At 41.9% G+C, this 250,431-nt stretch overlaps 6 protein-coding genes across 27 annotated transcripts in view; 2 read left to right on the top strand and 4 right to left on the bottom strand.

Moving 5' to 3' along the window:
• Positions 1-14,357: 14,357 nt before the first annotated feature.
• On the bottom strand, positions 14,358-51,041 carry ALOX5 (arachidonate 5-lipoxygenase). Of its 2 annotated transcripts, none has more exons than XM_057401094.1 (14): positions 50,919-51,041; positions 35,489-35,687; positions 34,147-34,228; positions 32,510-32,632; positions 31,015-31,121; positions 26,013-26,185; positions 25,482-25,628; positions 25,176-25,379; positions 24,863-24,949; positions 22,946-23,124; positions 20,210-20,331; positions 17,864-17,964; positions 16,591-16,761; positions 14,358-15,382 (listed from the first exon to the last, which is right to left on the bottom strand). In XM_057401094.1, the coding sequence occupies exons 2-14, from the start codon at positions 35,568-35,570 to the stop codon at positions 15,203-15,205; spliced, it is 1,758 nt and encodes a 585-aa protein (XP_057257077.1). In that variant the 5' UTR covers positions 35,571-35,687; positions 50,919-51,041; the 3' UTR covers positions 14,358-15,202. The 2 variants fall into 2 exon arrangements, with proteins under 2 accessions (XP_057257077.1, XP_057257076.1); XM_057401093.1 differs by lacking the exon at positions 50,919-51,041 and adding an exon at positions 43,821-44,037.
• A 5,114-nt stretch (positions 51,042-56,155) lies between these two features.
• On the bottom strand, positions 56,156-152,954 carry MARCHF8 (membrane associated ring-CH-type finger 8). Of its 9 annotated transcripts, none has more exons than XM_057401084.1 (9): positions 152,751-152,954; positions 130,177-130,355; positions 108,491-108,622; positions 76,159-76,209; positions 65,658-65,737; positions 64,509-65,354; positions 62,396-62,576; positions 59,520-59,667; positions 56,156-57,063 (listed from the first exon to the last, which is right to left on the bottom strand). In XM_057401084.1, the coding sequence occupies exons 2-9, from the start codon at positions 130,270-130,272 to the stop codon at positions 56,759-56,761; spliced, it is 1,839 nt and encodes a 612-aa protein (XP_057257067.1). In that variant the 5' UTR covers positions 130,273-130,355; positions 152,751-152,954; the 3' UTR covers positions 56,156-56,758. The 9 variants fall into 9 exon arrangements, with proteins under 9 accessions (XP_057257067.1, XP_057257069.1, XP_057257068.1 ...); XM_057401086.1 differs by lacking the exon at positions 152,751-152,954 and adding an exon at positions 147,382-147,552; XM_057401085.1 differs by lacking the exon at positions 152,751-152,954 and adding an exon at positions 133,174-133,397.
• Positions 152,955-165,379: 12,425 nt separating this feature from the next.
• ZFAND4 (zinc finger AN1-type containing 4) lies at positions 165,380-188,193 on the bottom strand. Of its 8 annotated transcripts, none has more exons than XM_057401078.1 (10): positions 188,095-188,193; positions 187,019-187,321; positions 178,585-178,660; positions 178,427-178,494; positions 177,683-177,869; positions 174,371-174,518; positions 172,252-173,433; positions 171,564-171,618; positions 168,783-168,900; positions 165,380-166,285 (listed from the first exon to the last, which is right to left on the bottom strand). In XM_057401078.1, the coding sequence occupies exons 2-10, from the start codon at positions 187,200-187,202 to the stop codon at positions 166,150-166,152; spliced, it is 2,154 nt and encodes a 717-aa protein (XP_057257061.1). In that variant the 5' UTR covers positions 187,203-187,321; positions 188,095-188,193; the 3' UTR covers positions 165,380-166,149. The 8 variants fall into 8 exon arrangements, 7 of the variants coding, with proteins under 7 accessions (XP_057257061.1, XP_057257063.1, XP_057257064.1 ...); XM_057401080.1 differs by having other exon boundaries at positions 168,783-168,897; positions 187,931-188,186; XM_057401081.1 differs by having other exon boundaries at positions 172,435-173,433; positions 187,931-188,186.
• A 2,514-nt stretch (positions 188,194-190,707) lies between these two features.
• Positions 190,708-227,089, bottom strand: LOC130594849 (WASH complex subunit 2-like). Of its 4 annotated transcripts, none has more exons than XM_057401071.1 (31): positions 227,004-227,089; positions 226,796-226,909; positions 226,276-226,440; positions 224,577-224,642; positions 223,737-223,910; positions 222,955-223,048; positions 222,483-222,541; positions 221,628-221,675; positions 220,239-220,343; positions 219,623-219,710; positions 219,219-219,287; positions 218,744-218,853; positions 216,681-216,750; positions 215,846-215,902; positions 213,885-214,049; positions 213,079-213,212; positions 211,516-211,608; positions 210,846-210,950; positions 208,362-208,478; positions 208,089-208,252; positions 207,640-207,751; positions 206,549-206,734; positions 205,314-205,496; positions 203,240-203,368; positions 202,945-203,040; positions 201,604-201,723; positions 199,897-199,959; positions 199,017-199,220; positions 195,077-195,688; positions 194,310-194,484; positions 190,708-191,186 (listed from the first exon to the last, which is right to left on the bottom strand). In XM_057401071.1, exons 1-31 carry the CDS (start codon positions 227,046-227,048, stop codon positions 191,050-191,052), a joined length of 4,059 nt encoding a protein of 1,352 aa, XP_057257054.1. In that variant the 5' UTR covers positions 227,049-227,089; the 3' UTR covers positions 190,708-191,049. The 4 variants fall into 4 exon arrangements, with proteins under 4 accessions (XP_057257054.1, XP_057257057.1, XP_057257056.1 ...); XM_057401074.1 differs by having other exon boundaries at positions 206,639-206,734; XM_057401073.1 differs by lacking the exon at positions 199,897-199,959.
• Positions 227,090-243,373: 16,284 nt separating this feature from the next.
• LOC130594848 (beta-microseminoprotein-like) lies at positions 243,374-248,488 on the top strand. 3 transcript variants are annotated; one of them, XM_057401069.1, is made up of 4 exons: positions 243,374-243,523; positions 246,544-246,643; positions 247,158-247,260; positions 248,112-248,488. In XM_057401069.1, exons 1-4 carry the CDS (start codon positions 243,521-243,523, stop codon positions 248,239-248,241), a joined length of 336 nt encoding a protein of 111 aa, XP_057257052.1. In that variant the 5' UTR covers positions 243,374-243,520; the 3' UTR covers positions 248,242-248,488. The 3 variants fall into 3 exon arrangements, with proteins under 3 accessions (XP_057257052.1, XP_057257053.1, XP_057257051.1); XM_057401070.1 differs by having other exon boundaries at positions 243,408-243,523; positions 246,547-246,643; XM_057401068.1 differs by lacking the exon at positions 243,374-243,523 and having other exon boundaries at positions 246,505-246,643.
• Positions 248,489-248,497: 9 nt separating this feature from the next.
• The window catches only part of LOC130594856 (beta-microseminoprotein-like), an 8,975-nt gene continuing 7,041 nt past the window's right edge, over positions 248,498-250,431 (top strand). Inside the window, exons 1-2 of the mRNA XM_057401098.1 lie at positions 248,498-248,511; positions 249,398-249,524. Coding sequence (XP_057257081.1) covers positions 248,498-248,511; positions 249,398-249,524 — 141 coding nt within the window. The remainder of the gene's footprint in view (positions 248,512-249,397; positions 249,525-250,431) is intronic.

Here is a 250,431-nt window from a genome sequence, read left to right as displayed (position 1 = left end):
ATACTACACAGCTAGTACAAGAGATAAGATGCAAACCACATCATTAGTTTTCAGATCACAGAAATGACATTTGTCCAGCTAGCTGAAAAGCTTGGTTAAATATTAATGTATGAACTTACAGGACTCAAAACATAACACAGTTGAAAAAAGATGAAATCACTGAAGTTCTTTAGTCATTTGCAAGATGTGGTTAATTGCTTGTTTAGTCTCCAAAAGATCAAGGAAGTTAACCTGACAGGAGCTTTACTTTTATAATGCATTATATTATTATAAGTACTTCTAATAGTTACTTATGCTAATGATGAAACCTGCTTTAGATGACCCTGCTTGAGCAGGGGATATGGACTAGATCATTTCTCCTGCCAACCACAGGCTGCTTGGCCTGTCCTTCCCTCCTGGATGTCCCTCTTATACCAAAGGAGGCCATCCCTCACATCAAAGTCTGGCATGGCATGTGTCCCCACCACTCAACACCTGCTGGGTTGCAGCCAACAGCAGAGCTAAAGGCTCTTCTTGGTGGTAAACGTGGAGGCCAACCCATTCTTGCCAGTGACTGTGGTAGGAGGCATTTGGCCAACCTCAATCCTTGCACCTTGTTGTCAATGCAGAGTTTCTCCTGCCTCATCCAGTAACAAGTTGCTACTATGGCAAAGCACACAGAGATTTACATTAGCAGTAGAACTACTACAGGGTGCAGCAGCGCTTTGAAGATTCTGATGGCAGTGGGGGACCACCCAAAGAAAATTTCCCAGCAGTGGGGTTCTCCCACCCTCTTAATTTGTTCCATTACCGTCCTTATAATATTAGGATCATATTAGAATCTTTCTACCTTCTGCCTTAGCATTTTCTAGCAGCTGCTGAAAATTTGCATGCTCTACCATCTCTTTTACAAGTGACAAATCCATATGATACAAGGTGTAGTTTCTTATCAGCTACTGGCTTGTAAATACATATGGTTTATACACAAAACCACAGCCTCCAATAATAGCTTCCTTGCAAGCACACCTATTCAAGTCATTACTTTTCAGTTGCCCCCAAGTGATGTTTTGCAAATCATTCCTCTTTCTCTGTCTCATTTCGCTCGGGGTCTTCAAGGTCAGCTTCTGCAGCTGAGGCATCGGGTTCTTCAACTAGGCTGTCCAGCTCATGGTATGGCTTGACAAGCTTTGCTGGCGGTGATGATGGAGCTGTAGGTAGGAGGACACAAACATACCCCCTCCCCCAGGTTATCTGTTCCACAGGCCCTTCCCATTTCTTGGAGCCCAAAGGATCACAGTACCACATTCACCTTTAAGCCACAAAGATTTACACCTGTCCTGGGTTCAGCAGTAGCAGTTGTTTTTCTCCTTCTTAGTAGCTGGTGCCTTGCTGTGTTTCTGACTTTCAGCCTGGGAGCAACGCTGATAACACTGATGTTTTTAGTTGTTGCTCAGTAATGTTTCCCCTGACCAAGGACTTTCTGAGTCTCATGCTCTGCCACGGAGGATTGGAAGTCAGGAGGAAGCAGAGACAGAACACCTGACCCAAACTAACCAAAGAGGTATTCCATACCACAGCACGTCATGCCCAGACACTGGGGAGTCTTACCTGGAAGACCTACCTCACTGCTCAGGTCGGGCTGGGTATCCATCAGTGGGTGGTGAGTGGTTGTATTCTCTTCCCTTGTTATTTCCCTTATCATTATTATTATTGGTGGTAGCAGTAGTGATTTGTGTTATACCTTAGTTACTGGACTGTTCTTATCTCAGCTCATGGGAGTTTCATTCTTTTGATTCTCCTCCCCATCCCCCCAGGAGCAGGAGGAGGAAGGGGGTAGTGAGTGAGCGAGCAGCTGCTTAATTCTGAGATACCGGCTGGGCTTAAACCCCCACAAAGAAAGGTTTCCAGACTAGGACAATGTTATGAGTCGTTCAGCCAACTGGACCACGACAGAGACAGGCATCCAGTTTCTGAGGGAATCAGCCATTGCAGAGATGACCTATTGAAAATTGCATGCTGAGAAAGCATTTGTAGAATCAGATGAAGTTGAATATACACGATCCATGTGGTGGAAATTTACACAGAGTGCACCAGCATCATATGCCCACTGTTTGGCAGCAATAACCTGGAATGATGTAGCACCACCAACAGTTGATGAATTGATTCATCAGCTCTGAGAGTTTGAAGACAATCTCAACCCTTCCATCATTTCAGCCATGGAAAAACTGTCCTCATGGCATATGATGTTGCTAAATTCTCTAGGGTCTTTTTCCTGCCACCCTGATGCTGCTTGGGTGGCAGCTAATAAATCTTGTTGTTGCACTACCCCCATTGCTTTTTCAGTTAGCACTTCTTGTTTCAACCAAGTTGTTCCTCCAAGTCTTGGAAATGTCCCCATGTTACTTTAAATACAGTAAGCAGGGCTCCTCCCATGCTCCCAGTGTGTTGCAGGTACTCTTTGGGCTTTGTGTGCCCCACAACACGTAGATCCACAAACTGCCCCCAACACTTCAATAGATCAAGAGGGTGTTTTTCACCCGATGGCTCTGGCCCCACCTGAGTACATGTTTCCCACCTATCCCACAAAGTACTCCACGGCTCAGGCGTCCATCCTGGCTGTTCCACTGTCAGAGTGCCAGGAGCCAAACGGGAGGGTGGCTTCCTCTTGAGCATAGTTACACAGCCCTATCACTGTTTGGAAATGTGGTGCTTCAGGGCAGCCTTGGTTGTCACGATCATGAGAAGGTTGAGTTTGAGATCCTCAGGACAGCGAGAAGGGCACGCAGCACGCTCACTGCCCTGGACTTCAAATGGGCAGACTTTGGCCTCTTTGGGAACCTGCTTAATAAGGTTCCATGGGATATAGCCCTAGAGGGCAGGGGAGCCCAAGACCGTTGGTTGGTATTTAAAGATCATCTGCTACAAGCTCACGAGTGTTGCATCCTGACTAGAAGGAAGTGCGGCAGGAGGAGCAGGTGAGACAAGGGGGTCTCAAAATCTCAAAGTGAAATATATAAACCTTTAGAATAAATTTTAAGTGATGTTAAGTTTGATGGCTTTGTAACAGTAGCAATGGAAGATTACTGAGGTGCATGTTTCACAGAGAAAAAAAACAGAGTACATCTAGAGAACATACTGAAAGTTCTTGTGCAAGATAAACCATTGTAGCTGACATAGGTTTAGGCCCTTATGACCTTAGTACAAAATGAGTGTAAGAAAAACAGGATAGAAAAACAGGATATGAGGACAAGGAGTATCTGGGAATGGCAGGTGTCCAGGATGGGCTGCAGTTAAACTAACTGCTAAGTAGAAGGACAGGATGATTGCTATGTCTGTGGTGTTAAGGAATCAGTTAAGCTGGTATAAACATCTACTGCGCATGCTACAAAGTCTGCCAGAAGTGATGAAGATCGTTGGAAGAAGTAAACGACCCTCAGAGACCACCACCACATTTTTGTACGCATGCGGGAAACTTTCTGGAAAATGATGTAATCTATACGTAGCCTCATGAATATGTATGTATACCCAGTGGCTATATAAGAAGGGGTTATGTACCAATAGTGAGATACATGTTAGGAGGAGCTATCCCCCTTGTCTCCTGGTGCCGCAATAAAGAATAACTGCTTGTCAACTTGAAAACATTGTTGGCAAATTTGTTCCTGGAGTTTTCTCTGAATCACAGGAGACCTCCATGGATGGATAAGGAGCTGCTGAAGAAACTTAGAGGGAAAAAAGAGGCTTACAAAAGGTGGAAGCAAGGATAGGTGGCCTGAGAAGAATACAGGGATGTTGCCTGGGAAGTTAGGGACCAGGTTAGGAAAGCTAAGGCCCAGTTAGAATTAAATTTAGCAAGTGATGTGGAAGATAACAGGAGGGGATTCTGTAGGTATGTAGTGAATAAAAGACAGACTTGGTAAAACGTAGTCCTGTCTGGAAGCTACCAGGAGAACTGGCTACCCTGGATTTGGAGAAGGCTGAGGTTCTGAATGACTTCTTTGCCTTGGTCTTCACTGGCAAAGGCTCTGACCACACCACCCAAGTCTTCGAAGGCAGATGCAGAGGCTGTGAGAATGAAGACCTGAGGCACACGGTAGAAGAGGATCAGGTTTGAGACCATCTTAGGAACCTGAATGTGCACAAGTCCATGGGACCTGATGAAATCCATCCGTGGGTCCTGAAGGAGCTGGCAAATGAAGTTGCTAAGCCACTGTCCATCATATTTGAAAAATCATGGCAGTCAGGTGAAGTTCTGGACAACTGGAAAAAGGAAAATATAACCCCCATTTTCAAGAAGGGGAATTTGAATGACCCAGGGTACTACAGACGAGTCAGTCTCACCTCTGAGCCTGGCAAAATCTTGGATCAGGGCTGAGGAGGAGTTTCTAGAATGTCTTTTCTACTCATCACAGTGGAAATCAGCCATGAAATGTTCTGCCAGCAAATGGTCACCTGAGGCACCATTCATGACCTGCATCCTACAAGGAATAAGAACTTGCATGAACTTACAATCAGTATTGGATAGTAGATGAACAGCAAATGCGTTCCCTGCAGGACACAATCAGCAATAGCTTAGAGATAGCATAGAAGATGAACTGTCAAAGAACCAAAGCCAGAGTTCACTTGATTAAAGCAAAGTATGTGTGTACTTCCAGTTGAAGTGAGTTTTTTCCAAGGTAATCATAGTATTTGATTTTCATTTAATGTTTAAAAATGATTGGTTTAGATCCCACTGGGACCATTATCTTCTGTGTCAGCTGTCCAGATTCACATCTTGATTCTCTTGCCCTATTCCCACAGCCAAAGCATGCAACAAGCTCTTCCAGTCCTTTCCCACTACAGGTTTCATGTGTGGGACCACTGAGTGAACAGGGCCCATGTAAAGCCTCTTCTGCTGCAGCTCTCATCCCTGCCTCCCTTGGCCATGAAGGTGGCTCATCTCCTGCTCACAGCCACCATCTTCTCCTGCACATATCACCTCATCTGGAAATTATGGTGCCTAATGCAGTCTCTCTCATAAAAATGAAAAATGTTCCCTGTCCCTTGGCTTAAACTCATTTGCAATAGTGGAAGTGGAGAAAATAAACTGTGAGTTATTTTCTCCACTTAAGAGGTGTGAAATATATGACATTTCAATAAAAAATTGTAAAAAAAGTTATAAAAAAAAAAGTTGTAAAATATTAAAATCTGTGTATGTACTTCTGCCTTCTTACTATGTAACTTTCAAATAGAGATAGTAACTTAAGTAAATTGTCCGGTAGTGCTAAAGCAGTTACAAAATGAACACAAGAGCAGTTTGGATTTGGGGAGCTGAGCCAAAATATATGGTTCATCCTGCAGGGTTCATGTCAGGAAAGAGCAGAAAAATAATGGCAAAGCCAGAGACAAATTAACCTCTTCCAGAAAATCACCGGGGAGCTCAGAGGTTAGGGTAGAGTCATAGAACCAGAGAATAGATAGGGTTGGAAAGGACCCTAAGATCACCAAGTTCCAACCCTCATGTCATGGCCAGGGACACCTTACACTAAACCGTATCACCCAAGGCTTTGTCCAACCTGGCCTTGAACACTGCCAGGGATGGAGCATTCACAACCTCCCTGGGCAACCCCTTCCAGTGCCTCACCACCCTAACAGGAAAGAATTTTCTCCTTATATCCAATCTAAACTTCCCCTGTTTAAGTTTTAACTCGTTACCCCTTGTCCTGTCACTACAGTCCCTAATGAAGAGTCCCTCCCCAGCATCCCTATAGCCCCCCTTCAGATACCAGAAGGCTGCTATGAGGTCTCCACGCAGCCTTCTCTTCTCCAGGCTGAATAGCCCCAACTTCCTCAGCCTGTCTTCATACGGGAGGTGCTCCAGTCCCCTGATCATCCTCATGGCCCTCCTCTGGACCTGTTTCAACAGTTCCATGTCCTTTTTTTATGCTGGGGACACCAGAACTGCACACAATACACCATGTGAGGTCTCATGAGAGCAGAGCAGAGGGCCAGGATCACATGTTTCACTTCCGCTTCAAGAAATAACGGTTACATTACTTACCACGCGATGCGAGGTCCTGGCAAGTGCCATCAGGATGTCTGCTCCTTCTCTTTCTTATGTCTTCAATATGGATCTTACAGACAGAGTAACACATCCTCCCTGCTTTCTCCCATTGACAGTTCCTTTTCTTTCCTTCCTTGTACAAAGCCGGATCTCTCTTATGTCAGTGTCTGTCTAGGAAAGCAATGGCAAATGCTGGTGTCTGCTAACAAATCCACCAGAGGCTTAGAGCTTGGGATGTATTGCTATCCGGCCTCAAGTAAAAGTGAACCTGCCATGCAAAACCAAAAGTGCTGAGTGTATCAAGGCAAGAGGTGTGTCTAATGTCACCAAATAGATGGCACAGCCCAATTCTGTCATTCTTGCTCAATATCAGTAATAGCTGTTCTCTAACAGTGCTGCTGGAGAGCTCAATGTGCCAGGAGGTGGCCAGCAGGAACAATGAGAAAGTCCCAGGCAAACAGGACTTGAACATGAACTTGTGCACAGAGGGAGCTTCTTTGTGCCCTTCCACCTAAGCATGTATTTAAACCAAGAGGTGACATAATGCAAAGGCAGAAGTACCAAGTACAAGCCAGCAGACCATATCAAGTGGCAGACTTTGCATGTTTGGGGTCTGCTTTCATGCAGACAAAGATAAATGAGGACTCATTAAAACAAGCAAAAAGAAAATTGAAACCTTAGTGACATGGTGTTGGTGCCAGCACTCAGAACTGTGATTGACTATGAACACCAGCTCTGTTGGATAAGAGGGCCCAGTAGGGGAAATGAAGGCTCATCTTGCTGGTGCTGGCATTGTCCAAGTCTGAAAATGGATAGATTTTAATATAATATTGCTGCCCTCTAGTGCTTTGGAAAAGAATCTAACCACAATTACTTCTTGTAAATGGATGCTGGGTAAGGGAAGCATGCCTTTTCCAGGAATGGACAGAAAGCAGCAAAATCGTTAGCAAGACCTATAAAGGCAAAGGCTAAAAACAGATCTGAGTGTATAAATAATAAAGTCTATAATTCAGGATCATATAAATTCATAAAGCCGTTAATTATTTCAAATCAGCTACATCACTTTAGAGCACCCTTAGAATCTTGCCCACTTGTGTTTCCAGTATCAGGAGACTAGCAACAAATAGATCTTCTACCTTCCCTTTACTGTATCCTGAGGCAAAGGCTGGTAGTTGCTGAAAATAAGGTGGCAATGGCCAATCATCCACAACACTCAAAACTGCTCTTGACACTGAAACTAACAGATGGTACAGGGACACTCAACATACTAGATTAGATTGTCTTCTGACCCCAACGATAACTTCAGGTCAGCAGTCAGAACATCTCTTATGGTCTCTCAAATACACTTCACATACCTCTGCATTGCATTGCTGCACCTCTCCTGTGGCTAAGGAAAGCTCATTAAAATAAACTACATGCAAAAACGTCTCCATTCGCATCTGCTTAAAAAGAGAAACCAAACCAAACCCACATGAACAAACACTTCAAACATTCTGTTGCTTCTGATCTTACAAGTGATAGCACAGGCCTGTGAGAAGCAGCTGAAAATAATCACTTCAGATCCCTTTCCCCCCTGACCTTCCAAAGCAAGTTATTGCATAACTGTTAAATTAAAAACAATTACTGTGTTAAAAATCACTTCACAAAAATGAAAACTGTACATAGAATCATAGAATCATTAGGGTTGGAAAGGACCTTAAGAGCATCTAGTTCCAAACCCCGGCCATGGTCAGGAACACCTCCCACTAAACCATGTCCCCCATGGGCAGGGACACCTTATGCTAAATCATATCACCCAAGGCCTCATCCAACCTGGCGTTGAACACTGCCAGGGATGGAGCATTCACAACCTCCCTGGGCAACCCCTTCCAGTGCCTCACCACCCTAACAGGAAAGAATTTCCTCCTTATATCCAATCTAAACTTCCCCTGTTTAAGTTTTAACCCGTTACCCCTTGTCCTATCACTACAGTCTCTGATGAAGAGTCCCTCCCCAGCATCCCTATAGCCCCCCTTCAGATACTGGAAGGCTGCTATGAGGTCTCAACAGCCTTCTCTTCTCCAGGCTGAACAGCCCCAACTTCCTCAGCCTATCTTCATACGGAAGGTGCTCCAGTCCCCTGATCATCCTCGTGGCCCTCCTCTGGACCTGTTCCAACAGTTCCATGTCCTTTTTATGTTGAGGACAACGGAACTGCACACAATATCAACAGTCTTGGGCCCCTCTGCCCTCTAGGGCTATATCCCATGGAACCTTACTAAGCAGGTTCCTGAAGAGGCCAAAGTCTGATCTTTTGAAGTCCAGGGCAGTGAGCTTACTGCACGCTCCTCTCACTGTCCTGAGGATCTCAAATTCGAGCATCTCATGATCACTGAATCCAAGGCTGCCCTGGAGCATCACATTTCCAACGAGCCCTTCCCTGTTGGTGAGCATGAGGTCAAGCATGGCACCTCTCCTTGTCGGCTCCTCTATTACATGCAGAAGGATGTTGTCTTCTACACAATCGAGGAACCTCCTGGATTGCTTGTGCCGGGCCGTACCGTCCTTCCAACAGATGTCAGGGTGGTTGAAGTCACCCATGAGAGCAAGGGTCTGCGAGCGTGAGGCTTTACCTATCTGTCTATAGAGTGCTTCATCCACAGATTCCTCTTGATCAGGCGGTCCTTAACAGATCCCCGCAGTAATGTCTCCCATAGCTATATTCCCTTTAACCCTGACCCACAAACTCTCTGTGGACTGCTCACCTGTCCCCAGACAGTTCCATACTCTCCAGCCTATCCCTAACATAAAGGGCAACTCCCCCTCCCCGCCTGCCAAGCCTGTCTTTTCTAAAGAGCCTGTAACCTTCCATTCCAACACTCCAGTCATAGGAGCCATCCCACCATGTTTCTATGATGCCTATTATATCATATCCCCGTAGACGTACACACATCTCTAATTCCTCTTGTTTGTTCCCCATGCTACGGGCATTTGTATAGAGGCACCTGAGCCGAGCTCCAACTGAAGCCGGCTCATTGGCTGGAGCGGCTGGGATATCTCTCCATTGCTCCGAGCAGTTATTCTAGGTGCTGGCAACTGACTGTGAGTCTTGGGATGGAATGATGCTCCCCTCCCCCAACACATCTAGTTTAAAGCCTCCTTGACCAGTCTGGCAAGCCTCCTACCAAAACTGCTCTTTCCCTTCTTTATCAGAGCAGCTCTACCAGCCCCCACTAGACCTGGCCTACAAGCTTGGGTCCTGTGTTCAGGACACCCAAATCCCTGACTATGACACCACCCTTTTAACCATTTATTAACCTGGCTAATCCTCCTAGCTTTTTGTAGGTCCTCCCCTGTACCCTGGAGAATTGATGAAAAGACCACCTGAGCTCCAGAGCCCCTAACCACCTCCCCCAGGGCTCTGTAGTCCTTCTTTATGTTCCCCAGGCTACTACTATCTATGTCCCTGGCACCCACATGTATCACCAGGAGTGGGTAATAATCCATGGGACTTACTAGAGCAGGCAGCCTCTCTGCAACATCCCTGGTCCATGCCCCAGGTAGGCAACACACCTCCCTTGAGACAGGGTCTGGCCGGCAGACAAGTGCTTCTGTCCCTTTCAAAGTAGAGTCCCCTACTACTACGACCTGCCGCTTTTTCCTGGCAGCACCAGTAGAGATCCTCTTTACCAGTGCATCAGCCGGCTGATCTCCAGTCCCTGGGGACATCGGAAAGAAGCAGCAACACTTTCTCCAGTGTCCCCATGATGTCACTGTATAGGAGAATTAACCTTTCCAATGTTTGTCAGGCAAAGGCATACTGAGATATTCAGGATTTAATTCTTCAGCAGGTAAAGCTCTTCTCTCCTGCCACTGCTGAAGACAATCAGCATCTTACCCGTTTTTTGTCCATTTGTCTGGACAACTGCAACATCATCTTTTACTTTGCAATGAAATTCTAGCAGTAACGGAAGGAAATGCAGGTCTTTTGGTCAGATCACAGAATTGATACCCTTGCTGAGTTTTGCCTCTAGTTTTCTGAGTGGTTATGAACAAATCTATATAGATTATGCTTTTCTGTCTGTGTGCATAGTTGGCATATATTCTGCAATATCTACTAGCACAGTAGACACCTCTTTTTGAAGTGGTAGTAATTTCTCACAGTCGTGAAGCGGCCTGGCTAACCTTTCATTAACCTTCTGGTCAGGTTTCCAGCCAAACAAATGCAGGTTACAACTTTGCACCCACCTGGAGTTCCTCTTGTGTCTGTGATGGTTTACCATGACTCCACACTTCCAGTCATGTCACCTGTGTGTCCTCATGGTATGTTTATACTCATGGATGCATGTAGCTGCTTGCATGTGAATTAAGACAAGGCAGTTAGCAGCCTGTCCCTTCCTTCTTCTGTATGTTAGCAGCACTAGTGAGAGCAGGACCTGTGTGAGTGTATGTGTCTCTGCCCCTGGCAGGATCCTTGAGACAAGGATTCCATCCTGCTTTCCCATGCCTCCTGCCGAGGGCACTGCTTGTGTCAGCTGCAATGTTCAAACTTGTTTCAAACCTATCTATTTAGTGGAGATCATAGACTTCAGAAGGCAGCAACGGCTGAATTGAATGTTGAAGCTGGTACAACGAAGAGGTTGCTGATAAACCACAGAAACACACCAGTGTCCTCCAGTAAGGCTGAGTCATCTGCGTGCATTCTGGATCTCTCAAGCTTGCTGCTGGTTGCAAGCAAATAACCTGTTGTTCTGATTTCACATGCCAGAAACCTAAATCTGCAGACATACAGTTGCAAGCAGCAAGAAATGGAGCCTATGAAATAATGACTAAAATAGCCATTGAATCATGGTTGATAGTGGTAATGGATAAGAGGATTAACAAAAGTCTTACAACAAAATTAATCTATTCCATTTACCAAAATAAAAGGGAAGGATGTAGGAGGCAACTGGTCAGAGAAAGATCTTCAGCCACAAAAGGCTACTGCAAGTAGTTTTCTGTTACAAGAAGCAAAAACTGAATGCACGCAGAACAGAAACACAACACTGATCTTTCACAGCAAGAGGGATTCATCAGTGAGACAAAGGAACCAAGCACCAGGGTGAACCATGTATTTTGGTAAATCATGAGTGGCTACTTTAGCAGAAGATGTTTTCCTAGATCAAACACCTGTGTATTGAAGAGGGAAAGGCCCTAAAGGGAAATCCTGAGACCTGTGCTAGACTGAAATCACTCTAAGCAGTCATAGTCATGTCTTGTGGCCATAAAACCCATGACTCAGTTAACCTGTAAATTTACCAGTCGTGTCTGATTGTGCGATATTTAATCCTGCTTACAGTACAAATAAAGCAAACTAAGCACTTCGTGCTACTATCATCTCAGCGTGTGCAATTGCTCCCTAGATACCATGTAGCTACTACTGCAGCAGGAAAGACCAGCTCCCAATTAAAACTTGTGGTCTATTCCGTGTTCTGCCCTATATGCTACAGAGCAAATAATTCTGAGTGGCCAAGCCTGAACGCGTTGTCTGCTCTCTAGAAAGCTAAAATTAGCATGCTGCGGGTAAACAAATGTCTTACAATCTTTCTGTGAAGGGGGAAACTCAAACTAGAGCTGATCTGCTGGATTTCATTGCTCTTGTTTCATTTCCCCACCTGTAAAATGGGGATTGACTCCAAAAAAATTTGGTAGCTTAGTTCATACGGGTTGACTGTGAAGTACGTGTGATTTGCCTCCTGGGGCAGTGAGAATCATGGTATTATTGCAAGGGGTTGATAAAGACAATGTCCTAAAAGGAGTTTATAGAGATAATCTCACCTGCAAAAAAGAGGAAAGCATGGGAACTAAATCTGGCAAAGGATGTGACAGGTAAAAGGAAGTGATCCCACAGGTATGTAGCAAACAAAAGAAAGACTAAGGACAACGTGGGTGTCTCCAGAAGATAACAGGAAAACTGGCTACCCTGGATTTGGAGACGGCTGAGGTTCTTAATGACATCTTCACCCCAGTCTTCACTGGAAAATGCTCTGACCGCACCACCCAAGTCTTGGAAGACAGACTCAGGGACTGTGAGAATTAAGACCATAGGCCCACTGTAAGAAAGGATCAGGTTTGAGATCATCTTAAGAACCTGAACGTAGACAAGTCCATGAGACCTGATGAAATCCATCTGCAGGTCCTGATGTATTTGGCAAATGAAGTTGCTAAGCCACTCTCCATCATATTTGAAAAATCATGGCAGTCAGGTAAAGTTCCTGATGACTATAACCCCCATTTTCAAGAAGGGGAATTTGGAAGACCCAGGGAACTACAGACCAGTCAGTCTCACCTCTGTGTCTGGCAAAATCTAGGAGCAGATTCTCCTGAAAGGCATGCTAAGGCACATGAAAAACAACAAAGTGCTTGGTAACAGCCAGCATCGCTTCACTAAGGGGGAATCATGCTTGACCAATTTGGTGACCTTCTAGGTTGGAGCTACAGAACTGATGGACAGGGGTAGAGCAGTTGACATCATCTACCTGGACTTGTGCAAAGTGTTCTACACTGTCCCACACAAAATCCTTGTCTCTAAATTGGAGAGACATCAATTTGTTGGATGCACCACTCGGTGGATAAAGAATTGGCTGGATGGCCGCACACAAAGACTTGTGGTCAATGGCTCAATGTCCAGCTGGAGACCAGTAACGAGTGGTGTCCCTCAGGGATCAGTGTGGGAACAATCTTGTTTGACATCTTTGTTGGTGACATGGACAGTGGGATTGAGTGTGCCCTCAGCAAGTTTGCTGATGACACCAAGCTGTGTGGTTCGCTTGATACGCTGAAGGCAATGGATGCCATTCAGAAGAACCTAGACAAGCATGAGAGGTGGGTCAATGCCAACTAAACACTTTATTATTTGCATATATTTGCTTCCTTTCTGGTGCCTTTAGCCTCCTTCTTTACACAGCTTATCCTGCAGTTGAACCAGACTGCTAATATCAGCCTTCAATTGCACAGCTGATTCCCTAAGCCTCCCATTAACCCTACTTGTATCCCAGGTCCAGAGGCTAGAGCAGAAGGAACAGATGCAAGAGAACAGCCATCAGCCTCTCCTCCCATGTTTTTTTTTCTAGACAGATACTTGATTATGCAGATCATATGGAAGCTGAGGCAAGAGCACATTCACTGTACATGGGGGAAGGACAGGAGTTGGAATGTTGGCTAGATTACATCAGCTTGTTGCATTTTTTTAACTTTGAGTTAAACCTTTTATCTTTTTAGCTTTTTCTGGTGGCTCACACGTATAATGATACCCTGATACCCCCTTGCTGCACAATTGCTGCCTCAGCTCCTATAGTCATCATTTCTCGTGGACTGCAGTAAAACGAAGATGCACAAATCTTAAGACCACTTCCTGTTATTGAGGAAGTACATTTATCTTCCACATTTTTGTTGAAATTCATTAGCTGGGGGAAGGAAAAGGGAATCAATCTGCTGCAAAGGGTCTATTTCCACATCTGTGTTTCATGTGAAACAGAAAGAACATATATTTTATTAGTACCCTTTCCCAAATTACACATGAATGATAGAAGTAACTATGTTTCTCGAAGTACAGGAGCTTCATTTCTCCACACAGCACATTGTACTTATTCCTACAAGGTTTTCAAGACAAACAGCATTACATATTGAGTTAAGAAATAAAAGCTAAATGTTCTTGCTCAGTTTTGGTTTATTAGCACAAGAAGCTTTCTTATCTATTGAGCAAATACACTGTGCAAGATGGCAAAGCTAGTTCAAGGAACAAATACTGGGGAAAAAATAGAATCATAGAATAGTTAGGGTTGGAAAGGACTTAAGATCATCTAGTTCCAACCCCCCTGCCATGGGCAGGGACACCTCACACTAAACCATGCCACCAAAGGCTCTGTCCAACCTGGCCTTGAACACTGCCAGGGATGGAGCATTCACAGCTTCCCTGAGCAACCCATTCCAGGGACTCACCACCCTAACAGGAAAGAACTTCTTCCTTATATCCAATCTAAACTTCCCCTGTTTAAGTTTTAACCCATTACCCCTTGTCCTATCACTACAGTCCCTAATGAATAGCCCATCCCCAGCATCCCTATAGCCCCCCTTCAGATACTGGAAGGCTTCTATTAATAAAACTATGAGATTTAAATTTCCCAAACCTCATTTTTGCTTCCATTATCTCAGTGACTCTCTCAACTTTAAACAAAGCCCAAATAGTTGAACCTAATCGCTTCTAAACAAAACAGACAAAACTGATTTTTTTTTTCTCAGGTGAAACATGCCAATTACACTCAACTGCCCAAATAGAAATATTCCTCTTAGAGGTTGAAAATTAACCCTTCTCCACATCTTTTATCATTATACAAAGTAGCCTTTTTATCTACCACAAACCAGAAGAAGCTATCCACGAAACCCAGCAGTCTCAATAATGAAACAGAAATCTAGCATGAGTACTGCTAGGTCTTTTTGGCATTGTGCTAAGCAAAACATTTGCCTGTACACATGAAGGACATCAAACTCTGCTGGCAGAGGCTGAAACAAACCTTCCTAGATTTATGTAGAAAATATATAGGTTTATTATAGGAACAAATTTTTCTTCTCATATGAATTAGGCTGCCCAATTTCACATGAACTCTGTAAGAAAGTGATAAAAACCCACCAGCTATGCTAAGAAAATGTCCTACTTCTATCTTCATCCTGATTAGGAAATTCACAGTTGCAGTGAAAATATTTAACATTTGTTTTAATCAGATTAAAAACAATACATAAACTTTAAAGATTATATTTTCAAATATTACCAGTGTCAGATATTAAAAATAGGAAGGATTTTAAAGATGCAACTCTCTTATTGCTTATGATATTATTTTCATTGAATAAGTGAATCTGTGATTATATTGTCTTGTCCAGGTGAGGGAAAGCCAAAAGAAACACGAATATTGATGCGAAGATTAGCTAATAAATCCTGGAAAAATAACGTTGCAACAAATTTGACCTAGAAGGTTGTCAACTAGACTTTGCCTGCAAGATCAGTCATAATCAAATTTGTTTTGAAAGTCCAAATAGATGATGGATCAGCTGTAACGGAGGGGCTGGGTCTCTTACTTTATCAGTTTCTGAGAGTTAATTGAAAAGAAGCATATGTAGCAGGAAAGCATCATTAGCTTTACATGCCTCCAAACTCTCCTGAGTATCTGCTCAAACAGCAACACTGTTGGGAATGCGATCTGGCGAAAGGTAGTAATAAGGAAGCTTTTTTTTCTTGTTGCGCTCAGCGATGGCGTTGACAATCTCATCCAGATTCTTGCGGAATTTTACCATAGCCTCTTTCACTGGCTTCTCCACAAAGTGTTCATCTGGGTACATGCCTAAAAACAGCTAAATGAAAAACAACCAAGAGATCATGCTTTGAGAAAGCAAAGGCTACTCTGTTTCAATGTTATGCCATTCAGCAGAACAGCACCCAGACCCCTACACATGCTACTATTAAAATAGTCCTATCAATGTTTAAGCTAGCCTACATTTGGCACTGCCAAAGAAAGATGCTGTGCCATCATCCCTCCACCTCTGGCTGCTTTTTTCCATCCCTGCATCTTTCGGTAGAGCTGGTTCATGTTTATGTGGCACCTCCTCCACCTGCAGGGAGCTCACCCACTGAAAAATAAGCACTTTTATTCAGGCTAGTGGTCAGCCAGATCAGCTTCCTAAGCCAGATCTCTGCATAGCCACTCAAACAATTGTGCTGCTACAGAAAAGGACAGCGTGGGGGTGAATGAACAGCCACAGATGAAAACGAAAGATGACTGTTTCTTTTAGTGACAGTGGAAGTTTCTGTTAATGTCAAACTGTCCTTCAGACTTCAACCTGACAGTTGCTTTAGTCAGCTTAGACCCTAAGGGTGCCCTGAATGCCACATTGCCAATATGCATACTGGCATATTACCTGCTTTAGGTAACTATTTTCCATGATACTCCCTATTCTACAAGCTTCTCAGCTGAAATCTGCTTTCTTCTTAAAGGAAGACTTCATTTGAAGTACCTTCTGTCCATCATCTTCCACTTAAGGATGGAAACACATCCAGACAAAGCCCTTGGGTGGGACAACCAAGGACCTACAACCTCATTTTATCATGCTTGCAAAGCCTCCATTAGGCTTGTTTTGTTTGCACTCCACACCAGCCAGACACGAGTCACAGCTGTAGTGCATGTGACATGGGGGCAGATTTTCTAAAGGGACAGGACAAGGGGTGCTGTACATTCTCCACCAGCACTGCTGGGGCAAGGAGTGGAGAAAACCCTTGTGCTTCTGCATCCCTCTTCTTCCCACAACAGCATCCTTACTCAGCAACACTGTGCTTGAGTTTAGAAACATTCATTTTGGCTGAAACACAGCCTCAGAGTAAAAGTACAACTTCTCGCTCAGAGCTGGTTTGTACCTAGCAGAACAAGAACAAACTGACACACCTCCACAGAAAGGCAAACATGGTCAAGCACAAAGCAGCACTACAATATCATGAGTCCATGAGTGCCATGGCCCCCATGATCTCACCTATATCTCCACAATCTAGAGCAGTTAAGTTGACTTACTTCACTGTCCTGGAATTGGCTCAAGGCCCACACAGCTCCAAGATGCCAACAAGAACGTCCCCTGTCTGGCAGACTCTCCACAATTTGCTCAATGGTGACTGTCCCCTTTTCTGTTGGAGGAGGGCAGCGCATTGTTGGTGGGGCATTGGGAATCCAGGAACACCAGTCATACTGCAAAAGAGCACAGTGAGAAGATACAGTGGTTGGTATTTTGGAACACTGCAAAGAAAATCAGGAGTCTTGGCACCAGGGAGTTTGCTTCTGTAATATGAGCCTCTCAGAAAGAGTAGGCTAGAAGAGAAACAGAAGACTAAAGGACAGAGAGATTGTCTAGAGAAGGACTGAAGGAGACAAGGAAGTCTCTACTGTCTTGCTCAGGATCTCACAAAGGAGAGAGGTGGGTTGTCTAAATGGGAGTAGCTATTCTGCTAACCACAGGCATGTGCCACACAGTCCAGATTCGCCAGCCAGATTAAGGACTTAGCTATCTTATTAAAGAAAGGTCTCATGTTAATCTGAGGAGATCTCTAATAAAAATTCTGTAATTGACAAAACATCCTTTCCTCCAGTTGTTTTTTCCTGGAAAATTTGCTCTGAGAACATGCCTACAGGTCAGGCAGTAAGAGAGGCAAAGGATACTGGTGCATCATGAAATATGGCGTGTATGAGCACCAGGTTGGGAACTCAGAATCAGTTCTGGCCTGCTTCAATGCTGTGGGATGGTGATGTCGTATTTTGCCTCAGATATGACGCTGAGTTTTGCTGCCATCTGAGATGTTGCATTTACCATAATTCTTTCTTTTCCAAGCACTTTTTAATTACTTTCATACATATTCCCTGCCCTGCCTGAGGGAAAGTCCGGTTTTCAGCTGCGTGCCGTACTTACACGGTGCTCAGTCTGTTCTCTCCATTGCACAACCATCTCCTCTTACCCTCAGCCTTTTCTCACCTGAACTCTTCAGCATTTCTGAAAGGCATCTCAGCAACCCATTTAAATGCTTAAAAAAATTGTTCTCCATTATAAAATCATTAAAACTAAAACACACAAGTTAGAACTCCTAAATTTTAACTTTGATGCATATTTAGGACTCAAAATGCAGTTCTCCTCTTCCATTTCTACAGGCTTCATGTGGATTTGCAGATGGCTCTGGAGTTATTTTGACCAGACAGAGTAATGTAATGTCTTTACATCTACTAAAAAAGGTTTCTCAGACCTTGCTCTGGTAGATGGACCTCCCAGCCCAGAAAGAACAGGCTTCCCAGAAATTCCTACCTGACCAAAATTCACAGCTGCATGCTGGGCTGATGTGGTGAATATTATCACTGTGAGATATTCTGCTAGCTTCTCTCGTGTCCTGATCATTTTAGGAAATCCTAAAGAAGAGAGAAGAAAAGCTTAAGTAGCCCAGATACCAAGTAGTAATCAGCTACTCAAAAGGCATAAATTAGATGATTGTGCAGCAGCCACTGAGAGCAGCGCATTGTCTTTCTGAATCTTGCTGTGTGATCTAACAGGAGCTGCTCAGCCTCTTCATATCTTGAGTGTCCAGCCATAAAAACAGAGTGATCCTGCCTTACTTAATATAGGCTTATGAGGCATCACCACTATTTGCAAAATACATGGTGTTACTTAAGGGAAAGACAAAATATAATTATACCTTTGAAAAATACTGTATCCCTGTCCTCACACCCTACCTACCCTGCAGCAAGGAACCCAGATTGTCCACAGAGCAAGGGCCTCAGATGTTCCCTTTTTCTTCAGTCTGCAGTGCAAGCAGGGAAGATTCATGCCAAGGAGGAAATGATCATGTGCTTTTATTTATAAAGGTCCAAGGCTCAGCAATCAAGTGCACTGTGAGGAAGAGTGCAGGGAGAGCTTATTTGCTCAAGCAGGAAGTGAGGAAATGAGAACTTCTGAAAGAGAAACAACAGAATAAGGAACAGAAATAGTTGCATAAAGCTGTCTTTGAAAAGGAATAATCAAACTGAGCTATAAAGAAGGGAATAGGAACCCAAGACATCAGGGACTAGGGAAATATTTTGCTATGAAAGTACCCCCAAGCCTGTATCTCTCCTATACCCACTACATCACAGTCCTGTGCTGTTCTGCCTGTCCCAGCCTAATGTGACTACAGGTTCCAGGATACACAAGGACCTGTCAGCACCTTGGGGTGAGCTGCCGCTGCTCAAGCTGCCTGTGCCAGCTAATTCATATCCCCACCACCAATGTGGTGCAGCTGTGAACTCAAGCTGAGAGGGGGAAGAGGCACATGGCAGCGCTGGCCAGCCACCATTCCATCCTGTGTCCTACTCTCATAAGCACACTGTGCTCATCTTTAAAGGGGCTTGGCATGCTCCTAGTCAGAGCAGCCCTCCTAGGGCAGGAATGGAGATGGGAGGGAGAATCCTGGGTGCAACAGCCTTTTCCCCACTTATCCTCCTTCCATTCTTATATACCCAGCCAAGTCCCACTGCTCTCTGCCGTAGCCCTTCAGGTGGCAGCATTGCAGACAGGGATGCTGCATGTCTGTCATGTTTCCCACCTCCAGTGGCAGATATGCCACCAGTTGTGCTTTTAGCATCCCACCCCAGCTGTAGCCCTGGAAAGGCTTCAGTCCTTGTCCCATACCAAGATGCTTAGGTCAAACATGAAGTTCCTACTACAAGGCCATTTCTACACTTTTCCTAAGAGATAACTAGACAAAAAATTTACAGGAAGAAAATGTTCTCCAGTCGTTTGCTTGTCCAAGTAGGTAGAGCACAGGAGGCTCTTATATACAGTGCATGATGGTAATGAGAGGAAACATCATAGTTTTGCCTGGAGGCCTCACACACAAACATTTGTACATGCAATGCCAAGCCGTCTGCCCCAGGTCACTGGCCAACAGGTGTTTCCAGATTTGTCAGTCAGGAAGTATGAAGAATCCCCATGCACCTGTATAGATTCCTGAAAATCTGGTTGGACAAAACATGAGTGGAATAAAAAAACATATTTAGGGAAAGGCAGGAGGGTTAACTCAGGTGGGAGAACAGAACTATGCTATGGGTGAGAGCTCCCACAGCCAAGTAATGGTTTGCAGGAGGGAAGAGACAGTGAGAAGAGAAAGAGCAAAGGAAAATATATATTAGAGAGAATTATGAGTATCTTCTCTTGAACAGAGCAGAACAGCTCAGTGATGACACAGATGATGAACAAATACAAAGTGCAGCAAGATACTCCTGGGAAGATTCTTCTTGTTCTTATTTGGTGCAAGGTTTGGAGGAGAGAATTCAGGGGGGCGTTTGCTGCTCCTTCTGATTTCTACCAGTCTGCCTGGTGGTTCCAACAGCACATGGCCCCTCCCCTAATGCTTAAAGCACGGGCAGACAAGATCAAAGGACCAATCCCCAGTGTACAAACAGATTACATGAGTTGCCCCAGCTCATCGTGAGAAGCTGTGGCAAAGGAAGAAGCTGTCTCCTGAGGAAGGGCCTGATCTGGAGTCTCATCCATAAAACTGAGCATCTTTGGGCGAAGAGGGGATAGGGTCTCCAACAGTTCAATGTATGCTGTGCATGCAGCACTGCTGTCAGCAGGAACTCTACAAGCTGCAGACCTGGTTGGGCCATCATATCTTACCTGAGGACTTCACACCTCTCATCCCATAGACGTAAATATCTTTGACGAAGGCCTGGAGCTCCACATCCTCACACACCACCTCATCACTCTCATAGTAGATGTGAATGACATCCTCTACAAAACTGTGGACACCAGAACAAATGAACAGAACAAATGAACAAAACAAAAGCAAAAGGAGAAAGCAAGCCTGCCATTCTCTGAAGACCTTCTACCAGTCTTTCAGAGGAGGCAGATGCTGCATAGGGAAAGAGAGAAGGGCAAAAGCAGGTCTCAACACCCTCCTACCTCCTTCCCACAAGCAGTGTGGATGCACAGAGGCAACTCTGATTCAGTTCTGACTGCAGCATTACTTTCTTCCCCAACAAAATAGATGCTGGACCCCACTGCATCCCCTGAACAGTCCTGTGCACTTTGTTGTCTTGTTTGAAGCTTTACTCCTGCTTGGACCTCTGTTATTACATTCTACATCCTTTTCTTCACTTGATACAGACTCCCTTTGGTGTATCAAGAGGGGTTCCCAAACTGTGATAGTAGCACCATCCTCTGTGTGATATTCCAAATCTGCTCCTGAATACCATTCAAATAGTTGATCCCTTCCTACTGCACATCCTTTTCAGACAATTCCAAAGTGGGATTGGCCCAGGAAAGTTCTCTTTGGGAAGAACAGGTCTAGAGCTTTCTCCTACACCCACTGCATACAGCAGACATCTCTTCCCTATTCAGTTCCTCTTCTCAAAATCCCTCTTTCTATAAAAGCTTCCTGGGCTAACTTACCTCAGAAAGGCTCTTAAAACATTAAGATAACAAATAGTTCTGAAAGCTGTAAAATAGGTAACCCTGGTTTCCTGAAAATTTAAATTTAAATGGTTAACTGAGATATTAACTGGTTTGGTGAGATACTCTTAACTCTGCAGGTACTTATAATCTCTTGCTAAATATTTTGACAACCCATAGGACGAAACGTTTGACTGTGGAAGATGACTGATAGGATTAAGAATTAATCATCCAGTACAGATTTCTCCCTAGTAAGCTATAAATGCGTTGTAATTCACAGACTTTTACAAATCTGTCAATGTGGCTTCTCTTAGCCAACTAAGTTAAAAGTTGTTACTGAGGCAGACAAACAGCTGCATAAACACCAAGAGTTTAAGTAATTTTGGCTTCCAGAGGAAAGAAAAGAAAAATCCTGCAACATACAGATATAAAGCTGCCCTGCATGAGCTCTGCCTCCAAAACCTGGGACCTGTGCCAAATGCATGCAGAAGGTAATCCTTCTCTTACACAATGGCAGCAGTTTAGAACCTCTTCCATGCAAATATAAATTAGTATATGAAGTGTTGATAATCCTCTTGGGTTGGAATATCTTTGGGTTGGAATATATCCCTCTGCAGTTAGATCAGAAATAAGAAGATGAATGTTAGAGAAGGGGTTTAAAAATTTGCCATGTGAACCTCATTGTTTCTATACAGACAACTTTATCAGGTTTCTTAAATCTAGGCCATCTACTACATGTGAAACAATGCTGGGTAGAGAAGTTACTTCATCAGAAGAGTGAAGACTGATACCCCTATGTAGTGTAGGAGGTTCATGGTGACTAGACACATGCATGACCATGGTTTCATGGGTCAGGATATCACACACTCAAAAGGGTACTGTTCACGTCATTTATAAAGTCAATAATTCACTTACAAAGAATCTCTCAGCCAAGGTTGAGGCAGTGTAACATCTTCCTCTAGCTGGGTAAACACCCACAAACAGTCAAACTAAATTGAGTTAACTAATTACTATCTGGTATTTGAAGAGGCATACCTCAATCAGCAAAGAAAACACAGGAAAGAGAAAAGGGATAAAAAATGGACTACATCAAGAAAACAACCACAGAAAAGTTATAGATTCCTTTTCTCTCATATGGGCATCAGCAATTGCAGGAAATATTGCAAGAAAACCCCTTGCCAAAACTCAGAAAACATGTACTCAACACTTTAAACATTATGTTTGCATTATAAACCTTCTACTTTACATACACGAAGATCTGATTTTTAATGAACAGGTTTTTCAAAAGCCATGTGACCAGAAACAGCTGCATATTTAGCAAACAATTTATGCCATGCAGAATACTTTGCTTGTTAAATTGAATGCTAGTATAGAATAAAAAACAAATAAAACATTCCATTCTGAGGCAGTGTTTCATATCTGAAAAGGAGCCACATCTGTGTGGTTGAGCAGCCTTGCAGTATGTCTCCTGACTCAGGAAGCTGCCCTTCCTGACAAAACACGGGCCTTGTAATTTTAAGGCATTTTAAGAAAGGTTTTGCTCAAATCAGTTGATGCCTAATTTTTGAGTTTTATAACACAACTCTCATGCAAGTCAAGTTTGTGCATAGCAAAAAAAAAAAAAGCTAACTAAATTCCCTTTGCAGGGCTAAATTCCAACTCACTAAACTCTGTGAAATGCCATAGAAGGGTACGTTCTTTAAAGGGTCTTCTGAAATACAGAATGCAAGAAAATAAGGCTAAAAAAAAAAAGCCAGAATTCAGAGTCTTTCAAGGGTGTGCTTGACTATAAGTTTTTCTCAGACGAGAGATGCTGGATGGAAAAGGCACCACATGACTAAACAGCCCAGGTGCCTTTCACACAGCTGTGGTGAAGAGCAAAGTGAGTAGAGACCACAAAAATGAAGCTGTGTCTCTGTGATGGTGACTTTATTAGCCATTTCTAGAACTATGGTCTCTTACCTCTTTACAGCCTCCCACACTTTAATGCCATCATCCCGGTAATAGTAGTAGGGGATATCCTCTTTGCTGTCCATCCCTTTAGCTTTGATCTCCTCAGGGAAGCAGAGGGAGCTGTAAGTCAGATCCTTCATTGCTTTCTGCACCATTTGTACATGTCCTCCTCCACCGGTAGCATTTGCCTGCAGGAAGAATGGCAGGACAGGAACAGTAGGAGATTATGTTCACGTTGTGCCATGACTCCCTTTCCAGTTTTGTAGGAGATAGTATTGAAAATGCTGATGAATCTATTGTTTCAGGAGAACAACACATCTCCACACAAACAAGTACCAAACTGCAGAGATCTACTGCATCTGAGCATGTTGAATTCAGAGATTTCACACCTCTCCCATGAATCACTCTAAATACTCGCATTTTCTCCATAGGTACAGCACCTCCTTATAATGGAATACAGTAATAAGGTACAGAAACATCAAAGTATTTAACCCAAAGCACTTTCTGCCAGCCCTATGCTCCAGAACCAGTATGTATGCGTAGAAAGGCAGCCAGCAGTGTGTTAGAACAGGCTTTTGCTAAACCACTCATTACTGCTTCAGAGTGGTTTAGGAGAGAGTGTTTAGGGATGCAGACTACCATTAGCCACCCTGGAATTTAAGCCAGGAGATCGATCCTGCTGGGTGGCTACTAACGAGGATTGCCCAGGGTTTCAATATATATTACATTTGGAAAACAGAGCCTGTCCATAATAAACAGCACTGCAAAACTCTTTGGATAATCACTGCACAAAAGCTCCCAAATGTTGCTTTTCTATCATACGATGCTAGTGTTGTAGCAGTAGTCAGTTTACACTTACTGTCCTCCAGCTGTTTTTTTTTCTACATTGGAACCAACAAATTCAGGAACTCCAGGATCCCCTCTAGCAGGTCTTATTGATACACTCATCCCATATGCATGGGTGACATTATGCTTCTGTTCAAAGGGATGGGAGTGCCTGCCAGGTCTCCATAGTCAGCAGTGGAATACAGAAGACAAGGAAGGTGCCTGGTTTGAGCCTCTCTTTTCTCCTTGGGTAAAAAGTATGGAGCATGAAAGCTGGTTTTGGTCTGGTGTAAGAGGGACAGAGTTGTTCTGGAACACAGGTTCCCTTTTTGGAAGGACTTCTGAAACCTCCCCAAACTTCCCATTTCCTATTATCATGTTGTGACAGAGACTGCTGTGTGCCAACCTGCTGTGGTTCCTAGATGCAGCATGCCATTTCCGGGGTAGTGAGGGGAGGAAGAGCTGGGCACACGTTAGAGACCAGTGCAGGCAGATTTAGATGTTCGTATTTGACCTATGAGCTGCACTGGAGTCCATGATATATGACTATGCTTCACTGACTCAGACAAAGCTGAGTTTTAATCCTAGCAGATCTGCAGATCTGCTTTTCATTCAAGAAGAAAAGCTGGATCTACATGCTGTGGGCAGTAAAATTGTGGACTTAGAAATCTATCTTGTCTCTACGTTTTTCTCTGGTACAAATTTCCTCTTGCAATCACAAATTCTTTTGCTCACCACCCTGCCCCAAGGTGAATAACTGAGTACTTTTAAAAACTGTGTGCATACATGTGCAGGGATGTACATGCACGTTATGTTACTTTGCACTCCTATATTCATACCCAAAGCCACATCAGCTATGAGTGAAATACTGACTCACTACTGACATTGGCCAGTTCTGAATTGGCTACTCAGAGAAGAGGTAAAGGGTAACATCTTTAGAACAGCAAGGCACCAGTTCTGTGTGCCACTTTCTCAGGTGATATCAGTTATGTTTGCCCTTCAGTAGAAAAGTCAAGAAATAAGGAATATCTGATGATTAGAGGATAAAAATACATATGGAGCAATGAAGCATAATGAAGATTCACAAAAGGGATTACTTACCTTATCAAAAAGACCACATTCACAGATAAGCTGTTCTCGGGCTTTGGTATTGATGGCTATCGTGAAGCGCATGTGTGGCACCAAGAGCTGTGAAATGGGACAAATAATAAAAGAAATCAAATTCTCTGAATTCAACAGCAACCATGTGTAAAGTTTGAAGTCCTGGAAGTCCTGGTGGCTTAATTGCACATTGCCTTGCCAGGCAGCCAACCAAACTATCTCAGATGAGCTATCACTAGGACTTCTTTTTGGTTTGTCAAACTAATGTGATAACCACCCTGACCCACATATATCCATTCATGCAAGAACCAACCTTGAAGAGGGGATGTACAGCAGGCAGCTGTCGGAACATAGCTATGCTGAACACCTCTGAGACTAAGTGTGTCCGTAAGAGATGGGTCACTGTCTGGTGGATGTGGAAATCAGAAGAACGAACCCAGATTTTAGCTAGCAGCCAGTCATATGTGGCATCTGAAGGAAGGAATATGGGATTGTCCGGCCCAGGCTTTTGACCAAGCTGAAAGATGTAAGAAGAATACAAAACTCCAAGTCATTCATATTTAAGATGAGACAATAAGCAGTATGACAATGTGTCCCTTTACCCTGACAATAAACCCACCTGGATTGCAATGGGTACAATTTTATTCTCCAGATTCTTATACAGCAGACAGATGGGTGCAGCCAAGTACTGCATTGTGCATGGGTCTGTTTTATTGGCATCCACACCATCCAGCAGCTCATAGTCCACGATGAAAATGTTTCCTTGCTGGGGAGGGAAAAAAAGAAGCATGATGTGTTTTAACAGAGTGTAAGCAACAAGGCTCAGAACAAAGGTCAGGAACTTTTGACCAGAGGCTGGCTTGTACCCTGTGGTTATGAGCGGCCACTGGCCCACCCTTGCTCATAGAACTGTAGAATGGTTTGACTTGGAAGGGACCTTAAAGATCATTGAACTCAGGAAGAGTCAGGGATGATACCACTGAGACAGCAAGCACCTTTATGTAAACCACCTGACTTGGGGCTGCTGAGTCCAGTAGAGAGCTCTCTTGAGGTCCAGGGCAATGATTTTGCTGCGTGCCCTCTCACTGCCCTGAGGATCTTGAACTCCACCATCCCATAATCACTGCAGCCACCCAACTTAGAGCTGTACCTTTACTTCCTCCTCAAGGGTTAGGTTCCTCTCCAGACTGCATTCTACCATATCCATAGTCACAGGCAACTTCTTGGGTATCTCTGTACATCTCCGGATCAGCACAGGATTGCATCCATTCAGGAACTGGTAGCCAAACATAAAATCTTCCTTCCAGTGCTGCATCACATATTCTAAAGGAAAAACAAGCCTGCAGCATCAGTATCTGTGTTACATCAATACCCTACTGCATTGTAAAATTCCCCCTGTCCTCCCATCTTTTCTTATACTGCACTGCAATGTCAACTAAAGAAAGTAGTAAGAAAAAGATTAAAAAGATGCCATAGAATTTTAAGAAAAATCACTTAAATGGACAATGTAAACTTTGTTTTTCACTTTAAGAAGGATTATATTATATTCATATAATTTGTCTCTCAGTGTACAAAGGTGATAAGGAGCAAAATATTCCAGGCCTATAAAAAATACTCTCTGAAGACCACCTTCTCAGGTCTTCCATGATGATCGTTTTTTCACTTGCCCGGTGAGGCGGGGGGGCGAGCCCCAAGGGGGGCTCTCACTTCTGGTGCCAAGCGCCCAGCATGTGCTGGGCGCAACCCGCTCCAGGGACAGCGGCAGGTGGGGAGTTTGACTGCGGCGGTACACCTGTCAAAGCGTAATGCAGGTGTCCTAAGGGGAGCTCAGGGAGGACGGAAACCTCCCGCGGAGCAGAAGGGCAAAAGCTCGCTTGATCTTGATTTTCAGTACGAATACAGACCGTGAAAGTGGGGCCTCACGATCCTTCTGGCTTTATGGGTTTTAAGCAGGAGGTGTCAGAAAAGTTACCACAAGGATAACTGGCTTGTGGCGGCCAAGTGTTCATAGCGACGTCGCTTTTTGATCCTTCAATGTCGGCTCTTCCTATCATTGTGAAGCAGGTAATAGGGAACATGAGCTGGGATTAGACAGTCGTGAGACAGGTTAGTTTAACCCTACTGATGATGTGTTGTTGCAATAGTAATCCTGCTCAGTATGAGAGGAAATGCAGGTTCAGACCCCTGGTGCGTGCGTTTGGCTGAGGAGCCACTGGCACGAGGTTACCATCTGCGGGCTTATGACTGAATGCCTCTAAGAACCCACCTAGACGTAGCGATAGATTCTATGATTCCGCATCAAATCCTCCCGACTCAACCAGATGGAAAGGCCAGTGAGGAGTTGTGTTAGATACTTGTCAAGCTGAGATAACTTGATCTCTTGGGAGACCAAAAGTATGAATGAGCAAAAATTTTCATGAAATACAAATGCAAGTGACTGGGATATATTAATTAATATTGATAAAATATAATTCAGACCACATTTTGAGTCAGTACAGTGCAACATTCTTGTAATTTCTTCAGAAATATTCCACTGCAATACTTCTATTCCTGTGATAGTTTTTTCCAAATGAAATTTTATTGCTATTATTAAAGAAGGAAGAAAAGTGACTATTAAGAGAAGAAATTAGCACGGAAGTAAAATTTCTCCTCTTCTAGTTAGATCAGTAAAAAGCAGTACAGCAGGGTTTTTTGAATACCTTTCAATATGCATAAATAAAACGTTCACACCTAGTCTCTTCCCTCTGCTTTAGCTATCTAAAGCATCACTAAGGTGTTTTTGGTTTTTAACTAATTTGCTTGTACATTCTAGAAGAAACATCATGTTGCTTTTGATCCAAAAACCTTTCAACATCTTAAGCATTTTCCCTTTCAGTGTCTGGCAAAGAGCAAAGCAAAGACCCAGATATCACTGGGACAAAGCATATTCTCTACTTTGGCGTCCACCTGTCCTGTCAAAGCCAAACGTGCTTCCAGACAGGCTGTTATTACTTGCTTGAGGTGCCAGAGCTGGTGGTTGGAGGACGATGTTAGAAAATGAAAAATTAATCAGCATACATTAGTTTTCCTCATAGCTATCTATGTTAGTAGAAACTGTTGATATCATATGGCAGACATCCGCACTAGTTTGTTTTGCACAAGTTCTCTTAACATTTCTTGTAAGCATTGAGTTAAGGCTCAGTTGCTCATCTTACAGAATAGTACAGTTGTAAAGGAAAAGGTATTGCTCACAGTTTCCCCCTCCATGCATTAGCCCACAGACCTGAATGCAAGTTCTGCAGCAGTACCAAAAAGACAGAGAAAACTGTGTATCTCACAAGGAGCACCTCACAATACTTAAAGCAGCTGCCCCAAAATAACATTGTGACTAGCATATTTTATTTATTTAACGTAAGGTGTCCCTGCCCACGGCAGGGGGGTTGGAACTAGATGATCTTAAGGTCCTTTCCAACCCTAACTATTCTATGATTCTATGATTTTAAAATCCTTACTCTTCAGATCTCAGGGTATGCAGTACAGAGGGATCAATCCAAAAAAGCTGGGAGAAGGGAAATACAGAGGAACATGGGTAGGGAAAGCAGTGGCTGGAGCAATTCTCTTAGCTGAAGCTGGGTGAGGGGACACTTGGGGAAGGGTTTTGAATTTGACTCAATAAAACTCCTCATTCCCTCATTCATTGTTTTGTTGTTTAACATGTTTTTTGCCTCTGCTTATTTTTCAATTGCTAACATAAACCCAGATTGACATGTCTTCTTAATAAAAAGTTAGCCTTGGCTACTCCATCTCTTTATTGTTACACATGCAGTACCACTGGATATTTCCCACAATTGCAGTGTTCTGTTTCCTAATGTCATGTCGCCAGTTTAGCCTACAAGTTCAGATTCAGAAAAAATGTGATTAATGTAAAAAATCCCATTGGTGTCTTCATGGGAAAAATGAAACAAATAAAGTTTTCCACTATTGCCTGATTTCAGACAAGGCAGAAGTTTTTTCCGAAAGCAGTTTTTCTACAAAGGGTGAAAAGATGAAAAAGATAGGCCTGAAGGAATGCAGTGATAATTTAAATTATGCCAACATTACAATGCTTTCTAACAGAGCAGAAAACAGTTAAATTTACTTAAAGTTGACATTTACATCATCTCTGTCAATTTTATAATGAGTTTGGAGCTGTATCTGAAGTCTACACCAAGCAAAAAATGACTTGGACAGAAACCACATTGCTGAAAAAAACCTTGAACCCCGTCTCTGCCAAGGCTTACAAATATGCAGGTGCAGTTGCATTAACATAAATGTTAATCATTGGTCTCAGATAAAACTCACAGAATCGGCCTTTTCCTTGTGCGTATGAAAATGTAACCAATTAAATTAATTGTAGATCATATCTAATTCTTGTGTTAAAAGTACTTAATGAAGCAATCTTATTAAATGTAACAAATTGCTTTAAGCAGTTTTTTTTAGCTCTGTCCACCTTGCGTGCTTTATTTTATACCTGAGACAAGGGGTCTCCAAATCATACCCAAGACCACAGAAATGACTCTTATTTCTGTTAATTGATTTTTAGGCAGCCTGAAGAGAAGAAAAACTCCAGAGCAGGAAGGAAAAGTATTTTCCTTTGCAGAGTCTGAACAGGCTGTTCACACATATTTGAGGAGCCACACATTAACCAGTTTATAGTACCTGTGTATCTATTCTATCAAATAATACAGAAAAAAAAAGTAAAATAATGTAACCATGGGGATTAATGTACATTTTGTACTGTACATTAACAGCAGAAGGTTGGGGCTGGCTCAGAAGTCAAAGGTTTCCCAGCCCTGCTTTATGGAAATAACACCACGAACTTCAAAACCCATGTGTGTGTGCACTTTTTTTCACTGGGTTTTCAAGTAACCGCTAAGATTTCCATATTGAAAAAAAGTTAAAGAAAACAAGTGCTTCGTCTTTGATATGTTAATACGACATCAATGGAGTTTTTAACAGTACAAAAGATACTGCAGAAACTGAGCATCTCTGAATACAAAAGTGAAATTCACACTCTTAGAGAGGGATGTAGTATTCTAGTAAGAAGATATGAGTATGAAAAGGCAAGTACAGCATTTAATGCAGTATCCACACACACACAAATAAAAAACAACATGTAATTCTGAAATATGTCTGAAAAGTGATATAATTTTAAATAAATATCACAAGCCTTTTCAGGCCAAGCAAGAACTAATTTTCAAGAAGTATCATGGCTCCTCAGATTGTGGTCTGATGGCCCATCCTGGCTGCAGCTGGACCAGGTGAGGAAGTTACAGCTCCCAGGTCATTCTCTCTTTGTGACCCATTCCCCGATCTGTTGGCCTGACAGCATGAGCCTTCATGCCCGCAAAGAGTTCTGCCAAAGTGACAACCATTGGGAAAAAATTACCACTGAAAAGTGTTTGAGCTGCCCCATGTCACTGACACAAACGGCCAGTAAGAACTGACTGAGAGGAGCTACAGGTGTGGTTATGACTGCAGAACTGAGGTAGTGGTACCCTTCCTGTGTTGGGACAATGTTGAGAAGCCAGGACTGTTAGCAGCAGCGCAACCAGGACTGAGCATATGGCTGGGATGTTAGGCAACAGCCTTTGATCTGGTCTGTGTAAGAGGCAGGAGGAGTCACCCTTGTACTTGCCTTTAGCAGAGAACATTTCCAAATGTGCCTTTTTGAGATTTTCCATGTATTTAGATAGCTGAAGTGGGACATACATTATCAAACTTTTAAAAAATGCCTTAACGGCTAATATGCTCTGAAAAGCACTTCCACTAAGCTATTCTAGGTTTAGATGCAAAATACTTATGAAAACTTCTCCTAAGGGACTTGCACATATCTGAAAATACGTTTCTAAAAGTCAAAAGGGACTATGATGCCCAGCTGGGATGAACTCTAGTATGGCTCAGGACAGACAACGCCATTCAGCAGCTCCCAGAGATTTTAATTCACGCCAGATCTTCACCTTTTGCTCTTGCAGGCTGCTGCTGTGATCAGCAGTCTGAAATTAGAGTTTGTTTATGAAAAACCATGGGAGACCAGAAGTGCAGTAAGCCACTTGCTAAGCTAATCAGATATATACAAGACAACTAATTAGTAATTCTTTGATGGAAACATGAACAAATGCTGATAAACACACCAGAGATTGTGTTGCTGATTCTGACAAAGATCCTCTCAAAATCTGCAAAATCACTCCAGGAGGACTGGAACATGTGCATGAAGCGATTGATATAAAGATTCTCCATCCTAAAAATAAAACAAAACACCTCTGAAAAAAAAACCCACCAAATACCAAAAATAATTTCCAGCTTCCTCAATATTCTTCCCCATTCTTTTCCCCCCTTTACATGCCTACACACAAGAATCTTCTCAGCGGTGTATTGTGAGATTGGTCACCCTATAGAATTAAACTTGCTGGTTATACGTTTATACCCAAGCCTGAAATGCATCTCAAATACCCATTTACTAAATTCCATTCTAGGGTTGTTCTCAGCAGCCTACAATAGCAGTGCTTTAAGACCTGTGTCACGTAAAAATTAGAGTCAGAAAAACTAGTGCTTTACACACCGCCAGAAGTTAGCATCAGCTGAGAGTATTAAAGTCATTAGCACCAGTTCAGAAAGAATAGAGTAGTACAGAACGGACTGTTTCTGCTGCCATAGATGGCAGTCAATGTTAAGAGGTGCCTGGAGGCATGTTATGAAGTAAAACTTAGGCAACTGTCAAGCCTGAAACAGGAGATGATCTCCCCAGAGGCCTCTTCGCACCTGACAGGGACACAGAATGATCATACAAGGATCAAAGGGAGGTTAACTACTGGGCAGGACTTTCTGGATTGATACTAGGTGTCCGAATCACAGATGAACTTCAGAACAGAATCCAGGGTGAGGGTTTCTGTTTGCTAGAGAGTGTAAGTCACATACATCTGATAGTATGGTAGAATGTCTGAGATAACATGGTGTGACCTGGGCACATGAGACAGCTCAGAAGGGGACTCTTGGGCCAGAAAGATCCTATTTGCCTCATTAACCCTGCACTATTTCAAAGAGCTCTGCAAGGTTGAGTATTTAGGCTTATCCAATGGCCAGGACTGTTTTTTCAGTGACATGACATGAAGTGAGTGGACAGTGACTTTGTTGCCCCAAGCAGATTATGTTCAAATGTGGTTAACTGATGACCTGCTCAAAACAGCTTTTCTTCATCAGGGTCTGAAGGGTGTATTGACACCATCTTCCTGCATGTGACTGAAAGGCTTATTGTAGTCCAGGGAGACGAGTATCTCTAAGGGGTGACTCTGAGAACTAAGTCAAAAGCCTAAGGTTGCAGGTGCCAATAGTCCTTCTTCCTATGCTTTTCACCAGTGCTTCCTCCATCCATCTATAGCCAAAATAATGTCTAATGAGAATGCTGAGGCTTGGTCAGGTCCCAGCATGAAAAGCTTAAAATAGTGTTGGTTTTGTTTGTTTTTTTTTATTAAAAATTTCTTCAATTCTTTCTTACTTTGATTGACTGCAGAATCATCTGAGAGAAAAGAACCCCATTTTGATATTTCAGTGATACCTAAAAGGCGATCAGATCCTTACCCTGCCCCCAGAGAGATTTTATGAAACTCCTCAAGTTTCACAAACACTTACGCTTTGGAGTAGTTCAGAATGAAGTCAATTCCCTTTTCATTGTCAAACTGGATGTCACGAGGCAGATCACTGTGAGAAGTGGCATCAATGCTCAGGGGAAAGCCTGGATGCCACTCTTTCCAGCTGAGAAAACAAGAGAGGTTGGACTAACCAAATAACCTTACCAACATGAGAACTGTGCCATTTCTTTACCTCCATTGCTTCTGTGACACACCTCTAGAAAGTAAATTTGTAGCAGACACATTTGAGCCAAATCTAGTGACTTAGACCACATCAATATCTACCAGTACTCTACTGAATGCTGAAGCACAATGGAAGGATTCTATTTGGCCACCTACCTTTACAAAACTTGAAATGACTTAGTATCTGTGATATTTCCAAATGCTTGTAATGTTTGGTTGAAATTGGCAGTAGCTTCAAATGTACAGGGAGGGGACAGAGACAGCTGCCCAATGCACACTTGTTCTTGGGGCTACCTTTTTGCAGAACTCTGGTACAGCAGCTAAAAGTACTCAGACATGCGTTCCAGTTCTCCAAAAGGCAACTCTATCAAGAAGATAGTTTTGGTTCAGCTTCTCAGAAGAGCCTTACCTCCTAATGGTCATGCCAGACATTCTCTGCCATGTATGTTTTTGCACTGTGCCCTATTTTCACTTCAAAACAAAGAAGGTGATTTCTGAAGAATACTGTTACAAAAGTATTTCCAAATTCCTGCCACGCACAGACTGCAATGTCTGCTACCAGTTATGCATTTGAATTGTAAATAGTTATTTCCCTAGAATTACAAATGTACAATGCTCCTTTTTGCATACATAAACAAAATGTTGCTCTGTAACTCTAAACTATATTTTCCTCTGCTCTATTTCCCATAATCTATAAGCAAGATATTTTCTTAGTCAAATGATATCAACACTGCACACACTAAGCCTCAGTCCATCAGTTATGAATTGACCCTCTGTCCTTCTGATTCTTAGTCTTATGATAGGGAGATGCAAGTCAAAAAAAAATCTGTTATTTTAAGAGAGATAAAAGAGTGTCTGTAGGAAAATGAAATGTTTAATGGGTTCTGGAGTTACCCACTGATAAAAGAGCATTTTCCCATTGTGACTTTTAGGAGGAAAAAATGTCTATGACTATGTAAAGATGGATATCATAACTGTGTTCTGATAGCACATTTTAGTCACTCAAACGGGGCCAGATGTTCCACTGCACCCCAGTGTAGGAAACAATTAAAACTAGCTTGCTGTAGCAGCCAAAATCCTTCAGTAAAAGCTGACATGTCCAGAACATGCTCCAAAACTGGAGTACTACTTGTAACAGGGAAATGAAATCTGCCTTCAGATCCTCCTTGAAAGCACAACTGTGTGCCAGAGTGCAGAACAGGGACTGTACCACTGAATTCCTACCTAAGCCTTCCAGGTAAACTTATCTAGGATTCATGTCTTTCATAATGCCACTTGCACCACAATGATCATCACAGTGAATTCCATCTAAGTAAAAACCATATAGGGCCAACATAGTAACTTACACTGTCTCTCATCCAGCAGACCAGTAATTAGAGCAGTATGATAATCTGGACATACTCTGACCTGATTAGAATAGGCCCTGGACCTTCTGAGGAGCTGTGGCAAACTCACCGATACATCTTTTGACGAGTCTCAAGCTCTTTGCGCCTGTGCTGCTTGAGAATCTGAGTCTTGTCATCACGGGGGAGCTTTGCTGTGGAAGAGGGGAAAGGAAAGAGGCAGGGTTATGAAATTCCTCTGCCTATCACTGCCCAGGTCTTGAGGAGGAGAGCAAAGTTTCCAAACCTTCCAACTTCTGATCTATACCTTTACAAAGTTTCTGTGCAAAACGCTTACACAATCTAGTACTTTGAGTAGAAGCACAGGTCCCTAAAGAACCTGTGGAAGGAAATAAGCTGCTAACCTGGTGCCTGCAAGGGGCAATTAGCTCAAGCTAGGAACACCTGTCTCAACTGTATAAAAAACCTGGATTCCTAGTGTAGACACTTGATGTGCATATCTAGAGTTAAATGGTCTGAACAGGATCATGGGAATTAATTTTACATTTAGTATCTAAAGGAATTTTCATCAATAAGAGGAATCATAAAATTGTTTAGCTAATCTTCCCTGCTATAAGACATCTCCATGAAACACCTATCCTCCCCCCATGAGCTGTGCTCTCCTCTGTCAGCTTGGGGTAATGATCACGTCTTCTCATCATGAGAACAGAAGGAAAACCCAGTGAGACTTCATTTCCAGGCAGCTTGCTCTTCTGACAATGTATTCACTGTACCATTAAGCAACACAGGCTTCCTTAGTGATCAGAGAAAGTGCAAGGTATGTGACTCACTTTACATACACAAATGGGAAGGAAGCTAAAGCCAGGAGGATGTTAATGGAAATAGTTGTTTGGAGTTTGGAGTTGGAAATATCAGAGGTAATACAACTGATAACATATGGCTAACAGTTTCCAGCTGGCTGTGTTCAAGTTACCAATAGGATTTCACTTGCTTTTGTTCTTTACCTTACCATATCTGAAAGCCACGCAAAGTTGCCTTCCATGGCAGTGTTACAGTTCTTATAAGTCAAATTATGAAAAATTGAAAGCCTGTCTGGAGACCAAAAATAAACTGACACAGAGTTGTGATTGGAACACAAAAGACGTCAAATGCAAAATTCCTCAGCCAGGAGTAGTCAAAAGCTTAATGGGAAGGTAAAACATTTAGTTCCTACCACCACCACTCTTTGCATATACTTCCCAAAATATCCACCTCAACTGCCAGTGCCCAGACCAGCAACCTGCTTGAAAAGCAGTCCTAGTCAGCAGGAAAAGCCCATTCCCTAGGATGCAGAAGTGGACTGGCAGTGGGTCTCCATGTGAGAGACAAGATTAGGAAGTACATGGGGAAAGGAAAAGGAGAGGTGGAAGTACTCTGGATGTTCTGCAGGAAATAAGGTTTCTTATGGCTCTCACCTCTTCCATCTCGAAGGACAACCTCTTTTTCATCTGTAATCCAGCGGTAACAAGGGAATTCCAGATAGTCACCCATTGGCATTTTTACAGTGATATACCTGAGGTACCAGTCATCTTGGTACCAGTATTTCCGTTTCTCAATTTTTATTAGCTGAATTTCTCCAAGGTCTTCTTCCACAGTCACGTCATAGGAGTCAACCTATGGACCAGAATACAGTCGATGACCCACTGCACATGCAGGAAGCACAATCAGCACTACACAACCATACTTGACTTTTCCTGATATGGCAGAAGTACAACTGAACTTTCCAGCTTCTGCTGGGTGAAAAAAAGGAAGACCTATTATTGGACTTCAATGCAACAGAAAGATGCATAAAAGAACAACCAAGAAATTATAACTGATATAGATAGCAGTTGCCTGGAGAACATAAAGAGCCCTGGGAGAGGTGGTTTGGGGCTCTGGAGCTCAGATAGTCTTTTCATCAATTCTCCAGGATACAGGGGAGGACCTTAAAAAGGTTAGAAGGATTGGCCAGGTTAATAAATGGTTAGAAGGGTGGTGCCATAGTCAGGTGTTTGGGTATCTTGAACATGGGACTCAATTTAGTAGGCCAGGACTACTGGGGGCTGGTGGAGCTGGTCTGACAATGAAGGGGAAGAGTGGTTTTCATAGGAGGCTTGCCAGACTGGTCAACAAAGCTTTGAACTAGATGTGTTGGGGGAGGGGGGCATCATTCCATCCCAAGACTCACAGTCAGTTGCCAGCACCTATAATAAATGCTTGGAGCAATGGAGAGATATCCCAGCCGCTCCAGCCAATGAGCTGGCTTCAGTTGGAGCTCGGCTCAGGTGCCTCTATACAAATGCCCGTAGCATGGGGAACAAACAAGAGGAATTAGATATGTGTGCACGTCTACGGGGGTATGATATAACAGGCATCACAGAAACATGGTGGGATGGCTCCTATGACTGGAGTGTTGGAATGGAAGGTTACAGGCTCCTTAGAAAAGACAGGCTTGGCAGGCGGGGAAGAGGAGTTGCCCTTTATGTTAGGGATAGGCTGGAGAGTATGGAACTGTCTGGGGACAGGTGAGCAGTCCACAGAGAGTTTGTGGTTCGGGGTTGAAGGGAATATAGCTATGGGAGACATTATTGTGGGGATCTGTTACAGACCGCCTGATCAAGAGGAATCTGTGGATGAAGCACTCTATAGACAGATAGGTAAAGCCTCAGGCTCACAGACCCTTGTTCTCATGGGAGACTTCAACAACCCTGACATCTGTTGGAAGGACGGTACGGCCCGGCACAAGCAATCCAGGAGGTTCCTCGATTGTGTGGAAGACAACTTCCTTCTGCAAGTAATAGAAGAGCCGACAAGGAGAGGTGCCATGCTTGACCTTGTGCTCACCAACAGGGAAGGGCTCGTTGGAAATGTGACACTCCAGGGCAGCCTTGGTTGCAGCGATCATGAGATGGTCAAATTTGAGATCCTCAGGACAGTGAGAAGAGCTTGCAGCAAGCTCACTGCCCTGGACTTCAAAAGAGCAGACTTTGGCCTCTTCAGGAACCTGCTTAGTAAGGTTCCATGGGATATAGCCCTAGAGGGCAGGGGGGCCCAAGACTGTAGGTTAGTATTCAAGGATCACCTGCTGCAAGCTCAAGAGTGCTGCATCCCAACTAGAAGGAAGTGTGGCAGGAGGGCCAGGAGACCTCCTTGGATGGCTAAGGAGCTGCTGAGGAAACTTAGAGGGGAAAAAAGAGGCTTATAAAAGGTGGAAGCAAGGACAGACGGCATGGGAAGAACACAGGGATGTTGTCTGCAAAGCTAGGGACCAGGTTAGGAAAGTGAAAGACCAGTTAGAATTAAATACGGCTAGGGATGTTAAAGATAACAGGAAGGGGTTCTATAGGTACACAGTGAATAAAAGACAGACTAGGGACAACACAGGCCCCTTCCAGAACCTGTCAGGAGAACTGGCTACCCTGGATTTGGAGAAGGCTGAGGTTCTGAATGACTTCTTTGCCTTGGTCTTCACTGGCAAAGGCTCTGACAGCACCACCCAAGTCTTGGAAGGCAGACACAGGGACTGTGAGAATGAAGACCTTAGGCACACTGTATGAGAGAGGATCTGGTTTGAGACCATCTTAAGAACCTGCACATGCACAAGTTCATGGGACCTGATGAAATCCATCCATGGGTCCTGAAGGAGCTGGCAAATGAAGTTGTGAAGCCACTGTCCATCATATTTGAAAAATCATAGCAGTCAGGTGAAATTCCCAAAAACTGGAAAAAGGGAAATATAACCCCCATTTTCAAGAAGGGGAAAATGGATGATCCAGGGAGCTACAGACCAGTCAGTCTCACCTCTGTGCCTGGCAAAATCTTGGAGCAGATTCTCCTGGAAGACATGCTAAAGCACATGAAAATCAACAAGGTGCTTGGTGACAGCCAGCATGGCTTCACTAAGGGGAAATCCTACCTGACCATTCTGGTGGCCTTCTATGACGCAGCTACAGAACTGATGGGGTAGAGCAGTTGATGTCATCTACCTGGGCTTGTGCAAAGTACTCGACACTATCCCACACGACATCCTTGTCTCTAAATTGGAGAGACATCAATTTGATGGATGGACCACTTGGTGGGTAAAGAACTGTATGGATGGCCGCACACAAAGTGTTGTGGTCAATGGCTCAATGTCCAGCTGGAGATCATTAATGAGTGGCGTCCCTCAGGGATCGGTGTTGGGACCGGTCTTGTTCAACATCTTTGTTGCTGACATGGACAGTGGGATTGAGTGCACCCTCAGCAAGTTTGCCGATGACACCAAGCTGTGTGGTTCGGTTGACACGCTGGAGGGAAGGAATGCCATCCAGAGGGACTTTGACACACTTGTGAGGTGGGCTGATGCCAACCTCATGAAGTTTAACCATGCCAAGTGCAAGGTCCTACAACTGGGTTGGAGCAATCCCAGGCACAGCTACAGGTTGGGCAGAGAAGAGATTCAGAGCAACCCTGTGGAGAAGGTCTTGGGGGTGTTGGTCGATGAGAAAATGAACATGAGCTGCCTTCAGTGTGCACTCACAGCCCAGAAAGCCAACTGTATCCTGGGCTGCATCAAAAGGAGCATGACCAGCAGGTCGAAGGAGGTGATCCTGCCCCTCTACTCTGCTCTGGTGAGACCTCACCTGGAGTATTGTGTGCAGTTCTGGTGTCCTCAACATAAATAAGACATGGAACTGTTGGAACAAGCCCAGAGGAGGGCCACGAGGATGATGAGGTGACTTGAACACCTGCTGTATGAAGATAGGCTGAGAAAGTTGGAGTTGTTCAGTCTGGAGAAGAGAAGGCTGCGTGGAGACCTCATAGCAGCCTTCCAGTACCTGAAGGGGGGCTATAGGGATGCTGGGGATGGGCTATTCATTAGGGACTGTAGTGATAGGTTAAGGGGTAACTGGTTAAAACTTAAACAGGGGAAGTTTAGATTGGATATAAGGAGGAAATTCTTTCCTGTTAGGGTGGTGAGGCACTGGAATGGGTTGCCCAGGGAGGTTGTGAATGCTCCATCCCTGGCAGTGTTCAAGGCCAGGTTGGACAGAGCCTTGGATGAGATGGTTTAGTGTGAGGTGTCCCTGCCCATGGCAGGGGGCTGGAACTAGATGATTTTAAGGTCCTTTCCAACCCTAACGATTCTATGATTCTAACTTACAAAACATTTCAAAACCAGAGAAACATTTTTGCATTCAACCCATCAAATGGCAGTTCTGGTGGCATGTGCACTAATAAGTAATGCCAGCATAAGTAGAAATGAGTAATCATTTCAAATACAACTAGTAAGACACCATGTGGTGCTAAGCAGTTCAGGAGAACAGGAATTGACTCTCACTTTCCAAGAGTGCGAACAGCTCAGAGCAAACCTCAGTAGCCAAGTGCTCCTCATAACAAAGCTGAATTATCTATGGCAACCATGGGAGAAGTAGCCAGAGCCTGCTCTGCTCAGAAGATCCTGCTAAGCTTCATGTGGTCAGAAATAGAAACTTCATTCTCTTGTGGTTTTTCTCAAGACAGTCAACAATATTAAAAAGCAACGAGCTTCTGATATCAAAGGGATGAAGTACAGCGTCAACATGCTGCAGTGCCTGTAGACACTCACCTGCCTGTGTGAGCTTTGTTATTTGGTGCCTGACCTAGACACCACACTCTACCTGTTTTTTCAGAAGCACTTTTTCCGCCTTTCTCAGGCATTTGATATATGCCTACTGTTACCGTCTTACTTGCTAAGAAAAGGCTAAGTCATGTAAGGATCAAAACTGAAAAGTGAAGAAAGATTAAATTCCAGACAGGAGAAGGCACAGGGGAAAAATAATAAAAAAAATAAAAGGAGAAGAAGTAATTTTAAATGCTGCTAGATGGCACTTATTATTTCAACTGTTACAAATGAAAGATTCATAGAATTTTTCACCCACATGATTGGAAGAACACACGTAAGAAGGATCCCTTGGCATCCTTTCCTGTCACATTTTAAATAAAGTTACCCACATTATCAAAAGGCAAGTGTAGAGTACTGTACCTGGGCAGAAATAACCCCAAGTACCATTACAGACTGGGGGCTGACCCACTGGAGATCAGTTCTGCTAAGAAGGACCTGGGAGTAGATGACAATTTGACTATAAGCTGGCATTGTGCCCTTGCCCCAGTATCCTGGGGAGCATCAGGAGGAGGGTGGCCAGCAGGTCAAGGGAGGTGATCCCCCCACTACTTGACCATGGTGAGGTCACATCTGGAGTAATGTGTCCAGTTCTGGGCTCCTCAGTACAAGACAGACAGGGAGCTACTGGAGAGGGTCCAGCAGAGGCCACAAAGATGATCAGGGGTCTGGAGCATCCCTACCTCTCACAATGAGAGATTTCAGGAGTGCCACACTGAAACTCATATGAGGCTTAACAAGGATATTGGAATTTCTTCTAATACACAGCCTAATTCAATTTTAGGCACAAATATTTAAAATGGGTATAGACAGTGCTTGTTTTTCTTTGCTGAAATTTACCAGACTAATCTTAGCCTGAGCTATATTCTCTTCATGCCTATTAAAGCAAAATACATTGAACTGTTTCTTTTAAAAAGGAAGCCCATCATGCCTTACACAAGAATTTGCAGTGTTTATGTCAACAGCACACCCATACACACCAGGTGGCAACAAAATGCTTCACAAATAGCGTGTTAGTCCCTGGCAAGCTTGGGATGACAGTGTCTGTCTGTCTGAGAGCTGAGAGCTAAAAATCACAGAGCTTTCAACCAACATTTTAAAATGATGCTTGTCACTTTTCCTTGCATTTCCATAGCAGAAGAGAAGCAGTTATTTCCCCAGAGCCAGTAAATATATGACTTTTAAACATTTTTTTAAAGTTTATGTTGCTGACTCTTCAATCCCCCATGCTATTCCAGAACTGCTAAAAGGATAACAAATAAAGGTAAATTCATTCCTTTGGTGATTCATAATTTCAAACCAGCTGTGGAAATTGAAAAATGCTGAGTAGCTTTTCTCAGAAATCACAGTAATAGTGCCTTGAGCCACAATGCTGACAGTCAGTGACTTGTGTCAGTGTGGCTAAGTGAATGGAGATTACTCTGTCCCGCAATGCTGGTTTCCAATACCATCCTCATCTTTGCCTATCACATCATGTCCAATATTCTTGACTTCTCTCATGCCAATTGGCACAAATAATTTTGGAAGATGGCTAGAAAATGTAGATAACATGCTCAGATTGTTTCTCATTCTTCAAATCTTCTTTCCAGAAATAGGCAGCACTTAAACCCTTTATATTTCATATTCATTGCCTGCAGCTCCTGGTTTTCTCACCAAAAACAGTGTCAATAAACCATATGCCAGGCTCAGGTTTCACTCTGAGTCAGTACTTCTGCAATTTCGTACATCTTTCCAGGACCAGATGACGCTTTGCAGAAGAGTCTCTCATTACAGACTGTCATACCATGTACCTCAAACTCAGCCACATCCTGCTTGTGCTCCTCTGTATGCAATTACAACACAAAATGAATTCTCTCTTTCAATTTCACCATGATCTTGTTGTATTTGGCAGTGAGGAGCTGGTATTAGCGCCTTGCAGACACACAGTCCAAATGAATCTGCAAAACTATGTGAATTATTACCCACTTGTGTTCATCACTATAAAGGGAATTTAAACTTGTAAAGACTAATGCAATAACCTACAGAAGCAAATAAGAAACTGCATCTGGATCAGGTCTGCTTTGCATTCCACGTTCCATCTTCTCACTCATTTCCAGTTGCAGGGCTAGTTGCATACAGAGGAAGAATAAGGTGACCAAAGACACTGTCTGGATAGGGAAAATGTACTGCATTATTTTTAGCTCAAGTCCTCACGAAAACCTGTTGCCGTCAAGTGACTGGTATGGCACACAAAGCTACCTTCCCAGGAGGTATAAGTACTCCTTTTAGGTGCACGCATCTTCTGCTGTAGTGCTACTAACAGCCACAAACCTCTGTTCATTGCTTCTTCACCCAGCAGGGTCCAACACTTGCAGGTACTTCTGCCCCTGCTGGACCTGGTCCCACAGCAGTTAAAGAGTTTCTGCTGAGCATATACTTAATGCTCACATCATGGAATTTTCTCCCTGTGGCAGGACCTCAGTTCAACAGGATGTTGAGAGTACCAGACTCTCCATCATAGTCATTGCTTAAAGACAGTGAAAATCTCTTTTGTAGTCCAGGGATAAAAGCAAACTGCCTAGTCACTGGAGATGCTGGTGCTTATCTCCTCAGCTGGGCAGGACTCAGCCCTCAAAGGAGATCACCTGAACCCTAAGTGTGCAGGACAATCTGAGGTGTTCTTCAGTCTGTCTTGCTAATGTTAAGCTTAAAATATGTGACCGTTCACCACATAAGAGAGAAAGAATAACTGGATGTCCATTTGAGTGATTCGGATAACAAGGTTCTAAGCTAATGAATGTTTAATCATGAAGGAAAGTAACTTCAACAGCAGCAGCTGCTAAGTCCTCACACCTGAATTTGCTAGAGCGTCTCCTCAGAATACTGGCTATAAATAACTGAGACCATATCTACACAGGTCATCAACACTAACTGTTAACCATAGCTGCAGTGTCTACTGCAGAAGAGGCTGGATACCTAACTTAGGCTGTGAACCCCACAGTTAAAAAAACCCCGACACACCTAAAAGCAAAGCAGCATCATGACAATGAAGTCTCACTTGTACATGCAGTGGTAGGTCTCATTTCCAAAGTGATTTATAAATGCTTCTTTAAAACTTCCAAGGTTGCTTAAATCTCATCAGATCTCTTGGAAACTGTGAGTAAGGTTTCCAAATGAAATACACATTTTGGGAGGTGAAAAAATGACCTGAGCCTATTATCTCCACAGTGGAAAATAAGCAGATTAATGAGATTCAAAACCAGTGCTCAGAGTATTAAAAAATTATAGATGGATAGCCTAGGAGAGGGCACAACACACAGCAGAAATCAAGGTTGGAAAGAATAGCATAAGGTCCTTTCCAATCCTAACTATTCCATGATAGCCCGCTCCCAACTTCTTTCTCACACTTGCATGTTCGTTCTGTTTTCCAGCTTTCATTGAAGTTGCCCTGCATACTTCCCTTGGCAGGTGTTGCAATTCCCACTGGGAGCTCTTTGGTTAATTCCTTAGAGATATCAGGGCTCTACCAGTAAATACTGACCCTAAACATCACCTATAAACAAGAAGGACACACTTTTTTTTAGTATTTATAAGGAAAGTATGAGAAAACCTGAAAGCCCATTGTGTAAGCCAGTACCAAAAGGCCCCCTCTCTCCCCATGGCTGACCGACTATAGCCAGGGCTAACTCCTAGGTTTCAGGGATGAGCATGATTGGTGGCCAGGAATGGCAGCTGACACCTTGGTCCCAGTGTCCTGCTCCAGAGCACAGGCACACAGGGACGAGAGCTTCAAAAAGCACAATCCTGAAGCAGTCAGACTATCCCTTGGGGCACGGGGTGCCACAGAATCATAGAACCAGAGAATAGTTAGGGTTGGAAAGGACCTTAATCTCATCTAGTTCCAACCCCCCTGCCATGGGCAGGGGCACCTTCCTCTAGACCTCTAGGCTCTGTCCAACCTAGCCTTGAGCACTGCCAGGGATGGAGCATTCACAACTTCCTTGGGCATCCCGGCTTTGCGGGTCCGGCCCGAGGCCTCGCTAAGGGAGATGCGCGACGGCTCGTACTCAGTGAAGGCCCTCGGTCTCCGCCGGGGCGGGGCCCGGCGGCCGCGGGGGACACACAAGGACCTGCCCGGCTGCACTCACCGCGCCGCGCTCGAAGTCGTTGTAGAAGGGTTTGTCCAGGAGGTGCCTTTCGCTGCAGCCTTCCGTGCCCTCTAGGCTCAGGTACACGTAGTCGTCGGTGCCCGCGAACCACTGGCTGCCCGTGGCCACCGTGACCGTGTAGGATGGCATGGTCCCACCGCAGGGGCTCGGTTCTGCACTGCCCCACAGACCCGAACGGCCGCTACTGAGCCGCGCTCCTGCCGCTGACCCTGCCTAGCGCTGCCGCCTTCTCCGCCAGGGCTCGGCGTTGCCCGCCCCTTCTCCAGCGCTTGACACACCTACTCCGCTACCCTGCACAGCCCCGCTTATCCCTCCTCGACACCCCCAGGCAGCCTGTGCTGCACAGCCGCTCGCACTGCAGCGGTGTCCCGGTACAGCCGCCCCGCACTGCAACGCTGTACACGTTACAGCCGCCCTGCACTGTAACCCTGTCCAGCACCCTGCACACAGCCCTCACAGTGCACCAGCTCCACGCCAGCACAGTTTACGAGGTCCGACACGGTACTCTCCTCTTGGTATCCTTCCACAGTTGAGCCATCCAACACAGCAGCCAGAGCTCCCTGCATGCAACACGCTGCTCTGCAGAGCAATCCTGCTCCTGCCAGGCACAGCCCTGCAACGTTCGGTGTGGCTCACCACCTCCAGGAGTTTCACCCACACACCCTCAAACTGCTCTGCACTCTAAGCTCACCTCATCACCCCAGTTTACAGGCATACACTCTCTTTTGTGCCCTAACCTTACAGGCATGCTACGTTGACTCAATACCATGAACTACCCAACGCATACACAGCATACATCCCAACCTCTGTATCTTCCAGTTACTCTATAGTCACAACATACTGCATCCTTATTATATACACCAAACCTGCAAATCCATGTGCAGCTCACCCTTTTCTCAGGTCAAGACCCCCATATGCACTACTGCTGGCATGCTTTATTCCCTGCATTCCTCTAAGGTTCTCAGACACCCTGTTGTCTTTGCACAACCATGTGTAACACTAATTTCTGGCATATCTACATATCAGAGCTGTACATACACAGCCAACACCACATTTCCACAAAGTGCTGTAAAAGTCCCACGATCTCACAATTCCCACCCTAAGTTTAACAAGTTTCAAACACTTGCTACCATTAAGATATTATCATTAAGACAACAGAAGAGTTAGGAGTCAATCTACCTGAGAAAATAGCCCCATAGGACTGACACTTGGCACTTAGGCACCAAGACCACCAACACTATTCTGTATTTTCAGCAGATGACTAAATACCACATGCTGTCACCCATTAACTCACTGATGATCCTCCTTCATGCTGCTGCCAGAAGCAGTGCACGATACTGTGCTGGAAGGAGACAGGCTGGGGCTTTTGCAGTTTCCCGTGTCCTTCCACCATTTCTCCATGATCAGACTCAGGGGCTAATTTCCTCTCTGTTGGGCAATGCGAATTTCTAGCAACAGATACACAGAGCAAGCTAAATTAAAACCATCTCAGAAGTGCTTTACTTGTGCTACACTTGACCTCAGGTGCTGTGCTGGATTAATTAGTATATGACACTAATCATACTTAGGTAGTACTTTCAGTCTGGGGCACTCTCTGCCCACAGGTGAGGCTGAGTGGGCATTATTAGCCAGCAACCTTCAAATACGGAGGAAGAGAGCAACTAGTTGACACTTGGAAGTTATTGATGGCTCTGCCTGCCTCTGTTCTGGCAAGCCCATTTGGAAAGCGCCTCGTGACTCACTCCAGCATGCCTGCTGCATCTTGAACTGCTGGCAACACTGCAAGATGTGCTAACAGATTCTCTGCTTCAGCTTCTAGAAAGAATCCTGCTCTTCTTTCACAGAAGTGTGATGATACTGGACTACGCTCACCCAGACAAGCCTGGGAAGGTCTCCTGCATCTCTTCTGTACAAGTGAAAACTCAACCATTTTGTATATTGTGACTTAGATTTCAGGGCACTCCCAAATTCAGGGTATGTGTTTATATACAGTCATATAAAAAATATAAAATAAAATATCACTGTGCCTGCCTTGGCTCTACTGCATTGCTCATCAGGAATTTCTAGTCTGCTGCTGCTTTTTAAATAACAGCCAGCAGCCTAAGATTGCCAACTGTCATATGGCACACCCAAGGTAGCTGGAGAATCCCAGCCCAGAGATCTGACTTCTCCTCTTTAGATTTAACCACAAGGGATTCTTCCGCTGCACTGAGATCCCTTCTGCGGTCAATTACCCCATAAAAGCACACCATAAACTCTTAAGTTCTTCTGTGGTTTTATTTTCCTTTATATTAAGATTTCAAAGAAATACGATTCCCTTTTTGACGAGTGCTCTCAGCCCTAAAGTTTCCAAATTTAGGTTCGGAGCCTTCCTTGAAGGACATTAACAGAACCCCTTTTAACATGCGAAGTGCTTCCGAACCAGCTTCTGTGGGACACAAGGCCACCTTCTGGCCACCTTCATTATTGCTGCAAATATGCAGCAAAGCGGTGTTCAAACCTTGATCCGTGGGTTTCCATGTTTCTTTGTGCTTCAGCTCTGATGCAGCATTTGAACCCTGTCCCATTCTTCTGGGTCATCAGTTTTGTTTTCACACCGTTCGGTTCTCTTCTGTACAGAGGTGTGACTGAGGAGTCCCCCTGCAGCTTTGGAACTCCTCTTACCAGCTCATTAAAGAAAACACTAGCCCTGTACATTAAATTTGTGGGAATGCATTTGTTGCCTTTCCCCAGCTATGTTGCTTTTTGGTCTGTTCTTTTAGCACCTCTCACTTTGTCGTAACTTCCACCTTCAAAGGTTTATTGATAATATTTACTGCTGATAGAATTCCAAACTCTTCATCAAAATCCTCCTAAACAAAATAGCAGGATGTGTAAAAGACAAACCCAACCATTTTATCAAGAGACAACATTATTTCACCCCTGAGGAGACCCACACTGTATGAGACCCCGGCACGATTCTCTTCCACATTGTATCTGGTAGCTGCTTGATGTCAAACAAGGAAAAACCACTACTGGAAATAGCAGTTGGATCCCATAACTGGATCCAAGGTGTGTGTCCTAAAAATTAGACAGACTTGCATTGCAGTGTTTCTCCGGCTCCCCCAACACCACCATGGATTCTTCCTGGCTTGACAGCTAAGCTGCTCAGGGAAGATTGTGCTGTGCTCTGCACATGGCACATCTCCCAGGGATGCAGAGTGAGGCTGGAACTGCTCAGGCTGAGGAAGATCCTGATCCCAGGTCTCCATGTTCCTTTCTGAAACTACCAACCCGATTTAAGCCATCCTCACCACTTCTGGCTGCTTTTCCAGCTGCTGTATTTTAAAGCAGACTGTCAAGCCCTTAGGTAAGATGGTGAAGGGCATGAAGACCAAGGGAGATACAGCCTGTAAGACAGGCTTCTAGGCCAAGATGCCTAAGTGCACGCCTGCTCCAAGCCTTGAGAACCCATAGGCTGCACATAGGCCAGGTGCTTGGACACCACTGCTGTGTCTAATCCTGAGGACTTTAGGCCAAGGGACTGATTTGAGAACCTCCAGTTCCCACTGGACCATGGATAGATCTAAATCCTACTATTGGACATAGCAGGGAGCAAGCAGGGTCTGTAATTGCCATGTGAATAAAATACGCTGCATAGGTAGAGTGCAGTATGAATTAGCCAGTGTGAAAAATGCAAATTGTCAGAGTAATCAATTCCTAATTATTATCAATAACTGCCTTCACACCAGACAGGGCTTTTGTGCACACCTGCTGAGACCCAGTGGTAGTTTCTGGCACCTGCTTGCAAGCCAGGCAGTCTCATCCAGCCACTGACCCAGGCAGCAAGCAGGCAGTAAGCCTGGGCTTCTTGTTCCCCAAGCTGCTTCCTTGGGGAGGCTGTAACCACTCACTGTATCACCTCTGCACTCGAGCCCCCCTGCATCTCACCCACCTCACTCCCCACTTGAAGACAGTTTCATGAGGCAGTGGTGGGATCTGTGCACTTACAAGCAGGAAGCTGGGAAACTGGGCCCTTAAAACATGAGTAGCTGCTATTCCTGAGCTGGGTGTTAGTGGGAGGCTAGGACAGCCCCCTCCATGGGGAACTCATACTCTGCTGTTGATTTTGCTGCTCCCATCTGCCTAAGCATCACTCAGATTTACTACATTGAAATTAACAGTGGAAGTCAGCTGCTGCCTCTCTATCTCCTTGCAATGCCAGTGAAAAAGAAGGCTGTTCTGTGAAGATGTCACATACCTTACATCCCTCCTGAGGCTACAGGCAATTCTGGTGGGCAGACGGCTCCCTTGAAAGATGCTAATAAGGACTAGGAGCGTGAAGGAATGATACAACATGGTAATTAACAAATGACAGAGAAGATCAGCAAAACCTACAGAAATTTCCAAGCTACATAAATAATCTAAGGGACATGGGCTTAATAGCTGAGAACATATGGGTGCTAGCTGCGTATTGCTCCACTCTATCAGCAAGGAAAAGCTTCTTGTTCACAGACCTCTGTCCCAGCTCAGAGTGTCCCCAAATTAACTCTAGGATTGCAAAGCTTAGCACAGAGCATCCTTCCTCTGCTATCCAGGCAGCTGCAATTCTTAAAACTGAATCTCTCATGAGCCCCCAGTGGGGCTGCTATATCAACACTTACTACAATAAGTTTATACCTTTGTGCAAGGGATCATCCAGACTGCAAGGGGCTGAGAGTCTTTTGCTCTCTCCACGAACTTCCTACCCCCTCTTTGAGGTTGTGTTCCTTGGATCCTTCATCCCATTAAGTGTGATGCTAGGACACCTTCCTCAGTCCTGAGTACTGTGGGATCTGGCACCACCTGGCCTCAGCACCTCCCCCTAAATCTGCATATCCTCTCACTGCCTCCGTGGATGCAGCTGTGCTACTGTGGCACTTTGCAGGAAGAGGAGAGGATGGAGACAGAGAGAAGGCAGCCTGGTTTCAGGCTTCCCCTTCCCAAATGAGTGATGGGAATAGCAGGCAACACTGCTGAAGAGGAGGGGAGAGCAGAGGCATGGGACAAGGAAGCCAAGGACAAGGCAAGCACAAAGAATACAGCCACATTTGTGGATATGCTTTTGGTTTCATTTGGTCCTGCACACGTTTGAGAACTGCATATCTAGAAATGCAGTGGGAGAAGACTGGTGCAAAAGTTCTAAGCCCCAGAGGCAAAGGTAGAGTCCTGATAGAGGCCTGTGCAATATCAGCTCTAATCTGAAGTCAGGCAGGTCCAAATCAGTCCCTGAAATAATACTTCAACTTCTGACACAGCTTAGTTTGTCGCAGGGATGCTGCTGCTCAATGGAATGGTTTGATTTAATCACCATCTGATTTCTCTGGTGTACATCAACTGCTTAGCTGTGGCCACGAATGTGGTGTGGTCCTGAAAGCACATTTCTGGGATAAAACCCCACATCATCTTGCTGGCATGAGAAACGCTAGTTTAGCTAATCCCACGATAGGAATCAGTTCTCTTTTAATACAGCACTTTGAAAAGCAAGAAGTTAAAACATGAGAGCAAGACAAGTGGCAAGCCAGACTTGACAGACCTCAGTTCATCTACAGGAAGGGAACAGTGGTACTTCATGCTTGGTGTAAGGCAGCTATGAAGTACACTCCTTAAGACAGCTGCACTTTCTCAGTTGGGATCAAGTCATCAGCATGAAACATTTCGTGTTCTCCCCGCTACAAGGGTAATTGTTTCCATTGACAAAAGAACCTGCTGTCCTCAGCACCAAACCCTATGGCTCCAACAGTGATGAATTCTTCTCAGCCTGCTTGGCCTGACTTATTTGCAGGTTGCCTTTGAGACAGAGAGTATCACAGCAAACCAGCACAGCAAGAGGGTCCCAGCAAAAATGACTTGGAGGTTAATTTTAGTGAAGACTTACAATATTAGGAATTGCAAGCCTGATTTCTTGAAGCTTCACAATTTAACAAGCACACCCCAAGTGGTGATCTCCTTCCCTCCGCTCTGTGCAGTTTTCTGGTATTTCATTCAGTTATTTCAAACCCTCCTCTGATGTTAAAGCCTTTAAGAGAACTTCATTCATCTCCTTAACACCCTCAAGCAAATCTCTCTGTTTTCAGCTTTCAGTTCCTCTGCCACAGATCTTGCCTTTCCCCTAGAATATACTTTAAAAAGAGTATTCTTAAAGTTTGCCATCACTTGACCCTGTCTGAGCAGTATTTCCAATTACTCTATCCTGTGTAATGCACTGAAGTTGCTCCTGAGTTCTTTTACCCAGGGCTCTCGTGACTTTTGATTTAAAAAAAAACCCTCCCCTGGCTCCTTTCTGAATTACATTCCCTTCTCTCTCTGTTCAGCCAAGATTAATAAATTTTTTCCTCTGTTCAGTTCTTGTTCTATAATGAGATATTGCCTGATTTTCTGATGTCACCCATGCATCCTAATACTGTGAAAAAACATCCTTCTGCATGTCCATGTTGTGGTAACACAATACAATCTCTAAATGTAAGGAAGCATCCTACACATCAGAGACTGCAGCCTAGAGGATTTACAGGAATCACAAGTGGACACTGAGCTTTATTTGCGCAGTGTCACTTCTGTGTACTTCCATCATCATTCCTATGGATCACATCCTGATTGTAATTTGGTTCCTCCTAGCTTTGCCCAGAGGCAAGCTGAGAAATAAAGAACAGCAGTGAAAGAGGAAGGAGGGGAAGAGGAAGGAAAACTGGGTTGCACAAGGAGAATGAACGGAAAGGGGTAAACACAGCATGATATGGCCGAATAGGCTGGGGGATAGGGAAATCTGAAATGGGGAGGGTGTGTGACGGGAGAGTGGTCCATAGGGCAGCTGTAGGAAGAGCGGGATGAGAAGGGGAGGTACAGTCCCTGCAGATGGGCTAAGCAGCAGCGCAGGTACAAGGCTGGCTTTCGAAGCTCTTGGGCTTGGTTTCCAGCCAGAAGCACGAGCTACTCCATCTACACCTCCGCAGCCTCCAGAGGGCACTCGGGAGGATCTTGCCAACCCCAGGTGCTGCTGTCCTGCCTCCCGACAGCCTCCCTCTGCCCTACTCGGAGGCGCAGATATCGACAACTACTCACCAGGCAGCTCCACTTCCTGAAAAACGCTTTTCCTGGAGTCGCAGCTGTGCCACTGAGCCACTGCTCTGCTTCGCCTCAGAGCTGTCACTTCACGCAGCGACAGTAATACTCTTTCAGATGAAAATGAGGTTTACAAGAGGGAAGAAGTTATTTTATAATTAACTCGAGGTGCCTGAACCCAAGATGAGGAGGCACTTTTTAATCAGCAGCCAGATGGCTCTACGGGCGCTGTTCCTTAAACCGTCTATCAGCTTTTCATCCAAGAGACTGTCAATCAAACAGCAGGCTCTGGAAATTATCTTACCATCTCTCCAGCAAGGTGTTTTGTATAGATGTCTTGCTGGTGGGTTTTTATGCAAGTAGCTTCATTTACTACCACCAGAACTGCTTCACTAAAAGACTATAGAACAGAGCCTTTTGTTTTGCATGGGAGCCACCTCTCTAGGGTTGCAGTATTAAGATTTCCTCCCCTTTCTTACCTAAAAGAAAATTAAAAGCTAATTCCTCCTTAAAAAGAAATATAAATTAAATGACTTTTCTTTGAGCCCTCTTGTGTCTGTTACAGACACAACTTTCCAAATCTTACCTGCACCACTGCAGATAGCTGTTTTCCTTGCCCTACTGATGCTAGAAACATACTTAAGAGAAACTGCTGAAGACTTCCTATTCTAAGGCTCAGTCCTGGCATAAAAACACACATAGCCCTACAACATGCTCATGCCACCAGCAATGAAAAGTTAATGCAGCCATCCACCAACCCACACTCACACAAAATTATTTTTCTTCTTTGGGGAGAATCATAGTAACGAGCATCTTCTGCTCTGCACCTCTGCATAGAAACCAATGCATGCGAGAATGCTGACTTCAGACGTGAAGCATTCATAGCAACACTCAGTGTTGATTCCAGAAGGCTCACAGGAATCCTCTCTTCCCACCTCCTCACAGCACAAGCCAGAAAATTCTCCCCATGATTCCTGCATCTGAGCCCAAAGCACCTGCACAGCCACATTTCACTGCACTGAAGGAGTCGCCCACTTATTCTGATTGTTAACTATCCCTTCATCATTATGAATCATTTTAACATCAAACTGTCATGGACTGTACTGGCCTGCTACACTGAAGAGCCATCAAGTTCTGTGTTTACTCCAGTGAAAGTAACTCACTTTAATTGTCATCTCACTACTGAAGAGCTCATTTGTTTTCTCATGTGGGCCTCCCATGCTTTTTCAAACACAATGGATACTATAATGGTTTTGGCTTGTTCTGTTTTGTTTTTTTTTATAGAAACACTTTATTGCTGCAGTCAATAACCCTGTGTATCACACAAATAACCAATTACAGTTTAAGAAACTAAAAATAATTCTGCAAGTGGTAATACTGAGAAAACATACATGAGAGGATACAAAACTATACATTTAAGTTACCAGAAATTTAGTAACTAAAAAATTCTGCAGAAGTGTGAAGTGTCCTGTATAAACTATACAACACATGCCAGTGTAAAGTTGTTTAACGTTATACAATTACCTATCTACAAATGTTTTACCTAAATACAAGATCAGCTGCAATTTTCAAACAGTTATCTTCTATACAAAGACAAGTGTTTTCAGTACTTCATTGGAATATACACACACTGCAATATCTCAAAACTAAAAGATAATCCCAAAATAAAAGGTCCCGCTTGCATGTTTTCTTTGTGTATCTAACATAATGCTGTGAAAATCCAGCCAGCAATACTCTTGCTCCTGTAGTTGCCCTGTGTCACTCATATTTGAGAGGGAACCAACCTAGAGTCACTGACCTCCCTTTCATTGCTGGCTAGTCTCTCCACAGCAGACTATACCAGAAATCTGTATCTTCACACGCTTCAGTTTGGGAGAAATCTGTATCCCACTTTGCAATAGATAATTATCCAGCCAAATACAGGCCAGAAGCAACCTGCTCCCACCATGTGGCGATATCCACGCATCACTTCAAAGGTTTTTGAAGAGCAACACACCAAACAGACCCCACCTTATAGCACTGCCACAAGTAGGACTGATGCTCTAACACAGTACAAGGGATTGGCAGAAGTAGGTTTGGACAGGGAGTTACTATTGCTTCCCAGGATTTCTCAGGTACAACACAGCGGCCCAGCACTTCTCTAACTCCTTGCAGGCACAGTGTAACCTTTGTTGAATCCTTCCTACTGAAACAAAGCCAATCTCAATGACATTCAGCCACAGGAAGCTGTCCCCAGGTCTGGCCATCTCTTCAGAACACAGGGCAACATTTTACACACCATGACCACTTCCAAAATACAGGGTTACAGTTGAAGAAAGTCCTGAGAATTCATCGGAATTTAACATCTCATGATCTCTTAAATGGGATCAACTTTCTGCAGCACACACCTGTATCATAATGCATGTTCATGACGTGAGAGATACACCAAATATGATACGGTGGGGAAATTTCCTTGGCACAGGCAGCGCTTTTTTGGACAGGATTTAAATCAACAGAATGGATGACTGGTCAGATGTCTGCGGCATGGGATGTACCATCTGGCAGTCTAGGGAGAGGATCGTGGTAGACGGTATTAAGCTTGCATTTCATCCTACTTAAATTTTTGTCTCAGAAAAAAATCAGGTAACCTGAACTGACTTCGGCCAAGGAACAAGGACCAAAAGAAGTCAGACTTCTATTTCAGTCATTTCAAAAGCTACCAGAAGGAAGTGTTGGAAAGCCTGAACTGACAAAGGGTGGTCATTCCCCTTACTGACATCTGAGTGGGAAGGACAGAGCTCACCTGAGCTAGCATCAGTGCCTCACAGCTGGAAGCTGAAAACAACAGCATCTCCTTGAGGAGAAAGAAGGAAAAAGCACCATTCAGCCTTCTCACAGCATTTCATGGCACCATGCAGCAGAAATTACAGCTCAAAAGCCCACTGCTAACACCAAGCAAGAATCAGCATGAGAAGTGTGACCAGCATTAATGAAACCCCCTGACAGATGGATCTTCTGCAGCTCTTCCTGGCATGAGCATTCCTAAGCACTAAGTTTAAACATTAGGCTTTTATTTTTGTTCAGGAAAGACCTGTGAGGAGATGGAATGGTAAGTAAGCAGCAACAATTTCATCCACAAATATTTTCCTCCAGATGATTTTGCCGGAGATGATTTTTCTTCCCAAGATACACAGGGGCACAGCAAAAACCTTCAGTATCCTGAATACACTGAACACTACCTGGCATGTGCCACATGGAGCTTCCAAAACACCAAATGATATTTCACAATGTTTCACCAAGGATCACATCTGATGATGATGGATGAAGGACCAGTGTGTTACAGTATGCCTTACTGGCACTTGTCAGAACATCGGTCAGATACTAGTGCCTCTTAGGTATGAGCTGGAGAACAGGTTTCATACCAGAACATGACCATTTTCATTTCACCTACTGGCCACAGATTGGATGAGGATGCACACAGCATCAGCTGGCAGATGATTCTTTGCATCTTGCAGTTGTAAAGTGAGCATCTTGCAGACAGGTAAGCCTTGTGCACTCAGGCATTTCAGAAGAACACAAGGAAGGTGTGCAAGACCCGATACTTAACCACCTGAGTTTATCTAGTAAATCTTTTCACAGAACAAAATAGAAAACAAAACAAGACAGCGTATTATCTGGGTTCTCGTAATAGAAGAGGATGACCCACAGCAGAGTTCAGGAAAGGGCCTGAGTAATTGCACTTTAAATTACGGTAGGCATAGGCAAAAAGCTCTACATGTGCATGATCATGAAGACTGCCATCCTGATAGTAGCAGGGTATGCAGGGTTTGTCTGCCTGTATCATGTAAGCATGGGACGTCCTGACACCCAGCACAGTACGCAAACCCATGCCACTGCAGCTTTTGCTAGGACTGCCTAAAGGTCTTGGTATTTACAAATACCTCTAGAACAAGGTACCATGTTGTTCATGATGATCACAGGCAGTAAGCTTCAAGCACGAGATCACACAGAGGCATGCTTTTCCTGTATCAGTTCTTAGAAACCAATGGTGTGTGTTCTCTTTCCATAGTCCCTTCTCTGCCTTCCTTTAACATAGTAATTTAGAAATAAATTAATATTCCATTTTAAGGAAAAAAATCACCAATCTCTTACTGTTGTTCTTGGGGAAGTCTTAAAACAACTACTTTTATTATGTAAAGAACTTGTCCAATGAAAGTTGTACTTGAAAAAAGACTACGTAAAATCTGAACAAGAGCTGAGGATTCAATTCAGTGTCTCAAGTAAACAGAAGCTTTTACCTAACTAAGCCCAGGCAGTTCCTACTAAGACCAACCAGAAGATTATCAATGACTTTAGAGAAATTTGGATGTGGCTCAGGTAAGGAAAGTCAGCTTCTTCTCAGGTAAGGAAAGTCAGCTGATTTTTCATGGGGCTTTGTTTTTGCTCTAGTCACACTGAGACTTTGGTTGAATGAGGGCTTGAGGCTGGACGGTGGTTCACTGAAGCAGACTGGTCAAGCAAATTAACAGCAGACACCCCAGGCTTCAGGCAACTCTGTCTAAAGCCCTGCAAACAGATTTTAAAGCTGTCCCTCTCTTTTCATTAAGGCTGACTGATTAAAAAGCCAGTCCCAAATTCAAACGCACAGACAAAACTATTCTCTGACCATGTACTGCATTACATCAGGACTAAAACCAGGCAGGCATTTTTAAACTCATCCACTTGATGCAGTATTTACTTCCTAGACTTTGATCTCAGCATCACCTCTGACAATATCAAATTCTTGGGTAATTCACACGTGACACAGTACTGAAGAGGGAAAACCAATTTCAGCTGTACTGACTATCTTTTTTTTTCTGTAACAGCTCACATTTTTGTCAATGTAGCAACAAACCCTTTGCCAACGGTTTGGAATGAGCTACTTCAGGTATGTATGTGCAGGTGTGTTGATGATCTGACTTGTTGAAAAAACAAAAAAACAGAACCAATTCCCAAAACAGAGCACTGAAACAGTTACGCATTGAAAACAAATGCTGTACGTATCCACTACTCCCCATACACAAGTGCAATATCCTTTGAAAAAAACTGCTCCTCAAAGGAAACCCAAAGAAGCAGAGTTTTTTAGTGTTACGTTTAGTAAGATAATGTGGGCATGTGTTGGAAATCACAGGTTGGATTTTTTTTTAATTTTCCTTTTTTTGTGTGTAAGGCAAGATGTTTACTTTCCAGAAGAAAACATGGGGTAAAGAATGAAGAAATGTTTCAAAAATGATACATTCGTTCAAGTTTCATTCTCATTTGACATACATATTACAAAATAAAGATTTTTAAAAGTGCTATATGCTTTGTAAGTCTCATCACAATATGTAAAGCAAAATTTTACACCTGCTGCCTAAGACAAAATGTTAGTGGCAGTGTTAGTGGTAGATTAGACTCTAGCTCTCTCATTTCCCTCAGTGTCTGGGACAACCTCCTTTATCATGCTTAAAGAATAACAAACAAACAAACCCCACTCTACACATATTCCAGAATCAGAGTCATCTTCTAAAGTAACACTCTATGAAGTTGAAGACAGTTCACTAGTGACTTGCTTGATATCAACCCAACGCTCATTCTACCCAGTATCCTGTGGCTCTGATACGCCAGTACGAGAGACAAAATGTTGAGAGGTATGCAACCATGATCACATTGACAGATATGCCAAAGGGATTTAAAAATATTCCAACAAAAAACAAATGTAAAAAAACCTCATCCACCAGATCTCAGCTGTTAGCTGATTTTAAAAAGGTAGAGCAGTTTGCAGTAAACAATGGTATTTTAAATCTTCAAGAACATACAGAAACACCCCTCCCACCCAGCAATCAGACGTGAAGGATTTCTGCAGCACAGTCTTCTGGCTCTGTGTAATGTGAAGAGTTTGTGTCTGAATGGTGAACCCCAAGCATTTCTTTACTTTCGAAGTTTGGCTCCATTAGTGCAGGTTTTTCAAAAATATTCTTTTTGCTAGTTTCTGGACAGTTTTGTACATATATTACTCGGTTATAAGCTTTAAGTCTCTTCCATAGCTGTACGTACACTTTGCACTGTACATACATGAAAAGAAGTCCTCCAGTGAAACCAATAGCCACAACCACCAGCTTAGTCCAAAATGGCCACTCTAGAATCCCTGGAACAAAGAAAATTAAAAAAGAAGAAAGAAAAAGGACATGGTCAGTATTGGATGGACTACACGGCATTTCTCAGAAACATCCTGTAAGAAAACTGTCAGAGTTTGTTCCACACAAGCTATTTTTATTTTGCCATTTTTCTTGTTTGGCCTTCCCCTCCCTCCTTCAATTCAAACACACACAGACTTCTACTTCATGTATCACATATATTTTCACCCACCAGAGGAAAAAGAAACAGAACAACTGAGTCTCTGTGTCTGAGCTCTTGTGCAGCACAATCACAAGCAGAGTCAAGGCAACAGCCAGTAATATTTAGGTATTTTAACACCTGTTTTTAAACAAAAATTGGATCAGATGATGAAAAGAGTTCTGTGGCATGGTTTCTGTTTCATAGCAGCAGGCTCAACTCAGAGAACCAAGAAGTCGGTTCCACTACGTGATCACACAGTACGTGGAGTCACAGACTTTAAGTTCAAAAGGGAATGGCTGTTATCATCTAGCTTGATATCTTTGTTATGCAGACCAGACAATTTTATCTGCATCAGACCCAGTAACTTGCAGTTGAACTAAAGCATCTAGTGTTAGAAATGCTGAAGCATTCTGGCAAGTTTACCCTCCATCATTAAAACTGACCATCACTACTTTTCCTAAGGTTGTCCAACTTGAACTTTTAGACATTGGAACCTGTTACATCTCTATCAACTACTTCTAAATGACAGACTATTCATGTTATACATCATCTGCTTACATAAGTCCTGTATCCACCCAGCCCCTCTCCTCTTTAAAGGTAGGCGGCACCACAAGATGGATATGAAAGCATGCTGAATTACCCACTATCAGGTTTCTCAGAGAATAAAATCAAGTCTTCAAAGTTTTGACCATGATATAGGCCAGTGCTCTTTTGGAAATGCATGGCAGCATGGGGGGGAATGAAAATATTTTAGTCCCAAAATACAAAAGGCACTGCAGCATGACTACTTTCAAAATCCCACCCATGATTAATACCTGAATCTCTGATTCACAGGTGAGCTATCTGATGTCATCTGTAGGCAGTGATAGTATATGCTTGCTCCTGGGCAGACATGAATGTATACCCACACACACTCCACACACCCCTGAGCTCATTACAGCATCCTAGAGATTTAGAATCCAAATGAAGAGAGCAAAGAAAGCACTAGTACATACTATATATTCACCCTATTCCTTCTACTGATGTTCATCTAACATATTTATTGGCTGAAATAACATGGAGATAACAAATCTTTGAAAGTATATGCTTTTCATTATTATACGGAAACCTTACATTGAAAGGCCAAAAATTTTCACTGCGCATGAAAGAGATGGGGTTGGATAGAACAGAAACTAAAAGATTTCATTCAAAGCAGATTCCTGACTGAAGTCACAAGCTATCAAACTACAGCCCAAATGAGACATGACAGCAAAAATGTTCAGTCTGAAGTACTATTCTGCTGTGAAGAGACTGTAACAGCTCTGTGGATTTGCAGGTTTATTGATGCTCAACTACCTCCCCAGATGATGCTCTTCAATCACCAATAAAACATGTTCTACCTGCATGTCTAGTTGGGATGCAATACTCTGCAAGCAAGAACAGCTTGCCTCTTAATGGCTCCCAGCCTTGGCAGATAACCTGTCCCTTCTATCCCCACCTTCAGGAACAGCTCAGCTGCCTGAGTAGTTCTGCAACAGCTGCAAACCTGTAGCCCGGCATACCCAGGTAAACAGATTGCAGATTGGCAAGTTTACACCTGGTGTGCTACAGAATGCCTGATATTCAGTAAGTTAATATATGAGTGCACTGTGGTGGCAAACATGCCATGAACTGCAGTGCACCCGACTTCAGTTGTGTGAATTTGAGTCCTAAGAATCACCCTGAATTTCTTCTGCTTCAGGCACAACCACTCACAAAAAATTTCTCCAGTCTAACATGGCAGTCACAAGAAACTTGTACTAACCCACCTCACAGATGACCAACTAGGAAGAAAACCCTGATGATTAAGCTCAAAGATTTTGATTTAGGTCCTTCTTAATTCTTCTCTATTTGAAAACTCTTCTGGTTTTGCCCAGTTAAAAGGTAGCCATAGCAGCAAACAAATACTTACTTCCTTATCTGCCCAGTACAAGTTCCAATTTAAACTAAATCAGCTAAGGCAGTGCAATTTTGTGTCTGGCTACAGTGGATTAGTTCTCATATCTGTGCATGTCACAAATGCAGACTAAATTGACTTGAAATAGACTTAAAAAGCACCCACAGATTAATTTATACTGATTTCACTAAATCATTTTAGAACCATCCTTTAAAACTAACCTAACCTCAGGCTAAAGCTGACTATTCTCATTTAAACACTACCTGCACTCTCATGCTCCTCGTCCTCTCTGCATTCAGAATAACTAATTATTCCAAAAGAGTAAGAGGGAAGATAAGAAAGTAACATACCAGTAGTCTGTCCCTGTTTAATCTCTTCAGCAGTCCTGTCTATCAGGACATAGAGAGACCACACAACACAGGTGATGGCAATGACATGGAATGTTACAGAGCACATGATCTTCCTCCTTTCACTGGCTGTCATCTGCAGCTTCTCCCACTGGCAAGGAACCCAGAAACAGAGCAAGGGATTAGGTGTTTGTTGTAGCTACTGGACAGTATAAAGAAAGAGAACATTGATAAGAACAAAAACCAGCAGGAGACTGGTTTCCTCCTAGCATGGATTTTAAAAGTCAGACAACATCATGACCACAGCACATGTGGTAGCTCACTCTGCTGTGATGGGAGCCATCCCAGTGCCAGACGGGACCTCCAGTGCTCAGCTGCCATCTGGGGCCTCAGCACAATGCCATCGCACCCTGCTTACCCAGACAGGGGCAACTCCAGCACAGAAGGACCCTAACACCTTGTGCAGTGCAAGCAAGGCTGCTCTTTCGTGTGTTCCCCACTCAACAGCAGCTACCCACAGTGACAGCTGAGCATTGTGTCTGTCAAAGGGTAGCCTTGCTCAGGCAGGCATTCAATAAAACACTGCAATGCAAGCGGAACAACTGACCGGTGCGTGTAAGACATCTCATGCTGAGCTCTGTTAAGAGTCCCTCTGTGCACAGTGAGGCTGTTTAGCTCTCAGCTCACGGCTGTTTAGTTCTCACCTCCTACCTCTGGGGGTTTCATTCAATCTTCACATATATTTAACACTACTTACAACCATGACACCCGTATTTTATTTTCAGCGTTTCAAGTGCACTTAAATACATATGCCCTAAGAACACACAGCAGAAGTGGGATGACAGCTTTTGTAAGTGAGAGAATGCAGCAAATTAAATCCCCAGACTATTGATGATGTTTATATAGCCCACAAGAAACCACAAAGTCAGGTCACTGTATTTAGGAAAGACACAAAGAAAGCAGAAAATTATTTTAGATGCTTCTAATATGCAAGGGATTGTAAAAAAAAAAACCAGCTTTTTTTTTTTTTTTTTAACCTGAGACACCCTATTTTTTAATTATTTTTTTGAAATTTCTCCCATATATATGATAAAAGTTTTTCCATGTGGGATACACATCCCTCAGCATATCTGCTTGGAACAGAAAGTTAAGATGGGTTTTTCTCACACTTTCACAAAATATACGCTGGGGCATGCAGGATTTTCATACATACCTATGTGTTTCTAGAGAGGTGCATTTGATGTCATCTAGAGTAATTTTCAGAAAAAGAGGACTTTGAAAAGAAGAAATAATGTGGAAGAGAGCAAGGATGACCTGACTGGTATGACTGAGATCACCCATTATAGTGAATTACTGTTTCCAGTGCTACAAATAAAAGAATAATTGAAACATTAAACAGAGACTTTGTGATCCTCTTTGTCTTTCCAGCAATGCCTTTGGCCAGTCCAAGCCACATCTCCAGTTCTGCGGGCATCTAAATCTCATGATGAACACCTGAATTCAGTACTTCTTGCAATGGCATGCTAGACTCATGTCATGCTAGAAAGCTATGTTCTTTCAATCTTCTTAGAAAAAGGTTGGATAAAACATTACATTTGGATGTTATTTTAAAGAGAAAATCGCTTTAGTGTCTCAACAAAGGTTTTTACTTTTGGTAGAAAGTATAAATTAAATTATTTTGTCAAAAAGTACGCATGTGAAACTTATTTGTGAATGCTTTTACAGGGCCATGAGGAATTGTGCTTTGACTGATTTATATTTCTCTTTTCTGCTGGACAATACCTCCTCTGAGCTGCTGGATCCAAAACCACCAACCCAATGTGCGCCACCTCATCTCCTCAAGACATAATGACTGCACAGGAAAGAGAAAATATTCTGCTAACTATTTAAGTGTGCAGTAGCCCAGAAAGGAAACCAGAATCTGTACACCCCTGATGCATTATTCTGATGATACGGCACTTAGGAGTTAAAATAGGAGTTCTGGGGTTAAAACAAACCAACCAACCAACCAAATAAAACAAAACAAAAAACAGCAGAAAATTTGGATATAATGTCTTTCTTTTTTTTTCTGTTGAGATTTTAAAATGGAGCATCCATTTCTTGTCTTCCCTCATCTTATCTTGAACCTGACACATTTTGTTTCTCATCCTCTTCCCTTACTAACTTAGCGCTTGAACAGCCCAATTGAACAGCTGCAATACAACCTTAAGATACTGAGGAAGTTTAATTCCATTTCTACCCTACAATCAAGCAAAAACCATATTATTTGTCCCATCATGCTCATAATCACCAGTTCCAGGCTGTTTTCTCCTGACTGACAGGATACCATAAAAGCTGAGTTGAAGATACAGAGGCTGCTTATCTTCTGGCTTCAGCTGAATCTCTAAAAAGACTTTTTAGATATATTTCAAAGGAAATTTCTTATTCTTCTGTTTATGGCCCTGCCTCTACCTTCTGGCATCTAGCCTCTTTCCTACAGATGACCTGTTCAGATATAACTAATGATGCTGAGTGATTCATTTCTGAAGGTGCCCAACAGCTTTTTCCCACAGGGCACAATACTAAGAAACTGCTTCCCACCCACTCCAAGCAGAGAAAGCACAGAAAAAAACCACACACAGAGAGCTGCCAAGCTACAGTCAGTTTAGCTACAATAGCTAACTCTCAGAGCTGAATTCCACTGATGGTGAATTTGCCATGCTGAGTGTTAATTTAAATCTTTTTGCACCCATACAAAACTGACCAGGCTTACTAAAGAGCCACAGAAACATGATAAATATGTGGGGGGTCCTGTGGACTCATGGGCAAGGGCTGCTTCTTTTCAAAGTGGATCTGTGTTTAAGAAAGCATTTCCCTGGGAAAGCAGGTCTTGCGCCTACCTTTCGCAAAGGCTTCAGTTTTGTCTCCATGATGAACTCATACTTGCACAGTTCACAGCATCGTGTATCTGAGCTCTTGATCCACTGCTGCAGGCAGGCTTGGTGCACAAAATGAAGACTTCCTGTGCAGTGACAGGGTGTAATCAAAGGGCTCTCATCATCTCCTTCACAGTGACATATCCTGAATCAGAAGAAAAGCTGATCATTAGGAGAAGAGGAAGCAGAAAGGATGTGGAAGAGGCATGTAATACCTGTGATCACACATGGCTGCCCATTGAGGATCCTGAGACATACCTATCAAAGGAATGTGTTCCATAAAGGAGCTAAAGTAAAGAATTCCACTGCTGTGCAAACACATACACAGGCACAAAATAACTGGGCACAGACACTGCTAACTAGAAAGCCACTTTCTAACAGATGAGGCAGACATGCGTAATCTGATAGAAATGCTGTATCCGAAAGAAAAAACAGGGTAAGAAATGATGCTTCATCTAGAGCAACAGCACTTAACTGAAAATAGATCTGTATCTCTTCAATATACAGATCAGATAGCACTTCCCAAGACATAATATGCACAGAGGGCTAAAGCTACTCATGGATTACAATCTGAAATGAAAGATAAAACAAAATTCCCCCCAAAATTGTGAAACAGCCAAATCCAGTATCATGAAGGGTTAATTTAGACAGCCTGGATTTTGCACAAGACAAGTGATTATTTCTAGTGCCAACTGCTAAAAGACAGATCCACACTGCAAAGCTACAGCACTGAATCTCCCCAGACTACACCTACTGTAAATGGATGAATGGGTTTTCCCTCTAATTCTTACTTTGCTAATAAGGCAGCATCAGCTCTACAAAATTCCCCATTTCCCTCACAGCCTAATCATGCAGACAGCGAGGACCCCCTTATATATAGTGTTACTACCAGATGCTGGCATTTGATTTCCAGCTTCAATTTATACACGACCCTTGGGTTGTATGAAACACCACTAAGCCCTTCTAACCATGTGGAAGAGGTCATGAATTGAAATGGGAATGGTAAGGAGCTCAAGGAATGAATACAAGTTACTAAGCATATGTGAAGTACATTCCGGCATGCTGCCATCCCTGTCTATTACTGAAATCTCTTACTGATGTGTAGCATCTTGCCTCTTGCAACCTTGCTGATAGCTGGCAAGTGGAAATGAAGGAGTGGGTGGATTACAGTAGTGTCGTGTTGATGACAAGCCAATATGGAATGAGATTTTGCTGGTAATGAAGGGGGGAATCAAATAATATTGGCAATACTAACTAAGCCAGCTTCAGAAACTGCTGTCAGCAAGGAGAAAGATCAGGATAGTAAAATGAGAGATAGAGGGATGGGATGTTTGCTCTTGTACATGGCGATGCCTGCTCCTCAGTCACATTTTGGAGCTGGAGCTGTGGCAGACCTGCAGACAAGTCACCATGAAGACAGTCCAGAGTTGCTTGCTCCCACCACCTGTGCATGATTAAATCCTCTGCAGCTGGAACAAGCATACCTATTCTTTTTGGATCTTGCACTGTGGATATCATGGCACTCAGACCCTCATTTTGACTAAGGCATCCAGAAAGCCCTTTACTATAGAAGAGCATGGTGGGATACAAACTATTGGAGACATAAAAAAATACCTTAGGCTCTATCAACCTGATCTCAGAAGCAATTTTCAACCTGTTTTCCTTCTGACTCTCCACCCTCCGACCAAACCAGCAATGTCTGTCAGGACAATACCTGGCTCAAGAAAAGCCAAGACATGTTCAGTTTGGCCTTTTATATGTGTAGCTGATTCTCTTATGATACTCCCAGTCTGGGCAATGATAAGAGAAAAATACCATCTCAGAAACCCAAACATGAAACAAATTGCAAGAGAATTTATTTGACTCCAGAGGAAATTATTTTGTTTAGTAGCCTTGTTAAGTGCATCAGAGGCATGCAGGACAGCAGATAGAAGGCTGCATGCTTCAAATTGCACATATTAAAGCCAGGTGACAGGGTGAAAGAAAAGACAGAAACAGCACAAGGGCAGGGAAAAGCAGAACAGTCACCACCACACATGGGAGGGCTCAAAGATAGGTGGTTCTCTGGTAAACCAACCTGCAGGTATCCCCCGATGTGGACACAGGGGACAGAGGGGGGAATTTTTCTGAGAGGGGGGAAGGGCAGTCAAGGTCACTGTCCTTCTCAACTGAACAGAGGGGCGCCCGCTGCTCTTTTGTTTTTAATTTTACTGAGGTGCTGTCCTCAAAGACGTCATCATCTCCCATATCATCAGAGCAGAAGTCTGTGCTTTCCACCAGCATGCTGGAGGATTTGTCAGCTTGGAAGTGACTGGAATAGTTCTCCAGTTCGTGGAACTTATGCAGGCTGCTGGTGCTGGAGGTGTGGGAGAAGGAAAAAAGGTAACGCAACAGTTTTTTGCTCCTTGAGGTGTCATGGTCCACTTTGTCCTCCAGCAAGGGGATATGTACAGCGCTGTGGTTCTCTGTTCCTCCCGATGCACTCGAGTAGTTGGAAAGGGAAGGGATATAGGAGTGCTTAGAATTGGTAAAAGAAAGAGGCCTGAGATTCAGTGGTTTCCTCTCATTAAGATGAAATTTGTTAATCCTTAAACACTGCTCTTGAGTCGGGGTCAATCTGCCTTCTGAGCATGTTCGGTCCACATAGTCAAAGCACTCACTCGTGCTCTGCGCCTTCTGGTCCACGTCATTGAGAGACTTGGAGAATTTCAGAGTGCAGATGGGCTTTACATTCTTAGCAGACCTGAGTGCCTGGCCCCGATCCTGCCCACAGGAGTTTCTCTTTGCTGCATGCAACTTGTCCTGACAGATTACTGTCACAGTGACCCCTTGTGTCAGAGGGCTCTGGCAGTGAGGATTTCTCAAGACAACAGCAGACTGCACTGGACTGTGATGACAACACTCAGAAAACACTGCACTGGAACTGCATGCAGAACAGTGGAATAAAAGCACAGAAAGTAAAAAACAATTACAAAAGAGAACACACATAATTAAAAGTGAAGAAATGAGAAATTATGGCTAGTGTGAGAATGGCAAATGTAACAGGGCCAAACAGTCAGTGGGATTTGACAAAGCAGTGTTAGACAGCGGCTGAGTCAAACAAATAGGATGCTTCACATAGGCCCCCATCACTTACTTCCCCATACACATGCTTTCCAGGTTTTGTTTTTTCTTAACTTGAAGCTCGCATGAGCCTCACTGTGGCCATGCAAACACCACACTTTACCTGCAGATGTCCTGGTTGGATGGTGTAACAGAAGTCTGAGAGAAGCTGTGAGGGGCAGAAATAGAGGTTGGACTTCCAGCCTGCAGTGAAAGTAAAATAAACAAACAAACAAAAGCAAGTCACGGGTCAGAAGAGTTTGGTATGCACAGGAATCACCTTCAGGCTCAAACAGCATATAGAGTCAGATATCACTCTGCATCAGATATTCAAGGAAGTGGCTTTATTTGCAATGGGAGGTCACACACCCTCATCCATAGGAAAGGTAGTAATCAGAACAGAAACGTTTTTCCGCAAGGTCAAATGCAGCCATCTCTGGAGCAGAACCTGCCAGCTGTCAAACACTGCACAGAACAATAGCTCAGGAAATGAGCAACACTAAGGTAATTAGAACAATTAGGTGGAGGTGTATGTATAGACTAGTCGGAATTTAACTACCACATAATAGCTAATCCTTCCACTTACAATGATGACAAGAGATTAGAAGCTTGGGGCTTTTTTCACAAGACAGAGCCCTCAGTAATTCAGTAACTTAAACACTACTTGGGGAGTTATTTTCCTTACTAGCACGCACACAGGAGCACCATCTGCCAAACCAGACCATTCCTTGAAGTACTTTGTATTCTGCAAGGCCTTTCATCCTACTCTTACTCTGACAGGGTCTTCCACCTACCTGGAGAAGAGGTGTGGCAGCAGTCACGTTCATAAGACCCAACAAGAGCACACTGAGATGTAGAATAACTGAATAATTCAGAATTCAGCTGAACTAACCCCCCCCCAAAAAAAAAGAAAGATAAGCTCTTGGCATATTTAACACTTTATAGACAAGTCTCTAAAATCAATATGGTAAAAACAATCATTGTCTCAGAGTTGGGGCATGATGGGCTATATTCTATGGGTCACAAACAGAAACTTCTTGACTCTTCCTAGAGGTTTTGGCAAGAAGGACACCTGAATTGATAATCACATAAAGAGAATTTTTAAACCTGGTTCTCCCATGTTCCACAGCTGCTGGACAGGCTGGGCTGCTCACCCTCTGCTGCAAAACACTACTTGCATTTCAAAATTCAAACAAAGGTTTACAGCTTGCTTGATCTACAGAGCGAAGTCTGAAACCCTGGAAGGAATAATGCAATCAGAACACGAGTGTCAACACCATGCTGGGCTGTACAAAAACTAGCAGAGCCAGCACAGACCTGGGCCAGGCAAGTGCGCAAAGCCAGACTAGGAAAGACTCATGTCATGAAAGGTGTGTTGCCAGAAGCATGCTGTGCCTAGCCCTGTACTTCAGCTGGAGATGCCAGAGCTAGCTCAGTCATCACTGCTTTGATGATCTCTGCAACACACACACACACTGTATCTCTCTCAGACCTCTTTAATCCTATAATCACTTTATTAAAAGACTCTATGGTACACTTAAACAAGGCTGCTGCAGGCTTTTACACTCTCACAGCAAAAGCAATAGCTTGTCACACATTATACTCTTCTTTGTGAGAGAAGACAGGCATACCAGGACACACACTACTTTGTAAATCAGATACAACCATCATCTTCCATTTTACAGGACTCATCTGTTAAGGTTTTGTTTCTGTAGCCAACAGCACTACCGAGACCAATGTATCTGGCCTCACACTGGGATGCTTCAGGTGCACTGAGCCTGATGAAACAGGTATCCATTTACAGGTGGGTCTGCAAGAGACAAGAGCAAGACTAAACACACGCCTCTTGATCCATAGTAAGCCACTGTAACTTATTTCCCATCCTGCCCAGCTAGGTACACGTATAGAATAACAAACAAGAGATTGAGCCAGAAAGCAAACTGAACTTTGTCATGACTGTAACAAAACAGATTAAAGACTTACACATCAGTTTTTTGCTTTATCCTGTAAATTATGGTTCTTTGCATTTTATACCACTTGCACAAGCTAACAATACAGAATGTTGATCATACAGTGAGGTGAATTCAGGTATTACTGGAAAATTTAATTTCTATTTGATGCTTAACCTCTTCTAAAAGCAAGAACATCTCTGACTTCAAACCTTGTCTTTTCAAAAGAGTTTGTGCAGTAATTATTTTCTTTTTTAAAGGCTGCCAAATTAGTGAAAGACCTGACACTAAAATCTGCTGCTATAATCATGCAAATGAAAATTAATAAGACTTAATTATTTAAAAAGACATATTTAGCAATCTTCTAAAAACAAAATATTGAACCAGTAAAAAAGCATGTTGCTTTCTGCCATGGAAAGAGAGCCAGATATCGTTGGAACCAGAGTCACAAATCAATTAATAAATCTGACTCAGGTTTTATGTTATAACCAAATCACAGAAGGTAACCTGCTTAGAATAAATATAATCCCTCCACACCTTCATTTTAACAATGAAGCTTCCAAAAAAATAGACAGCGGTATATACGATGCGACCGTGTAAAATAGCAGATGACTAGATTCAATGATCCAAAATTTCCCTTCTGAAACCATGTTACTGGTTTATTGATCCAAATGCTTAGCACCAAGATGATGTCAAAGTCTCACCACTTGGGAAATCAAAAGGCTGGGACAAAAAAAAAAAAAAGGCAGAAATTAATTTGCATTTCAAGCTTACTACTCTGTTTCTAGATGCCAGCACTGTTCAGAGCAGCTTGCAAAAGCCCCACATCTGAGGCACATTTCCTCTCATCTTCCTGCTTCAAAACAAAAGGTCCTTTGCTCCACCTTCATACCTAATGCAAATGCAACCAAAATACGAGCAGAAGTTAAAACACTTGGAAAGGCACCACAAAGTAGAACACCAAAATATTAGAGGAAGTTACACCCCACCCTCGTTTTAAGCTAATGTAAGCTGTGGCTACCAACAACAGCCATGGCTCAATGGTTCAATGGCTTTTGCCAAGTCTTTCAGCCCATCCTCTTTTCCTGCCATGTTTTTTGCTCATGAAACTATTTACAGAGCTGCCTTGCAAATCAGATTAGGATAGCAAGGTGAGGTAAAGCTAACCACTTCTTTTACCGAGCTGGTTTAATTTAGTCAGTCACTTCCCTAGCTTCAGCGGCAAGAGGACCATTAGTTGGTTAGCGCAATGAGCCTCTAATAGAGAGCCACAACTCACTGAGAAGAGCACAGCAAAAGGCAAGCTGCTGCCAAGAGCCCAAGAAGTTCACCAGTTCTGGAAGCAGAGTGCATGCAACTGATGCTGGCCAGTCCACACAGCTTTCCTGGGTTTAATGACTCAGGTACAGAAACTATCAGGCAGAGAAGTGCCAAAGTAAAGAAGAAACATTGGCAGCCTTGATCAGAACAGGGCAAAGAAGAGGCAATGTGATAGGAGAATGCAACAGAGAGGTGGATCCAGCTAGGCTGGAGCTCTGATGTTGGTCTCATGCAATAACTCAGCTCTGATGAGGCTGCAAAAATAAGCAATCAAAGCCTTCCTCACTCTGTAGCTTCTGGCATACACACCATCTTTAACACCCCAGCAGCACTTCTGGCTGAACTGGCTACTTACGATGGCATCAGCAGTTTTAAAGCACTCCTTTGCCATAGGAGGTTTCTGCCACGCACATTATGTGATGGGTATCCTAAGCCTTGACAGCCTGAATTCAACCCTTCTAACACCAGAATCACTTGCTGAATCTCTGTAGACTTCCATGCCCTTCACATGGAGGAATATCACCTCCAATGACAAGCCTTGTAGCTATGTGCTAGTCAGTTACCCTGTAAAACCTGACTGGTTGCCTAAAATAGCTCAGGACTAAAGGTCAATAGTTAGTTAATTGTGTATATTTACATTCCCACCTAATGCAATTCAGTGAGGTCACAGTACAGCCTTCTGCACTGGTGTTTAGATAACCAGTGATTCTGAAGATAGCAATCCCTGGAAGCTCTCTGGAGGATTGCCATCAAGAAGGTATATATACACACACACATATATATATATCTCCATCATTTATATATATATACAAATGTATGCGTGTGCATGCCTATATATACATGTACATACGCATATATATATATACATGTGTGCTGCCATAGGTGGCTGTTCTCATTCTGCCCCCACTCCATGAACAGTGTGATCTGTTAGTGAAAGAACCCAGCCTTTTCTGATTACCTCCATGTGATTACATGCTGCACACTAAATCAAAAAACCGACCCTGCCTCAGAAAATAAAGTCATCTTTGAAGTGAGCCATAGTGAACACATCAGTGACTTAGGTGTACTCCAAAATAACCTGCTTATTTGAGATGGCACTTCTTGGTATAGTTGCTGTTGTCTCACTCTTTGCTGCACTTCAGTACTAGCAATTACACCTTGTTTTAAAGAACAGGGCCTGTCACATTCTAAAAACCTTATTAAATTATTCATTAAAGCTAAGAACTTAGAAACAACTTTATTCCAGAAGAATACCTCCACTGATTGAAAGTCTGAAAGAAGCAAAGAAAGGTTTTCCCCCACACCTGCTAACTTCATCATTTCTAGGTGCCACACTGAATAGAACCAATACTCTGGCCCTACTATTTGTGCTACAAATGCACCCAGAAGTACCAGCTAAGGACCTGGAACGAACATGCTAAGCACTATACATATTTAATGATACAGCAAACCTTTCCTCTTGGCAGACAAAGGATTAGAGAAAAGCAGCACAGTTTAAAGTCTTTTACTCAAGAGGAACTGCAGCACAAAGAGCTTCAGAGAAACACAAATTTAGTGATACAGCAAGATACCAAACACTCCACAATCTAAATTTCAACCTGGTATTCTGATTAAAGGTTTATCTTTATTTTACACTGCGATGAACCCATTTCAAATGCTTTTCTGCTTGGCAAAATAAATATATAAAATAAGAGAGCAGTAAAAATCCTGAAAAGTAGCTAGCTGCATCTGATGCTTAAAGATGTCTCAAGCACCACTAGACCATTGCAGCAGTTTCTGTCTGCCTCTGTTCCCCATAACAACCACAGGATCACAGTGATGGGTCTTCTCCACTGAGCCAACTCAAATCACCACCAGTCCCCTGGGGATTAGAGACACAGCTAACCATAGTAGGTGTTAGCTAAGTGGAGACATCTCCCACCACTGCTCCAGAGCTGTCCTGTCCCAGGCCCAACCAGTTTTCAAGGCCTGCTACCTTTAATATTCCCCCCAACCTCTGTAATCTCCATGCACTGTGATGCTTTTTCAGCACCAAGATCACAGTGTTGCTATCTGCAATTGGCCACTGGGACTTCTGTTTGGATCAGATTTGTCTTTCCTGGTATTAACACATCACAACGTGGCAGCAGCACAGGGGAAAGGCAGAATCAGAGGGATGGTTATCACACCCTATGTTTTCGAAGAACTCTTTGCCAGAGAGCTATTTTCTCTCTCACACACAGATCCTATTTAAATGTCTGTAAGAAGGCAAAGCTGCTGCTAGACATGGACATGGCTGGCATTCATCTTGCATTCTACATCTCCAGAGGCAGCATAAGCCCGAGGCTCTGCTCCCCATTTAGCTTACACCACAGAAACCAAGACCAACCACACCATGCCTGCTGCTTTGGCAGGATATGGGTATAGACAGTGATTTGGGAAAGAAACAAAGTGATGAGTGCCTTGTGAGAAAAGGCACCAAGTGCCACTGCAAGGCTCTCCACAGCCAACCCAGCTACTCTTCAGATAGGGAAAAGGACATCTACAAACAGACCCAGGGAATCTGCCTCTCTTTGTGCCATACCTGCCCCATACATCTCCCCTCCCTCTGCCAGTGGCAAAATCCCTTTGCTCCAACCCTGTCTCACTCACAGTGGCAAAATTCAGTTCTGTCTGCTGCACTGAGAAGTCCTGAGCCTGGGCTGAAGTCAGGCAGGGAGGTGTTGATTAAACCCAAGGGACACATCCATCGTTTCTCCTGAGTCACTGCAGAATATATGCAATTGGCTGGCTCCAGCTATCCACCAGGATGCAACATATTTGTGTTCTTACGCTTTCAGCGGGTGTTGTATTCCACGTACACACTGGCTATGGCTCTGCTGAAGTGCACTGCAGCTAGAAAGTCTCCAAAGCTCACCTGTGGAACAGACCTGGCTGTTCCACTGCGTGCATGCCAAAGGAGGGCTCTGGCTGAACTAGCACACCCAGGCAGCAGTGCAATGAGACCAACCACCCGCGCCGAGTGTGCTAACCTGACCCATGGGACAGCCAAAACAGGCCATCTACAGGCAGACTGGATATTGTGAAGGGTAGACAGCCCTGCTGACAGGCTGGTTTTGAAAGCTTTTCTCAAATATGGCAGGATCAAATATCAGTAACTTCTCCATTAAATTCTTCCTACCAGAATTGTGCCAATTTGATTTCCAGTGCATATTAAAATCAAGTGTCTTCAGCTGGGATAAATTAGCATTATTAGAATGGAGAGTAGTTAAAAAATCTGGGGGGAAAATAATCACAAAAGAAAAAAAGATGACATGGGAGAGAGGCATCTAAAATTTTCACGACCGTCGACTCCACCATACAATTCTGGCAACAAGTCAATAGGAACCAGCAGTCAGCTGCTAGAAGAACTTTGTTCCATACTTTATATAAGGTATATGACTATAATTAGCATTATGTCTAGAAACCAGAAGCGAAGCTTAAGTCAGCTTCCCTTCATTCTCCCTAAGAAAATTTAAATGAGGATTCTGGCAGGAACTTTCTCTAGATATACCAGAGCCAAAGCTGATATAAAAAGAAGGCTATCTATCCTTTCAAAATCTCCCTGTGTGCAATTCAACCTGCCTGTAGCACAGGATTAATGTTGACTAAACCCAGTAGCAACTGCACAGGTTCTGCAGAAGAAAAAAAAAACAATAAAATAGCCCTCTGACTTTAAAGTCTTCCTCAAAATACCTTGAACTGACTGCAGGGACAAAAGAGGAAAGGAAACACCTAAAGGTTTGTCTTTCACAGGGTACCATCATACCTATATGAAGTAAGAATCCAGCCCCAGGAGAGGGGATTTATCACAGCACAAGGAGAAAATCACACTCCCTATGAACACAACTGCATCATGCCCCAACATGGCATTACTTGCTCTTGTGGGCACAAAAAAGAGCATACCTTAATCTTCACACTATACATTTTTTCCTGTCTTTTCCTTTCCCCAACAGCTCAGTAGAAGAAATTTTTATTTTTTTTTAAGCAACTTCTCTTTTCCTACCCCCAGGCGCATGCACCTGAACAGAACACCTCCAAGCAGCAGTTCCTTTCCGTTAACCTTGGTCATCTGATAGACTAAAGGACAGCTAAGCTCTGTGACTGAAAAACATGGACTGGTTTTCTACAGATGAACACTCACTGAATCCATCAAAGCTCCAGGCAACAGTGGACGTGTGTATTCATATGCTTTCCTAAATCTGTTCCAAGCTGATGAACAGCCTAAATGGATTTTAAATTTTATAGCAAGCTTAGGCTACCACTTTGCATTTGCACTGGCTGCCATTCAGCCTAAGAATAATTTAATACTTTACAGTGTGCTTCTGCTCTAAAGAAAAAAACGTACAGAAAAGACAAAGCATTTAAATTTTTGAAAGAATGCACTTTTAATTCCTTTGCTGTGATCCCAGTATTAGCATTTTCAAAGCTTACCCCTTAGAGGGCCATGAAAATAAGAGTACAAAATGCTTCCCCACTACTCTAAAATTAGCCCTCTGGAGCAATCAGATGATCAGAACAGCACACATATGACCTGAAGAGATTTCCACACATCACAGTTTCAGGCTATATCAGACACTTTAAAGCTAAACAATATCACTAATTTGAGGATAACTGTTTGCAGAGCCCCTTTGTTAGTGACCTTGTTTAATCTGCTTGCAAGCACAATTCCTTTATCTAAGAGCAGAGGGTATGAATTACCACCACTGTGAAAATCCCTTTTTCAGTTGCTTTTGGTGACTAGCTGTGTTTCAGGGTCAATTTCATCTACATTTAGATGATGAAACTTCTATAAGCTCAACTGTTTCTCTGTTTGGCTTGTATGATGAAGGCACCTACCAGTGAATGGTGGCTTCTTGGGAAAAATGCTGGCTTAAGGTAAATAGTTCATATGGGGAGCTGGGCTACATACCCCTGTGCCAATACGGGGTGTTCCAATCAGCACCATTGTGATTCAATGGGTAAGTTAGGAATCGGGCCATGTCCCCTTCCCATGAGTAGATCAAGTCAACCTGCCTTTAACATTATTTTTTTTTTCATTTCAAAACAAATATAGAAAAGATTCCCAAAATTCAAGCATTTCATGTGGAGCAAATTTAAAAGGAATGTTTGAAGTATACACACCAAAACAGCAAGGAAGGGCCTGGAGACATGCCACATCCCCCAGTGTGCAACAGACTGCACAAAACCTAATAGCACCATATGAAGATCCTCCTGCATCTTACTCGCTACTCCTTTTTCTGCTGCTTCTGGCCTCCATCCCATGCCAAGTATTCAGGTGACTGTTTCTTCTTGGCCTAGCCACATGTGCTAACATCTCTCCAGCCTCTCTTAGCATCTGTCTCTTGGAAAACTGCCTTTTTTGCCCCTTCCTCTCAAGGGACGCTTCCACCTGGCCCGAACACTTGTGGTCTCTGGAAAGACCCTGCTACCTCTACCAGCTGATCCCATTTTCAGTGGCACCATCTGTCTGCCTCCCTCCTTGACCACTTTTAGCCCTAAGGCATTGCTCTCTTTGGTCACACCAAGTAACACAGCATCCTCTCTTGGCTAGAGGATGAGTTCTGACTCAATCCTCTCCACCTGTATTGCACTGTGCAACTGAGAGCAGTGGAAAGATACACAGTAATAATCACAGCGGGTTCATAATGACATATCAGCACCAGAAAGGCTTTGAATCAAGTATCAGTGCCAAGTATTTGTAGCAGATTTGCAACAATGGTATGCTGTGAGCTAGATTTAGGTGGAAAAATAATAGCTGAATGTGTCATTTGCAGGAAGCGTGATCATTATTTCTGTACACACACCCCCCAACATATCTGGAAATGCAGCATATAACTGATGAAACTCAATTTCAGTTAAATAGCTATTCTTAGAATGGTGTACTATCAACAAGCTCTGGGGGTTTCAGAAGGGGCTACACAGGCAGCCAAGCATTTCCATACTATCTCCTTCACATGTATTCTATCTGCCTTATTGGCTAGGATATTATACTATTCTAAACGAAAATATAAGGCACTTTCTTATTAGACGTCAGAGCTGATGAAAATTTTTCCATGTATTTAAGCTTCTGTGCAGCATCCCACTACTGTAACTACTATAATTGGTTTCGTCCTACAAATTGCTTGCAACAGCTAACCCACCTGTAGACTGCAAAATGAAGTGTTGCAGCTTAGCACTGAGCTGCCTGGATGTGCAAAGCAGCATTTTGTATGAGATAAAACAAGGGGCTGATCAGAAGATACTTTTTCCCCAACTGCATAACAAAGCCATTGTGCTTCTGATGTGTCCATTGGCTAATCTGAAGTGTGCCTGTATACTGAATGGGTAGAGCATCAAGCATCACTTACAAGATACAGGCCTGTAAGAGCAAGAGCAAACATTTAAAAATACTTACACAGTCACACCTTGACAGCAATAGATTTCATGGTTCTAACAATAATTCAGTGTTGAAATGACAATAAAATAATAAGCACACATCCAATACATATTACAGGATGCACAGCTACACATATCTTAGAGAGAACAAGTCCAGAGGAGGGCCACGAGGATGATCTGGGGACTGGAGCACCTCCCGTATGAAGACAGGCTGACAAAGTTGGGGCTGTTCAGCCTGGAGAAGAGAAGGCTGCTTGGAGACCTCATAGCAGCCTTCCAGTATCTGAAGGGGGCCTATAAGGATGCTGGGGAGGGACTCTTCATTAGGGACTGTAGTGACAGGACAAGCGGTAACGGGTTAAAACTTAAACAGGGGAAGTTTAGATTGGACATAAGGAGGAAGTTCTTTACTGTGAGGGTGGCGAGGCACTGGAATGGGTTGCCCAGGGAAGTTGTGAATGCTCCATCCCTGGCAGTGTTCAAGGCCAGGTTGGACAGAGCCTTGGGTGACATGGTTTTGTGTGAGGTGTCCCTGCCCACGGCAGGGGGGTTGGAGCTTGATGATCTGAAGGTCCTTTCCAACCTTAACTATTCTATGATTCTATGATTATGTCAGATAACTGATGGTATAAAAGAACATACTTGAGTGATGGTTTTGGAACGATTTTCTCCCCAGGATAAGATCTCAGACATTTGTCATCTATCTTGGTCCTACCAAACTAAGGAGGCTGACAGTGTGAAAGAGAAAACCTACTGTAGCTTCCACTTCATTTGACCTGTAAAGAGTATCTACAAAACACCAGAGTTCTAATGTTTCAGAAGCAACTATCAATAACAGACAGGCATAAGAAGCATTTTTTTACTAGTCGCATTACTGCATATATTACCCCAGTTTTGAAATGAAAGAAAACCCCGTATCCCCAACTTTATCAAAGACTGAGTTCATATTGAGGAACATACCTTTGAAATGTTACTAGAGCGGCTCACAGAATGTCCCAAAGCCTTCTCATTCTGAAAGAGGAAGAATAGGATCGCTGTTAGCAACATTGATCAGCAGCAACAAATCAGAGTTATGAAGATATACTAAAGCTGGTATTAGAAACAAAATTCCACAGAGAAAGACTTACAGCTGTTGCTTTTAAGGATGTTGCTTCTACTGACATGAACCTGATTTATGCTAATCACTAAATTGCTGTGTTTGCTTAACAAGATATTACCTTGCAGAAAATCACACAGCCAAGACAAGTACAAAGTGAGAAATACTAGAACAATGATTTATTCTCTCTATGAATACTGCAAACCCTTTTCTCAGATGAAGCAGATATGCTTCATCTGTATCTAAAGGCAAACATCCAACCACTAAAACTGAAAGCACTTGCTTAAAGAAAAACAGAAGTATCACAGTGATGTCCGGAAACAATTGTGAATAACCACATACATGTCATTTCAGGAGACAAAGCAGAATTACTGAGGAACATCCTTTTTACCAGAGAACTCAGAATTAAACTGGAAGATGAAAATGCAGAAGATGCAATTCTCAAAACTGGTATCACTGATGACTGTATCTGTTACTCACTTTTCAGTGTGCACACCGTGACTAGTAAGGATGACAATCTTACCTCCTACCAAAATAAACTGTAAGTTTCACTGAGGTATTTCATTCTTTAAGGGTTCCTTGTTTCTGAACATCAGTTTACCGTATGTGTAAATGGACAAAATTGCTCCATTGGAAGAGCCTAGAAATTGCTCTGCAAAAACTTTTTTTCTTTCCTAAGCAAATATTATGAACAGGGGAAGTCACCACATTTGGTTACAGATCAGTACGTATGTTCTTTAAGTCTGGGAAGCCAGGATACAAATTGGTTTGAGATTTAAACCTTCCGAAAAAAGGGTAAATTTAGTACTTTCTCCTATGGGCTCTATGCTCAATAAGTGATTCTAGAAGTGCATCTTTTCATCTGGGATTTTAGGAGCCAAACTTTTTCACCTTTATTCCTGAATAAATTTAACTTAACAGAGACACTTTGACAGCACTAGCTTCCAGTTCTCATTGGCACTGACTGATTATATAGAGCTTGAGATCAGTAGTCCTGTATATTAACAAATGGGGACATAAAAAATCCCAAACCCCTTAATAGTCAATTGCTGTTACTCCTATGCTCAGCCTTGGGCATAGCACACTGATTTCAGACCTCCTGCCTATGGTTTGTTCCAATTCAAGTGACCTTCAATAATTGAAGCCCACATCAAGTCAGACCAGCTGGCTGGGTACCTAGCCACGCCCACACTTTCAGATCCATGCACTCTCATACACTTCTTCCTATAAGACATGCCCAGAGCAACTTCATAGCTTTGTGTTGAGAAAAGGCAAGGCAAAAAAAAACTTCAGCACGTGCTTACAAAAGCAGGCTGTCCTTGCCTTACATATATATATATATATAAATACTGCTTGTCTCTCAGCACAGTCCCAGGCACTGCCTCAGCTGACAGATATAAACTGTACTTCCTCCCTTAAAAACTCGAAGAAGCAAATATAGCGTTCTGAAAACCTCTGTATGTAGGAGTTTGAATACCCAGAAAACAGTAAATTAATATTTCAGAAGAACAGAGGAGAAGCAACCAGGGAACCCCCACCAATTTTGAATGATGGACAACCTAAAAGTCAGCACGGATCAGTTTAAGGTCTGGAATAGTTGTGGCCTGCAAGGCTGAATTTTACCTCTGAGATGGCTATAAGCTTTTGTTACATAGGTAACACTATTCCTGGAAGAGAAATAAACACGTAAACACATCCAAAAATATGGACATGAGGCTTACATGAAGTTAACATTAGATGGAACTACTGCCAGAACCAGTAGGGCTAAGAACCAACTCCAACCGTAAGAGAAGGACCTAGCTGATTTCATCAAAGGCAGTGTAACTATAGCAACAGGGGAAAAAAAAAAGTTCATTGAAGCTTCAGAAGTCAGAATGAAGAAAAAGGAGTCAGAGACATGTTCTCAAGCTATGATGATAAGAGATCAACACAAGCTGGCAAGCACAAAGACCTGTCATTGCCTATACATGTGGTGTGGGGGGAAGCAGGCTGTGCTTGGCCTCCTAGGGACATGTAGAAGGTAAACAAAGCAAGACGATGTGAGACAAGGGAAAATGATAGTGAAGAGTGATACCCGTGGCCAAGAAATCTGCCTGAAGCAACACATACAGCTCCACACAGGGGCCAAGTCTGAAATCCAGCCATAGGTGTCAAAGACTTCTAGGTGAAATTCCTAAAGACAAAAATAAAAACAGCAGAGGTTTCTTCACATTAACTCAACACTCCCCAAATACTGTTGTCTAGCTGAAGCAGCAGCCTGCAAGGGAGTATGACTGAACTTACACAGGCACCTGTGTTGAAAAGGATGCGCTAAAATTCAATAAGCACAAATAGGCTGGATGACAAGACCTGTATTTGTACAGCATGGTAAATGATGCAGAACAAACATACTCTTAGCTGTGCCACAGAAACTAGCCTTTCTGCCTCTGCTCGCAGAACTGATTTTATCTGATGGATGCCAGGAGCCTCTAAGAGAAAGATGCTCATATTACCTTTATTGATATACTGTTGGAAACATACCTATCAAAGGTTTCAGTCAGTAGACGACTATAAACAACTGCTTTTGTTACTGAAATAGTCATCATTTTTAAACAACAAAGTGGTCTTGAAATACATTCCCTTAAGGATTACAGAATGCACACAAACATGTAATTAGGTAACTGTGATATTCCTAAAGGACTCCTAGCCACCTAAGTGCTCTTTCACATCTCAGATTCTTTATCACACAAAGCTGGCACATCAGTAAGATGAACTGGAAATTCACTACAGCTTTAGCCCAGATTGGCCAAAATCTGTACTTTAAAGAGCTACCTACACCAAGCAGGAAAAGCATCAACTCAGCCATATTTTTATGGAGTAACAACTGACCCCACAGCCACTACCAGATCCAACAGAGACTGGCAAATAATGCAGAGTTTTCAGTCTGGTTGTCCTGTCAACTACCAAGCAGCCCCATAATCCAGATAAAATTGTTTCAGCCCTTGGACACCAACTGACCCTGTCTTAGCCTGCCCTTTAATCAAGGACATTGTTTGAAACAGCTGCCCTAAGTCTCAGAGTTTTGTACATGCATACTTTAAAAAGTGTTGGGCTGAAAAGAGATAAACAACTGAACTGTGCTGTACAACAGTAATTTCCAGTTCACTTTTGACTACACAAGCAGCACCCCTGCTGAAGAAAGAAAATACAGTCCTTTCTTTTCAGCGACTTGCAAAGGACCAAAAAAAAATATTTATTTATTTTTTTTAATCGTTAAACAACAACAGGAACATCTCTCAGTAATACAGTTCATGAAGCCCAGCTGGGCTGCTTAGCTCTCTTTTACAAATAAAATAATAAACATCTATTCTTCAGAAAAAAACACCATGGAAGCCATTAAATAGAGCCAGTGCTTGCTGGTGTTTCCCATGCTGATAAACTGAGGATGCTGTTATATTTTCCAGTCATTAAGATACAAAAGTGCTGTAAGCCATGGAAGGACTCCTGGGATAGGTAGATTTTAATGGCAGGCACAGTTACTAAGTGAAGAACAAATAAACATTATTTTAAAGGCAAACAAACAAAAGCTCAATTTTCATACTTCATTTATCACCACTACATTCATCCTGGGATCTTTTATCAATTATTCACAAATTAACACTGACATAGAAATGGTTTCTGTTACAGTACTATCACTACCCAACAAATAAATGTCTTCAGAGGTGTTTTCTAGTATGTTCCATTGCACAGTAGGACATATTCTAGTCTGGCAATTACAGCTCCAAACAATCTCTCCTTCCCTCTTGCAAAAGCATTAGTCTTTGCACTTGAACGAAAGGTCAAGACAAACGCAACATCCGCCAGCATGGACCATACAATTACCACCGGTTAAAGCAAGTGTCACTCTACTTTAGCCAATCAGTCTTTTTGTACGCGATAATTGGAATTCTGCTTTTTAAAATCATCCTACTCAACTAAAACCACTTGGCAGACACTTTAAAGAAAAAAATCTAGATAGGAAAAATTTACAAGTGCAACTTGTAACTTCTCCTGAGCCACTCACTGCCAGCTGCTGCTCTGACTTTCTCTGATATCAGAGCCTGGCTCTAGGGAAACGCAGAGGAGGGCATAAGCAGGGAAACGACTGAAAACCAGAAAAACTGTTACCGCTTCCTACGGTGACATGTTCCTCTAAACTTTGGATGCACTTGCTTGCAACCCTCCCAACTTCGCTTTCCTTTTCTATCTCTCCCTTGAATTGCTCCCTTCTGTGAGTGACAGAGCTGCCTCCTTCCTTCAGTAGTTGCTTCAGCTCACATCTGCTTTCCTGCAGGGCTCTTCATCTTGCCTTCTCCACCTTGCTGGCTCATTTTCCCTTCTGCCACCATTTCTTGGTTACTCTTGCATGACAACTCTGACTTCTCAGTTCAGAGATCTAGAAACTGACACCTCCCTCCCATTCTCCCTTTTACCTCAGTCTTTCATATTCAGAACTTACATTTATTTTACTCTTGCTTCCCTACCAAGATACCCATTTTCACTAAACACAACAGATGTGTAACTTACACAGCCAAACCCAGAAGACTTGTGAACCCCAACCACCAGTTCCTATCATGTGAGCCTGCAGGAGGGTCCCCACTCACTGATAACAATTCAGGCAGCCATAGCTGCTCTTGTGCACTTACAAATACCAATGTACCATGATGACCCTTCTTCAAACTCAGATGCAGAACTAATGCACCTCAGCAAGTGGGCATCCTAAAGAAATGCAACTTGGATGTCCTTGCCAGGATGGAAAAGGGAAAGTTTCCAGATAAAATAGTTTTGTGTTTCCAACACTTTGGTTTTCAGTCAATAAGGCAGGGACATACAAGACAACAAAGGAAGCAGTCTCACAGCTTGTGTAGCCTTCTTCTGGCTACACCCTTGACTACCACCTGTGTTCAGTCCTAAAGTACGGCTAATACTAAATCGATCTTTAATCTCTGCTCATAGACCTGGAGATGTTGTTACTGCAAGGCCCCAGCTGCAGATTCCTACAAGGTAAGTATTAATGCCTCAGCCCAACAGAGATACAGTTAAACAAATCAGGGCAGACTGGCTAGGGCACTGCCTACTTGTGGTTTTCTATGTGGAATCTGAAAGCCATTTTAATCTCATTTTGTGCATTACAATTGCATTTTACAATGATATATTAAGCACAATATCGTTATCCAGTAAAATCACTTTCTGTTATCAACAAATGGCACAGGCAACATTTCAACAAAGTCTTCTGGGTTAATAGTTACTTTCCTTAATAAAAAACTTTGCAGAAGAGAATGGATTAGTAATAATTGCTCCCATTCATACAGCAATTCTCATTCTTAGATCTTATGAGAATTACAGAATGGGAGACAAAACACTGTCACTTGAAATGGTGAGGTGCTGAAGGACCATTGAAAAGCAAAGCAGCAAGTCAGGAGTGAAACTCAGTTGTCCCATCAAGTCCCATGACCAGATCATGAATGCACAGTTGTTCTACAAACACGCAGCCGTACACACCCAGGTATTATTTCAGGTTTCATAACTGTATCAGATTTCCTAGCAACCTCTTTTCAGAATTTCTGCTAATCTTGTCCTGCAACCCTATACCTGAACAGTAGGGAAAAAAAAGAACATGTGCTTTTAGTCTGGGGAGAGGGGTGATTGTTGTTGACAATATTGTCACATGCACTTAAATTGTCTGAAATGAGTAGAATGAGAGGAAAGAAATGGGAGAAGGCTTTGTGGATTATTTTCTTCATCTGTCATAACCAATGGATTGTTAAATTACAAAAGCTTTGTCAGCACTAGATCTTGTGACTGACAGAACCCGACATGTAATTACTTCAGTAGGAAATGGTATTTTGTATCATATCAACTGAACATGGCCTTTATTTCTTTGGCAGCAGGTTATCATGGAAGAGCAATAAATTTACTAACAGCTTAAAAAGCCAGTGCATGGCAAACTTTTTAAACCTTGCTCATTTCAAATTTTGTCCATAAAATACGATTAAATTTCATCAAAGTTTCATCAATGATTTTTGCATGCAGCTAGAAGAAGAATGGCATCTAATCAAAGAACCATAATGACATCTATACCTATTTATCCCTGGACACTGGAAAACAATGTGGTGGGGGTGGTGGTGTTGATGGAAATCACACCACCTACTTCCTTCTTTGCCTTCCTGAAGCTCCAGTATAAATACTGAAAAAGGAATTCAAACAATCTGCCCCATCCATCTAGCTGAGTATTATCTGTTCTTGGATGATCCCACTTGATTTTCTCAGACGAGAAATTCACAAATGAGTGCAGAAACTCAGTAAAAGATTTCAGATCTTCCATCACAGTGGAAAATCTATAGCAAGTTCACTGCTGATTACTCAGCTCACTAACTTGCTCATTCATGTTCACATCAAGCCACCTCACATAGGGGGAGACAAACTCAGGAAAACAACCCGAAGGCAAAAAACAAGGCTGGAAGTAAAACACTGGAGAATTAACAAGCTTTGTTCCAGGTGCTGAACTTACAGCTGTGCCTGGAAACATCAGCAACAGAAATAAAATCACGAGATCATGTATCTTTAACTGGAAAGAAAAACCAACAAAAGCAAGACTACAGACGGAATGGCTTTAATGACAGACTTAAAGGAATTCAAAGCAAAGGCTCCTTCAAGGGTTAGGGAAGGGAAGTCAAGGAGTCTAACAGATCACAGACAAGAACTGTAAATGAGAGGAAATTCAAAGAACAAGGCAAACACAGCAGAATGTTGTAGTTAAATAAGACTCTTGCCTTGCCGTGTCTGCGCCACAATGTGGTCAGAAGCACAAAGCGCTTCATGTCCCCGCCTGCCTTGTTAACAGCTCTCAGAGCTCACATGGATGTGTCTGATACTGTGTAAACCTGACAGGCATGCAGATATGGTCTAACTGTGCGTAAGTCCTTACTCATTGTGTACTGATGTGTGCTCAGCCTTGTCAGGTCTGGTCTTAATGAGCACATGGGATACAATGTTTGGAGCCATTCTTGAGTCCAGCCATACAGTGGATAAGGTAAGGAAAGTATTCTCTTCAAAAATACCCTTTTCTCCATGGCTTTGTTCTCCAGACTTTTTCAACATACCATTTTTCTGGTTTTTGCATAGCTTTGCTTTACATGCAAAAGCTCCACAAAGTGCATCTGATTATGGATAACCTGCATCTCTAGCTGTCATTTCAAAATGGAGATCTTCCCTCTTTGTCTGAGCTAGAAGATGACATGAAAGCCTTCCTCTTCCTGAGCTAAGGCTGCCCCACTTTGAAGAGCAAATTTTAATTTCTGCATAAGACCATCAGTCTGATACATTTCACTAAAATGACATTCATTTGCACACTTACTACCATTCACATGCTACATGCCCCATTTTTAACAAAGAAAGTAGACTGCAAAGTTTGGCATCCAACATGTTTTAAGGATGTTATTATCTTGCTGTTGCCAGCCAACCTGCCTGAAATGGATGCCTGCCTTTATATGATGTAACACATAAAAATGAATCCTTCCCTCAGGGATCAAATTACATAAACTACAAAAGACATATCTAAAAATATACACCTTTCTTGATAATGGAAGCAGGATGCATTAGTCTTACCTGTGTGACAGCAAAAAGCCTGTTTCAAACAATTTCATGTATTTACAGAAGAGACAGAAAGATACAAACAGAGGAAGCCAGCAATTATAAACAGATTAAGATGAATAACATTCTATCTTTTGTGAAGTAACTGCACTTAATGCAACTGCTGGAATTCTCATGGTACACTACACATGTCAATATGCCAAAGCAATTGACTATTTTAAACATTCACAGATTAAAAAACCCTCTAGGCAACTGGCAATTTGGAATTTCTCAAGCTGCCAACAGACACAAGAAGCCTGCAGCTCAGATGAACTCTCCAGAGAGCTGGCCTTTCTCAATGTCTACACGACTTCGCAGGTTCAGTTGCTTACTGTGGGATGAGGCTAGCACATGCTTCTTGGGCAGGGTGGCAGGGGCCTATGTGGTTTGCGCATCATGCACAACTTGGATGTGATGCACCTGCCTAGCTCACTGCCTCTGCTCAGCTAAGAAGGTCCATAAAGCTTCTCTGGTTTCCAACTCATACCAACAACATATACTGTTAAAACAGTGACTCAGAGAATCATCTCCTAGCCAAGAATACAAAGGCTTCCTGAATCTGAAAACAGATTCAAAACAGTAATAGAAAACTGGTTACTTCCAAACCCAAACTTGATAGCTTGAGCTGCTTCTATTTTGCTCAGGGATTTTATCTCATTTTTATCTAACTTCTTTTCCTCCCTTTCCATCTTAACATATTATGACTGCTTGTTAACTTATTTCTGACTGCACAGACCATAAAGGCAAACAATATTCCCTATAGCAATTAGAGAAGTCACTTCCCAAATGATTCTGAGAAAGCATTCAGGACATTTCTGGTAACATTTAAAATGATGTTGCCAAAAGCACATGAGAGAACAAAATGCTCTCAAAAGAGCACTTGTTGTTATCCGACCTGTTTAGTAATAACTACTCAGTACAGACCAGCTTGGTTTTGCCTGAAATTTCATTTTCCCATTTTTATCACTTTGCAAAATATTCTGACCAGCAGCATTTCAAACTCCCTTAGTGTTAAATGATCACACAAACTTAGGTAAATTATGAACTGGGCCCTACAGACCCCATTGAAGTTACTTAGCCAAACACTGGTTAGAATAAGATCCTTGTAAAATTCTAACCTGTGATGTTCTGGACAGCTTTAAGCACATTACATTTCTTAGGACCATTGTTTGTAAGCTCAGAGAACACACAAAGAATAATATTTTTTTTTAAATATTTAACCATCCTTACAGAAATAAACCAACACTACTTAAGGAAACACTTCTTTAGGAAGAAAGATGAATCATAGCTAAGAGAAAAGGTACTCTTCATTTAAAGGGTAGTTTATTTAAAACTGCAGAACAAGAATCTTTCAAAGCATAAATCTACTACTAAAAATATATTAATTTTTATTATTTTATTTATTACTAAAAATGTATTAAGTAACTGTTCAGTTTCTGGCTAATTATCCAGGAAATTCATGTGTCAATCGACTACTTACCCCAAGTCACTTAAAGAACATGCATGTGTGAATGCACACACTTATATACATAAAGTTTGTTAATAAAAAAACCTACGCACAGCCAACTACCCTCTCTTTCTCAAAAACATAACTCTTGATACCAGAAACAAAGGAAACAAACTCTCTAGGTGTAGCTGGTTACTCTAAGCAGTAAGCCAAGAACATTTTGTCAGGGAAGCACAGCTGGTCTCACATGAGCCCTCACCTGAGGCTTTAGGATGCAGCCAACTAGCGCATGTCCACAAAAATCTACATGGGGCGATGCAGAAGAAGAATACTGGGGACAATATCATTCATGAGCACTCACTGTGCTGTCAGCATTCTGCACTGTTGGTGCTGTGAACATTTCAAGTCGTTATACTAGTAGAGTACCAGCGTATGGCAAGAACCTGGTAAGGCTGTGCTTTGAAACACCTGGCTACATCCCCAGCCTGCTATGCTGTCACTAACCGCCCCCTTCACAGCACAGCCCTGCCAAGTCATTTTTGCAATCATGTATTTCTGGGCTTTCTGCAAAATTCAGATCTGAATAAGACAATGCTTTCCCAGGACTGTCTTTCAGACCATCCCCTTTGCTCACGCTCCTGTGTGAGCAATAGTAACTCAAAATGGCCATTTCTTACTGACAACACAATTCCATGATTTGTACAGTGCTAAAAGCTGCAGAAGCCTCTTCTCTTAAACAAAAAGGATTTAACACACAATAAACGTATTTGGTTTTTAGTCTAAGAATCCGTAGTCATTAAATTCATTTCCATATTTGGGGTGTTGCACTTGAAATATCAACATACTCAGTAACAGAACTAAGGGTGCAGGCTCCCAAGAGTCACAGATAAACAGGTTACAGAAACCAGCAAACAAGGGGTGTGCTGAGAAATTCTGCATTCTTCAATCTCAAGCAGATAACCTGGCACTCACTCTGAGGATGTTTAGGACCTGTTACTCATAGGTGAAAATCCTGCTGATTCTGGCTACCTTTCAGTCATGAAGCAGGAGCAGGGAAAGTACAGCACCACACATCACAGACATGCAAGGGAAGAAAAATGAAAATGAAGGGAAAGTAAAGGATAGAAGCAGAATTTTAATGTGTTCCATTAGTCTTTCCTGTATATCACTCATTAAGTGGGTGCCTGATACAGGAGGAGGGTAAGAATTCCGCATCTATCTTCAAGTCTGTTAACACCACCTAAATCCATGTCTAACACCTGATGCTATCTAGTTTACCAATATTGATTGCTGGTCTATGTTTACACCATGTTCCCACCTTCTTTGCTATGTCTGTCACAACAGCATATGCCCACAAATGAAAATCGATTAAAGAAATCTTTCTGGTGGAAGGCAAGTGCTCAGAAGATTGAGATTCTCTACATTCCTCATTTCCTACTCTCAGAGTGGATAACACAACACAGGAGGCTGACAGGATGAAAACAAAATCCTACAGGAGATTTATGTTTGTTTAGGAAGGTCATTTCAACTATTTTATTTACAGAAGTGATTGAAGAAAATGAGATGGCATGGCCATAAAGAGTAAGAGGAAAGTCTTCTACAGTGGCACTGAAAGCGAAATGGTCCCTATTCTGTAGGGAATATATTTTCTAGTTCCATATTCAGCAACACTATTTCTTGAATAGGAGACTGTATCAGATCTTTTCTCTCTTCACAGTGCAGCAGCATTCAACAAAGCAAACAAGGAGAAGGAATGGGTGGAAAACTGAAACCATATCAAAACCAGTGGCAGGTCAACAGCTTTTGCATACGGTCACTAGAGGTTAAATCCCAGCTTTATGTAAGACAAGGGGAATTCCACCACTAACGTCAATCGGCCCAGGAGTTTAGCCTCTGTTAGTAAGAGATGCTGCAGAAATGCAAAGAATTTAGCAACAGACGAATGGGGTGATCAACAGTAAGACAAGTCTTTATATGAAAACAGCTGAAGCAATAGATTATTAAAAGTGAAAGTAAACAAATAAAGTTAAGGAAAGTAACAAGACTTTACAGTTGTGCTTCACACATTCAGAACACCAGGAAGCAGATTCAAACCAGCTACTGCAGGCTAAGACACACAGACTTGGATGAATTATTTCCTGGAGGAAGCAATAAACCAGCACTCCATGTACACACAGTGGTTCCACCAAAAGCAACAAGAAATGTCTGCAGTCTCAGGAAGACTCATACTGAGTTACTGATCACATCCTGATCTGAAAAAAAAAAGTATTTCAGTAACTACAGCTGGTATTAAGCACACTGTTGCAGATTGGGACCTAAAGTAGTTGTAAAAATACTGATTTCCTTAAAGTGTGAGAAACAGAAGAAATTGCAGTAAAAGTCGGCTAGAAAAACGTGTTTGCCTTTGCAAACAGAAATCTACGTTTACTGCATGTTCAGCAGGGAGAGGCAGGAGCACATCTAAAAGAACCCGTGTGCAAGAAGGGACTGCTCCGCAATGCCGTCATGGTTTAAGGCTGGCCAGCAACTAAGGACCATGCAGCCACTCACTCACTCCCCCGGTTTTGGTGTGACGGGGAGGAGAACCAGAAAAAGGGAAAACCTGTGAGCTAAGAACAGTTTAATAACTGAAGTAAATAATAACAATACTATCACTACTACTAAAAATGACGAAAAGGAGAGGGAGAGATGAGTAAAGCCCAAGAAAGACAAATGATTCACAATTCACAAAATTATTGCCCACCACCTGCTGACTGATTCCCCAGTTTATCAGGCCAACTTCACCCAGTTTATATACTGAGCATGATATACTATGATATGGAATATCTCTTTGGCTAGTATGGGTCAGCTGTCCTGGCTGTGCTCCCTTCCCAGCTTCTTATGCGCCTTCTTACTGGAAGAACATGAGTAACTGAAAAGTCCTTGACTTAGGGTAAACACTACTTAGCAACACTGTAACATCAGTGTGTTATCAACACTGTCCTGAAGGCCAACAAACAGTAAATGCAAAGTAGAACTTTCAGTTTATTTTATTTTATTTTGGTTTTTTTGAGCACGTGGTGTGAATATGGAGTATGGTGCTCAGAGCACCCTAATCATCACTCCTGGTCAGGGCAGCTATAGCTGAAAAAGGGATGTTCTGTGTAGGCAGCACCACTTCCCATCACTGTGATCCTAAAATCATCAGATTACAGCGGAATACTGTTTGAGGCAATTGAGGATGACTAACAAAACCTACCAGCTGAAGAGAAATCTTCCAGAAGAGCGCTGCTCTTCACCCAGTTGGAAAGCTTCAGTCTAATAAGGAGGTTGAAGTTTTTGTGTGTCTGAAGAAGCTGAATGCCGGCAGCTGCATAAGAACTAAATTTACCACCGCAGTCCCAGGAACGCCTGCATTTTCTCCTAAAATAAAATCTCTGGTCCATTAGCCTATTGGAATAGAAGATTTTCCTTCCACTTAATTGTAGACATTTACTCATTCTCTTTTTGCAACTCTCATGTTCCAGTTCCAGTAAAATCCTGCTTGGTTTCAGAGTTTTTTAAGGAAGCATGCATACACATCATCTCAAAAGTACTAATAATTTGCAGGTACTATGAAACAATTCACTTCACTGGGTCCCTTTGCTCTTACATTTATTCCTATGAAACAGAAAATGAAATGCAGCTGTCAACAGTGCTGGCTGACCTACTGGGGACTGTACTGCATTCCTGCACACGCGCTGACATAGCATTTTCTAAAGTTTATTTGCCAGGGGAAAGGGTTATAAATAAGTCTCATATTCACAGTAAATCTCCTGCCCTTCATTCCCTAGAGCTTTGAGCGAGGGCGGTTTTTGTGTCACAGGAAATTGCATCAAAGTTTTCAGAAAAAGTGTATTAGCTTATACAATCTGCTTTTGTCAAACTGCCTTTAAATTGACTTCCACCAAAGCTAGATTTAAAAAAAGCTCAGTGCTCTACACATTATCTCTGCAGCTGTTTTATTTTATTAAAATACAATTTGTATTTTCTTAACTAATTTTTTAAAAGCCACAAAGTACTACTAAATGATCACTTCTGTATACCTTCTGAAAATACATATAGTTCTCTATGGAGGCTGTTTTCTCTTAGGCTCCACACTAGTAACTGAGTGAGAAGGTGTAGCAATAAAAGAGGGGCTTCATCACAGGCTCTAGAACCCAGCAGAGAGGATTCACTTAAAGAGTAGGATGCTCAGTTTGGAAGCTTTGCCTGGGCATCATACTGAAAACATTTGCTGATCCTGTTACACCAAGGTTCTGATCCAGAACTTGAACTTCCCAGTCTACATACCCGTCCTGGGTTCAGCAGCAGCAGTCATCCCCCAAATCTATTTCTGATTCCTCTTAGTTTTGAATATACAAAAGATAAAATTATTCCCAAATATAAGCAGTATCCTTAGTTTTAAAGGAGCCTTTCAGAAAAGAAGTAACATGTAGGCATTCTCTGTAAGACAGATGATTTTGCCAGATAAGTACTCTGGGGAAAGCCAGGAGTGCAGGGGAAGGATTAGCCATTGCTGAGCTGCATCTTGCAGCGCAGGCAGTGGGACTGATGAAACTGATGAAGTAGCATGGGCTAAGGATGCAATCTGCAAGAACAACTGGACTGTACTCCAAAATACATGTTTTAAGGAAGTTGAAATGTCCCTGTGTTTTCACAGGCATCCAGGAGGAAATTCATTGCTGGGATTAAATAATTTATGTTAGGCAAGACCTGAGGCTGGGGAACAGGGATTTCTACAACAAAACGAAAAAAAAGCACCATGAACAATGGGAACTGACCCACAGGAAAATGCAGGAAGGACTGGTGCTTATAAAGGGTAATCACTTAAAAACTGATCAAAAGATACCGTTCACCTGTAGTTATGACAGACTGACTGATTTTTAATAATCCTCAAAATAGGGAGATGGGGATATTTAAATACAAGGTCTGGCAAAAGCCTGTGACTCCTTAGATATATTCCTTATAGGCTTCAAGTAACCTTACCTTGCAAACTCTTCACAACACATGGGAAGGAAGAAAACATCTCTCTAGTGAAAAGCAGCTGGACAAACCTCTTTCAGTCATTTAAAATTCAAAGCTCTAAAAATTCAAAAGTAGTGAAATCAGCAGTCTTATCCTGCAGGTAAGAACAAAGGAGCACAGCAGAGAGGTAAATTAGAAAAGCAAGCATTCAAAGGGACAAGCGTCCAGTTCTCTATGAACACTCAAAAAATTTAATACCTTTTTTGCAAGGTTCCTTAATACTATCTGCTGCTAGTACCCCGGAGGACAGAATGGATGATATCAAAAAGAGGATATGAAATTTTAAGAACCTCTCTTAACATAAACATGCATATGGGTAACACCCAAATCACCACTGGACATAAACCTGTACCACAGGATTGAAACTTCAGCACACAACAAACATGCTTCTTGTATAGCATCTGTCCTCCAAAACAGTTTTCCCTCTCCAGAGGGAATATTGCACTTGTGCAGTGCTGAAAAGCACTAGGGAGCAACTCAAAATAAGAGCTGAGAGAATATGTAAGATAAACTATAAGAGGGACACAATCAGGCCAGTTTGCAATTTACAGCCTCTCGCAAAACATGTTTCTGGAATCTGACATCAGTATCCTGAAGCAGACAAATGTGGCCATCACTTGGCAGAGGAGAAACCTGAGTCACAGGGCAGTTACGCTGCCTGGTGTGAAATTCACCCTTACTTGTCCTACTCTTACATGAGGTGTTGCTCAGTGTCACAGCCTGAAGCTGTGTCCTCTTACAGGCACATGGATGAATAGCATGTGTGGTGTGTGGTTTGCACAGGATGAGTTTTATGTAGAGTGAAGCCATGCCAAAGCAAGGAGAATATGATTGAAATCTCTCCCTTCCATTTTTCTCAGTCATAGAATGTACATATCCCAGCTGAATCTTATCAGGGCATTAATTTTCATATGGCATATCAGACTTTGGGATCTGCCTCCTGGAACCCACCACCTGGCAAAGCACTAACTACACCTTAGTAAGCCATTCCTCCGAGACAGAAGAATGGTCTCATTCACCCCACCAATCTTCCCCCCTGAAACTTTTCTATTTGTCCTCACCACTTGTAGATGGGCAAATTCTCCTTGCGCTTCCCTGGCCACACAATGGCCTTCAGATCTCTAATCATGGTGGTCAATGAGAATGCAGAAGGTACTCCACAATGCCCTCATGCCTGTGCTTGGAGACAAGCAAACTGAAGGTGATGCAATCAATGCATTAACCTTCAAAGATGCCTGCTTCTGGGTTACAAGTTTACAAGTTACAAGTGACTTGGGGGTTACAAGTGAGGCACCATAGCATAAGAAATCCACAGGCTTCTGAAATCAAGTTGGGATTTGGGATCTTGAGATTTGTTAGGATTTTGGGATTCAAGATTAAAAAATACTACTTTGGACACTAGTTGTGTGGGGACTCCTAATCCAGGTACATTGATATTTAACTTTTTCCAACATTTGGTAAGCACAGAAACCCTTCTGCTCGTGCACCCAAGCACACGGGCATAACTGGAGCATCGCAGTGGAACTGAAGTAAGAGGATTACATCTCAGGAGGGATGCTTTGGTGCCAGACTAGGTTTAAGGGGATTAAAAAATAGGAGCTGCTTCACAGAGTGACAGGGTGAAAAACAGCAAAGCCCACACACTAACAAACATTGCCTATAAGTAAGCATTGCTTCATATCCTTCAGCAGCACAGAGAGAGTGAGCAGAATAGCAGATGACCAGTGACCATCAAGTGCATCTTTAGCCACCTCAACCGTCCCTAGTACCACCTTAACTCACATCATGCCTGCAATTTCTCTCTGTGCTTTTTATAACCCTTATTTCTTCTTAGCTGCTGCTCTTCCTACATGAACCAGTCCTTTTCTTCTTTCTATTAGTATCTATATTGTCTTTCTCTGTATCATTCCCCATCACCACTGGAAAACAATTTGGAAATACTTTTTAATTCAGTGCAAGAAAAGATGTCGGGATGCTATACATAGGAGGGTGACTTCCATATCAAGAAACTAGAATGGATAGAAACATAGCCATCTTCATAAGATCTAATCCTGGCTACAAAAGGGAACTCCTGTAAGCTTTGGAAAAAAGGACTGCCATCAGTTTTAAATCCAGGAGGATTTTATTTTTTCTGCTAACTAACACTCCTCAAAGGTGAAGCATTAGATTTGGCTTCAAGTTCAATATGCCCTTCTAACAAATACTTAAAAGAAGCAGTGCTTTTATTCCCTGAAAGATATGGAGTTAAATTCACTAACAAGAGTTTCAAATGCTGGAGGGCATAGCATGAGTGGAACATCCTATCTGGATGTAATTTAGAAATCAGAAAACTGTGCCAAATTCAACTGAAGAAGAAAATTCAGGAACAGGGGTGTATGGTGCTACGTACTGTAACACATGACAAAAGGCTGCAATTGCTTTGGAAAGCTTTTAACCTCATCCAAGAAAATTTAAAGATGACTACAGCAACCTGGCAACAGACACTGAGAGGGATACAGGCATATTGAGTAGCATATTTATGTCAAATGCATTAAAATACACACATACACATATAAATACATATGTATTTTAAAAAAGCCTCTACAAACTATATTTTGGTTTCATTTACTGGAAAGAATCTGCACTAGATAGGATCAAATCCCAAGGGCTACAGTCAGCTAAGACAAAGTAACCCTCTCAGAAGCAAAGTTCTGCAAGTGTCATCTGAATTTTAATGACAATGAGGCTGATTTTGTTTCTATCTCAGACACCATCAAAGTAGAATAACAAAGGTCAGAATGACCACTCAGGGCTGGGGAACCAGGAGGTGCACTTTCTGTAGTGAGAACTTTATGGCCTTTGATAATAATCCTTCCCAAAGCTCACTTTAAAAAAAAAAAAAAGAGATCATCTCTGAAAAGCACTAACAGGTAAAACTGCTTCACATATATAAATGGTAGAGGATAGCTTGCAAAAATGCTTGCACTACAATAAGCAGACTTAAATTCTCTTCCCACTGCTGGGGAAGCTCAGGTTTCCTCCTTGTGAAATTCACATTTCTTGATATTGCAGATGCTCTGTTTTCATTTCAAATGCATCTGTGCTCACCTTTCTTTCCTTTCAGTGAAAAGCATGTTAACATCTTCCCTGCAGTCAGACATGTGAGAAGGCTTCTACTTGTGCTTCCACAAATCAAAAGCAGCTGCCACATGGCTTGGCATGGCAGAAGTGAAAACTCTTTTAACTAAAGAGCAGAAAGGGGAAAGGAGGATGGAGCAAGTAATAAGCAATATAACCTGCAATACAGCTGAGGAAGAGAAAAACAAAACCAATCCTCCTCTCCCTCTATTTAATTTTTTCTTAAAAGGCAAGACAACTGTTACATTTCTTTGTTGAATCTGAGATGAGAAACAGGTATTCTGATGAGAGACAATTCACAGAAACAATTAACGGCTCGAAGCATCAAGAAAAAGCAGACCAAAGCACCTGCTTCACATGCCTCTTTATGGGCTAGGAGAGAACTTGTAATGGCAAAGGAGAATGGGGAATTACCTTTCCAGCGGTACCCAACCAAGGAATGTCCTTGTCCCTGTTAAACTTTGCCCACTCTCAAGATAACGGGCTGTAGAAAAAAGACTGTTAACATCCTTCCTGCAACAGCTGTTGCATCTCAGAAATCCTTTGACAGAAGAACCTCAGCTCCCACCACTGTATCTCTTCCAGTTGTCATTTGCCATAATATTACAGTGAGTTTGTAGAATATGCAGAGTTTCTTGATTAAAAGACATTAACATGTCTTTAAAAAAATAAGAGAAAAAAATTTTCCTTTGGGTCAGATTATCACTACATGTACCTAGCTTGAGTTTTTAATGGCATTGTACGAATTTGGTCTCTGTTCTGTTTGTTTTTTGTTTGTGTCTATTTTTTTTTAAGGCTACCTTTGTTTTATTTATTGAATAATCACATACATTGCTTTAGACCTGTCCCTTTTCACCCAGGACAGCTTGTGACACCGTATCGTTGATAACCTGGAGATAGTCTGAATCTTACTTCTAAAAGCACTTTGCTGTAGTATAACTGAGAGAAACAGAGAAGAATGGTTTATAGAAATGGTTTATTCAGCTTGTAATGAGCTAGAATTCTCATTATCTGTGACACCACTGCTTACAGTTTACATGGAGGACTGATGTCCCCTTATTTTTAAATTGCACTGTAGGTTAAGGCTATCTCACTTAGGAATTGGTTTGGGCCTGGCACCATTCTTCAACTCCCCTTTACATTTAACACAGCATTTTCTGGCAGACAAGAAAATGCCCAAAGCATAATTAAGAGCTTGGATCAGGTTGCAGTTTGTTTAAATTTGATCAGGTATGCCATGAAAAGCCATGGTGCAAAAGCAAATTATACCCATACAGATCTCTCTGCCCTACACATCAAGTGTTAGTCTTCTGATCAAAATAAGCTTTATGGACAGAGATACCTTTGTTTAGTTTTTTCTTTTGCCTGTCTACAGTGTGTTTGCCATTTGAATACAGGTATTATGGTAAATCACGAGCTTTCAAAGTACAGCTCAGGTTTTTCGTTTTCTTACAGCCAGAAAAAAAAAAAAATCACAGTCTTTTCATTGTGAAAATGCTTCCTGTTGAAATACACAGGCCCCTGAAGCAGCTGGTCAAGTTAGGCAAGGCACTGGGCTGAAATGCTGATGTGGCAATGATGGAGTATAGGAACAGTAACTTGTCACTGAAGTTCATTTACTTTAAGGTTGATGAAAAACAACAAGGACAGTTATAAACCCGTCCACCTTTAAAACTCAAGAGCTCCCAAGCTTTCCCATGAACAAAGCCATTTCAGGGATGTTGACTGCAGCTAGATTCATCTATTCTTAATTTAACAACTTCTGTCCAGCTGTAATAACTACACCAAACTACAGCACAGGAGACCACTAAGTCAGCTCCTGCTCTATCCCTCTTGATTGTAACCTGGGAAATGGGAAGCCAACAGAAGTCAGGAGACTAATTTTGACTTGAAACGGGGGATATCTCTGGGGAGAACAATGCACAGTCAGTGCTCTTATGAAGAACAGAGTGGGTGCAAGGCCATCATTTTAGGAGAGGGACATATTAAAAAAATAAAACCAAAACCAAACCAACCAAACACATTAGCAGAAGCATAGTTCCTGAATAAAGCAGAGAGAGAAAACAGCGATTATTTCTCTAACCATGACAGACCAGCCAGGAAAGCAGAGCTGGTGCCTCAAATAGCCTACGGTATTACATCTGGTTCTTCAAACTAATCTGACCCCTCTGAGATAGACAAATACTTCCTTGGGGAAGAGTATTGTTACATTTCAAAGTCCTAATGTTAACCACTGACTGTCAATCGAGATAAAACAAGCACCCCAAAGAGTCATAAAACACTAATTTTCCATTGGACAGCAAGAGAGAAACTGATGACAAGAAACAACAACAAAATTAGCCGTTAGCAGAAACCAGATGGAATGGCAAAACTGCTCAAAGAAAACTATTAACTTATTATCAAGAGAAAGAAATAACTGTGTGCAGTAAACACAAAATAGTCCCAATATGGAGACCAATGAACCATCGAGGTCAATATAAGGGAGCTTAAACTAGCTAATTTTGAGATTGCTTCCTGTTACACCAGGGTAAGTTGTGAACTTGACATTACATTAAAAAAAAAAAGCCAAGATCCCAAAGAAGAGAAACGCAAAACCCCATGCTGATGGCTGCCCAGCCACCAAACAGGAAGGGCAGAAACCAGGCCCTCCAAGAACATTTTAAAGACATTTCTTCCTCTTCCCAGCACTCTCCTGATACCTCTGTGCCACCTTCTCTTTTGAACTATGAATTTCTACCACTGAAGGGCTTCATATTCACTTCTATTACAAAAGATAAACCAAAACCCAACAAAATCCCCCAAACAACAAAAAACTCATGCATTTCCACAGTACACTCTAGAACCTAGTATAACCTTTGTCCAGAAATATATACCAATTCAAGTCACCAATTTGCCACTGAGGTACTACTGGATCTAGTACTCAAAATCCAAACTTTTCACCACTTTTGAAACAACTACAATTCCATTTTGTCAACCTCTGATACACTAAAAAATGTGACTCAAGTTCCAAAATCATGAAATTAGTTAAAAATTCATAAAACAAGAGCACACATCACTGAGGCTGAGTACATCAAAATACACATGATAAAAATAAGTCAGCAACACTGCCTAGTAACTGCAAGAGACAGGAAGAACATCTTAAAAATATATGTTTCAACCATTAGTTAAAAAAAATACGTACAATTAAAAAAACAAAAGGAACCTTTATCTTCATAACCTTTCTTTCAGTTACATGCAGGACAGACACATGGCTATGGTGCTTCCATGCTCAATCTAGAGATCACAAGGTTACGATTTCTTTTAACATAATCATAAAATTTCAGTACTGTTTAGATTTTGCTTTTGAAAGCGCTACATCTCAGGAAGAACGAACAACATGCTTTTTTTTTGGCTGTGATTTGGGCATTTTTGGTTAGTTTTTTTTCTTTGCTAGGACTGAAACTCAGGGTGGTGGTTTTGACTGGTTTGGCTTTTGTGGTTTTGTCTTTTTTCCCCTACCAAATGAGGCTGCTCTTCACAGGCACAAGGCACCTAGCAAATAGGTTGAAGTCATTCTGTCCTTTGTCAAAGGCAAAACGGAGAAACAAGGGATGAGACAAGGGAGGGCAGAATAATCTGTGTAGTCTTTCAGCCCTAAACTGCTTACCTGAAGAAATTAAAAAAATTTGCCCTCTTGCAATGCTCTTCTGCATTACTTCACCTTACGTGACACAATAAGCTCTTTGGAGCACATCCTATGCCTTTAGGCACTTCTGGACAGCTTTACAGTACCCTTCTGGTGTCTGCAGATAACAACAAAATGAAAGAACTTGGAAGAAACAGCATCTGTGGATATGCTCAGTCCAGACGTATGAGGAAAGGCCTGAGTTGGGCCCTTCCGATTTCCTCATCGCTAGCTTCATAAAGAAAGCACATGAATTTAATTAATTCAAGTACCTGAAAACTTCTACGATTCTATGAAAAATTATCTGCAATCAAGAAGGAGTCAAAGTTCAGTGCAAGGGCACTGTAACTCGTTTCAAGAAGGGCAACTCTCAATGAAGACTTTGCAGAGCCTGTACAGCTGTACTTGGAGAGACAACTGCTACCTCCTTCAAAGTCATTGTGGAAGCTAAATCACTTCAGTGAGCATAAAAGTTGACCTGAACCTCACAGGTTTTGCTCCTAAGAGAGCTAGAGAAACTTTACACACAGTCTTTAGAGACCTGTTTCAGACAATCTGACTCATTAAAGGCTAGTTTCTGAGATGACTGGCAAAGGCATTCATTGCTTGGCTATTTTGGGTCATCTCAGTTTAAGCACTGGAAGGTTTCCACAGACCTGTAACAGCCACCAAAGAAAATACATTTAGAAGCAGTAGTCACTTGATGAAATTGAAGTCAACATAATAAAGTAGCATCAAGGAAGTCCCCAATCATTGTCTGTTGTCTTTCATCCATGTATAGCAGACAGGTGAGAAAAGGATATTGCTAACGAAGAAGCATATGGATTCCAAGACACATTTCAAAAGAGTATTTTCAGCAAATGCAACCGTAAGACAGAAACGCACAGCTTAGCAACAAGTAGAAAGAATCCGTAAGTGAAAACAACATATCCAGAAGTGATGTTAAACAAAAATTAAACCCTGATGTCAAAAACACATCAAGAAGAGACATGAAAAGGAGAGCAAGCTACAAAAAGAAGACATCAAAAAAGAGAGGAGGTGGGAAGAACAGCATCATCTGAAATTCTCTCTGTTCTTTATAGATTTATGACTGTTAAAAATCCAGATATAAAAGGTGGTGTGGTGGGTTTTTTTGAGTCTTTTCTCAGCAACTCAGTAAGAGTAACCTAGCAAAGTTTAGCTCTGCTTGTGTACCACACAAAGTATTATTAACAAATACAGAAGGTATGGCTTGGTAGTTTTAACACCTGTGGCTGTGCTACATAGGACAGAGACACAATGCTTTATCATATTATTCTTACAAAAGCTTTAGCAATTTGCATCACCTTCAAAAAAGTTACTACCATACACCCTTATTGAAAGCCATGGGGTCACCATTATGTCTTGAAAGAAGAAAAGCGTGGCCAGACAGCAGTACAGTTGAGTAATTTTCATGAAGAGATGACAAACTGTGCTAATGAGAGTCTGCAATGCCAGAAAGGACCAGGCTGCCTTTAACAGGTGCAGTTAAAATCCATGGACACCACTCAGAAATCAACACATGAAAGCTCTGAGAATTACCGTAATCACATATGATTTTTTTAACAAGAAGCTTAGAAGATAACAAAATGGGCAAGCCTGGAGACAAGCCCTTTCTCTGCATTTTCAGGTACTCCTAATAACTCTGCTGAAAGAAAATTTAGGCCTCAGAAGAGAACAGCCCAACACCAGTTCTAGTGAAGGAAGTGGTCAAGGATACATCACTGATTTTTGGGTCACAGAATCATAGAATGTCTAGGGTTTGAAAGGACCTTAAGAACATCTAGTTCATGGTTTCATCATTGGTTTTGCACACTCCTTGGGCAAGCCACTTCAATTTATAACTCAGTTCCTCAGGGGTAAAACTGAGGAAGCAAAACTGTTTCTTGCCATATGAGCTCACTTTTTCAGACTAGAAGTTTTGAGAGACCAAAGGTGTCCTCTTTCTACATATATACAACACCTAATACCTAGTTAAACAGGACATAACACAAGGACTCTTCAGTCCCACTGGTGCACAATGACACCAAAAAATAATGCTTGAAGAATGAAAGTACCTGTTCTCAAAAGTGACTTTAAGTGAAGCCTTGCAAGACACTGCAGCTCAAAGGGAGTTTGAAAAAAAATAATTACTGAATATAAAGAAGTTTTTAATAACTGCCACTCTGGCTGTGCTCATTTTCCTCTGAATTCTTCCATCTGCAGTACGGGAGAATAAACAAAACTTCAACACACTGATTACTGAAATTCATCTTTGAACCAGTTCTGAGAAAGGCCAGTAGTCCAGGAAAAACAACCAAATAAAAAGTCCAAAGGAAAAGAGTCAAGATTTTTTCCAAAGGAAGTTCAGATACATGAAGTTACCAAAAATTTAGCCCAGTTACATTAGTTTAACAAGCTCTGGGAGATTTCTATTCTCTTTTCTGAAGGCAAGTGAACTAAGTTTAAAATATTTGTCAGTCATATAATTTTAGCTTTAAATGAATACTTGATTGTTGTATCTATCTGCAAATGGATGTTTGGTCAAGTAATCTTAAATTTTATTACGTTCTAAAAGTAGCTTGGTCACAAACCTAAGGATTGATGGAATATAGTTCAACTGATCAACAGGAAGCACCACCTCTTTAGTAATAGGGGCCTGGAAGGTGAGTAGTGCCACGCAGTTTCTAGCAAAGGTGCCAGGAAATACTCAGGAAACTGCAGAGCAACAAGGCCAACCCTTACACCGGGCAAGTTTAGTGAATCATTCACTAGCAGGCTAGTGACCAGACTTCACATATTGCAGCTTTTGTAAAGGAAAGGTATTTCACAAATTAAATAGTTTGGGATTATTTTTTTTTTCTCTTTTCCCTTGAAAGCATCAATAAGCTCATAAACTCTAAGATATTTTGGGATGGGATTTTGTTAAATTCTTTCTGTAAACCAGGTAGTGTGGGCTGACTAGTGCTGTGTTTTCTAAGCTATCATAGACCGAAGGAAAGGTTAGCACATGGTAAATATCTGACTAAAGGTTAGGAAATGTTTTCGTGTTTGGTTGGTTTTTTTTGTTGGTTTTGTTTTGTTTTTTAATAACAACAGTTTTCACAGCAGAAGGAAGTCACCAGTGGAGCTTCACAGGGAGAGAATACGAAACAGCCTGAAAAGCAAGGCTAATAATGTGATGTCAATGTTTACTTTCTGTACAGCTTCCTTTCATTAGCCAAGACAAGGTGTACAACCACCAAACCGTACCAGCTAGTAAAATAGCAGATGACATGCAGGCGGGATAAATGGCAAGTGACAATCTGACCTTTACATATACAAGGCTGGAGTCCAGGTACTAAGAAATACAATCACAGAATCACACAATGGTTTGGTTTGGAAGGGACCTTGAAGGTCAACTAATTCCAACCCCCTTGCAAAGTGCAAGGAGACCTTCCACTAGACAAGGTTGCTCAAAGCCCCATCCAACCTGGCCTTGAACAATTCCAGGGATGGGGCATCGACAACTTCTCTGGGCAACCTGTGCCAGTGCCTCATCAACCTCATAGTAAGAATTTTTATCCTAATGTCTAATCCAAACCTCCCATCTGTCAGCTTAAAGCCATTACCTCATGTCCTATCTCTACATGCCCTTGTTAAAAGTTCCTCTCCAGATTTCTTGTACAATCTTCAGGTTATAAAAGTAATTTTACCAAAACAGCAGCTCAGTGCTTGACACTAGAATAAAACCCCCTAAGAGTTTGTAAGTATTAGAGAACAAAGCAGAAAATCACTATCTTCTACAAACACAGAAATCCCATTTTAAATACTGAGTGCAGTTCTTATCCCACAGAAATCAAACAAGAGTTACTAAGACTGAAAAGGATACAAAAAGGGTAATGGGGTGACTGAATATATGAATGATTTCCATGCAAGAAATGACTAAATAGACTGGGACTCTTAACATGGAAAAGAGATCACAGAATCACGAAGGTCACATTAAAAATAACTAGGAAGCAATCTTCCATCTCTCCACTAAAAGAAACATAGAACATCCAATGAAATGCTCATTTCAGAACAAAAGACACTGGGTTTTACACAATCCATAGTTAACGGTGGGAATCTTTGCCTCATGTGGTTTTAGGTGCTCGAAGTTTTATTTGGATTCAGAAAAAGCCATTTAAGAGATTAGTGGAACAGGAATCTACTGAGAAATATCAAATATAAATACAAAAGAGTCCTTGAGCTATAAATCAGCGAGGGCTGGGAGAGCTTTCTGGGGAGGCATCATCATATGGCTGATGACGTGCCTGGTTTTAAACTATTACATAATTACATGCCTGGTTTTGCACTAGTCCCTCAGCATCTCCAATTGCACAATGCCACATAAGTGCTTTGGTCCAGCCTGGTAGAGCAGTTCTTATCTTTTCAGTTCTAGCTATGACCTTGACTTTGTTGACAACACTAGCATTCCTGTTCCCATGAGCATAAGGAACTGTTTGGGTCTTTGAGTGAGTTCTCTGGAATAACCATCATTCACAAGATATGCATTTAGTGCTCAAGGGTACCAGAAAACATTATTTCATACTCCTGTATAGGAGACAATTCTCTCCAGAAATTGAATTCAGACCTTAGCAAAAAATAAACAAATCAGAAAAATGGTAATGCATGACAGGAAGGGAGCAGGGAGTGCCACCAGCACCTCAAATACCTGTACTGCAGGGATGCAGAGAGATGAAAGAGGACTGTGCTCCCCTCTGCAAGATGAGAAATCAGAAACAGCTCCTCAAATCCCAGACTGCAATAGTTGCTGTCAGTTCCTTCCTGACTTCCATTTTCAAGCTGCCAGCCTTCACTAGCTTCACACAAACTCCTCCAGAAACACAGGAAGGCACAGTGGCTAAAGCTGAGTTTAACACATCAGTGGTCCAACTCGGAGAGGTCTAACTGGCCTGTCCATATTAAAGATTTTGTATCTAAGCCCAAGGTTATAAACATCTGTACACCAACATTTATGAACTGTGTTGAACTGTCTTTGTTAGCATTAGGCTTGAATGTTGTGTATGTCCACAATCATCTCATTTCCATATTGTTCTCTAAACATCTCTGAAAAGCAAATACACAACTGGGGAGCTCCAAAGCATAACTGCAATGACATGCTACCATTTACTGTACATAAAACCTTGCAAAACATCTAACCACTACTTCACCTCCAATCGGTTCATCTGCTGTTACTTTAACATGAATGCGTAAATAAAGCAGACCAAACTAGAGCTGTACAGCTATATATCATGGCTTAATCCACAGGCAGTTAAATACCACAGCTGGTTGTTCACTCTACCCCCGTAGTGGGATGAGATAAAGATTTGGGGAGCAGGGGGAGGGTTGAGATAAAGACAGTTTAATAGGACAGAAAAAGGAAAATAACTATAAAAGAATAAGAATATACAAAACAGGAGATACACGATGCAATTGCTCACCACCCGCTGATGAATGCCCAGCCTATTCCGAAGCAGTGGCCCGTGGCCAGCTTTCTCCCCAGTTTATATACTCTCATGATGTCATATAGCATGGAATATGCCTTTGGCCATTTGAGGTCAGCTGTCTCAGCTGTGCCTCCTCCAGCTCCCTGAGCCGCCCCAGCCTGTGCGCTGGTGGGGTGGTGTAAGAAGCTGAATAGTGTTTCACTTAGTGTAAATAGTGGTTATCAACTAAAACATCAGTGCTTTACCAACATTTTTCTCAACCTAAATCCAAAACACAGCACTGTACCAGCTATTGGGAAAAAATTAACTCTATTCCAGCCAAAACCACAACACCAAGATAGCACATCACTGAGCCCTGTGCCTGAGGCTTGCTCAGAGAGATGCCTCAGGTGTGTGGGCTGTCACATCTCCACACTAACATCATAGAATCATAGAATAGTTAGGGTTGGAAAGGACCTTTAGATCACGTAGTTCCAACCCCCCTGCTGTGGGCAGGGACACCTCACACTAAACCATCTCACCCAAGGCTTCGTCCAACCCCGCCTTGAACACTGCCAGGGATAGAACATTCACAACTTCCCTGGGCAACCCATTCCAGTGCCTCACCACCCTCACAGTAAATAACTTCCTCCTTATATCCAATCTAAACTTCCCCTGTTTAAGTTTTAACCAGTTACCCCTTAACCTATCACTACAGTCCCTAATGAAGAGTCCCTCTCCAGCATCCCTATAGGCCCCCTTCTGATATTGGAAGGCTGCTATGAGGTCTCCACGCAGCCTTCTCTTCCCCAGGCTGAACAACTCCAACTTTCTCAGCCTATCTTCATACGGGAGTTGCTCCAGCCCCCTGATCATCCTCGTGGCCCTTCTCTGGACGTATTCCAACAGTTCCATGTCCTTTTTATGTTGAGGACACCAGAACTGCACACAATACTCCAAAGTGAGGTCTCACGAGAGCAGAGTAGAGGGGCAGGATCACCTCCTTCGACCTGCTGGTCACACTCCTTTTGATGCAGCCCAGGATACGGTTGGCTTTCTGGGCTGCGAGCGCACACTGAAGCCGGCTCATGTTCATTTTCTCATCAACCAACACCCCCAAGTCCTTCTCTGCAGGGCTGCTCTGAATCTCTTCTCTGCCCAACCTGCAGCTGTGCCTGGGATTGCTCCATCCCAGGTGTAGGACCTTGCACTTGGCATGGTTAAACTTCATGAGGTTGGCATCAGCCCACCTCACAAGTGTGTCGAGGTCCCTCTGGATGGCATTCCTTCCCTCCAGCGTACCAACCGAACCACACAGCTTGGTGTCACTGGCAAACTTGCTGAGGGCGCAATGAATCCCACTGCCCACATCACCGACAGATGTTGAACAAGATCGGTCCCAACACTGATCCCTGAGGGACACCATTCATTACTGGTCTCCAGCCAGACATTGAGCCATTGACCACAACTCTTTGTGTGTGGCCATCCAGCCAGTTCCTTACCCACTGAGTGGTCCACCTATCAAATTTATGTCTCTCCAATCTGGAGACAAGGATGTCGTGTGGGACAGTGTCAAATGCTTTACACAAGTCCAGGTAGATGATGTCAACTGCTCTACCCCTTTCCATCAGTTCCATAGCCCCATCATAGAAGGCCACCAGATTGGTCAGGTAGGATTTGCCTTTAGTGAAGCCATGCTGACTGTCACCAAGCACCTTGTTGATTTTCATGTGCCTTAGCATGCTGTCCAGGAGAATCTTCTCCAAGATTTTGCCAGACACAGAGGTGAGGTCTGTAGTTCTCTGGTCATCCATTTTCCCCTCCTTGAAAACATCACACAGCTGTTGGATTGGACTTCTCTGTGCTGGTAGTCAAGTCCTGACTTGACTTACAGTCAATCCTGGGGACCCAAATGGTTGCCCAATATTATCCCTCCATCTCCACCAAAGCATACACAGGGTCACATCCCGACTGCAAGCTTTGTACTACTGCCTGCTCTTAAGTCATTCCCAGGAAGAAGGAAAGGATGGACAGCACAGCTTCAGTCATTTCTGCTCAGGTATCAGCTTATCCTGTGCCTTTTGATCAATGAGACACAGAGGTCCAGGGAGGTGTGGTTGGGAGGAAACAGTCCCTCCTCTTACTGAGCCTCACTTGTCACCAGTGGCCAAGACATGCCCATGATAACGCAACCAAATTTATCGTGGTGTTGAGGCTGAAGCACAGGGAGATGACGGTATCCCCTCTGCCTTCTTCGACCAGACTGAAGTGCAGAGATTCCCAGCCTGTTCCTTAAGGAAGTGTAGAGTATCCTAGAGTTTCTCCCCCAGCCACCTCCACAGGAGGAAGCCATACACAGTCCCTCCCCACTGCTGGCAATGGAGGGATGCAGAGGGCCACCCTTCTCTGGGGGAAGAGGCAGCAGCAAAGACATAAAGCAGCTAGCTGGCACACTGAGAAAATACTACATGGCCTAGGGCAGGCAACAAAACTGACATGAATGTATGGTAATATATGCTCCAAATACATTTTACATCATTTGTCATTATGAGCAATTTGATTACAGCCCCACCATGGCACCAGAATAGTGCCCACCATTCAGCTTTAAGGGACACAAACTAGTGGCAGAAGGCCATGAATTGAAAATATCTTCCTTTTGCACTACTGAAAAAATTATTTTCAACCTAAATCTATTCTTCAGTTGTTTTTTTTTGTTTTAAATAAAGCCCCCACAAACCCAAACTAGATCTGTTCTCACCACAGACTTACCTTTAAAACTCCTTGTCAGATGAGAAATAAAAACCTCTGAAGTTTCAACACTACTTGATAGATCCTACAGAGGCCACCATGCTTGTTCTTCCCTGGTTGTTACTACTTTTGCCAAGGACATTACAGCTGCAACCATTTATTTAAATATTGTTACAATACGATGTTGCCTTTATATCACAGAACTAGTTAATAACTCCTCTTCTATTCACTTCTTTAATACCAACCTAAGCATACTCTTTGTTCCAGTTTGTGTCATTTCTTGCTGCTGCTAAACACTGAATATTCTAACTGTATTTCTGAATCTGCCATTAGGAACCTTTATATTCCATTTCAAAGAGACACTGAGACAGGAAATAAAACTGGAAAGGAGTTTTATCAAATAAGTCTCAGTTCTGCTCCCTGCCACAGTTTGAACACAGAGTATATTTCCTGTTCTGGTTCGATTCCAGCTCTTCACAGCGATGTGCAGAAAAATAACCAAAAATTGGATTTGTGCTCTTTTCTCCCTTATTTGTTAGTTGTTTGGGTTGTTTGTTTTGGGGCTTTTTTGTTCAGCGCAAATTCTCACCTTCCTGAATAATGCCTGAAGTGTTCCATTCAGTCAAAATATTTTCCTCGCTCTTAGCTGATGGAGTAAATTACGCATTCCCAGACATGTGAAAGTTTCTTATTCTTTAACAACAAGTCTGAATTACAAAAAAATAAAAATGTGAACACCAGAATAAAACTCCTCTCCCCAAGAGTGAGATTTTATTATCTACAGCGTCATATTCCATTCAGGTCCCTCATGATTCAGCTGCGTGAGAATTATGAGGAATTTTTGAAGCACAGGCATAAGCCAGAGCACTCTCAGATGGCATGTCAAATATGACACTCTTACCTGGGCCTAACCTGGTTTAGGCTGGAGGTAAACATGCTGGATTTCTCTCTGTGCCAACGAGGCTATAATTGCTGTTTTGTGCCACAGTAATAGTATTAAATCTGATTTGATTATTTAAAGCAAACAAACAAAACAAAAACCCACACAAAAACAAAACCAGTGGAGTGGGTAGCTGGTGGGCTGAGTACAGACAAAATCCGAATGTGGATAGCTGAGAAAGAACAACACAAAGATGTTTTTGCATAACTTCATTTTAAACTATCAACACATCTGCCCAGTACATTTAAAATGCAAGTACAGATACAACTATTCCTTCCCTACACGCTGATGACTCGACAACACAACTCTGGCCTCCAGGTGTGAGTAGTAAAGCAGTAAAATACACTTTAGTGTTGGTTTTTTTTTTAAATCTTTAAGAGTTTAAATCACACAATCCATCTCTCAGTTCCACTGACTTCAACCAAATAACTCAATGCATGGGACCTAACAAGTCTAACAAAATCAGATAAAGAATCCTCCTAGTGAGCTTCCATGAAACAGCAAGCTTATGCATTGAAAGGTCACACAATCTGTTGTAAAAGAGTATAAGATAGCCACCTCTCTATCTCATGACAAATACTGAAGCATCTCTAAAAGTCAAGTAGCAGATCAATTCTTGCTGGATGTACAGCATATAAATGTCAAGAACTTTAACATGTGAAATCAAAAGGAGCTTTTAAAGTTATCTAGGTTATTTAATTTTTAAGTTATTTAGGACTCCCAGAGGTAATGATGTGCTCCCCCTCACCCAACGCCACAGGCTGATAGTGTGTGTAACAAAATATCATCACTCCCAAATGGTTAACAACAGAAAAAACAAAAGGTACTAAATATCTCTCCTGTACATGCAAATTTTTTTTAGATGATCAAGTCATCTTGTAAGACAACATACTGACAGGCAGTGTACATTTAAGCTTCACCAAAAGCACATGATCATTAATCTCCTTCTGGGGGATTTCACGTAAAGCTGACAATTTCTGCTTCCACCAGTAATGCTTATTTACTAAACCCCAGATTGGGCTTCAAGCTATCGTTTTGAAAAGAAAACAACTTGCCTGTACTGCAAAGCACCATTTCACCCTAGTTGTGTAGCAGGGACTCCTGATTTTTTCACCTTCAAGTTGGGTGTTTTAGCAGCCCACCTAAATAAATAAATAAAGAAAATCCTCCCCAAACTGAAACAAGCCACCCAAACAGGGCAGGCAGGCAGGCGGGACACACACAGGCACCAGAGCAGTTAGCATCCAGAAGCAGCATACATACTTCAAACACACAAAGCAAGCAACATTTCAACATTCTTGCCAAATGAGATTATGTGCTTGTATACCTCCCTCTCTCACACATGCACAAACCCACACATTACACAGCAAACAATACTCGCAAAACAAAACAAAGACCCTTTGTTAATATTCCATGAGGTTTTGCAATATCTCCCTCTTTGTTTAAAACTGAAGTAATAGTGTTGCTCGAGCCTGATGATTTAAATATACAAAGCCTGTATAGAGAAGAAATACAGATTTCTTTTAGAGCAACTAATAACATTGGAAAATACAGACGAGCTTTTGAGAACAGAAGCTCCAATTTACAAGCATCTTTATTCAGAAAATTAAAAAAAGAAAAAAAAGTGGTAAATACTGCAGCCATTCAAATGCAGGCACTCTGAAAGGACACAACTGGAGCATAAGGCTTATCACAGCCAGATGTGTTTTAACAGAATCTCTTATGGTTACCTCCCACCAACAAAAGTGCTAATACCAATACAATTTTTAAAAAAAACTTAATAAAAACAATCCCCTAAAATTTCCAAAACCCAGCAAGCTCTCTGCTTTTAATCCCCAGCACCTTCAGAAGAGTGTTAGTGTGAATGAAGGAAAGGTGTTTTTTTCTCTTAAAAAAAAAAAAAACAACCAAAAAACCCAACCCAAAACAACAAAGCAGCTTCACAGTTACAACTGAACAAAGTATCACACTGAAAAGGATCATTCACATAGCATTCTATGTGAAGCACTCTAATGAGGAGACTCTACAGCAGCCTCTCTAGACAGGCTGCCCTGATGTACATACTCATTTTGCAGGGTTTACAGCATCCCTACTATGAACTGTAAAGCTAAGACAGTTTCCTGACAAGACGTTCTCCTACCTGAAGCTTCATTTTCCAGCACGAATGCATGTGTGTATCCTCAGTGTAGCTTCCCCTGGTTGCATGACTCCTGTTATCCAGACTAAAGAGACGGAGCTGTGTAAGCAGAGCTGCTGACTGCCCTACATTTGCCTGCAGATGAAGAGAAAGAGTTGGTGCTGTACTTGCCTGGGCTTGTTTAAGCCCCCTAAATATAATACTAATGTAGCTCAAACTAGACTATTTCCTCCAGCTGATTCCAGTGAAAGGATCTTGTGATGAATAATGCATGAGAGCTTCTATGAACATGCTCTATTCCTTGCAGCAGCTGATGTCCACTTCTCCCCCCCCCTTCCCGAAAGCAATCCCTAGCAATTTTTGTGCTATGAAGCATAAGAATTCTCCCAATGTCAAAAAAGCAAGCAGGATGCTCCTCCCAGATGCGTTTTCTTTCCTCTATTCATTAGTCAAGCCAATAGATCTGGTGATTTTCTTCCTTTTTTTAAAAAAAAGAAGATAAAACTCCATGCAGCTGGAAATCAAAGAAAGCATGATCAGCACAGAGCCATATCTCTGGAGTACACAATACTAGTAAATTCAGTTGCTTAGTAATTATTTTTCTTATTCTTAAGGGCTGGGATGCAACAGAAGCTGCATAAAGATGAACACCAAAGAGAGAGAAAGAATGTGACAGTCCAGAAAACAATACAGCACAAAGAAGGTGGGAAAAAAAAACAACCCTGCGTGCTGTAGCTGGCAAGTTCAGTTGATTGTTTACAGAGAAGAGAGAGTGCTTAGGAGAACGTAGTGGGTGGAAGAATATGGGAGATAATTCACATGCTTCTTGAACAATAAATTCCATTGTGTCAGTACAACTTTGTAAGCTAACTACAAAAATCACTTCCTTTCAGATATTCTTCCACAGAGCGAACATAGGACTAACTTGCAATTATTTGCAAGTGCAATTACTGCAATAGGCAAATGTCAATACATGCCACTTGCAGATTCAGTTTTATTTCTCAGAATTGTTTTCCTTTGATTTCATTGTTAAATACACAATGAATTATTTGGCATCTCTTTACCAAGTTACCTACTACAATCCAAGTGACATAGCTGTCCAAACACAACTGAAAAAGCTCTCACAAGCTGTTAGCTTCCTGTAAAAGAAACGTGGCTTTAATGTACTGTGTGTGCAACTTCCTAAATCCTGAACACGACTCTTCAGTTTGGGCATAACTCTGTAGACATCTTTGGGGCTGCATTTCTCAGGTCACATAAAAATTCAGAGACAGTCCCTGCTGTCTACCCCTGCCTTGGGTGACTTATGCAGAAAATAAGAGATAAAATGTGACGACAACTGAAAGACCCCCAAAAGAAAGGAATATTCAACGCATTAGAGTCACTTAGTGACCAGTCATGTGCAGCTGTTAACTTTTGAGGGACTCCTCTTTCACCTCTGCTAACATTGATACTCTTCCAACACTAACCTTAGGACTCTCCAGACTACATTATCCAGACAGTTGCATTTATTGTTGGGTTTTCCCTGGAATACCCTAGGAATGCTGTACACACCACAAGGCAGAGGAGATTTCCTTTCCCTTCAACCACACGTTCTCCCAGACCAACTCCATCTTCTCACCCTCTTCAGATAACTGCACCCCATTCAAAATTATGTTTTACCACAGCAGTACATGATACAATCCTTGGGCCCAGGACCATCCTGCCCATGCTTTGTATCTCATACTCGCTTTCTCATGCATGGTCAAGAACAACACCCTGAGCTGGATGGACCTTTTGTCTCATCCACCGCTGCTGGTCCCATACCCTGAGCACTCTGCATAACTCACCACTTCTCCCTCCCAGACCAAATATTACTTTTTAAAAAGGAGAAATCCAACACAAAATCAGCTCCACACACACTATCAGATTGATAACAAAGGCTGTGGAAACACTTATCTTACCAATACCCTATGGTTAAGCCTCAAGGAGGCAAACTTTCTTAACAGTTAAAAAATGTGGTCTGAATGTCTTCCTCCAGCTCTTCCATTACAATTTTAAAACTGGGAATCAAGAAGCTTCCAGAGAATTACCAGGGCTGCTTAAGTGAGAGGGCAAGGGCCCTGCACAAGCCCAGCCTTGTACACCATGAACTGCAAGGTAAGCAATTGGGCTGAACATGACGGATGCAGGAGGACTACATTATAGAGTGATCTGTTTTTGTAAAGGAAGCCAGAGGAAGTATACCTTCTTAATGGAAACATGCTCATATGGCATACTCAGACTCTACACTATCAACAAACAGTAGCAGATTAAGTATCTGAAATGAATCATTTAAAGTGCAACACATCTAACAGTTTTGAAACAGGGCATGTTATGTTCATTTCTGTATGACTGAATTTCAGAAACCCCAGCAGACTGTAAATAATAAGCTGCAAGATTAGCCCTATCAATAGCAGGGTTCAAAACTCGTATCAGTATTTTCATACCAGATGAGCTTTGATTAAACAGCAAAATACTCTTCCCTCCCTGTGTCAGTCCTATGGACTCTCATATGGAACTAGTGTGAACAAGCACTTTACAACCAAAATTTCTGTCTTAGCTCAACCTGGGCAACTGCACTGCCATGAATTCACTCTCTAGCTGTTTTTAATATCTGGAAGACAGAGCTGAATTCTGAGAGTATTTCTTCCCAGAGGCTCTAACTCTGAAGCTAATGGAAATGGTAGGGGGAAATCTTCCAAATACACATTGTAAGGCTTTACATGCGGGGAAGTATGTATTTAGGCTCAGTTAAGAATTTCACATAGCCCATTGGATATTGACCCTTGTCCTCTTAGTACTTCAGGAAGTTAGGCCGAAGGTTGTGAAGGTTGGCTTCTAAATTCAATAGGTGTATTACAGCCAGTAAGAAGAATTACGCAAACACAGTGAGTTGAAGAGAAATCTGGTTTAATGACATTCTGTACCAGTGTTATGCCACTGAACTTTCAGTAGAACTATGTCTGCACACGGCCAACGGGGCTACTCTCATGACACCCATGGGTTATGAGTAAGTTTCTGGGAGAAACAAACCAGAAGACAAACAGATTAGTGTGAGAGTAATTAAACAGCTTTTATTATTTCAGACAGCTCTCTCCATTGGGTATTCAATTTAAAACATAAGTGAATTAAAGCATATCCTGCCTTCTAAAAAGGATCCTTCTTAGGGATTTAAATAAAAGAAGTGTTTTCCTAACTCTTTAAAGAATAATGGACTCTATGCTCTGAATCCATCTGTTCACTTAACATAGCATACAAAGTTTGTGTTTCTTAAAACATCAGCATCTAAAATGATGGGACTTTCTCTAAAAATCTGTCCATTTAGAAAAACACACACACAAACTGGAAACATGGGTATTGAAAGTCTAAAGCCATGTGGCAGAAGTGACATGTGATATTTGATTACTTAATGTAGTACTAGAGTCTTGCATCCCCAAAATACAGCAACTTGCTTTTTGGTTAGGGTTTCCCATCCCCCACAATATCAAATATTAGATTAAATAATCAAGTATTGGAATTTAATTAACATGTTAATTGGTTATTATTTATGAAAATGAAAAGAGCAGTTTAAAAATTAAAGGCATTCTGCTGAAGAGCTTTATATTTCACTTAAAACGAACAGCATTTTGTAGCATTGACCTGCACGCCTGAACAATCACGTTGCTACTGCAAAAGAGACACAGAAGTGGTCTCACCACAGCAAGAACTGTGTATAGCAAAATCATCTTTCATTCATGCACACTTACTAGGTGAAACATGAAACGGTCTGCAGCATCAGCTCACAGACACATTGCATCATTACATGCTTATGCTAGGGGACAAGCTGAATCATTTTGGTTAAGTATTTAGCTACTGGCTGGCCAGTTAATTTTACAGTCAAATTTTATACAGTCTATTTAGTTCCTCCCATTTTTAAATAACTGCAGCCTCCTAGGGTAATTCTCTAGGAGACCATCTGCTCGTTTCCTATAAATCCTCCTTTCAGACCTTACGCAAATTTCCAAGCTGCCAATCAGAATTTCTTTGATGTCTGGGTGAAAAAAAACCTCCAACTATTCTGAACTGAAACATTCAGTACAAAAAAATTAGTTATCCCTGATCAGTAAAATAACGATAGCAAAGCAGGTCATTTCTCTGCAGCACATCTCACCCAGCAGGTAACTCCCTCAGTCAGATGAGCACTTGTGCTTTGAAAGGAGGATCACCATCCAGGGACAGTTTGTCTCACATTTTTAGCTCATCTTATTCTCTTCCAAGTTTCTGCTTTTCCAAACACTCTTTTCTGTGACCATCTCAGTTGGTACTGCCTGGGAACACCTGGTGGACACTTCCCAGGTCTAACCCCAAAAAGAAGATGGAGGGAAAGAAGAACCCATTTGTATGGCAAAAGTGTAATGAGGGAAAGATAGGATGAGGAAATGTTAAAATACCAACCAGCATTTCCTGTCTGTGAAACCGCATCATCATGCTTGTGCAAGCGCCTGCACTGCTCCTCTCAGGCTTCTGAAACGCTGCAGGCTGCACAGATCCAATGTTACACCAGACTTTTTCCAAACAAACAAAGCCGGAGGGAGTTTCAGCAATCAGGAACACACTGAAGAAGCTAACAGACTTTGATCCAGCAGATGTTTCTCCAAGCCTACGTGAATTTCACAGTGAAAAAAGAAGTGAGGATTTTGTATCTATTTTTAATTAAATTAGCACCAGTATCCAAATCTGTACCAACCATTCACAAATACCACAGAACATCCCATGCTTCCATGGAACAGGTAGAAAGACAGTACCTGGGGGTAGGAGCTGACTTTTGACTGCTGCCTGTGCCCAATTCAAATGCTTGTCGCTGCAACAGTAAATTCACAATGCTGCAAAGCAATATAACGATGCTTACCCAAGTACTGTGGGTGTCACTAAAGCACCTACAAACCAAGAGTGGTGTATAATGATATGGTCTGAAGATGTTTTCCAAAAAGCATTAAAAGATCGATTACAGAAAAAAAAAAAAAACAACAAACCAAATCCACAAAAAGCACTTCAGACTAGAGAAAAATGGATGATTGAACACGAAATGAAAAGGCCAAGCAACTAAGGACATATTAAGCTTCCTAAACGGTTTTATTTCCCCTCACATCTACAGCTTTGGCTCTTTGTTCCGCTTTTTTTCCTCAGAAAATACAGCTGAGTTCAAAACAGTGGATTGCACACAAGTTCTCCCCAGCAAAACTGCATATGCAGGAACTAGTTAAGACACTTTCACAAACATTTGAGAAATCTAAGAAAGAAAGTAAAAAACAGAACTTTGTTATAAAGAGGAACTGTAGAAGCTTCCTCAGAAGTTCCTCACAAAAAAAAAACAAAAACCACAAAACCAACAAAAAACAAAACAAACAACATGAGATTCAAAACTCATGACAGCTAAAACCCACCTAACGTTGCACATGAACTCACCAGAAAGAACGCAACAGACATGCAGACATGGTGGTCAGGACTCTGCATTATAAACATCCCCAAAAAATCTAGTTATAAACCAGAACCTCACACACTACACTTACTTCTGGCTTAACGACCAAAATAAAAACAGGTTGATCTTGCCTGCTTTCCTGCACTCTCTAATCCACCAAGACTTGTGTGTGCATCGGCTAGACTTAGTACAGGTAGCCAGGCAGAAGCCAGTCTTAAAGGACTTCCATGTTCTACCTCCTGTGCTCCAGATGGGTACCTCCACATCGCCTTTGGTGACAGACGGCATGTGGGCACCAGAGCCTGATACCAAATTGCTGGTGGTGGACTGCGGGAAGACCTGAGTGGACGTTCTCTGGAAGAGGATATTGTCAAGAGTGCATTTCAGAGGGGTGCAGAGGACAGACACCCGGGTTTTGCTGGATGAGGTATTGGTGAGTAGCCCTTTTTAAGTATTTCCTTTAAATGAGTAGCTGTAGGACTAGGGGTAAGGAGAGGTCAAACAGAAGTCTTCAAGGAACTTCAGGGCTCTTGTAATGATTAGCTACCTGCTTCACAGGTGGGCTGAAAACAACCAAGCTGCTAAAATATTTAAACCCAGATATAAAAATTCCTGAAAACAAATATTTGGATCTGGAGATGGTATCTAGTACATTCAATACATATTTCCGATCTCTCCTGGGAGCAATGGGAAGATTCCTGGCAGTTGGGAGACAGAGCTACAGGGCTGGGTAGAGGCTAGAACTGGGAACATTTTTGGGAGATAAGCAACTGCCACCAGTCCCACTGAGTGTCAGACTGGGTGGCCTGGGGTGAGTTCAAAATGCTCATGAGCTAGGAGCACTAGCAGTGCTCTCTACTGTATCTACATTCAAAAGGAAACGGAGGTTTATAAATGATAAGGGGTAAAACCAGAACAGCACAGGATAGCATGGACACGATACTGCAAGAATGGAAGCTCTGAGGAGGACAACACAGCCCAGCCACACAGGTTGCCTCTCTCTAGCTGCACTCATAGGAAAGGCCCAGTTTCCCCACAGAAACTGCAAGCTCCTCTACTCAGTCAGTTCATTCTAGTAATCATTAGAAAGCATGTTTCAAAACAGCATTATTTATTCAGGCTTCAAACCACAAAGAACAAATCATGTAAAAGGTGGCCCTTATACCTGGGCACGTTACCCACTCATGAAATTCTCCCCACTAACACTTGCAGAAGAAACATCCCTCACACCACCTGAGCTCATGATGCAATGGAAGAAAGTGCTGTCTTGCTGCAGACATGCTTGCCCCATCTGTTTTTGGGGGTTTGTTTTTTTGCCAGTCTAGTATCTTCTGTGAACACTTCCCTCGTAGTCTGTTTTAGATCACCAAAACTCCCACCTTTAATTTAGTATGTCTGATATGGTGGAGCATTCCCTTTTATTTCTTTTCCCATATGTTTCCATCTAAAAATGGAACAAATGATACCAACAGAAAACATGTTAAATGGTGAAGACCTGACTCCTCATAGATGTGAAGTCAGCCTTGTCAACTGAAAACCAAATGAAGATGTTCCTGCTGGTTCCACAAGATTGGGGCTAAAGCAGTCATTAGTCAATATTTTCAATAATCATGTGGAAATGAATTAAAAAAAAAAAAAACATAGGAGTTGCTACCAGTTCCATTTACAGGTGACACAAAGTTTAACTGAGTAGTAAAAATTATGAGGTTTACAGCCACTTCATAGACACTGAACATTTGAAATTGATTTGAGGGGGAAAGACTGTACTCAAACTGCATTTTATTTTCAACAAATCAAAGTGACAAAGGCTGTGACTGCAAGTTATAGAGGCTTCAGCCTGGGAAGTACAGAATTTAGGAAACTGATGTGACAACCGCAGATGAGAATCTGACTGAGGTTTAAGGACAGGATCAATGCCTTTCTCCCCTTCATTATAGCAAGCACAGATCAAGTAGAGATCAGTTTTCCTTTTGAAGCCCAACACTGCCAAGTTAGGTGCTGGAGAAATGAGGGAGCACAACCACTGGACCACCACCAAAACTCTAAAAGCAAAAGCAGCACAGCTTGCCTTGTAATCAAGACATTTGAATCTCACATGTCCCACTCTTTCCTTTCAAATGGAAGGAGAAGGGGCTCAATAGAACCTCTTTCCATCCCTTACTCCCCCCAGATGTTTTCAAGGCTGTGGGAAACACTCTACTGGGAGAGAGTCAAGAATTTTATCTGTAAGTTTATCTAAAAAGTAGATGACCAACTTGTTTGTAACACACTAATAGGTCCAAAAGCACAGTTAAAGAGCCTGTTTTAATTAATGGAGAAAGAGTCACCAACAAGCAGCAGCTGGGAGCTGAAGCCAGAAAAACTCAGAATTAAAAAATAAAAATAAAGCTGGGTGTGGTTTCTGTAAACTGTGATGGTGGTTGGCATGGAAACAAACTGTTGAGTAAGACAGAAAATTTACCCTTCAAGTCAAGGGTGGAGGTTAAAGTCCCTCTTCCAAAGCACCAGGAGTTATAGGTTCAGTGTACGCTACATCTTGTCACCTCCATAATATGGGTCATTACAAGTCAGATGTCGTCATCCCTGCTAGCCTTCAACACCACAAACTTCAAAGGAGTCGTTAAGATAAAACGAGCCATTCTCAAACAGGCTGATGGGAAAGGGTTTTGGGGTGGGAGGTGCTGCTTTTATCCTGCTGACTTCAGTTCAGACAATCAGCTCTTTATTACCACTGCCTAGAAATTCATGAACATATATTTATCTTAAATAGCTATATTCTGCTTTGCACATTAAAAAGTTACATACAAAATAGCTCCCTTTTTATTATTATTTATTCAATCTGTACTCCAACATGACCTTTCCTCTTCCTCATGAACTTCACCATTGTATGATGATACAGATTTTTCACTTGGTGATTTGAAGCAATATAAGTCAAATAAATCAAGGTTTTCATATTAATCACAGAAAAGAACTAGTTCAGTTCTATTCCCAGCTGTAACAGCAGAAGGTATCTTTTATTAGTTTAAGTATAAACTGACACTGCCAGTACCCAGTGGCCCTAATTTGCAAATGTTTCCATTAAGTACCCTAGCACTTCCCTTTTAAAAGTGCTTAACTTAAAACAGCTATGGTTTAAAGTTTACAGGTATGCAGTAGCTGCTTCCCTTTTTGCAAGTGTCCCAACCTTTGTGTCTGGGAATAGGAACATCCTATTCTGGGGGTCACTTCCACATTTCTGCCTGTGGATGTCTGAGTAACTCCAGTGTCTCTGGAGTACCTGATGCTTGTCAGCAGCCACAGGGGAAGGCACACTGAAGCATTTCATGTGGAATGCAGCTGATTAATTGCTGTTACATTAACCAGCTCAGAGAAATTAAGATGCAAAAGTCAGCAAATGTTTCACTTGGTTGCATATGAGCCTGCCTTGCAATCTTTACCCAAATAATGTGCTTTCATCCATCTGCATTACAGTAAACATAACTAAAGAGGACTGCGGGGGGGGGGGGGGGGGGGACGGGACACAACACGGGACAGACCAATAAACAACTACTATTCTGTGGGATTAATCACATGTTTCACTGTTGTTACGCATAAAACCTGAAGCCATAAAGCATCATGTAAACCACTTGCTGAGGGAAACTATGGTGATGTTTCAAACTGATGATCCAGAAACCACCTCTGGTACCTACTGCTTGGCAATAGTTACTAGAAATAGGCAGGCAGATGACTGCCAGAAAAAAACTTTACAGCTGGTGTGGGGCTGTGCATACAGTCACAACTGACTAAAACATTTCTTGTTCTGAAACTTTCCATTCAGGAAAAGCTAACGATATGTATAGTAAGGCTATTCTGTGACCACTTTAAAAGGAAACAAAACAAAACAATTTATTAGTTGGTATTCAAAAAAAGAACCAGCTCCTACAACTTTCAAACCAACTTTTTTAAGCTCCTCTCTCCAAGTCCTAGGAGAATAATAATCTCGTACTTCTTTCAAAATTTTGATGCCAATCCATAATTTTGATCAAGATGTGGTCATGGGATCTAAAATATAGTATAGAAGGGATAATAAAAGATAAGGAAGAAAAAAAAAAGAAATATTGCAGACCAGTCACTTCCATGGGCTGTATGGTACCGCCTGGCATTAACGTAAGTTGCAGAGGTGATAGGACGCAATTCCTCTTGTGTGAGTGACACCCGTCCCTGTAGGGCCTCAGAGGACTTGAAGTCATGCCTGCTTGTATCTGCCCTGGAAACCAGGTATTGAACTATGGAACTATAATATTCCTTTGTATACACTACTCACCACACACTAAGACGCACAGAGATCTCTTGTTTCTAGCAAGCATCTTCTCTATTTAAGAGGGGTCAACATCTCCCACCCAGGGAAGCACAAATCTAGCATGAGAGATGTTTCACATTAGCTCAAACTTGAGAGCCACCTCTCAAACATGTCCTGGAGCTCACTGAAAAGCAATCCTGAAAGAGCATGAAGATTAAGAAGAGACAGCACGGGCTGTCATTCAGTTAACTCATTTATTGTTTTTCTAGTAACAAAGTACAGAAGAAAGGATAGTACATTGGCTCAGAAAATTCTTGTTCAAAGAATAAACTGCCTCCACACATATTTGCAGTATAACATGGGTAAGCTTTTAATGTCCATTTTTGACAGCTCTCTACAGAAACTAATGAATTAATTAAATAGCTAATACAAAGCTCCACCTGCAGATCAACTACTTTGTTGCAAAAGACTTCCATGACTAACATAAGTTCAAAGAAAAAAGTTCACACCTGACTATTACTGTACATGCCTGTACATACTGTACCTCCATACCACCTCTTTTTGCGGCACTCATTTCTTCACCAGCCTCACGAATCAAGTCTGCTTTGATCACACTTACAGGAGTTACAGCCAACTGATCAGTATCCTCAGGAGCCATGATCTCAGGTGCACTGCGGTGTTGCTAATATTTCTTCTGGGTTCTTCCCTGTACACGCAAACCTACTACATCTGCTGCTGAAATGGCTACTAGCCTGGCCTTGCTGGTTGAGATCACCTCTCTTTTGATCTAGCATCGATGAGAAAATGAACATGAGGCAGCAGTGTGCGCCTGCAGCCCAGAAAGCCAACCGTATCCGGGGTTGCATCAAAAGAAGCGTGACCAGCAGGTCAAAGGAGGTGATCCTGCCCCTCTACTCTGCTCTTGTGAGACCTCACTTGCAGTATTGTGTGCAGTTCTGGTGTCCTGAACATAAAAAGGACATGGAACTGTTGGAACAAGTCCAGAGAAGGGCCATGAGGATGATCAGGGGACTGGAGCACCTCCTGTATGAAGACAGGGTGAGGAAGTTGGGGCTGTTCAGCCTGGAGAAGAGAAGGCTGTGTGGAGACCTCATAGCAGCCTTCCAGTATCTGAAGGGGGCCTACAAGGATGCTGGAGAGGGACTCTTCATTAGGGACTGCAGTGACAGGACAAGGGGTAACGGGTTAAAACTTAAACAGGGGAAGTTTAGATTGGATATAAGGAGGAAATTCTTTCCTGTTAGGGGGGTGAGGCACTGGAATGGGCTGCCCAGGGAGGTTGTGAATGCTCCATCCCTGGCAGCGTTCAAGACCAGGCTGGACAAAGCCTTGGTTTAGTGTGAGGTGTCACTGCCCATGGCAGGGAGGTTGGAACTAGATGATCTTAAGGTCCTTTCCAACCCTAGCTATTCTATGATTCTATGGCTGTGCAGCAAGCAGAACTCAGCCCTCAACATCTACTAGATTACCACTGTAACTGCAAGACTATACATTTAAAAGTTCACCTGAACTAGTAACAGCATCTCAAAGATTTCTTTCACCTCATCTGTTCTGCAAGTTTCCTATCTGCTAATATCACTCACTGCTCTGTCTTCACCTGTGAATCTCAAGCTTGTTACAGGTATTAGCTAATATGAACAATCCTCCTGATATAACCATGTAGACAAAAGAACTGAAGGGTGAAATATTTCAAGTGGTGACTGCCAGCACCAAGAGCTGGAGAGGAAGAGCTGTAAGATGTTGAGGGGCACACACACAGCTGGACACTGAGGTTGGAGGAAGGCAGAGACTCCCAGGAGGGGTTCCCACTCAGTCTCAACATCAAGGCTGCTGGAATGTACTACCTTACGCAGTAATGGGATAATCCCATCTCGCAGGGAGGCCTCTCCACATTTCTGCTGGAAACCTTAACCTCTAGGTTTGGAAACCAATTTGGTACATCCTGGAGCAGTAGGCAATGTCTTGGATAAATTGTGTATGTGAGAGTAATAGTATCTAATTATACAGTTATGTACTGTTGCTTGACTTCCTGAAGCTTGTCCAAGAAAACTAGGACAAAGGATAAACACAGTACTGTTACTAACAATCATACATAAACATAGTGATGATCACTGAAATGAGCTGACACACCACATAAACCTGTTTCCTTTTTGGAAAGATCAAAATGTCTGTTAAAGCTGTGGATTATCTTACACAAACTATCCTGCATGAAGACAGCTGCTGGTAATGTATAATCCTAGAGTATGACCTCTGCATTAAAAGTAAACCTGAAATCAGAAGAATGAATGAATTGAAAGACTAGTAGAAACACATGGTTCTGAGACTTTCCTCCCTATTAGCAAGATTTCTACATTTGTCTGCAATAAGAACGTGATATGAAGGAGTTACAAAACCACAACAGAATCACAAGCAAAAGACAACTCTTGCTCCTATTCTCTGCAGACAGGACATTATCTACAGGAAAAATATTTGGCACAAACAATGTGCTAAAGAGACATTAAATAAGCAACAGAACATTTATACCTTTGTTTGGTTGTTGATTTTTTGTTTTGCTTTGGTTTTATGTATTGGTTTTTTTTTTCTTCCTTCAAGAATGGGCTTTAAGGTGAACGCAAAGGCAAAAGAAGTATTTTGGCTTTTATATGAAGATATTATGGATCTCTAAGGTTTATTCTCATTTTAGAAGCACATGAGTCAAGAACAGGTAACAGCAACAAATGTCTGCTTATAAACTAATTCAAGAACATCAAGTAGCAAGTAATTTTTTGCACCTAAAGCAATTTAGAGAATACTTTAAAAACAGAGACAAAAATTCCTCCAAACCCCCACAGGTTCAGTGAGATACGAAGCACAAAATATTTAACTAAATGGACACAACCACACACTAGTCCAGTTAACAGAGAGATTTTACTTCAAAGTTAGTTTCTAACTTTGAATTAACTAACTTGAATTTTACCTCAAAGATAGAAAAAAATCTGATTGACATTTCAGAGATAAATAGCCATAAATAATTCTACGTCTGTGAGATCCAGAGTAGTGATTTTCCGAGGTATAAATACTTAAGAGTAGGAAATGCAATTACCCTTCAAGGTGGTAAGGCAAACTGGAAATCTGTGTCTCCAAGCTTTGATACAGATTCAAGTAGGTTTCACAAGAAACTGAAAGATACATCCCATTTCTTCACTATAAGGTCCCTGAAAAACCTAAGCATAAGATTCAAACTTATTACTGAAAAAGTTCTAATGTTAACTGCTTCCACACTCATAAAATCTGAGTATATGAATACGTGCTAAACATGCAGACTTGCAGTTACACTGACAGATGCATAATATGTGTGCAAAGCATTTAGTAACATGGTCCCAGACTCTTGCCTCCAGGAACACCATTGATGCTGCACCCTTAAAGAATAAGGTGGAAACACACAGCATTCACTTAGCACAGAGGTGAAGCCAAATGCTGCAGATGTGAGGACACAGCCACCTGTTGTTAGGTCCATAAGGAATCAGAGGCAGTCTACACTCAAGCATATGAAAAAATTATAAATGGGCCAACATCAAAGCAGTGCTTATTTAGAGGAAGAGAACTGGATTGTAAATAAAGCTCCACAAATAGGCGATCCCATTCTTCTTTTTGTTTTTGAAGACGTCGAAACTCAGTTCCTGAGCCCCAGAAAATGAAATTCTTAATCTCAGCCACTGACTTCAGGGAACAGACATGTGGACTTGCTCAGTAATAAAAGCACGCTTTAACTTGTGGCTGGCATGAAAAATCTTCATAAGCAACTTCCTAAAACAGGAGCAATGTCTGCTACCAAAGGGAAACATGTTTTGTTAACAGACGAGAGACCACCACTTCTGCGACCAAGAGAAGCAGAACCCATCCCAAAGGTGGATTTTGTTTCTAGATGTGAGGACTATTGACTCAGAAGGCTGTTCTCCTAAGAGCTTAGATTTCAGCAAAGCTTGGAGGAGCAATTTCTAAATAATAAATTCCCCCATCAAGAATTCTTTATAAACAAAATAAAGGCCAAAAAAGTTCAGCGGTGCAAACATAAACCTATATATAACTTGTCAGAAGTTAAAATTTTAAACCACTGGGTGCAGGGTTTAAAGGGACATCAGCAACTTGAAAGCTAGACAGTTTCAAAAACTCTTAAGTTCAAGTACTTTAAGGGTATTACACTACAGCACGCTTCCCTGGCAGAACTGTTAGTCTTGTTCTTCTCTCAAAAAAAACTTAAACAAAACAGAAGCTCAAACCAACCCAAAGCCCAGCCTACTTTAAGTATTTCACCCCTTAAAGAAATACACTCATCTGAAAGAGCAAACCAACAAAGTCACTCACTACGCATCAACAACACCCAACAGGAGGAAAAAACCTGTACTTCTGGTGCCTCTCATTTACAGAAATTATCTTTAATAAACAAAGAACTTCAAAAATCAGTCTGCAGGAACCCGACAGTATCACTAAAGAAACAGCATAGCCACTGGATGATCAAAATCACTGCAAAGAACAATCAGGGCCGTGACTCATGCCTTTGTGGAGCTGTGATGATTTCAGTGGCACTCTCCACTGACACAGTTATTTATACACATACAGCTCACCGTGGGATCAAGGCTGACACACGCTTCTTGTTAGAAAGCAAACAAGCAAGCATGTTTTTGCCAGGGAATTAAAACCCACTAAACTAAAATTAAATTTAAAACCAATAAAACTCTAAAATCACAAACTCAGATCCAGGGCTCCCTTTATGGGAAGCCGCTGCACATTAACATACAACAGAAACATCAACAGACCTGCAAAAAAACACCATCAAAACATACTTGGCTGTCACATAATTAAACAGCACCAGTACTTCTTTTACAAAATCATAGTTTTGCAGGAATAACTCTCAGCTTGTTCGAGCGAATTGCAGTGAAAGCTAGACAGATTTTGTTAATATCAGAGAGGTGGTTTAAAAATTCTGGTTAATGCAACAGCTACAGATCATAATAATTAACTCAAAGGTTCTGGTTTTGAGACCACAAAGCAAGGAGTTCACATGCAGTAACCAAAATCAAAACACAAGTTTTATGTAAATAAGTCTGATTACAAGAAAACAGCAAAACCTGAAACTTCCAAAGTTTCTTTTCTTCTCTGAGGCATCACTAAATAAAACTCTGTGGCTGTACCAACTGCTGTGAGTTTTTTTGATGTTTAAGGAATTTTTAGAAAAAGAGTTTTCTCCTTTTCTTCAAATCCCGTTCAGAAACCACTTCCCGCAGTTTGCCTTTCGTAATTCATCTCTACTCAGAAGCCATCTGCTCCTTTCCTCACACACACATGCTGTACACACTCCAAGACAAACAATGCAGAATCAAATGGCATGATCCGACTCTTTTTGTTAGGACTGCTCAAGCAGGAGCAGCTCCCTCCCATCCCACCCCTCCCTCCCACTTCCTACCTCCTCTCTTCCCTCTGCACTGGGGTTTGCTGGGAAGCAGCATCTCTAGCTTCCAACAGTGGGGCTTAAGAGGACCAGCTTCCCATTCCGCACTGAAGTCCATAAAGAGCAGAATGGATTTGGGAAGGTCACAGCGTTTTTGCACATTCACTGCAAGCAAGATGAAATGATGCCAACCTGCAAGAGGAGCACCCTTTTCATTTCCATGCACGCCTTGCTCCCCATGTGCTGCAGCAGAGCTTTAGGCCAGCTCAGCAGAACCAGCGGTGGAGTGGGACTCCGGCAAAGCAGTCATCCTGGAGGATCTAGTGACAAACCCTTCCAGCTGCCCAACTTTTATCCATACACCTGAAGCCCTTTACAATGCTACCCAGCAGTACTAGTCCTTTTTCACAGATGGAAGGAGGACAGCGCAGGCACCCTAGGGACTTGCCCAACACCGTCCAGCAGGGCACTAAGAGACAAATGCCAAATTCTAGACCACTGGTTTAATCCAGGACTGCCTATGCTCTGTGCTTCTTGCCAGCTTTCCAGGTACCACACAGAAGGGAACGATAGTGGTGCTCTTGCCAGAAACACACAGGAGAGAAGAAGAAAGCCCTGAAGCTGGCAAGGGGTAGGAATGGTGGCAACTGCCCACAGGAAGAAGGCAGGCAGGCAGGCAAGAGCAGAAGAAGCACCTCAGGCACTCACAGCACTACCAGATGCCAAGGTGTTTATAGAGAAAAGAAACAGGCAATGCCCCATGAGAACAAGTTCACAAGGGCACCTGACAGAAACTGCTAAGTGCTATGCCAAGGAAGGGTTTGATACAAGTAACAGTTAAGTTGTCTTGACAAGCACAAGAACAACTCTCTAATAACTGAGAGATCACAAGCAGGGTGGTGTTCAAGCACATGCAAATGAACTCACAGAAAAGAGAGAGGCTATTGGTGTGAAGCAGTTTCTGAAGCAATTTTCCTATTACTTAGTACTCCTTACTAGACTGTTTACCTGTTAAAAGCAATCAGAGTGGGAGTAGGTTTAGGCACCTGCTCCTACACGGAGATGTCCTAAAAATGTGTGTTTTAGCACAGAAATCAGCCATGGAAACACCACACTTTCAGCACCACAGCACAGCTTCAGGGATACAGTTTGGAAGGATGTTAGAGCCACCTCAGTTATCTGGTGCATTCTCAAATGACAAGGTCTGTGAAATACTATCTGCTCCCAGACTGCTGAAATGAAAGCATTTCCACTGCAGCTCTTCAGGGGTGCTTCTGTCACAGGCTGTCTGCTCTGTCAAAAAATTGTCAAATTACTACTTTTGAAAAAGTGGGAAGCACAACATCAACTTCTTATGCTAAATGCTTTATGATCCATTGAAAAACATGATAATGAAAACCTAAGGTTTGAATCATCAGGAAATGACTCTCCTATTCCCACTTTGCCTCAAAGTCTATAAGCAGTACAGCAGGACACTCATGCTGCTTCCCATGAAAGAGTTAAAGGATACTCAGATAAAAATTCTTCCATAGTTAACCAGTTTCTATACAAAGCAAATTTAATAACGGAAAATTGCCAGGCCCAGTGTTAATATACAACACAGCTACACATGAACACACAAATCTCGGTAGAAAAATATTAAGGTGAAATTCCCAAAGGATTTGCAGCCTGGCTGCTTAACGAATTATTTGGTTCAATGGGCAAGCAAAACCAAACACACACATACCCCAATGCCTGAATATTTGGATCAAGTTCAGCCAGTCAGAGCCCACATTCACATGCTCAAAGTCCAAAAAGTGAATGGAAAAAGGCCACAGAGTGCTTCTGTACCTTAAAACCAATATAATAGCTCTCAAAGCGTCACACTGGATTCCACAACGTAAAGCATGCACTTTTATACTGAGTTACTGATCTATGACTAAAAATTCTTGCAAATGCAGCTATCACTTTTTTTTCCATCCTTATTCAAGTAAGTCCTGCTTTTCCAATATGGCATGGCTTCTTTGAATCAATAGGTCATAACGCCTTCCTGTTACAGGATAAAAGAAATCATTAAGACAGTAGAAGAAATTCAGCAAGATGTAGCACAATGCATCTCTCAACGTAATTTCATCCACGTGAGAAAGGTAGTCATAGTACCTCCAAGATAACAGCTTTGAGAAGCATCTGGAGATATTTGAGATGATCACAGCATCTCTGCCGAGCACACAACAGCCAGTAATACTACACAGCACTTGGAAGACACAAAGATAGTTCCTCTAAAGCAGAGGACAGAAGGGAGCTTTGGTCAATCAAGCAGAATTAGCAAGTTAAATTTAGACTAGAACATTCATCTACTTCTGTGATAAATGCTACATGATCTTTGCTGACAACTCAGTATTGCTTTGCAGGACAAAGCTACTACGAAGAAAGAGTACTGTGCACCCAAAATGACTTGCACCAACATCTTGTGATCTCTCATTCAAACACTGATCTTGTCCATCCCTGATCCGCTTACAAGATCTGCAGAGACCATAGCACAGGAGGCCACAGTTGGGAAGTACTCACATGTTTTCAGAAGAGCAATTTAGAAGCTACTGGTCAGGGAGCAGCACTCCCTGCAGTAACATTTACCAAGAGCCTGGCTTCAGCAAGCCAGGCACAAAGCCCTCAAATAGGCAACAAAACAAAGCCAGAGCAACACTTCAACCACATGTCAGCAACAGATCCTCATTTCCAGGACAAATCCTGAGAGCTGTTTGCTTTTGGATACATTAGGAAACATCACTGCCAGCGTGTTACCCACAAAACAGGGGGAGGGGAGGTTGTAGCATCTCACAAACAATAGACTAACAGTGACACTGTTAGTCACTGTCCCTTAAATGAGATAAGTATCAAGCTATTCCTAGTGAAGGATAAGTAAGAAGCTAATGATGGTTATTAACAGCCCTTAAATCTAACAGTTCATCTGAGTTAGACGCAAGAGTCATAATCCCTTTATGACCTTCCCTATTTTCATTGGGAAAACACACAAAAGTTTTGTGAAAGACTGCTATTAACCAGTTTTCAATTATTTTAAATCCTGAAAATTACACTAACCTGAATCAGAATCTACCAGGCTCTGGTACTTACATATATCACTGAGGACTTAAAATAGAAACAGTAGGCAGGAGCTTTGCTTTTTACCACCTCTTTAAATACAGCAGGATTTCTGCCCGAGACCTCCACAGGTATTGAATGTAAATGTTAATCTGCCATGAGGCATGCCTAGGGACTATAAATCACCCAGTCTGAGAAACTGGATTATAATGATAAAGGTGGTAAGGATTTCTTGCTATTCTTCACTGTCAGTCACAAATCATTAGCCCAGAAAACTTGCTCTTGTAACAAGGAAAACTATCACTAAAACAAGCCAAGCCTTAACCTGAAATACAAAAGCTACAACTTGAGCAGAAGTGTGAAAGAGAAGAAAGAGTAAGAGATCTGAACTGTTCAGCTTGAGATTTTTTCCTGGGAACCTCCACTATTAAACCAAAAAAGACAAAATCTCATCTGCTACTTGACACTCTACCTTTACTCACCTTGGCTTTAGCCAGAGTTTAGCAATAAATAGGGGAGATACGCACATCAGTCTGCTCAATCTACAAAGCACACACCTGACAATGGACTTGGCCTAAGAACTTAGCCTGGGATTACAAAGCAAGCCGATATACGTATCTTTGAAGTACTAATATTGGCTTTGCTTGTGGTTTGGGGTTTGTTTGATTTTGTCCAGATTGGTAAGTGGCTTTGTACAACTCCAAAACATTTTATGACCACGGTACACACATTTGTTTGAGGTGCTTATTATTGTTCCTACACAGAAAAGGTAAGGAGTGTTTGTATTACATAGTGAAGCTAAGGTAAGAAAATCGTGGCACTTGAGTCAAATACGAAATGTTGCCCGTGCTCCTGAAAAACTATTAGATGTTTATACAGAAATCCATGAGAACTGTGTCTAGGCCATCCAGAACACAAAGAAATAACTGTGAGTGGGGTTGCATAATGAGAAGTCACACAACTAAAATATGAAAGCACTGAAGTTATGAAACTGAACTGCAAATGCCTTCTTCCTCAGTTTTACCTAGTGTCCATCCCTTGTACAGCAAATATTATATTACTAGGGCACAAAAATAATCTACAACTGCTCAGCAGATTTGCTCAACACAGGATCATGCTCCTCTTTATCTTGCAGTGGTTTCTATCTCAAACAGAAAAAGGCGGCTTGAAGTTAATAAAAATACGGCAGTGACAATCTACCATTTCTTTCTCTTGCATCCTATCTCCACTCTACTGCACACTGCAAATATAAATAAAACTCACAGTCATGGCCAGCAGGTCCTTATTACACCCAAGAGATACAGGGACTCTGACTAGCAAGTAGCCTTGAACGTACTAACTGATGCAATAGGAAAATTTAATTGGATTGGTCAAAGTCAGCACACTAACAACTTGACTGCCCTCCAGCTCATTCATTAGTTTCAGGATTAAAGGTTAACATGAGAAGCAACACAGTTTGCCGGAGTGGGGAAGAGCACAGAAGGGCCAGGCTGTGGCTCACTTGAACAGGATCAGCCTCAGCATCAGTATAGCTGTGCATTGAGGATGACAGGCATTGCGGTTCCAGTTCTGGTTTCGGCAGAATAGAGGACACTTGGGATGAATGGATATGCTCATGGAGACAAGAAGGACAAGACTTGGAAAACATGAAGTGTTTCCAGGTTAGCTTAATCTATTGTTTGCATAGTCACAGTCCCTGTTATTTCCTCTACAACACTGCAGGCATTTAAATATTCTCTTAGGTTTCAAATATCCCAAGGCATGAAAGTACAATAGCAGCCTGGCAAGGAAAACAATAATCAACATTACAACTAGTTATCATGAGGAAAACACGGGAGATTTGTTAACACTGAAGTTGCTGTGTCAGAAATGAAGTTTAGAAAGAGACACGGGACTCCCACTTCTGAGCTCATTGCATGGTCAAAGTTACCACAAGTTGTTTGCACCTTATCAGCCTCCTAATCCCCATCACCTCAGGGGGGATGTAGTTAATTCACAGCACTGCCCTGCTTTTGGCAGAGGGACTGTTCCACTCTCAGCATATTCAGTTTTCATACGGGAGGGGACTAGACAGAAGAAACAGCAAAACCCTCTTACCTAGATGGCAACTATGGCAGAAGTAAGAGATTCCAGCATACTGCTGAGACAAGGTGATTTGTGGAATTAGAGCATCTCATCTGGGAGGATAACTTCTTGCCTAGTCTTGGCAACCAAAAGCAGCAGTATGCCAGCCTAATTAAGTACTGGTTTAAGAATCTGAAGCGCCAGAATCCATTTTAAGATGTCACTAAGGAAAACACTCCAAAAAAATAATAGGCCAACTTACTTTTACTGACTCACTGGTGACTTTGGTAGCTGCTATTTGGACAGCTGACTGGTGAGGAGAATAGTCAGAGCAGATGATCCTAACACATGAGAAACAACTTATTTGATCCTACCCAAAGTTTGTCTTAATGAATCCCTTTCTGTAACATGACAGTGCCTTTCTTAGCCCTTATATGTAAGCTACACCCTAGATCTCCTCAGATCCTGTATCTCTTCCTACTGAGAAGTCCACAAAACAAGCCCTGCTGTTGTACCATAATGTGAATGTTCTCTTGATCTGATTTTATGTTACAGTAAACCTAAAAAAAAACACAAAGAGGTTTCTATGTAACTGACAGATAATGTAAAATTCAATGCAGTGCAGCGTACACTAAAGCATGATGCACACTACGGTCTTTGGGCTGGATCAGAGAGACAGTCCAGGAGTAAATAAGGATGACACATGAAGACCAGACTTAGTATGCCGTTAAGAATTCTTAAGTAGCCTATTGATCAGATTCTATTATACTTATAATCATTAGATACCTCAGATATTTTTGCATTCTGGTTCTCATTACCACCACCACAAGACCTCAAGATTATTCCATTCACACACATGCTGCCAAGTTAAAAATATAAATCGTATCTTCAGAAAACAGTATGTATTTCCTTCCTTGTGAATTCTAGTCACTACGAACCATAACACAGCTATTAGATGCTGGCAAGAGCAAAGGAAAACAGGATGTATGGCTCCATATAAGGGTTCACACCCCACACTATCTTAGAAAGGTAAAATACACCCGTAACAGCTTCTGTGAAAACAATACTAGAGCCGTCATTCAAAATCCCTGTCTTGAATTCTTATGCAAAACAGAAGGCCATGGCTTGCATTTTACAGAAGTTACTCAACAACAGTTTCAAGAACTTTGCAGTCAGTTGCTTTAAAATAGCAAAAAATGAGAATATAGAGCGAATTTGGTAACATTCATCTTCACTCAAGGAGTTGGGGCTTTGGAACAGAAGCAGGTCTGATTTGATCATTCCTTGTAATTGTATAGTTAGATAACTCCCTGTGAAAAATCAAGCATATCTGACAGTACCTGTTCCTCTTTTTCTTTGGTCTTGCTCCTGGAGACTCTGGAAGAGGTAACATCCTGAGCTGGAATGACAGAGATTTGATGCAGTGGCATGTTCATCACACCGCCTTGTTTGGTCCTATCATTTACAGGAACGAGGCTTGAAGACTGTGCTCATTCAGTGCCATTGTCAGACCTTGCACCTAAAAATAAAAATATTCGTGATGTTAAAGTAGCTTGAAATGCAATTATTTCTAAACCAAAGTTAAGCCACCAACTGGAAAAAGATGCACCTCTTACTTTCTCTCTGGATTCTGAACAGGAGAGTTTGGTGCACTGGTTGAGTGAGGAAAAGCAGGAGTTTTAAAGAGCTAGAACTAGACAAGTCAGAGCACTATTTATGCAAATGAATCAAGAAATAAATAATCAACCAGTTGTGAAAGTGGTCCAAGAGCAGAGCCAGAGGGCAGGGATTACGCTCGAGTCTGCGTGGACAGGGAGGAGGAGTTGCTCCACGCAGAGCACCTGGAACATGCTATGTGGAGGTGCAGAGCAAAGCTCATGAAGATATTTGCCTGAACTGCCAGCCCCACCACACTGGATCAAACTGCCTCAGACATTATCTTGAATCAGGCTGAATGCTGTAGCTTTGTTCAAAAAGAGTCAGTGGCCTGAATTTGGACCCATTCATTCATATAAACATGTATGAACTGGCAACAGGAAGATGCATTGTGTGAGCTGTTCCTTTCTTAAGGCTATTAGAGAATAATAGAATCAAAATCCCCTGCTAGAAATCAGGAATCCACTGGACTACACAAACATACTTTATCCTGCTTTTACTAATACAATAGGGAAGCGCTACACACTGGAAAGACAGTGATAGATGTAAAATAGCCACAATTGAAAACACTAATCTGGAAGGCAGGCATAATTAGCCACACCTTTTCTTAGATTAGTAAAGTTACTTTAAATAAAAACCTCTTTGAAGCATGTAGGATTGTGGAGCCTTTATTTAGAATGTAACCTGCTACAAATGAGACACAATCAATTGTGTCTAAAGAAAGGTTAAGAGGGGAATTAAACACAGCAGGGACTATATACTAAATAGGACAACTGGGACAACTGGTGGATGCACTGTTCTTCTGTTTCCATAACATATCAACTTTTTTGTTGGTTGGTTTCGAGTCTGTGAAAGCAGACAACAGTGCCTTATATATTATGTTCCTTAACAATTTGGAAGTATTGTAGCCTAGCATTTAAGTGTATACTCTTAACTTCCATTGAATACATTTTTCATTGAATATTTAATTAATTGGAAATTTTGAAGTTAGGCCAAGCTTCCTAGGTTTTTAATTCTGCAAAAGATGCTGGTCTGGTTATATTTCCGTTAAACTCCACAGGAGTACTGCAGTTGTGTAAAATGAAAACAGGATCAAGTCTTTTGACTGCTTTTGTTAAATGGCAAGTAAAAAATATTATATATCCAAGGCACTTTATGCAGGGAATGATAGTTCAGTATCACCTCTGCACTGAGGAGAAAAGAGTTATCAAAGCTTGCTGAACAAGTCATGAGCAAAACCAAAAATACAGGCAATGCCTGCTGCTTCCCAATCACACACTCCATTTGCTGGACAATGCTACCTGCTCATTCGAGTGCTCAGCCAAATTCAGAAGCCTTACTGACACACAGTCAGGATTTATATTACTTCCACAGATACCAAGATGGTGCACCATAAAGCATGCATGCAAGCTTTAGAGGCAGTGCCTCCATAACTTCTAGGCATCACTGATTAAAAAGATAAAACACATCTACATGCACAAACAAGCAATAACAAGGACACTTCCTTACTGGAGGACAGAAGGAAACATGGCACTTACCAGCACTATTGAATCTCAGCATAAAGAGAAAACACAGAACCTCTCCAGGTCCTCCACACACCTGTTTAACCGTATTCTCTACGGGAGCCAAGCCAGAGGAGAGTTAAATGTCGGCTGAGATGGGAAAATGAAACTGTAATAAAGAAGGCAGGAAGGGAAGGTATCTTCCCAAGAAAACATAAGGAAATGAAATCCAAGGAACTTTAAGCTCCAGTGAAAATACGCCAAGTAATATGTTCTGTGATACTGCCAGTGACAGCTGAGATAAGGCGAAGGAGACAGACCCTAATCTGTGTCCCCCCTCAAAAAGGGTTCTAGGCTTGCAGCAAGAACATGTTATTACCATAAAGAGAACAAGGAAAAATATTAGAAAACACAGCCCCTCTGATTATGGAACTAGATGATCTTAAGATCCTTTCCAACCCTGTTCTATGATTCTACAATCATGACAAACAAGTCAAACCAGTTTTTTCTGAAGGTTCTTCGAGGATAGCGTGTGTTAGAATTCTTTGAAAGAGTTCAAACAGCAGATATAATCAAATTAGATATTCAAAGATTATGTGAAACAGCCCTCCTCTGTAAAGAAGCCTGGCAGACGCTCTAATAAAGCCTTTGTTCAAGGGTTGCTTAGAAAAATCTCTAAACATAACCCAGATGCCACACTGTAGCATCCCCAATCTGGACTTTCCCTAACAGCGTACACACTCAAAGCCTGTCCGTATCAACTCAACCTGAAGCATGTTAACTCCACAGCACTAATTAAAGGATAAAGTTACATGAATCAACAGACCATCTGCAGTATCAAGTCCAAATAGACAAGGAGGCCAGAAAAGCAATGCCACCCAACACAAAGCAAGTTATGACAAGCTCCACAGAACATTTTCCATGGCTAAATTAAGACCATGTGTTCCCTGATCCAGGGATGAGGAGTTGGGCACCTGCGAAGAGGGATCCAAGCTTCAAGCATATCAAACTGGGGGGATTGCCCAAAAGGCTCCCAGGGAAGAAATGCTAAGGCCAGGGGTCTCCTCCTAGATATTCCCTTCTCTTCAGGATTCCAGTTAGATGCTCAGGTCATCTCTCACATAAAGTGGGAGTTCCTCATCACTACACTACCTCCACCCAACAGCTGAGTACACTCACCCAGGAGGTGTCAGATAAAGGCTCAGCTTGCTCCTCCCTCGTGTGGCATTTAGTTCATAAACCAGAGAAGTCCCATAACCACTAGTGTACATGCTGTTCTGTTCATGATGGAAGGACTTTCCAGTTCCTTTTGGCCTGGAAAGCTGAAGTAATCATGGGATGGGTGGATAAGGAGAGAGAGTACATGGAGGACAAGTCAGGTCCCATAGGCAGGGTGGTCATCTACCTGTGAAGGAGGAGGAATCCTGTTCTCCTCCTACCCTCACGGTTGTTCACAGATCATTTACTGGAGTAACACACTTAAATAAAACCTCTCTTATGAGTTTGGGCATTTAGCAAACTATAATAAAAATTATGCCTGTTTTCATAGCTGGACCCTTTAGCGATTTCTTTACTGATGCTGCCAACAGCCAGTAAGTCACAAACACAGAATACTGCTCTTGTACAGGCAGGTTTCCTGCAAACCTTGCTGGGATACATGGGAATGCATGAGAGAGAACAGCCGGAAGCTCTGCTATTACCCTCACTACAGCTACATTGTTTCCTGCAAAATGGACTGCAGGCATACCGCATATTGCAGAGAGCCTTCCGAAACTAATTCCATTACAAAAGACAAAAGAGATCAAAATCCTGGCCTCAGAGCATATGGAAGATCTTAGCTCAATGGCACTAAGATTTCACTCAACCAGGTAATCCAGTTTTGCTTCCTGCAGGACAGGAAAAACAGTTACTAAAAATGCCAGCAGACACCTGGAACTGCATCAGCTGGGTCCTCATCACATTGCCAGAACCATGAAGCTCCAGCAAGAACAGTCAGATTCTGGGGCAATAAGAGTCTCAAAAGGCAGCTGAGAAACAAAAAAAAAAAAAAGGAAGGAAAAGTATGCACATGACTCCCGTCTTGCAGCTGGGACATTCCCCTGACAGCAACAGAACCAGAAAATCAGGTTCCCCTAGGTTATTAGCATTAAGTACATGAGGAGTGATTACCAACAACTTCAGTATAGCAGAAGCAGGTGGGAGACCACTTGAAACACCACTTCTATCACCTACACTGTCAGAACCTCAGTTTCCTCAGTGACAAAACAAGAGGATAAATCCGCCATGAGATGAACCTAACAGTCATAACTTGCTGGACTGAGAAGTGCCTCCCAGGCGAAGCGAGCTATTCCACTGTCCCTCACTTGCCACCCACTGCAGCTTCTTTGCTCATTACACATTCCAAAGTAAAGGCTAAACTCTCCTTGCCAAAGATCCCCAGCTAGACTGGGGCAAGTAAGCACAAATCATAGAATCATAGAATGGTTAGGGTTGGAAAGGACCTTAAGATCATCTAGTTCAAACCCCCCTGCCATGGGCAGGGACACCTCACGCTAAATCATATCACCCAAGGCCTCGTCCAACCTGGTCTTGAACACTGCCAGGGATGGAGCATTCACTTCTCTTTGTGGTTTGGTATCTACTGAATCTAAAAACATGGAGTATGAACTGCAGATTTTATTAGGTCATTTACACTTCAGAAAGTCCACCATATACCTTTGCTATATGGCATATGCTGGAGAACTTCAGCAGAAGCTCTGGAGCTGTAATGGCACTGGCTGCAGATGTTCACAGTCCTTACAAAAAGAAAAGCATCCTAAGAATGTATGTAGGTGTGTACACATGCTTTGCATTACTCACAGGAGATGAAAATCAAAAAAAAATAGTAAATATGTCAGATGGTTTCCTATTTAAAGTACCATAGGCATTTTGGATTATAAAAGAGTCTGTCTTGATGTGAATGAAAGGTAAACCCTGGAACCTGTGGTAGAAACAAGATGATGAGTCACTAATGGAAGGGAACTGGAAGGAATTTCACCTGTGAGTCGTTCTGGTCTGCTTCTTACACTTTTCTTCAATTTCCCTAGCCCCCATTAATGACAACAGCTGTATCACATAGGTCAATGGTCTGATGATCTGTTGTAGGATGGGTGGTTAAAAATAAAGCAACAGATCACTGCTGTTCAGATAATCCAGACCCTGCAGCACCATGCACTGCCATCACAATCCTGCCATGGAATAGATGCATAAAGTTTGTGGACTTGAGGGGACCTCCCAGCTGCAAGCTGGAAAGTGCTGCCCTAAGGCTTTGTGGATCACTGCCCTGAACTCTGGTCTTCTGAAACTTCCCCTCTATGCAACATAAAACCTCACCAATCCAAACAGGAATGGAAACCCTCTAAAGAAACCTGTGACTGCTGCTAGATGATACAGTAACATCTTCATCAGCTGGCTTACTTTCTCCTGTGAGACCTGAAATAATATGTTAATACAGATGTGGAATCCATTTTTCTGCTGGAGGTCTTGATGCAAAATCTCCAAGCCCCATTAGAATCATAGAATCGTTAGGGTTAGAAAGGACCTTAAGATCATTAAGTTCTAATCCCCCTGCCATAGGCAGGGACACCTTATGCTAAACCACCTCACCCAAGGCTTCGTCCAACCTGGCCTTGAACACTGACAGGGATGGAGCATTCACAACCTCCCTGGGCAACCTATTCCAGTGCCTCACCACCCTAACAGGAAAGAATTTCCTTCTTATATCCAACCTAAACTTCCCCTGTTTAAGTTTTAACTTGTTACCCCTTGTCCTGTCACTACAGTCTCTAATGAAGAGTCCCTCCCCAGCATCCCTATAGGCCCCCTTCAGATACTGGGAGGCTGCTATGAGGTCTCCACGCAGCCTTCTCTTCTCCAGGCTGAACAGCCCCAACTTTCTCAGCCTGTCTTCATACGGGAGGTGCTCCAGTCCCCTGATCATCCTCGTGGCCCTTCTCTGGACTTGTTCCAACAGTTCCATGTCCTTTTTATGTTGAGGACACCAGAACTGCACACAATACCCCAAGTGAGGTCTCACACGAGCAGAATAGAGGGGAAGGATCACCTCCTTCGACCTGCTGGTCACGCTCCTTTTAAAAGGATTCTTTCTTTTTGTTGTTGTTCTGAAGGTAACAGAAGCCTTCGTGCAGCCACCTTAGCAAATTCCTGTGTGCATCCTAACTTTCCTTACCTTCACTGACATATAGCTTATGCCTACTTTCTATACACTACATTTTCCATATTTGCAAATATTTCCAATCCTATTAGCTTCTGTTGGCTCCAGTTTAAAGCTTTTATTTATTTCAGTTTGAGCTTGCCTGGACTCCTCCCCTACTAATGTAGCTTACATAATCCTTTTCTCGAGATGACAGATGTGTATTTTCAGTAAGAGAATCCTGCATCTGTGTTTCATTTTGTTTTACTGTAGCTTAATCAGTACTTTGTTAACAGCATTCTTTAGATGTTATCAAGCCCCATGCTCTTCACATGCATTTGTTAACTGGACAAACAAATTTAATCAAAGGAGCTTAAGGGAGAGAAAGGAACACTTCTTTCCCTGCAGTACCTTTCACATTTCAGGGCTAGTTCAGTGTGAAAAGTGAAAAGAACCCTTGTGTTCAGACCAGGCAGATATAATTCTGTATTACTGCTATTTACAGCTCTGCCCATATATTTTACAGTGTTCAGTGGCTCAGCTGCAACTTCTCCCTTTATTATCTCCGTTCCTCCTTTCCTCCACCTGCTGGTGTCCTAAAAATAATCAGCTTCAAGACTAAAAACCATTTCCCTTCCAATAATTAAAAAAAATTAATCATGTTACATAGTTGAAATCAAAAGAAAGGTTTAGAAAGGGGACAAGACAAACAAGATATCCATCTGCATGGTACCCATGTACATTGAGCAGCTTCCAAAGGGAACAGGAATATAAGGCTGTAGACTACACAAAACACATACAGAAATAGAGGTATCTGCCAGCTCTGGCTGACTCCTTTCAAAATAAGAATATGATTGTTTTTACAAACATAATACAACTAGACAAGCAAGCTATTAAACTACAGCATCAATAAATAATGGTCCCAGAGCTCTCAGCAACCCCCTCCCTTGATTTCAATGGAAGCTGAGCAGGATTTGCACCTCTGAGAAACAGATTCCTTAAAATCTGTCCCCTTCAAATCAAATCAGCTGCTAAGTGCAGTTAGGAACTACCTTGGTAGCACTCAGAAGAAAACAAATGTCACTTTCCTCTGTTCCAGTAACAAAATGTACAGTCATTTCAGTCTCTTGAGCCAAAAGGGATTACTTTTGTCTGTTTATGCTGCTAATAGCAATTTATCTGCATCAGAAGCATCAGTGAACATTCCTGATGTCCTGTGGAAAGAACAAACTGCCAGATGCTCTAGACACACATGGGCAGTAAACTCTTGCTATAGAGGCAAAACTTCTTCAACTACATCAATGGTGAGATAACTAATACACAATTTTAAGTACTACTCCTGTAATTTCTTGATGAAACACTCTATAACATCAGCAATAATCCCTGGGACAGTCTCTAACTATAACAAAAAGAAACAGAGGTAAAGCAGAAGCTTTACTTACTACACTGGGAAGCCTTAATGGTGTGGGTCTGGGAGAGGTCAATGGCCAGGACTGCCATTTTCACAACCAGCAAGCTGCTCTACCTGCTCCACCAGATTTCCAAATCCATTTGCATAAGTGGGTGCTGCTTGTTCTTTTGCCTAGATAGTCACCATTTCACCTCACCCCTTCACATTAAACACATCTTCCTGCCCTGAGGCGCTTCCAAACAGCAATCTAGCACATGAATCACACCGCAAGCTGTGACTCTTTACAGCTTTGCTGCAAGCAGTATGTAATATCTCAGCATGTACAAGACTTGTCTTGTTATCACTCTTAGCCATGATCCCATCAACTCCCACAATGACACTGGTTTCCTGAGAAATTAATGCCCCCCTCCAGAAGAGGCATTCTTCCCTATGGTTTGGCACTGAAGCCATGCTGCAGAGCAAAAATTAGGCTGTCTTAATCACATGGCTGAAATGAAATTTTTCTTAAAGATATGGATGATGACTTGCTTCTTCGCAGGAATTGCCACAGTACCGTGCTTAGTTGATACAGTTCTGGAAAAAAACTCTTTTTCCTTTTTCGTTACACATCCAAAAGCATTACACAACAGTAACCTACATGGATTACATCACAGTGTCCATGCTGGTCAATACATGTTTTCCTTACCTACAGAATTGGTCAGAGAGTGCAGTTTCATACAATTTGAAATTCTTAAATTAAAGGAAAATAAAAAGGTAGAATTACTGTAAACACAAGTTTGGGAATGGCCCACCAAGGTTGCTGCAGTCAGTCCCCTGCAATTGGGTACAAAAACCACTCTCCCCTCCCTATTCATGGTCAAAAGCCAAAACCCACAAAACATGACATGCCAAGGAAAGTCAGCAAGTGATGTCAAGGACAAGGGAACACTCCAGACCTGCAGAATAGTAGTAAATCTATTGAGAAAACTGCCCACATGATCATTATGACTTGGCAAAACACTCCATATGATGATCAATGATTTTTAAAAGAAATACTTATGAAGGTTATAATCAAATGGAAAGAGAGACATACTAATACAGTGAGAGAAATCTACAATGACATATACCTGCAGGCAAATTTCTAGTCTAGTACACAAGTCCACAGTATAATGTAACACCTATGGATAATTAATGATCACTTCCCATTCTCTACTGAAATCCCTTTGGGGTTCATGAAACTCTAAAACCAGTTCTGAAGTGCAGCAAAAAACTGCTCTGTACTTTTGTCTGTCCTGGGTTCAGCAGTAGCAGTCATGTTTTTCCTTTGTGTTAGCTGGTGCAGTGCTGTGTTTTGACTTCCAGCCTGAGAACAGTGTTGGTGAAGCCGATGTTTTCGGTTGTTGCTAAGTGATGTTTACCCTGACCAAGGACTTTGTGAGGCTCATGCTCTGCCAGGGAAGAGGGGAAGCTGTGAGGAAGCAGAGACGGGGCACCTGACCCAGGCTAGCCAGGGAGGTATTCCATACCACAGCACATCATGGCTGGGGTGGGGGGTAACTGGGAGTTACCCGGAAGGACAGGGGCTTCCGGGTGGAACTCGTTTTCTTGGCCGGTGGTATTGTATTCTCTTCCCTTGTTATTTTCCCTTATCATTGTTGTAGTTGATAGTAGCGGTGGTGATTTGTGTTGTACATTGGTTGCTGGACTGTTCTTGTCTCAACCCGTAGGAGTTGCACTCTTTCGATCCTCCTCCCCGTTCCTCCGGGAGCGGGGAAGCGGAGAGCCCCGGTTGGGGGGGGACGACACAGACCTCGATTGTTGTCAGCTCGGCACCACTCACTGGGAGTGAGTGAACAAGTTACCTGACTGGGTTTAAACCACGACATTGTCTTAAAAATTAATGAATACCATTAAAAACAAATGCATAAATTTATACTGAAGACAACGAAACCCTGGGTTTCTCAAACAAGAGTAAACATTTACAATGCAAGATAGTGATGAAACAAAACAATCTCGTCATTGTTCAGTGAGGGCATTGCTCACATTCTGTATTGTTCACAGATAACAATGATGCATTTTTAGGAAATTCTTGTGCTCCATCACTTATTTTCCATTACATCAGATGCTAACAGTTACAAAAGCTATTTATGAATGACAGATGCCTAGGCAACATTATTCACTATTGTTTAACTCCTGCTAGGTGAAATGTTCCTCTTAAGCCAGAATAAAACCAGTATACTATTGACTAAATGATTCTGTGTTTTGAAGTATGAAATCATTCCTTCTTTGTGTTTGGTTGAATAATAAATTTCCAAACTGGTGCACATAAAAATGTATTTCTTTTGAACGATTTATGAGTGAAATGCCAGGTAACTCTCTATTTACAGGTTTAAATTACAATGTATCTTTACTCTGGAAATCTCACTGAAAATTTCGATTTCTGGATCATTATGAAAAACATTTAAATACTTTCTGAGGAAACAGCTATAAGCCACATTCTTTAGGACCTACATGAGGCAACTGGAGAGGCCAAACCCAGTGTCTTCAAAAGTTCTTATGCAGAGCAAAAAGGGCAATGTACTAAGCAACCTGTATCTTTTTCTTCCACAAACTTGCATGACATCAGTAAGTTATGCTGTCTCTAAATTGGAGAGACATCAATTTGATAGATGGATCACTTGATGGATAAAGAACTGGCTGGATGGCTGCACACAAAGAGTTGTGGTCAACAGCTCAATATCCAGCTGGAGACCAGTAACGAATGGTGTCCCTCAGGAACTGGTGTTGGGACCGGTCTTGTTCAACATCTGTTGGTGACGTGGGCAGCGGGATTCATTGCGCCCTCAGCAAGTTTGCCAATGACACCAAGCTGTGTGGTTCAGTTGATACGCTGGAGGGAAGGAATGCCATCCAGAAGAACCTTGACATGCTTGTCACAATGCCAACCTTATGAAGTCTAACCATGACAAGTGCAACGTCCTACACCTGGGTCAGAGCAATCCCAGGCACAGCTGCAGGTTGGGCAGAGAAGAGATTCAGAGCAGCCCTGTGGAGAAGGACTTGGGGGTGTTGGCAGATGAGAAAATGAACATGAGCCAGCTGTGTGTGCCTGCAGCCCAGAAAGCCAACTGTATCCTGGGCTGCATCAAAAGGAGCATGACCAGCAGGTCCAAGGAGGTGATCCTGCCCCTCTACTCTGCTCTCGTGAGACCTCACCTGGAGTACTGTGTGCAGTTCTGGTGTCCTCAACATAAAAAGGACATGGAACTGTTGGAACAAGTCCAGAGAAAGGCCACGAGGATGATCAGGGGACTGGAGCACCTCCTGTATGAAGATAGGCTGAGGAAGTTGGGGCTGTTCAGCCTGGAGAAGAGAAGGCTGCATGGAGACCTCATTGCAGCCTTCCAGTACCTGAAGGGGGGCTATAGGGATGCTGGAGAGGGACTCTTCATTAGAGACTGTAGTGACAGGACAAGGGGTAACAAGTTAAAACTTAAACAGGGGAAGTTTAGATTGGGTATAAGGAAGAAGTTCTTTACTATGAGGGTGGTGAGGCACTGGAATGGGTTGCCCAGGGACATTATGAATGCTCCATCCCTGGCAGTGTTCAAGACCTGGTTGGACCCAGCCTTGGGTGACATAGTTTAGTCTGAGGTGTCCCTGCCCATGGCAGGGGGATTAGAACTTAATGATCTTAAGGTCCTTTCCAACCCTAACTATTCTATGATTCTATGTTTCAACCATAACTTCTCACATTTTAAAGTAATCTGAACTTCTGATGCAAAACTAGCTACCCTGAAGTTTTAAATTTCAAATACATTTTAAATACAGGGGAATACCATGTGTCACTACAGTATAACAGATTCCAGCAAGAGCTTTTTATTGGGAAGTATATTCTGGCATAGCATGTCTGCTTTATGATGTTAGAGGGTTTTTTTTCACCTTTTTTCATGCTGATACCTTCTCTATACATTTGCCAGTGTTCAAGAATTCCCTCTCCAGAGGACAACATGGAAAGGACAAGTACTGTGAGCTGCCCAACAACTTGTGCTCCAGGCAGCTGGGGAGTCCATAGCCCCATAGACAGAAACACCCATCTTTACTTCAGCTAACACTAATACAGTGGTGTACTTGCCGGCTATGGTTCAGGACAGCAAATCATTTAAGTTCTTCAGCATATTCACTTCTGTGCAATGGAAAGCTAACTACTTCCACTTCCCCCTTCCAGGCTGCTTCAGCTGCACAGACAGCTTCTGTGGCAGTGATATTCTTTCTTACCACGGCAATGTACAGTACATGCTACAACCATGAGCACAAACTGAAGTGCTACAGTAAGACAAGGAATAAAGCAGTACACATCTGAGTCACTCCTTCAGTTTCACACCTGCATCCTCACCGAGACAGTTGCTAGCCAGACAAACTTGGTATTTCTCATAAATTTTAACATGAAAATTATGCTATGAAGAGCTTAAGAACCTCTGTGTCACAGCATTACCATAAAAAAATGTAAAGCAGTATAAAGCCTACAGACAGAGTTCAAGTCTGCGAAAGAATCTGTTCTCCTCCAGTGCCAGAACAAGGCGGACTCTTCCTGCTGTAGCCTTATCATGGGATATGTTGCACGGTTAAAAAGGCTGCATGTGCTGCTCTTATCACAAGAGTCCCTGATGTACTTTAGAGGGGAGGCAAGCAATTTCAGAGTGCTGACAAACAGCCCAGCTTCCCTCATCCTGGCTCCCTATGCCTGTGCTGACACCAACATGCACTGGCAACAGAGAAGCATCAGCATAAACAGTTTCCTACCATGAGGGTGTTACTGCACACAACTGTGCTGGCACATGCATGTTGGCTCTGCCTGTCCTGCCCCCACAACAGTGCTCTGTGCCACCCAAAGAGAAGGGTCTGGCGTACTGAACCCCATGGACAAGGCATTCCTTACCATGGTCTATAAAGAGCCATTCATCCCCACAGTACCTAAAATAGCCACTGGATGCAATCATGAGATGAATACATGACTGTGGATTTTTTTAAATCACTGCCTTCTTAGACAAGAAATCAGTGTCCAGCAGTTACATCCTCACTGTTGTCCTCATTCTCAGTTCAGTAATCAAATGTTCACCCTTTCTGTCCCATCTGGTATTAGTCCCTTCATTTCTACAAGTATTTAGAAGTTCAGAGATTTTATGAGAAGTTTAGAGAAACAGCACAAAACTCCACCAATCCATTCCTATGCACCTGCATCCAATCCTATTAAATCAAATCCATCACAGCTTTCTATCACCGGAATTACAGCAGCATTTCTGAAGTCTGTCTGTCATCCACTAGCTGTTTACTGCCAGTCAACCACAGCCAGCTGCATAAGGCTGCCAAGACAGAGTGAAGTATCCAGGTACAGAGAAATTGTGCCTATTCATGAGAAACCCCAAGAATTGCACAGGTCTGTTTCTTGCAGATCAGAGGAGGCTGATTTGCAGTGATCTGCTGCCCTACTCTTAAATGACTTCTAGCTTTTCCTCCAGCAGATGCTTCAAGCAATCTTCAAGTGCCTAGGAAGGGTGGGGAAACACCATTAGAGAAACACATACTGTCAGATGGCTTAAAAGGAACCTGCTGGTAGCTGGGGCAATACAGTAGAATGGATTCCGGGATGCTGTTGTATATCCACAAGGCAGGTAAAAGAAGTTGATACGAAAAGTTGTCCAAACAGGGAAAGATTTAAAATAAAATTCAGGATCATGGCCACAACCAATACTAATTGATGTGTCACATTTTTCAACCCAAACACATTTAGAAGTGTCATTTCTGTCTTCTCCCCTATCAGATGATCTTTGCTTTACATTAGTTTAGACAGGAGCCAGAGAGATGACCAAAGTGTGCTAAATATGGCACATGCAATTCTGATACACAGGAGCACTACTGTAAAATCTGAAACATGAAGACAAAACCTGTAAGGAACAACAGTTTCTACCAAGCATCTGCTGAAATTGAAGGCAAGAAGAAAAACTTTTTTTAAATTATTTTAACATTAAAATCTCAGTCTTGGAGGAAAATGTAGTGCTGGAAAGAGATAATCAGTGAACCTCCTGAGGTCACACCAGAATTTTGCATCAGCTGCATTCAGAGCTGCAGTGGGATAAACCCACCCAACCTCATGCTACTCTCCTCCATACCGGACAGGACCCATATTTGCTCACCATGTGGTTTCCTTCCCTAAGTAGATAGATTTCTCTCTTCCAAAGAGTAGATAAAAAATTACTACAGACTACTAATCTGAACGTCTGCTGAATTAAGCTAACAGAGAGATAAGGACATATTTCCTTACTAGCCATTTTGAAATGGCAAATGCAAGATTTTTTTTTTAAATTAAAAAAAAAAATAACAAACACACCACCACAAACTACTCACTATTCCAAATGCAACAGGTATTAGAAAAATCAAGACAAAACCTCCTCAGTTTTCTACTCACTTATGAGTTGGCATGTTTCACTCCAGAGACAGTCCCATCTTTGGTACAGGCTCCCATACATGGGAAGCACAACAGCATCAAGATGGTCACAGAGTATTTAAACATGAAGGATATGAATTCTGCTATTTTTTTAAATGACAGGAATCCACAAGTGACCAAACACTGCTGCTTTCTCCTCGGAGCACCCAATCATTCCCTTCAGTCTCTGTCTGTGCTGCAGTATGTCCATGTTACTGGCCTCAGTGGGATGAGCCATGTACAGTCCAGCTACTTTCCACTCCCATCCCTGCCGACAAGAATTACTTTCTGACTGGAAACCAAACAGTTTCATCGTCACCTTAAATTCCCTGTTACTGGCTCAGTATATGCATATGTATCTCATATGCATTAGTTAGATTACATCAACCATGAAGACCTGTTCACGAGCTACAGGGGACTCAGCTCAAAGGAGGCCAGTCAGAGATTGTATCATCAGCTGTCTGAGTTTCTCCTCCCTTATTCACAGAAGCAGCAACACAAATTGTGTCTCAAGGGATGAGTACATGCTTTGTGGGGTCATGTGGAAAGGGATATAATACCAAAGCACCAAGTTGCAACTGGCAAAAATACCTTCCCTAAGCAGAACATCCGCCCTGCAGCAGAACCATCCCTGCAGCTTTCTCCCACAACCCCTCCACCATGCACAGCCAGGCTAAGTCAAACCAACTTAGGTCTTACAAACTGTACAGCCTAAACAAAGCAGCTATGGAGGACCTGGAAACGCAGCTGACAAGCAGCCAAACAGCAGCCTAACCAGCAGGATGCCTGCAGGGGCATCACAGCCCTACCAACCCTGTGCAAAGCACCTGTAGCACTGCAGAGTGAGAATACACCAACTGAAAAACTTCTCAGTAAGCATTCAAACATGGGTAAGACAGACTGAACACGTGTCCTAGCTGATAACTAAAGCTCAAGTACACAGAGAGAGCAAACAACCGTAACAAATGTCTAACAGACACAATGGAAGATCACAGCCAAGAATAAAATGCACGATGTATCCAATTCCCTTTCTATATAAGGAACTGATCCTGACTCCACTTCCCTACTCTCAGGCAGCTGGACCACACAATGCTATACTTGCTTCTTGCCAGGGTATCACGAAGGAAGGAAAATGAGTGAGAAATCTTATCTTGAATCAAACATGTTCAACAGTAACTGAGCTGGGATCCTTGCCTTGGGGTTGGAAAAGCTGATATCAATATCTCTAGAGGATAAAACTCTAGGCTTGGTACAGCTACAAGTGCTGCAGTGTTCCGAAACACCAAATGCTGACCACAGGAGACTGATCCTGGGATGATGAAAACCACAAAAAGACTACAAAGCATACACCAGACTTACCCTTCTGCGTTTGGCATGTAGGGAGATGTTTCCACACTCCACTGCATGCGCTTCAGATGCAGCCTTACTGAGCAGGAGTAAAAATCAAGGAGATCTTAGTCAACCCTGGTACAAGGCACAGGGCTCTGGCAAGGCCATCTCCTGCTGTTCTGAATGCAGTTTTGAAGATGCAATTCTAATCTATCAGTTGCACACTTTGCTAGAAGCAAAGACGCACATTTCATTTAAGAAAGTAATCAGATGGATCGGGAAAGGTCAAAGAGGAATAATTTTGAACCTCTTGCCATTTGAAAAATACAGTAGAGTTGTGAACTCCACCTTCTCAGTAATTTGCCTGGAAAACATCACAGTGCAGTTCTATGCTCCCAGGAGGGTACATAAAAAGAGTCTCATGCCTAAAAGGCCTTGGGAGCTACAGAGCTCCACAGGTGTACTAGAGCAGGACTCTCACACCTGCCAAAGCACGCAGCAACTTGTACAGAACAACACAGACCTTTCAAGCCTTACAATTTTTTATGACGAAAGCAACCTGGTGAGTATTTCTGCAACATCTGAAAGACTTAACTTCAGTGGTCTCAGTCAAAAGTTTTCCTCCCCTGACAGGTTTGACCAGTAAAGGGTACAAAACAGCTGAACATTGCTATCACGAGAATCACAGAAACAAAGCACACATCTCATGCAAAGGAACTGCTAAAGCACAATATATAATTTTCACACCCAAAACAACAAGATATTTCAAGACTACATTGTTAACACGCTGCATAAGAACACTGATGCATTTGGAAGGTTGAAATTTGATCTCATTTGCACTGGCTTCTGCTTTGTTATGCCAAGAGGCAAAGCTCCCTTCCGTCTTTTAATCAAACATGCTACTGTTTTAACTCCCCAGATCAAGCCAGCATGATAAGACTCCTGTAATTTTACTTTCTCTCCTCCCTCTACCCCCCTTATGTTATCAGACATTAATTCTGGGAAGTCTGCTGTGCCATGCCAGCTCTAGTTTAGTAACAATGCTTAACCTTCTCCCCTAGGCTCTTAGAGGCCTTGCAACAGAAGAAGGCCATCCCATGGGCAGAAGGATTAGAGGCACAGTCTGATTCCCTACAGTTTGGTATTCGGTGGTTGCAAGCTTTATAAGGGCCGTTCACCCATGTGAACTATCTTGTGTCTGAAAAAGTGTTATCTCCATGAGCTTCGCGGCAGGGTGGGGCTGCAACCCTAGGTAGTGACATTACAATTTACATTACCTTCTTGCTGCAACACTTAAGTTCCACCAAATATTTGACATTTAGCCAACAAGTTATATGCAGTGTTACTGCATAAGCCCACTTCCCCCTGGAAAGCAGGCTAAAAATATGTAATTTAAAAAAAAATCCAAGAACCTTACAAAAAACATTATACAGATGACAACTGAGTTCCAGGAAACAAACGTACACACTGGTGAAGTACCTTAAACCAGACAAACAGAGGCCAGAAGCAGGAAAGAGACTCAAATTTCCTGACTCTCACAACAAACCTTCAGCTGCAAGTGAACTTCCTCTTCTTTTTAGAGCTAAGTAGGTTGGTTTGTTTTTTTTTCTCTCATTGCAACAGGACAGCATTTTGTTCACTATGTGTTTATGCTGTTTGGTAGAAGAAAATGCTCTCATCTAAAGATCATTTGCAATGTCAAAGGGCAGCAACTCCTCTGCAAGTCTTTAGTCTACTTGTTTTTAATATATGCTACACATGCACTTATATGCACATTTTATAGCGGCAGCTTCAGTACAAACGATTGGTCACAGACTGTGCTAGAGAAAAAACACTGACAACAACTATCCTTTCCAGGCCTGGTGGTTCCAGTTCAGATTTGGCAGGCAAGAGCTAGATGAAAATGACCCTGAAAGCTGTGAATACAATAATCACATTTAAAAAAAGACAACATTTGGATGCAGAGCTACAAGGGAAACTCACTTCATTTACCTGAAAGGAAGGGAAAAAAAAAGCCTCTTGTTAACTTCAGAAAATGCCAGACTGCTCCCATGTGTATTTTCCTCTTTGTCATCACCTACAGTAAACTATTACCTAGTGCTCTTCATGTTACTCTGCTGGGTCAGACTTCACCAGGCTTATCAAGAACAGAAAAGCCACTACCAAGTTTCACTTTCTATTATTATCGTGCTGTTAAGTGCAAGTTCCCCTTAGGAGTGGTCTGCTGAAGGAGGCCAGGGGAAACAGGCAAAAGGAGGACAAACCCCACTCAGACAGGGCAAGAGGAAACATTTGCAAGAATTTCTTGCTATAATGTGGCCTATGTTATAAAAGCATGGCGGAGCCCTGTATTGCATCACTCCCCGTATTTCAATCCATCAATCTTCTAGTAAATATATATATATATATATATATATATATATATACAGAGAGAAAAACGCAGAAGCCACAGAATCACAGAATGGTTTAGGTTGGAAGGGACCCTAAAGATCATCTAGTTTCACAAACACACACCCCCCCCCCCCCCCCCCCCCTTCTTCCCCCTCCACAGGCAAGGACACCTTCCACTAGAGCAGGTTGCTTCAAGCCCATCCAACCTGGGCTTGAACACTGCCAGGGATGAGGCAGCCACAGCTTCTCTGGGAACCCTGTTCCAGTGCCTCGCCACCCTCACAGGGAAGACTTTTTTCCCTGTAAATATGCTTTTATCCTTTAAATATGCCACATTCTTCCATTAGCCTTTCTCTTCTGATATGTTCGTAGTTACAAGAGATTATAACAAGGATTGGCCTAGTAGCAAATCACCCTCAACAGCACACTGCGCTTTTACAACTAGAAATAGAGGGATCAGAGAGATTAATCCTCTGTCCTGGATGACAGGAGAAGCCAGTGACAGCAAAAGCAAATATAAATAGGCAGGGAATGCTCTTTGTCTTGTTACAGCCCCCTCTGGTTTCAGAGGAGGCTCTTCCACCACGAGATGCTTTAAGAGGTCATTATGAATGAAATGAGACAAAGGCATCCCTTTTATAAGCCCTGCAGGAACTAGGAGAGGAGGAATTCCCACTAATAATCTCTGTGATATCACCTTTCCTCTCCAAGGAAGGTAAAGGCCAGGTTCAGCCCCACTGCCAAGAGAAGCACTTACAGTAGCAAGATTTGACTGAGTACTTCCTAGGTGTTTTATTGGTGCTACAGGGCAGGTTGTGCACAGCAATTCTGCTACTTCTTATTCAGTTAATCCTACTCAAATGATCCTCTACAAGGCAAAATTTCCCAAAAGACATGTCTAGAAGTCAGTAACCGTCAGTGCTAGGAGTCATGGCAATTTGTGGACCCCAAATGCTGTCCCCAAGCAAACTCTTGTGTAACAAGGAAGCGGAACTTAAAACCCAACTCTGGCAACAAGAACAAAAGCACATTTCCCCCCCTCTCTCCACTCCCGAAGCTGCAGCGATGTCACAGAGTTATTAGCAGTAAGTCTGAGTGATAAATTATTCTGGTCATTAGAATCAGCAGATCAGACCCAGGGGAAGCCTACCTGTTTATGAAGAAGTGGGGTTTTGTTTGCTTGGGGTTTGCTTTGGTTTGTTTTTCAGCAGGTACTCTCCCCTGCAGGCTCAGTACACACAATAAAGAACTGAAAGGCTCTTTAAAAACAAAGTAGAGGAGTATATTTGAGAGGAAGGCAGGCACCAAGGATTTATATGCTTTTTAAAAAAATCAGCAACTTGGCATGAAACCTTTCATTTTTATTTTTTAACTTCTTTTTTAGTTTGTTAGGCTAGCCCCTTCTATCTTTGTTTCCTTCTCCTCTGTCTTATCCAACTGACTCTGATTCAAAGATAATTCTCATCCTGTGTACAGGACATGACAGAAGTCAAGCTATCTGCTCTGGGAAGAACAGCCAGGAGTATTTTTATTCCCTGTAATGAATCTCTTATCCTTGATGGTGTGTAAACACATGATCTTATTGAAGCCATGGCCAAATCATGGGACAAACTCACCCTCGGGGGTTTGCAGTTACCTGTTAAATGACAATCTAAATCCAATGCCTGCTTTCCCAAGGAGAGACTCACCTGCAGAATACATGGTGACACATACTCTGTCCTCCTTTTGCAGGACACACAGAAACTTTAAGGGGCAGGTATCAAGGCATACCTGTCTGATACATCAGATATACCTACCTCATAATGGACAATATCTATATTCCATATTGATTCTGTCCACATATTCTGCAAGTTTTACAACTGGGATCCTTAAATGAGTCTCCAGGGATAAAGTGCTCACGTACTAGTTAACATCAAACTGTGGAAAATCTCAGCCACAATTTCTAGAATATGAATATTTTCCGCCTATTAAACATATACCTGGCAACAAAATTTTCAGCGAGGTTCAACCAACCACAACATTCTGCCAGGTCAATGGTTAAATTCAAGAGCTACCACTCCCCTTACTTGCCTGCAGGTATCAAAGGTGAACTCCAGAGGGGCACTTATTTTACAAGACAGAGAAGCTTAACAGTCATTTTCATGTACTGTGATTTAAAAAGGCCTAAACCTGATAACCAGATGGACACATAATAAAGGCCAGTCTTCCCCCTGGTCCCTGGGGAAAGAAACTGCAAGTGCTAGAAACTACTGATGTTGCTGCTATAGCTCTAGCTGTTTCTGAACTGTGTGGTGATGAGTTGCATTTAAGAATAACACAGCTCTTAAAGTGTTTCTTTAACTGCAAAAAAGACTGTGCTTCCAAGGGCTCTTGTCCATTCCAGAATCAATAAAAACAATGCAATCTGTTATTTGGCTTTTTTAATGCTTCATATGAATGTGGCTAGATATCTTGATAAAAGACCCACAAATACATTGTGGGAAGCAGTAAAAATCAATCTGTTTTGGAAATGGTGAGTTCTTTGGACAAGTGGTGTTTTCAGTAAAATTCAGACAACAGAACGAGTAAAACTGGCTCTAATTAAGTGAAGAGGGTTTCAAGGACCCAGAGCTGTGAAACTTTACAACAAACAAAGCACACCAATGAAGTTTAATGCTAGCTCTGCTATGCCAAAGCAAGTAGTCATCACATCTTTGCAGTCACTGCACAAGCCAGCAAAACAGAAATCACAATAAACCCTACACAAGTTCTGCCTCACTACTGAAATTAATACAGTGAATTAGACGCATGGCTCGTGTGGTTCACTCAGCTCCTGCAGCAGCTAGCAGTAGATGCCCCAAAGAAAGAATGGGAGCAGACAATAACTGGATACCTCGTTCCCCAGGAAGATTCACCCTCTGATACCCTATGCCCTAGAAGCACAGTTTTTACCAGACTTGTAGTTTTCCATTCTTTGCAGCCTCCTACAGTTTTGCTATTCACTATTTGTCTGCCACATGCAGACACAGTCCAAGTATAATGATGTCCAGGTTGTCTACAAGCACCTTCCTTCAAAGCCTGTTCATTTTCTGAAGTAGCCCATCTACGGCCTCTTACAGGATACTAGTGAGACATTTCTACAGGATCAACACTCCTTATATTTTGGGGGACGGAAGGACAGGCACAACCGGAACAAAACTAATAACGATAATAATATTAGGAATATATATATTAAAATATATATAAGAATTAAAAAAAAAATGACACTTCATTCCTGTTTTCATTTTTCTGGCAAATGGCCATGCTCACTCTACTCTTTACCACTTCCAAAGCTGGCTATCAATAAGCTCCATTGGGGATGACTGCTTTTGAGGGGTTATGCAGGAAAGACGCATAGCAGTAAACTTCTTTTTCTTAAGCAGCAGAATCAATTCAGGACTTGTAAGAACCACCTACTACTCCTTCCTTGAGCGGCATTACTACTGGGAGCTGTCACACTCCTGCAGTGATCAGCCTCCCCCACTAATATCAGTGTCTCCAAAAGCAGTAAGGAAATCACGTTGGCAGAGGAGAGACTTGGAAACATTGCCCTAAGTACGTGTGACAGCCTCAGCAGCTGGGAAGACTGAACCCTTTCACCCATCAACATGAGAGAGCTGCTTGTCCAAAGGTTAGACCTAAAATAACAGGAGGGGGTTTTGTGGTTTTGTTTGTTTTGCTGTTTGGGCTTTTTTTAATCTCATCCTGAAAATATGAAAAGTTCACCCAGTATGCTGAATTAATCTATCTTCGTAACACTTCAGACTGGGCAAAAGCAGCCAGAGAACAAGTGGATTTTCGAGCACTGGAATCATAACCGCCTCATCTGGACACCTCCACCAATTCTGGCCACATATTCATACATTGAGTCATAAAAGGATTGCAGCCTTTCTTCCAACATGACACCCCAAACAGAAAATTGCTTCTTTTCAACTAGTTTACCTCTGTAAGCAAAACCACTGACTAGCAGTAGCTGAAAGCCAAGTTAAAAAAACAACAACAAAAAATCCAACACCGTAGCAATAACATTCAGTGAATTGTGATTTTTTTAAGTTCACATCAGACTGTAACCAAAGTCACACAAAGTCCACAGCACAGGGGCAGTTGTTCAGGCTGCAGCAGTCCTATCAGTTTCAGCAACCATAGCAGAATCAAATCCTGGGGAACATCTCACTTTCCTTGCAACAGGGTTGTGCTGGGGAGTCTGGCAACAAATGGTCTGGGCCACAGCTGAAAAGCTGCCAACAACCCCTCAGCAAGGGGTTACCCTGGGTGCTGGGCACACCCTTGAGCCAGGACCCTCCATGTTTCCAGCAATCCTGGTCCAGAGGAAGCCTTAGTAGAATGCTGCATCAGTGCAAGCTCATCAGTGCTGGCAGATCTCAAAGAAAACATCTTAGGTTTGACACACGTTTTTCAAAGAAAACTTCTTTGAATGGTTCTGACTAGGGCTATTACTGGATCAACCTCAGCCTCATCTAACTGTACTCCAGAACTAATTTCAGTAGCAAAACTTCATAAAGAGTGCTGCTGCTTCAGCTGAAGTATTACTGTCAGACCGGCTCTCCTCTTCCGCCATCTTCCTTCCAAGACCTCTTTCCACCTCCACTCAAGCTCTACCTAAACTGTCCCTGCTATGTTTATGCTGTTGGGTTACCACACATATTTGCTGTGCTTGGAATTCCTTTGCCAACTGCACAGCCTCAGCTGTGTGCCCTCCTGCACTGCAATTCCAAACAAACTGGTTTCACATTGGCACGTTATAACTCTAGCTTTGCTTGCACTTCCAGCCTACCAAAACCAGGAAAAGTTAAACTGTTACAGTTCAGAACAACTCCAGCACTACTCTCTCTGCCAAGTAGCTCCAGGAAGCATAAAAGAACCGTCTGCCGTGAAACTTCACGATTCGTTAGGAACACACTGCGACCAGCACATCTCACGTACCGTTTTACCTCTGGTGTATCTTCCTTCCACATCGCTAACTGAAAGCGAATCGGGGTCCTCCTCCAAATCGGACGCCTGGTGCAAACAGTGCCTTTCCCACCCAGCCGAGCCGCTCCCGGTTTCTCCTCAGCAGCACTAATACCCCAGCGCCAACACGCGCACCGACGAGCCAAGGCTGCGCAAACAAAGAGCCCGGAGGTGGGAAAGCCTCTTACCGGTGAATCAGGTGCCGCTCCCCTAGCTCCCTCAGAGGAACAGCTCTCAACGCTCCGACCGGGGCCCCCGCACCGCTCATCGACGGGAGGTTCCCTTGCAGACCCCTCCCCCACGGCCCGGCGAAGCGACCCCCGCGGCCGTGCTCCCTCCGGCTCTCCCCCGCACCGCTGCCTGTTGCTTGCCGTCGGCACCGAACTGCTCTCAGACAGCGGCTCACCTGCGGCCGGCCCCGCGGACGAGGTAGCGCCCACAGGGGTGGGACGAGCGGCGGCCGCAGGGCAGTGCCCTCCGGCCAGGCGTACCCTGCACCGGCCGAGCTGCACCGAGGGCAGCCGCCCCGTGACACCGCAGCAGCACGGCCTCGCTCCCCGCAGCGGCGTCTGGCCCGGCCTCCCCGCATTGCCGGACCCAGCTCACCCCCCGAGGAGGAAGCGGTGGCGACGACTCCTCACGGCCAGTGCGGCGGCCAAGCCTACCTTGGTGCCGACGGCTCCTCCTCCGGCTGCGACGGCTGCTACTGCTGCCCATACCCGGGGCTGGGGCCGAGGCCGGGGCCGGGCGCTGGCGAGCTCCTGCGGGGCAGGGCAGCCCCGGCTCCCTGCCTGGATGCTGTTTACCGCGGCCGGCCGGACTGCCTGTCAGCGCCCCGCCCCGCCCCGCCTCCGCCGCCGCCGCCGTGGCCCGGAGCAGGACGGGGAAGCGAGGCGGCCGGGACGCGGCTCCCTTCGGCAGGGAGGCTGCCCCAGGCGTGCAGGGCCCGAGCGCCTCCCGGCTACGTTGCGTACGGTACCCTCTGACTTCTAATAGATGGATGTATGCTATAAACCCGAAGACGGGTTATAAGCACCTTCATAAGGTGTTTTGTATGAGTTACGCACCTGCATGTATTGAGTTATCAGCAGATTATGTAAACAGAAAGGTTCCAGTACTAAAACGGTGGCACACTCTTTTGCTATTTTTCACTTTCATTTTGCAAGTAGCATGTCATAGTCATTTCTTCCCAAAGAGAAATCTCAGGAGTCTCATAAAATATGCTGGAATAGATTAACTGCACTACTGGGGTGAATTATACCGGTGGGGGAAAAAAAGCCAAAAAAAAGTGAGACTTCTGTAAGAAAATGCCACAGGAGAAATTTCCTCTGTCCAGAAGTGGTATCTATCCCACTTGAAAATAAGTGAAAAAGAACAGGAAGACAGGCAGCCTCACTGAACGGCTGCTGTCGGTGCAGAACAGACCTGAAAGCAGATGGAAAACAAGGAAAGCTCGTGACTTGACATGCAATTTCACTCACTAAACCTAGTCAAGGTTTTTCATCTCCCAAGTCTGCACTTTTTCACATCAATAATTTACAGGACTCTGGGGAGATGACATTTACCCTTAGGGAATAGTGAGAAATGCATAAAATGAGTAAAGCTACCCCTTTTGAGGAAAAAAAAAAAAAAAAATAAATGTTACTATAGGTTTTCAGAGCAGAGAGAAGCTGGGCTGGAATTCTGTCCTGACATTTCAGTTACGACCCAGCACACTGATGTAGCAAAGGTGGGAGAAGCACCACCCACAGAGTACACATCCCATCTTCCAGGGAAGAGGAGACTATGTCTGCAACTCCTTTTTTGTCCTGTGTAGACTGAAGTTAAAATTCAGATGCTTGGATTGTACCCCCTGATAAGATAGAGTATGGTAACATGCATATATGATGATAATTATGCCCTCTTGATAGGCTGTGTATCGTAATGCTGGCTTGTAAAAAGAATCCTTTTCCATCCTAAGCTATACTGCTGGCTTACCTTGAGGCCATGGGGGTATCTCAGAGGAGGCTTTTTATTGCCTTCATACTCTCCATCTGTTTTGTTGTGGGGTTTATTAACTATTTTTCAGGCTAGGACTGTATCCCACTGTGGGAACAGCATAGTCCGCCAGCCAGTACTATGTGCCATACTAGGAAAGGGGCCTGTAGACGCAGCTGGAACAGAAGTAGAAATTATAGAGAAACACAGTGGAACAGAGGGCAGATTTTCCTGTCAAACTAGAATAACTAATGATTAGGCCTGAAATGAAAGCAGCTGCAGTAAGCCACCAGTACAACACCCTTAATTCTCAAGCGGAGCAAAGTGCCTAAATTCCTTTGCAGAAATAAACCTTCCCTGTGTTTTGCAATTATTACTTGACACTCTGTTTCCCCAGAAAGCTTGTCTAGTACTTTAACTGCAGTTCCTGAGTTAAAAGACTCAGCAACAACCTCTTGAACACAGGGCTGCAGAACTTGGATTAAAGCCTCAATGCTGAAGAGGAACATCCTCTCTGTGTGCCTCACAGCTCTCAGTAGAAAATGCAAACCTAAGCCTTTGCATATGTTCCCCCTCCAAATTTGCAGCTAATTTTAAAAACAGGGAAGAAAGAATACACATGAGCTGAAGGCCAATATTCAGATGGAAGTCTTAAATTCCTCCATCTAGCTAGCGCTGCAGTTCAATCTGACTAGGAGATAGGAGACTTTTAAAAAACTATGGGTACAGAACATCTCCACTTTGCTAATTAGACACCTCTGGCTAAAAGTTAAGGGAAAATCATAGTTGGGGAATATGCACCTAGAAGTGCATGTCACACTTAGCTGAAGATGCTGATGGGTCTGCAGAAAGAGCTGCCCCAGTGCCCTGCACACAGAGCTGGACTGTGAGAATCCACATAGCCTTTGTAGTTGCCATCAACAATTAATTCAGTTTGTTAAAAGACACAATAGCGGAAGTACCTCCATGCTCAGAGGATTCCAGTTCTCTCTAGAAGCAGCACAGATCTAGTATGGTTATTAAGATTATTACTTTCAGAAATACTTGTTTACTCCTTTCAGCAGGAAGACCTGAAAAGCATTACAGGGCAGAAACCCCAAACAGTAAAAAACTATTGTACGACTGTGCCCTTTTTTTCTTTAGTTATGACAATACATACAACAGTTATGTGGAAAAGCATAATTTATTTATTTTTTACCAGATAATTATAAATGATCTTTTTATTCCACACTATCAGTCTGAGCACCTGCATGTTTCCATAGCAACTCCACAATACTTTAGGGGATTACTTTAGAATTCCACTGTGGCTTGGGTCTCCACAGTTATTTAGTTTTTCTGGGGAGAATCTGTTTCCAGATATAAATTGAAACTACTGCTATCATGTATTTAATGAGCTATACCAGTCTCCTATGTTACCGCCGTAAGAAACTGCAACACTTTCTTGCAGCTTTTTGTACAAACCCATGCAGTATCTTATCACTGTAATCAGAACAGCCATTAAGGACTCAGGGCTGGAAGCATCCCCAGTCTTGCAGGGGATCACACTTACTTGAGGTTCTGATGAGAGACTGTAAATCTCAAAAATGCACATTCTTAGAACACCCCTTGCAAAGAACAGGCAGATGGAAGGAAGCGCCTTCATGCACTGAAGTACATACATGCTCATTCATTTCACATGCATGTGTATGTGTCTGTTAATTTAAAATGTGGAGAAACATCTATTAGACTGGATAACAAACACTAAGAGAAAAGAATGCAAGCCTGATGACTAGGAAGTTTTAAATCCAGATATATGCTCACACAGGCAAACATGACATGCCTGCAACCAAGACAGGATGTGTTCCTAAGGCTTTTTCTTTGCTAGTTTTTCTCCAGGTCAGCTCAGTTCCTTTACTTCCTTCCACCTGCGTATTGCATATCCTAAGCTGTGTATTCCCCCATCTGTCCACTGTCTTCTATGAACACTCTTCTGCCAGTAGGTAGAGATGACGGGAATTTCTCCAGAAGTTCTCTAATGACCCCTAGTTTTACTGAGGGTGAGCCCAGGCTCCATTCCTTCCTGCAATGCTGCTTTGCTGATTTCTGTCTGTGTTAGGTGAACAAAATAGAGTCTGATAAGAGAAGGAAAAAGAGGTGCATTAGGGGAAGGTGAACGGAACTGATGTGAATTCAAGTGGAAAGATGAAAGGAAATACAAATAAAGTTTAGATCCTTCCTGAGTGGTTTTAATTCATACAAATCGGATTTCAGGTTCTGACAGGAAAATGAAAGAAATCAACTTACCTCTGTAAGATCTGGATTCCTTAAACCCCGTTACAAATATGCTTCACACAGCATTGTTTTTAAATCTGCTCTATAAGATTGGTGGGAGCACTTTTTGCCATGCATTTTTTGCATTATGGTAAATACATTTCACAAAACCCTGGCCTTGGTTGGCCCTAGAATCACAGCATGGTTTGGGTTGGAAGGGATCTTACAGGTTCAGTTCCAACACCACTGCCATAGACCTTCCACTAGACCAGGTTGCTGCAAGCCCCTTCAGCCTGGCCTTGAACACTGCCAGGGACGGGTCAGCCACAGCTTCTCTGGGCAGCTCTCTAGGATGAGATCATTTGAAACTCATCTCTGGGACAGAGTGGCATCAGCCATTGAAGTCGCACTTGTAAAGGCACAGGAGAAAAAAACATTCCTCCCTGCAAAATAAAAATACTTTTTCTCAGTAGAGTGATGCAAGACCCTTGTATGGTGTGGATTCAGCAATGACTGTTGCCGGCCTTACATACAGCATGTTCAATCAGACATGACGAACAGCCATATGACTACACACCCCAGCAGACTTAAGCGACTCTTCAGTCATGTTAGGGTGCCTTTGAAGACTGACAGGATTTTATACAGCTTTGAATCTGTCTCAGAGCAGATAAGCTTTTGCAGTCGTAAAGCCAAACCCAGGCCTCATAAACGCTGTCCTCTGTGAAAGCGTTACTAGGGATTTTCTCATTATTGAGCCTCAAAAATACGAGAAAGTTTGGCAAATGGAACAAACTGACCTTTTAAGGTAATTTCTCTAGATAAAACTAGGTATGTGTAAACTGGCACTTGGGAAATCCAATCAACAATGTTACCGTCTTACATTTGATCAAGGCTTATAGCACAGTGAGTCATTTAGTATCCAGATAAAAGAAAGGAGAAGTCTTCACCTCAGTCCCTTCTTTGTACCCCAGTAAATTTAATGCTTAGTCAAGGCAGGATATGCACTACCAGAAAAATGTGCAGCTCAGTGACAAGTGATGCATCTCTATGTCAAGCAGTACTGCAGCTGGGACTACAACTCACCATTTTCTTCCCCTACTTTGCAAAAATTAAAAAAAATGTTTCTTCCTCTACTGATGAGAAAATGGAAAAAGGACCTGACCAGTGTGCTGCACTTCCACATTTGTTAATCAAACCACTGAGGAGTGTATAGAAAGTTATTAACTTATTCCCCCAAACCCAAATACACAGAGGTGAAAAGACATTTTCTGAGCCTACCTCTTAGCAGTCGGCATTTCAGTTTTGGCTCTCCCCACTGCAATGAATAGACTGCATGCATCTAACATGCAGATGTGGTAAAGGTGTAAAAATAGTCAGTCTTTTGCTGTGTAATGGAACCAGACATGTTCCTTAAAGTACAGCTACTGTGCTGAACTCAAATAGATGTTCCCCTTACACAGCTTTCCTACCTTTTCTCCTCATACTCTAACTACTGCTATTTATATCCTGTTCAGAGTACAAACAGATTAATAATACTTTCTATAGGATATCCCTTGGAAGAACGATGGGCATATTTTACCAGATGTTATTTTAATTATAATTTTAAAGGCTTCCATTGTTAACAACACCTTGAGCAGCTTAAAGCGTAAATATACAAGACGGGAAAATGGGCAGCAAGGAACTGAAGAAGACAGAAGGATCTCTGAAAGTATACTGCAAAATTAGAGGAGATTCAGAGGACAGCAAGCATAATTAGAGCTCTGGAACAGCAAAGACAGCGAATCATTGTCATAAAAAAGATAAGTGGAGACATGATACAAACACAGAACATAACTGAATATTCAGGAGATACTGTTCTTCCTTTCTCATAACACTAGACCAAATGAATTTCAATTATAAAAAATGGTAGGAAATTCAAAACTACAGTGAAAGAAAATGCTTTTTTTTACATTACACAAATAGATGTAAGACTGGATCTATCGAGATTCAAAAATAGCTTTAGACCTTTGTGGGCCTCCAGATTAATATCATACTATACACTGAGACAGCAAGTTCTTGACAGTTCAGACCGGTCATTAGCATAAGATCCAGTGTTGAAAACAAGTTCCTGCACACTTGGTTACAGAAGAATTCTTCACCTTCTTCTGAAATGTTGTGTTACCTCCTATTCTCGGAGACAGATGCTTTACTGGATGGATCTCAGGCTAATCCAATCTATGCGTCCTATGTTCCCCCAGAAGCAAACTACCTGTAATCACTGGCAAGACAGTCAATGCTAAGAACAAGTCCTGGCACTCAACTCTCAGTCTCAAGACCATGTTTAAAACCAAAGGTAACTCATGATACATCTCTGAGTTGTAACTTTTCACCAGCCAGTGGAGGTTTTTAACAAACCACAACCACAACCCAAATAAGGCCCATTGCAGGCAACAGTTCCAGCACTTGACATTAAGCACAAATCAGATTCACATAAAATAAAACCTAGTCTACTTCTCAAACATCAGTTCAAGTGAAGTAAAAAGACTGCACGCTAATTTTATGGATGGAAAGAAGAAAAAAAAACCCAACTTTTTTTTTTATCATATTCTTTTCTCAAAACAAAGCAAGCAAAATACACAAAACCCCAAAAACACTGGGAAAGAAGATGGGGTGTTTCAAACCCCCTGATTTTGCATTTTAGAAAACTTCAGTGGTTTGTTTCCAACCCGTTATCCCTCTTAATCACATAGCATGTAAATCATACTATTTTCATGATTAACTATTGTTTTGAATTTCTGGTGCTGGGCAGAACTCCTAATTTCAGCGATAACTCACCATGCAGGTGTGGTTAGAATTCATAATCCTTACGTAGCTATATATACACACACACAGTATCGTATGATATATAGTAATCAGCTCTACTTAAGATTGGATTAAAAAGGATTGAGAAAAGACCTTAAAGTGTGGTTTAGGAAAAAATATCTGTTGCTGAAGACTTCTTGAGTTTCAAGGCCAGAATATACAAGGAGGAAGAAGTGGTCCATTTGTTTCAGCAGTTACTGGTATACGCTCCCCACACACCACTGAATTTATTCTTTCGCATCCTCACCCTGTATCCATAAGAAAGCCATATTTATCATTACACAGTATGAAACCATATAGACTGGATATATAGCATACAGCATAACTTAGCTAACCTCTGAAATTCATACCTGCAGGGTTAGTAGGGAGAAATAGATGACGACTCTATATTCTGCAATACATTAAGATTACCTAATAGCTTACATCATAAAAAACAGCATATAATCATACATTTTTCAGGTGCTTCTCCATTATTTTCAAAATTTTTTTAAAAACTTTGGAATTAGGGAAAGGAATTACCCTATTGCTGACCTCCTCGGATCTGTTCAGAGTAGGCTGAACAAGAGTCATAAAAAAATAATCAGTTTTCATTATCTATGGTTTTCTTTGCAAATCTCATTACTGGACAAAACCAAAACTTTTGCCATTCTTAAATGCCACCGCTGCCCTCTGGTGTCTCTCCTCTGCAGCTTCACACAGAGAGCTAATGTTTCAACAAGATCTCTTCCACAAAGTCCCTACCTAAGAGAAAAGTTACGCACAAACTAGTGAACCATGCTTCTAGATGCCGTTCTTCTGCAGACCGATGCCTATAACAACTTCTGAAAAAGATGTGATTAGGCAAGCCTCATTCCAATAAGACACTGCAGAACAAATGAAAACTGTCTCTTACACTGAACATTTCCAATGGAAATTACTTCAAATTAGCCAGAGCACCACTGAAGACTTACAATAATGTGGGAAATACCTTGTCTTCCTGTTTCACGCAGACTTCTGTAGATGCGCAATTAAACTGCTGCTTATGCAAGAACTTTTTATTTCCATTTTCCTTTTTTCTAAAGAACTGTTACAGTAAAGGCAAAACAATGACCCAAGCTAAAATATTTTGCAAGAAATATGCATGCAGTGGCCATAAAACAACATCAAGAAAAAAATTACATCGTTTCATTAACAAGAAACCCAAACATACTGGCTTATTCGTGTGTGTGTGAGTGGTAGAGAGGAATGGCTGGAATAGACAGAACCTAAGCTATAGACACATTGGTAAAGCAAGATGCATGCTGTATTCTGCAGTTTTATTAAACAGTGCATTCCTTTTGATGGCTTTGAAAAATTGCCTTTGAGTTTTTCTAGTAAGATGTAGCAGTAGTCCCAAGAGAAGCTATGTTTGTTTTTTTTTTTTTTTAATTCATGGAATTAGCTGCAGGGAAGAACTTGGCTCAGGGAGTCAATCCACATGTGGCTGGATGACATGGTTTCATCTTTTGAGAGAGAAATACACAGAAAATCTGACACATCCTTCTTGGAAGATCGGAAAGGCTCTGAAGTACAACCTGTTCTTTCATCACACAACCATCTTAGTGAAACTTATCAGATGGAAGGATCTATCATGAAAAATCCTGTAGGATCTCAGGAGGTCTGAAGAGCTAAAGTAGAGGACCTGTTCCTTAATCTGTGGTTGTAAATTCCAATAAGTGGAGTAGTGGATTTCCCCTAAGAGGAAAAATAAGTCAAGCATCCAACCTACTGTGAACAAAGCAATGGGGGAGGACAAAGACCAGCTTCCTGAAATACTCTGCTTGAAAAGGCTACCTGATAAGTAAAGGAATCCACTTTTCACTAATTAGGAAATAAGACAGGCTAGGAATATAAAATAGATCTAAGCCAGACTTTTAATAGCCTAAGAATCATTAGAAATACATAGTTTTTTTTACTCAATTTTGCACATTTGTCTGGTTTATCCCAAATCTTCTCTCAGACTGGGCTCTCGTGGCCTTTGGGCACATGTCACGGCTGAGACAGAACCCTCCTTTTCAAACAATTGCTCTCTTCTGGGAAAAGGGGTAGAAAAGCATTTCTGATTAGTCAAAAGGTTTTGCTTGCAAAACTTTTGGTTTGTATACATGCTCAGTGTGGGTAGGGAAAAGGAGGATAAAAACTAATATTATTAAAAGGAACGTCCCTTTACCTGTGCATAGTCATGCTTGTAACATTCAATGGTACACACATAAATCACCTTAACGTAAAATATAAACTAGGAATTGAAACCAACTAAAGAGAACAGGAGAATGTTTTGACAAAAGTCTGCTGAGAAAATTAATAATTACAGCTCCACATATTAAAAACAAGCGTTACCATCCACAAGATCCAAATGGCTTTAAACACACCTGCTTCACAAGAAACAGCCTAATTTCTTCTGTCTGTTGAGCACATCTGCCTTTTTTTGGACAATAATCTTTCAGCACAATAACTACAGGAAGGTAATCACCTTTTTTAACTGTTTTCCACCCAACACTCCAGAGATTACAAACATTGCAAAACTATCCCAAACCAAAATCAGGGTAAGAACTACAGTTAATCAGAAGCAGCACAGGCTCACACAACTGTCCCATAGCTTCACACAGCTCTCTCAGTTGCGTGAACGTCCTCACATGAGCAACTGTGGCTCAGAGAAAGTGTCAATTCTCTTGAAGATGAACCCGATCTATTTAAAAATTTGAAAAACATGACCCAGTACAAAAGCCACAGGTGGAAGCAACTCCTTATGGACACAAGCAACTCCAAACCCACAACTTGCACCTAGAAAACGATGACCCATTATGAAAGCTGGATGTATTTGAAAAGAAACCGAAGTGTCTAACTCGCATGTAAAAAAGCTAGATTCTTTTCATTTTTCTAATGCAAAGCATTAACAAATATAGCCTTGTCTACAACTGAAAGTTGTTAGCAGAAGGCACCAGCGCAGGGAACTGCAAACTGAATAGACAGGAATTGTAAGCAGACAGACTTTTATCACCATGACCTTCTACAGATTTCAGAGAAAGGAAATACTTCATTCAAGATCCAAAAACATTTCTGAGACCTCTGTGGTGCTTGTCAGTTTGACACAAGAGTCCTGGAAGTCATTCAGTAAGAGTCCAGCCTGGTTCTGCCACACAGGTCCTCAAGCACAAGAGCAGCATGCAAAAAATATTTGACAGGATGGTAGAGAAACATACACCAAAGTCATTGTTAAAATTCCATTATGCAAATGCTTTATGATATAACCTAATTACATGAACAAATACACAAAAGCTAAATATTTGTCTATAGCAGATCCATAGCACCACAGTGCACTAATATTCAGAAAACCAAACCATTTATGTTAAGTTTACACAGTAAACAGTAATTAATCCATAGCACAGTCTAACACATATGGTCTAAATCTATATATATATCCCTATGTGTTTATATTTACATATAGATTACCAACTAAAACAATAAATTACAAATTTAAGTGCACTTAGGACTGTACTGCTGGCTGAAATTAAGAGTGCCCCAGTACTGGAAATGAGAACAAAACCAGAAGAGTTCTGCACACCAAATGTCTGTATTAGGTGTCATCAAATGAGGTATAATAAAAATTATGAGAAGCTACACATGTACAAATTAAGATTATTACTATGTTCTGAAAAGTCTGTGCACTTCAGTACATGTATGCAAAAACAGAGGGTCACAGCTGAGATTTGACTCACAGACTTCTTGCCACACAACTGTTACACAGTCTTCTTAAAAGCAGAGTATGGCTATTCTAATTCACTGCAAAATAATTTCCTGATGTCCTGGGTTCAGCAGTAGCAGTCATTTTTCTCCTTCGTAGTAGCCGGTGCAGTGCTGTGTTTTTGACTTTCAGCCTGGGAACAATGCTGATCACACCAATGTTCTTAGTTGTTGCTCAGTAATGTTTACTCTGACCAAGGACTTTCTGAGCCTCATGCTCTGCCAGGGAGGAGGGGAAGCTGGGAGGAAACAGAGACAGGACACCTGACCCAAACTAACCAAAGAGGTATTCCATACCACAGCACGTCATGCCCACTATATAAACTGGGGGCAGCTACTTGGAAGGGACAGATCACTGCTTGGGTCTGGCTGGGTATCGGTCAGTGGGTGGTGAGCAGTTGTATTCTCTTCCCTTGTTATTTCCCTTATCATTATTACTATTGGTGGCAGCAGTAGTGGTTTGTTATATCTTAGTTACTGGACTGCTCTTATCTCAACCTGCGGGGAGTTTCACCCTTCTGATTCTCCTCCACATCCCTCCGGGAGCAGGGGGAGGAAGTGGTGGGGGAGGAGTGAGCAAGCAGCTGTGTGGCTGAGGTGCTGGCTGGGCTTAAACCACAACACCTGACAATTATGCAAAGTCAAATTAAGTGAAGACAGCCAATACTATTTTAATTGTAATTCTTACCAACTAGGTACTGCAACTACAAAAAAACCAATACCTCTGTTTTTAGAGAGCTGCTGAGCCACAAATAAGGAATTGTTGGGAAAACACCAGTACGCTTGCCCTGTTCCTTACTCCTTCAGCATCAAATATTGTCCCTTGCTAGAGATGAAATAAAAACTACAGGCACTTTCACACTACCTAGCTCATAACAACATGTTTTCATACTAGGTGCAACTCTGCTCAGCAAGAATAAAACTAGACTTCACACACACAGTGTGTATATCTTTTTTCCTTATTACTGCCCAAATTAATGATTTTGAATTTTTTTCCCCAAGGTCATCATGCTCTGAAAACTCCAGAAGGTTTAAGCTGCATGTGGAATGCATGAAATGTACTTCCTCCAAGGATGAGAATTCTTCAAGTTAGCTCTCTCCCTTCTAGCAATCCTCTTGATTTTTTTTGGCTCAACTTTTGATTGCCATGCTCTTCAGTTGCTACTGTTCAACTGGAATGTAGCACAGATCATTTTAATACCACAACCAATTAAGTAGCTGAGGAATCTGGCATAAAAAGGACCATGACATTCAACTGTCTAGATAGGATAAGGAGGGATTTCTTTTCTTTTGGTGGTTTGTTGTGGGTTTTTTATTAATCTGTTTATACTAGAACATCTCAAGTAACTTAAGATTACAAAAATATTTCAGACACATTAAGGGAATGAAAGAGGAAAGGCTTTCAGTAGGTATATTCCTCCAACATCACTTTCTGCAGTAGCTGTATACTCAATTAGTGTAACTCACAAAATTATTGAATTTGCCTCTACAGGAGAAAGGCTGTAGGTTAATACATGCCATTTGTTGAACATCCATTTTTGCCTTTGCCAGTACATCTGTAAGACTTCAGGTCTAAAGCACACACTGTTGGTCATGTTATTCCTAATGAAGTCAGTGGGAATTTTTCCATTGCCTTCAGTAAGAACAGGTATGAGCCAGTGCTTCTAAAAAAGAAAACAATAAAATCCACCCTGCCCCCATAACAAAGCCCAACTTTTAATTTAGGAGCATGCTTTAAGATAGGAAAAGTTATTTTGCGTATTTGTAAGAGCAAAAACCAGAATAAAATTTAATATTTATTAGAATTTCTTCCAGTAACAGCATTCAACATCTTAACAAACCAAGTTGTGAAGTCTTTAAAAAAATCTAGGATTACAAAAGAAGTTAAAATAAATTGTTCCTTATATTTAATGGCAACAAAGGGGGAATTTTCTATTTAAAAACAAACTTGTCATATAAACAGTATTATTTCAAGAAATGTGCTTAACATGATATGTAATTTTCAGAATGGATACACAGTGTATGAATACCAATCTGAATGAAACAGAGGGGCGGAAAACACTACCCCCTTAAAAATCTCAAAATAGGCCATTTCAAGAAAGGGGAGGGAGGGAGGATCTTTCTAGTGAAATAACTTAGAAAATACCACGCAATGGACAAAAAACACAAGAATATAGAAGACACTACATGACACCCTCATTACAACACCCCCTCAAGTCTGGTTATACAGTAAATAAAGTTAGTAAAGTGCATCTTTTAAAGACTTGTCTAGTGAAATAGCTTTTCCAAATATAAAACACAACACAAGACGTGCAGTAACACAGTGTAAGTTTTTAAAAACTAATCTTTAACTTTTCATTCACAATAAAGAAGAAAAGTTTTAACTGCAGTAGTGTTCACATTATTCTTTGATAGGATGCATCCTCATGTGCTTTTGTTACTTGGCAAATCTTTAAATATGGAGCATGGCAAAATTATGCAGTTTAAGCAAGTGCTTCTCTCAATGTAATACAATTCTTCAATGGCAGAATGGCCACATGCAGCACAACCATGTTATATTTTGGGAAGCTTTGGTGCACTAACGACGGGATTGGTCTCCTGCAAATACCTTCGCCCTGCACTCTTATAGTCGTAGGTGCAGGTGTGAGTCTCTGCATAGCGGTGTGTTGCACAGAAGATGTTTCCACATCTGAAGGATCAAGAATATTAGAAGTCAGAAGCTTTCACAAGCTTTTAACTCCCTGATATGCTAGAAGCCCTTTGGCTTAATCATGTCTTGTTTGTTTGACAAAGCTGCTTGGATTCTAGTCATCCCTGACTGATAACATTAGCCGGTGGGGTAATCAAAATGACATTTTTGTCACCTTTGCAAATTTGACCCAACAGTCTCTTCAAATGGGAAGTTAAGCAAGATCAGTACTCCTTGAATTAGCTATCAAGGATTGAACAATCTTACAAATTCAGAATGATGGGCTTTGATTTATTTTATTTCTTTTCTAAAGACCTCACACAACATTGGTTGGTAGAATTCAGAGGACAAAACCATAGAACTAAAATAATGGCATCAGGTGAAATCCACAATGCATTTCAGTTAAAAAACACCACATCATTCAGATCACCAAAACAAGTTGTTTAGTTCAACACAACTTCTGCTGGCATAAACTCAAATTACTTATTTGAGATTAAGAAATACACATTTAGTCAGCTGTAAAAACATCAGACAGAATAACTATGGGGAACACAACTTCCTATATGATTGGATAAAGGTGCATCTTCCCAGTATCAGTTGCAATGTGAATGAATTAAGATTATGATTTTTTCTTCAAACTTGACAGCTCAGCAGCTAAGACTTCTAACAAGAGAAGAGCATACTCTGGATGTTGTAACTGATCTTGACAAGTGCTTCAAGTGGAGACTTGCCTGATTATTTGATAAAGTTGTTTCTTGACAGGAAAGCAATTACATCATTCACAGAGTTCTCTTGAAATGTATTAGGCATTAGAAACATACAAGATTTGGGACAGAAGGGACCCTCAACATCATCTAGTTCCAACCCCACTGCCAGATGCAGGGACACCTGCCACTAGACAAGGTGGCTCAAAGCCTTGTCCAACCTGGTCTTGAACAATTCCAGGGATGGCACATCCACAACTTCACTGGGCAACCTATTCCAGCACCTTAACCACCCCACAAGTAAAGAATTTCTTTGGAATATTTTGTCTAAATCTTCCCTCTTTTAGTTTAAAGCTATTCCCCTTGTTCTATCACTATATGCCCTTGTGAAAAGCCCCTCACTAGCTTTCTTGTAGGCCTCCTCTAGGTACTGGAAGATTGCTATAAGGTATCCCCAGAGCCTTCTCTTCTCCAGGCTCAACAACCCCAGCTCTCTCAGCCTGTCTTCATTACTTATGCAACTTTCTGTCTCGGTATTAAACTATAATCTTTATCTATCTATCTGGGTTCATAATAAACTCTAAAACTGTTACTGAGGCTTTGTCTGCCTGGTATTAAATTTCCTTTTATTTGGTTCTTGATCCTGTAATCACCAGTTCTCTCATACAACTGTATTTGGTTCATGTTCCATGCTAATAAAAGGTCATATGGTTGCTTCTTTTGAAGCTAGAACAAATGCTATTCTTGGAGATGTGCAATTTACCCCCTTTTTTAGTCTTCATTTTTAACCTTAAAGCAAGCTGCTTAGTTACTTCTGGAAGAGCTTGCAGCTATGTGCTCAGTAGGAAAATGTGCAGTGTCCAAACCTGTTTCAAAATCAAAGACTGAAGAGTCAGTAAGGAGGCAGTTCCTCACCCTGAATCTCTCCAACACAATTCCCCACTGGCAGAAGTCTTGCTCATTTTGCTTTTGATTGGCATGAACCAAGATCAGCTTCAAATGCCACCCCCACAGTGCAGCAGTTCTCAACTTTGACTAGATTATTGGAATTGATACTGAAAAAAGAGTATCTTGTGGGAAATAATACTTTTAAGAACCAAGATCAAAGAGAAAGTGTTCAGGGTTTGTTGTTTTTTTGTTGTTTAAGTTTCCAGTCATCACCCCCAAGCGCCAGGTCTCATTGTATTGTCTGCAAATCATGATTTGGGAGACCAGCACTCTGGCGTTCTGCTTTTGAGATGCTCTAGATGCTCAAAGGTGACTGAAGTCTCACAAGAAACACAACACATGCAAAATTAAAAAGCTGTCTAATATGAATTCATATAAATTCACAAACTGTGCAGATGTGTTGTAATAGGGCCAAATCTGAGGGAGTTTTTCTGCAAAATTGCAACAAAGTCCATATTCCTCAAATTGCTGTTAACAATAACAAATTATAATATTATAATGATATGGTTGAGAAACTGCAGAACAGAAATCTGTAGCAAGTTCTCTCCACACCAGTACAAATGTCATTGTTCTTTTTTTTGTAATCATGTTCTTTATTTCCCGATACCTTGCACCCTAATAATTTCCATTCCTTGATTTTCCTGGAGGAACATATACCTCAGCAGCAGAATACGTACAACATCCCTGAATTTTAGTTCCTAAAGTTTTGCTGAACCAAGAACTGCAGCTTTCTGAAAGGTTAACTTTTGAATTGCTATGCTTAAGGAAAACCATGCAGTGCAGGAAACCTTTTGGTTAATCCAGCTATCAATTTTAAACAAGAGCTGATTATACTCTCAGCCTACCTGCACTCATAGGTGGTTGCCAATCCAGTTTTCTTGCCACAAAGAAAGCAATGCTTTGTAATTTTCTTTTTCACTTGAATTGAGCCATTCACAGGTGGAAGATGGGTTGCTTCACCTGCTTTCAGAGGTAGAAACACAGCAAAGACATTTTATTTTTACTTATTCCTGATCACAAACTAGTCAAATCTTTTGAAATCCAGATTAATTTTGCATTACTTAGGAACCTCAGGTGGGAACCCCAAAGCCTAAACAGAGAGGAAAAAACACAGAAGCTAAAAGAGAAAAGACATCTCAAGCCTTTGAACATCTCTGGATGAGGTTAACACAATGCAGGAATCGAATACACTACTCTTAACACCTGTTAAAAGTTCACATTAAGTTCCAGAAGAAATCAAGAAATACATCTTCTAATGGTCTTCCCAAATGTAAAATGAAAACACATGATGTGATTTGGAAAGCACCATACAATTGGGCATTGAAGTACCTAGCATCTAGCATATTCAGTAGCTAATAGCTCAGGTTTGTCAAATAAATATTGCAACTTTTGAAAATCTTGCTGATACTCCATAATTGCAAGAAAAGTAAATTATTAGACTACAGGCCTCTATTTAATTATATGATTGCATAAAGCATTTTGCAGATGTTTGTAAAATTTCTGTACTTCACAATTTAATTTGACTTTTTGACCTGTAATTCTTATCTGTTGCTTTAGCAACTGAAGAGCATGTAAAGAAAAGGCATTTTCCTCCCCTTGGTAGAAGTAAACTCTGTCCACAAATTGCTTTTGCCTATTTACTGTATGCTAGGACAGTGAAGGTGAGCAATGCATCCTCTCAAACATTCTTTCAGTGATTCTACCACTATATTGTCAGGATGCTCACAAAAACTGGCCTTTATGAGTTCAAACATATTTTTTTTTGTCCAGCATACCTTCAACCTCAACAGTCAATTCTCAGCTGAGACACAGCAGGCTACATTCAATAGTACTGCCAGGCAGTCACTACACATTGCAGTCATCACTATCAACTGGTACTATCTCACAGATATCTAGCACAGGAACTTCCAGGCAATGTTTGCCCATACTATCAATTTCACCATCTTAAAAGCATACTATTTCAGAAGCATCAGTTAGCCCAGTTTGTGAGAAAGACAGAGCTTGAAGACAGCCCCCTGCCATGAACCATACTTGAACAGAAAAAGGAATGTACCCACCCTCACATTTATGATGCCTACAGCAATTACATGTAAACTGTATCTGTCCTTTGGCCAGTTATACAACTTATCATTACTGGCCAGTTCTCTCTAAAGAGCCTGTATGATATTATGACACCAACTTTGGCTTTTTCACGTCTGGAACCTTTTGGAAAATACACTTTTTTCTGATGTAAGATACATCAGAAAAGTATCTTCAGAGTCCTATCCAAGATGACACAGGTGATAGCAGGCTTCACCATCATGCAGATGTGGTTATTAGAATCATAGAATAGTTAGGGTTGGAAAGGACCTTTAGATCATCAAGTTCCAACCCCCCTGCCATGGGCAGGGACACCTCACACTAAACCATGTTGCCCAAGGCTCTGGCCAACCCCGCCTTGAACACTGCCAGGGATGCAGCATTCACAGCTTCCCTGGGCAACCCATTCCAGTGCCTCACCACCCTGACAGTAAAGAACTTCCTCCTTATATCCAATCTAAACTTCCCCTGTTCAAGTTTTAACCCATTACCCCTTGACCTGTCACTACAGTCCCTAATGAAGAGTTCATTCCCAGCATCCCTATAGCCCCCCTTCAGATACTGGAAGGCTGCTATGAGGTCTCCATGCAGCCTTCTCTTCTCCAGGCTGAACAGCCCCAACTTTCTCAGCCTATCTTCATATGGGAGGTGCTCCAGTCCCCTGATCATCCTCATGGCCCTCCTCTGTACTTGTTCCAACAGTTCCATGTCCTTTTTATGTTGAAGACACCAGAACTGTATACAGTACTCCAACTGAGGTCTCACAAGAGCACCATCTCTGTTACCATGCAGTAGGTAAGGACAGACCTGTTAATTAATTGACTGCCAATTCAAAGCTGCAACCCTAGTTGTGAAATGAAGGCACAATTCACTATTTTAGCAACTTTTGCTCCCACGTCATTACAAGTACATCGTTTTGCCTGTTGCAGCTCCTATCTGAAGATCTATCTTCTAGCTCATTCTCTGTATCTGATCTTGAAATTCATATTTAGGCACAACATATCCATTTTCAGCACACATCAGGCATTAAGCAATCCACAGTTACCAAGACTAGGGTAGAAAGAATGATGCCCACCACAAAAAAAAAAATACAGAAAAATCTGCACAGTAATCTTCAGCATCCATGCTCTTATTGCTTCCTCCCCACATTCCTTTTGCCAAATCCTTCTTGGCTCAGGCTGTAACCCTTAAGACAACACCAGTGATAAATTTGCCTCTGACTTTAGCACACTCGGAAGTATTCACAGCACTGACCTTTTGAAAACTTCAGAGCAGAAATCGTATTTATGTCTACAGATGACATGCAGGATTCACCAAGTATTAAAAAAAGCTAGGTAAGAGTTACAGTTATGTCTACCTAAGATCTGGATGACATCTGTGTGTTAAAGAGTCGCTTAGAATACTAGAAGTTATACCATGACAATACAGCAAAAACTTGGAAAGACATATACCATATGAAGATAAACTACTCTTGTCCTCTATATATGCGACATATCAGAAAAGATTAAAGAGTCATCTTCAATTATTATGTAAGTCACACTACTTACCTACTCTTCTCCCTACAGCTGCAATACTTCCATTCATTCCAAGCCCATGCGCAGACTAAAAAGAAAAAAATTTCCACAAGGGAATTACTAGCAGATGGAAATGAAATGAGAAGTTAGGTAGTCTGGTATCAGCTTATCTGAAATCAATGTTTCATCAATCGACATACCTACAAAGAGTCCAAAATTACTTCTGCACACAAAATTAGAATTCTGCAGTATAAAGCCTTACTTAAAATGTCTATTTAATAGTCTTCCCATACTTCACAACACACTAAAACAAGAAAGTACATTAGAGATCTGAAGGTAGGCATGTACAGTGCCAGTCACAGTGCAAACTTTGGCATAAATGACAATTAGCAAGCAGCAGGAGATGTCAGATGACACTTCAAACACAGACACTCATAATTCTATCATTATGGTAACTAATGATTTTAGTTGTGAACTGAACAACCACTTCAGTATTTATGAAAAATTACTTCTAGGACCTGTTCAGATAAACAGGCAGTTAGAATACCAGCAGGAATTCAGAAAACAGTTTAAGATCTATCAGAGATTTAAGTACACCTCCCCCTTCCCATCTTCCTTCCCTGAAAAGATACAGACACATGCACTAAAAGTAGAGTTTTCGTAACACCAGTACCAGAAAAGACAGAAAAGCTTCAAATTCTTTGGAAGCTTAAGTACTCACTAGAATATATTCAGCAGCTTCATTTGGAGAAGTAGCTTTCCTAAAGCTTTCTTCCTGACAATGCTGCAGGTTTGCAGGTAATGCAATACCAGAAGTCCAAAACCTGCCTGTCCCACAGGAACTCTGTATACTTTCCCTGTTTGTGCTTCGAGCCAGTGAAGCCAGAAATCCTAAGTTAGTTACAGAATTCACAGCTTCTCTGGATGCCTTGTCAGCCACATCTGTGATGTCCCTAGCCTCTGCTTTAGAAACTACGTCAGGTCTTTTGCCAAGTGACTCTACTTTCATGCTACAAAATCTAGCAGTCCTAGAAAAAGAGGAGTCTGCTAAACTGCGGACTTCCAATGATCGAAGCATGTTTGGGGAGGCTGTAGATCTCAAGTTACCAGCCTCAAAGCATTTGGGTTGTGCTTGCGGTTTCAGAGAACTGTGACGTGCCATTTGTGCTGAATACCGAAGAGGTGACAAAAGCAGATTTTTTTGAGGACTTAATTCATGAGTATGGAGAAGACCAGACCCCACTGCTGTAGTGCTCAGCACTTTGCTAATAGGTTTTCTATGCTGCTCTACAACCTTAGATTCTTCATCTCCATCAGGCAGTTCAAGTTCTTGGTTCACCTTTCCTATGTCATATATCTCACTACACTGTTCAGTGGTGCTTTCTTCTGTTAACAAAGCAAAAGTATCTGTTTCAGGTAGAAGTTTTTCTTCTGTTTCATATAGTTCTATATTTGTGAGATTCGGAAACAAAACAGCATCCTCTTCACTTGCTGAGGTCACGTTTTCAGATGCTTTTTCCGAATTTTCACACGGAGATGAAACAGGGGTCAAAATACTATTAGTAGGTAGCTTTGCATTTTCTAGTTCAACACGAGATATTTTTGGTGGTAACCTGATGCTACTAAGTGGCTGTGACCATGAGTCGCTCTGCCAGGTGTCATCTTCCTTAAGAAAGTCATTAGCTGCGGATGGCATCGTTCTACCAGCAGTGGCCAAAGTAGCCAATGCTGAAAGTGCATTTTGGGAAGACTCTGAGTGATATGAATTCCCAGGAGGAGGTAGGCAGGACTGTCCAATATGGGGGAGCACTCTTAAAAAACGGTGACGAGCAGCAGCCACTGAGCCACTAGATGGTCGAGGAGCCACTGGAGGACGAGATTTCACCTTGACAGTTTTCTTAGGCTATTAAATAAATAAAACAAAAACCATATACAACAATTAGTATTTGAATTATGGTTGCATTTAAAGATCACATTGCCAGGAATTCAGACAGTGTAAGGCCAGAAAAGACTAAATCATTCTTTGTACTCTGTTATCTGTTGCTAGTCATCAAAACCACACCCCAACATCTGAGTAACAAAAATCAAAATATTACAATCAGAAAAGTCTTCTTCTGATTAAAAAAAAATCAGATATAGGCGACCACACAACAACAGAATAGAAAGGGAAGCCATAACGCCAAAGTTACCCAGCAGAGCTTAGGGTCTCAAACAAAACGAACAATGAAAGAAATCCTCTTCATTTTAGATCTAGTTAACCTAGAGAGACATGAACACCAATGTAATGCTTTATCTTCTAGGTAATCTCATTCTCCTGTTTAACTTTATAGGCTTTTCTGTTACAGCATTTTTAATGAAGCTTCATTTAAGAGAAACACTGATTTTTACCACAGAACTACTGCAAAACAACATTAAAGTACTGGAAGAAAAAAAAGCAAATAAGGAAAAAAAAAAACAAAACACCCAAACCAAAACATCAACCAACCAAAAAAACAAACAAAAAAAAACAACACAAAAACACACAGACACAAAAAAACACCATCCCAAAAATCCCATATAACCACAGGAAAACCCACCCAACACATATAAATCAGGACCAGTAGTGAATTGTAGTGAATTGTTGTGAATTGTTTGAATGAGGACAGGTAGATCCAAGTAAGACCAATGCTGCACAGCACAACATTTCTACAACAGCATTTACTTAAACAACAGGTAAAGAATCATCTACCCTTGATCCTTCACTTCCCAAGACAGCAAAATATCTGATCTGCTTTTTAGAAAACCAGCACCAGGAAAGTGCAAGCCATTTTACAGTAAGAAAATTTAAATCACAACTTCACCTTTTTACTCAGATTCATGTTTTCCATCTTTGCCTTCAGCAGTTTCATTTTATTCATAGTAATTGAATTCTCAATAATCTGTTGGCCAGAAGGTGATGCCTCTGTCTCATCTTCATCATCCGCATATAAGTTATAAATTGAACCACCGCTGAAAATAAAATAAAGTTTGTGTTCATCCTCTCATCACATAATTATGTTTTCAGTGAAGTAGTATTCTCACAACTAGAGTCATATCTGCAGTTGATCTGTTGACAAAGCATTATGTAAAGCTGTTTGCAAAGACATTTCAAATCTATTTAGTTTGGCATATAAGCATTCCTTGTAAGATGCTCACACAAAGTGATGATGCTGAAATCAGAACATAGCCACGCTTCCAGGAAGTTGTTATACCATATACAGTTGGTTCACACTCACTATATATTTTTCCCCACAGAAGGGATATCCAGTTCCACAAATGTCTCCTGAAGGTATGGCCAAAGCTGTTAACTGTGTGACTCAGACAATAAGCTGATCAGTTTTCCAATTAACCAGACACTGGCATGGAAGCAAAGTCCAAATTTCTATCCATCCTGAGGGGTGTTCTCACCATAAGTGGAAATGGAGGGGTCACCCATGTGGATGTGATATTCTACTTCTGCTTTTCAAAATAAAAAAAATAAAAAAAAAAAAAAAGATCAGTTTAGGTTTCCAAAGTCTCATACTTGGGGGGGGGGGGGGGGGGGAGGAGTAAGAAACAAACCAAAACAAGCAAACAAAAAAAAAAAACACCCCAAAAAGACAAAACACCACCAAAAAAAAACCCCAAACCTACCCAACTTTTTTTTTTCTCCACTAATTAGAGCTGTCATCTTACCTGATTCACGTAGCAAAATTCTAAAGGCAGCACAACTTCAGGAGACAGATACTTAAGAGCAAGATGGCAGCAAATTCAAAGCAGGAGTTAGTGGATTAGTCCAGTCATTTCTTATCAAAAACTGAATAGCTCCATATGGGGACAGCAAGCTTGGTAAAAGACTCAACACTAAAAAATCATGTCAGAATTTTAATTTTTGCAAAGACTTAAGTCACCAACTTGAAAACAATTCTTGGAACCTCTTTTTGTTCAAGGTAAGGATAGAGAGAAAAGTGATGCATTGCACACGTTTGGCTGGTTTTTTGCTTTATTGGTTGTTTTTTGGGAGTGGGTTTTTGTTTGTTTGTTTTGTTTTAATGCAAAAAGAATTGTTATCCTTTTTCTTGCATTTGCTGGCTAAATAGCAACCCCCCAAAAAACACATACAATAAAAAAAAAAAAGCCCTGAAGAGTAACGGAAGGATTTTTTTGCTTTGATTCTAAAACTATAAAGATGGACATGAAGCTTTGCTCTTGATCATACTTTTAGCCCATTTTCCAATGAGTATACTTCAAATCTACTTTATCGATAGGTGTCAACATTTCTGAGATCTTGCTTGTAAATATATGCCTCAAAAATGATCAGTAGCTTGCTGAAACCTTTCGACATCACTGCTTGCCAGTCCCCTACCACAACTTCAACAGTTTTCTTTTAATCCAGAGACAATAATCATTGTATTTACACCTTGTCAATTTTGAACCCTTAACCACAGACAAAATGAAATGATCTGGAGAACTATAAAACAAAACCCAAACCAGTGTCTCATTTCTAAATTGCAGCCATTAAGTTCTGCTCCACACATAAGCTATATGAGAAAAGCTGATAAATAAGTGTCTCAAAACTCTCAGTCACCAGTATATGCACACATATAAACATATTTTACTGTCAGTGTGTAAAGTGCTACTATTCAGAGTGATTCACAGCCTTCCTCTATAAAGAGAAGACGAAAAGGTCTGATGTGCTTCCATTCTCTCCTCTGTTACTGTTTCCATTTCTCACATAGTCTGCCCAGCCATAAAAAATTAAAAAAAAAAAACCAAACAACAGAATTTCTCCCCCACCCAATCAGTGTCTACCTTAGTAGAAAAGCTAATAAATGAACACCCACAGAAAGCACTGAACAACTGAAGCTGAATGTTTTCAACTCAGTTGGCTTCTAACCTAACTGGATAATTTAACCAGTGACAACACATTTCTTAAGCATAACGTATCTGACTTTTATACATGCTCTTGTGCTGTGAAAAGCTTACCAAGATGCCTTATAAGAGCTAAAGAATGTGGTTTATTCCTCTGGTTTGCTACCTTTATCCAATCTCAAGTAAATAGTAAATTACTATTTAATTTATACACTAGGATTATCTAGTTGAAAACTACTAAGAGTTTCAAACAATTGTCCATGGTAGTTTTAAATGGAGGCTGGGGAAAGAGGAAAAACAAAACCACCTCTCACACACAAGAATTTGAACATGTAGGCAGATACCAGAGTGTCCATTATACAAGGAAAAAAAAATAAAATAATAAAAAAAAAAAATCAAAGTTCAAACTCCTTCTGAGAATTCCTTGCATCAAGTCACAGTATAGCATCCACAGTTCTAGCTCTTTGGATGTTCATTTGCAGTTAAAGGTAAAAGGGAACAATTTGGCAGTAGGCAGAGTATCAGTGAGTACAGGAATTACACCTGTCTGCTCCTCTTTTCAGAAGTTTATTTAGCCCAGTGCAGCAGCAAGGTCCTCAGTTCTTGTTGATGATGGTGGCTTTTACCTATTTCAAATATACACACAACATAGGAAGTGGCTATTTACTGAAAATGAGTGCAAGACTTGAAAGATGATCACAAATCTAAAATATTTGTGTATTTCCTCCTCTTATTATTTTTTATATAATAATATTATTTCAGAACATTAACGAAGTAAACACCAGCAAAACAAAAAACCCACCAACGCACCCCCAGTTTCTCCAAAACTTCAGACAAACCCTCTCAGGATTTTTCACTGCCAAGCTACTGTCTTCCTAACTAATCATTTGGTGAAGTCACATCCATATGAGAAAGTTTCCACTGTGAACAGAAGAATGTTTATAAACTAAACAAATGCCTTAAGATGGAAGAAAAAGGCATTTATTGCTGAATTGACTCTCCTGTGAATTGTTCCCTTTAAGAAAGGGCTGGAATGCTGAGAATTACCATAAGCACAAGGTCAGCTTTATCTCACTCTATTGACACACACGGTGATAGATCACTGTCAGCATGGCTGCTGACCACAAGGTACTACTGTGTTGCTAGGCTTTCCAGTTACAGCATTTTAAGACACATTTCTTGCAGTATTTCAGATACTTTTTTGATAAAGTCAACAAACAGAGCTAAAAATTATACAGCATCCCGCTTTTGAAAAATAATATAGAGATTAAAACCAACTTTACCCCAAAGACTCAGATAATGGTGTTAAAGTGCCATCTCCCCGGTCTACCACACGGAAGAAATTCAACTGATCTCCTTCTCGATATACTAAGAAGGTAACTTGTTTGTTGGATGCCCCTTTCTCCCAGATCTCATCTCTAGTGGGATCCATGTATTCAGCCATTTCCCTGATAGGGTCTTCCACAGAAACTATCAAGAGAAGGGAAAAAAAAAACCATCCCAGAGTAAAACCAGATTATTATTATTATTATTGTTTTGATCACCTTTGAGAGCTCAGCTCAGTTTACAATGGGAATTCCCAATTTAGAAGATACGCTGAGGTTTTTTTTCCCATGTGAAAATTATCAAGGGGATTTCTCCATTTTCATTTCTGTATAGATGATACACAGGTTTATCACTGGACTAAACCAATGCCTGATTCTTAATAATCAAGATTTTAAAAAGTATATGTATAATTACATTACAGTATATTTTTTCTGCAGGTAAAGAATTGCTGATTTTAAAACTTAATGATTCTATACATATAAACATACTTGTTAAACTAAGGGCAAACAAAATGAAAAGGATGGTGCACTTGGTATGTTAAAGATGAAAAAAAAAACTCCACCAAAAAAGACTCTATTTTGTTAAGTACTTTCCAAATGATTTGGAACTGAAGTCTGCTCATCTAGAATGCTTAGCTAAGAAAAGCTGTTTCTGGTTACAAGGTGTTGCATGAAACTATTTTGAACTTGGCTAGCACTCACCTCTTCTAGTGTTAATAGGTCCACCTCGCATAGCCAGAACTAATTTCAGAGTGCAGCCTTCCGAAATGCTGAAAATAACGAATAAAATTTTGTAGCATCATGATTACTTATGCCAATAATTATTTAGAAACATTAATTGTCATGTATTCTATACTTACTTATAATCATTCAAACAATAGTCATCCCTCAGTTCTGTATTATTCCAAATTAAGTGCTGCTGAGAGACAGGAATACCTAAACAAAACAAACAAAAGATTATTAAAATTCAAGCTTAATGGGAGTTCTGCTTTTTGAAGAATTAAGAACATGAGGTAATGAAAGAGAGGTGAGAAAGTGACTTACAGGGGAAAGACAAGAGGAAGCAGGACAAGAACAGGTGCATGAGCAGCCTTTAGTCATGATATCCAACCTTCCAAACAGCTATTAAGAACAATAGCTGCTGTTCTTTGAAAGTCAAAGTTAAGATCATCAGCAGGCTTGTGTTCACACTGAGTTCAATCTTTTGGCTCAACAAGGGGTCTGTAAAAGTATGCAACCGCTTCAGGCTTATTGAATACTACTTCTTTTACAGTCTTTGGGTGAGTTTTTTTTTTCTGTTGTCTGCACCTCAGAGCTTTATGTCTACTGACAGGATAAAACTTCTAATTATAGAACTGCTGAATAATTTAATCACAGACTGATATTCTGTATTACAGTCAAGACAAGGTTGCATTAAGGCAGCTGTACTACAGTGGTGACAACTCTAAATGTTTTTTTTATCATCGCTTGGTTTGGAAACAGAAGGTTCACATGTACACTATAGTACCACAGCAGGTAGTCAAACTTTGTACTACAAACACTTTTATTTTGCTGTGGGTGTTCTTTCAGGCCATCAGAACATTTTATTACTCATATACAGTATTATTATTTTTCAACTCAAGTTCTGGGACAGATCTGGCTATTTTTTGTTAATGGGAAGTAAGTATTATGAGTATTTCCTTATTAAAAATCCATATTCTACACAACAATTAACTTTGTTTCTTCATAGTCAACTAATTTAGATACATATGTAACACACAAATACACATAAGCCATTACAACCCAAGGTGTTCACACATTTTTACTAGAATGCTACCACTTTCCAAATTTGGGTGCGAATACAATAGGAAAAGATGAGACATCTCAGATCACACGCAGAAAAAAAAATTCTTCCCTTCAGCATCAAAAAGATGTACTGTTATTCAATTTGTCCAGTGAAGTCCAAGTAATTAAGATCTCACTGTGCATTCCTGACAAACTGTAATTAAAATCAAAGCCTAGACAAGCCAGAACTACTTTTTCAAAAGGGTCTAAGCACTACTCACAGCCTAAGAAGCAAAAGCTATAAATATATTTTCCAAAAGGTTACATTAAAATAACCTTATCGTGTACTTTTATTTACTGCATGTTCAGGCATTCAAAAGGATATACAAGTAGCAATGCTATACAGTAGGACTTCCCAAAATACATCTGGCAAGAGAATACAAAGATCAGACTCTTCCAGGTGGTTTTCAAACATACCTCAGCTCCCCAAAGCTTGCAAGAGCACTTAGCAAGCTGTGGCAAAAGGTCAGTTAAGTAGCCTCTTCCTAACTGGAGGAAAGGCACAAAGCTACCAACACCCATCACTAACAAGGAAGAAAAGGTGAAAGTCCAAACAGATTCAACAGGCAAGTAGGAGACATGTTATGTGGACATCCTTCTGCAGAAGAAGGAGTGCATTTTGGAGGAACTGTCATTGTTATTTAAGTTTTAGAGAAGATGACAATTTTCTCATCACAGCTCACATCATCTTCTCTTTTATGAACAACCAATGCAACTTTACTTCAGTTGGACAGCATTTAACATGAAACTTGTATCCTCTGAAGTCCACAAGACATTTATGAGAGGAATATGTTCATATAGTGGACTAACATAAGTGCTACTACAGTGCCAGCTATTTAGTAACTGGTTTTCGGTTATGATTCAAGCCTGCAGCGTAAGCAAAACAAGAACGAGCTGGCAACAGCCAGCAAGCCTACAGTGAAGTTGTTTTCTGTGTTGTTTTGCAGTCTTGTGATTACAAACAGTCATTACTGTCTGCATTTGTTATGGTTTCAGCAGCCTCCAAGGAGCAATTTTCAATTACTTTGATAAATCAAGAGAGCACTTGTTAAAAAGACTGGCTTGCAACTGGCTGTACTACAGTGAAACATGGTTTTGTTCGTTTAACAATGACAATGTATTTTCGATTAAATGAACAGATGAAAAGACTACTCTGCTTTAATGAAAAACAGTGAAGTCTTTATTACTAATTCCCTTTTATGCTGCTTTCTAAGAATTCTATACACACAGAGGAAATGCCATGTGCTTTATAGGTTCAGGTGCAGGAAAATATGATCAGCTGTCCCTTTTCTGGATCATAGTAAGGCTTTCTGGAGAAAAGATTTATGCATGGGATCAGCATGTAAAACTGGCAAAAATAATAACTGCAAGACCCTATCCGCTCTCCCTAAGCAACACATGACTGTATCACCAGCCTGCTCTAGATCAGTTCCGAGAAGAGAGGTAAGTAGAGTAATAACCTACATCTCAGTGCTCAAATGCACTTGGCCTAGACAGGTGACTACAGAAGAATCTGCAGGCTTCTGGTGATGCATTTGCCTGCCCTTTACCTGTCTGCCCCCATCCCCTGGGCTGCTCCAGTATCTCAGGAATTTCCATCAGGCCTTGGCCTTTGTGTAATGAGATGGACAGTGAAGTGTCCCTTGACCATACCAGGAACTCTTGCATGGCTAAGGGGGGGAAGCACTGATCACATTAGGGACTTCTGTTCCCTGGCAAAAGTAGGAAAGGAATGTGGAGATAAAGTCAGTCAACCCCTGACAGCCTTGGAACACTCCTTCCTGTGATGTGGCCTGAATAGAACAATACCAATGTTACTGGTGGTTTGAGAAATTTCTAGTAATTACCAACTCAGATTTTGGTCAGGATGGAAATTTACTAATGACTAAAGAAAATCATCTTGTAATCCTATAAACAGTGGTCTCTAGTGAGACCCTTTGAGCACTCCTGGACCACAGCAGGCTGCAACCAGCATCTCCCTCTGTGTTCGATGCCCCTCAGAGTTTCCAGACTCTAAAGTTTGTGATAACTGGAGGACCATCACCAAAAGACAGGACCTGAGCTGAAGTCTCCCCACCCCCTGAGAAATGCTGAGACATTAGGAATGTTTTAGTCAACTCAAGGGGAATTTTTAGAAGCTATGCCTTTATATGTCTTCATGTATGTGTGTGTGTGTAGGTTTTATATAGACTATATATGCTTTATAGATTTTTTAACAGATTGCTATAACAAGTGTAGTAAATACTATTGACTTACTTTATAAGATCCACCTTAAAAATGCAAACTACTGGTAGGTGAAAGCTGTGTAAAAATTCCCTCTGTGGTGAATTGGTACAATTGTAACCCTTGTAACCCTTTAGGTACTGACCAAGTCTGACACTAAAACTAGACTCATCCACACCTAGGCTCCTTTGGGAGCAAGGGGGTCTATTCTGAAGCTTGTGACTCAACAGGAGTCTCCCTTACCCTTTTGCGTCTTGTCTTCAGTCTCTGTACCATTCATCTTTAGCTAGATTTTCCTTTGTATGTTTCATCCATGTAATAAGTAACAGTGAACCTTCCCATTAAATTTTGTTAAGTTGTACTTTTATTAACTCACTATAAAACTATTCTTTGCTAATACCTTTGATGGTCATTCTTTGAGCTACCTTAAACTCCTCTTCATGCAAGTCTGTCTCCTGAAGTGGCTGCAGATGCACTGACAATCTGACCTACTAAAATGGGGGGAGGAAAGAAGTAAGTACTCTGTCCTATCTCTGAATCAGCCTATCAGATACATTCTTAAGTTTCACTCCTTTACTCTTCTTTCTGGCATGCTAAGCCAGCTCACCAGAGAAACTGATGTAGTCAGGTCGGACCCAGAAACAAATGACCAAACCTGTAGATTTCAGAATAAACTTGATTTGATGTTGTGTATAGAAGGTTACTGTGTTTAAAAACACCACAGACATTTAGAAGCCAAAGTTCAAACATTTTACTTACCTTTGATCCAATGTTCAAATTGCTGGAAAATTCCTTATTTGTTCTTGCTTGCAGAGAGGCTGGTGTGACAAGTCTTATTTTCCCCCCACAAGAGAGTGGGAGGAAGAAGTGCAAAGGTTCACAACTTACAGCAGCAAGACTGTTTTCGCAACTCTTAAGCCTCCCATCTTTCATTTGCACAACAGTAAGCTACATTAGTGTACATGGTGATCAGTGCTGACCTATTCTTTATTCTAGGCATTGACAGAGGAGACTAACAGCAAGTCACCATTAACTGAATACAGGCCCAACTTCCTGGCAAATGTGACCTTCCAAAAGCTGCTCTAACCATCTGATCTGGGCACAAGCTTGCATTTGCAGGAATGTTTTCCCAGCTCAGACAAGGCATAAGCTTAAAGAAGCTTCATGAACTTCTTCTAGTCTTTATCAGCACAGTAAACAGGCAAATAACTAAGCAAACAGGAGACACAGAGGAAAAGTAGTAGACAGAAGAAAAGCAAGTTTTTTGAAAACTTGTTACCCTTATGCAATCCATTTACTCCAATCCTGACAGAAACATAACTATTTTCTCTAGCATTAGTAGTAATAAATATAATACATACTCTGAATTCACAGAATTTAGAAAGAAATTACAACATCCAGAAGAAATCTGTTTGATATTCATCCACTTCCTTTGCTTCAGGTGAAGCTGCTGTACATAAGCAGCAAAATAATGACAGGAAAAAGACCAAAGCATCAACTGTCATGATGAATTAAGAGTACACACACATAAAACAAAAACACTGTTGCATCTGTTGTTCCCTGCTGAACACAAGCATTCCAAATTAAGATGTACTTTAAAAGCTAGTTGTTTTTCCCCTTTACAATAATACAAGAACAAGAGAACATCTAAGTTTTCATCTAAAAAGGTAGATGTTTCCATATATGCAGATCACAAAACTCAGTTGCAAGCAGTCACTGAACAAATCATGACCAAGTTGTTTCTTCTTATTTTAAAACTAGCTATGTAAATGAAGGCCTTAACCCTCCAGCTGCAGAATGCAAATTAATTCCCACAAAATAATACCACTATCACCAAATCCCAACCCCTGCTACCCCCCTTGAGATTCGATCCTATCTTACTGAACACACACATTTACAGGTATTATCTATGGTTCTGTAACAGATGAAAGAATTAGCCACTCCAGGAATACACTATCTGAATGTTCTTTCTATAAAATTCAATATAATATTCCAAATAAGGAATACTAAACTTTGCCCAGCAGCTACAAAGACTTGCGCAATAAAGGTAGCAAGAAGATACCTTCCAGCAAAAAAAGGCAAAAAGCTATTTCCTCTTTCATTGAAGTCCTGCTATTTTTAAGTACCATTCATGTGTTAAAGCTCAGTCTTTCATGTCACCTTGAAACTCAGGTATCACCTTATCCATGTCCTGCTCATTCACGTCCATCCAACACATGATCCTGCTTTCAAATACAAATAATCAAATGAAACCAATGAAGCAGGTAACACTGCTGCCCACACTATGCTGTACTGCTGGCTGTATGTATTCTAGCTTTTATGCCACCAGCAGAGACAAAGGAAGCTATTTCTTCTCAGTGTACCTTTTAAAAAGCTCACTCAGTGAATCTAAGACAAGGAACAATTCACTCTAAGTGGCTCCAAAGTCAACATTGTAACAAATCTAAATACCAAGTGGTTACTTTGCCTGGAACATATTTGAGGATAAATGCCTGGACCAGATAGAAACACATGTCAGATTTGCTTTAACTTCAATTTACAAGTAGAGTTTAGAGTTGCACTGAAATTTCAGATGCCTTAAAACCCATTAATAAATTTTTACCCATATTCTTTACCAACTTAAAACCAACTGGAAACAGAAAGCTGGAGATATGGAGCTCTTCCTTAGAAAGGCACCAATGTCTACTACAGCTGTCTAAACAAGCCCTTCCCATATCAGATCATTAAACAGGCACCAAGAATGACAAATATACAAAATTCCTAACATGCCATCCATATTATCCTTTCTTACTATAGTGCAGTCTACAGCTATTGATTTTCAAGTTGTTGACAAAGATCAGTTTTCTTGATTTAGTTTTATTATTAGACTTTTATAACTAGATGTATTGGTGACATTTGAAAAAAATTATTAACTTCTGAGACAACTCTAGATTTCGTTCTTGGAGATACCAAGTCTTAATTTTCCCCAAACTTGTCCTTTTATATGCTTATATACTATTATCCTTACACTCAAATGAATCCACAGAGACAATACATATACTAGGTACCCTATACAGTCTCCCAGCAGTGCAGGAAGCATTCTTTAGCCAGAAGTGCAGCTTAAATGCACCTCTTTGTTCACACGCCATGAAAGTTAACACTATACAATAAAAAAAAAAAGTTAAAAACAGCAGCAGAAAAAGAAACAAATGTAAGCTTCTTACTTCCCATACTAAATCACAACAGTAAAATTACTTTAGGATTTTTGCTTTAGCTGGGTGATTCATTGCTTGCACTTGTGCACTGTAACAGGAACTCCATCAATTAGAAGTGGTTCATTATTTTTTACATGCAGTATCAACCCCAAATGCAACATAAAATTAATTTGTCACTGTGTATCTGTCCCCTCCACGCACAGTTGATCGATCTGTCTTCACTCTGCCTCAAATAAATCATATTAATCAGGACACTGCAGGTATTTTAAACTGTGTTCTGGAGTACCAAGGAATTTCAACTGACTTCTAATAACAGTTCAATGGTAAACACCAGTGAAGTCTTATCTTCCATATTTTAATGAAATTTACTTACTAAAGTCCATATAACAGGCACCTAAGATACTACCTTATCCTATCAGCTACAACATGAGAACAAAATTCTCAATAAGTAATATTACAATTTCATTACTTAGCTGTTCTTCTTATAAGAAACTAGGATACTTTTTGTAAGCTAGGCACACCCAGCCTACAATAAGCTATAGGTATAATTCAGGATGTCTATTGGCAATCTCCTATTTCAGAGTAAATTAAAATTCCTCTTCCTCACATCTCCTACTGTCTTTTCATGCATCCTTTAACACCTACTTCATCTATACTGTCCAGATAGCCTTCCTTCTCCTATATTCTACTGCCTAAGCTCCCTTTTAATTCACTCTTAGCATTCCATCATGTATCTGCTTGCATCTCTCCTACGCCTATATTCAGTCACGAAGAAAATACCTTTCCTTTTCTTGTTTCACCTCTAGCCTCCAGGAGCATCTCAACAAGTTCTCAGACTTGTGATTAATTATGGCCCTGTCCACAGGAAACAAAAGCGTATCTACATAGCTGCGCTAATGGAGCTACAATGATGTAAACTCTAGTTATCTGCATGGTGGAGCTTTTACTATGTGACCTTACTAGCAAAAAGTCATCCCTATTGTTGAATGCTTTCGTGTTTTAATACTTGTCAGCTACGTTTTTTTTCCATCCATTAGCACAGATTTCCATAAGAGGAGAACAGTACCTTAGATTCAAGTCTAAAGCATCGCATTACATCTCCCAGAGGGTGGGTTCCACACAGACAGAAGAATGAAAAAAGTGTTCGGGTATACTGGGGAAAGAGAGGATCCCTTTTCTTAAAAATCAGCAACTCTGGTACCCTCAGCTCGTGTAGCTACAGAGTTCTTTAACTCCTCCAAAGTGAGAAAAAGGATACAGTGATTCAAAGTAGCTGAAGTATTTAAACTCGTGTTTTAAATAGCATTCTTTCATGCAGGATCATCCTCACTGTAGAGGGAAAGAGGTGAGAGAGGACTAAGCTACATCTTTTCTCCTCCATTAGCACCAGGACTGGACTCATAACTTAAAGGAGGTTTTCACTTTGCAAGATGTGCCAAGTTCATCACGTTCAGCCAAATCATTGTTCAGCCAGACTTTTACCAGAAAAAGATCATTTACCTAAACAAAATTCTAACTTCAAGCCACCTTTGCATCTGCCTGCACTACAGCTGCTCTTGTGACTGCAGTATCATAAACCATAAACTAGCTAACCTAAGAAGCAACAACCAGAGCACCTACGTTTAAAGTGTGCTTGACAGCTGCAATATAGACATACTGCAACACTCAAGTTTACACCCTTGCTAGTTAACAAGTTATACCAGAGAATATTTTCTACACCAAAAATGCTATATCCCATATAATATCACAGTTAATGATTTAACACAGACTTCTAAAGATTTACCTTATTAAATAAACCAAACCAAAACAAAACACAAAAACAAAAGGAGGGCAAAAATATCAATTCCAGCGAAGTCCAAGCTGTGAACTGACAGGAAAAGGAAAAAGCAGAAAAACCCCTCAATTCCAATTAATCCCAAGCCGTAAACCAAGTGCCTACTTTATATACATAATACTGAACAAGTCATTAATCCAATCTGAATAGCAATTATAATTTTTAAAACAAGACTTTCTCTAAAGTGATAAAGTTTATACTGAAATGAGAGAACAGTACCTTCCAGTCTTTGAATTTTAGCTTTCACAGAAATAACCGTTTCAAAGGGGGAAACTCGCAGTTCAAAGCATGTTCCTGTAAGTGTTTCAATGAAGAGCTCCATAGTTTCATAAAAAGGAAGCTTGTAGTGAAACGGTCCCATATTATCTTCGTTGAAAAAAGAAGGCTTTTTCTTGTTGGCCATTACAAAGGATTTACGATTTTCTTGTAAGGAGATCTGTCAGAAAACTACATTCCACTTCCAGCCAAGTCAGCTTTGAGGACGGGTGTGGTGCATCGCTGTTCATTTCTAGGATTTTTCACCTATAAAGCAAACAAGCATAGCGCTAACAACATCTGCATGTGGCTGTTGAAGAGAATTTCAATTTATTCTTGATGAACAATGGAACAGCTATTAAGAAGCAGTAAATTACTGTGTAGCTTGTACAACAGATTACCACAAGCGGTATTAGTATATTGTAGGTTTAGGACTCTGGTTTCAGTCAGCATTCCAGGTCCTACCTCCTACTTTTCTTATTTTTACTGTTTTCACAAACGACCTACATTAACGCCCAAAAACAACAAGAGCTGAGCCCTCAACAGGATCAGACCTGGGGAAAAAACTCCAGGAAAACATAAATACGGGGACTCGTCCGGGCTCGGGGAGGGCAACAGAACAGAGCACCTTTTCCCCCTTGGCCGCTCCATGCTGCCCCCGGCCCAGTCCAGCGATGCACCGGGAGGCAGGCCGGACTCAGGCCAGCAGAGCCGAGCACCCGCAAACAAAGGAGCGAGAGCAGCTGCCCACCCTCCCTCCCACCCCCCGCAGCCGCCGCCGCCGAGCCTCGGGGCGGCCTCACACCCCGGGTAGTACGCGCGCCCCACTGCAAGGGCCAGCCGTGCCCCAGCCCACCCCCAAAGGAATCCACCCACCTTCCCTCCATGGACGCGCTTACCACCGGCGGGGACGCGGGAGGGGCTAGCGCACTGCCCCTCACCTCGGGTCGCAGGGACCCCGAGGCAGCAGCACTCCCGGGGGCCCGGGGGCTGCAGAGCCGGTCCGCGATGGGAGGAGAGAGGGAGGGGTCTCATCTCACCTGCCGCCGCTGGGCCCGCTCGGGGGGGAGACACAGCTTCTCTCCCCTCGTGCAGCGCCGCCCGCCGCGCCTCACAGGAGCTCCGCAGCCCCGGCAGGACTCATGCAGCCAGAGGAGCTGTGGGGTAAGGGACTAGGACCCAGGAGCCGCCCGCTGTTGCGGTCGTTAGGACGCGGGCAGGCAGAGCGTGCGCGGAGAAGGACCCGGATGCAACTCCCCGGCCGCTAACAACTGCGGCCACGTGACGGAAGGCCGCGGTGGCTCTTGGGACGCGTAGTCTAGCGAGGGCCAAGGGGGTCAGCCCCTCGTCCCGGACCTACCGCTACATTTGCTCAAGGAGAACGGTCAAAAACAGCGTTTATACCTCAAACTGAACCCGAGAGGCGTCCAGGGAGCGCTAACGCCTACCAGCGCAGCACTGGGCCCAGTCGAAGCACAAGTGGGATGACACCCAGCCACTGCAGGCCTTTCCCCTATCCTGAGCCAGGGCTGGCTGGAGGTAAGCGCAGCCCTCGGGCACCGTTACTCAAGGTCAGCCCGCGACTCTGCGCTTGCTTCAATGTCAGTCAGTCAGGCTGGTCTCCAGGCGCAGCTCTTCCCTCAGCCCATCAATCTTCCTGTGAAACACTAGACAAAACAAGCTTACCTTATTAGGATGTGCTAATTACATTAAGCAGTTTACTTTCGGCTTAGGTTTTAAATAATGCAAGACCTGCCCTGGGCCTGAAACAAAACACCTAGAGTCAGTTAAAACAAACAGAACAAATACTGTGTTTTACTGCATGCAAGTAGCAGGTACAGAACCCTCAGACAAAGTCCCTGGGCAGGTCCTGGGTACTGTAAGACTGGACCTCCAGCTCTGCCCTTCCTAGGAAATGCAGTTATGGTTTATCAAACTTGGGAAAGAGACAAACCAAGCCAAAACTCAGTTTAAAAAGCCACCACTCAGACCAAGCTCTCCCAAAAGCAAAGGACTTAGATCAGGATTCACAGTCTGTTACAAGGAGTTAATTGAGAACCACTCCATTTTAATAGGGGGAAGAGACTCTCCCTGTGCCAGTTTTTATCTGTGTCACAGTGCAACTTTCTATCACGAAGTTTTCTCTACTGAGGTTCCATATTAAAGTTTAAGAAACATTTTACAGCAGGTTTGTTTTTTTTTCCTTCTACTCCAACAGTTTTTGGCCTCCAGGGTTCTTGGCTTATGAAGAGCACTCTCTGTAATGCTAATAGAAGTTATTAATGTAAAGGGCCAATAAGAAAGAAGGATGCAGAAAAGAAATAGAAGGATTCACCATCTTTTTCCTCTTTCTCCCAGTATGTCTTTGAAGCCCTTCTAAGCACAGGAGAAAGGAGTAAAGCAGCAGTCCAAATCATGTTATGTGGCATTTGCAGCAGATGTAATGCCTATAAATAAAGTGCAAGTGCTCTCACTGTAGATACCCATTTGCAAATAGCTCCTACATTCTTTTCCAATCTGCTACTCCCAATTTAGCCCCCATTTAACATGAATCACTGCCAGGCCCACCTATGACTCAAATCAGGTGTTTGATTTGACACAGTGTTTCTCCTTTATCCCTTCCAACCTTTCATTCTGCTTTACCCTCATTAGTGCTAGATGCTTCAGCTGCACTGTTCACTGTGCCTGATAAAGTAAATCCAATCTGAGAAACAAGAGACTGAAGCAGATGTCTCAAGAAAAAGGGCTTCAGTGAAAGTGCAAATTTCTCTCAAAGAAGTCCTCTGAGCACATGCAGAACAGTCTTAAGAGTTGAAGATAAAGTAGTACATCACTATCATTAAAACAGCACATCTAGTTTTGAAGTCAGAATCACTGGCAGTCACTGGTAAAATAAGCACATTTGATCCTTCTACATTTATGCATTTGCTCTGGTTGTATGCATGCAGGAGAGCAAGTGTCTACCAGTGGGCATCAAGTATGGATAATGGCATCAGTTCCAGCAGGACAATCTAGAAAATACAGGAAGCAAGAAAGTTAAGAGAAATGCATCGGACAGTTACAAGGATTCTACAAAATAGCAGCCTCCTGCAAACAGCCTACATGTTACACATGAGAAAGGGAAGCAGACAGCAATCCTTTTGGCACAAGCGAGTCTTTGCACTAAGGTATGCACACAGGCTTGTTAACCTGGAAGCAACCAAGCATGCTCAGTTCAGACAGACTTCTTGGAAAGTGTTATTTGCAAAACTTGAGCAAATCCAGTTAGGTAAAAAATCTCGTTAGTGACTTACAACTTGGATAGAAGACAACATCATGTTTCTCATGTTTTCATAGAGCAGTAAGTGCTCATCTGTAACACACTCTTTCTGGCAGAGAGGTTTTAACCATTGTTATTTTTATAGACCACATTAGCTGCCAGTATGAAATACATTCTCTTTGAATGGTGTCAAGTCCTGCACTAATTTTATTAACTGCTTGACTACATAAGAAGAGAAGCTGTACCTGATAACAGAACCCAGTCTTACCCTAACATTAGCTCAGTTGATTGGCAGCTGACCCAGACAAAGCACTGTAGTGGTTTTGGTTGTTTTCAAGTCATGAAAAGTGGTCTTTAGCAAGTAGTAAAGAGGAAAGCAAGACATACAGACAGATCTGGTTTAACAGACTCCATTTACTATTTATCAGTTATTTTCTCTATAGATCTGTTCAATAAAACAAGCTATACTTTGTGTAATAGATTACTCCATTGCAGGTATTGCACAGGCTATATTCATCTGGGCATCATGGAAACAGCAGGAAGTTACTGTCTTTTTTAAAAAATATATCATTTAGAGCAGTCAGACCCAGCACAAGAGAATACTAACCATTTTAAATGAGTAATCATTTAAATATCCACAGTCATCTCATTTCAGCACTATTGGATTAGAGAATCCAGATTATTAGTACAGTACAGACATAAGGAAAACCTCCTCTCTGCAACACACTCCTCTTGGCTACTGGCCTCCAAAGGCATTCAGCGGGTCATCAAATGTGCTCAGTGTCTTGCTTTCAGATTTTGCTTCTGAGGCTGCTTGGGAAGATCTGCTTTTGGGAGTGGGCATCTTGACTTGGCTGCTAGAGAAGATATCATCTAAAAGGGGGGAAAAAAAATAATGTGATGTGACTGCCAAACAGAAGTAGCATTGTACATAAGTCTCCAGCACACAGCAATGACTGCCAAGGACATTCTGTGATAAACAAACGCTTTCCTGCTGCTTGCGATTCTAGATGCATTTGTAAGGACATACGTGGGAGCTGTTAGCTGTAAGTCAAATTAAGAATATTGTTTCTTCTCAGTAGAACAGCAAAATACTTGTATTTTGTCATGTGTCCAAGCTCTCTTAAGCATTTGAGAAGTACTAATAAATTAAACCTCCACAATACCATAGTGCAAGTGCCAGATAACATCCCTCTTATCTGGAACATTAACATCTGAGGAACCCGAGAGATCTAACTGCTGTGAGATCCTCCCAGAGAAATCAGAAGAGGAAAAGATGGTACTTGCTAGTGACTACTCATGACATCCACTAGCCATGTAAGAATCTCTGATCTATAGTACTATAAGAATACAGCACACATCACTTGAAAAAAAAAAAACCACAGCTAAGATGCAAGGAGAAAGACAACTACAGCTACCATCCTGTTGAATATTCGAGAATACGTGCACAGTCCTGAATCAAGATCTCCCACAACCTTCCTCAATACAAGCATTTTTGTTACTCATAACTAGGACAATGAAGTAGAAAAATATCATATTGCTATTAAGACAGAGTTCTCTCCTGAAAGATATACCACGTAGAAATGAAACCTAACCCAGATACCCTGTGCCAGCAGCAGAGCTCACAGACCTGCAATTCTTACTGTGCCTACTGCTGCTCGCATTGAGGACCACGCTCATGGAAAGGGATGGAGCTGCTACAATACACATGCTGAACTGTTGCCCTGATGTTTCCTGGGCACATGCAATATCATAGCTCTTCCTATACACTAAGGTTTTAAGTTTAGGATACTCAGATTATATAGGTGGATTATGAGAAGTTGAAAATTACAAGATTGAGATATGTGGATTACTAGTGATTCACAAGGCCAGTGTAACAGGCACATAACTAGTCTCCAATCCCTATTAAAAAACACAGGTTTTACACAAAGGTTAATAGCCTTTTACTAGTCCGGAATATAAAAACTAGCATGTCAGCCTTCAGCATGTATCCTAACCTTGAGAAGAAGCCAAGCACAAAGCAGTCTGTCACAATGCGCTTGTCTTTCTCTTCTTGCTATTTCTTCCACTCCAACATATGTCTGCTACTGTGCTGATCATAGGGATTACACCAGAATAATCCAGGACAGCATTGCAGCACAAGAGCAGTTTAGAAAGGCAGTAAACCAGAGCAATCCCCTACTGGCATCACTCCAAAGCAAGATGCTATCACACGGATTAGCTTCACAGCAGAGGGGAAGTACAATGAGTATATGAGCAGTAGAAGTATCATTCCCATATTATAACAAGGCTTAAGGAATAGGAAAGTTTTGGCTGTCAAAAACAGTATTTGTCAATGCACAAGCTTAGTCACCATTTTGCAGACAGGTAGATCAAACATTGAGATATTTGTATCATCGGCCATAAATTCACTGAGGAGGCTGTGAGGATAAAGACCTGAGAAAGAGTTTTTCTAATACTACCACCACAAGTCTAGCACAAATGTAGTAAATAGTGACTAGAAGCTGTGGTAGGAAAAAGGAAAGCAGCCTGCAGCCTCCACCCCCTCCCCAAACTGTACCCACTTAATGTTTTATTTGCAGCAGAAAGAATCCTAAAACAACAGTATACAGTCCTGATAAAGGATCAGGATACAGAAATCACTTAAATCAACTCTTAACCTTAAGTATAGGTAAGTTCTGGAGCCCCATAGCTTTGGGCACTAAGAGGCTGCATATTTACAGCTGCACCACAAAACAGTCAATACTCTCAAGGAAGATCAAGTCCATCAGATACAGGGTGCTGTAGATGTATCAATATCAGATGTGACATGAAACAACAAGTTCTAAAATCAGAGTAGATGTCAAAAGTGGAAGTGCAAATGACAGGTTCTGAGTGGCTAATTTTTCATCATACTTTCAAGTGGCATGCTACAACTGTTTTTTCACGAGATCTGGATTTTTGTGCTGAAATACTTGGAAGCGGTAGCAGGTTGGGCAATTATTTCATTTATTATATGCTACATGCAAAAGTGTAAAATATTAAAATAAGACATTTTAACTATCCAATACATATTTCAAATACCTTGCCTGCAAACATTTGACTCTTATTTTTTATATCAGTTGAGCAGCCTTTAAAATCTCAAGATGGTTATTCTCCAGAAAGCTTTCCAACATATCTACAGACTTCAATCAGGTCATTTCATCAGGCTGGAATGTTTAACAGCAGTCCAAGCAAAACACTGATAAGTCAAATTCAATTTGAACAGGTTAGAAAGAATAATGATGAGAATCAGAGCTGGAGGAGAAGGGATTTTTTTTTTTTTTTTTTTTGTATTACAGGAAAAGAAATAGATGCAATCCCAAAGAAGAGCTATAAATACGAAGAACCTGAGAACAAACACACACTGGGGTATCAAATGACTTTCAATATCTCCACTGATGGAGAACAAGAAAGAAGCATGCTTTGCATCATTTCGCATTATTATATGATGCTTTCTCAACAAATTATACAGCGCAAACTTTTGCTTCCAGGTGTAGTATTTGTAAATTGTTCTGGGTGTACAGGGAAGTAAATAAAATCTTATGGATTCCAAAAGAGTCACTGCAATAGTGAAGGTGGGGTGGGAAAAGATGTTAATTTCTTCATTTCACTGATTCACTTGAAAAGTATGATACAAAAAACTATGCAAATTGAAACACAGAATGTATCCAGAGCCATAACAACATGAGATTAGTTTCTTACTCCAGAAAAGATTTTTTTTTTAATTCCCACAAGTGAGAAAATCCCTACAGAAATTATACTATTCCTTCTCTCAGAAGAATTTTATACACTTCCTCAATTCTTTCACATGCCATGCTAGTTCTACAAATCTAGGAAGCTCTAATCCAATGTTAAAATGCAAAGATGACCAAAGGTTTCAGAGCAGTTGAAAAGTTAAAAGAAAGTAAAAGGTCCTAAAACATCTCTGATAAATGCAACTTAGGACAATATTATGAGATTTGCAGTAAGACTTACCCATTTCATCATCAAATATAGATTTTTGTTCCATCTTTTTCTTGGTCTTCTTCTCTTTTGGTTTTACAGTGAGATCCGCAAAAATATCAATGTTGTCATCAAACAAGTTGGGTTCTGGCATTTTCTCTTTTGCTTTGTTCATTGGTTTAGTTGCCTCAGTAGCAAATATATCATCCTTGGAGCAAAGCACAGACAGACTCTCAATACAAACCACACAAAGACAACAGTTAAATTATCTGTACACAGAGCTGAGATGTTTAGAAGACTGACAGCCTTGGGCTTCTCAAACCCAAGAAGTTTAAGTCCCTTCTCCCTATGGAGGACTTGGCATAAGTGCCTTAGTATGGGGTTTTGCACAAGTCAAGTACAGCACACAGAGGCTTGTATAAGTTGCCCAGCTTGCCAACTTTATTCTTTTTGAAAAAGGGTTGAGCTGCTAGGTTGACCAGATAGCTAACAGACAAGAACCAAATACTTTATTACTCTGAAAAAGGTCATAATCACAGGTATGCTGTCACAGCACATTCAGTGACGTGCCTGCTCTGTGTTAAGGCTCCATTTTTAATCCACTCTAATAAGGGGTGAACAACTAAAGAAATGGTTTCTATTGCTCATTAGCAAGCATGAGTGACGGTTTACTTCACTGCCCATCCTGTACACCCCAGGAACTGGTTTAAGCAGTCTCCATTAAGCCTGTGTTTTAAGTAGAGGGGTCTGCATAAGGCCCTCGGGATCAAAAACACCAGGGTGTCGGGCTCAACCACTACCTCAAAGATATCTTGAACAGTAGGGTCCACAGCTTGCCGGACAGCAGATTTCAACTCCTTTTTTCCAGTTTTCTGACAGGTGAAGAGAGAGTCTTCCTCTTCCTCCAAAAAAGATATAGGGCTGCTTTTTGTTGAAGATTTTTGCTGTACAGGTTGGAAGAGATCCTTGCTGTCCTGATCACCCAGAACAGACGGATTAGGCTTTTTTTCCCTGCCCTTGATAGGCTTGTTAGCCACACTGTTTGGCATTTCCTCCTTTAACTTGGATTGTGCTGCTGGTCTGGATGTCAAGCTGCTTACAAAAAGGTCTTCAGATTCAAACAGATCATCCCCTTGGTCTGTGGATTCTGGAGGAAGGAGTTTGTTTGTCCCAGCAGACAAAACACTGCCCTGAGCTGGTGGCAACAAGCCAGACAGAAAGCCATTTTCCTTGGATGCTGCTTCAGTAGTGAGAGGCTGCTTTATGTTCACTACTGTTGATGTCTGTTTTGGTAGAGACAACTGCAGTTCTTTAGCACTGTTCACCTCCTCATTCTCTTCAGACTCTTGGGCAGCTAGGCGGCGGGCCATTCTGCTAGGAGGTCTTCGTTTTCCTCTAACCTTGATCCTGGTCTGCAAGAAAGTAATAAAACCAGAAGCATTATACAAAAGGGAAAAACCCTTACACTTCACAGAAGACAGGTTAGGATTCCTGTTATGCTTCCTTGTAGCACTTTACCTTCACAATATTGCAATTAACATGCATTACCCATTTCATACTAGCACACTAAAATGGAATTAACTACAACTTCTTCTCACAGCTCTGGTTTAAGTAACTTACAAAGCAACATGTACATTTAAGCAAATGCTCAGTTGGGAATCTTGAGCAAGGAATGCTGAGCACACACGTGGATTAAGGCTGTAGGGAGAAGCAGCATGAACTATTCATTATCAGCTCAGCATCATCCATTCTCCCCAAAGATGGACAAGTGGGACATTCAAGCTTAGACTAGTTTACAAAGTTCATAAAAATAATCCAGAACTTTTGATTTGCTGACCTCTGATCATTCCACAGCAGGTGAAATTGGGGTATGAAAGCAACAGCACTCACTAGTAGAGAGTCACAACACAGGTCAGCAAGCCACTCTAGTCCCTCAGCATTAGGCTGCACCTTGCTAATCCAGGGACTGCTGCAGTACAGTTAGTCTGTGCAAGCCATGACTAATTAAGTTTTCCATTTAATTTCATTTTATCCATAGCCTGCTGTAGTTCATTCCACTACTGCTTTTAAGACACACATCCTTCCCTCCCCCCCGGTTTCCATTATAGCCTCTAACATATCCTACGTAGACAGGAGTATTCACGCAGGTAGGAAAAAGAGCAGAACAACTTCCTCTTCCCTTTTGTTAATTGCTGTGTTGGAGTAGGACAATCTGGATGGATATGCTGTAAAACAGCTTAAAGAAGCCGTATGCTTTTGTCAGAATCGTTGTAGGAGCATATCTGCCTTCAGAGTGTGGGGTTGTACTGATCAGAGCATGGCTGAAAAATATGAAAATTATGATTGAAGGGAGATGCACTTGAAAAAAATCTGATCCCAGCTCCATGAACTGTTCTTTGAAAGGACAGCCAGAATGCTGGGTAGGTTGCGTTGCTTCAGCCTTTGGAGAAAAGTGCATTTGGCCATATATACTTACAGCTTAAACTCAAACTTGAAAGACCGAAGAAGTAATGACATGCCAAAATTAAGACATGTAATGCGAGCCACAAAAAAACATTCACTGTAGTTACTGAGATGCTTCTTCTCAGCTTACTTCTGTAAACAAACACGCATCAACGTTCAAGGTTGACCATATGTACCTTTAGGAGCTCCATTATTTTGCAAGCCTAGATATTTAAAAGTACCATGATAGAGAGGTTTGTCTGTTGTGCAGGATATGCTGCTATTGGAAACAACTTTGCTTAGGTGGTAATGCCTTAGTCTGATGTAGAAGCTTCAAAACCATTTGATACTAAGGAGTCATGTCAGCCATTGTGGTGACAGCTGCTGCATCTTCCAAAGTCATCTCTGCTGGTCATCCAGTAATGAACAGCCCCAGCAACATTAAAGAATCAAAGATAAGATTGAAGTCATCTTGTTCAAATCACTGCTCTTGGTAAACCCAAGACATTTATAAAATCATAAGCACCCAAACTGAATTTTAGCTACATGGTTTTGGGGTTTTTGTGTTTTGATTTTTTTTTAAGAAACACTAAATCTTTAATTAGAATATGCCTTTTGCAGTCCATACTGTGAAAGGTATGAATAAAAAAGCCCAAGTGAGTCAGAAGGCAGAGATCTACCATGTCAAAAGCTGTAACATTTGGTTTGGTTTTGTGGGTGTTTTTTCTTTAAAAACAAAGTTCTTGTTTGAAAAAGAATTGGGAGTGACCATCCAGAACTGGCTGGATGGCCACACGCAAAGAGTTGTGGTCAATAGCTCAATGCCCAGCTGGAGACCAGCAATGAGTGGTGTCCCTCAGGGATCGGTGGTGGGACTGGTCTTGTTCAACATCTTTGTCAGTGACACAGACAGTGGGATTGAGTGTGCCCTAACCCAGTTTGCCAATGACACCAAGCTGTGTGGTTCGGTTGATAAGCTGGAGGGAAGGAATACCATCCAGAGGGACTTTGACACACTTGTGAAGTGGGCTGATGCCAACCTTATGAAGTTTAACTATGCCAAGTGCAAGGTCCTACAGCTGGGTCGGAGCAATCCCAGGCACAGCTACAGGTTGGGCAGAGAACAGATTCAGAGCAGCCCTGAGGTGAAGGACTTGGGGGTGTTGGTCGATGAGAAACTTAACATGAGTTGGCAGTGTGCGCTTGCAGCCCAGAAAGCCAACCGTATCCTGGGCTGCATCAAAAGGAGCGTGACCAGCAGGTCAAAGGAGGTGATCCTGCCCCTCTACTCTGCTCTTGCGAGACCTCACCTGGAGTATTGTGTGCAGTTCTGGTGTCCTCAACATAAAAAGGACATGGAACTGTTGGAACAAGTCCAGAGGAGGGCCACGAGGATGATCAGGGGACTGGAGCACCTCCCATATGAAGATATGCTTAGAAAGTTGGGGCTGTTCAGCCTGGAGAAGAGAAGGCTGTGTGGAGACCTCATAGCAGCCTTCCAATATCTGAAGATGACCTATAAGGATGCTTGGGAGGGACTCTTCATTAGGGACTGCAGTGACAGGACAAGGGGTAATGGGTTAAAACTTAAACAGGGGAAGTTTAGATTGGATATAAGGAGGAAGTTCTTTACTGTGAGGGTGGTGAGGCACTGGAAGGGGTTGCCCAGGGACGTTGTGAATGCTCCATCTCTGGCATTGTTCAAGGCCAGGCTGGACAGAGCCTTGGGTGGCATGATTTAATATGAGGTGTCCCTGCTCATGGCAGGGTGGTTGAAACTAGACAATCTTAAGGTCCTTTCCAACCCTTATTATTCAATGATTGTATGATCCAGAGCAACATGACATTTTTATCCTCAGAGGAGGTAAAGGTCAACGTACAGGAGGGTTGTGCTCTTGATATCTTACCACAGCAGCTGTTCGTAACATACTTTGTAGTTAACCTAGAGAGATGCCTTTCTTATGGTTTTCAGGTTGATGTTTCCTGGGGCAGTACAAGATGGTAAAATTTTATGCTAAAATACCTTTACTCTGTAGGGAAGACCACTGTATTTTGGGAACGTGCCTCAGAAAGGCACAGAATTGGGCATATGCATAATCCCCTTACAGAGTTAAGGATGTAGTAGGCTTGATTTTCTTTTCAGTGGTCCAAGTGAGAGGGGATTAGATTTCCACACCTCTATGTCAATTCAGACAGACCATGCTGTTAGCAGCACTTGCATACCAAAACACAAAGTCCTGTGTGACGACAGACTGTGTTTTTAATCTCCCTTTCTATCCTCCTAAATAGCAAGGTTACCTTATTTGCACTGTGCAAGGTATCCGCCTGCATAGGCTGATCAAAGCTTACACCCAGCTCTTCATTGTTTCCTGCAGCAGAGAAGGCTTCGCTGTTCTGTACATCCTTGGCCTCATGCAATGGAACTGGTAAGGGGGACTTTACACTGGAGACCTTAGGCATTGCACCAGGCAGTAAGGCTGCAGGGTTAATAGCTAAGTTAGCCTACAGAGCAGAGAAAACAAAAAACATACACACACAAAGAGATCATGTTAATACTGCTTAAGAGCAAGTGTGGCTTCAAAGAAGCAGCAAGAATTATCATACATGGGCATTCAAGTTCTACAAGTGCCTAGTCTTTCTTACACCTATGCACTTCTGCGTCTCACATGTCCTCAGTCTCGCTAAGCCCGTGGAGTGCTCAATACTCTGTGTAAGAGCTGCAGGAACAGCACGACCACATTATGTCAGACCAAACTCCTATGTAGCTCAGTATCCTGGCTGAGGACAATGGTTCTGACATTAAGAGTGGTACTGTGATATTGACAGTTTAGTCATTTCATGTCAGAAGAAGGACATAACCAAACCCCCAAGCCCCTAAGAGTCTCTTATCATAGTTAAGATAGTACTGAGAACAATAGGAGGTCAAAGAGAAGCACACCCTCTGCTCCCAAAATAGAGTAAATAGTGCCACTGAGAATTAGGTCTGAAACAGGAGAGGAAATAATGTTAAACATGCAGTGCAAAACCAGTAACAGAACATATGCCACTTGAAAAAGAAAAAAAAAAATGCAAGAGCAAGGCAAGGAAGTAAAAAGATTTTGTTTCAGGGAAAGCCATCAGTGAGGCAAGGAAGACTGTTTTTTTTCTTGAAAGTCAAAATGCCAGTAAAGTTAATTACTTGTAGCTTTTCAATCCGAGGTGAGGGCTCTTTGGTTTTAATAGGAACAGGACCTGTAGATTTCTGAACAAAATTACACTGAATTAAACAAGTGGGCAAGTTGATATCAACCAGACCATAGTTCGCATTTTAATATATCTATAGAAAGCACCTCACTGCTTACCAATTTCTTCTGAAGATACCTATCTTATCTTATATGATATGCTATCATATTCTACTGCCAGAGCTACAGTTTTCAGCTTCAGTGCCCCTCGTGCCATAGCCTCATCTTTATTATATTTCATTCCACCCTCCTTCCATCCAGTATTATACTTTGCATAGTATTCCAACAACTTACATCTTCTCCAGGTCACACACACCACGAGTCAAATCAAACTGTGACAGCTACATCCTTGCTTACTCCCTCCCCTACGACCCTCTGAAGCCACATTGCCAGATTATGGTATAACTAACTTTTTCCTCTTTGTGACAGGCTATATAATAGGATCACAGACTTCAATGAAGCCCACATGGAAGCTGAGAGCTGTACCTTTTAGCCTGCAAGGAAAATAGCTTCAGTGAAGTGAGTGCTCCTCTATAGAAAGTAAGCCATTAGGGCCAAAAATTAGACTAGTCTAAGAGAGCAAGAGCAACTGTTTAGTCTGAAGACTTGGGTCAGTTCCAGGTCTCAGAGATGAACCGAATCAGCTAAGGTGTTTTTCCCAGGGCTTGCTCTCCACAAGCTTATAGTCTACATGGTTCTGTGAGCTGGGCTGTACTGCTGTGGGTGTGACTGGGCAGTCAGAGGTCCTACAGCTCCGTGGTAACTGAGGGTTCAAGGGTTAGGACACTGGTTTGAAGCTCTTGATAGCAGGATATTGGAATCCTAGAGTCTGAGGAGATGGTTCTCCACTTAAATGCAATGTGATGCTCAGATGAACCTCAGACAGGCTGAAATCATTCCTATACCAAGCTGTCAGTAGCTAAAAAAAAAAAACAACAACAAAAAAAAAACCCAAAGGAAGATGAGCGTGGTTCTGCACTTCAAGGAGTACTTCACCATAAGGAGAGAGCCTAATTACTAGCCCTACAGACTTGCTCTGTGTTCCTCAGCCCAGAGAAGAAAAACAACACCCACCCCCACGATGAAAAGCTAATCTCCTACAGATGGAAATCCACCAAGCAGCTCTTGTGAGGCACCAGCCAGAATTTAGATCCAGGCTGCCTCTCTCAGAGATCCTTGGTTCTGCAAGAATAAGGACAGGAGTAGGAGTCTTGTTTGCTCATCAAAAGTCTCCTAGATAAGATTCTCAACAGCCACAGATTTGTGCTACATGCCCCAATATCCTTTCTGAGAAAGGATACATACTTATAAGGCTTGTACTTTAAGGATCATATTAATTCCAACAGACACTGGCACTTCAGAGAAGAATGAATAACAACCCATTTTCAGTCCAACTAGACCCAAGGTGTAGTTCTTCACTGCCTTGTATTTTGCCCTTGTAAGTATGTGGACAATGAATAAAACACTGCATAAACAGCATTTAAATTTCTTGCTAGTAATAGTGCACCTGCTGATAAGTGGAAACAAGTTTGACCATGCATTGCCACTTTGAGCCAGAGAATCCAGACACTAGTTTTGATCTTTTCAAGAGACTTATTTAAAACAAAATGATACCCCTCCTTTTTCTTTGCCTTCTGTTCAAAGCACAAGATTTAAGTACTTGCCTCTGTAGTTACTGCCTTTAGAGCGTCATCTTGTTTGGCACTTAGAGCATTTTCTTGAAGGTTACTGCTCTCCAAAGAAGGTCCAGTACTGGCCTTATGTGTTTTCTTCTCAGGTATTTTCTGAAAGCATTAAGAGCACAAGTCAACATGAATCAGGTAAAAAGCATGGTCTGCAGATCAAAAAAAACCAAAACAAGCAACCAACTACAGAAAAACAAACAAACAAACAAACAAATCAACACCCCCCCAAAAAAAAAAAACAAAAAATCCACCCCCCCCAAAAAAAAAATTAAAAAAAAAAAAAAAAAAATCACAAAACCCAAAGGAACCAAAACAAGCAAAACTTTTTGAAATCTTGCTTCTATCTGAAAAGAAAGCTAGCCACATCTTTTAATTCTGCAATACATAGTAGACATTGCCTTTTGGCTCTGCAGTGACAAGGGCCTTCCACTCCTCCATTCCTTCTCAACCTTTGCTGTCTATGCAAATGATCTATGCAAGTTTCAATAAACTTCCAAATGCACACATATTTCTTCATGCACAGGACAGCAGGGAAAATAAAAGCACAAAGCTAGCTAAGGAACACTGCTATTTTTATGTTTTCAAGCAAACAGGCTCCATATATAGCTGCCAAGCGCTAATTACTTAAGATCACCCCTTCCACAGTACTCAAAGAAACCGTTTCCAGGAACTATTGCCAGTTTTCTAGCCTAACTTCCAGCTATAGGCATGAAAATAGACTAAACTGAAATCTGGCTTCAATTGAGTCAAACTATGTATATTAGAGTAGCATTTTAGAATGCGTGTTAGGACTTTGAGCTCAGACCACCCGTAACGCAGTCTGGTTCATTACTGCAGCTGCTCATCTTCTAAAAACCACCCAGTGCACACAAGGGTTTTAATACCGCATTCATTACCTTAAATCAAACCAACCTGCAGACACTTTAACTACATAAGTCAGAGAGCAAGGCTCATCAATCACGCATGAACTACACGGAAATAATATTTGCAAGTTAAACAGTAGAACAATTAAACAATACTGTCCTGGGTTCAGTACTACTCTGATTTCTGCTCTGGTGTGTACGCTTACACTTAAAGCTAGTCCCAGTGGTACACAGAAAAAAAACAATCCAAACCTCTCATCCCAGCTTTGGGAGACCTAATGCACCACTCTATTCTCTATTTCTTCAGGATTAAAATGGCCATTTCTGTTCTTCCCAAAATATTTGAGAAGTCACTTCATGTCTTGTGGGGATCCATATGGAAAAAAAAAAAAATCCCTTCCATATACTTCTTTACAATGTCTTTTATATAAGCCATTTACAGTAGAGGAACTGATACCGGAAGGTTTGTTTTAGCAGTATTGAATAGATCATCCTCATCGTCATCTCCAAAAAGCTCTCCTCCAGATGACGGCTTCAGGATACGGTTTGCAGACTAAAGAGACAAAACATAAAGGAAAGACATACCACAGATCACACACCTCCTTCAGGCCATGATGCCTGAACTGATACTAGCACTAGGTCCTCTCTGGAAATCGGTGATTTCTAAGCAGTGTTCAAACAGGGAACACCAGTAGGCTTCACACTACAAAGACTTCTTAAATAACAGGTTCAGAAGAGGACTTTGAACTCACCACTGACATTTTGGGGCTGGCAAAGAGGTCAACATCTGGATCATTGTCCTTCTGAAGTTTGTGACTGAAGAGGAGCTCTTCATCTTGAAAGACTCCAGTGCTTTTAGGCCGAGTACTTTTCACAGAAGCCTGGAAGGAGAGGAGAAAGGTCCACACAGCAAGAAACTCCTTCATCATGAAGGTTATTTGCCTAGTAATAAGGCAGGTTACAATTTACCTCACGTTACATTACAACCCAGGTAACAAAAATACAGCTTTAACTGACAGTTACATTTTTGGTTAATGTCTTCTCCTCAAATCAAACTGTGAATACAAATACTTTTTTTGTAAGTTTGGCAAATTGGGTCAAAGTAAAATATGTATCTGTGTCTGCTGACATGAGACCCGGCTCCTACTATTTGCCTGTAAAGCTTCCTTGGAAGGAAGGAAAAAGTTTTCAGTATGTTATCATGAGTGTACAGTAAGGTTTATAGTTCAGTAAGACTTTTATGCGTTTTGAATTTTTCAGCTAAGGGTTTAGGACAGAAAAGTAAGAGAAGAGAATGTGGTTAATTATTTTCCTAAGCTACTTTTTAAAAGAAGAATAAAATTAAAAAAAAGAATAAAGTGGAAGGCCTATAAAGCTATTTCTGTTGCTAGATTCCCCATTCCCCTGCCATTAAAGCAAACACACCTCCACAATGAAGAACAGAACATTGTCTGCCTTTGGTAAGAGCTTGTACTTTCAAATTTGCTGGTGGTGTGGGAAGGTTGACAGCCAAACGTATCACCTTATCATTCCTCCATTATCTGGCAAACCAATCAATATCAACTGCTTGGACACCAAAACTAATGCCTTTCTATATCAAAACCCAGGCCACATTTTTAAAGCACTCCAATTGCTGTTTATGCCCTGATACTTGAAAACCTAATATACATCTAGAAGGATCCATTACTTGAAATGCATATTAAGCTAAGCGAGGAAAAGAGTAGCACCTTTCATATTTGCCTATCAAACAGATTAAGTTCCTAAATGACCTACTCTGATTTCTGCATGAATATGTATTTCAGCACCTTAATCACATCGTGACTTACATGCTGACAGCTGAGTACTTTGAGGAAAGATTTGAACAGATTTGTATCTTTCCCAAAGTCACAGGGCAGATATGGCTTCTTGCAACCATGTCACAGTGTGCCCCCCCCCCCAAAAAAAAAAAAAACAGACACAACATACATTCACAAGTCAATAAATGCTCAAGCTAACTATCTGTTTTATCTCAGAAGCAGCTACAGACAGGGATAATTCTCCAAGAGCCACCTATTTTATTCAGCTCCAAAGACTTCTGAATGAAGTGTGTGTATAGCCTTTAGGGTTGACAACTTCACATGGTCACACTAAAATGATGATTGTGGTATGCTTTAGTACACCACATGTAGTATATATTTTTGACATGACTTTGACCTTACAGAAAAAAAACTTGGTACATCTGCATCAAGGAGAAACAAGAACATTGCCACGAATTCAAGGATATTGCTGCTGAAGATTCAAAGTCTACCTCTTGATGGTATATGCTGTATCAGGAAAGCCAGACAGCAATATGGCAACAGGAGTCTTTTTCAAAGAAAGTGAACACACATACTTGAAAAACAGAACACAGAACTAAGATGATTCTTGCTGAAGCTAAGTCTGCAGGTGTATATCCACCAAGCAAACTGCATCAGTATAAAGAAAATAAAGGTATAAAGCACAAGGCTTCAAATTCCACATCCTTCTACTTCCTAGTAACTCTGACCTTGAGGAGAAACTATGAAATCAGTTCTGTACAGCAGAATCAAAACATCTGTACAGAATTTCTTTTCATATTAAGCATGCAGCAAAATGCTTTCAAGTTTGTGGGATGGGAAAATTTACAAAAGGATTCAGGATCATGGGGAAGAGTAGGAATAATTTCCCACCCAAGAATCAGAAGTTTAGGAATATAGAAAGATTAGCCTCTATGACATGAAGAGAGGGAGGGGTAAAAATAAAACCTTGCTTAGAATAGTAGAGGTAGAAATACTATTTCCTAGCATTCAAGATTTTCCCTAGACTCACCACACAGTCTCTCTGTGCATTTTTAATGCCATCATTGTCTTCCAGTCTCTCCTCTTCCTCCTCTTCCTCAAACAAGCTTAACACTTTCTTAGCTTGAGTCTTGACATCTTTCTCCAGGGCAGGTGGTGATGTTGCAAACAGATCTGAACTGCTGCCTGGCTCTGAGTATGCTGCTGCAAAAGGCTCCACCAAAACAAATATTTAACACATAAGCCTCAATATAGCCTTCCCCAAAATTCTCTAGGCTTCCTTGGTTAAATGCTAGTAGCGGTCAGAGTTCTATAATCCATTACCAAGCAGACTACATTTGACTAACTTTTAAGTAGACAGAATAGCAACATGCAGATTAACAAGACACAGTAGATAAAGAACACACTTTATGGCTTTCAAAGAAACACAAGTTTCCTCCTTTACGCTACACTGTAGTACTGTTGATAAGCAACTTCCTGTATAAGGTTTCCTCCTCATGAGTATGTCAGGATGCATGGACACCACAAAGCTGCATTCATCAGTTTTGCCATTATCTCCAAGGTACCTATTCATGCAACTTGGGAATCTTTGGTGTGGGGAGCATTACCCAAAGCATGAATGTACTCAGGAAAGTGCAAAACAAGATAATTACTCTAGAAATTCATCAGCTGATAATTCCCCAACACTCATTCAGTAAAACCATGCCCAAGGTTAAGTTCTGCTAAGGCTTCCCCAGTAAGAGACTCAACAGTACACCTTAACACTGTTCTGTAACAGCATTGCCCAAGAGAAATTCACAAGCCTGAAAGCCACAGCTACCAACACCATTTCTAACTAATCACACAGTACATTGTATCCTCTAAAGGAAAACTCTGCTCCTGTGAATAAAGATTACCCAACCCACTCTGGAGGGAAAAAAAAACAGATCCTCTCAAAGAAAAACAAAAAGAAAACAAATTGAAACCAACCAAAACTCACCTGAAAACAATCAACAAAAAAAACAAACTAAACACCCAAGCACCAAACCCAAACAATTCATTCATGTACTTCAGTTGGGAAACAACTTCTAAATGCCATTTAAGAATTTGCTGTTTGACTGACACATAATTTTGCTAAATGTAGACAGTTTTTCTCTCCCTGGCAATTAAAGAGGCAATCCAGAAACAGAATTCTGCTCCAGAGCACTACTGTTAGATTGTTGGGTGTTGTTTTGTTTTTAAATGAACCTTTACCAAACTTCAGATTAATGTAAGAAAATCCCTCACTTTTTCCTTTGTTTGCTGCCCTGCAACATCTGTTCCTCTAGGCACAGCAATTGCTCCAGGCTCTTCTAAACACCACAGTGTATCTTCTACCTGGTTAGACTTTACTGCTCTATCTGGCAGATCTTTCTTCTCCTCCTTTTCTTCTTTATTAAATAAAAGTGGTTCTTCTGCTGGTTTTGCTTTCTCCTGAAAAATTAAGAAAGTGTTGGTGACACAAAAGTGGTGGGTATATGAGTAGTATACACTGCTGTCGGACAGCAAAGTTTTAGTTGGCCTCCTGCAGTGATATGCTTGCATACTTGCTTGACTTCTACTTTCCTCCCATGGGACATTCTGGTTTGTGACTTTTGATTTCTAGTACTACAGACTCTTCAGTCTGGTTGCAGAGTACCAGGAAACAGTTGCAAGCTTAGAGCAGATGCCCTCAGAATCTTGTCTGGTTGGTACACCATTTCTTATGACTGCCAGCAGCCAGACTGCAGCTTGCCTGTTTATTCTTCTGCTCCCAAGCCTATTATCTTTCTGGGCCAGGACAAGTTTTCCTGGCAAGCAGAAAGGCAGGGCAAACACACACGCACACACAGAGGTACACAAATTCCCGCTACAGATACAGCTGTGCTAAGCTTTTGCATCTCTTACTCTAAGTTCCAAGCAAAACCAGACAGGTAGTAACTATGGGCTAAGGTCCTAAGCAGCTAGCATAAGCACCCTCAACAGAGGGCCAGTAAGAAGCCTACAGACACATCTGAATCATCTTGTGTTGAAGTGATACAAAGGGTGAGGCCCTAGTTTCACAGTCAGCCTTCCTCTTAATAGTATTTTATGGTTAAAAGCTCTCAAAACATACTCAGAAAAGACTTTTAGCATAAACCAAATAAATTTAGGGTTAGTGGTGAAGAAAATCTTTAAATCTCTTAGGCTGGTGGTAGTAATAAGTTTTACATGTAAGAGTTCAGTCTGCCCTGTTCCCATTCCCAATTTGCTAGAACTACCATTGTCTAAACCAAGTTAGACTTATATTCAGTACCTAAGAAGGTCTAACTATAAAAGACCAAGTGCTCTGCATTAGTTTTAAAAGAAAGGGGAGATACCACTGCAGGCTTAGCAGCTGAAGGAAGTAGCGTTGATTGGGAGCTGAAGAGCGATTCTCCATTAATGGCATCATCTTCAAACAACAACGACACCTTCTGTGCCTTTCTTTGGCTGCAATGAGAGAGGGGAAAATGGAAGATTCAGTGCGAAAGTTTCAGAAGCCATGCACTGCATCTGTTTAAAAGTATCATTTCGGACCATCATTTGCATTGTAGGATAGCAATCTCACTTGGCCTTCTGCAGTCATCTGCTTGCAGACTTGCACCACAGACACAAATGAGGTAAAGGAGCCCAGCCCTGTCCATTCCTACTCACACAGCTCTACTTCCTCCTCAGCAACAGTAGCAAGGGACAACATTTGCAATATGCCTGGGTTTATTGGGTTTTGAGGGTGCTACCAAGCTGCTCTGAAAAAATGTTGTTCCCCTGCCCCCTCCTGGACTGTCACCTCTCCTTAGTAATTGAAAATAAATCCTCCTCATCTTCTTCCTCAAAAAGGCTCGTCTTCTTCACAGCTTTAGCCTGACTGACAGTGATAGCTGGTTTTGCAGGATCCTCCTTTCGGTCATCTTCAGAAGGAAGTTTAGCTGGCTTGGAGACATTCCAGTGTTCCTTAAAAAAATAAGGAACCCTTAAGTTGTCTTGGCTATCTCAACAGTTTTATGCTTTGCCCAGCATAAAGCCCAGTAAACCTTTTCAATCATATCTTACTCCTCAGTACCTCCTCATCACTGCTGAATAATAAGCTGGAGGCCTTCTTGAGTGGTTCTGACTGTTTTGGTTTATCCTCCAGGGGTTTTTCCTGTTGCTTCTTGGCAGCTACCACACCAAAGAGATCCTTAAAATAAAATACATTAAAAAAAGATATATATATAAAAAAAAAAAAATCAAAAGCCAAAGCCACTATGAAAAGCTTACTGAGAAGTCATCAGCATGCAAGACACTATTGCCATTCACTTCTCAGATGAGTAGGACAGAGAAATAGTGTTTTGTGAACCCTTTTGGAAGATAATTTCAAGTGTGATACAGCATTCTGGTTCAGGGAATTCTACACACACAACATTTGACAGACCAGAAACTTGTAAGCAGACAGCCTGGTTTTGGTCCACAGATTCTCTACCATAAGGCTTGACCAGCAGCCAGAAAACAGCAAGCAGCAATTCTGTTGCACAGCTGTTAACACAATGGAACACTGTTTCTACATCTACATAACGAAATAGAGAATGAATCGTACTCAGAGAGGAGAGGCAATAAGCGACTGAACCACCACCACTGGACAAGAAACAAGACTTTTCACCAAAAGACACTCATACAGACAATAATATAGGGATCAGAATATACAAATCCATACGTTGACTTTACCCCCTAACATTTATTTATGCTTTTCTCCATGCAGCTTGAACTTCAGCGCCATAACACAACCTTCATGGCAGATACCAAAGACCTTACCACATTACAAAATGTTTCACAATCATGACAGTTGCTTCTGAACAGCCCCTATTCAGAAAGGTGAAAGCAGCCCCCTCCTAAATAGGAAAAATTTATCCTAAGTTTGCAGAAGTCTCCTATCTTACAGCTCTGAGAAGGCTTCCTATTTGCCTCAGATTTAGGCTATGAAAGATCTTTGGAGGGTGTGTGGGAGGGAGAATAGGGTTATACTGGGTTTATGTGGCAAGGTTTTGATAGTGGGGGAGGAAAGGCAGGGCTACATGGCTGGTTTCAGTGAGAAGGTACTAGAAGCTTCCCCCATGTCTGGTAGAGTCAATACCAGCCATTTCCAAGAGAGATCAGCCACTAGCCAAGGCCAAGCCCATCAGCAATGGTGGGCCTCTGGGATAATTTTTTTAAGAAGGGGAAAAGTTACTGTGCAAGAAAAAATGCAGCTGGAGAGCGGAGTCAGGAGTGACCCTGCAGGCACCAGGGTCAGTGAATAAGCAGGGGGAGGAGGTGCTCCAGGCACCAGAGCAGAGATTCCCCTGCAGACCATGGTGAGGCAGCTGTGCCCCTGCAGCCCATGGAGGTCCATGGTGGAGCAGATCTCCACCAGCAGCCCCTGGAGGACCCCACGCTGGCATAGGGGGATGCCCAAAGGAGGCTGTGACCCTGTGGGAAGCCTGCTGGAGCAGGGTCCTGGCAGGACCTGTGGCACCATGGAGAGAAGAGTCTGTGCTGGGGCACGTTTGCTGCAGGACTTGTGACCCCATGGGGGACCCAAGCTGGAGCAGTCTGTCCCTGAAGGACTGCACCCCATGGAAGGGACCCATACTGGAGCAGTTCATGCTGTAACCCATAGAAGGGGCTCTACACTGGAGCAGAAGAGTGGGAGGAATCCTTCCCCTGAGGAGGAAGTAGCAGCAGAGGCAACGTGTGATGAACTGACAGTGACCGCAGTTTGCTGACCCCCTGTAGGTGTAGGGGTAGAGGTGTTTTTAAGATTTGGGTTTATTTCTCATTATTCTACTCTCATTTGATTGGTAATAAATGAAACTAATTTTCCCAAGTCGAGTCTGTTTTGCCCATGACAGTGGCTGGTGAATGATCTCTCCCTGTTCTTATCTTGACCCATGGACCTTTTGTTATATATTCTCTCCTCTGTCCAGTTAGGGAGGGGGGGTGCTAGAGCAGCTATGGTGGACACCTGACATCCAGTCAGGGTCGACCCACCACAAGGGTAAAAAAGGGATAAGAAAAGAACTAATTCACTTTTTCACTAATTCAGTTTAAGTTCCTCGCACTAACTGTGCTCTGGTCTCAGTTTCTACAGTAGCAGCCATAATTACACACTGAAAAGCAAGAAAAAGAATTCACCAGCCATTACACAAGAGAAGCAAGAAGTTATTCATGTGGCTAGACACCACAGGCCATGATAAACAGTTTCTTGAAGCTCATATTTCTTCTATTGCTCAGTGTTCTCTAGTATTATCAGAGGGATAATGTCCTTCATGTTTAGGTTCAGAGATGATATGCACCGACTACCGAATACTAAAAATGATACCAAGAACTTGCAAGAGTCTCTGCTGCCATTCTCCATAATGCTGCCCACATGCTCAGAACTGGTACACAGTGCAAGATTCACTTAATGCTCTAATTTATTGCTTCATTTAGAAGCTTGGTGTTGTAAACTTCTGAATATTTCCTGCTGCATTTGCAATAGGCTATGCAGGAGGGTTCCCATATAAAGCAAGTGCCTGGAAGGGGTACTTACCTCTTCATCATCATCAAACAAAGACAGCGGAGCTTTTGTCAGGGAATTGCTGGTGGGAAGAGATGTAGCTTTGGACTTCACAGTTTTACTTGATGAAAACAAATCCTGTGAAAACGAAAGAAACATCACTTTGCAAAGCAATGCTATACGTTTAAGAATATTAAACGGGAATTCATGTTTTTCTTTTAAAAGAAAATAAGTGTTTAGTGTGCCTGTGAAGTAGGGAAAGATTGTCTTACTTGGATGTACCAATCACATCCATTACTTGGATGTACCAATCACTTGGATGTACCAATCACCATGAGGATTGCCCTCAGCTTTGCAGATTAATTACTAGCTGGAAGTCAAGGACACTAGATTAAACACATGCAAGTCTTTCATGATTCTTGCTCTTGATTTGCTGGTCTTTCCCATCTTCAGGCTTTCAAATTTTGCCTGTGCATAAATTTTATGCACAATCACATTGCTATCTTTAAAGATAGGGAAAACATTCCCAGACATTTCACTCTTGCAGCAGGAAGGAACTTTCAGGATTGCTCAGTGTAGCTGCATGGATGTCACAGTTTCCAGTCCTAGATATAAATAAGGAGTCCCCAGATATAAGTGGACTGAGGTCAGGGTGACTCACATCCCAAGGATTTCTGTAGGGATTTATTAAAGAGGTACTCACTTCAGAATCCTCCTCATCAGAGAAGAGGCCTCTCTGTTTTCTTGGAGGTGTTTCAGATAAAGGCTTGAAGTCCTCACCTGAAGATGGTTGACTCTTTAGGACAAAAAGACACTGCATCAGCACCCATTTAGATTCAGTAAGGGCAGGCACATCATATAACGCTTTTTATGGGGTATGCTGCTGGCAGCGCCTCAGCACTTGAAGGGACAGAACACAAGCTTGTTACCCAGGGGCTGAAGTCCAAAACTCATGTGTTGAGTGAGCTCCTCACATGCGAACAGCTACGCACAAGTGACTTGAAGGTTTTACCATAGCCTTCCCATCCACCATCTTTCTCAGCAGAAAAATGTATGCAGGTGCTCATGTCAGGCCCCCTTATGAGTTAAACTGTTTCTTTTAACAAGCTTTGTTTCATAAAGGAAGAGGGCAGTTTGTGCCAGCCATCACTTCCTGCATTAGCACAGCACAGCTCCAGCCTGCCACCAGCTATATTGCCATTAAACTCAGAATGATTCCAGACCAAAGCATTACTGTCAGCAAGCTTGGAGGATAAAACAGTCCTCACTTCCTGACATGGCAGTAGTGGTGCTGCTGAATCAGTACTTATCCTCTCCTCTCAGAAAGCCAAGGGCTATGAGATCAGAGCAATGGCTTTGGATGACCTCGCACCACCACTCTTGCTCCATTGAACATAGATACTCTTGCACTCCACCAAAAAAAAGAAGCTAGCTTTGGTTCTTGTACTCAGCTGCTTCTTGCAAGCCAATATAGTGAAAGTTCTACAGCAATTTGCATTAGACAGCCCCAGCACTGTATGTTTGTCAGTGCAGAGGGGAGAAGAGTCACTGTAGCTCATTATGCTCAAATACTCCTTGGACAGCAAATATGTATAAAGTGAGTACATACAATCTCTGCCACAGAACCGAAAAGCATTACTGCTTTCCTCAGGACACTGCTCTGAAATTGCAAGTGGACTGAGCATTAAGGAGGCTCTCATAATTCTATACATGTGTCCTCAGGACAGCATTTGGAGCTTTCTACAGATTAAGAGTTTTCAGCTGAAAAACAGCTTTTTAAACACTCCAAGTATTGTATATGTTTAGGTAGAACTGTGACATCCACCTTCCTCTCCCACAGTATATACAAGCAATGGGTTACCAGTTAAGTTGCTATCGGCAGTTGGTATAAGTCCTAACACAGTTTTCACAGCACAGAACTGTGACACCAAAGGTTCTTAAATCAGGCTGGTTTCATGTCAGCATAAACTTCATAAACATTTTTTATTATCAGAGGCTTCTCATTTTGCTTTCATTTCAATCCCTGCCTCAATAAGATTCTTCCAATCACTGTCCACATGAGAGAAACCTCAAATAAAACCAAAGTTTGAGAGGAAAAATGCATTTAAAGACCCCTGAAGAACCTACCTCATGGAAGACCCTACGAACTCAATCCTTATTCACAAATATGGCACTTCCATAGTGTTGTACATAGAAAGACTACTTCAACTGCAATAGTAACTTTTTTCTAAAACCTCAGCCATACGATCCATTTATAAGCAATTACCTTTTTTTCCATGACAGCCTCCCTATGACTTTCTGTTTCTTTTGTTGTGCCAGAAACCACACAAGGAGTAACAGGTTTTTCCTTGAATAAGTCACCTTCTTCATCATCATCAAATAGGTCTGCTTTGGACTTGACTGCATTAAGACACAAAACAAACAGGGAGCGATGAGAACAGAAAAGCCATTACAGAACAACAGAAGATAATGGAGTCTCCAAAGGTACCAAGCTACCTTTTTAAAGATGGCCAACATCAGGATTCTTTAAAGGAACAAGATAGACAAGCTCTCAAAGTGAAACACCACTTACATGACAGTACTGGTAACAGACAGTGCAGTCAAAAAGGTAGAGTCAGTTGGCACCGCTAAAGACAGTGTTTTGTATTAGCTTGACACCATTAAAGGCCTAGAGCCTGACAACAGGGAGTGCTGGGCACTGGGACTCAAGGCTGTATGAATAATTCGGTACCATTTCCCTGATTCAAGTCTAGATACCACCCTGACAGCAGAGGGAGCATCCTAAGAGATGAAAGTTAGTGGACAGCACATACAACTAAACCAGTCCCACACCACTCTATGGAAAAGAAACACCAGTAACAGCAAATAAAACCCTCAACTAAGAACAACAACAACAAAACTCTAAAACCAAACAACCAAAAACAACCAACCCAAACAAAAGAAAAAAAACACCAAAACCCAAGCAGACATAGCAGTGATACAGGTTTGAATTTTGTAACTCATTGATTCCTAACAGCTTGTCTTTTGATAACCTTTAATGTTTAATCTTCCACTTCACATGTATAGATGTACCTGAATCTGGAGGCTTTTTAGTTGTTCCCACAAAGAAGTCGTCATCATCATCATCATCAAACAGAACAACTTTCCCAGGCTGTTTTGGAATTTTCTCTGTGCTCTGTGCTGCAGAATTCTTCACTTTTTCCACAATTACAGTGGAACTGAAAACATCACTTCCTCCTGCAGGTCAGATGAGGAAAAGAAAAGCAACCCACACAAACATCATTGCCAGAGTTACCAAAAAGCTGAACTTGTGCCATAATAAGTGGAGCCAGGCAGAGTTTCCATCACAGCAACTTTTAATGAGCTTCTGCAGCAGTGCTGCATCAAAAGCATTAGCTAGAAACTTCTTGATAAAGCTGAGTCACAGACGGATAGCCCCTCCCTCTCACTGCAATCACTTCTTCCTCAAACCTTCTTATTTCCCTAGGAACAGCAGCCAGGTTCCACATTAAAGCTAGAAGACCCCACAGTCCCACACTGTTGCCCCTATGGACTTCCCAAACCATCATCCTACATTACTAACTAGTAAAGCACGCAATAGTGGACAAATTGGTAAGGTGCTTGGAGAGGAAAGGACAGGTGAATGAGTTCTCCCAAGGAGCTGCACTTGGTATGTAAGACAACCAGCAGTACTGCAGTGTGAGGCTAAGTTCAGTCCTGAGATTCCCGTGTGCTTCAGGTATGGCAGTGATCAACTGGTAACAACTGTTTCTTCTGTATCTGGTGTGCAAGTGTGCAGCCTCAGTGATACATGCATGCCAACAGATGGTCTGCAAACATTTAGGGGTTTTGGTAAAAACTGGCAGCCTGGTTCTAAGCCCGTCTTTTCGTTTCTTACCTGCAGATGCTTGAAAATGGCAAGAGGGAAAACAAACAAAACAATCCCCCCAAAAGAAAGAAAAAGGAAAAAAAAAAAAGTTTGGCAGGAAGTAGAACAACAGCTATTCGGTTAAAAGTCAGCAGACTGCATGAATTTTAACCAGCATTGCAGCAGTCTATTACAGATACAGTTTATCACACAACTAGAAACTGCCACAGGATTGGCAGGAACACAGCCATGAAGTTTGATTAATTATTAAGAAACCTCAAGTTCCTAAACAAACTGTTCCCTGCAAATGTGTTCATCAAGCAATTCTGAATAGCAAGGAAGCCTCAATCTTAGTCTTTCTCTGATGAATTTAGCCTGACTACAAGTTACTGAGAGAAAGTAACTGAAGACTTTGAATAAATGGCAGATACAACTTAATCCCTGACGAACTAAAACAGGACACTGTTAGAAAGGGTGGGTAAATTTACTGCTTATGTAACAGTACCTCCAAGAAAGTGAAGGATACAGGAAACCTCCATCTGCCCTTTTAAACTTTGCTACCAAGTCTTACAATTATGTAGAATGATAATTGCTGATGTATGTATTTTTGATCCTGAAGCAAAAAAGGCTGTATTTGTCTACATCCTCTAAAAACCATGCTGACTGAGGGCTCAGTTAACTGAAGCCATAGTCTTAAAATAGGCCTTTCTTAATAAGGAATAAAACTTAAAATTAAGGTAACTCAGTCAGGTGAAGACCCTACAGAGAGACAGAAATCAAGGTTAGTTAATTCAAAGAGAATGGTGACATGTTTCTTTTCATTGCTCAGCTTGAAGTCCAATATGCACTGCAGACTTAAGCTGTATAGTATCAGTTAAAATAACACACACCCTTAAAAGTCCATAGCCTAACACTGGAAGCTGACAGCTGCTAATACCTGCCATCAATGACCTCTATCTTCAGAGCTCCTACACAATCTTTATTATCCATGAGGCATGCTGCAGTTTAAGCTTAGCATGGTAGAAGCACCTGTATTTGTCACTAAGAATATGATCAAGCAATGTAGTGCTGCTGTGTTTGGACAGTTTCTTTAAAACCTCCCCAGTAGGTTTTAAAGAAAAGAGCATTTTGTGCATGAAGCAATTTGCTATTGAACAAATCATACCTGGGAACAGAGATACTGCACCTGCAGGAACTTTCTTTAAGGACTTTGTAGAGGATGCTGAAATCATAGGAAGTACAATACAAATTGGATGCACTTGTTTTATGCTGTCAAAGCCTTCAGAACTCTAACATAGAAATAGGAATCCAAGAAGACTTCTGAGCTCCATTCTTTTTTTCTCAACAGCTCTGAACTCTTTAGACATTCTCCTTGAACTTTTGTTTCTTTGCATATATATATATATATGTATCACTATATTTTCCCCTATGAAAACTCCACAAGACAGCTCTACTAAACTGAAGCTTATAAACATGATATGCATTTATACGTAGCATTATTTAAGAGTTCACATTCACACATTCAAAACCACTTTAATACAGTACACTCAAACCGGCTTAGTCTTACAACCTTGATCTGAAAATTCATCAAATACAATGCTTCAGTAAAAACTGCTGCAGTACAGAATGGGTGCTCAGACTCCTTAAGGGTCTAGACATGCAGCTAATGAGAAACTCAGACACGCATTAGTCTGCAAGAAGAATCTTTACTCCACTCCAACCCACAACTGGATCCTGCTATGTACTCTTCAGCAGCAGGAACCTAGTGCACACAGAGCTCTGCCAACATCAGTAAGGATATCCTTTCAGCTCCAGATAGTAGGTGTGTGCAAGAGATCATAATGAATAAGCACATTTAAAATTCAAGGAAAACACAGCTGTTCTCTATTAAGACTGGGAAGAAGAGATATGCCAACAATTGCTACTCTTTCTCTGGTAGACTTTCTAGCTTGGAAACAAAACAGTCTACAGGACTAGAAGAGGAAACAATTGGTTCTTACCATCACTTATTGGGACTCGCTCCTCTCTCTCTTTTGATTCTTCTCTTGGTGCTCCAGCAAAAAGATCACTCTGTAGATGAAAATGTAAAGGGGGGGGAAGTGCTGAATTTCTATTTTGTAGGAAAAGACAGCTGCTGATTTTTCCATGTTGAAGATCCACTTCTAATCCAAGACAGAGGAGGTAACCACCACTCCCTTCTCAAAAGGATGCCTGCACATATGTACTTAAATCTGGGTACTCTAGCATTAACTTGAGTGCATATATTCAGAAAAGTAGCTTTCTGTCTTCTAAAATTTAATTTACACTGATTATCAGGCTGTTTACTGCAGAAAAAGAAAGACCTTTTATTTGCACATCTTCAAGGGCTTACACCAATATACAGCTGTTCAAGGTTCCAATTACATCCTTCCATGCTTTCTTGTTGAAGCTTATGCAGTAAGGTTTGAAAAAACAAATCAGGTCAGGCCAAGCATAAAAGTACTCTTCAACTACACATGATTAAGAACAATGACTTATATTGTTGCTAAAGAGATGCTAAGACACCAGTATGGTGTAAAGATATACATTATAGCTCAAAAGCAGTGCTGGACAGTCCCACAAAAGTCCTTGTGCTCAGATTACAATTACCCTCTGCCAGCCCTCCCTGAGAATCCCAGGAAACCTCCGAATTTGTATGTACTGACCACTTCTATTTTTTGAAAGACTCACTCTTATGGAAGTAGGATATTAGAAGTTGCCTACCTGGAAGCTCAAAATGCATGGTCTTTGCATTAAGCTTTATAGAAAGAAGGCAGCAATACTTGGGAAAGAGCAGGAAAGCACAGGGCTGTAGCAGGGATGTCAGTGATTAAATACACATTGTCAGTTACTATTTGCTGTTGACCTTCTGTTGCTGCATTCTGCTACAAGGCCTCCTCCACTGCACAAAGTAGGTGACGATAAGTTACCTTTCCTAGATGAGTAACTGTCAGGTAACAGAAAACCAAGAACAAATATATGCAGGCAGGCAAAATCACAGAGAAATCTGCTTGGCTGCCGTGTGTCTATAGGATAAGAAAAGTACTCTTGGCAGTAAGTAACCAAGAGGCTTTAATGATAGCTTCATCTGAATTTGCACTGATACAAAGCCTCCTTACAAAGGCCTTCTTGCAAATCTCAGTTTAACACACCCCTTAGCTCCAAGGAACACCTGACTCATTCTAGTTGCACAAAGGAACACCACATCCAACAAAGGCTGCAGTTTGGCTACTATTCTGGACTAACTTTGACTGTTACCGATATCAGCTGCATGATTAAAATCAAAGGCAATCATCTGTTTTACATAGCTGTACTATCAGATTCTTAAGTATCCCCAACATAGGGCTTCTATTCCCTTTTACCTGCACAATGTTAAAACAGAAGTAAAAATGCACTTTGTGCCATTCCTTTATCAAGTCAGCTCTAGATACATAGCAGAAGAGCAATCTTAAGGTGAAATTTTCCTGCCAATGCATTAATTAGATGAAAGAACATAGCATAATTGCAATAGGGAACTTTCAACAACACAGAGACAGAGAAACCCAACAGCACCACTGTCCAGATATGGTACATGAAAGATAAATTGTGAAGGGCATCACATTCTCTTTTCTCTCAACCTTCTCCCACACCCAGGGAGAAAGAGAGAATCACAAAATTCAGTATTCACATAGGCATTTTAATAGAAATTTGCTGTTTTAAAATAAACAAGCTGTATGGCATATCTCTGGCATATCCAGAGATAAAAGTGAAGCAGTGGGTAAGCTCTGCTGGAATTAGAACCTGTCTAATATAATGCTGGAACCACACCTGCATCTCTCATAAGCACCACTGCAGAAGAGAGGGCTTTGTGTCAAGAGAAACATAAGTAGCTCATTCATGTAGTTCTGTTTCTCCACTGGAAAGCCACTGTTCCTCCACACTTGAATACTACCAAGCAATAAGATGCTGTTTTCCCTCCCTGCCTTCCAGAAGTGGGAATTTGTGGAGATCTTTTGTTTTTTAAAGGTGGACACACTCAAATTTCTCTTCTCTTCAGCATTCTCACCTCTTCATCATCAAAGAGACCTGTTCCACCACTGAAGAGGCCACCCCTAGACCCAAACGGTGTGAAGTCTTCATCAGTCAGTTTAGGAGGCTTGAAGATGTCATCTTCATCTAGAAAGCACAAGAACCAAGAGTTATAGTGGGACTGACCAAGTTTCAGGAAAGGGAATTAAAGAGACTACCAAAATAAAACCTGATTGGATTCCATCCCTTCTCTCTCATAAACATTATATGTACGGAAAAGTTGCTGTAGACAGACTGGGTTGTGTGTCGTTTCTCCACAAGACCACATTTAAGGAGGAACTCTAATCTTGCTTCTAGCATTGTTTTATAGGCACATCACAACCTAGGATGGTTTACACATTCACCTTGAAGGACAATCAAATATCCTACCCAGTTTCTAAATTACATGCCACAATTTCCTGTGTGATACCTCACAATCCAGCCCACAATTCAAAACAAAGAGGATAACTTACCATCTGATGGAACTCTAACTTCTTTCTTCTCTTTCAGGGTTTTCCTTGTTTTAGTCTCTGATGACAGGGCTTTAAAGGAGAAAATTTCAAAGCAAAACAGTCCACCTTTATTTGTAGCCTGTGATTAATCTATGGTAAAAAGAACCTTAAAGAAAAAAAACAAACTAACCAAGCTGACCTACACATAGCAATGTGTTTTCCACTATAACACTGGGTGAATTCCAATTGAATCCTTACAGTTATGGACAAAAAGGTTCTCAGAATGCGCAAGTGTCTTTATTTACTCTTGTTAGGCTTTCACCTAATACAGATCTAACTTCACATACTGTTACACAGGATCTCCTGTCCAACTCCTGAGTCCTCTGCTATCTCCCAAGAACTTATCAAAACTAAAGTTAGCTTACATGAACGTTCTTCATCCAGTTTGACTGGTATTTCTCGCTTGATGCGGGCTGCCAGCTCATCTGCAAATGATGTCGGCCTCTTCTTTTTCTGAAAAGTAGGGAGAAATAACAGCATACTCTTTATATACAATCCAGTGTATAAGTTGCAATTACAAATACTGTATTCTACAGCCTCAGTTGTACAATATCCTGCCTAGACTTTGACTGAAGCCCTCAGAAGAGGCAATTCAACTTTCTATTAAGAAACCAATTAGGAGATTATGCATGTATCAAGAGAAAAAAGGGGCCGTTTCTAGTCCCTTATGATCATATAATTTTTAATGTCACCTTGTTTTGGGAGCAGGACAAGCAAGAAGACCTTAACACACACAGATGCAACAAGTAATTTCTCAATAACCTTTCAAGATGGCTTTGATGACAGTTTAGGGTGCAGGAGTCCCTTAGTTTAAAGGGGCGAAGCCTGAACAATCACGTTGAAGATCATTCAGGATTTTTACAAGCCCTCTTACAGGACCCCATCCAGATAACTGAAAGCTACCATTATAATACCTCTAAGAACACTTTTTTTCATGAGCAAAGTCAAACCTCTCCTTCCAGCAAGGCAACAACTACTTACAGGCCTTGTGCTTTCATCTAAGTCTCCATCCTCATCTTCTTCTTTTTCAGAGTCAAAGAGATCACAGCCATCATAATCATCTTCATCACTCATCTGTGCTGTCCTCTAAAAAACAGTAATACCTTGTTGTGTTCTCCTGAAGGTGGCATACAAAATAAGCACAAAACTATATCTGCACAGATAAAATATTCAAAGCAAATTTCCTGAAAGGAGGGGAACATTCAGCCAGTTTGGGGAACTTCAGTGCTTTTGAGAGGTAAGGAATGAGTGCCACTAGCTTCAGGCAAGTTGTTGCATTCTCTAGTACACCCCTTTGCTGTGTCACTGAACATTTCTGTACCAGAGATGCAACTGAAGCCACTAAGACTAGTGACTTCACCAGGAGTGTACCACTATTAGACACAAGCTCAAACTGCTTTGGCTGTGCTGGTGCCCTTAGTTTATGAGCTGCTCTTTAAAGACATAGTATTTAGCCTTAACACAGGGACTTCGTGAACATAGTAAAAAATTGCATCATCTCGAGCTATTCCTAAGGTGGATAGCAAAATGACAGGCACAGAATGACAGCAGAATCCACATCTTGGATTCAGTCATATGAATAAGAAAAAGATGAAGTGAATCGTGAGCTACAGGCTGGCATGGGTAAGGCCCCAACACCCCAAAGATACCTCCTCATCCTAAAATACATCAGGAATACAAAGTTACCCTATGAAGGTCAATACAGCTGAGTGCCTTGTAACACTGTTTTATTAATGTTACAAAGATTACATTAAAAAAGGGTTGCTGTTTGGAACATAGTTCTTTCAGACTGAGGATACCCACATATAAGTCTTTCACAATAGCACATCTAAACACAGGTAAGATTCCTTCTTCTACTACCAATGACTAAAGTCAGGCTTGAATTTTTCAACCTAAACATTTCTTTTCCTGTTTCATTTGTTACCCAAATGGACATACTTTTCAAACATTCAATACTATTCACATCTTTGATTTCACCCAAACCGAACTGTTCCTTACTTCCTGCATAGCAGGTTTAGAATTTTAATTATAGGCCAAATAATCCCACCAGATCCTAGTTTTCCTGGACTAGATTCTTTAAACTCTCATAACTCCAAAGTAATTCCTGAGGAAAACACACAGCAGAAAACGCTATCCCACATACACTTTGCATCTCATTATGGCTTGCAAGCATGTCTTTAAGCCAAATCCAGGTTCAATTTCACAACTCAATGCCATCTGGTCAGGACAACCTTCTCATACAAAGTCATACAAATCAGGCTGAACAAAAGTTTTTAAGTGCTGTGTAGAGCTTTTCTTTCTTTCTTGCACCCTCACTGTGTCACAAGTGGAAAATCTTTCAGGGATGTACCAGGGTGTATATAACCATACCATCTTTTGGTCATCTTCACTAGGGTTTCCAAACTCATCATCTGATTCCTGGAACACAAGAGATCCAAAGACAAGTAACACACATTACTTGGTTCAGTAGCTAAGGGAGAGGGCTCAGAAACTCTGGCCTTACTTAAGTTTGGACATTCACATCTCCCACCATGACCTGACCAAAGAATTGTTTCCCCACTGCTCACCATCTTTATGAATGGAGCTCACTAGAATGTTATTAATCTAGTAAAGACAACAAGCTCCGACAGTGTATTCGAGTAACTTGAAGGGGATTTAACTTTAACTGAGCAAAGACACCAAAAGCAAACTCCCAAAAAAGGGAGTGCTTCCATAGCACAGTTACAAAGCAGAGACATCCCAGCCCAAGCAAGTGAAACATACCAGAAATAGTACTGTTCAAATGGAGCAGATTTCAGGCAAAGCCTAGAGATGCATTACTGACACCTACTTAACCTTTAAACTTGCTCCTGTTAAGTGTTTGTCCCATTCTTTGGCATGTAACTTACAACAGATTTGTTCTCCATAAATACAATTTTTGCTAAGAATCTGGTTTGCTTCACATTGAAATTAGGTGCAATGAAACACTTCGGTTTGAAGTATTCTACTACAATAGCAGCTAGAGGCAGTACCACTTTATTGTTCCTCTGAAAAGCTGCAGAGGAAACCACTGCATAAGAAAAATGAAAAGCACATTTGCCACAAATAGATACAGAGAATAGACATTGCACAATATTAGCCTGAGACCTCACATGAAAAAAACAAAATAGCAAATGGCCTCACACACAACCAAGGACTCATAAATGCTTGTGCAAAGTGGCTGGTACTCTGTCACTTGTCACTCACCTCTTCGTCCTTGTCTTCACTGTCAATTACACTTCCACGATCGCTATCTACTGATCCTTCTATTTTAAATGCAAAAGAAAAAAAAAGTTAAGATCAGATATGACATCCATGCACAGAGATACGTGGTCACACTATCAACAACATCTTTAAAGGCTTTGTGAAGAACACTAGAAATCAGGTGGAAAAGAGAGTGGTTTGGAAGAGCTTTGAAGGCTGCTGAAATTTTAGAGCTTTGTGTTTCTAATACACAGAGAAGAAATTAATAAGAAGTTACTGCTTTGTGTCCCAGAAAAGTGGTTGTTACAGGATTTTTCAGCAAATTGCACATTTTTCCCCCCAATTAATTACAGCATGCATCTAAACATGCAAGAACACTATGCAGTGTAACCCAAGCTGTGAGTTAAAACAGACCTAAGTCACAGATCAAGAAGTAGTTACTTGCTTAGGAATAATGGGTCATGTTAGCACACACCTTCACTAGAGAGATCTCCAAGGCCAACATCATCTTGTTCCATAAACTGCTGAGAACCAATCAAGTATGGTAAAGGCCTGTCAATATAGAGATCCTGGAAAGAGAATGCATCAGGTCTTTTTGATATTTAGGGACAGCTCTGCATTGTTGACAAAGACAGAAGTTTTACACACCCCTTTTTTTAACTCAAGGAAGATACAAGCTTGTCTAAAAAAGGGTCCCACCAGACACTTGTTTCAAGTATGCCTGCAAACGGGTGGGCCACCTGAAGTTTATTCTTTTCTAAGACTGTCAAAGAAGGGGTCTATTTGTGTGATCACAATTTGTTTCTAGGTGTCATCTAACACAAGAATATCCTTGCAAAGACTTGCAAGCATCAGTCTTATCCTGAATCCAGCACCTAGTGTTCTTAACTACCAGAAGAGTAAAAACCACCTATGAAGATACGGTTTGTATCTAAAGAGCATGAAATTTCAAGGTCCCACTCCACCCAGAATTGAGGCTTCTCTTTCCAAGTTCACTGTCACTAAAAATTAGTTCCCTTTAGGGTGGCATATCTTAATGCTAACCCAACTGAAAGACAAGTAGGCTACACAAGGAATAGCTCAGCAAGGAACACTTCTCCTTCAGATGTAGTCATCCAATCCTCTTTTTAGGTAACAAAAATCAATTTTACACCAATGCACAATCAGTTTTACAGTGATACTGCTGACAAATGCAAAGAGCAAGTCCAACAAAGCGAAACACAAACCCATGCTCCCAGCAAGAACAGGTCTCTGTACCTTTGGCTCTAGTATCAGTTCCACCCTTTCATTATTTTCTTCCTCTTCTGAGTCGGAGTTGCCTGCTTTGATGTCTAGCTGTTCAAACGCACTGTCCAGAACTTGCAACCCATAATTCACTGCTTCTTGGATTTTGGGGATCAGATCAGCTTCTTTCTGTTCTCGTGTCTTTTCCTTTAGTAATAGGAACAACACATTCTCATTGCATTTGACTTAAGACTCAATCTCACTGCAATATGCATACAAAATTTTAACTTCAAAGTAGTACAATAAAAGCTTTTCCATATATGCAAGAGAAAAACCTTCAGAATCTTCCTTTTTTGTTTAACTTAATTAATCTTTATCACTCTCAGAAAAAGAGATGTTCTAAACATCCACAACAGCACAGTACTGTATTATTCATGCTTCCAGCCCATCAAGGGAATATTTATGGTATTACACACCTAGACTGTAAGATATATTAAAAAGCTCTCTTGAGTTTTTATCCCTGGGAATTGTACTCAGATTCTGCTTCCTCAATCTCGTACCTCTGAATCCAGTAAGAAGGCCAAAGTTCTCTCACTGAAAAAAACTGCATAGCCATTTGAAAATCAACACATAAATCCTGACTACTGGGCAGAGTATTGAGCTTGGGGAGGCCCTAACAGATTGCCATATACTGTAGTAGCCTTCAATGTTATAGTAAATTTTATGTTTGAATGACATAGACTGCAACTTCACGGAGAAAGGTAACAGTTTGATTTGTAAGGCGTAAATGTCCACAAAATAAGTTTGAAAATGAGAAAGCAGACAACATCTGCAAACACACTGACAGCATTCAGGGCAGCTAAAATTAATTACCTGCTCTGTTTTGTCTCCAGCATCAGCTTTGGGAATAGGTTCTTCCACTTCTTCATCATATACTCTCTAAAAAGTCAAGCAAAATTAATTCAAGTAAGAACAATATAAGTTGCAAGGGCTAAACCACAGGCACCACCACCAAAATGAAATGCACTGCTAATGTGCTATTAATTGCACATTAATTCAGTGCACATTTAAAAAAAAAGGAAGCCATGGATGATGCAAAGCATTTCACAGCCTCCTTCACATACTGAAGTCATCATCAGGCAGCCTCTCAACCCAACTGAGGCAATTCAAAACTGGAAATGTCCCTGCAGCAGCAGAAGACAAGCTGACCATTTAACCCTGTTCACAGATTGACTTGAATATGTTTTAAAAAAGCATGTTTTAACTCCCCTAACATAAAGCTATTCTAGAAACCTCCAAAGTCAAACCTAAGTTTAGTTGTGAGCTGTCTATTTTCTCTTTGTTTTCTGTCATTTAGTAGCTTTCCTTCTTAGCCTTTACCCTTCTCCTGTACTTACAGGGAAGGTTTACTTCCTCCCTCAGCCTTCAGTTTGTTCTGATGATCCCCCCTATCCAGCTCTTTAAACAGTCTTTTCTAGGATCAGCTACAAGAAAACATAGGGAAATAAAAATAAAAATAAAACAAAGATCTTCCTTGAACCTGCAAACCTAAATCTAAGTCTCTCAAACACAAGCACAGCTATCTCCTGAGAAGAGACAGATCTCCCACATTAATTAATTAAGAACTAGAAACGAGGACCTATTTCTGTACACTTAAATTTGGGAACAAACAGCTTCAAGCACCAAGGTTTTAAGATGTTTGGTACAAACTGTTCTCATCAGAATCATTACACTGAACAGCAAAGTTAGGCCAGAAAACACATTGCAGCTCTGGAAAAAAATCTAACTACCACCAAAAAACCCCGAACCAGAAATCCAGTTTTCCATCATCTTTATCCTCTGCCAGTATCTTCCCAATAACAATATTATGGCTTCAGATAAGACACATGTGGCCTGAGAACAATGCTGATCAAAACAAAATACCTACTAAAACTTACAGTGCTAAAAACCCCTCCACAAATGTAAAAGACTGTTAAAGCTCTACATCTTAATTATACACATGCTCCTAGTGATACAGTGTTGTAAGCAGGCTTTCAAGTCTACCTTACACCTTTCTAAAATAGCAACATTCATAAAGTGGGAACATTAACCAACAAATATGCTTATCAGCTAAAAATGTAACAGACAACTGCCTGCAGTCCAACACCTTTAATGCCAACTGCTTTTAGCATTAAATAACACCTCTGGCCAAATTTACTGCACCGTATAACATTCCTCTTATGTAAACAGCTAAGTGTAGAGAGATGCTACATTCATGCTGCCTGTAAAGCTAGACCATGACATCCCAGAGATCCCAACTCATTCACAGTACTAAAAACAAAACTCTGACTTCCATGACACATATAAACAAGGAAGGAAGATAACTCAGAAGAGGCAAAAGAGAATATACTGATATCAGATAGTGCATTACTCACAAAATTAGGACATCCTTTAACAGAATACAATTAAAAGCTAATTAATCTCTAAATTAACATTAGACTTGCGAAAAAGTCAAATGACTTCTCCATGTTACAGTAAGGGACAACACCAATGTTTGGAGTACAAGCTTGATGGTGTGCAAGAACATACTCACGTTCTCTATGAACTGTGTATTGGACAACATAAGAAAGTCATTGAAGACATTATGAAGGCGACAGTCTGTGGCTTTCGTTTCGCTAATCAATCCATCTACTTGCTTTTTGATTTCATGAGTCCTGGAAATTGTTTGTTGTGAGAACTCTTGTAGGAAATGCAGCAGCTGTTTACAACAGGGGAAAGAAGTAAGTCAGCATCCAGCTCCTTTTCCTCTTGGCACCGGTTATCACACGCAGAGTTATCACGCACTTCAACGGCGCATCAAAATAAACACAGTTGAGAAGAAAGAACCCACATGCACCCAGGACCAAGCCTTTTCCTGCTCTGTTTCCACTTCAATCTGCTTCTCCTTTCAGGCCAACTCCTCATTTTATTTTTATCGCCCGGATCTGAGGTTTTAAGCAACAGCAGGCCGCCGCTCGGGCCCGGGGTGAGCAGGACCCGGCCCCTCCTTACACCTCCCAAGCCCCGTTCAGCATCCCCCCGGTTCCATGTTCGGTCCCGGCCGCACCGCTTACCCCGGCATCCGAGGCCAAAGACCAGCTCTGGCTGCCCTTACGGATCTCCTCCAGCGACCAGGGCCGCTCCCACACCGGCGCCGGCTCCGCCGCGTCCCGCGGGGCCCCATTCATCTGCGTAAGAAGGGGAGAAGGCCAGAAGGGCAGTGAGCCAGGAGCCCGGTGCCACCACCATACCCGGCCACAGCAAACCCGCCCCAGCGCTAACCATGGCGGCAGGCCGCACTTCTCCTCTTGCGCCCGCCGGCGCCATCCGCCCGCCCGTCAGCTGAGAGCCGTCACGTGACCCGCCCAGCACGGGCAGGGCGGTAGGGGGCGTGGTGCTGCCGCTCGAGTGCCAGGCAGGGCCGGGCTCGGCCGCTCTCTGTCGCGGGGGACCCATGGCAGCCAGGCACAGCAGCTGCCGGCAGCAGCGGGCTCACGGTGGCTCTCGCCCGGCCTCACACCAGCCACCGCAGCGGGCTGAGCCTGCACCAGCAGGGTAAGGGAGGACTGTATCTCCCAGGCGTGGGGAAGGGAGAACCACGTGGGAGATGGCTTCGAGCACTGCAGCTGCCTCTAGGATCTGGCACCCGTGGCTAGGAGGCTGTTCATGGCTCCTAAGAGACACGAGTGCAGAGGCGCCCTGCTCTGCACTGGGACCAGGCCAGGAGTAGCATGTCCTGGTCTGCAGCACAGCGGCATTACCCACTGGAGCACAGCAATGGGGTATGGTGATGACCAGTCTTAGAGAGGTACACTTTCCTCCTATTTTCCTTGCAAAAGTATCACACAGTATGCTAGAGATTGGAAGGGAGCTCGAAAGATCATCTAGTCCAATCCCCCTGCCGGAGCAGGAACACCTAGATAATGTTACACAGGAATGTGTCCAGGCGGGTTTTGAATGTCTCCAGGGAAGGAGACTCCACAACCTCCCTGGGCAGCCTGTTCCAGTGTTCCGTCACCCTCACTGAGAAGAAGTTTCTTCTCAAGTTTAAGTGGAACCTCTTGTGTTCCAGTTTGTACCCATTACCCCTTGTCCTATCATTGTTTGCCACTGAGTAGAGCCTGGCTCCATCCTCGTGACACTCCCCCTTTATATATTTATAGACACTAATAAGGTCACCCCTCAGTCTCCTCTTCTCCAAACTATAGAGACCCAGCTCCCTCAGTCTTTCCTCATAAGGGAGATGCTCCATTCCCTTAATCATCTTAGTTGCCCTGCGCTGGACTCTCTCCAGCAGGTCCCTGTCCTTCTTGAACTGAGGGGCCCAGAACTGGACACAGTATTCCAGATGCGGTCTCACCAGGGCAGAGTAGAGGGGAAGGAGGACCTCTCTCGACCTACTAACCACCCCCCTTCTAATACGCCCCACGATGCCATGGGCCTTCTTGGCCACAAAGGCACAGTGTTGGCTCATGGTCATCCTGTCGCCCACTAGGACCCCCAGGTCCCTCTCCCCTACACTGCTCTCTAACAGGTCGTTCCCCAACCTATACTGGAACCTGGGGTTGTTCCTGCCCAGATGCAGGACTCTACACTTTCCCTTGTTATATTTCATCAAGTTATTCCCTGCCCAACTCTCCAGCCTGTCCAGGTCTCGCTGGATGGCAGCACAGCCTTCTGGTGTGTCAGCCACTCCTCCCAGCTTAGTGTCATCAGCAAACAAAGTAAAAAAGTAAGTGCAAGACTTACATTGCAAGTCAGGTAAAATCTCCTTTGGCTTAAATAGAGATTAGTCTTGATAAACCCATACCAGAATCCTAGGTTTTGCTAGGAGAAAGCCCTATATACACTAAGACAAATAAATATATAGTGCAAATAGCCAAACTGGGATTCACAGCCAATTATCCCTTAGTCTTTAGAGGTCAAACACTCTACAATGCGCTCTAACTTCCCACTTCTCACTAAATCATTTTTTTCCCCAATGGATTAAAAAACCTTATCATACTACTGTCCTTTGTGTGTTCTTCATTACAAAGGAATTAGCCAGAAATGAAATTATAATAAAATAATCTGTTCTTCCAGCTGGCAAATAAATAATTCGTTGGAAATAGTCAATTTAGATCAGCCCTTGATATTAGCACATGGAGTTCATTTATTGCACACTGATACCACAGAAGACATTGTGAAGAGCAGAGTACTGCGTGATTTACTTTTTTGAATTCTCAATTTAAGTAAGAAAAAATGCCTAAGATCTCCAAGTTCTCATATATTGATTTTAATGGCTACATCCAGATACTTGAAGGATATTGCTAGATTAAGGACATAGTAGCTTCTAAAAGCAAATAGTGTCATATTCCTTTCAATTCTGTTTTTCTGTCATTCTATAACAAGATACCATTACTGAACTGGCTCAGACCTTCAACCTCAGTAGAATTTAAAGAATTTTAATATACTGATATTAAAGGAGAAACTAACAAAAGTAGAAAAATATTAGTCCAGTCTACTTTCACAGCAATATCTTGAGTAAGACTGTTAAAAACCACACAGATGGGATTAATCTAAAATTATTCCTCAAGGCTTCTAGTGTTTTGTGATCATTCCTTCCTCTATGACATTCCAAAAAACAGAAAAAAATTTCCTTTGGTTACTTTCCATATTCACGAAAATGTGAAATAAAATCCAACAGTCTATTGATAAAGCAAAGTTCTACTGGCACAGAACTTTGTGCATTACAAAATCTGAGGCCTATATGTTCTATGTGTACTGATGCTGCAAAATGTAGGGTCTTACCATCAGGCAGCTTCAGGTCTGGAGGTCTCAGATTAGTTTCCATTAAAAACCAAACCAAACCAAACCAAAAGACATTAGCATGTATCCTGAATGTTCCCTTAAGGGAATTTGTTCATTAGTGATACGTACACCAGCTTCTGAGCAAAGAGGGCTACAAACGGCTGTCATGGTTTAACCCCAGCTGGCAGTTAAGGACCATGCAGCCATTGGCTCTCTCCCACCTAACCTTGGTGGGATAGGGAGGAGAAATAGAAAAAGGTAAAACCTGCGTTGAGATAAGATCAATTTAATAATTAAAATAATGTAAAATAATAGTAGTGAAAAGGAGAAGGAGAGGGAGGATAATACCAAACAAACACAAATGATGCACAATACAGTTGCTCACCACCCACTGACTAATACCCAGCCTGTCCCTGGGCAGCAATCCATCTCTTCCCGGTAACTCCCCCCAGTTTGTATACTGGTATGACATGCTGTAGTATGGAATATTCTTTTGGCTAGTTTGGGTCAGCTGTCCTGTCTCTGCTCCCTCCCAGTTTCTTGTGCTCCTTCTTACTGGCAGACATGAGAAACTGAAAAGTCCTTGATTTAGAGTAAACACTACTTAGCAATGACTAGAACATCAGTGTGTTATCAGCATTATTCTCATACTAAATCCAAAGCACAGCACTGCACCAGCTAATCAGATAGAAGTTAACTCTATCCCATATGAAATCAGGACAATGGCACAATAGCAGTTTCAACCCAAACATTGCAGTCAGCATCCCAAAAAGCATTTCAGTCCTAAAATTGCTTTTAGAGAAGAATTTAGACAGGTTCTTTTTAAAGGATAGAGGGCAGATGGCAACAGAAAAATCACATGCTCTTCCACTTCTTCCACTTAGAACATTCCAAATTAATATGTGACGTAAAGATATCAAAAATCACATGTCACCTGGGACTAACTTATATATTAAGAACCAGAACATGTAAGACTGCATAGAGCTGAGCTCTCTGATATCCATGCTTACAGGCATGCCTTGGCTCTGTGGCATCACTTTCTACTTGTACGTGGCCATGAGATCTACGTCTGTGCAGCTCAGATTCTCTAAGACCCCTCCAGAGCAGGGCAGAGTGCTTCTGGAGTCAGTCTGGAGGACAAGTTCTTTCCTGCATGGCCACAAAGACAGAAGTTACAGCAGGCTGGTGTTCCTTGGCATTCTGCTAGTCCCCTGCAGATGCTGAACTCTGTGCATTCACAGCAGTGAAAATGAGACAGAGGTAAAATGAGACAGAGGTCTTTTGGTGGGACTCAGGCTGCAGTGAAAGTGTTTAAGTGGGAGTCAGGCAGTCAGGTTACTAGAACACCCCTGTGGGTGTGGATTGCAGAGGTGGGCCAGAGTACAGGACACAAAGGATTTGAGGAAAATGTACGCAAGATACATTTGAGAAACATAGCGCATACCGCATTGCTGTTCTCTTCTGCCCTGCAGTTTCTGGAGAAGAACTAGCACAGCATAATGGGATGTGGTACTTGAGCAGGGGATTTGGGCTAGATCATATCTCCAACATATGCCAACTACAGGCTGCTGGGCCTACCCCTTTTTTCTGCTGCATAGCTCTCTGGTAACAGGGGAGGCCATCCTTCACATCAAGGTCTGGCATGGCATGTGTCCCCACCGCTCCACGCCTGCAGGGTTGCAGCCAACAGCGGAGCTAAAGGTTCTTCTTGGTGGCAAACACAGAGGCCAACCCAGTCTTGCCCTTGATTGTGGTAGCAGGCATTTTGTCAGCCTCAGTCCTTGCACCTTGTTGTCAATGCAGAGTTTCACCTGCTTCATCCAGTACCAAGTCGCTACTACGGCAAGGCACACACAAATTTACATTAGCAGAGTAACTATTACAGGGTGCAGCAGCATGTTGAAGATGCTGATGGCAGCGAGGGACTAGACAAAGAAATTTCTTACCAGTGGAATTCTCCCACCCTCTTAATTTGTTCCACCACCTGCTTTATAACACTACCAGTGTATTAAAATCTTTCTAGCTTTTGCCTTAGCATTTTCTAGCAGCTACTGCAAATTTCCATACTCTTAACATCTCTTCTACAAGTAACAAATCTATCTAATACAAGGTGTAGTTTCTTATTAGCAACTGGCTAGTAAATACAGGTGGGTTTATACACAAAATCACAGCCTCTAATAATAGCTACTTTACAAGCACACATATATTCAAGCTGTTACTTTTCAGTTGCCCCCAAGTGATGTTTTGCAATCATTCATTTTCCTCTATCTCATTCTGCTTGGGGTATTCATGGTCAGCTCCTGTAGCTGAGGCATCAGATTCCTCCATTCGTCTGTCCAGCTCATGGCAAGGCTTGACAAACTTTGCAGGCAGTCACCATGGAACTGTAGGCAGGAGGACACAAATATAGCCCCTCCTCCAGGTTATCAGTTCTTGAGAAGCAGACAGGTTAAACTGCACATGGTTAACAGTCGAGGAGTTTGCTGCATCATTGCCCTATAAACACCTGCCTGCTCGGCAGCAGCTACAGCTGCCTGCTTCAGCAGCAACCATAAATACCTGCTGGCAACCGCACTTTTGCATTAACCCTTTCTTGCCCGAAATGTTAAACTGTACCGGTTAAAAACTTTTACATGAACCCAACAACAAAAAATACACAAAACACCGTCTGCCCTCAACACACACACACACACACACACACACATATGGGATCCCACAAGCACACTCCACACAACTACAGTATTTGAAGCACAAAATCCAGACATCATTACTCCCACTACAGTCCCACGTACAGAACGTGGCACAAGGACCCTGTGGAGACTAACAGGAAACCAGCTCCAAGAGGCATCATTGCAGTGCGAGGTGGCAGGCTCAACCTTAGCGGGCGTCCCCACAGAGGCTCTGCCTCCCCCACATCGTATGAGGCTTGGGCTTTTATACTGACCAAAATGCACACTCATTCCGACACAGGTGGCCAGCCTATGTTGGAAGAAGTGCCCAGCAATATCCAAAGGTCGATAGAAACATGGACATACTTATATTTACCAACTTCTAGTACATGAGTATCGCAGAGAAACTGAATCAAATGAGTTGTATATGGGGTCCCAAGTCCGGTCCGTCACAGTCTGCCCAATACCCCTGATAAGAGCATATGAGAGACCTTCCCACCACCGGAAACACACACAATATGTCTGTATCCTGCACTGGTCTCGCTTCCCTGGAGGTTCGGGGGGGGGTGGGGGGGGTGTTTTTTTTGTTTTTTTTTTAACATAAAAAAGGTCGCTCCCTTCACTTTAAGAAGGACTGAAAACATCCATAAAACGGATGTCCTGAGCTCAAATTTCAATTCATTCAATCACTGACAAGGGGGGTGTCCTGGGGCGGTGCTGACTCTTTCCAGGGTTTCACCCATCGAGCTGGCACCCACCACAGACCAGAATCTGTAATTACACACATATAACCTCAACCAGTTAGTTTTACTTCCACAGGACCTTTCCAAATGCCGGTTTCCAAGTCCTTATACTGGACCAGAATACCCGGAGTTTTAGTCATATAACCTGAACCTAATGCCTGACCATGTATTATAGCACGGGGTGATTAAAGTCTCCTGTCAATCGCAAAAAATTCATAACATATACAGCTTTCTGTATCCTTGCTACTGGTGTAAGTCCTTCTTTCCCTGTTTTTTGTTTTTCCAGCAACTGTTTCAAAGTTTGATGTGTTCATTCAATAATAGCTTGTCCTGTAGGAGAATGTCAAGTGTCAATAGTAACATGGACATATTTCAATTTCCTGAAAGAGGGTACGTGAGTCACATCCATTTGCCAAAGCTGAAGAGGCTGGAGGCCTCGAGGGTTGACTCCAAGGCCTATATCTACTGCTTGGCCTTGACTGTCGGGACAAGATTGCACAATGCCTCGGGCATCTGTTAGGGACAGTCCAAACTGTCGAACTAACATTTTTGCTGATTGATGGAAGAAGACATGGGATGCTGGAGCTTATTGAAAGATATTTACAGAGGGCCCTGCCCATGCTGGGGCAACTAATTTATCCACTTTGTTATTGCCTTCACTAAGGCTTCCTGGAAGGCCTGAATGACTGCGAATATGCATAATAAAATATGTACATTTACAAGTATTCACAAGTTGTAATAAGGTTTTTAACAAGATCCACAACCTGTGATTAGTGACTTCTTGTAAAATTGCCCTTTCTATACGTTGAACAATGCCTACAACATATAAAGAATCGCAGACAATATTAAGAGGGGTGTCAGGCCATTGCTGAAATACTGCAATAACAGCACTTAGCTGTAGTGTTTGTAGTGAATCGGAAAAATGACCAAATATCTTCTGCTCTTTCTAACCATCATTTTTGCCAAACATATCGGGCTGTGTGATTGATTTTGCTTGCATCTGTAAAGACAGTTAATCCTACAACAGGTTTACTAGATTAAAAGGTAACATCTTCAAACTGATTAGCATTGTAAACATCTTACGAGGTGGCAAATGTATATTAAAAGGACCAACAAAACCTATCAGAGCAGACTGAAAAGCAGAGCTAGATTGTTGTGCCCAGTCTAACCATACACTGGTAAGTGGCAAACAAATTTGTGTTGGCTCACAGCCCATAATTTCCTGACAATGTGAACGACCTCGTACAATCAAAAGAGCAAATACTTCTAACCGAGTAGTTACAGTTTTACGTAATCAATAAGGCAGGAAAATCCATTCTAAAATGCATAAAGGATCAGTCTTTTGAAGATCCCACTGTGCTAGTAGACTAAATGGATGATACTTACTGTTGACAATAAACAGAATAACTTCTAAATCTGGATTCCATTGAGAAGCGTAAGAGGTAGTGATTTTTGTCATGATGTGATCTACGGCCTCATACTGAGCTTTTGATAGAACTCTTTTTTGTTCTGCCTTTGACTCACCCTTTAAAAGGGGCATGAGATCGGTCAGATCATCATTTGTGATTCCACACAAAGGGCGGACCCATTGGATACTGAAACAAGGGGGTACAAAATCACAAAATGGAATATAGAAACCTTTAGAATTAGATTTAAGTAATGTTAAGTTTGATGGCTTTGTAACAGTAGCAATGGAAAATTACTGAGATGCATGATACATAGAGAAAAAAAATAGAGTACAGCTAGAGAACATACTGAGAATTCTCACAAGATAAATTGTTATAGTTGTGACATAGTTTAAGAAAAACAGTCTAGAAGAACAGGACACAGGGATAAGGAATATCTGGGAAACGCAGGTGTCCAGGATGGGCTGCAGTTAAACTAACTGATAAGTAGGAGGATAGGAGGATTATTATGTCTCTGGTGCTAACAAACCAATTAAACTGGTATGAGCATCTACTGAGCATGCTTCAAAGGCTGCCAGAAGTGATGAAGATTGTTGGAAGAAGTAAACGACCCTCAGAGACCACCACCACAGTTCTTTATGCATGCGGGGAACTTTCTGGAAAATTATGTAATCCATATGTAGCCTCATGAATATGTATGTATGCCCAGTGGCTATAAAAGGACGGCTTGTGTGGCAATGGGGAGACACACGTTAGGAGGAGCTATCCCCCGTGTCTCCCGGCGCCGCAATAAAGAATACCTGCTTGTCAGCTTGAAAACTTTGTTGGCAAGTTTGTTCCTGGAGTTTTCTCCCTATCAATATCACCCATCAATTTCTGCACGTCAGACAAGATTTTTATCTGTGTGGTAATTTTAACTTTTTGAGGCCTAATTTCAGTTCCGGAAATGATCCACCCCAGGTATTTCCAAGGGGCTTCACGTTGCACCTCTTCTGGTGCAATTACTGTCCTGCTTTCGCTAATTCTGATTGTAGCAGGCAGAGCAGATGGTCCTTGTTTAAATCTTTGCCTGCAATTACAATATTATCCATATAGTGATAGATAACACATTTTTGAAGTTTTTGTTGGATCGGTTGCAATGCCCAGGCAACATACAGTTGACATATAACAGAAGAATTTTTCATACCTTGAGGTAAAACAACCCATTCATATCTCTTAGCAGGCTCTCCTTTGTTAATTGCTGGGCCAGAGAAAGCAAATTTTTCACAATCGCTTGGGTGTAGAGGAATTGTGAAAAAACAGTCTTTTAAATCAATTATTATGAAATCCCAACCCTGAGGTATCATTGAAGGGCTAGGCAAGCCAGGTTGCAAAGCAACAACATTCAATTGCCTTGTGGCCAAATTTGTCATATTTAATGCATTTATCTGCAAAACCAGTAACACCACCCTGAGGGGGGCGGGTTGCTGAACTAATTTTCTTAACAGTACACTGTTTTGTTTTGTTTTAAAAAAAAATGTCCCATCCGTCCACAATTATAACATCTCATACCTTTAGTACCCCCACGATCACCCTGACCTTGTTGTAGACGGGGTTTAACAGCAGCGGCAAAGGCAGTAGCCATGTATCCAGCCTTTTCCTCTGCTGTGCCCACTTTAGAACATGCATCCATCATTTCCTGAAGACCAGCAGATTTTGGCAAAACCTGCAAAATACGCTTACAAGCTGGGTTAACATTTTCCATAGCCAGAGACATAAGCATTGATTCTTTAGCATTAGATGCCAGATCAATATTCTTTTCCATAGCCTCTGTCAATCTGTCAATAAATTGCATATAGGGCTCAGTAGGTCCCTGCTTTACTGATGTATACGAAGGATTAGGTTTTCCTGCTTCCAGCACAGCTTTCAGAGCAGCTAAAGCCAATTGCTGTGCTTGCTGTAAAACTTCAATTTTCATATCAGCTTGTGCTCCATCAGGGTGAAATTGTCCCTCTCCCATTAACATTTCAGATGAAACACCGTGCAAAGGGTGATAAGGATTACACTCTGATCTCTCATCCGTAGCTCTTGCAGCAAGCTCCTCAAACCCACTTTTAAAATATAGGAGCTGTGAAGGAGTTAATGAAATTGCAGCCACTCTGAGACAATCACTTGGAGTTAGAACAGAACCAGAAAAGAAAGCAGATAGCATTTGCTGTGTATATGGGGAAGACAACCCATACTGAGTAATTGCTCCCTTAATTTCTTTCATAGCTTTCCAGTCCATAGGAGTCCAGACAGACTGACCCTGAGTATTTATAATAACAGGAAATGCAGCAGGAACATTGTCCTGGGTTCAGCAGTAGCAGTCATTTTTCTCCTTCTTGGTAGCTGGTGCGGTGCAGTGTTTTGACTTTCAGCTCGGGAACAGAGCTGATAACAAGGATGTTTTGGTTTGGTCAAGGACTTTGTGGGCCTCATGCTCTGCCAGGGAGGAGGGGAAGCCGGGAGGAAGCAGAGACAGGACACCTGACCCAAGCTAGCCAAAGAGGTATTCCATACCACAGCACGTCATGCCCAGGATGTAACTGGGAGTTAGCCGGAAGGGCTGGGAGACTGCGGGGTTGGAGGAGGTATGGGTTGGTGCTTGGTCAGGCTGGGGGGGGGGCAGTTATTGGTCAGCTGGTGGTGAGGTGATGTATTCTCTTCCCTTGTTATTTCCTTTATCATTGTTATTATTGGAGGTAGCAGTAGTGATTTGTGTTATACCTTAGTTACTAAACTGTTCTTATCTCAACCCATGGGAGTTGCATTCTTTTCGATTCTCCTCTCTGTCCCTCTGGGAGTAGGGGGAGGGCAAGAATGGGGGGAATGAGTGAACGAGTTGCCTGACTGGGTTTAAACCACGACAAACATCTATCAGTAAAACAGTACTGTCTATGACTGCATCCTGAATGCAGCCTCGCCATCTCATGGCACTCGGATTAACTTTATTAGATGTAGGAGTCGGTGGTAATGGCACATCACAAAGACTGATCTTATCTGGTTTTTTCCTATTTTTCTGGGGCTTGCTCCCTCTCCTCCCCCAATTTGTCCAGATGGTCCTGCAATTGTTTATCTAAGGATTTTGTCCATTGTCCCCAGCCCCACTCATTTTGCAGCTCCAGTGGGAGTGATGCAAGCGGTGGTGTAGGTGGCGGAGGTGGGTATTTATTCGGAGTTACACTCTCCCCCTCTGGAGACTCCCACCCTGGCAAAAAAACTTGGAGATTAAGTTCAGGGGCAGTAGCAGCACGAAAAGGGTTAACATCAGTTTGTTTCGGTTGCTCAGTAGACGCTGCTGGCTCCCGAGTATCAGCTGGAGCTACCGCCGGTTAAGGGCGTTGTTGACACAGGATGGGGAAAGGCGCAGGGTCCTCAAACATTCGTACCGTACTGCGAGCCGGTTTTTGCCCAGAATGTTTTATGCCCGAAACAGACGACACTAACATGGCTGTAGCACCGGGTGCTGAATCTAATGTAGGTGCCGAGCCCCGCTGTTGTGAAGGCGAGTCAGAGAGAGCTGTAAAAGCGGCTTTTGCCGCCTGTCAGCCTTCATTGTGGCTAGTGTCTCTTTCAGTAGTAGCCAGGGGGCAGCAAGAGACTTCGCCTCCTTAGATCCACAAGTAACTTGATCCCACAGGCGTGCCCCAATTTTTTCCCAAGTCCCGAGATCAAAAGCTTCATTAACCCCCTTGATCAGCTCTTTTTCTTTACTCCAGAGCAGTAGTCTTTTTAACAGATTATTGTCATATTCTATCCCTCTCACTGAGAGGGTATGCTGGAGGAGCTTAAGGATGACCATTTCTTCTTTAATTGATTCCCCATCCTAACCCTCTTCCAGACCCGTCGGCTGTCACCTTATTTGCATTGCGCAGTGTCTTCCGGGCTCACAGGGCTCTGTTCCGAGGCGTCTACCTCCCGATCCTGGTCCTGCTGTATCGAACCCAGCCGATGTTCCTGCTGCTCCGCGTTTTCCACTTTCTTCGGTGCCACGTGCTTTAATTCCTTCAGTTTCAATATGAAAAATAGGGGGGGGTCCCTGTTTGGGTGCCATTTGCCGCTGAAAATATATGGACTCAGTCAGAGATCAATATGATCAGACAAAAGCCATTTATTACAAAGCCTTAACTCCTTATATACTATTTCTTACATGCACTTACAGTGATTTGGCATATTATGATTGGATACATGTCTTGAAGACCCTTAGTGACTAACAAATAATTGGTTAAGCACAGGTGTGAGAACTTGACCTCGAAAGCTTGCCAACAGTCCACAGTTCTCATTAGCTCAGTGAATTCCAGCTTCTTCTTATCTTGTTTGCTTAGGCTTCCTCGGGCCTCTCATGGCCTTGCTGTATCTTTCAGGATTATTCAGAGTTTATGTACTAACTATGCATTCTCCTGTGAGAACACTGCTTGCACAATACTGCTGTTTCCTTACAATGGAAGTGTTAACAAAAGCTTAAGCAGATAGAGCACTTGGTTAAACTCACAAATATTTACAAGGTTAAAAATGAAAAAAGAATACCACAGCCAGCTTTCGCAATAACTTACAGAAAGTAAACATGTTTTTATAACTTTAGAACAGGATGCAAACAAAAGAAAAAGTCAAGTTTTAATTAGAAGACAAGACCAGGATACAGTTGGCTTTCTGGGCTGTGGGTGCACACAGAAGCCAGCTCATGTTAAGTTTCTCATCCACCGACATCCCCAAGTCTTCTTCCACAGGGCTGCTCTAAATCTCTTCTCTGCCCAACCTGTAGCTGTGCCTGGGATTGCTCCAACCCAGGTGTAGGACCTTGCACTTGGCATGGTTAAACTTCATAAGGTTGGCATCAGCCCACCTCACAAGCGTGTCAAGGTCCCTCTGGATGCCATTCCTTCCCTCCAGTGTACCAACCAAACCACACAGCTTGGTGTCATTGGCAAACTTGCTGAGGGTGCACTCAATCCCACTGTCCATGTCACCAACAAAGATGTTGAACAAGACCGGTCCCAACACTGATCCCTGAGGGACACCACTCGTTACTGGTCTCCAACTGGACGTTGAGCCATTGACCACAACTCTTTGCATGTGGCCATCCAGCCAGTTCTTTATCCACCGAGTGGTCCACCTATCAAATTGATGTCTCTCCAATTTAGAAACAAGGATGTCATGGGGAACAGTGTCAGTCGCTTTGCACAAGTCCAGGTAGATGACATCAACTGCTCTACCCCTGTCCATCAGTTCTGTAGCCCCATCATAGAAGGCCACCAAATTGGTCAGGCAGGATTTCCCCTTAGTGAAGCCATGCTGGCTGTCACCAAGCACCTTGTTGTTTTTCATGTGCCTTTAGATGCCTTCCAGGAGAATCTTCTCCAAGATTTTGCCAGGCACAGAGGTGAGACTGACTGGTCTGTAGTTCCCTGCATCATACATTTCCCCCTAATTGAAAATGAGGGTTATATTTCCCTTTTTCCAGTCATCGGGACTGCCATGATTTTTCAAATATGATGGACAGTGGCTTAGCAACTTCATTCGCCAGCTCCTTCAAGACCCACGGATGGATTTCATCAGGTCTTATGGACTTGTGCATGTGCAGGTTCTTAAGATGGTCTCAAACCAGATCCTCTTCTACAATAGGCCCAAATTCTTCATTCTCACAGTCCCTGTGTCTGTCTTCCAAGACTTGGGTGCTTTGGTTAGAGCATTTGCCAGTGAAGACTGTGGCAAAGAAGTCATTCAGAACCTCAGCCTTCTCCAAATCCAGGGTAGCCAGTTCGCCTGACAGCTTCCGGAGAGGGCCCACATTGTCCCAAGCCTGCCTTTTATGCACAGTCCACCTATAGAATCCCTTTCTGTTATCTTTCACATCCCTAGTCATGTTTAATTGTAACTGGTCCTTAGCTTTCCTAACCTGATCCTTATCTTCCCAGACAACATTCAGGTATTCTTTCCAGGCCACCTGTCCTTGCTCCCATCTTTTATAAGCCTCTTTTTTTTCCCTCTAAGTTTCCTCAGCAGCTTGTTATCTACCCATGGAAGTCTCCTAGCCCTCCTGCTGCACTTTCTTCTAGTCTGGACGCAACAATCCTGAGCTTGTACCATTGCATTGGTAGTGCAATGACTTGATTACCAATGTATTTATTAATTTCAAGGAATTTAAAATCAGCTTTCCTTTAAAATAATTAATTTTAAGCTGTGTGTCAGGAATAAGCAGATTATGATTACCCACATCACCTAAAAGACCTCGCTGCCATATACCCAGTCAAATGACGTACTACTGTAAGTTGTTGTGCAAGCAGGAAAAAAACAGGCTGATAATTCAGGTAACTATGAATCTTAAGGGAGGAAAAAAATCTGGAAAAAAGGAACTGCTTTGGACATACATTACTTCCTTGGTTTATGGTTTCCTCTGCATGGGTTTGTTCCTTCTTTGATCTCAAAAGTTCATCTGTCATTGTAAAATCAGTCTTGGAGGACAGCCATTACCCTGGTGTTCCCTTGGTATGGGTTAGAAATGCCTAGTGTGTGAGAAGGGGGAATCACAGAATGACAAAATCATTAGGGTTGGAAGGGACCTCTGGAGATCATCTGGTCCAATCCCCTGCCAAGGCAGGTCCGCCTAGAGCACGTGATACAGAAGCACATCAGAGTGGGTTTTGAATGTCTTCAGAGAGGGAGATTCCACAACCCCCTGGGCAGCCTGTTTCAGTGCTCTGCCATCCTCAGCATAAAGAAGTTCTTCCTCATATTGAGGAAGTTGACTTTTGGGTTCTGCAGTCATATAATAAGCTCTGAAACTAGAAATCTCTGACACACCTAAGGGAGCCACCTAAAGTCATGCATCAAGTCAGTATCACAATGAAAAAATAAAGCAAGCTCCTGAATCACAGTCCCATGGTTTTTTACTTCAGTCTTTAACAAAACTTTGAAACATGAAACTCACAAGACCAGTGAAACAGTGCTACCCTCCCACTATTGTAAATAGGCCAAGAAACTAAATTTCTCATATCAAGTGATATATCATAGCTGATAAAGCAACATAGAAAGCATGGCTGTGAACTTATGTTCCAGGTTAGACCCAGCAGAGCCAAGTGCACACTTGAGAACAGGGAGTGGCTCTGCTGGAGACAATGGAACTACAGATCTCTTCTGACCACAGGAGTGGCAAATCTAGTCTAGCAGATTATAATATGGTGTTTCTCTCCAAGAACATTATTCTCAACTCCTGCCGATACTCCAGAGTTCCTTAACAGTAAGGAATTTATATTAGTTTACTTAAGCCAGTGCAAAAACATTTAGTTGCACTTGAAAAGTATCTCTCTAGCAGTTTAGCTAGGAGGGAATTAACTTCACTAGAATTTGCAAACAATGCTTAATGTGACAAATAATGACTAAGTCTGGTCATACTGGTGGTGAAATAAATTGTGGTTACTTATTTTATGGTTTAGAGATTTTTTTTAAATTTTATTTTGCAGGAAAAATAATTTTTTACAACTGTAAAACATAATATCTATATTAACAGTGCCCCTTGGACTTGACCTTGTTGAACCCTCATGAGGTTTGCATGGGCCTGCTTCTCAGGCTTGTCCAAGTCCTTCTGGATGGCATCCTGTCCCTCAGGGTTGTCAACTGCACTACTCAGCTTTGTGTCAACTGCAGACTTGCTGACAACACACTCAATCCCACTGTCTGTGTCGTCAATGAATACTTTAAACAGTACTGGTCCCAGTACCCCTGAGAGACGCTGTTTGGTAAGTGTAAGGTCTTGCACCTGAGAAAACAATCCAAGAATGCAGCGCAGGCTGGGATCTACCTGGCTGGGGAGAAGCACTGTGGAAAGAAATCTGGAGGTCCTGGTGCACAAGCTCAATGCAAGTGAGGAGTGTGCTGCTGCAGCTAAGAAAGCCAACAGGATGCTAGGTTACAAAGATATCACCAGCAGAGATAAAGATCCCACTTTACTTGACACTTGTCAGGCCTCACATAGAATACTGTGTTCAGTTTTGCTATACAAAAAAGTTGTGGACAAGCTAGAAATTCTACAGAGAAGGGTACAGAGAAAGATGATCAAAGGCCTGGGAAGCCTGCTCTATGAGGAGAGGATGAAAGAACTGGCTTTGTTCAGCCTAAAGAAAAGAAGGCTCATGGGGGACCTCATCACCACGTTCCAGTGTTAAAAAGGTGGCTACAAAGAAGATAGACACTCCCTTTTTAGAAGGAGTCACATAGAGAAGATGAGGGGTAATGGGCACAAATTATTCTGGGGGAGATTCTGGCTGGACACAAGAGGATAATTTTTCAAAATGAGAACAGTCAGCTACTGGAATAATCTCCCCAGCAAAGTGGTGGATTCGCCAGTGTTGGATACGTCTAAGATTCAGTGGGACAGGATGCTGGACACCTTGTCTAAATTGTGCTTTTGCTAAGAAAGGTTGGACCAAATGACCACTGAGGTCCCTTCCAACCTGGTATTATATGATTCTGTGTAAAACTGATCATATACTCTGTCACAGTTACTCAGGTCAAAGCCTGAACAGTGCCACAGGAGAAGCTACAGGCTCTTTATGTGAGAGGAATGTTTTATTTTAGTTGAGAAGAGAAATGTTTAGTGTGATTTATCTTTGGCTAAGATTTGAATGTTAAGAAGTTTTAATACTGGTAATGGCCAAGTACTTTTGGTTATCTTGCAGTGCACACTGCAACATTAAACAAGAGTATGCAAAGATCTGGCAAAAGCTCCCTAAGCTATTGATATCTAGTTCCCTACTTTAAAGATATTCCAGCCCACCGATAGCAGAAATAGTCAGCATGCATTCCTGCCACAACTACAAATCAGGTAACCGTACAATATTACCTACAGCCTACCTATCAATTATTGTATTTCATCAGAAAGACATTTATTCTAATCATAATGCTTCCAAGGAATACCAAGTTCCAGGTTCAACCTTTTACCCAGATCAGTGCTCTACAGAATCAAACATTTTCTCACTGTCAGCTGGCAAAATTTCAGTGATTTCTTCAGAAATGTCAACATAACTGCATTCCAGTTGAGTAAGCTTTTTTTCCACTAAACTTGAATTGCTCAACATAAAGGCACCATAAAATATTTGCTCTCAGATTCCATATAAAGCACTTTCAGAGGTCTTCTGGAGACTTGGAGCTCTTTGGAAGGCAAGCATTCCACAATGGTAAGTCAAAGGTTTAGATTTATGTTTTTTAAATGAGGATAGAGATAGCTATTTGCTTTAAAACTGCAAAGAAGGATATTTAAGAGAATCATGTAGCTATAAATTTTAAAACATGGATATATTCTATTAACTGTAAGATGCAAAGAAAGCAAGGCACCTTTGTGAATTTTGTTCTTTGTTTTCTAATTCTTTGCAAGAAACTGCACATATACGGCTTGTCTTTCACTTGCTGTTATCTTTTTCTCAGAAATGTTTGTGGAAATATTCAGAATTTCGTAAACATTTAGGACCATGCTTTTAAAACTGACAGATTTGAAATACAGTTTAAAATATAGTTCTTTTACAATGAAAAGTGTAATACACAGTTATTTGCCTGCATTTCTGTTTTGTTCTATCAAGTTGTGTCCTATTTCAGCTCTTTAAGCCTCCAAATACTTTTGCCGAATCTGAATCAACAGTTAGGTAATGTTAAATAGATAGTCAAAGTCCTATGGCCCAATTTTCCTCTAATTTATGCTCGCGTAATCCCCAAAGTTTCAGACACCAGTTACTAACTTTGAATCGAACCTCAGGACTGGCATAAGTTTTACAGAAGAGACAGTAGTTTCTGTAATATATGTAGATTCATGAATAAAGAGAGAAATTATCTACTTTTTTCTCTGCCTAAGATTTTCTGAGGGCTTGTCTATACTCAGATAAGACTTAATTGAGCAAAATAGTTTGGTAGCTCCATCCACATTCATTCATCCACTTTCAAAGGACATTAAACCCCATTCAGAGGATTCTGTTCTGCAAGATGGCTAGTGGCATCCCCTATTTAAGAGAGCAAGCAAGAAAAAAAAAGTTCCTTGAAGTGCCTTGCTCACAGACCACCCAGAGCAACACAACTCTGGTGTTTAGCTAAGAGGTCTTGGCATCAGTATAACACTAATCTCTATAATTTCTGATGAGGGTTACTGTTTCTGCCAGTGCTTTCTTACCTATTTGATACCCTCTACTTACATGTAGAATCATAGAATAGTTAGGGTTGGAAAGGACATTAAGATCATCAAGTTCCAATCCCGCTGCCATGGGCAGGAACACCTCACACTAAACCATGTCACCCAAGGCTCTGTCCAACCTGGCCTTGACCACCGCCAGGGAAGGATGTTGAGATCCTCTGTGGAAAGCCATGATTCTCTGAGGTTACAAATCTCTGGATAGCTGCACAGCACAGATGGCCTGACAGATACACTCCAAATGCATGTGGAGCCTCATCAGAAGCCAGCTGCAATGTTTCATCCTACAACTTCACAAAGAGGTGTTGCTTAGACAATTTTCCTTTGGCCAGGCACTACAGAATACCACTCTTTAAGCATTTCAGTCTTTCTTCTTAACTTCTCTCATCCAGACTATGGTGCTGAGCACAGCAACTAGCTGTATTCTACCCCAAACCCTCAGGAACTCCAAATCACAGAACTGCTGTGGAAATTAAGCATTACACCCTTCACAGACCACTTCACAGACCCTTCTCCTCCTCCTTTTCTCTACACCACAAATGTCCCACAGCCCTGTAAGAAAGCAGCACATCAAAGATTAAAATATCTTTTTTTTTTTTTTTCACAACAGACGGAAGAGATTTCCCTTGCTCACCATCTGCCCAAGGTTCAGGACTTTTCAGTGTCTTTTGACATTCATGATTCAAGTAACCCAAAGTAGACAGCTGAGCTACCTAAAAACAAAGACTCTCATTGCTATTTTAAACCCCAGTTTTAAGTAGCAACAGCCTCTGGAGTTCAGGACAGTAATTTGGAAAAATCTACTTGTTTTACAAATCTTTAATGTTAATCTGCAACCTCTATCAAGAAAATAGAGTAACTTCCTCCATCGTTTCTCAGCCTCTGTCCATTCCTAAACTTTTGCCTGAAGTTATCTAGCCTGAGCAATCCATCAAAATAATCCTGTGCTCTCTCATGCTTCTCCAGTCCTTCTATCCCTGTACAACCATCATTACAAAGTTATTCAGGCTTTTCCAGAAAAGTCTTGGTTATTCAGCAGGTCCCAACGGACATCTTTGAAGAGCTCTTACAGATGTTTAGCTGTTGCCTTCACTAGACAAAAGGAAGGTTGTGCTGTGACATATCCAAAACTGTGTGTGCATGGTTTGACAAGATGGCTCATGGGCTGCTAAGCAGAATGTACAGCTCTGGAATTTTGCATTGAGACACTCATTTGTGTCTCTCTTATCTGCACAGCCACAACTTACTGGAATATGATGAGGTCTGTGATCTTCACTTCACTGACAAATCTGGAGCAGTTGCTGTACCCAAGTGGAGAAATAAGATACTATACACACAGTGATTTGCTGGATAGATGCATTTGACTCAAAGGCAATAAATAAAACAATAGTAAGAGTCTGACAGGGCTTTCAAGTGTATAATACTACTGTAGCATTTTGTGATTTCTAGAGATTGGACTTCAGCTGGTGTCAGATGCTGCTGAGACAGTTCTGTCTTATAATTTTGGTGGGTTTTTTTCCACCTAAAGAAAAACCCACCAAAGCAGTAAAATATCTGGAGTGCCCTTTTCCAGTATTTCCATGTACACATAATGTTATTTCTAATTTTTGATTCATGTTCAGTGACTTAGCTTTTGAAAATAAAGATAGAAGCCTTCCAGTGTCTCAAAGGGGCCTACAAGAATGCTGAAGAGGGACTCTTCATCAGGGGCTGTAGCGATATGACAAGGGGTAATGGGTTTAAACTTAAACAGGGGAAGTTCAGGTTAGATATAAGGAAGAAGTTCTTTACTGTGAGGGTGGTGAGGCACTGGAATGGGTTGCCCAGGGAAGCTGTGAAGGTTCAAGGCCAGATTGGACAGAGCCTTGGGTGCCATGGTTTTAGTGCGAGGTGTCCCTGCCTATGGCAGGGAGGTTGGAACTAGATGATCTTAAGGTCCTTTCCAGCCCTAACTATTCTATGATTCTATGATAATCAAAGCAGAATTAAATTCATGCTATGGGCTTTGTGTTTTTTTTACAGAAGAGCTTTCTGGCTTTCCTTGTTGCAATGGGCATCACAGTGTCACTGGGTGATGCATACTGTTTTTCTAAAATAAACAAGCCAGAGGAGACCAATAAAGGTAAGAACAGGGAAGATTCTCTCATTTGATTGTCCTGTGGAAGCTTGGCTCTATGTGGAGCTGCCAGGAAGGGCTCAAAATATAAGGGATGGAGAAGACGTTAGAAAGACATGTATTGGTTGCAGCACCAAGTTGCCAAAAGTAGGAAAAAACAAAGTCTTCCCCAGGACTGGGTATGGCTGCAGCAATATTATTGCTACTGATGGTAGGTTGCTATGGCTATTCCAGCACATGATGCTGATGCAGGAGTTGAGAGTAGTTCTGAATAGTATGTTAACAGGTGGGGGACCTGGCTGTTTGGTTGCTCACTTTCATCCCAGGTCTGTCACACTGAAACAGTCTCTAACAAGTGAGGAAGAAATAAGTTCATGCTGTCAAAATAGTCCAGATGATGACCTAGAGAACTTTATTACTGCCAAGAAAAAACATTTTCAGAATACTTGAAATAATTTTAAACTTTTCAGCCTTTATGTGGAGGCTTAAAGAATTTTTTTTTTTTTTTTTTCTCATGCAGGCTGTGTCCTGGATGGAAAACTGTACCCCTACGGAGAGATCACAAGGACAGAAAATTGCTTCAGGTGCCACTGCAGCAAAACACATATACAGTGTTGCTCCCTGTAAGTTTGAACTTCTTGGTAGCATCATTGCCTGTAGGAAAAGCACAGTTTTCAATTTGCTGGGGGTAAATGAGTTTCTAAGGGCACAAGAGAGCCTTTACTCACCCATGTAAAAGAGCTACAGCAAGCCACATACAGCTTTTGATCATTTTTATCCTTGGCTGCGTTTACCTTATCTTACTTTCTGCTGACCAGGAGTGGACACAGGTCCTTCCAGACACAACCAGTTGGTTGTCTTTAATTTGTAGGAACTGGTGAACTCCTCTTACGCTGCAGTTAAGTCTTTCCTTAGCAGGTAAAGTTGGGGTAGGAAGGAATTAGTTCCGCAAGGGACTCAAGTGAAGCTCCTCTAGAGGGCTTATGATGATCCTTTTTATGACCCTTTCCAGAGGTGCTTGTCTCCAGTTAATATGCTGACCCAAGAGATACAATCTATCTCCAATATCCTCCTCTCAGACTACCTTCTCTAAGGGCCAAAATTTCTTGATTATGATTATCACCTTTGCTCAGGTGACAATCTCTCAGGAAACAGCTACCACATTCTAAACAAACTTGCAATAATGAAAAAGTAATGAAAAAAGAGATAAAAGATGCCAAAGCCATGCTTATGTTGGTCTGTAGAGTGGTGTGATAGAAATCCCTGTGCTAGTCCTGAGCATACTGCTACATCTGCACAGCACACTGCAGCAAGGTGTCATTTGAGGTCCTAGAAGCTGTAGTTGTGGGAGCTTTCAAACTAGTTAAACTGGTCTTAGGCATAGCAACAGAGATTAGTTCCATCTATAATCATTGAACCACTGAATTGTTTATTGCTCTCAAGCTAACATTTGGTTTCTCTTTGCCAATGACAGCTTTCATACTCCTCTCAGTTATGACAGAGAGAGCTGTAGAGTCATTTTCAATAAAAAAAACTGTGACTATGAAGTGGTACAGAAGAGCGACCCCACAAAGGAGTGTAACAGCTATTCTCGTGTGGGCTAACAGAACATCTGTTCCAAACCTTTCTGCACTGTGGAATTCCTTCCCTTCCTACAGATGTTTTGCCTTCACAGAGAAGCTTGAAGAGATGGGAGATCTTCTAAGAGAGCACTTCAACAGCTCACTTCTAATCTTCCAATCGTTCTAATTCAGTGTACAAGATGCATAATCATATACAATGTTTCATTTGTTATTACTTGCATCACTGAGCTTTTTTAAACATAATAAATCCAGATGAAACATCCAGAAATGCCTCATAATGGTTCTTTTTAGGTAATAACATGGGGCAATGTCACCTTCTTTGAGAAAGGAATGAATCCACATCACTACTCTGACATGCTCTGCACCAGTACCCCTGGCACAAGCCACACTCGTGCTTTTCAGGGTCTGTTCTAGCCAAGGGTCACAGCAGACATTTTAGCTCACTAGATGTCAAAGTCCATTATCATTTGGAAAGTATGCATTGTTTGGGACATGCTGTACAATTGGACCTACTCAGGACACACCTAAACTGCTGCAGGAGTTTTGGCAAGAGTCCCCTGAAAACAGAGGATGGAAGATCATCATCCTTTTTCTTGCCCCTACCCACTTATTTTCTCCCATGTGGCCTCTTCCAAGCCTTGCTTCTGAAAATCTGCACACTGCACTGCAGCAGTCAGTGGTTCTTGCCCACACTGAAAAAAAATATCTAGGTCCCTGCCCATGGCAGGGGGAAGGAGGGGAAGGGTGGGACTAGGTGATCTTAAGGTCCTTTCTCACTCTAACTGTTCTATGATTCTGTGATCAGTCCCTGGAGACATGCTTCCTCATGGCAACAGAGCTTGAGGTACTAATAAAAAGCAGATGCCTTTTGTCTCTTTAGTAGAAAAATTCCCCAGATCCCTGGGGAGAGAAATCCAGTGATGGGCTTTAAAACTGAATCTTACACCTGGCAATTGTTAATATCCTAAATCTGTCCACACAGGAGAGCAGGCAACAATACCCTATAAAATACTGCTTGTACATGGTCTCTATGCTCCAGAACTATTACTGCATTTAACTGTTGTGTGTCTTAAGAAAGAACACATCTTCCAAGACAAATGGGCTGTTCAATGATCCATAAGCACAACAGGTCTGTTTTCTTGTAAGAGTATGAGGTTACACACAGCTGAACACTTAGAGAAGGGTTCCTCACACGGTCCCAAATCAATTATCAGCTTGTATTTATTCAGCAGAGGTACTTGCTTCTCAAGACAACCCATCTCAAACTCTGCAAGCCATCAGTAGACTCAGAAGGATTTAAGTTGGTATGTTTTCTCTGGCTTTGGTTTTGGTAATTCGCCAGTGAAAACTCTTTTAAACTTTCTTATGGCTTCACTCAAGATATCTCCTTTTGGGAAAAGGATTCCAGCATTTTGCAAGCAGTGGTGTTACATACTTCGCCTTTTAAAGTTCTCTGTGCTGCAGGCTGGGTATCAGTCAATAACTCTGTTTCTGTACAGTTGGTTCCTGCAAGGCAAAAAAAAAATGTGAGGGACCTGAATTAGTCGGTTCAGCTTTTTCTAGTATAAACGTTTGCACATGCCTTTTTTAAATCTTCCATTCTCTGATTTAATCATGTCATGCCTCTGAACAGCAGCGTGTGGAAATGAACGTTCTCATATTGCTTAAGGTCCAAAGGTAAGTTTTTTCCATTTCGTATACTGCAGGAAAGGAACAATTTTGAAACTTGTCCTGACTTCTCCCCTTTTTTGCCAGTTCATGTCAAAATTACACAGAACACAGCCTCAACTGGTACCTGAAGGAATGTTCTCACTTACAGAACAGCTGCAGCTTCTTAGGGCAAGTGATATTTTTAGCATGGACATCCAAAGGCTTCCTACATAGCTCACAGAACTGTTTCTTGAGAAAAATCAGGGTGTTTTTTTCTTCCACCCCCTCCTCCTTTTTAAATCCTCATTTTAAAAATTTACTTTTTCATGGCTAACAAAAATGACTTGGAGGTTCCTTATGGTTTATTTGTTTAATTCAAACCACTGAGATGTGCACACACCAAGATTAACACTCAGTTTGTTGTAGTTTGAAGCTGTGCTATGTGATCCTGGAATTATTTTAGTATTCCAAGTTTTTTCTTACTAGTTTAATAAATTAAGACTGCATTTTTCTTCTAAAACTTCTGAAACTTAGTTATTATCTCATAAGGTTACATTTGTG

The sequence above is a fragment of the Pezoporus wallicus genome, unplaced genomic scaffold, assembly GCF_028554395.1.
Source record: "Pezoporus wallicus isolate ANWC-B61680 ecotype Strahan unplaced genomic scaffold, APGP_CSIRO_Pwel_v1 contig_5524, whole genome shotgun sequence".
Classification (NCBI taxonomy): Eukaryota; Metazoa; Chordata; class Aves; order Psittaciformes; family Psittacidae; genus Pezoporus; species Pezoporus wallicus.
Note: the sequence above shows the minus strand (reverse complement) of the source record. Positions and strands in the feature narration are given on the sequence as shown.

Coding starts and splice junctions, on each gene's coding strand:
- ALOX5 (XM_057401093.1), bottom strand. CDS start 43,970: ATGCCATCCTACACGGTCACGGTGGCCACGGGCAGCCAGTGGTTCGCG. Junction 35,688..43,820: donor ACGACTTCGAGCGCGGCGCG/GTGAGTGCAGCC, acceptor TCTGGTCCATAG/GTTGACTCCTATGACGTGAC. Junction 24,950..25,175: donor CTGTACATCCCCTCTTCAAG/GTTGGTTCTTGC, acceptor CCCATTTCACAG/CTCTTGGTGCCACACATGCG.
- MARCHF8 (XM_057401084.1), bottom strand. CDS start 130,272: ATGAACATGCCACTGCATCAAATCTCTGTCATTCCAGCTCAGGATGTT. Junction 108,623..130,176: donor CCAAAGAAAAAGAGGAACAG/GTACTGTCAGAT, acceptor CTTCATCTGCAG/GCAAATGTAGGGCAGTCAGC. Junction 65,738..76,158: donor GCTCTAGTAACATTTCAAAG/GTATGTTCCTCA, acceptor CTTTCACTGCAG/GCTGGAAGTCCAACCTCTAT.
- ZFAND4 (XM_057401078.1), bottom strand. CDS start 187,202: ATGGCCAACAAGAAAAAGCCTTCTTTTTTCAACGAAGATAATATGGGA. Junction 177,870..178,426: donor ACCTATTAACACTAGAAGAG/GTGAGTGCTAGC, acceptor TTCTCTTGATAG/TTTCTGTGGAAGACCCTATC. Junction 173,434..174,370: donor ACATGAATCTGAGTAAAAAG/GTGAAGTTGTGA, acceptor TTTATTTAATAG/CCTAAGAAAACTGTCAAGGT.
- LOC130594849 (XM_057401071.1), bottom strand. CDS start 227,048: ATGGCGCCGGCGGGCGCAAGAGGAGAAGTGCGGCCTGCCGCCATG. Junction 214,050..215,845: donor TGCAGTATCTCTGTTCCCAG/GTATGATTTGTT, acceptor TCTGACCTGCAG/GAGGAAGTGATGTTTTCAGT. Junction 210,951..211,515: donor CTGATGAGGAGGATTCTGAA/GTGAGTACCTCT, acceptor TCGTTTTCACAG/GATTTGTTTTCATCAAGTAA.
- LOC130594848 (XM_057401068.1), top strand. CDS start 246,520: ATGGGCTTTGTGTTTTTTTTACAGAAGAGCTTTCTGGCTTTCCTTGTT. Junction 246,644..247,157: donor GCCAGAGGAGACCAATAAAG/GTAAGAACAGGG, acceptor TTTCTCATGCAG/GCTGTGTCCTGGATGGAAAA. Junction 247,261..248,111: donor CATATACAGTGTTGCTCCCT/GTAAGTTTGAAC, acceptor TGCCAATGACAG/CTTTCATACTCCTCTCAGTT.